Source organism: Eptesicus fuscus, chromosome 15 (genome assembly GCF_027574615.1).
Source record: "Eptesicus fuscus isolate TK198812 chromosome 15, DD_ASM_mEF_20220401, whole genome shotgun sequence".
Lineage (NCBI taxonomy): Eukaryota > Metazoa > Chordata > Mammalia > Chiroptera > Vespertilionidae > Eptesicus > Eptesicus fuscus.
This window is the reverse complement of record NC_072487.1, coordinates 12625639-12913996: the sequence shown is the minus strand read 5'-3', so window position 1 is coordinate 12913996 and position 288358 is coordinate 12625639. Positions and strand designations below refer to the sequence as shown.

General features: G+C 39.4%; 4 protein-coding genes, 2 non-coding genes and 2 pseudogenes across 11 annotated transcripts; 3 read left to right on the top strand and 5 right to left on the bottom strand.

Moving 5' to 3' along the window:
* Positions 1 to 58883: 58883 nt before the first annotated feature.
* On the top strand, positions 58884 to 58987 carry LOC114227273 (U6 spliceosomal RNA). The gene has a single exon (XR_003613324.2). It is a non-coding gene; the product is annotated as a U6 spliceosomal RNA (small nuclear RNA).
* Positions 58988 to 75535: 16548 nt separating this feature from the next.
* Positions 75536 to 105686, bottom strand: CAAP1 (caspase activity and apoptosis inhibitor 1). Of its 2 annotated transcripts, none has more exons than XM_054727409.1 (6): positions 105358 to 105686; positions 100289 to 100489; positions 99195 to 99279; positions 98616 to 98691; positions 87273 to 87346; positions 75536 to 76757 (listed from the first exon to the last, which is right to left on the bottom strand). In XM_054727409.1, the coding sequence occupies exons 1-6, from the start codon at positions 105604 to 105606 to the stop codon at positions 76411 to 76413; spliced, it is 1032 nt and encodes a 343-aa protein (XP_054583384.1). In that variant the 5' UTR covers positions 105607 to 105686; the 3' UTR covers positions 75536 to 76410. The 2 variants fall into 2 exon arrangements, with proteins under 2 accessions (XP_054583384.1, XP_054583385.1); XM_054727410.1 differs by lacking the exon at positions 105358 to 105686 and adding an exon at positions 105181 to 105304.
* A 4796-nt stretch (positions 105687 to 110482) lies between these two features.
* PLAA (phospholipase A2 activating protein) lies at positions 110483 to 143608 on the bottom strand. 5 transcript variants are annotated; one of them, XM_054727031.1, is made up of 14 exons: positions 143287 to 143608; positions 133944 to 134137; positions 130922 to 131022; positions 130714 to 130834; positions 129339 to 129506; positions 128776 to 128911; positions 126170 to 126339; positions 122924 to 123081; positions 122014 to 122233; positions 120193 to 120264; positions 116663 to 116731; positions 114153 to 114254; positions 112451 to 112615; positions 110483 to 111217 (listed from the first exon to the last, which is right to left on the bottom strand). In XM_054727031.1, exons 1-14 carry the CDS (start codon positions 143433 to 143435, stop codon positions 110652 to 110654), a joined length of 2391 nt encoding a protein of 796 aa, XP_054583006.1. In that variant the 5' UTR covers positions 143436 to 143608; the 3' UTR covers positions 110483 to 110651. The 5 variants fall into 5 exon arrangements, with proteins under 5 accessions (XP_054583006.1, XP_054583007.1, XP_054583009.1 ...); XM_054727032.1 differs by having other exon boundaries at positions 143416 to 143607; XM_054727034.1 differs by lacking the exon at positions 133944 to 134137 and adding an exon at positions 131134 to 131255 and having other exon boundaries at positions 143287 to 143302.
* A 4260-nt stretch (positions 143609 to 147868) lies between these two features.
* IFT74 (intraflagellar transport 74) lies at positions 147869 to 258700 on the top strand. Its single transcript, XM_054727514.1, has 20 exons — positions 147869 to 147984; positions 153327 to 153468; positions 160256 to 160391; positions 162624 to 162672; positions 165613 to 165711; positions 165859 to 165919; positions 166691 to 166750; positions 168034 to 168095; positions 182415 to 182553; positions 184567 to 184629; positions 194908 to 195051; positions 199882 to 199922; positions 204667 to 204746; positions 218182 to 218235; positions 221256 to 221353; positions 222456 to 222582; positions 249759 to 249922; positions 250663 to 250788; positions 255715 to 255775; positions 258211 to 258700. The coding sequence occupies exons 2-20, from the start codon at positions 153346 to 153348 to the stop codon at positions 258327 to 258329; spliced, it is 1806 nt and encodes a 601-aa protein (XP_054583489.1). The 5' UTR covers positions 147869 to 147984; positions 153327 to 153345; the 3' UTR covers positions 258330 to 258700.
* LOC129151792 (small nucleolar RNA SNORA7) lies at positions 164024 to 164163 on the bottom strand. The gene has a single exon (XR_008558427.1). It is a non-coding gene; the product is annotated as a small nucleolar RNA SNORA7 (small nucleolar RNA).
* LRRC19 (leucine rich repeat containing 19) lies at positions 172215 to 175210 on the bottom strand. The gene is made up of 4 exons (XM_054727515.1): positions 175130 to 175210; positions 174075 to 174588; positions 173288 to 173476; positions 172215 to 172543 (listed from the first exon to the last, which is right to left on the bottom strand). The coding sequence occupies exons 1-4, from the start codon at positions 175208 to 175210 to the stop codon at positions 172215 to 172217; spliced, it is 1113 nt and encodes a 370-aa protein (XP_054583490.1).
* Positions 236184 to 236840, bottom strand: LOC129151693 (phosphatidylinositol-glycan biosynthesis class F protein-like; annotated as a pseudogene).
* Positions 258701 to 258709: 9 nt separating the features above from the next.
* LOC114227269 (ubiquitin-conjugating enzyme E2 variant 1-like) lies at positions 258710 to 259455 on the top strand (annotated as a pseudogene).
* The last annotated feature ends 28903 nt before the right edge of the window (positions 259456 to 288358 follow it).

The following is a 288358-nucleotide window of genomic DNA, read 5'->3' as shown; positions in this document are numbered from 1 at the left end:
TCTGGTCATCTGTCTCAATTACGTTCTCCATGTCTTACAGTTAACCAGGAATTGTCATCCCCATGGGCGTGGGGGGATGTTTTCTCTCTCCTCGTTCCTGTTCAGCATCGCTTTTTCCCCACAAGGGCGGTTCTTGTGGAAAGAGGTTGGTTTGTTTTCCTCTCTTTTGGAAAAGAGGAGCGTTGGGGAGGAAAAGTGCTGGAGCGATGCTGTTAAAGCTAATTGTCCTTCTGTCCCAGGAACGGAGACTCTTCAGTAGCTAAACAAATCATTGTCTTTTCTTACCTCACTGCACAGGGAAATTAATATACTTTTTTTATTTGTTTAAGGCCTACTTAAAACAGTGCTGTATATACTTGAAAATTCTAAAGCTATTTTTCCTCCCTAAGTACTCTGTAGCTTAGATTTTACATTAATTTGCAGAAATTAGTGCAATGTGGCTGTTCATGCCCCTTTCAACAAAACCTACATTAAAACGGGTCATAAATTCTTCAGAACTGGTGCTGGGTGGGGGGAGAATATGGAAGCTGCGTTTCTGAGCTTCTCTTCTTTGTTGCAATCATCAACTGCATCCTGCTTCAGACCCACACTGTGCTCTGTGAGCCTGGGGCTGGAACTCTGAACCACCTTTCGCCTCTGCCAGCTGCTGTGAGACTCCACCAGCAGGGGGCACTAAAGACAACTGGAGCCCTGGCCCGTGGGCTCAGTGGTTAGAGCGTTGGTCCATGCACTGAAGGGTTACAGGTTCGATTCCCAGTCAAGGGCACGTACCTCGGTTGCTGGTTCCATCCCCAGCACATGAAAAAGGCAACCAGTCGATGTGTCTTTCTCACATCCATGTTCCTCTCTCTCTCTCTCTCTCTCTCTCTCTCTCTCTCTCTCTCTCTCTCTCTCTCTCCTTCCCCCTCCATCCCTCCTTTCTACTCTCTAAAAAAGTAATGGGGCTCGGCTATCGTGGCTCAGTGGTTGAGCATCCACCTATGAACCAGGAGGTCATGGTCAGGGCACATGCCCAAGTTGCAGGCTGGATCCCCAGCAGGGGGCGTGCAGGAGGCAGATGATCAATGATTCTCATCATTGATGTTTCTCTCTCCCTTCCTCTCCATTCTTCTCTGAAATCAATAAAAATATTAAATCAATCAATCAATAATAATAAAGCCATGGGAAAAACATCCTCAGGTGAGGATTAGAAACAACAACTGGCAGTCAGGGGGAGGAAGAAGGGCCTGGCCCCTCCTGTCAGGGCCCCCTGTGCCCGCCCCGCATGCTCCCTCACCCAGTAGTTGATCCCAGTTTGCAGCGCTTCCCACCCTGGCAGAGATGGCCTCCTCTCACTCGGAGACCCCAGTGCAGCCAGCTGCTCACCTCCCCCAAAGACCAGGGTTCCAGCCCCAGGGGCCTTCCTCTGAGCCTCTAGGTTTGCTAATCCACCCTCTTCCCTTTGTTCCCCCAACCAAAGGCGGTCGCTGCTTCCTGCAGTCGCTCCCTCTGTACCCACACCTTCCTGTTCACGTTGTGCATTTTCCATTCTCTAATACCATGGATACCGTTTTTCGTATTGAATTCTGCAAATTAATTGGCGTCGTGTTAGCCTCCGGGGTGGACCCTGACCGCAACACCTTGTTTGTCTTCAAATCAGACAGACCTGGCTGGAAATCCCAGCCCTACTCCTCGCCAGCCGTGCGTGACCTTGGCGGATTTCTTAACATTTCTCAGCTTTCCTTTGTCTTTATATAAAATGAGTATAACAGCCTACCGTTGGCAGGATTAATGAGATAATCTATGTCGAGTGACTGATACATACATTGGCTCAAAAAGCTGATTCCTGTCCCCTTCACCTTCTGTAGGCTTGAGGACTCTCATTTATAGTAGATAGGAGTTTTATGCTCTTTCCTCACTGAGAATAAATTCATTCTTTATCCTTCTTGACAACCTATATTATGCCAATTGTAGTTCTAAAATCACTGCCGTTAGCACCTCCACGATGCCTTAATTCCAGGTGCAATCCTCACATCACTCCTTCCTCCTGCCAATACGCTTTTTTGTTAACTGTATTCTCTCCCCTTGCTTTCCGGCAGCCTATCTTATCTCCCAGTTATTTTGCCAGCGCTCGTGACATTTTTCTTTAAGACGTTCCCGCATATTTTATTCTCTCTCCATGTGGTTTCTGCCCTCTCTCCCCCCATCTCACCCTCCCACACAGGCTCACCTTCACCCCTCACACCCCTCACATTCTTTCCCTTGCTCCTTAGAAACCTCACATCCTGGTAAAATAATTGCACATCCAAATTGGTAGTTACAAAATAGTCATGGGGGTGTAAAATACAGTGTAGGGAACATAGTAAAACATATTGTAATAACTATGTATGGTGTCAGGTGTGTAGTGGAAATATTGGGGGAGCCCTTTTTGAAGTGTATGATTATTGTCTGAGCACTGTGCTGTACGCCTGGACGTAAGACAACATAATCGTGAATGTAAACTGTAACTGAAAAGAACTACAATGGTTAAAATCTTAAAAAATAATTGCACCTCAGATCCTACTTGTCTTTATAAACATCACATTCCCCTCTGCCCCTTCACTTCTCCTTTGTGAAGCTTCGAGAGTATGGTTTAGAAGGGGCCCCTGGTAAATAGCACGGAGTGAAAGCGGTGATGAAATCCCCATTTATCCCAATCATCAAGCTTTTATGTTCCATCCCTCCCAAATGCCTTGGCTTTTTACTTTTGGAAAGCTGCTATTTCCTCACTCCACACAAGGAAGAATAAACTGGGGTCATATTCCTCTCTCTGTTCTACTCTCTCCATTAGTATTAAAATACAAAACAAAACTTCAAAGACACAAAGAGATACAAGGTATTCAAAGATCTAAGGCAGTGTGCTTAGGTCTAATCCTCTTTCACTCAAAAAACACTACTTGCAATGTGTTTGCCTCATCTATTGTTTGATAAGACTCACGCACAGCGTCTGCACGGACGAGCATGTTAGGTGTTGCTCTCCAGGTATAGCTTCTGTAGCTGTGCGCGTGAGTGTGTGCACACAAAATATTAGGTGAGTTGCACTCACTCTGTAAAAAATCCATTTATTTATATCTAATTTATTACCCCCAGTTGTAAGGCAGGCAGACACTGCTACAACAGGACACTCTTTCCATATGGATGTTTTTGTCATGGCTCTGTGTGACTCATCTCTTCTCCTCTGGTTAGGTCACACAGTTTCACAGTTTAATATTTTCATATCAATATTCCTATGAAAATGTGACCACATCTTTGGGTCTTCAGTCTTTCTTCTTAACATAGAATCCCCATGTCATGGATTTCTCTTTGATTTTTTCCCACAGAACTCTGGCAATGAACTCCCCACACACTCGAAGAATTAGGTGTTGACCTTAATTGTTGCAAGACTTGAGTGAGGCCGTGGAAGTCATTGGTGTGATGCCCTTCCTTCCCAGCATTTCACAGAAATGGAGTCAAGGCCCAAAGAGCGGGCACAGGTCGGCCAGTTTTCAAAGTGGGGAGGGCGGACCTGGGAGGGAGTTCAGATTCCCGGAATCTCAAGTCAGTGCCTTTCTCGTCGCTTTTATCACATGACTTCTTTGGAAAGCCCCGGGGCTTCTTTCTAATCCTGAATATTGGGAGGGAACTATTTTATTACTTTTAATCTCTTTTCATTGCACTTTTTTTTTAAATATATTTTTTATTGATTTTTTTACAGAGAGGAAGGGAGAGGGATAGAGAGTCAGAAACACCGATGAGAGAGAAATATCGATCAGCTGCCTCCTGCACACCTCCCACTGGGGATGTGCCCGCAACCAAGGTACATGCCCTTGACCGGAATCGAACCTGGGACTCTTGAGTCCGCAGGCCGACGCTCTATCCACTGAGCCAAACCGGGTAGGGCTCATTGCACTTTGATGTATAATTTTTCTGTCTTTCCACCTCACGATGCATACAAAAACCTTGACTATACACATGACTCCTCAGCAGCACACTGCCCGCCCCTGCTCCTATGCACAGCCTTCGGGACTGAGGGGCAGCTCAAGGGAAGGGGAGAAAACTAAGATATGACCAACAGTTGCAAGCATGGGACTTTCCGTTTCAAGATGGTGGAGAGAACACATTTCCCTTTATGAATCAAAATAACGAACGCTTTTAAAATAAACACAGTATGGGTATATAAAGGATGCCTGAAAACAAGAAACGAAGCTTACAACAGACCATGAGAAATGTAGGGAATCCTTGAAATATAAGGCATCTGGGGAGCTCCAGAGAAATTCTGTATTCCCATCACAATACTTCATTAATTACCTCATGACTAAGCCAGAGCACTCCTTTTTTTTGTAATTGATTTTTAGAAAGAGAGGAAGGGGTGGGGGGAGAGAGTGTAGGGGAAAGGAGAGAGAGAGAGGGAGAGAGAGAGAGAGAGAGAGAGAGAGAGAGAGACAGACAGACATTGATAGGTTGCCTCCTGCATGTCCTCTACCAGGGATTGAGCCCACAACCTGGGCAAGGGCCCTGACTGGGAATCAAACCAGCAACCTTACTGAGCCACTCCAGCCAGGGCCACACTCCTTCTTTATATTATTTGACCTTAAGCTTGGAGCTAAAAGGAATAAGAAAGAACATAATATTTTATATTATTTTTTAATCCTCAAAATAACTATACATTTGGCATTATTATCCAAATAATAATAACGAAAAGGTGAAGTCCAGGGAAGTTAAGTGAACTGCCTAAAGTCTCATGGCCACTAAGTGACTGAACGGGGATGGGAACATGGGCGTTTCTGGCTCTGAAGCCTTTGCAGTCTGCAGGGCACCCACGCAGAGGAAGGACACGCACTGACCACGCATTGCCCTACGACAGGCGTGGGACCAGATCCAAGGTTACTAAGGACCCCGCATCATGCAGGTAGTTTGATTTGCTGAAGGATTTTCAAGGCAGAATTTGAGTAAGACGAAGAAAGCTAACTGTAAGAATGCAAAGAACACATTGGTGGCTGAGGTGTAGGTGTTTCTCTCTTTCCGCATCCAGCACGGAAAGAGAGCGGGTCCAGTTCCTGAGTAGAGGAGCTGGGGATTGAGAAATAAAAGAGAGAGAGAGACAAGACACAAAATGGAAGGGGAAAAAAAGCTGGGACCGGGTGGGATCACCATCCTCTCTGATGGAGGGACAGGGACCCAGAGCCGATTCAGCAAGTTTATTTTATACCCCCCAATACCAGGAAGTTTCACCAAAAGTTAGGATCAAAGGAGATCATTTGCATTCTTGAGTAAGCCTGAGCATTCCTGGTGCTTGACTGGATTTACATATTAAAGTCCCACTACTGGACACCTGGGCAAAGGTAAGAGTCAGTGCTGATAACACATCTGCCTTTTTGGTAAATGTGTATCCAAGACTCAGCTCTGCCTGTCGCCTTGGACTCAGCTGACAATAATTTAAAGAATGCCCATATGCCTTCCCAGGGGGCCCTCTACACTGAGGGTCACAGTTTTAAACGTATTCAGACATACGGAACCTCCCTTCAAGAATGGAAGTCGTCTCATCACCAGGTAATGGTCACCATCCCCAGTTTCTCTTCTAGTCCCCACTGGGACGCAGAGTGCACCTATGTGAGATGACCAGCCAGACATTAGGATGGCAGGCCCTGGCTCTGGGACGGGAACACGAGCAAATCCATGGTCTTGTTCTCATTAGCACATGTCCTAACACTCTGGGCGGTCTCAGACGTGAGCTCCGTTTTATTTCCTTGAACGCTGAAAGTCATCACTGAGGGAACTATGACAAGTCCCCAGGGAAAAGCAAACCACGAGGTGCACATGCCGTTATCCTCCTCCCCATCGGACGTCTTCGCAATCTCCACAGAGGCTTGGAGCTCAGTGACCTCTCAGATGGGTCTTCAAGAGCTGGGAGATTTCCATCAGTGTGCGATCCCTCCTGTGGTTCATCCCATGAGCAGCAGATTCTTACTTTAAGGTATTCTCCTCAGAGAAAGAGCTCAGCAGCATGGAAGAAGAAGGAAGAAATGAAATGACAGTGTCTACCATGTACTGGACCCATTGTGAAGTGCTTTAACTATGTTATCTCACTTGATTTGCACAAAAACTCTACACGGTAAAGTGAGTGTCTCATTTTGACAGGTGTTAAAACTGAAGACGTGTGAGGTTAAGAAACCTGCTCAAGTTCATGCAGTTAGTAAGGTTATACGGACCCAGAGTCAAACATGGGTCTGTTTGACAATATAACCCATGCTCTTTTCATCGTTATCTTCTATAAAATAGAAACACTGAAAGTGTTCTATGCAACGGCCCATCCTATACATCTATGGGCGTGTATGTGAAAGAAAATACTATCCTTATTCTTATGCTAACGTATGCTTGGAAATAATTTTACATAAAACATTTGCCTTTTGGGGGAGGGGGGGGGGGGGAGAGTGAGGGAAGTCTGTCTAAATACAGAAAAGATTGTTACCATTACCTAGTAAATAGTTTTTTATATACCACACTCTGTCATCAGCAAATACTGTCAGGGCCTGATGTTTGAGTCATTATGCTTATGGGATTTAATTTTTAATGATGCAAAAATTATGCACAATGTACCATCATTTCTCTCCCAACCCCAGAGTCTGATAGGTAATAATTGCTCCTTACTTAGTTTGCTAACGCTCTGTGATATTAATTAGAATGCAACTGAAATCAGAAAAGTGACTCTCTGAAAATGGCCTTACGGATTCTGTGCTCATTTTCTTCCAATAACTTCAAGGTTAGAGATATTGGGTATACGCATCAACAGTTTTTCTCCTGACAGACTCTTCTATAAATACGATAGAAATTCTGGAAAAGCTAGTTGGTGGTCTTTCCACTTCACACAAGTGCAAGGAACTCTGTAATTGTATTGGTCAGAGGAATAAGGTATTTTAATAGTAAAGAATATTTCTCCCGTAACACATTACAACTCCCATCTCCCACTTGCAGGCCCCTCTCTTCCATCTACTTTGGACAATGGTGCTACTCTCGGACCCAGTAAGAGGGGCCTGCCCTGGGTCCCAGGCTTACAAGGCACCACGCCAGAAGCCTTCTCCAGCCACACTTCCTCCCACGGTGTGAGAAGTGTGTATGGTCAAAAAGACCTGCCCGCCCAAAAACCAAACCTCCCCTTTTCTAGACTACCTCTGGGCTCCAGAGTCCCTTAGATCCCCTGCCTAAATTCCCCCCAAACTGCTTCTAGGACCATATGGTTTTCTTCCCAGGTCTGTCCTCCAGCCTACAGCCTTTCCTGCCAGGATGCACAGCCCCAGGCCTGAGGGGTGCATAGAGAGAGGGTAACTATTTGTGGAGCTTGTGTTAGAGCCTGGACAGTTAGCCTGGCATCTATTCAATGTATTCATAGGGGCTCCTGTGGCCTCTTACAATGCAGGGACATGCAGGCTGGGAAGAGAAGGGGGTGGGCTGCCATCCAGGAGCCGGACCTGCTCTTGCTGCGCTCAGACCTTGTCTGTAGTGCAACTCCATGGGGTCCAAGAAGTCTAAACACGAGCCTGGTCTTCCACGTCATTACAAAGGCATCTTTATACAATAGGGTGATAGGATATATCTAATAGTTTGCTAGCTTGATTTACAGTTTTAAAATATTTAGACATATGGAATCTAGGCCTCTATTTGTCCTTGTGTCCTGAGCCTCGTAAATATTTGGGAAAGCCTGCCAGCCCAGAGAGAGGGACAAGAATAAAGGGGAAATTTATTCTCTCCTAGCTCATTGTCACTCCTTCTGGTCCTAAATCATCAAAGAAATAACTCCCATTCCTCAAATGTGTCCATCCAATGAATGATGTCTGAAAGGGGGAAATCATTTCATTTGGTGACTACATTTCAATATCTGCTGATTCAATAGACATCTGTAGTGTAGTGCTTTCAACAATACAAATGAATTTAAAAATAAATAAATAGAATACTCAGCTATGTGGAAAGAAAAGGTAAAATGAAGGAAAAAGAAAAAAAATATTAACATTAAATTAGCCACCGCACATCTACCCCACAGAGTCTGGTGAGAGCGCTGGCGACACACACCTAAGAGCCTCCTGGGTTCCGTGGCGTCTGCCCCAGGACCCCGGTGCACTGTTCTGGGCGGCACAGCTTCTGTGGTAACCAGCTGTGCTAGCCACCTTGCCCCTGAGTCACTGAAGTCCAAGTGAAGGAGGCAGTTTCCAAAGTTCATTTCTAAGGCTGCATTTTCGAGTAATTCTGAGAGGCAGCTTGGCGATGGCAACGGCTATGAATTTACAAATCAGATAGATTTAGAGTTGACGTTTACCTCTGAGTCATAGGAACCTTACCTTTCTGAACCCCGATTCCTCACCTGTAATATAACACAACCTAGTTCACCAGGCCATCCTGTAGGTCAAGTGAGAACATGGGTAACACACCTACTGGCAGCTCTGGGACACAGCAAGTGCACAACAAATGTTGGTTCTCGCTTTTTCCTTGTTTCCTCTTCTGAGGCTGAGTCTTTGATTCTTACTGGGATTCTCTACCTTTGGCAACCAGATCGACTCTAACTCTTCAATCTGCAACTGAGAGCTGCTTCCTGAATATTTCCGTCCTCTCGCCTCTTTTGGATGTAATCACTTTTCCTGATTCCCTCTCTGTGGGAGTTTCATGCTCACTCTCCCATAGAGAGTCAGCAAAGCAAGGGAGGATGAATAGGGAACGGAGGCAGGATCACTCATCCTTCATCAATGCCATGTCAAATTGCCATCAGGAGTTCTTAATGACCCTTCAGATAAACAATTGTTCACCCGCTCCAAATTTAGTACACGCTTCAAATCCACATATGCTAGGAGCTCTGCAAATTTTATCCTTCCTCTATCAAGGTAATTTGCATAACAATTACAGCTACCAGGAGACATTGGACTCTGCAACATGCACCATTTGCAAATCTCTGCAATGGAGAATCACTTTTGCAGTGGATGGAAAGGAGAAAGTGGGGGAGTTGGTCATTTACCATAATGGCTTTTTCATGATAAGCAGCGAGCATCTGTGATTATTTCCAAAGGCAGTGAATAGGTTCAAAGTCTTACATTATTGGACTTTAATTAGGAGTCTAGTTTGCATACATTTTAAATGTTAATCACTGTTCAGTGAGCTGGTGAACTCAGGTAGGTCACCCACAATCTATTCTCTCCCCAGAAAGAACATGTCATCTTTTCCTTTTTGTTGAGTTGTGAAGTACCATGGGACAGTGGGACAAGACCCTGCTTCTCAAAAGAAAATGGCAAAGGACAGGCAGAGTTCAGAATGATGACTCGGAATCTTGGGATTTGCAAATCTCACTATCCTTAGCTACATGCTTTTTAAAATATATATATATATATATATTTATATATAAATATATATATATACATATATATTATATATATAAATAAATAAATCTTATTTATTTTTTTACAGAGAGGAAGGGAAAAGGATAGAGAGTTAGAAACATCGATGAGAGAGAAACATCAATCATCTGCCTCCTGCACACTCCCTACTGGGGATGTGCATGTAACCAAGGTACATGCCCTTGACCAGAATCGAACCTGGGACCCTTCAGTCCGCAGGCCGACACTCTATCCACTGAGCCAAACCGGTTAGAGTGTTAGGTACATTCTTATAACACTCCTCCCTACTCCCCAAAATGTGGAATCATATATATTGCCTACCAATGTCACTGATTTTTACGCCTGTTTGGGAACTTCTGAACATAATCTGAGGCACAGCGGCAAATACAGAAGCAGAGTCAAAAATTTTTGGCTTGAAATTAGTCTGAACTGGATTTGAGCAGGTTATGTGAACAACAAGCTCTCAACCTGGTCCGTCACCCAATTTCACCTTCTGGCAAAGTGAGAAAACTAAAGACTAATGCAACAACTGTATTTTCTTGAATAAAACTGTCCATTGTTATAAAATTATGTCCTTTCTGTTTTTTAGGAATTGAAATATCCTTTCTTTTATAAAATTGGTTCTTAGTAGGCGGTAGTCATGTGTTGCTTGTTTTATAATAAGTTCTTGCTTAGTAATATTTAAAAGTTGGTGGGTCTCCTGGATGTAGGAACAAAACAAATCCCTGGTATGGGGGTGAAATGTCCCCACCCACCCCCCACCCGCCAGGGAATGCTGAGTTAGAGCACCTCTAGCCTGGTATTCTTCGGGCACTAAGTATGCTGCACAGGTCCGCTAAAGACCAGCTCTGACTCCAGTGTCTTGTGATCTTTCTTTTCCGTCCACGACAATACTTAAAAGTCAATATTTCTCCATTTCCTGCCTCTTCTTTTAATGAGAAAGGACAAACACTTGAAAACAAAAATGTACACAAGGTGCTTAAAGACAGAAATTATTTCCTCAAAATGCTCTAATCATGCTGTTGAAAACCACTTCCTCCTGTGGCCTAATCACGTAAATCACAGTAAAAGGTTAAAAACAAAGTTCAATTGTACTAAATTGCCTGTAATGTTTTCTCAGAAATGGATTTCTTTCTGTTAAAAGGTGAAGTCATTCTGGCTTCCCATTGTTTTGCTCAGTGGGTCTCTGGATGGTAATTTCACATCTCCTATCCAGATTGTGGGCACGGTTGTTTGCTGTGGAGGACTTGTTGAAGTTGCTCTCAACATTTGACTCAAACATTGGGCAGAACTTTCATGAGATGTAATTACATTTCACCAGCACCAGGGGGCAGCAGCCACGTTTTGTAAGAGGACAAAGATGGTAATATGATTTCGTTTCATTACTTTTGCCTTCATGCACTCTTAAAATACCATCGAAAACAGTTTTATTTCTTTATTGTTCAGGGTACCAAGAGACTAAGCATTGTGAGTAGCAAAGTTCCTCAGAAATGTGATTTAATTATTGAATAAATATGATAAGTTGATTACAGAATGTTATTAGCCCCACCCCATCCAGGCTCCTTTAGATGACACCACTCTAATCTTCCCCAAACAAAATACACTCCAGTTGCTTTGGGTAAACATAATTATTCTTTCCCCCAAAGAACATCTACAAATTCTGTGAGTTAAATCGTTGTCTTTTTCTGGTGCTCATGTATCTTTATGCTCCACATTGGCGAATTGATAGGTTTCCCCTGTCACTGGCAGTACAGTCTGCCTCTCGCTCCTTACTATTATAAGAGGAAAATTAACTAGCACTTAATAAGCGCCAATTAAGTGGGATATGCTTCCCAAATATTTTCTCTTATCCTAACAACAACCGACTGCCCCATTTTACAGGCAAGAATATAGTCTCAGAGATGTTAAATAAGTGGCCCAAGACCACACAGCTATGCTCTCTCGCCCTTCCCTGGACTAGCTGTCTTTCCCACTGAGCCCTGGAGCACGTGACAATGCTTTTTGAGCAAGCATGTTAGCTTCCACATCTTTTCCTTCTATGCAAGGATCACTCCGTTCAGGGAAAGAAAATGTAAATTAGATTTACACAATATTCAAATCAAAACTGTTTGGATTTGACAAGAAAGCTCATGTTTTAAAAGGAAAAAAAGGTCAGTGTTTCCTCGCTCTGTCCCTTAGATTGTCTGTGATCAGGAAGACTGACTGCCAAGGCAGCTGCAATTCTGTGAACAGCAAAACTATCAAAATATGTTTTCAAAATCTTATTTAATTCGAATTGAAAAATGCGAAGTGTGCTTACAAACACTTTCAGCTCATGACTGATGCGTCACACTTGTGTGATTTTAAACAATGATTTCTTTCATCCTTTGTGGCTTTGAGCAATGAGCCTTTTCACCTATGTTGCATTTCAAATAGAATACAAAATTTCAGCTAATTAATACATTTTTATTACAATTAAGGGCATGGAGTTAAACTATATATAAATCAATCCATCTATTTGTCTTACAGTCATTGTACAAATTCAATTCTGAATATGTTTCATATAACTTAGTTTCACACCTGACCCTGGGGGCAGAGTTATCTATTTTGTACCTTTCTTCCTTATGTATGCCACCGTCTCCTCTGTGACCAAGGTTTCACCAATTCACCAGGCTCTGAATACCCTTTCCATTCAGAATCTTTTTGGAAAGTTCATTAAGCAGAGTTTAACTTTATTTTCTTGAATAAAACTGCCCATTGTTATAAAATCATGTCCTTTCTATTTTTCAGGAATTGAAATATCCTTTCTTTTATAAAATTGGTTCTTAGTAGGCGGTAGTCATGTGTTGCTTGTTTTATAATAAGTTCTTGCTTAGTAATATTTAAAAGTTGGTGGGTCTCCTGGATGTAGGAACAAAACAAATCCCTGGTACCAGGGTGAAATTCTCCCCTCCCCCTCCCTCCCCGGGAATGCTGAGTTAGTGCACCTCTAGCCTGGTATAATTCAGGCACTAAGTATGCTGCACAGGTCCGCTAAAGACCAGCTCTGACTCCAGTGTCTTGTGATCTTTCTTTTCCGTCCACGACAATGCTTAAAAGTCAATATTTCTCCATTTCCTGCCTCTTCTTTTAATGAGAAAGGACAAACACTTGAAAACAAATGAAGGCAAAAGTAATGAAACGAAATCATATTAACATAAGCAGTTTCTTTAATTTCCTCCAAGATCTCTCACTCAATGGGCAATTAATATTCATACCGTATGATTTAACAGTCCTACTTCTGGGTATATATCCAAAGGAAATGAAAACAGGATAGCAAAAGGATAGCTACACTCCTATGTTCATTGCAGCACGATAGGCAAAATATGGAAACAACCTACGTGTCCATCAACAGATGGATGAATAATGATGTGCTGTATACATACAATGGGATACTATTCAGCCACGAAAAAGGAGGAAGTCCAGCCATTGGCGACTACACAGATAGATCGTGAGGGCACTATGCTAAGTGAGATAAGTCAGACAAAGACAAATTCCACATGGTATAACTTACATGCGAAATCTAAATAAAAAGTCAAACTCAGAAATGGAGTAGGAAAGTGGTTGCCAGGGGTTGGAGGGTGAGGAACGAGGAATAGTTGGTAAGATTTGAGGATGTAATGGATAACCTGATGACTATAGTTAGTAACATTATGTGGTATAATTAAAGTTTACTAAGAGACTAGAACTTAAATGTTCTCACACACAAATAAAAAAGATAAATATGTGAGGTGATGGATGAGTTAATTAGTTAAATGAATCATTTTACCACACACACACACACACCCACACACACACACACACACACACCAAATCATCACGATGCGCATTTCAAATATCTTACAGTTTTGTCAATTATACCTCAATAAAGCCGAAAATATACCTACTATGTGTGAACCACCACTTTAGGAATTATATGTGATATTAAAGAGTAACAGGGACAACTTTGTAAAGTGCATGATTGTATAAGCACTATGAAACTACACCTGAAACTAACACAAAATAATATTGAATGTGAGCTGTAACTGAAAAATACAATGTACAAACAAATGTAACAGAGATAGAACATTGTTCTCCAGGGGGCTAGACTCTACCAGCCAATGCAACCAGACCAGCTGACCTCTAGCTGACCTTTAATTCTCCTACAAAGAGAGGAAATTAACCACATTATTCTAAAAAAGAGATTCTTTAGTTTACAAAAAGATTCACTGTGCATTTCCTAAGTGTACAATAGAATATGTGAAATACAAGTTGATGTACACAGTTTTTAGGAGAACATATTGTACTTTCACAATATTGGAGAGAATTTGGTAGGTTTTTTTTCTGTTTGCCAACAGTAGGAATTAATAAAATTAATTTTTATTACATAACCTCTTGAATGTTATTTATTTTTAGGTAAAAACTGACCTTGGGAACAAGCAATTTGCCTATTTTGAACTTTTGTTAAATGGAATCAAGAATAATAAACATTTTTTATTTTCCTATAGCCTCTCTCTTTTTAATATGCTTTTAAAATATGTTAACATGTTCATTTGTTTTATAGACTATCAACTTAATGTGACCATTTCCATTTAAGCTGTAAAAACTACAAAACTATTATCACAATCAATAGGATTTCAAGAAACAAAAATGAGATCTAATTATACTTTACTGTAGTCATATATTGCCTGAATAACAATCATAAGTTACCAGTAATATAATTAAATGCTGGAGGTGTTATCAAAGATGCATTTTAAGGTCTAATTAACTGATAATAATTATGGCTCAATGCTCAGGCTACATGATAATTAGTGAGACATTAACAGAGAAAGGCTGCTAATCTGAAAATTACGAAGCTCTTTCTCACCTGTTGCAGCATGGGTGAAGTTCAGCCTCCAGAGAAATGGCCTCAGTTTCATAGGTTGGACCAAGAAAGAAAAGATGTGGTTTTATGTGCACCTGGAATAAAATAATAATTATTGCTCCTGTACTCATTTTAAAAAAATTTTAATTGTGGTAAAATACATATAACATAGGCCCTGGCCAGGTAGTTCAGTTGGTTAGAGCGTCATCCGGATATGATGGACACGTAGGCTGTTTCCATATTTTGGCTATCGTGCTGCAATGAACATAGGAGTGTAGCTATCCCTTTGCTACCCTGTTTTCATTTCCTTTGGATATATACCCAGAAGTAGGACTATTATACCAAGGTTGTGGGTTCGATTCCCAGTCAGGGCACATACAAGAATCAAACAATGCATAAGTGGAACAAGTCGATGTTTCTCTCCCTCTTTCTCCCTCTCTCCCTCTCTCCCTCTCTCTCCCTCTCTCTCTAAAAATCAATCAATAAAAAATATATGACATAAAATTTACCATTCTGACCATTGTTAAGTGTGATAATTCAGTAATGTGATGTGTATTCACATTGTTGTGCAACTAATCTCCTGAATTTTTCCATCTTGCAAAACTGAAACTCTATACTCATCAAACAATATCTTTTCACTCCCCCTGCCCCAGATTCTGGCAAACCATTCTACTTACTGTTTCTATGAATTTGACTTCTCGAGGTACATCATATAAGTGGGACCCTACAATATTTATCTTTTGTGACTGGCTTATTCCACTTAGCATAATATCTTCAAGGTTCGTCCAGGTTGTAGCTTATGTCAGAATTTCTTTCCTTTCTAAGGCTGAGTCATATTCCATTGTGTGTGTGCACCACTTGGCTTATCCACTCATCTGCGGAGGGACACCGGAGTTGTTCCGCCTTTTGCCTATGGTGGGCAATGCTGGTATGAACATGGCTGTATAACCGGACCCTTCTATGGATTTCATACAAACAGAGACATTTTCTGGGCCAAAAGCTTGACCTCTAGTTGCCCAGTTGCATCGGTGATGCACCCTGGCAGCTGGTGAAGCAGCCTTCACCTTGAGATCAGTGTGCTTCTTCCCAGGAGGGGGTTGGAGGTTAGGCCCTGAGAACGGTTCTTTCACTTTCTATTTCTGATAATCCTTTGAAGCAGAGGTTAGTCTCTCCATTGTAGAGATGAGGACGCTGAGGCCGAGAATTTAATCATTTGTGCAAGATCTCAAAAATAGTGTCAGGGAGAAATAATATTTCCTCTATTCTCTTAGGCAAAACAACTTAAACGAAAGCTAGGTTAACAGGAAAAAAAGCACACAATTTTTATTAATAGGCATGCACAGTAATTCACAGAAAAGATATAAAACTCAAAGAAGAGGTTAGACTCCGGGGCCTTAAAATCTATCAATCAATCAATCAATCAATCAACATATATATGACATAAAATTTATATGACATAAAATTCCCTCTCTCTTCCATTTTCACAAAGGAAATGGGATTTGGGGCTTCAAGAGACCATAAATTATGGGGAAGTGATTAGGAAATATATGGGAGCCCTAGCCCATTTGGCTCAGCAGATAGAGCGTCAGCCTTCGGACCAAAAAGTCCTGGGTTCAATTCCAGTCAAGGGCACATACCTTGGTTGCAGGTTTCTCCTCCTGGTCGGGGCGAATGCAGGAGGCAACCAATCGATGTGTTTCTCTCACATCGATGTTTCTCTCTGTCTTTCCCTCTCTCTTCCACTCTCCCTAAAAATCAATGGAAAATATCCTAGGGTGAGGATTAACAAACAACAAACAAACAAACAAAAAAGGAAATACATGGGAGAACTAATGAAAGAAAAGGGTTATTCAGCAAGGTCTGTTTCTGTGAACTTGTCTCAGTGTGGACTGGACTCTCCATCTCTGGTAATGAGGGCTTCCCTCTTCTGTTTCAGGGGTACTTTTACGAAGGGAAATCTGTTCCCTGCTTTTAAGCAGTTAGTCAGAATCTTCCTGCACCTGTCAACTCTCAGTTGTCTTCAACTCAAAATAATTCTTATTCCAAAGTGGTATGGTGGTGAATTCTGATCCCCTAAACAGTAAATGGGATTAAAACCCAAGTCTTTGGGGCTCTAAATCCTATATATCTTTCCCATTACGTAGATAACTAATAAGAACAACTCTTTTTTAAAAAAAATATATATTTTTATTGACTTCACAGAGGAAGGGAGAAGAAGAGAGAGAAACATCAATGGTGAGAGAGAATCATTGATCAGCTGCCTCTTGCAGGCCCCCTCCTGGGGATCAAGCCTACAGCCCAGGCATGTGCCCTGACTGGGAATCAACCCTGACCTCCTGGTTCATAGATTGATGCTCAACCACTGAGCCATGCTGGCCGGGCAAGAACAACTCTTCATAAATAAAAATTATGCTGTTTAAGGAAAGTCATCCTGCATGTCCTATGTTTCTCTCATCTGTACAACCCTCCCATTCACTCAGTCACCCTCTATTATGTGCCTAGCCCCATCCTAGGCGCGATGGGATGCTGCGGTGTAGATGAGGTTGTATCTGTAAGAAATGCACAGCCTATCTGGGAGGAAATGTGAAAGACACAGTAGAGGGCGAGTCAGGCACATGAATTCTGACCCGAGTGCTGCCCACCATCAGTCCTCTGCTGGACACTTCACCTGCCACTCTCCGCATGGACCTGGAAAAGGGGAGGGAGCATTGGATTGGATTCCCGTTAGAAGTAAATGTCTATGTCACACAAATAGGCAAACAGAGGTGCATATCACCATGTGACTTCAGGTAAGTGCTTAAGGCCTTGATGCCTGAGTGTTTTCATTTGTGAAATGGAAGGTGATCTTGCCTTGCAAGATGTAGGGGAAATTAAATGCAATGCTTCCAAAACAGTGCCAAGAATACTCTTTGCTGCAAAAATGGTGGCTAGTGTTGCCATAAATCTGCACGGTATAAATCAACAGCAAAGTTGCAGGGTGAAGACAGTGATATGGCAAAGTGCTTAAGGGGTAGTTGTAGGATTTTGTTTCCCCTCATGGAGAAAAATAACCCACTAGTAGGTACAATTTGGTTTGCTATTCTGACTCCTTTTGTGATAATTAGACAGTGAGCCACTCTTCAAATTCTACCTTGCAACTGCAAAGAAAATATCCAAGGATTTCACAGGCTCCGCCCGGGTAGGTGGGGTAACAGTTATTTATCCAATTTTAGAGGGGAAAGAGACCCGGAAAATTGTGGAGTTCTGTGATCCCCAAACCTAGCTGATCATCAGAAATACCTGGAGGTTTTATAAAAAATACAGATTCCTAGCCCAGTTCCCAGGGAGAGGCTGATGCCAAGGGTCTGGCTCTGCTCCTCCTCCCCTCCCCTGACATGGAGGCTCCTCCACTCCAGCTTCTGCATCTCCTTCTGCCTCCAGGTGCTTTGTCTTGCATCCTGAAGTCTCAACCTGAACCTCACCAGCACCCGTAGATTGGCATTTTACAGAGGGCTTACACCTTCTTCCTCGGCCACAGGCTGGGTCTTTCAGGAAAGTCTTTTCTTATACCCGACATTCTGCAGCTATTCTTGTTGTGCTTTGCTTTTTTGTTATCATCCACATACCTATTGTAGGAAATGTGAATGTGGACAATAAAAAAGAAATGAAAATTTAAAATCAACTATAGTCCCACCACCTACCTCCAGAAATATTGACATGTGCACCCATGCACGCAAGCACGCACTGACACACTTTTTACATGAAAGGGGTAACACTACACATTATCACTTTGTAACCTGCTCTTTCTACTTTACTCTGTTTTATCGTGGGTGATGACTGCTCTGGGGAGAGCACTGAAAGCAGGTTCCATTCATTGTCCCCCATGCAGACAAGCAATCCTCATGCCCAGGTTTTCTGAAGGGCTTGACCTCTAGAGGATCAAGATGGATTCTGAAAGTGCAGAGTCCGCTGACATAAGGGCCCAGGAGGCTGGGACGGGACAATGCATGAAAGAGTAGCTTCCTGCAGCTCTTCTCTTCCCACCCCTCTCGGCCATCTCTCCAAACCCAGCGCACTGAAACCCCAGCCCTGTGGAGCAAGTGGGCCCTGCCAGGAACCAGGCACAGGGCCATCCCAGCAGATGGGCCGGAGAATAGGTAGTCAATGTTGATTTCCACGGACAAATAGGAGGATCAAGTGTGGGTGTTGAAAACGACTCCTAGGTAAGAATTTACCCTTCAACACTCCAATCAAGACAGACACCATCAGAATTCTAGCTGAGGGACCAATTCGCTCTGACCCAAGAGGACCAGCTGCCAAGTTTGGGGGGAAATGCTTCCGTGGAGAGGGGACGGGGGCAGCTAGGCCAACAGCTCTCTGGTGGGTTCCCCTCGCATTCTGCAGAATTCCTCTTCAAGCCAAAGCAAACTGGCTGGCCCAGCCGGGGCCTGGTTAAGCAGCCATTAGAATGCAGAGCGGCTCTCCAGATCCACAGAGTCCATCACATTTGGGCTGCGGCCCCGACGCATTATTTGCTATGAAAGTTTATGCAGCCACAAAATTAAACGAGGAAAGCGCATTAGGAAGGTTTGAAGCCTATGTAACTCCAGCCCGACGACTGTGAAAGACCACAATGTAGCTGCCAGCATGGGTGTTCTTCCCAGTCTAAGTCACGCTAGTCTTTCTGGGAAAGTTCCATCTAACCGGAGGCGGGAGGCACTCACACCCCTGAGGGCTTGGCCCCTGTGGCCTGAGAAGGGGGTAGGATGAGCCCCTTGAAGATACGCCACTTTGACATGTTGTTTTGAGCTGAAGGCAAGCAACACCCAGTTGAGCCAGGAAAAACTTTTACCTCTCTCCTAACTACCTAAAAGGATTGAGATAGGGAACCTGTACCAGAAAAATAATTATTACCAGAGATAAGTTTTTATCTCAAAGACCTACCTGTAAGGCAGGGCAAACTTCTAATTACCAACCATCTGCTCTTTTTATCATCCTGTGAATCACCCTGCTCCCCTTTGGAGCCCCAGGCCCCTGCCCCGTTCCCTAGCTCAGGATGGTCTATAAGCCTCAATTAACCCACTTGCCCTCCAGTCTCCTATCTTTGGGCCTCCTGTACATACAAAATTAAATTTCTTTTTTCTCCTGTTAACTTGTTTTGTGTCAATTTAACATCAGACCTACCGAAGAACCTAGAAGGGAAGAAGGAGAAATGTTTCCACCCTCACACCCGGGATCCCCCGGCAGGTAAGCTGGCCAGGCCTGCAGCTGCACTCTCGCCTCTCGCCGGGACGCTGCTAGCTAGCACCCCTCTTCCAGCTGCCACTTTGCCAAAGTCATCGGCTGATCGCTACAGGTTTCAATGGGTAATTTCAGAAGCGTCTGAAAATCCTCATTCAGCCACAGAGTAGGTCTTCCAACAAGATCTTTTCAGGAACTCATGGGTCAACAAACTATGGCCCCAAGACCAAGCCAGACCCCACCAGATTTTTAAATAAAGTTTTTTTTTTTTTTAATACAGCCATGCTCTTATTTACATATTGTCTCTGGCTACTTTCACCCTCCCAGGCAGAGTTGAAAAGTTGCAGCAGTCTATATGGCCTCAGAAATGGAAAATATTCACTCATCTGGCCTTTTACAGAAGTCTGCCAACTCCTCTACTAAACCATTATAGTATAAATTTTTATTCGTTACTGTTATATGAGAATTATCTGTATCACATAGAAAAGACATGAAAGCAGTGGTTACTTGGGGCTGAAAAGATTATGGATAATTTTGTTTTCTTCTTTTTATATATGTGTATGTTCTACTAATGTTATGAATTTCTTCGTAATTTGGGGAAATAGTTTTTTTAAGAAAAAGGTGAATGAATGCTCTTACTATGTAAAAAAAAAAATCTGCAGGACGGGTTGTAAACGCACAGATGATGCTAAAACCAGACCAATTACTGCATTTTCTTCCATAGATAAAGGTGAATTTCTTAGGATACCAAATATAGGTTGTATATTAGTTCAGGTCACCCAAGAGGCAGTAGCTAAGCCATGGAAGAACTTTATTAGGGAAAATGCCTGTGAGAGAAAATGGGAAGGAGCTGGGTACGCGTCAGATCGTGGTGCAGGTCTGACCCCAAGAGAAAGAGAAGGGAAGGACGGAAGATTGGCTGGAAGCACCTGAAAACGCAGTGCAGGTCTAAGAAAAGCCCAGCAAGGCCGACGAGGAGATCTTGAGTCTCCAGGTGATGGGCCTGCTTCACCTCCTTGCCTCTCTCGGTGGCTGATGGCAGCAGCCTGTGGGAAGAGTGGCCTCGTGAAAATGCAGGGACGGATTTGGGAGGCCAGCAGCTTGAACAATTCCCCCACATGCAGGCAGAGATCCTCACTTAAAGAAAGCCATGCAGAACCATACGAAGTGTGTGGTTCTATGAGATAAGTCATTTTAAATCCCAGATTCAGCATATCAATAAGGTTCCAAAGAGACACCAAATATTTGGAAGGGGAATGAATAGACCGTAGCGTTCCTTAATTCATCCTCCTTATTTTATAGATAAGAAGGTGTTTCAGATGGCCCACCCTGTAGAAGATGGCCCACTGTCGTCTTTCTCAGCAGAGTATATTTTATATTCTGAGCATCATTGATTTGACCTTGGCTAAATCTATGGAGAGGAAAGAGTTTCCGGGTGAAATGAGCTTCAAATGTTGGGATCATTCCTTAGACTTGGGCCCAGATTCCTCAGTGATCAGATTTTCAGGCAGAAGTCAAATGCAAACCCCATCCTCTGTTTCTTAGGGGCATATAAAATGTCAGCCTGAGGCTGGATTTTAGAGGTATCTTGTCTGAACCTTTCAATTCACCATATAAAGTCACGGAAGCTGAGGGAGACCGAAATAGCATCACTGAGCAGCTACACTGTGAAGTCCACCTGTGTTTGAAAAAGTTAGTTCTAGCAGCAAAACAAAGGCTGGGTTGCACCAGAGATCAATTAAGCGCTTCCTATCATGGTCCAGGCAATATAGCAGGAAAGGGAATGAGGAGGACCCATGTCCCCTGGTTAAAAAAGAAAGCGCAGAACCTACACATTAAAGACCCTCATGGAGGAAGACAAACATGTTTCCAGACTGAAGGACTTTGTGGAAGGTGAGGCCTCTAAGGACAGAGGACAGAGCATGTGAATAGAAGATGAAGAGCAGAAGGTCATGAGCAAAACTGGACTTGGTCAACTTGAGAGCTGCTGAAGCATTCCTGTGGAGCCATCTGGTGAGTGGTGGGGGGTGAGGGGGGATAGAGATACAGGCTCAGGAGTTACCAGTAAAGATCTGATCATGGAAGCTGGACACAGAAGGCCTGGGGAATGACCATGCTTCAGGGGTGGGTGGAGGGACAGGAGCAAGCTGAGCACCACGGGAAAAGGGTAAGGGAGACGCAGGGAAACAGGAGCTGGAGAAGCCAAGAGAAGAACCTCCAGACACCATGACCAACACCAGTGCTGATGTTACTACAGAGAGAGCAAGTCTGACAATCGATTTGGAGAGATCCCGGAGGCGCCCGGAAACCAGGCCAGCAGAGCAAGAGTCAGACTGCAGAGCTGGAAGGGAGTGGATTGTGAGAGAGAGGAACCTAGGGGTGAGGGAAGGAACGGGAAAGAGTGGAACATCCATTCCAGAGATGAGGGCTAGCATTGGCCAACCCAGAGCTTTCCTCGATCATGCTGCCATCGGGTGCTCAGATGCTTGGGTCTCATTCACTCTCATTTCTGACACTTAAATGTGCCGGATCTGGGGTCCAGATAACTGCACCCCACAGAATGCAATGCATTAAGGATTCAGTAGGATTTCGTGAGCCCTAGCACAGTAATGTGCAATAACTTGCTACAAAGGAAGCTAAACTCTTCAGGATGTGATCTGTCTATGCCTCTCTTCACAAAGGCTCGATTTATGTTTCTTCAGAGCCCATCCCTCAGAGGAGGAAAGGGATTTGCAGTTAAAAGGCCTGTATATGAGGGAAAAAAGTATTTGAAAAAATTTTTGTAGATTAACCTACAAGCATATTCATAACTTCGATCTCTCTGTCTCTCTCTTACACACACACACACACACACACACACACACACACACACACACAGAGTAGATATTATATATAGGAAGTTATTTGAGTTTTTCTGCCTGTGGGATCACCATTACAAGCAGTAATAATAATGGTTTTCAAAATATTTTTTGTGTTGGCTCTGTAGCAAATCTTAACCATAAAGATGTTAAGCAGTAAACATTCTATTACAAATAAAACTTACACCTGTCTCTGTCTAAAATGCTGCAGTTTATTATTATTGTTGTTGTTATAAGAAAAGGAAAAAACAACCCTGTAGGTATAACCCTTCACAGAAGAAAAATATGATGCCGGCAACTCATTATTCCCGGTTGTTACTATGTTAGAAGATAGCTTCTAGGTGTAGGCACATACCTATAATGATCACATTAAGGCAGAACCTCATTAATAATAGATGAGATCTGATTATATCTATTCCTGATGTTAGTTTAATAACCTGTGGCATTTTTCAACAAAAAAATAATAATTTGAATCCTTTTGCTTTAAAAAAAATCATTCTCGGCACATCTTACTACCAACCTGGAGCAAGCAGGCTGCTTTTGAACCAAGGAGTAGTCCCGGCATGGGTCTCTCTGGTGCCTTTTAACAGCGAGAACTGACATTTCAAAGAAATAATAATAACAAAAATTTTAGGTTGAATTTCTGGCCTTTTAGAGATTTGGGGAAGAGGAAGTTGATAGTTTTCATCGTTGTGTGTTGTGATTCTGTTTTTTTTTTTTTTCTTTTCTTTAATAAAATACATCAGCTTCTACACTCACACCAGACCCAAATGCCTTGTATTTCCTGCCACGGCGCTTGGTCCAGTGCAGTGACAGTCTGTGAGAATTTAACAGCTGCTCTGTATAAAGTACTTGGTTTGTTATTTCACACTAGAGGCCCGGTGCATGAAATTCGTGCACGGAGGGGGGTTGTCACTCAGTCCAGCCTGTACCCTCTCCAATATGGGACCCCTTGAGGGATGTCCGACTGCCCATTTAGGCCCGATCCCGGTCATCCCTCTCACAATCCAGGACTGCTGGCTCCCAACTGCTTGCCTGCCTGCCTTCCTGATTGCCCCTAACCGCTTCTGCCTGCCAGCCTGATCACCCCCTAACCACTCTGCTGCCAGCCTGTTTGCCCCCAACTTCCCTCCTCTGCCGGCCTGGTCACCCCTAACTGCCCTCTCCTGCAGGGTTGATCACCTCCAACTGCCCTCCCTTGCAGGCAGGGTGCCTCCCAACTGCCCTCCCTTGCAGGCCGGGTGCCTCCCAACTACCCTCTCCTGCTGGCCATCTTGTGGTGGCCATCTTGTGTCCACATGGGGGCAGGATCTTTGACCACATGGGGGCAGCTATATTGTGTGTTGCAATGATGATCAATCTGCATATTACTCTTTTATTAGATAGGATAGAGGCCTGGTACAGGGGTGGGGGCCAGCTGGTTTGCCCTGAAGGGCGTCCCTGATCAGGGTGGGGGTTCCCTTGGGGTGTGGGGTGGCCTGAGCGAGGGGCCTGTGGTGGTTTTCAGGCCGGCCACGCCCCCTGGCAACCCAAGGGGAGGCCCTGGTATCTGGAATTTATTTTCCTTCTACAATTGAAACTTTGTACCCTGGAGCAGAGCCAAGCCTGGGGCTCCCTCCGAGGCTGGCAGCCATTTCTGTTGGGGTTATAATTGAAACTTTGTTGCCTTAAGCGGGTGGGCCCGGCCAGGGTGTTTGGAAAGCTTTGCTTCCCCTGTTGCCGGGAGCAACCCTGGCCTGCTCTCTCAAGCTCCATTCTGCCGCCATTTCTGTTTGAATTTGTTTACCTTCTATAATTGAAACTTTGTAGCTTGAGTGGAGGCTTAGGCCTGGCAAGGGCAGGTGGAAAGCTTGGCTTCCTCTGTTGCCTAGGAAACCTTGCTCTCTGTGGCTGTAGCCATCTTGGTTTGGGTTAATTTGCATACTCGCTGTGATTGGATGGTGGGCGTGGCTAGTGGGCATGGCTTATGGGTGTGTTGGAGGTATGGTCAATTTGTATATTTGTCTATTATTAGATAGGACTAGAGGCCCGGTGCACGAAATTCATGCACTGGGGAGGGTGTCCCTCAGCCCAGCTTGCACCCTCTCTAATATGGGACCCCTCGGGGGATGTCCAACTGCAGGTTTAGGCCCGATCCCTGGAATCGGGCCTAAACCTGCAGTTGGACATCACTCTCACAATCCGGGACTTCTGGCTCCCAACTGCTCACCTACCTGCCTGATTGCCCCCTAACTGCTGCCTTGCTGGCCTGATTGCCCCCTAACTGCTTCTCTGCGGGCCTGATTGCCCCCAAGTACCCTCCCCTGCTGGCCTGATCACCCCCAAGGCTTTTATTAGTATAGATATGACCCTGCACAGAAAATTTTACTAACCCTGCTTTACAATAAGGGCTTGACGATTGAATCATTAGGACCAGACACCAAGATTTCCTTTCTTTGAATAGTGGAGGGAATACTTATCTTGTCTTTAAGTTGCCCAGAAATTAAAATGAGATAATGACTTAGAAAAGTATAAAAGCACCATATAAAGACAACTGTCTTTTTAATGAAGTGGCAAAATGAAAAACACTTTTTATTCTCCCCTTCCTTCCTTTACAGCTTTTATTTAAACTTTGAAATTTATAAAAATTTTACTCCAATTTTCATTTCTTTACATCAACATTATTTTGTATTGGTTTCAGGTTTTATATTGGTTACAGAATAGTGGTTAGACAATCATATACTTTACAAAGTGTTCCCTGATATTTCTAGTACCCACCTGGCATCATACCATCATTACAACACTACTGACTATATTCCCTATTTAAGTGACAATGGGTTTACAGGTTTCTTTCAGTCTTTCTTTTGTGTTGCTTGTCCTTCCTTTTCTTTCTCACTTCTTCCCTCATTTTCTTTATATAGTATCTCAATTGGCCATCAAAGCTCAGTGAAGGCACTGGGACACGCTTCATCCATTTTACAGACCAGGAAACTGAGGCCAATTCCAGTTGGCTGTGGAACTTGACTCAGCACACAGGAAGCCCTCAGAGCCATGCTCTTTGCGCTTCCTAAGGGGCAGCGGCCCAGCAAACAGAACAAACCTTCCAGTCAGGCTTCCCAGCCTCTTTCTCAAGCACCTCTTCATTGCGGATGCTCCACATTCTTTCCTCTCCCCCCATTCTTTACTGCCCCCCCTTCTCCGAAGCAGGTGGAAGGCTTCCCACTCACTGCCTAGGCATGCTCTGCTATGGGGCAGGGTGTTGTGAGCTTGCTTTTGGGTCAAGGCAGGAGCAGGAGTCACTGCCTCTGAAGTGTGAAGGCCGCCTGAGCGAGGCCGATTAGCACTGGGAGCTTCTCTGAATCATGTCAGTCAGTCCAGTACCCTGCAGTGCAGCACCCCTCCACTGAGGTGGCACCACCCCTCAATCCCCGCCTCAGGGGTGAGGGTCCTTGCCCCTCTGCCAGGAGTCCTTCCATACCCCTTGATCCCTGGCTGGGCCCACCCACATCTTGGGGGCACTGCAGAACCTCTGTCTCTCTGCAGATGAGGCAGAACCCTGCCCTAGGTCTCCGCAAAGCTATGAATCTGTGGCCAGAGGCCTGGTCTGGGTCTCAGCAACCACATGCCTGCAATGTTCCCAAGGACCCCGGGAGCGGCTGGATGGGCCCGACCACACACCCCCAGGTTGGCGATCTCCCCAGGGACCCCTGGGAGAGGCTGGATGGGCCCGGCCATGGCCCCCCCCCCCAGGTTGCCGATCTCCCCAGGGACCCCCTGGAGAGGCTGGATGGGCCCGGCCACGCCCCCCCTGGTTGCCGATCTCCCCAGGGACCCTCTGGAGCATCTGGGCAGCCAGGTCTCACCTCCCCGGGGCAGCGATCTCCCCAGGGACCCCCGGAACTAAGAGGACTGGGCGCCGCCATCTTGATCTTCTCAATGGCCGGATAGGCCACCCGGAGTCCCGCCCCCCAGCCTCCCGCCGGCCCAATCGTGGGCGTAGCAGAGGTGCAGTCAATTTGCATGTTTCTCTATTATAAGGTAGGATTATCAGAAACTGTGTTGCTGTTTTCCCTTATCCAGTTTTTATTGAACCCTTCACCTCTTGCATAAGCCCCATGTGTTAGACTGAGCGATGTACCCCCACCCCCATAACACCCGCACCCCCCACTAAAGGATGTGCATCTGTTATCATGTATGGCAAAAAGGCCTTTGCAGCTGTGGATAAGGATCTGCGATGGGGAGACTGGGCTGGAGTATCGGGTATGCCTGATGTGATTATGAGGGTCCTGACCGGGGAGGAGGAGATGTGAGGACAGGAGCAGAGATGGAGTGACATGCTTTGAAGAAGGAGGAAGATGGGCAAGTCAAGGAATCCCGGCAGCCACTAGAAGCCGAAAGAGACCAAGAAGTGGATTCTCCCTTCACTTTCTCCAAGAGAGCCAGCCCTGCCCGCACCTTGATCTCAGCCCTGTGAGACTCAGTTCAGACTTCTGAGTTCCAGGCCCAGAGGAGAATAACTTTGTGTTATTTTAAGCCACTACGTTTGTGGAGTAATTTGTTACAGAAGCAATTGGGAAACTAATATATCCCATATATGCTCTCCTTTCAAAAGAGGAAGAGAGAAGGGTAGGTTGTATGGGGCAGAGGAAAAGGAATTTCATAGGGATTATAATCTACGTGAGCTCCAACGACAAAAGATGTGTTCTTATAAATCGTAATTTTCCTATGGAAAGAGAATGCTTACCTGTATAGAAAGCTGAAATGTTCAGGAAAAGGAATAAACAAACAGCTACTGTTGACATTCTATTGTCTTTCCTTCCAGCCTCTTTTCTATGCATATTTTTACCTAGTTGAGCTTCTACTGTCAGAGTGTGGCAAGTAACCATGAAGACACACAGCTGTGGCCTGTTTTGTAGATAAGGAAATTGAGGATCAGAGGAATTAAAGTCCTTTTGCCCACAGAGCTCATGAAGGACAGATCCTGGATCCCTACCTAGATCGCTTAACAAAGAACCTCTTTAACCACTGCGCACCTGAAGCTAGGAGGCCAGAGTAAAACTATGGGGGAAATTGTGTCCATCAACTTCCATGAAGGCTGTGAGATTCCATGCTGCTGCAGGTAAACCTCAAGGTTCCTGGAATGCGGTGCTGACGAGCCTCCCAGCAGCACCACCTTCCTTTTCCCCAAGCCCAGGCCCCCTCTAACAGGCCGTGGAGCTGGGAAGACCTAGCGGCAAGGAAGTTGATAGAGAGGAGATGCATAAATGAAAGCCCCTTTCTTACCAGCAGGCAAACTGCTCCATCCATAAAGCTGAAGGGAAATAGGCTTTAAAAACATTTTTGCACCTTGGCATCCTCCAGAGATTCCAAGGTCACCAATGCTACCCTACTCTCTTTTGTTCCAATTAAATGCCCTCGCTCGGTCTTTTCAAAGAAAAGTTAGAAAGGGAGGGAGGGGAGCAGGGAGGGAGGGGAAGAGTTTGCGGAGCTCTCTGCATTGAGAAAAGTTGATTAACACGCTCTCTCACAATTTTGCATATCGGTGTCATCCACAGGCTCCTTTTTTATTATTATTCATTAAACATTTCTATTTGTGTCGAGCAACTGGGAAATGCTTGCCTGTAACAGTTGAATGCCTTGTATGGTCGGTGATGTGGAGAAGCTAATGTAAATGAAAATAAATTGGGTATTATGCCCTGTAGGAAAGTCCCCCGGCCTGGATCCCTCAGCTAATTCCCTCCCTAAGCCAGGGTGCAGAACTTCCGGTGCAGTGCGATTTCCCCTCCTAAGGTGCAAGATACAGCCTCCACGCGTGGGCAGTTTGAAGGATGTTTCATAAATGGGGAGAGAATCGGCATCTCGTGAGGCACTTGTAAACTGCTGTCCTCTATATGAGTTCCAGCGGGAACATCCATACTGGAGAGGAGAGAGAGAGAGAGAGAGAGAGAGAGAGAAGAGAGAAGAGAGAGAGAAGAAGAAGAAGAAGAAGAAGAAGAAGAAGGAGAAGAAGGAGGAGGAGGAGGAGCAGGAGGAGGAGGGGGAGGAGGAGGAGGAGGAGGAGGAGGAGGAGGAGGAGGAGGAGGAGGAGGAGGAGGAGGGAGGGAAAGAGAGAGGGGGAGGCACTGAGAGAATATAGGCAATAAAGCTAAATCACTCAGGAGACCTCAGAGGGCTCCTCCATGCCTGGGTGGAGCTGGGCTGCAGCCAAGGCTGTTCTATCCACTCCAAGTGCAGTTCTCCCTCCAGCAAGGTCATTCTCCCCAGGGAAGCAGGGGCAGGGAAGTGGGGTTGGAGCTGAGATGAGATCCCGGACCCTTTTTACACAGAACGTCTATTGCCACTGTGCTGCTCAGGTGTCTCTTCATGCCATGTTCCTGTTTCTCACAGTCCCAGAGGCTGGCTGTTCATGGGCAATTGGACCACGTGGTTGCAGTTTCCTCTGTGCTTATGTTGAGACCTGTACTCAGCGAGGCGATGATAATGCTGAGGACTATGACAGAAGCCAGCCTTGACTGAACACTGACCGCACACCCAGCACTATTTTATTATTTTTTAAATATATTTTTATTGATTTCAGAGAGAAAGGAAGCGGGAGAAAGAGATAGAAACACCCATGATGAGAGAGAATCATGGGTCGGCTGCCTCCTGCAAGTCCTCCACTGGGGATCGAGCCCACAACCCGGGCATGTGCCCTTGACCGGAATCGAACCTGGGACCTTTCAGTTCGCAGGCTGACGCTCTATTCACTGAGTCAAACAGGCTAGGGCCCAAGCACTATTTTAAAAGACATATGTTTTTTGCTTTCTCATTTAATTCTCAAATCAACCCATTGAGGTAGGCACTCTTACTATCCCCATTTCCTACGTGAGGAAACGGAGGCACAGAAAGAATAAGTAACTTTCCTGAGATAGAAGCAGCTCTTAAGTGGAGGAGGTAGGATTTGAACCCTGGCTGCCTGCCTCCAGTCTTCAGCCACTACCTCTTCTGCCTCATACATTAATTTTAGCTAATTCTCACAGCAACTCCTAGGATAGATAACATTATATTTTATAGATGAGAAAACTTGGCCTTGCCCAAGCTCCCTCAGCCTCTCACATTTATTTATAATTCCACAGGGCAGTGGTTTTGCAAACATTTTTCTTCTGCTGAAGCCTTCCTAGAAGTGAAAATGTATTGGGACCTTGAGGCCAAAGAAAACTTTTCAGATTAGAGTGAGAAGCCACTCTTCACATCTCCGTTTGCAGCAGGGGGGCCAGCACCCCTCTTTGCCTGTTCCTTAGCACTTACCACAATTTCCGATTATTTTATGTCATTGTTTGGTACTCACTCATGGTCTGTCTGCACAGCTAGCCTGGATGATATAGGAGAACAGGAACTGAGTCCATCTTCGTCCCCATTAAAGTGCCAGGCACATAGTAAGCATTCAATCAATATTTACTGAAATGTACGAGTGAAGTAATAATAGTCTCCCCTCAATCCCATGATGGGGCAAATCAAGACAAAACAGAACTTCCCAAAATGGGAGAAGAGAGGAAAATGCTAAATGAGGTTTCCCATTGGTTGAGGTTTTATTCCACTTCTGCTGCTGGGAATCACTGTGCCTAAACTGTTGTTGCTGCTGCCACTGTGGGGAGAGGGTGGGACTTGAGGCCATGGGCCCAGGCTCCAGTCACTCAGCCCTGTGGTGCCACTGGGGATAGGAGGGCAGAGGAGCCCAAAGAGCCTCTTTCAGGAAGGTCACAGACTTCATTATGCCTAAGGAATTGTTTTCTTTTCATTTGAAAAGTCTACCAGACCACGCCCGGTGAACTCACTACAGAAATTAAAGCAGAATTTACTGAAGCATTTCAGTGTTTCAACAGTTCCTATCAGGGAATTCTGCTTAAAAAAATCAAAGAACCACTAAAAAAAATGTCAACAAATTTGGCTTCATCAATTAAATTCAGAAAGTATTCACTAATAAAGTTAGAAAAAATAGAAAAATATCTTTGACAATGATGACAGACAATATTCACAGATCAGGCAAATTAACGAGAAAAACTCTCAGACTCAGTAGACAATTCTGCAGTGGGGTAAAAAGATAGTTCTCCAAAGAAGGACTATGAATGGCTAATGAATATAATGCTGTTCAATGTCACTGGAAAGGAAAGAACTGTGACTTAAAACCACAAGGCACTGGCCGAAACCAGTTTGGCTCAGTGGATAGAGCGTCGGCCTGCGGACTCAAGGGTCCCAGGTTCGATTCCGGTCAAGGGCATGTACCTTGGTTGTGGGCACATCCCCAGTAGGAGGTGTGCAAGAGGCAGCTGATCGATGTTTCTCTCTCATCGATGTTTCGAGCTCTCTATCCCTCTCCCTTCCTCTCTGTAAAAAATCAATAAAAAATATATATTTAAAAAAACAAAAACAAACAAACACAAGGCCCTGCTTAAAAAGTCAGGTTAATTGAAGTACAAATTATATCAGTGTTTTCAGGTGTATAGTAAAAAGTCAGGTTTATTGAAGTATATTTTATGTACAGTAAAATTCACTGTTTTCAAGTACATAGTTCGATGAGGTCTGACAAATATATACAGTCATGAAAGCACCATCAAAGTCAAGATATAGCACATTTCCATCACCCCCCAAAGTTCCCTCAGATCCCTTTCCTGTCAATCCCTTCCTCATGCCAAGACCCTGATTCAGCTTTTTTCCCATAGTTTTTCCTTTTTCAGAATGTCATTTATATAGAATTGTACATTAAATAGTCTTCTTCATTTGGCTTAATGTCTCTTTCAGTCTACCAAATTAGTAAAAGTTAATAATAATGTCAGTGAGAGTGCTCAGACACAGCTAATGTGTGTTTAAACTACTATGAACTCTCTTGGGTGCAAACTGGCAATATGTATCAGGACCCTAAAAATATTGGGACATTTTGACCACTGATTTCATTTCTAGAAAGCCCTATACCAACAGTATTTATCAAAGCAGTTCACAGACTTATATAAGCACAAAGATGTTTGTTATAGTGTTACTAGAGGCCTGGTGCACAAATTAATGCACCACTGGGGTCTTTCGGCCTGGCCTGCTGGATTGGGCAGAAACCAGCTCTTCGACATCCCCCAAGGGGTCCCAGATTGTAAGAGGGTGCAGGCCAGGCTAAGGGACCCCACCAGTGCACGATCGGGGCTGGGGAGGGATGTGAGATGTTAGCCAGCCAGGGAGGGACCACGGGTGGGCTCCAGGGCATGTCTGGCCCATCTTGCTCAATCCCGATCAGCCAGACCCCAGCAGCAAGCTAACCTACAAGTTGAAACGTCTGCCCTCTGGTGGTCAGTGCTCATCATAGTGACTGGTCTACCAGTCAACTGTCCGCCCCGTCGTGGTCAGTGCACATCATAGCAAGCGGTAGAGCAGCCTTAGCATGTCATTAGAATATTACACTTTGATTGGTTGAACAGCCAACTGAACGACCGGACACTTAGCATATTAGGCTTTTATTATATAGGATTTATCATTGTGAAAAATTACAAACATCCTAAATATTAGGCATAAAGAGAATGTATAAGTAAGTTTATATAACAAACACATTTATCTATATGCCAATTAGAAATGAATTTTACTAAAAGTTTTTGATGGCATGGAAAAATATTTATGGAATTGGAATAGCACAAAAGCAACCTACAAAGCTATGTATACAGTATGAGATCAGAGTAAAATGCAGAGAGATAAGACTAGAAGAAAAATTACTGTCTCTGGGTGATTGATGGCAGTGAAAAGTAAATATTCTTTATTGTCCTAATTTTCTACAGTGAATGTATATTATGTTTTTAATTAGAAAAAAATACCTTATAAAAGATATAAAGCTCTGCTTTCTAACATAAATCACTTTTGCTCTACTCTAAACTTAAAGAAGATTTAGATCCACTGGTCATTCACTCACACCTTTAACTAAGATTTATTAAACATCTACTAGATCCCAAAGACTCTGCTCTAATCTCAGAGACATTAGGCCAATATTTAAACACATAATATTAATTACTTCTAATAATTTATCTTGCATTTTACTCTATTCTAGATACTAACCATTTTTCATACACTATCTCATTTCCTCATCAGAAAAATGAAGATACTACTAGGGAGATTATGAAGAGTCACCGTGAAAGCACTTGGCCAGTTCCTGATATAAGTCAACAGCCATTTGTTCTACTCTAAAAAGTGTTACAACAGAGGCAAGAACTAAATAAACTAAAACTTAAATATACTACGGGAACAAAGGAAGGACAATTGTACAGAACAAAGAGAGGTAGAGACCCTTGCACTTTGCTTGACAGGTGTTCAGGATTTTGCAAGTGGCCAAGTGAGGGAAAGGTATTCCAGGCAGAGAGGCCAGTCTCATCTTTTTGAAGAAGACTTTTATAGCTACTTCCACAAGGAAACAGTTCCCTGTGTGATCTATTCATAGGAGTCCCTTTAAAGCAGTGCTGCATACTTGCATGAAACTGCTTCCAGTGTGAAGACACCTCTGACAATGCCCAGATTCACTCTATAACTTGGTTCTAGAGGAAAGAGAGACAATTCCTTCCCATGCACCGAAACTTGCTCTTTTGTTGGCCTTTACTTCACAAAGAGTAGGACCTTCAGAGAAACTCATCAGAACACAGGCTTTTAGGTAAATGGAAACAGGTATACAAACCTTAAGAGGCAGCAAAACATCAATACTATTTTTGCCAACAAAAAGGGGGTTTGCTTGTTATATTTTTTTCTTTACTCTTTTCTTGTCCTTCAGATTGTCTACTGGGAGCTCTTCTAGTGCACAAGCACCATGGACATTCTGGACATCTTAGCGAAGTTCTGGAAAAGGAAAACAAGGAAAGAAATTATATTTTTAGATAAAGTTGTCCTTGTTTTGCTTAAGAAACATCAGTCACTGACTGAACAGTGTGACTGGTTGTATCACTGGCTTGAGCAGCAGAAACTGAACACATGAATTCAATGAAGACAGAGAGGAAACATCCATGCTATTGTGAACCATCCCAAAGGGAAGGAGAGGCACAATGCACACCATCATCATCTCGGTGAGGAATTAGGTCCAGGTAAACGCTTTCGGCAGCAGATGGAACAGTTCTTTCCCTTTCAATACACATATTCAATATACATAACCTGCAGGGGTTCTGAACTTTCCTGCAAAAATTCCAGTTATTTCAGCAATAATTCCCAAACACCACTGCTTCTGCTAACACTTGGCCCTGATTTAAGGAACCACTGCTCTTTCATTTAGAACCTAACCCCCACTCCTCTTCCCATTTTTCTCATGAGCACAGCTCACAAGGGGCTCATTTATAAAGGAGTAAGAGAGTTACAATGGACTGACAAAACAACGATATCCCTAGAAGTGGCCAAGTTCAGCAGAAGCTCTGACATTTCCTCTACAGTCTCTGCCTCCTCATAATACAAGCAGAGGAGCTGGAAAATGTAGTAATACCTGCTGGGGACACTAGTCACGAGAGAGAGTGTGAAATACCTTGTATTAGAGATACTAAGCATATAAATGAGGCCCATCCAATCCATCTTGAATTGCTTTGATGCTTTGCTCACTGCTATAATTTTGCAGAAGGTAAATTGGGTTACTATGAAGTTTTCCCAAGTAACCAATTAGACAATGTGTCACTTTATTGTGATGTGATGGAATTATTCAATCCTAGAGACAATTGTCCATGTGGAGTAGGAAGCCTATAAGGTGAAAAAAAAGAAAGAAAGAAAGGAAGGAAGGAAGGAAGGAAGGAAGGAAGGAAGGAAGGAAGGAAGGAAGGAAGGAAGGAAAGAAAGAAGGAAAGAAAGAAAGAAGAAAGAAAGAAAGAAAGAAAGAAAGAAAGAAAGAAAGAAAGAAAGAAAGAAAGAAAGAAAGAAAGGGAGAGAGAAAGAAAAGCTTCCACTCACAAATCTCCTTTCTCTAATACCTAGGAACCACTGGACCTTCTGGATAAATATGTCCTGTTTCATTTCAACTCAGCCAACCTACCATGGCTCTGAGCAAAACCCATAAATCCCCCTATAATTTATTAGAGATCTTCATAGCACTCCATTCAACCAGTTCACACAGCATGCTCTGTTAAAAAATGATCCCATCACTGGAAATGAGAAAATATAAGACAGGGCCGCAATAGGTTTAGAGTGACTGCATTTAAATGTTTATAGACAGGAATTGCAAGTACATCTTGTCTTGCTACTGACAGGGCAAACAGCTCTGCACGTAGCCACAAGTGATGGAATATGTGTCTATGGACACTTCCCAAAGGATGGCTGGACATAACATCATCCACAACTTTCCCTGCATTCTAAGGTAAAATAAACAAGAAATGCTCACCTTTTCCATGTAATTCTAATCTTTTGTTAGCATCTTCTTTTTGCATTTTTGAGTCCCTTGAGAAAGACATGCTTTAGACATTGAAAACCTATTTGAAAAAAATAATGATGGAAAACTTCCCTAATTTGGTGAAGAAAATAGACATACACGTCTAGGAAGTGCAGAGAGTCCTAAACAAGATGGACCCAAAGAGGCCCATACCAAGGCACATCATAATTAGAATGCAAAAGGTTAAAGGCAAAGACAGACTCTTAAGAGCAGCAAGAAAAAAGCAGTTAGTCACCTACAAGGGACCGGAAACTTTGCAGGCCACAAGGGATTGATGAGAAATATTCAAAGTGATGCAAATCAAGGATCTAGATTACTCTTTCCAGCAAAGCTGTCATTTAGAATCAAAGAATAAAGACCTTCCCAGACAAGAAAAAGCCAAAGGAGTTTATCACCACCACAACAGTACTATATGAAATGTTAAAGAGGCTTTTTTAAGAAGAGAAGAAAAAAAAGATAAAAAATATGAACAATAAAATACACATCTATCAATAATTGATTCTAAAAAACAAAATAAACAAACAAGCAGAACAGAAATAGACTCATAGATACAGAGAACATTTTGATGGTTGCCAGATGAGAAGATGGGGATTTGGGTTGATGGGTGAAAAAGTAAACGGATTTAAAAGTACAAATTGGTTGTTATAGAATAGTCAAGGTAATGTAAAGTATAGCATAGGGAATATAGTCAATAATATCCTAATAATTATGTATGGTGTCAGATGGGTATGAGATTTATTGGGATGATCACTGAATAAGTTATAGAATGTCTAATCACTGGGGTGCACACCTGAAACTAATATAATATTGTATGTCAACTGTAATTGAAAAATAAAAATGATTTGGAAAAAAGAAAAGAAAAAAATGCTTCATGAGCACACCATGTAGAAAGAACCCTACTGTTAATGTGTTGTTTCTATTCTGTGTGTAATATATTTTTATCCAGGGCCAGCAGAAAACGGAAAAAAGAACCATAGATTTTTTTTTAAGGAGAGTAGGAAGGGTTTCCCCCTTTCTGAGAACACACAATTATGCCACAAGAAAGTTCCAGGGCATCTGGATAAGTAGGAAAAGTTGCTAAAAAGACCAGGAGAAGTTTGAGCCTTCATGAACTTTGTAACTTCCAACTTTCTCAGAGCTGCAAGTGATCGACTAGCGGGGCCCCTCAGATTCAGTCAACGCCCTATGTACTAGGCAGTGTGCTAGATCATATCACTTCCATGATGGCCACATGAAAAGCCTTTAGAAATCATAGGAAGACTTGGTTGCCTTCTGCTAGCCAGGAATGCCATAGAACCTAAGTAGGAGGCTCCTAAGATTGAGGCCAAGTGTCAGAGACAAGGTAGCTCACAGTGTGACTAGTGCCAGTTGCTATTTTAGAACGATCACTGATGTTCAAAAGAACTTCCAGTGGCTACAGAAATTCAAAGGGACGAAACAAGCTCAAGTTCAAGGAGAGTCTTCAAGGCAAACCATGTATAATCACCAAGGTATCCTAAGATGCCTCCACTTTCACTACCTACGATGGTCCCCAGGAAGACAAAGTCAGAAACAAAATTTTGTCAGGATCCTGAGAATGAATGCACATCTCACATTAAGCAAGCTAAATAAACTAATGTGTAAAACCAGAATACCAAAATTCCTTTTTCACAATGAGAAATTAGTATCAGAGGGAACATAAAGTTCATGTAAACATTGTATTCTGGCTCTGAACCCAGGTCTTTATGGAGAGTCTATTGGAATGCACTCAAAACAAGTAATAGAAAATCCAGCTCATATTTGGTTCAACAATAAAGAGAATTTACTGACTCACATAATTCAAAAGGTTTGTGGTAGGAAGTACTGCAGGCAAGGCTAAATTCAGTAGTTTAAGGCAATCAAGGATTAAGTTTCTTTCAAAATATTGGCTCTCTTTTCCATCATATTGACACCCTCCTAGCACCTTCTTTTTATGGCTACAAAATGGTTGTCAGGAACAGTGAGACAATATACATTTTTTAAATTCAACTACAATAACCGAAGGAAGGGTTCTTTCTACCCAATCATCAAATAAAGATCTACATTTCACTCTGATTGAACTAAATTAGATAACTACCTGTCCATGAACTAATGACAGTAGCCAGGAAATTGGTTCAGGCTTAGGTCAGTATCCATCCCTGAATCAATCACTGTGATAAAGAGAATGGGTTTGTGAAAATTGGTTTAACGCCAATCTCTGGAGGTAAGGGATGGTAGTACTATCCAAACTGCAGTACAATGCTATGTAAACAAACAGGATGGGATGGATGCTTGGGAGGCAACTAATGGTATCAGTTTTACAAAGCCAAACCATAATCAGAGGGTTCCCCTGTGAACATGGAATCAGAAGAAATCCAGATGTACAAATGTTTAATGGCATCAAGATGAACAGCAGGATTCACCCCACTCTCTATAGGAGTTTCCTCACCAAGGGTTCTAGAAAGTGATTTACTTCTGATTCTATCAATGCACGTTAAGAATGAATAGGACAAAAAAGACAAATGCTGTCTAATTCCACTTATATGAGGTTCCTAGGATAATCAAATTATAGAGACAGAAGGTAAAGTGGTGGTTGCCAGGGGGTGTGTAGAGTGAGAATTGGGGAGTTATTATTTAAGGGGTACAGAATTTCAGTTTGCAATATGAAAAGAATTCTGAAAATAGATGGTGGTGATGGTTGCACAACAATATGAATGTACCTAACACCACAGAATGTACACTTAAAATGGCAAAAAATGGTGACTATTGTGTGTTGTTTACCACAATTTTTGAAAGAAGAATGAATGGATCAATCAGATGAGGTAAGGGCATATCTTGCAGGCCTTGGAGCTGACTTTCGGTATCTCAGTCTACCTGGTAAAGTGCTATGTGCTTGTCTTTTAGTCAAATTGTGATTGAACAGGTCTTCCTTTTATGTTGCAGAAGAGACAGCGTCACACACCACAATGACACACAATGAATAGTCAACATTTGGACGCAAGAAGCAGGATATAGGCAGTGCCCTAGTCTCTCACCACCCCGTGGCTTAGGCTATGTCCTGCTTAAACTGGCACAGCTGGAGGCAATTTAAGTTGTGCTCCAGGAGAGAGACCCTCTAGTGCCCTGCCACTCATATATTTGTAGCTGGGAGGCGACAGCCATCACCTGACTCGGTTGCTATAAAAGGAGGCACAGCCTTGCCTGTGTGAAGAAACGTTCCATTCTCGGGGCCCTTCTCCTGGGAAGTTTGCTTATCAACATCGGTGCCAACCAGTAGAACATGTGGCTCTCTCTGCAGGGCCAGCTCGTGATTGCGAGGAAATTGCTGGAGGCATCCCACAGAGAAACTGACTTGTCTCTCCTCATCATCTTACACCCTCGTGTTTCCAGGAAGCTTCGCCTTGGGCCCTAAGTACTGATTGAAAACACTGATTGTGTTTCAGGAAAAACCAATAGGACAGAGGAAAATGCGTCATTGGTAGTGACAGTCGCACTTCCAGGGGCCCGGGGAAAGAGCTGGTGGAGTTAGAGCCGGTAAAGGATGCAGGGGGTGTCCCGGGTGTGGGTGCCTGATAAGGATTATAAGCCACACAAAACTGCGGCTGGGCTTTAGTCATCTTAGCGTGAGTAACGGTGCTCCGTAGAGCTCTTCATTATAGTTGCTTTGATTTCTCTGTGCCATGCAGATCTGATAACGGAACTCTAAAACTCCACGCGCATACTCAGCTGATATGGCCCAACAGCGACCATAGATATGCCTTCCAAAGAATATGTCTAATGTTTACAGCTAAAGGATAAATAGTTCACTGACTTCTTAATAATTCTCATAGGCTTAAATGCCCCATCGTCGGTCGGCAAATTAGCATTTCCTCAGTGAAGGAGCAAGTACCCAGAGGGATGCAAACATTAGCTAGTAATGATTTAGTATTTTATTTAGGCTTTGTAGTGAGAGAGAAACTTAACGCACTAATCTTATTAAGATTATATATTATTGTTTTTGACTTGGTAACAGTGTTTGAGAATGTATTAAGTATAGGAAATTGGAGTAAATACTCCACATACATCAGTCCTTCTAACCCTTTAAACACTGTAAGTTCAGAACCATTCCCACATAATAGATGAAGAAATCAAAGCTCAAAGTGGTTAGTAACTTGTCCAGGATCACACAGTTAAGAAGTAGTAGATCTGCCTGGCCGGTGTGGCTCAATTCTTGGGCAGGGTATATGCCCGGGTTGCAGGCTCAATTCCTGGTGTGGGGCATACAGGAGGCAGCTATTGGAATGCACTCAAAACAAGTAATAGAAAATATGATTCTCTCTCGTCATTGATGTTTCTCTCTCTCTCTCTCTCTCTCTCTCTCTCTCTCCTTCTCCCTTTCTCTCAGAAACCAATAAAAATATTTAAAAAAAGAAATAGTAGAGCCCAGCCAGCATGGCTCAGTGGTTGAGCATCAACCTATGAACCAGGAGGTCATGGTTTGATTCCGTCAGGGCATATGCCCTAAACGTGGGCTTGATCCCCAGTGTGGGGCATGCAGGAGGCAGCCAATCAATAATTCTCGCTCATCATTGATGTCTCTATCTCTCTCTCCCTCTCCCTTTCTCTCTGAAATAAATAAAACTATATATTTTTTAAAAAGACAGAAATAGTAGATCTGTGATTCAAACTCAGATCTGTCTGAGCCAAGAAACCCCTATTCTTAATCATCATGGTTAAGTAGGCCTAGCTCTCTGCTGGACCAATGCAGCTTTGGTGGGCGTTCTGCACTTTGAGTACTCTGCTCAGGAGACATCGAAACAAAGCTTCATGTTGAAAAGACATAAATTTTATCCTTTAGGCAAAATAAGTGCCAAAACTTGACGTTCCATAATATATACTGTGACTGGTATAGGCTGTCCAATCTGAAGAGGGAATGGGAAAAAAAAAATGAAGAGGGAATGGAAACTGAGTAATAAGTGAATTCCCTTGTTTCCAACTTTGCTTTTGAAGCTTCCTTTAAAGAACTGTTGCTTGAATAGCAAGAGGTTAAAGCAGGGATTAGCACCCAGATTCAAATTCAAATTCTACCTCTTAATAACTGGTTACTATTTCCCTAAGCCCCATTTTTCTCATCAGTAAAATGGGCATCATAATAATGTAAGATTATTAGCTCCTTTTTAATATTAGCCATTCGAATAAGCATGTCATTGTGGTTTTAGTTTTCATTTCTCTAATGACTGTGTCTTCTTTGGCAAATTATCTGTTGAGATCCTTTACCCATTTTTTAAAATGGGGTCATTAGTCTTCTCAGTATTAAGTTTTGAGAGTTTTTAAAAAATAACTTCTGGGTACATACCAAGTGTAGGTGAGGGTGCAGAACAAGTGGCAGTCTGCAACTTTGCTGGTGATTGTGTAAAATGGTACAACCACTTTGGAAAACTGCTTGGCAGTTTCTGAAACAGTTAAATATACACCTACAATATGGCCCAGCCATTCTGTTCCTAAGTAAACAAATGAAATAAAAACATATTTTCATAAGACAAAGACTTGTGCGTGAATTTTCATAGCAGCTTTGTGGGTAATAGCCCCAAACTAGAACCAACCTCAATGTTCATGAACAAGTAAATGGATAAACACACTGTGGTATATCCACACAATGAAATATCATTCATCTGTAAAAATGAATGAAGTACTGATACATGCTGTAACATGGATGAATCTCAAAATAATTATGCTAAGTGAAAGAAGTCAGACAAGAAAGAGTACATATTGTATGATCCATTTATAGACAATTCTACAAAGTGCAAAGTAATCTATCGTGACAGAAGCAAATCAGTGATTACCTAGGGACAAGGACAGGGGCATGGGGGTTGGGGGCCAGGGGAATACAAAGGGCACATGGAAACCTTCATTGTTTTCCTCATGGTGATAGTTTCTTGGAGAGAGATAGAGATCGACATAGAGACTGTTTCTCTGTCTCATTATTGATGTTTCTATCTCTCTATCCTTCTCCCTTTCTTTGTAAAATCTAAATATGTGTAGATTGTTAGCTCCCGGCATTCTCCTTGACCTGGGAATTGCCCCTGATACACAGAAGGGGCTCCAGCAGTCAGGCCTGTACCATGTGATCCTGCCTTCCTGGCCAGAGCTGGTCCATCTGAGGGCAGGTCACTAAAGATCAGAAATGCAAATGAATGCCAGTGCTCTAGAGAAAAGCTCCCTATTTTTCTGCTTCTGAGGTCCTGAAGTTGCCCGGCTCCCAGCCTGTCCGAAGATAGTTGTTTTTAATTTTCAGAGACTTTAGTGTCCTAACAATAAATTCCTTTTATGTTAGCTGGTTGGAGTTGGCTTATGTCCTCTGCTAACCTGAGGAAGAAACGAAGTTGACATTTAACTCATTGCACTGATATCCCTTATGCTTTCTATTATCGGTGGCCACACCATTATTTTAAAAAATAGGTGTTCAACTTGCTCCGTGGGTCATTCATCCATCCTTTCATTTAATAAATTTCATCTGATGGCACAATATGTGTCAAGCACTGTACCTGACATTGCCACATCTTGTTCAAATTATACAACAGCATGTATAAAATTCTCATGTTCACAGTTGAGACACCTCCGAGAGGGGGTTCAGTTATTTGTTTAAAAGTCGGAGTTCCATTGGATCCTGCCTCTCGAACACCAGAGGTCACACGTTTCCCATTACCCAGGCTCTGTTCCCCGGTGGCAGGAAGCCCCAGCATCAGCAGGGAGCTCTCGGTGCCAGTGCTTTGGCCTGAAGCTTGGGGAGCCAGCAGTCAAGACGTTCCCTGGCCACTCTCACGGCCAACAACATCGGCAGCTCAGGGGCTTGTCCCTGCAGGACTTAGTGTCCTGGGAGCAGGTGAATTAACTGTTCTAGGAGGAGAGACAATCAGCGGATCCTTTTCCCTGGTGTTGATGTCTGCTGCCTAGTAATGAAATGGACTCCTCAGTGACAAATGAGCAGCAAAATCCTGAAAGTAAGAACGGTCAACTGGTCAACCACAACCACAGCAAATGCTCAAGCAAAGCCAGCCGTGGCCACAAATCAGAAGACAATGGGGCTGGAATGTTCTTCCTGAGGATCTGGAGCACCTATAGCTCAGGGACGAGGCTGCATTTTTACATGGTTGCTGGTGACTTCAGTCGTCTGGCTCAGGTTAAAGCCAGAGACCTCCCCCTGCTTTCTCTTCCCCGGGAACGAAGTCTACCAGAGCAGGAGGAGATTTTCATCTTCAGTTGCCCAGAATTCAGTCTAGTTGAAATGTGTTACTCTTGAACTAGAAATGATAATAAAAGGGGGAAATCCCTAGATTGTCACATTATATATTCTTCCTTGTGATCCGCCTGCAGAAATATGAAAACTGCCCAGGGCTCCTGTGCACTCACACTCATCACTGTGCTGTTTGTGAGAACAATGGGAACCAGCATTCAGTAACCTGGCCGTGTTGGCTTAAACCAGTGGTCAGCAAACTGTGGCTGGCGAGCCACATGCGGCTCTTTGGCCCCTTGAGTGTGGCTCTTCCACAAAATACCACGGCCTGGGCAAGTCTATTTTGAAGAAGTGGCATTAGAAGAAGTTTAAGTTTTAAAAATTTGGCTCTCAAAAGAAATTTCAATCATTGTACTATTGATATTTGGCTCTGTTGACTAATGAGTTTGCCGACCACTGGCTTAAACTATATCCATGTGATAAAACCTATGTACACATTAAACATTTCCAAACACTAATTCATAGAAAGGGGTAATGTTTATGATTTGTTAAATGCTAAAAAGAGAGTACAAAAAGAGGTCTGAAATCTGAACCTAAAATGTGTGTGGTGTGTGTTTATTTGTGTGTGTTAGGGAGAGAATATACCAAAATAGTAACAACTGTGATCTGAGTATGAGGAAAGAAATGCTTTCCCTCTGACTTTTATGTCTCATCCATTATTAGAATACTTGTAGCCTAAATGTAATGTGGTATTTCAGGCTGGATCCTGGAACAGAAAAAGAATATTTATGGAAAAACCTGGGAAATCTGAATAAAGTCTACAGCTTGGTTAATGATAATGTACCGATGGTCTTATCTTAGTCTGATCATTGCACCACGGTAATGTAACTTGTTAATATTAAGGGAAGCTGAGAGTTTATTATGGAAACTCTCTGTACTAACACTGTAACTCTTCTAGAAATATAAAATTATTTTTCAAGATAAAATGTTTTACAAAATACATATATGGCAAGCCACACTAGGAACCATAATGGCAGCAAGCCCCTGTGCTTTGTTTGTTAGGCTGCATCATTTAGCATGTTTCGGCACTTAGAGGATACCTTGCTTGTTATCTTAAATAGATAAATCAAATCAAAATTTTCTTAATAAAATATGAGAAATGTCATTAGACCTCTGATTTATTTAAAGATGTCTAACATTCCTGGTCTCCATTTATTTCAAGTTTTTAGGAAGAAAAATGGTTAGCTGGAGCACCCTGCTCTTATTTTTATTCCTTCATTTAGGAGATTACATCGCAGCCTCAAACCATTTTTAATAAATAGATATGCAATTTTTAACTGTTGATGTTTTTAAAAGAATAAACATGATCAAGATTAATTCTTGCAGTCCCAGATATTCTCAAATAATTGATTAGTCTGCAAAGCACACTTGATTCATGTCTGATAGTCAAGCCTTTTTTTTTTAGCTTCATCCATATATACAGACATTTACTCCTTTGTTTGCTTAGAAGCCAGAACTGCATATGCAATAGAGGAAATGAATATGGACGGAACACTACGAGGTGGCACATACCAATTACCAAGCTTACAAGTTGTATATATTCAAAGGGAATGAAAGGAATATAGCAAATTAACATGGTAAAACAAAGAGAAAATGGTGTCCACAGATTACAAAGATTCTTTTCAAAAACAGAATGCCAACAGATCAAGAATGAAATAAATGAAAAATAAGTAAAGAGGGCAAGAGGAAACTTTTGGAGGTGATGAATAGGTCTAAGGCATAGACTGTAGTTGCTGGCTTCACTAGTGTATATGTACTCAAACCCATCAAGTTGTATACATTACATAAAAACATGCTGTATGCCAATCATACTTCAATATTAAGTAGCTTTTTAATATAAAAAAACACAGTTACATAAATGGGAAACACTGAAAGACAAAACCAAAGTCCAGATCAGCACTCAGAAGAGGAATGGAATTGTGTCCATCAGGTCTCAAGTTAGAAACTGGTTCTCTGTTTCAGGCGCCTCCTTACTTATATTTTCCATCTGAGAGTCTGAGGGGCAGAAGGTTTGTTGCTGACCTTGGAAATGATCACCAACTTTCTTCAGTTATTACTTGAATGACTTTTGTCCTTTTATTGGTGAACATATGGAATGTAGATGCTGATGAAAACTCATAAAACAACATAATGGAGCTAGTCACTGTTTTTACAATTTCGGAATGGTCAGCAAAAGAATTCGTAGCCTGACATCATTTTGGAGGAACTTAACATGTTGATATTTTTAGTATTTGCCAAATAATAGTATTTAGCAATGTTGAACATCAAAGTAACATTTGTGGGTTTTTTAAAATATACTTTTATTAGTTTCAGAGAGGAAGGGAGAGGGAGAGAGAGATAGAAACATCCAATGATGAGAGAGAACCATCAATTGGTTCCCTCCTGCATGACACCCCCTACTGGGGCTTGAGCCTACAACTCTGGCATGTGCCCTGACCGGGAACCAAACTGTGACCTCCTGGTTCGTAGGTCTATGCTCAACTACAGAGCCACATCAGCTGGGCCAAAGTAACAATTATTGTGAAATGAGAAATAATCCATGATGGAAAGGTTAAAACACAAAAGAAAAGTAGTAATTCCTAAGGTCATTCCTACTCAGTATTGACTAAACATAACAAAGCATAAAATTGGGGTGGAGGACTTAACTAAGCTCAGCAACTAAGTAGCTCAGCAACTAAGGACTTAACTAGGCTCAGCAACTAAGTGATCTAGAAAAACTCAGGAGCTTCAGTGTCATCAGGTACAAGGTAAGAGTAGGAGACAGTGTGATTCCATAGGTCCTCATTTCGCCATGGAGTTCTGTGCTTGACTCTCAGAGCCATGATACTGCTGCCCTCCATGGAGTATACACTGAGTGGCCACATTATTATGATCTTTGAACGCATAATAATCTGGCCACTCAGTGTGTGTGTGTATGTGTGTGTGTGTGTGTGTGTGTGTGTGTGTGTGTGTGTGTATTAGAGGTCTGGTGCGTGAATTCGTGCATGGGTGGGGTCTGGCCAGCCTGGCCAGGGAGGAGGGGACATGGGCGGTTGGCCGGCCTGCCTGCTGGTCGAAATCCTGGTGGAGGGGACAATTTGCATATTAGCCTTTTATAATATAGGATATACACTGAGTGGCCAGATTATTATGGGTTCAGAGATCATAATAATCTGGCCACTCAGTGTAGATTCTTTTTTTTTAAAATTTCTTTATTGATTAAGGTGTCACAAATTTGTCCTCATCCTCCCATTCCCATCCCCCACCCCTCCCCACAGATGCCCCCACCCCCCTGTTGTCCTTAACCATTGGTTAAGCTTGTATGCATGCACACAAGTCCTTTGGTTGATCTCTCCCCCCTACCCCCACCCTCCCCCACCCTCCCTCTGAGGCCCGACAGTCTGATCGATGCCTCCTTGTTTCTGGGTCTGTTCTTGTCTATCAGTCTATGTTGTTCATCATTTCCCCTAGATGAGTGAGATCATGTGTTACTAGAAATATACTTATAAGAACCGAATGTGAGACGAGCAATAATAGTTATGCTGACAGGCAAATGAATCAGTCTGTAGTGAGTTTCTTTCTGGACCAACAGTTCTTTTGAGACGCAATTTCAATGTCCACCAGTTACTTATGTGTATATGTCGGCACTGACTTTTCAGCTCTGGATGGTGGACAAATGGTGGTAATGCAGGTCTGACTCCCTCTGGTTTGGTCTCGCCCAGACGCAGGGGCGTGGCTTCACCCGGACTCAGGGGTGTGCGGCCTCACCCGGACCTGGGACCCAGCATCACCCAGGCCCCAGGGCACGTGGCCTCACCTGGACCCAGGGGCGCACGGTCTCACCCGGATCCGGGATCCAGCTTCACCCGGACCCAGGACCCAGCCTTACCCGGATCCAGGGGTGCACAGCCTCACCCGGACCTGGGATCCAGCTACACCCGGACCCAGGGGCGCGTGGCCTCTCCCGGACCCAGGGGTGCATGGCCTCACCTGGACCCAGGATCCAGCTTTACCCAGACCCAGGGGTGCGCGGCCTTACCCGGACTCGGAGGCGCGTGGCCTCACCCGTACCCGGGACCCGGCCTCACCCGGATCCAGGGGCGCACGGCCTCACCCGGACCCAGGATCCAGCTACACCTCAGTGTAGATTCTTATACATTAGTTTCCAACTTTTAAGTATGCTTAACTGACAAACTACTGGCTGTCTAATAAAACACTCCATTTCCTAGCCTAGGTCTTGCTACCCTTGAGAAATACTGAGCAATAACAGTAAAAGGGATTTTAAAATTATTTGTATAAACTCAAGCCTGAAGCAACATCCTCCTTTCAATTTCACTTCTACTCCTTACATGACTTCTTCCAAACCAGAAGTCGTAGGATGCTGTTCTCTCCTCTCATTTACGGTAGTTTAATACTATATTGGACACACACTACTCATTGTACCCACACTACTCCTTGCACACGCATTACCTCTACTCTCTGTGCACACATTAAAGAACTATCAAGAGTAATAAGGATCATACGGCCAAAGAACAAATGGTGCAAACAGTGCCGTTTACCAGTGTCAACCTAAAAGCCTCTAAATATTTCAAAGGTTAAATAAGAAAGAATTGCTTTCTAGTCCCAAAGAGGCATACCTGTGGACAATTAGGAAAAAGAGTAACAGAATCCTCAGTCATACCCAACACACGGCAAAGCCACTTCTTAGGAAAAATAAAGAAGAAAAATGGTTACCACTTAAGCTTCAACTGGGCAAAGATCAAGTTGCCCAAACTAATTTTAAACAGGGACTTATAGGACTAGACAGCCTAATGCTCAGTCTCTTTCCCCCCATTTTCAGATTTGCCATTTCCGTGGCTGACCCTCCAGGAAGGTTGCCTATACCCTACAATGGTAATGAATAAAACGAATGAGCAACCAGAGGCTAAAAGAATGAGGGAAGTCTCCGTATTCCTGCAGCTCAAGGTCAAAATTCGAAGTCGCTATTCCATAGCCTATCCAATAAGATAACAGAGAAAAATCCAGAGACTTGAATTCAGTCCCCAGAGACCAGTCACCCCATTCCATAAAGGACTTCACAGCCCTCCTCCGCAGCTATTGTCAGCAGCCCTTTCCACCCATGTCCCCATTAACACAGTAGCATCACACGCTCTGGCATACACTGGAGTAATGGAACAGCAGTTCCAGTGCAGGGGTGGCGGAGAAGGTTGTGGTGGGACCCTGTGCCTCCTTGTCCAGCAATGTTAGAGGGTTCCCTACAAAGCTGCGGTGGGTTGTGGAGACAGAGTGGGTTGAAATAGGCCAGCCAGGAGGTGGAAGGTCTGTCTCTACCCAATGATCTGAAGGGAAAGCCAAGTGTGCCTTGCAATTTCCTGGGCCCAGGGAGAAAGGAGAATTGCTCTGCCTCTCCCAATTCCTGGACAATTCCAGGAATCTCACATCCTGAACATCCCTTTGCTCTGTCTGGTGGGTCCTGAGCAGAAGCCTCAAACACCACATCTAAACTGCAAGGAGGAGTGTGTTATAGGGAGATAGGAACGTGCCCCACACCCCGGCTCTGGCCACGGCCCCTTCACCGTACCTGGAGATTCAGTTCATAAAACAAGACTCATTAGAAATTACTGCTTTCTGATGGTCTTCATGCTAAGCCTGGAACGAAGTGAAATCTCACTTAAACTACCCTATTCTCGGAGAGTACTGAGGCCGAAAAATGGATACGCGTCTCAGCCCGTTGTCCAATGGTCATGCCTGATCTGCTTTAACTTAACCTGTGAACATGACACTCCCTGTCTAAGGCTGAGACATCCTTCCTCAATTCTCAATGATTCCTCTCAAATCCAGGTTTTCTCCAACAGCATTCAAAGTATTTTGAGCAATTCCTAGTTTTCTACCGAGGTTGAAGGGGCTAGAAGGCAACTGGTTCATGTTAACACAGGCCCCACACCCAGGGCTGGGATCAGCGGGGGCTTTTATTCTAACAAACGGCCTGTGCAAGAGGCTTTCCAGCAGAACAAGAAAGATGAGAAGCTGATGGCCCGGCCAAATGCTCTGAGAACTGTGCTGAGTTTGAACTCAAATTGAAAAGGACCCTATTACAAAATATTCTTCTTAAAAATTGAGCCGCCATCTTATTAAGTTCTCAACATCTAGCTTGTTAAAACAGATACAATCGATAGAGAAACAAGTTAAATAAACCTTGAGGAAACATCAACCTCAGAATGTGGGACATTCTACAGGACTCCTGACACAGTGTCTCCAACAAGTGAGGCATTAAGAAGTGTGTGTGTGTGTGTGTGTGTGTGTGTGTGTGTGTGTGTGTAATGATGTAACAGCCAATTCCAATGTGCGCACCATATCTGGATCCTAATTTGCACAAACCAAATATGAAAAGTCTCTCGTGATAATCAGGAAAATGAAAACATAGACTGAGTATTAATAGACATTAGCGAAAAGTTCTTAGCAGTTACAAGTCTATCCTGATACTTGAAATTTTCTTTCAGATTCTCAAGAAAAAGTAGGGGAATAGATAAAACAAAATGGGCAAAATGCTGATTATTGCTGAAGCTGAGTGATAGCGAGATGCAGGTGCCTTCTTGTCTCTTGTGAATATTTCAAAATTTCTATAATAATAAAGGTTTTAAAAGCCAATGTACCATTGATCTAAAAAAGTACATAAATATCATTACTACAGCATAATTTAATGTAGCACAGAATGGAAATAATCTAATTGTCCTGCAGTAGAAATTTAAAAAAAACCATTATGCAGCTATTAAAATGACAATATGGAAGAAAGCAACAAAGAAAATGCTTATGGAGTTATTATTTTTAAAATAAGGACTACTAGTACATCCACATTCTGATCATACCTCTTTAAAATCTGTGTTAATGTCTGGCCTGCGTAGCTCAGTGGTTAAGCATTGACCTATGAACCTGGAGGTCACGGTTCAATTCCCAGTCAGGGCACATGCCCAGGTTGTAGGCTCCAGCCCTAGTATAGGGCATGCAGGAGGCAGCCGATCGATAATACTCTCTCATCAATGATGTTTCTCTCTCTCGCTTCCTCTCCCTGCCTCTCTGAAATCAATAAAAATATATTTTCAAAAAATAAAGTCTGTGTTAGTAAAAACAAAGGGTAAAATAACAAGAAAACATAAAATATCATAAAGTATGGTGAAATATATTTTTTCTTTTTTATCTACTACTGATTTTGAGACAAATACTACTGATTTTGAGACAAATCTACTACTGATTTTGAGACAAATACAAAGCTGATGTGGCCTGGCTGGCATGGCTCCGTGGTTGAGCATCGACCTATGAACCAGGAAGTCATGGTTCGATTCCCGGTCAGGACACATGCCTGGGTTGCAGGCTCGATCCCCAGTGTGGGGCATGCAGGAGGCAGCCGATCAGTGATTCTCTCTCATTATCAATGTTTCCATCTCTTTCTCCCTCTCCCTTCCTCTTTGAAATCAATAAAAAAAATTTTTTTAAAAACCTAACCTGAACAAAATAGCAACAAATTGTTATGAACCTCGTATGCTGAAATGTAGCATATTGCAGTAGAAATAACACTGTCTTTGGAGATAGAATGTGTGGGCAAGTTATTTAAACAATCAGAGAATCAGTTTCCTCATCTACCCTTCAGGGAAGCTGCAGGATGAGAGGTGTAAGTGCCTGTCACAACACCTGGCATGCAGTGAACGTTCCGTAAACAGTACTTATCACTATTGTCATATTGAAGATTGAAGAGTTCTGAAAAATAGAAAAAAAAGGGAAGTGAGCTGGTGGTGAAGTGGACACAGACTTTAATGGTAATATGTGTTTTGCACACACACACAAAAAAAAAAAAAATGAAGGAAAGGCAAAATGCACTGAGGCTTTAAAATCTTATCTGGGCCAGTTTGAGGTAAAGGCTAGTTGGAGGGGCTAAAGATTGTATGAGGGGCTGGTGAATGAGGCAAAGGTGCACAGCGTACAGGTGAGTAAGCTTCCCCTGCAGAAAGAATGGGAGAGCCATATAACCCCTCAGTATATGCAAACTATCCTGCAGCTTCAAGACAAAGCCTATAGTTCTAGAGAAAGGGGGAGATGAGCATGAAAGGAGGAGACTAAGGAAAAGAACCTAGAAGACCCCAAATCTGAATGGCACAAGATATGTTCAAGTGCCTTTATGTGGGGCAGGAGAGGTGGGGCAGAGACAGGCAATCCCTAACTGAGGCTGATAGGACAGGTGACAGAGGTTCAGAGTTGATGACAAGGAATTCATGTGAGATGATCTCATTCTGTCCATCCTAGAAGAGGAGAAAATCAGGTCCAGAAAGGGGAAGGTTCCAGGTACTATGGCAAGATTCTAGGGCAAAGCTATGCCTGGAACTCTGGCTAATCGGCCCTGAAACCAGTGCCCTTGTCATAGGTCAGTATGCCATCCTCCAAGATGGTGCGTCCCATGACCATCACCAAGTCAATCCGTTTTACCCATATTTATTAAATATCTGTACCTTTCAATGTCTTACAGCAAATGATAAAATGTGAACACGTATTCTTTTCACTGACATCTCACATCAAAAGCTCCTACTGACTTCAAATTAGAGAATGTAAAAAATGTTGAAAAAATGTTCCATCAGCACATACTATATGCCAGGCATATAAAAATGGCATAGGGAAACAAAAAGAAAAGCATAAACAAATGGGACTACATCAAACTACAAAGTTTTTGCACAGCAAAGGAAACCATCAACAATATGAAAAGACAACCTACCGAATGGGAGAACAGTGTCACCAAAGATACATCTGATAAGGTTGCATTTGGAGATGATTAGAACAAGGAGACTGCCCGTGCTAGGGCCAGAGAAAACCTGTTTCTTCAGACTCCCAGATATATATTCTTTGTAAGGGTTCCACAATTTTTCAGATGACGGAGCATTTAAAGATATATACTGACATGAATACCTTAACATTTTTCTTAGAATACATTGTGGGCATAAAGAATGCTAAATACTCTGAGAGCTTTGCCTTGTCCAAGCACATCCACCCTTCTGTTCAAAATCGGTCCATTTCCTGCAGCGGGTGCTGCCAGGAGGACGCCCCCAGGAGAAGGGATGAAGCTTTAGGACGACTCGGCCTCCCCCCTGGCACACTCTCTCAAGATGTCCGGCAACCTGACCTCTGACTTCCATCCTTCTCCGCCGCATGCTTGCTGCACCTAAAATATTAATAGGGTCTTGGTATCTGTCATTCTTAATTTCAGAGAGTAATAAGGACATGCTGAGCCATCGCTGATTGATTTGTAGAGTATGTTCATCGTAGCTCTCATTACTCAGCTAAGTTACTGGTTTTTTTCAGGTGCTTTTTCTCCACTAATCATTTCTGATATTTCACAATTTGTCACCTGCAACTCTGCACACTTGTTGCTTAGAGGTCTACTTATTATGTATTTCAGAATGTCTTTATCGCAACAATTTATTAAGTAATTATTGTGCCCCATCACATAATGACAAAATCTTGACAAACATCTGGAGAACTTTGCTAAGATATGAGTAGATTATTAAACCTGGCATAAGAATGATATGTTCTTATTTTGAAATGAGAAAGCTGAAGCAAAAAGTTAAATAACTTCCTAAGAACCACGAAAATCTAATATTACCTAATTCTAGAAGCTTGAAATGTACTAAGTTTAGATTTGAAACATGCATTTAACAAAAGCAAACAGGTATTTCTCTTGGTTACAGTATATAATTCAAATAATTGAAAAGGTAACTAATAAGTATTTTTTTATTGTTAACTAAAATGCAAATTCTCTCTTAAGGTAATGATTCTTACCCTTCTTTTTTTTTTCCTTATCCTTCTTAATAGGTGAATGACATCATCCCACGTTTCCCCCGTCTTTTTACACTCCTTAATCTAGTCCCACTATTATTTCTAAGAGATCAATATTTTATCTTCCCAAAATGGGATGGTGCTAGGGCACAATGTGGTATAAGCCACAGCGCTAAAGTTAAAAGGCCTATGCTTCATATCCAATTACATATAGCACAGTCTACCTCTAAACACGCAGGATGATCAATGCTCATACTATACTGCAGGTGATCGTGTTACTGCTTACTTACTGTAGCAGCCTGGCCCACCAGGAACAGGGCTCTGATGAGTGGATAAAAAAGCTGTGGGGCATCTACACAATGGAATACTATGCAGCTGCAAAAAGGGGATCTGTTACTCTTTGGGACAGCATGGATGGACCTGGAAAATATTATGCTAAGTGAAATAAGCCAATCTGAGAAAGAAAAATGTCACAGGATCTCACTTATTTGTGGATTCTAATGAACAAAATGAATTGACCAACAAAATAAGACCCGAAGCATGGAGGCATGAAACAGACTGACATACCTCAATGTGGGTTTGGGGGGATGAGAAGAGATAACCCAAAGAACTTATATGCATAGCCCTTGGACACGGGCAGTAGGGTAGTGAGGACCTGGGAGTGCAGGGGGTGAGAGGCTGGAAGGAGAAGGGGAGGGGTGAAAATGGGAGATATCTGTAATACTATCAACAATTTTTTAAAAAGGGTGAGGAATGCACATGGAACCAGAAAAGAATTTGGTTGCACTATCCCCATCACTGTTTTCGAAACATCTCTTACTGTGGCCTCAATTGTGCTTTACCTAAGGCTGTCTCTATCACAAATCAGGTAGTGACACATCTCTTTTTTAAATGTGGCCTAGACTCACAAAATGACAAGTGAAAATATCAACTGGCCGCTTAGTTTCTTCCTCCTGGGTCACAACTGAAATGCAAAACAACCCAACCAATCAACTAAATAAAAAACTGTTGGGGGAGGTGTTTTCAATGTTCAATATGGTGCAGTTCAAGTTTAAATGGATAATCCAGTTCTCTTCTCCTGGCCTTGAAGAAGCTCACAGTTTTTCAATCGTAAAATGTAAATCTCAGACCGCCTCCCCAAAGCATTCAATGACTCATTCAATGAACGAAAACATTACATAGGACAGGATGCTCGGGAAACAGTGTTGTAATTAACCCAGGATTCTCCACAAACTCCTTCTTACTTTCCACTCCTGCCACTAGAAATCTTCTGAATATTAGTTCTTGTTCCATCCTTGGTATTCAGAATATAAATAAAAACTTCTTGGGTGAATAAAGCTCCCTCAGGGGGTTTAGTTAATTCATCATTCTGTTCAGTGATCAGTCCATGTTACTGCAAGGGCAGACAGTATAATAGAAAGTACAAGAGAATGTTGACATCGTAAACATCTTGAGAGTTACTCCATTTTCCATTGAATTCCTGACACAAACACTTTCTCTTGGGATCTCTTTTTTGAAAAGCCTAAAGTGGGTGTGGCGGAGGGGTGAGTGCAGGTGTGGGAGTGTGTGAGAAGGGATGAAGACTATGGCTCTGGAGGTTCCAGTTGATTGTTGTTTGCTCCATCATGGACTGAACTGCTACATAATCTTTTGTATTTTTAAAATATAGTCTGCATGTCAACCATTTTGGCCAGAGAGCCGTTTTCTTTGTCTCAGCCACAATGATACAATTACTTGCTAACGTTGCCACAATAACACCATTGGGTAACGCTGTGGGCTGCATTGTGTCTTCCCCAATTCATATGATGAAGCCGTAACCCCCAATGCATGGTGTTTGGAGATGGGGCTTCGGGCAGTGAACAGGTTTAGGTGAAGTCATGCTGGTGGGGCCTCATGGGATTCGTTTAATTCTAAGAAGAGACACCCGAGAGTTTCTCTTTCTCTGTCTCCAAGAGGTCACGTGATCACTCGTTGAAGTGGCCACTGTCTGGACGCCAGGAAGACAGTCCTCCCCAGAACCCTGCCATGCTACACCCAGATCTCACACTTTCAGCCTCCAGAATGATGAGAAATAACGCCTGCTGCCTAAGCCAGCCAGACTCTGGTATTTTGTTACCACAGGCTGAGCTCACTAAACCCGGTGGAGAGACAGAGACCTTGGGGAAGAGTCATTTCCATAAACACAGAGTTGTTGTGAGTGCAATGGACAGTTACTCCATTTGCTTCATACTCACAGTGATGAAAGTTCCATTGAAGAAGACACCCTTGGCCAGTGTCCAGGGCTGCCACTAGTCCAAGGGTGAAGCTCTGAGGAACAAGGGTGAACGCAGGCCTTCTTGGAAGATGGAGCCGTGAATTCCATTTTCTACCTGACGTCCTACTCCAAAGGCGGCGGACAGGAGTCCAGGCTCTTCCTGGTCCCTGCGTGGAGGGGCCGGGGCCCTGTCACTGGGGAGGCCAGTGCGGGGGGCAGACCGTGGGCTGGGCAGGCCTGAGCCTGCACCTTACTCCCCAGGTCTCCACCCAGCAAGCTGGAGTTAACTGGGGCGGTCACTGGCCTCCAACACAGAGGAACTGCAAAGGGAAAGAAGACTGCTAAATTCCACTGTACACACCAGGTTGGTTCAGTTCTGACTTTTGCAAACCTGCAGCTTTCTACGGGACTCCAGATGGTTCTGCTACATTAGGGCTCAGGCAAGGCCAACATAGACAGCGAGGGTTGAGAGACAAATCAGTTTCTAATAAACTGTTTTCTCCTGCTTAAAAAAAAAAGAATAAAATGTCAACACCATGCAGGTAAGTACAGAGATGAAAATGAAAGCTCTGCCCATCACTGCAAGCTTTCTTTTGTTAAATAAAATTGATTTGGATCCATCTGAGGTAACTGCTGGGCGATGCAAGGTTTTACTTTCAGATGCGTCATTTCTGTTTGTTCCCGAGATCTGGGCTCAGCAGGGACACTGCCAGTGTTTTTCCAGTGGCACAACGCAGCTCAACAAGAGTTAACGTAAGAAACCCTACCTGTTTAATCTGCCAGGAAACGCGAGAGGAGCAATCAGCTCTGGGAAGAGGCGCTCTGAATGAGGCACGCCTGGCTGCTTTAGGCCATGCTGTTTGTCAGTCTTTCAAAATTCAAGTCATTACCAGATGCTGATCTACTATAATATTGTGATATTTTATCTGATTACACTTACCTGATTGTGCCTTATCTGCTATTCGCCTTCCCATTCTTCCATGTATATTAAATGCAGGTGCTTTTATTATTCTGAGAGCTAGAAAGTGTTGACTGCTCTGAATATAAATGGGGATATTATATCATTAACTTGCTCGGAAAGCAGGGCCATTCACTGTGTAAATCACATGGAAGGTACCTGCTGGAGACACAATAAACCATAATGTCTTGAGAAAGAAAGCAATGAGGAACGGGTAAGGAGATAAACATTTAAGGCATTGTTAAAGAAGGGTAATCTTCAAAATCCTATTTGGTTCTTTCAAACTAGCATTTGTTGATAATATAACCTTTATATTAGAAACTTTTTTAAGTTCATAAAAAAAAATAACTTTGGGGGGGGAGGCATCATAACATGGAATGTTATCACCAATAGAATTGCACAGAAACATGACCACTAATATCCGATGGCTTGTCTAAGTTAGAAAAACGTTTTGAAAGTACAGGCCTAATCTCTTAGAGCAGTACGCTTTGCTTTGGCAAATATATTCTTACCCTGTTTGGGTTGTACGGCTTAAACAAAATGAACAAATGGCCAACTGCTTTAAGCATTTCCAGACGTTATAAGGTGAATAGTTTAGAAAAGTGAATAGTTTGGTTGCAAATTACAAAGGAAGTAACATGCAGTGAATGAAGGCAGAACCCGTGACAATGCACGGCTGCCCAACAGTCCGGGTTATACATTCTGCTTAGTTTCCACTATGCTGGCCCCACTAAAAGTTAATCCACAGTTATTTAAGTGGAAACCTTCAGAAAACCCATTTTCAGAGCAAATGTTATGTGAGAGTTTAAGTGAGCCACTGCCCAGTGTTGGCTAGACCAGTGATGGGCAACCTTTTGAGCTTGGTGTGTCAAACTTCGCCAAAAAACTGAGCATAACTCGGGTAGTGTGTCACTTTGAGGAAAAAACATTATTTTCGCAAATGTTTCATCCTCAGGAGCAGCAAATGTTCCATCCTTGGCATGTGGCCGCCTCAGCGGCCGCGTGTCATCAGAAATGGCTACGCGTGTCAGTGCTGACACGCGTGTCATAGGTTCGCCATCACTGGGCTAGACTATCAGGTGGCCTGTTCATTAATCTGTGTGCCGATGCCTCTGCCAGGAAGCGCCGGGAGCCAGGCCGTGCAAAGGAACACAAGCTACACTCTCTCCCCGAAGCCGTGTGGCCAGCCCCCTCTGACTACCGTATCTGAATGTGTGAGACAGAAGAGAACAAGTGTAAGTGTGGCAGGCAGTTAGACAGACATGAGCAGAGCAAGGACAATGGGCCAGGGCCAGAAGGTCACCAGGGCAGAAAGCCCTGGGTGCTCAGCAGCTAGCAAAACTGGGAACACCAAGTCCTTGCCCCCAGGGTAACCTTCCCTCCACTAGCATATCACTGGTCAGGGGGTTCGGACCCTCCCCTGGCCTTTCCTCTCCTGGCATGTCACAGGTCCTGCAGTGAACCCCCTTGGAGGAGGGACAAGGAGCCAAAGAATGGCCTCAAGTGACTCCCCTGGGGGCCCTTTCAGGCCCACTCCCTTGAGCATTAACCCCTAAGGATAACATCTAGGCCTCAGGAGTGTTTCAGTTCCAGGCCCAGTAAAGTAGCAAAACCAGACAAGCAATGTGCTGGCTGACCTCAGGACCAGCTGCAATGAAGCCCTGCCCAGGCACCCACCATTCAGCAGAGACCAAAACCCTGAAAGAACACACCTGGAGAGCTGATGAATATTCTATTGAGATCCTTCCCTGGGACCTCCCCTAAAATCCCTGCCCAAATAAGCCCTAAGGAGGGAGGACTCGGTGTGCTCTACCTCTTGGGAGCACACCCACACCTTACCTTTACCTCTCGCTCTCTTCAGCTCCAAGGGCCCCTTCTTTTGTCTCTGTAACTTGTTTCCTGAGCACATTTCTTCTATGGCTCATGTCTTTCACCTCTGTGACTTTCTAAATAAACTCTTGCTTATAGTTTGAGTCTTGACTCTGAATTCTTTCTTAGCCAAAACTCAAGTACCGAGATTTGAACCAAGGTCTGGTTGGATTCCAGTGATCCAACACCTGGCGCCATTTTCACCGCCACCAATATAAGGACACCTTGGGGACATGAGAAGTGAAGTTCTTCCTCCTGAGTAATCAAGGAGCATGTGGTTTCTATCCTCACTTTCCTCTCAAATTCCATGTGCGGGCACCCTGAAGCTGGAGGTCTGGGTGCTACTCCTCTCTCCCTGCTGTTCACCGTTACATACAAATGCATAGAAAGGTCAATTTCCCTTAAACTGAACAATGCATGTTTCAACCACCTCTAAAAATCATGGTTGCTCTTGAACCAATGAGTCCTTTATTAGTCTTATAAACCATATGCTAGAACACAAAACATGAGCATGGAAGAGGGTTTGGTCTTTCAGTAATTCTGTATTTGCGCACACTTTCTCAGGAAAGATCTAATAGGTTTCTCTCAACCTGATTAATTTCACGTATTTGTTCATATATAAAAATATACTTTAACTGGGCATTTTACATTGCTTAGAAGGTCTATTCTTGAAAAATGGTTAAAATCAGTGAAAAGACAAAATAAATATCGCAAATATAAAAGGTGAAACTACAAGGCTTTCATAAGAGCGTACAGGAGAATATGTTCATGACTTACAGGTAGCCAAGATGTGTTAGGTCAAAGAAAGCAATAACCATAAAGGAAGATAATTAGGTTTCATCAAAATTAAAAACGTTTACTCATCAAAAGAGACCATTAAAAAAAATGGATAGCCTCCATAGACCTGGAGGAAACATTGGCAAAATATGTATCTGATAGAGGACTGCTACCCAGGATATACAAAGAACTATGACCATTCAACAACAGAAAGCCAAACAACCCAATTTAAGATGGGCAAAAGATGTGAAGAGTACGTATATTTACACAAATGGCCAATAAGCACATGAAAACGTGCTCAATGTCATGGTCATCGGGAAATGCAAATTTAAATCACAAGGGGACACCACTGCACACTAACCAAAACGTCCACAATTAAAGAGACTGACACCAACCAGAGGATGAGGTGGAGCAGCCTGGTTCCCGGCAGGATGAAATGGCACAACCACGCCGGGAAAGGTCAGGAGTTTCTTTTAAAATGAAAGATACACCTACCCCAGTGGTCGGCAAACGGCGGCTCACGAGCCACATGCGGCTCTTTGGCCCCTTGAGTGTGGCTCTTCCACAAAATACCACGGCCTAGGCGAGCCTATTTTAAATAAGTGGCGTTAGAAGAAGTTTAAGTTTAAAACATTTGGCTCTCAAAAGAAATTTCAATCGTTCTGCTGATATTTGGCTCTGTTGACTAATGAGTTTGCCGACCACTGACCTACCCTATGACCAGCAGCTCCACACATGGGAATTATACCAATAAAAGTGAAAATGCGTCCACAAAAAGAGACCTGTGATATTCCTAGCTACTTTATTCATACAGCCCAAAACAAGAGAGTCCCAGAGACCATCCAGGGAACAGGTCAATAAATGGTGGTAAGCAGTGCGACTAGTAATACCAAAGAACAAATTGCTGATACATGAGAGAACGTAGATAAATCTCCCAAATATTACTCAGAGTAAAGGAAGTCTTACACGAAAGAGTGTATATTGTATGACTTTATTTACATGATGTTAGAATATGCAAAGTTAATCTACAGTTGAAAAATTCAGAACAGGGGTTGCCTCTGGGGTCTGGGGGAGGGATTCACTGGGAAGGGAAATGAGAGAACTTTCTGTATTCCATATCTTGATAGGTTACACGTGTCTATGTGTTTGTCGAAACTCAGTCAATGCATTCTTAACAAAAATTCTTTAAAAAAATATCTGCTTGTCCAAATGTTAAAGGCTGTAAGAAGTGCAATGAGGCACACAACTGTACAAAGATTATTAAAAATGTGACTTTAGTGCTTGCTTTGGCAGCACATATACTAATATTGGAACGATACAGAGATTAGCATGGCCCCTGCGCAAGGATGACACGCAAATTCGTGAAGCATTCCATATTTTAAAAAAAATAAAAATGTGACTTTTAGTCACAGGCTTTTTCTTTCTTTTTTTTTTTTAAAGACTTTTTATTGATTTTAGAGAGGGAGGAGGAGTGAGCAAGAGAGAGAAACATTGATATGAGAGCAAAACATTGATTGGCTGCCTCCTGCAGGCTCCTGACCAACCTGCATTCCAGGCATGTGCCCTAACAGGGAATCCAACTGGCGGCCTTTTAGTGCACAGATGATGCCCAACCAACTGAGCCATACCGGCCAGGACATGACATAATTTTTTATACTCTGTTTTTAAACATCTAACCATCCTGGCCACTCTATACCTGCCAAAAACCTGCGATGATAGCTGATGGCACCTCAGAGACCATTTCCAGGCATCTCCTGCCACCTCATTCCTCATCTCGGAGATGGACTGAGGATTGCTTGGGTTCATATTCACTTGCCTTTAGATCATCTTATTCATGTACAGAGTTAGGGAATGATGGCCGATTTCAAATAGGGAGACGGGTTATTAGGCAACATACCTATCAATCAGCTGCAAGTTTACAGTCCCGTGGTAGATGCCAGAGAAACATGGCAAGGGCTGGAAATGTCTGTGGCTACCAAGGTTATGCTTTCAGACAAGTTCAATGTGTGAAATCAATAAATAAACAGATATTTATATATACATGTATTTATATGTATATAAATATAAATATCAAAAGCACTGCATAATCCAGCCTCATAAATCTGTCAAAAATAGAACTAGGCCACCCCAACATATTATTGGCAGGTTTTCCCACATCACTGATGAAATCCATGCTTTCTCATCCCACGACATCAGGGTCAAATTCAACTCAAGAGATAGCCAAGGCACATCTCCATGAGAACAAGCTGAAGAGTAGAGTTTGCAGAAGCGCGAGAGGAGTGTCTCCACTGACATTAATATGTACCTGCACACACCAGTCCTCCGTTGCTCTCACCGGTTCGTCTGCAGACATTTCTTGATCTCGAGGGCCTCACTGAAATCCAGGGGTCTGGATAAGCAAACACATAGAGCATTTTTAAAAGTCAAAAGAGGTTGAGTAGCTATTTGCTTATAGACTAACTCATCCATCTAGAGATTGATCTCTGTCAAATTTCCCGCGATTCTGTTACTCTATTATTTATGAGGACTGTGGCATCATGTTTCAGAGATTCCCAACCAGTCAGCACTGATGGGTAGGCATTTTTCTTGTTCACTCAGTGGCAAGACACATATGTAATAAATTCTTAGGAACTTTATCTCCTTCAGTTAGACTCAACATAACTGCTGACTCAATGATTTGCCACAAAATCTGTCCCTGGATAAAAGGGAGGACCACACTCCACAGAAAAGAACTTTCTCATTAGTTCAGCATTTCCAAGAACAGAGCAAAATAAGGAACTATGTTCCATGGCTGAGAAATTGTGTCTAAATATTATTATACCATTTTCCATCGGTTCCAAATGGAAAAATAGCAACAGATTAATTGCCCACATAACCATTGGATAAAAAAAATTTTTAAACAAACTTTTTTACTTTCATAGCTGTAGATAGGAGTTATTAACCACCTGCCTTTGTAGTAAACATTATATAAATAAAAATTACGTTACAACCAGAAAATAGTTATTCATAGAATTGAACATTTATTCCCTAATAATTCTTCTTTGCCACTTAAATAAAGCTTGAAGTTAACATGATTTCAACTTTTTTTAAAATCCATTACCTCTAATACTAAGAAAAGTAGATGACAACACAGTATTTCATTGTAAATGAAGAAGGCCTTAAAGAGATTTTTTAAAATATACCAGCAGCATCCATTATCTCCTTATGAGGAAATAGTTAAGAGGGGAAAAAATGACAACCGAAATTGGAACTCAGGCTGTTAAAGGAAATGAAGGGACACAAACAACTATCAGCTGACAGTCCTGCTAGCTGATGCTCTTATGAGAGCAAGCTACCCTGCATGACAGACCATGGAGAGACGAATTAACATTTTACTTCTCTACCTCTTCAAACCACAGAAATGAGTGTGTCTCCAGAATCAGACAGTAATCAGACAAGGCTTAAGATCTCCCGAAGGGAGTATGTTTTGACCCAAATTTATCACGATTAGAAAAACACCCTAAAGAACAGAAGTGAGGCCCTGGCTAGTTTGGCTAAGTGGGTAGAGCATTGGCCTGCTGACTGAAGGATCCAGGGTTCGATTCCGGTCAAGGGCACATGCCTGGGTTGTGGGCTCGACCCCCAGTAGGGGGCGTGCAGGAGGCAGCCTATCCATGATTCTCATCATTGATGTTTCTATCTCTCTCTCCCTCTTCCTTCCTCTCTGAAATCAATAAAAATATGTGTATTTTTTTAAAAAAAAAAAAAGAACAGAAGTCAGCATAAACCAGCCAAAGAAAGATCTTCACTGAAGACAAACTGTGAGGTGCACTGTACACCCAAGACAAGTGAGACCTCTGGAGCAAGGCAGAGGCCCCACCGGTGGGGGCTGAGTACTGAGCAGGGCATGCACGTGAGGAAGCTGCCAAGGTCAGGACAGAACCACCACCAGGGCAGGAGGTACTAATGCCCAGCACCCACACAAGGCTAGGAGGGCCTGCTCCAACCGCCACGGACAGCCTCAGGATTCACAGGGCAAGGAGTGCATACAGGGTGTCCCATCAGTGGTGGGAACTAATGTGCCCTAGAATGAGCATGTTCCAGTCGGACCTAACAATTCTTAAAGGCGAGAATGGGAAGGATCCAATTATTTATAAATAACTCAGCTGTGTCTCAGTAAAAAGACTCAAGACTATTTAGATGAATACAAATACCCCGCACCCAACACAGTGAAAGTCAGAATGTCTGCCATGCCATCAAAACTGGCCTATAAAAACACTGCAAAATATGACCCATCATTTGGCCGTAAAAAAGATTGAAGTACTGACATGTGCTACAACATGGGTGAACCTTAAAAACAAAAAGCCAGATGCAAACAGCATGTCTTGTATGATTCCATTTATATGAAATGTCCAGAGAAGGCAAATTCATAGACTGGAAGTATATCAGTGGTTACCAGAGGAAGGTGGGCCTGGGGAGTCACTGCTAATGGGTATGAAGTTTCTTCCGGGGGTGATGAAGACGTTCTGGAGTCAGATAGTGTTGGTGGATGTACAACTCTATAAAAACCTCTGAACTGTATACTTTAAAAGGGTGAACTTTAAGGTATGTAAATTACATATCACAAAGCTGTCAAAATAAATGATAGAAATACATTGTGAAACGTCTATAAAAGGTGAGAGACAGTGTTACAAATGCTATGCTACATACAAATACACTGTAAAGAAAATTTAACAAATAAATAGAAGGTCAAGATTGTAAAACTGAATAGAAAAGGAAGACCTGACCATCTTCTGCCTACAAGAAACATAATTTAAATCTAAAGACACAAATAGATTAAAAGATTGGAAAAGATATACCATATTAACACTAATCAAAAGATTTTTTTCAACATATTTTTTTTTTATTTTCAAGAAAAAGGATTTTAAATATAATAATGTTACATGCAATAAACTTTAATATTTCAAGCAGAAGTGGCTCGGTTGGTTAGGGCATCATCCTTTGCACTGAGGGCTCAATTCCTGTCAGGCCACAGATCCAGGTTTCATGTTCCATCCCCAGTCAGAGTGCATATGGGAGGCAACTGATCGATGTTTCTCTCTCTCTCCCTCTCCCTTCCTTTCTCTCTCTAGAATCAATGAAAAACAGATCCTCGGGTGAGGATCAAAAGTAAGAAGACAATCAGAAAGCAGACGTTGTTATATTACAAACAGGAAAAAGAAAGACTTCAAAGCAAAAAGCATTACTAGGGAAAATAATGTTATTTCATTATGATAAAGAGATCAATTTTTAAAGAAGATGTTACAATCCTAGACATCTATGCACCTAGTAACAAGTTTCAAAATACTTGAAGCAAAAATGACAGCATTACAAGGAGAAATAAAAAAAGTTTACAAATTATTGTTGGAGATTTTAATACTCCTGTGTGGTTGCCAGAATTTTAAGAGCACCCCCAAAATTCTCAACCTTGCTATCCATGCCCTGTCTAATTCCTAGAAAAGACTTGAATATATGATATTTCATTCCTGTGATTACATTATGTTATATGGCAAAAGTGAAGGATTTTGCACCGATGGGATAACTTGTCAGTTGACTTTGAGTTAATTAAGAGAACTATCCTGAGCGGGTCTGACCTAATCAGGTGGGCCCTTTAACGTAGGATCTGGAGATTAAAGATGGAAGAAGTCAGAGACTCTCTGTCCTATTGGCTTTGAACAAAACAGGCTGCCATGGGTTCTACAGCTGCATGGAAGTGAATTTTGTCAACAACCACCTGGACTTGGAAAGCTGCCAAGCCTCGGAGGAGCCCACAGCCCCAGCTGACACCTTGATTGCATTCTTCTGAGACCCTGAGCAAAGGACCAGCTACATCTTCCCCAGGTTCCTGACTCATGGAAACTGTGAGATAATAAATGTGTGCTGTCTTAAGCCCAGTTTTTGGTAATTTATTATGCTGCAAAAACTATATACCCTCTCTCAGTAAGTAAAGAATATAGACAGAAAATCAGTCAGAATATAGAAGATTTGAACAACACTATTGAGCAACCTGGCCTGATTGACATTTATGTAGCACCAGACAACAGCAGAGAATGCATTCTATATAAGTGTTCAAGAACTGTTTACCAAGATGGAAAAATTAGGGGGAGTGATTTTACCAGAATATTGCAAAACACCACAAAGACAGAGCAATTAGATTTTCACAAAGTTTTAGGTAAATGAACAACCAAATGAGACTTAATTATTGTATTTAAATATTTTAAAATGCAGCTACTATAGAAGATAATGAGCTTCTATTGCGGGAATAGAAACAGGAGTGTTTTACTATCAAATTTTCCCTATAAGCTGACAAAAAGAAGCTGTCTCCTAGCCTGATGGCAATGAAAGACAGAAGATGAATCATTGCTTGTGGAAAGCAATTTATTTAGTCACTTCGGACTGCTGTTATTTATTACTTGTCAGCACATGCTGTTTGTTCGATTAAACATAAAAATCTGAAGTTCTCTTTTCTTTCCTACCCCCATCTTAAGTTAAAAAAAAAAAGATACAGATTTAAAACATTAAAAGAACATCTTAAGCTTCTTGTGTTTCTTTCTATGATGTCACTTTGGTGCTGTTTATTAAACATTCTGCCACAAATGAAAGATTACTCATTGCTTTGATAAGTCAAATTGAAATGCTTACAGAGACTAGATATGGAAATATAATTTGGGAGCTCTCCTTTCAGGATCATACAAACACAAAAATTTAAAACAAGGCATTCAGAAAAGTGTTCATTGCAACACTGCACTGAATTGTGAGGAAGCCAGAGGCAGCAAACTCATGGCGAACAAAAAGGTCCATTTCTTGAACTATTTCAGATAAGTTATAATACTCATATTTGTCACATACAGAGTATATATTTTGCTGTGACCATACCACAAGATTCTCACCATTTAACTGCAATCAACCTTGAAAAAACAATGACAACAAAACCTGTTCATATAAAAGTATTGCCATGAAAAATAAAAAAGATATTTGGAGAATCTGCCGAGAGTAATATACTAGTAAGCAATGTACATCAAGTAAACGCGCCACCAGCCCTGCCAAGCAGAAGGGCCTGCTATCCTTAATTACATTTCTCACTGAGTTTATACCTTTAAAATGTCAAACACAGCCCACGAGTTCAGGGCTAATTTCAGCTTTCAGTGATAAACATATCGTATGCTTCAAATAACATTAAGTGGCCATCCATCTACCACAGAGTACACAGGTCCATATCCTTTATTCTATTGCTTCAGTGAACAGAAACGACACGTTTTCCAGCAAACAAAGAGTTTGACTGCAATTAGGACTCAAATAAAATGTAAGTGCACATAACAGACATGTTCAAATGTCTGAAGACGGTGCCTCATTTATTCAGTAACTCAAGAAAAGAAGCCACCTACCCTCCTCACACCAACACAACTTCTTTTTACACATTTTACAATAAAACTTCTTTGCACACAATTGCACGTGTTCCTTGCAGGCTGGTTCATCATTAGACACATCAATTATCACACTGAAGTGTCATACTTCGCGCAAACAAAACTCCTGATGTGATGCTATTTGCCTCTGCACTGAACAGTCTCCAAGGACCACGTAACCATGACGTCTCTCACGCGAGCTGTCATTTCTCCCTATTGGTGGTGCTTCCTCTGCACATCTCCCAGCACTCCCCACCGCTCCAACATCTTCTGAGCTTCAATAATCAGCAACCACAGTTCATGCACAATTCTAAGATACTGACACTTTATAACTTCTTGATTATACGCACTAGATCGTGACATCATAAATATATCAACCAATGGCTTTTAATTTGTGCAAATGCTTTTCCTCCAGAGGGTTTGCTTTTTACCTTTCTCCTCTTTACACTCTTGCCAACACCGAGTATCTCGTGTGTGTGTGTGTGTGTGTGTGTGTGTGTGTGTGTGTGTGTGTGTACATGCGCCCGGGTGCATACGCATGTGTGTACTCCTAATTTGTCAACAGATAATAAGTATTGAAAGTTAGAGGTTACATCGAGATGGTGGAATTCTTCTCTACACCTCCTCTCCTGTCCAAGTTATCTGCAATAAACTTACAATGCTACATGTGAGAAAGAAAAATAATTAGGAATTAGGAAACAAAGCTTTTTTTAAAAAAAGCCTCTGAACTCCAAATCATCTAGAGGAAGAGAATTCATATTTGAATGGCATGTGCAATTATTATGGGGAATGATGAAAGGAGGTGGCATAATGTAAAACTTTAATCTTTTCTTGTAATGAAAAGACACTAATTTAAAAATAATTTTTTTGCAGTCATATGCAATAAACACTCAACATGTTGGCATTTTGAAGTAGACCTTTAATAGCCCCTCCAATCAGAAATTCTGCTTCTCTGGTTCACTATTATAAATTTTTCAATTATCTACACTAAAAATGAAAAACAGATTTTTAAACAAAGTTCTTTTGACATTTAAAAAAATTTAAAGTGTACAGGTTGAGAATACAACAAAGAATAAAAAACTTTATCTCAAATAATGATCAGTTAAGGAAGAAAGTGCAGGACAGGAAAATGGCAGAAGAGCAAAGGAAAGAGTTAATAGTGAGGTGGAAGAAAAAAGGGGAAAAAAGACCAAAAAGATTTACTAAAAAAGTTGGTCAGGCCCAGCCAGTGTGGCTCAGTGGTTGAGCATCGACCTAGGAACCAGGAGTTCAAGGTTCGATTCCCAGTCAGTGCACAAGCCGGGTTGCGGGCTCAATCCCCAGTGTGTGACGTGCAGGAGGCAGTCAACCTATGATTCTCTCTCATCATTGATGTTTCTATCTCTCTCTCCCTCTCTGAAATCAATAAGAATATATTTAGAAGGAAAAAAAAGTTGGTCAGGTAGGGCTGGTTTAAAGTAGACACATCAACCAAGCTAATGTGGGGAGCCTCACCCCTGTTTCCTATCCATTTGGTAGTTCCATAATTTCTAAATATAAACCTCGTTTTCCTACCATTTAAACCTCTATTTTCTGATAATATTCAGCTAATAAAGGCAAACAATTTAAAACTAATTTATAATATGTGCTTATAATTGATAGCTCACTGAATTTCTATATACTAACAATGAAATATTAGAAAAGAAAAGAACAATCCTATTTACAATTGCAAAAAGGACAAAATACCTAGGAATATACTTAACAAATAAAGTGAAGAATCTGTACACTGAAACTATAAGACATTGTTGAAAGAAATTGAAGACACAAATAAATGGAAAGATAGTATATGTTCATGGATTGGGAGAATCAACATTGCTAAAATGGCTATATTACCTAAAGCAATATACATATTTCATGCAAGCTCCATCAAAATCCCAATGGCATTTTTCAAAGAAATAGAACAAAAATTTCTCAAATTTGTATGGAACCATAAAAGACCCTGTATAGTCAAAGCAATGCTGAGGAGGGTGGGGGAGGAAGGCCAGAAGCATCACAATCCCTGACTTAAACTATACTACAAAGCTACAATAATCAAAACAGTATGGTATTGGCAGAAAAAACAGACACACACACCAATGAAACTGAATTGAGAGCCCAGAAATAAATTCACACATATACGATTGGATAAAGATGTGGTACACACACACAATGGAACACTACTCGGCCATAAAAATTGATGAAATACTGCCATTTGGGACAACATGGATGGATTGTTACAGTATCAGACTAAAAAAAGAGAAATAAGTCAGACAGAAAAGAACAAGAACCAAATGATTTCACTCATATGTGGGATATAAAACAAAAAGCAACAAATGAACAAACAAAAACTCATAGACAGAGAGCAGAATAGTGGTTGCCAGAGTGGAAGAGGGAGCGGGAAGAGGATGAAAAGGATAAAGGGGATCAAATATATGGTGACAGAAAAATATATAGACTACAGGTGGCGAGCACACAATAGAGTATACAGCTGTTGGATAACCAAGTTGTACACCTGAAATTTATTAATGTAACTAACCAATGTTACCTCAAGAATTTCATGTTATAAACAGACTGACCACTCACAACATTTAAGCACGTGAGGAAGAACCATAGTTTAAAGGTTCCTGAATTCCCAATCAATGCACCTAATACAGATTCATTTTAGGGTCCAAAAGCTATTAGCAAAGTGCCCGTCCTTCACTTAAGGCTAGCAAGCTCTTTAACAACATCAATTAACACTAATACACAGATGGAAATATGAAAACCGAGTTCTTACAGTTGTCATCTGTTGACATAACCATGTTCTATACCAGGATGGAATGATTCATTCACTCAACATGGAAAAGAGTAAGTTATGTAAGACTGATTTTTTTTTTTTTTTTTTTTGCCATAGGTTAAAATTCACATGAACTTCTGACAAAGGATCTACAGATTTGGTGAGGAAAGATGGCATCTTAAGATACCTTTGAAACAGAATAGCCAATTGTATGAATCCGTATTTAAAAAACAAGCAGGGATGATTACGTGTCCTCCACAGTTTCCTCTCCCTGCTGTCTTTGAAGTAATTGTCTTTGGATCTTTCTCCTGTGACTACAGCAGCAGTATGACTAACCTAGTGTGCAGCTAAAACCTTTTTGCAGGCTTCGGAATGTATAAGTATTCCATTTACATTTTTAATGTGAATGACAAGAACTATAAAACATGAAACTTGTCCCAACAAATGCAATATTTTATTATTTAAATCTGGCTGTAAATAAGATAAACATAATAAACACTTTTTTCATATTAGATTTGTCATATAAATAAACATGAAGGTTTATATATCCATGAATAGGCCAAAGGACTTCATAATCAGATTTTAATTTGGTATCTTAGTGTTTTTGATATTATATTCTCTTCTGCCATGTTTACTAATAGAAAAATCCCACAGATAAGCTATTACACAGGTGTTTAATACCCAAAAGGTTGTTTTATAACTATCAGCTACATCAAAGGACAGGGAGGAAAACTTTAGGTGGTAGTATATACTGAAATGTTCTGAATCTCATCTCAGGCAGGTTTTTCATTTGTGTCTTTCTTTGTTTATTTTGTGAGCATGTTATAATAGACTAATAAATGTGATAGGAAATAATACCAAATTTCTATTAAGGTGGTGATTTTAATTACACTAAAGATAGAATTAAAAATATATATTTTATCCTCACCCTATGACATATCTACTGATTTTTAGAGAGAGGAAGGGGGAGAGGGATAAAGGAAGAAAAATATTGATATGAGAAACATCGATAGGTTGCCTCCTACCATGCCCCAAGCCAGGATTGAACCCGCAACCTAGGCATGTGCCCTGACCGGGAATCAAAACCACAACCTTTTTGGTGTACGGGATGACACTCCAACCAAGCCAACTGGCATGGCTAAAGATAGAATCTTATTAAAAATCCTACATCAGCCCTCTCCAGTTTGGCTCAGAGGATAGAGTGTCGGCCCTCAGACTGAAGGGTCCCAGGCTCTATTCCGATCAAGGGCACATGGCTGGATCCCCAGCCCGGGTTGGGGCATGTTCAAGAGGCAACCAATCACTGTATTTCTCTCACATAAATGTTTCTCTCTATATATCTCTCCCTTTCCCTTCCACTCTCTCTAAAATTCAATGGAAAAATATCCTCAGGTGAGGATTAACCAAAAAGAAAATCCTACCTCAAATGTATTTTGAGGGGAAAATCAGTTACCTACCAAAACATGTAGTCGGTTCTCTTGGACTTTGAGAAAATAGGTTCCAGACTGAGAAGATATACTAAAACAGAAGGGTGATAAACAAGTATAAGTTGTTCAAAGAAAAAAACACACAAAATCTTTTAAAACTTCTAAAGAATTTTAAAATAATGTTAAAATACTGGTCCTTTGAATCTATAATACCATACGTTTTTTATATAAATGAGTTTTAGTCTCAATAGATTTTAAAAAAATCCTTAAACTGACATTAACTATTATACCTAATGATGCTACATTCCTTTGCTAATAAGGAGCAGAATTAACTTATTTTGCCTTCAGGCTAACAACTGCTCCTACCAAGTAGAAAAAAACAGCCTTTGGTTTTAAAATAAAATAAAAATAACTTAAAAAACTTAATAAAGTCTTGTCATAATTAACCAAGTAACTTAAAGAATACCCTGTTGCTGAGGAGCTGATGCAGCTGAGCAATTTTATAGCCTGCAGCGGTGCCCTAAGTGGGGCAAGACAGTCTCAGATCTCAAAGACACCAGAGGCAGATGGGAAAACTGCCTCAAGATATCCTCTGCAAGACAGCGAGTCCCTCTCCAGAAAAAAAGGCAGATGAGAAAATGTTGTGACGGGTCCTTACCAGGCTGCCTCTCTGGCCGTGTTCCTGGGAGGACCTTAGGGTGCTGCTCCAAGACTAAGGTTGGTCAGAGGTCAAGCTCTGCCTGCATGGCCCAGGCCTCACAGGGCATGTGCAAGATCCCCAGGACACAGGACGGAGCCATTGCCCGACAGCCCCAGAGCATGATGCTATTTTTAAAAGGAAATATTCAGAGATTAAAATACAAAAAGGCCTTTTGGATATTAAAAATAAGATTGGAAAAAATGTTAAAAAATAAAAATATGATAGGAAAAAATTTTTTAAATCATTTTTTTAAAATCATCAAAAAAATTTAAAATTTTTTTGAAAATCAAAAACTGGAAGAGAATATTGAGAATATATATAAGTAGAAGAAAAAGGTGGAAAGTAGAAACAATAAGAAACAGAAAGAATTTGAGATCTTGCTTTCTGGAAATTGTCATCAATTTGGCTCAAACAAACTCATAAAAATTCAAAAAGAAAAAAGAAATTGAAAAATCAGGCCTAGATATCAATATCTTAATAAAAGGAGTTCCAGAAATAGAGATCAGAATAAAAGTAGAGGGAACTTATCCAAGAAGCAATACTTTAAAACTTCCCAGAACGGAATGACATAAAAATTGGCCGCTGAAAGAGTCCACCTTCAATGAAGGAAAAAAGATCCATCCAACAGTTTCTGATTTGAGGACTAGGATGGAGCCTGGAGAAAAGGTAAATCTGATCATTTCCAGTGTAGGCTCCCCTGCTCTTACCTGGCAGGGTTTTCACATGGCCAGGGTATGAGGCAGAAAAAAGGGGACCAGGAGTAGTATCTTTAAAAAAAAAAAAAAAAAAATCCATCCTCTGACACATCATCAATAAATTTCAGAATACCGGGAATAATGATAAGCTCCAAACAGCTTCCAGAGAAACAAACAGGACACATATAAGTAAACTGGAGGCCCAGTGCATGAAAATTCATGCACTGGAGCCGGGGGGGGGGGGTGTCCCTCAGCCCAGCCTGCCCCCTCTCACAGTCCGGGAGCCCTCAGGGGCGGGAGGCAACCCAGTGATCAAGAGAAGGCGATGCCCCCATCACACCTCTGCTGCTGCTACTGCCGGCAGTGCAAGCCTCGGCCGAACCTGGTTACCTGAGCCTCGGGCGGCCCTGGGCGGCTGGGCAGCCTCCATCAGCGGCTTGCCTGCGCCTCAGGCGTCGGCTGGACAGCCTCTGTCCGAGGCTTGCCTGCGCCTCGGGCCGGCCCTGAGCAGCTAGGCAGCTGCCACCAGAGGCTTGCCTGCACCTCGGGCCAGCCCTGGGCAGCTGGGGGGCTGAGGGGACTGGGGGACTCTGGAGGCAGGCGCACAGAGTGGCCGGACCCATCTGGGAGCGGGCCCGGCTGTGCTGCGTGCCTGCCACCCTGGCAAGGCTGAGGGGACTGAGCGCCGCCATCTTGTGGCTGTGGGCGCTGCTATCTTTGAGGGCATGACAGTCGATTAGCATATTCCCTCCTTATTGGCTGTGGGCACTGCCATCTTTGTGAGGGCATGTCGGTCAATTAGCATATTCCCTCTTTATTAGATAGGATAGAATGAAAATAACAAATGACTTCTCAACACATTTGGTGAAAGCTGGAAGGCAACAGTGCAATGCTGAAAAATTCAGGACAATGGCGTCCAGCTGAAACATTCACAGTGTTTCAATTAAGTGTATGGATAGAGCAGAGCCATGCAAGTCACACCAACCAGTCAAGACAATTCACAGTTCATGCATTGTTTCACAGGAGGCTGTTGCAAGAGGTCTGCCATCACAATGAGGGAATAAACTAAAGGAAGACAGAAGATTCAGGAAATGGGATATTCAACGTAAGAGGTGAAGAGCAACCCATCCAGATTAGCAAAGAAGTGAGAGCTCCAGTGGGAATGTCTTGGCAGAAAAAATAAAAAAGATTATATGGCCTGCTGAGAATTTACACTTCTGAAAGGTGTTATAAATTGATGTCTACTACAAAGAACACTGAGCAAATAAAATAATGTTACTTATATAATTCCAAAAAATTGAAAACAATAATTGGACCAAAGAAGGAATTATAGATACCATACATACCCAATTACGAATAGCATTTACATAGTCAAAACAGTATAAATATTAAAGGCTAACTTAACCAAAAAGTGCACTGCAACGGCACTTATATTGGAAGGATGAGGGAGGGAGGTATGTGTTTAGGGGGAAGGTAGAACAGAGTTTAACCTTCATATTCCAAATAGATCAATAGATACAAACTAAACCTAAAATATCACAAAATAGATAATAATCATGTTACTTAAAAACAGATATAATGGAAAAAATGGCTAAAAGATTTGAAAGTGTTTACCTTCAATAGCAAAAGCTGATGTAAAAAGAATAGGAAAAGGGAGTACTATTTTTCATTATAAGCCTTGGAAAAAAACTCTTTTTGACTTAACATTATTATATATTATCTTGAAATAAATAAAATACAAAATTAAAGATAACCTAAGTTTATAGGCCAAAGTAATTGTAGACAGTATACTTACCAAGTTATCCTGACAATAGACCGTAATAGGTAAAAATAAAACAACACCACACTGGATTATTGTTCATATCCAGCAACTCTATGGGACAGAGAGAGATTAACTGGATTGCTTAATTTTCAATGGGAAGAAGGAAAGAGGTAAGTACCTGAATTTAAAAATTTCCCAAATTTTTACGGTATTCTGTACTAGAATGACAAAATATTATAGCAGAAAGAAATCATATATTGGTTAACAATTTATTTCCCTCACTTTATTTTTTAAAATATATTTTTATTGATTTCAGAGAGGAAGGGAGAGGGAGATAGAAACATCAATGATGAGAATCATTGATTCTCTACACAACCCGGGCATGGGCCCTGACCAGGAATCTAAGCACAACCTCCTGGTTCATAGGTAGACATTCAACCACCAAGCTACACCGACTGGGCATATTTCCATCCAAGGTAACACAGCTGGTTTAGACAGAATCAGAACCTTCTGCTCTTAACTCTCAGTCTTTTCATTTAACTCCACTCTTTTTATTGTATCACAATGCTTTTTTTTTAAATTTAATTTTTATTGATTTTAGAGAGGGAGAGAAGGAGAAACATCCATTGATGGCATGCACTCTGACCAGCGATCAAACCCCCAACCTTTATGTGTACAGGAGGGTGCTCCAGCTAACTGAGTCAGGGGCCAGAGCTGCATCACAATGCTTTTTAAAATGATTAAATATCCAGGAAATGTACTTGAGTTCCTACTAATATATTCATTAGCATTTTTTGTTTTAAAAAGGGAGTGTACTTGAAGATAAAATCTAGTAGTTTTAAGTTAAAGCATATTGGTCTTTTACTTTTTAAGAACTAAACAGGTACAATAAAGGAAATCTATAACTGAACTCTCTTCTACTTTTTATGATGAACAGAACTATGAAATTTTAAAACTTTTAGGCTGCCAGCTATATTTGGCCCAAATTATGGGTTCACCCCCGTTTTATCTACCTTGAAAACAATATTAAAAAATACATAGTGTGGAGCAAAAGTAGGTTTACAGTTGTGAGTATGCAAAAGTTTATTCTTGTATTATTTTTGTATTTTCCATACAATTAACTGTGAACCTACTTTTGCCCCACCCCATATTTTATCACAAATTGTATTACCGTTCAAATGACTCTGAACACCTCTACTCAGATAGCTAATCATGCCCTGGGATCTAACAAATTTATTGAAAGTAGGTTTTGGTAACAAGATATATTTTAAAAGGATATATTGTCTGGTAGTTTTAAGGAATTGATGGTGCTCAACAAAAGGATTTGAGGAGTTTAGGTGATTTTCCATAATTAGTATGTTACACAGGTAACATGATAATAGGTTTTTAGGATATATGTTAGTATGTAAATTAGTAGGAGCATCAAAAACTGGGCCACGGTCTAATCAGTTGCCACCTATCATTCAAGATTTCAGCCAAGTTCCTAGTCAAATGGGCTGCTTTAAATGGAAAATTAGGCTGCCAAATTTTTTCTCTTTTAATTAATTGAACATTGTCTAGAAATTTTCCTTACCTTGGCAAAAGAAGGAGGAATGAGATATAAAAGGAAGTAGCACCCATATCTTTTTTAGTCAGTCTATTCTACACTTAAATCTATACTGTAACATCCTTGAGTTTAAGATTCTGAAGAAGACGAAACACCTCAAAGGTAATCAATAAATACCTGTGAGCAGATGATTTAAATAACAGCATCAGATCAATACATATTATTTTCTCATTACTTAGGCATGTCTAGAGCAAACTTATCCCTGTTCTCTAAAGTCATTCATTTTCAAAAAGCTCTCCTGTCTTTCAATATTAAAAAAGAGTAAGAGAAAAGTTGCTTTTCTAAGTAGGACTCTAAGTAGCTTATAATTTGCTCAGCTCATTCCACCTCACACATACCAACTCTACTCAAATGTCCTCTAACCCGCCTGCACGCTGAATAGAGCACACATAATGCTGAAGGTGGTGACTTTAATCAGCTACACAGCACTCAGACCTTTTCCTACTCCCGTATGTTTAATCACACACATCATCAACTGCATTTTATAATTAGTAGCAGCATTATTACAGTTTATTCTGCAGTATTTTATCATTTTAACTTTAAGTTGACAGAAAATGTTACTATAATCAATGCTTTTTTTATCTTGAAGCAGTTAACTACAAGAAACCGTATTTAAACCATATTCACATTCACCAGCCTAAGAGAAGCTTTTCAAATGATGCAGGCCTCCGCTTCATCAGAAAAATTCAGGGAGGAAAAAAACATGACAAAGTTATTTGTTGTTCAGGAACAACAAAAAATTCATAACTGCAACTCCAGTGTTCCATAAATACTCCCTATTTCTATAAGTAACCTTCTAAAATCCTGTATAATAAAAGCCTAATATGTAAATTGTCCCCTCAGGTGGTCCTTCGACCAGGAGTTCGACTGCTTGCTATGATGTGCGCTGACCACCAGGGAGCAGCATGGAACATGGTGGGCGTTGGTGATGAGGTGCTGGCAGCGGGCTGCAGTGGAGGTGCTTCTGGCCCTGACAAGAGCGGGACCGAGGCAGGATGGTGGAGCAGGTGAGTAGGCGGCGCCAGGCCAAGGCAGGTGCGAGCGGGGGCCCAGGTGCTGCCCAGGGGCCAGAGGTCAGCTGGGACCTGCCCTTCCATGTCAGACACTTGTGCTTCAATCACCGGCCAGGCCTAGGGACCTCACTGTGCAAAATTTCGTGCACCAGGCCTCTAGTGTATATATAATTAAACCAGTTATAAAACAATCCCTGAAAGTTTAGTGTCTGAGGAAAATCCTCATAGAATATTTGGAAAGCATGGCTTATACATAAAATACCCTGTGAGCAACTATAAAAACAACAGTTCGAGATTTATATTTTAGGAAAAAAACAACAACAATTTATTTTAAGTTAAGAGTCTCTACCTAAATGTAGTTTGGTATCAAACAACTACAATTAGTGATGGGGCAAAATGCATCCATAACTGTTATTTACAAAAACTACAAAATTAGATTAATTATAACATCGACTTATCAAAGCTTCCTGAAATTAATTTTGTTTTTGGAAAAGTATCAAAAGTCTTCAAATCCAGAATGACAGTCTTTATTATTTTTAATTCATTGAATTATAGCACATCAGATCTTCAAGCAAAAACAACAGATGAAAATCTATATGATAAAATATTCTCCTCTTCCGGATAGCTTGGAATGAAAATGAAAATGTGTTCCCTTTTTAGTGAAGAAAAACACTTCAACAAAGTGTCCAATAAAAATCAAATACCTGTCAGAATGGCTTGTCTATTGGAACTAAAATTGGGCAACTACTCTACATTATTAAAAACTGACTTACATTAAGTCCTTTTTTTCTTTATTAAGTTTTCCTCAGACATTTCAGATCTCTAAGCCTTACAGTAAAAAATGTTACTCGGTTTTTATTTACTAGTAAATCCACAACCATAGAAGGTATATATCTTCAAGATAATACATATTTTCAAGGTGCATATAAGCATAACTAAAATTCTTAAATTGTTAACAAATCTAGGAGCACTAATTTAATATTTCATTGCAAAATATAGGGGGTCTTAAGAGCAACATGCTTAGTCAATTTTTCTTAAGCTTTTAGGTTTGGTACCAAAATATTTAAAAATAAAGAAAAAAATTACCATGACTCTTTGCTAATGGCTTTTCAGATATTAATCTGAAGACAAGCTAAAATACTTATCTAACGAAGTATCCAATTACCTAACAATATTTGCCATAAACTCATAAAACAATAACAACACATATATAATATAAAAGTAACATCAACAAAAATAGCCATAGGTATTTTAGGTCTAAATTGAGTTTATCTAATAAGGGTTACATGAGAAATATCATGTAAGACCCAAAATAAATGTCAGATACAAAGTCATATCATGTGGCTTTGTTCAAACACACCTAAAATTCAGGTTCAAATTAAATAACTAGGCTTGCTTTTTTATATCACCAGCTTTCATCAGGGCTTTAATGGCTCTTGCCCTCATCTCAAGTTCTAGCAGCTCCAGCTGCTGTGCAGAAGGCTGGACATCTTCTGGTGGAGGAACAGTCAGGGTAGCTGCTTTGGGCTCCTTCGGGCTAGACTCTGCCAGTCCCAGAATCTCATTCACACTTTTCTCAATGTCTTTCTCCAGGTCATCTATCTGACCAGCTTCACTCTGGACTGTATTTTCTGGGACCTCAGGAGCAGCTGTCTCTTCATTGCATGGGCCTTCTATGTCGCTGTCATAAGCATCTGCATTTATACTGAGTACATCACTATCTTCCCCTTTGCCTGTAACAAACAAAAAAAGTGGGAAAGAACCATGTAATCTAATTGCCTTAGTCAAAATTTCCTTTCTATTTATGCTTCACAGGCTTCTTTGACCCACACCTCCCACCATGGAGTCCCAAACATATTCTATAATCCCCATCCCACTAACTCCTCCACTTTGAAAACAGATATAATTTAATGTAAATTTTAATGTATTTTTCATTCCAATTTAAAACATGTAAGCATTGGGAAATGTATACCATCATATGGAGTTCTGTGATCTTTTTTCCTAAATAAAATGTCATAACACTTTACACCACAGTGAAACTTCTACATTACAAATTGAAAACTGACATTGGAAACCCTTTGGGGATAGGGTACTGCTTATTATTGAAGCAAAATTCCATTCTAGGAGGAAGAGTTTAAAATACGTTGCTTTATAAACTACAAAAAAGGAAAAAAATCATTAGTAAGCTGGACACCATGTACATTGCAATTATCCCAAATCTTTTCATATGCTTTTTCAAACACTTTGTTCTAAACCAATAAATTAAAGGAGAATGCCTAAGGCCATTTTCTAAGATAAAATACATTTTCATCAAGAGGATTTTAATTAATAAAGTTAGTACACCATAATTTTTTAAAATGCATTTGTTATAAAACTTCTATAACTGATGACAAATGAATATAAATGCAGATTATAGCTCTCAGCCACTTGGGCCTTGAACATCACTCAAATCCAGGTGTCATTTACAACTCTGAGTGCTCATTTATACCTTCAATTTATTTATCTTTTAAATTCTAATATATTTTAAAAGTTATGATCCCCAAAATGTTAACTTTCTTAACTTCCTTATGGTAAGGAAAACTTATTTACAAAACAGGTTGATCGATGAAGAAATTCTGATAATAGAAGGGATCAGCTTCAAAAGTCAAAGAGATATCATTCAGAAGCGGTATTAAGTTCATTTTCCATAATCCAAAGGACACAAAAGGACCAATAAGTAAAAGTTACATAAATGCAGACTATAATTCAATAAAGAAACAATTTTACCAATTAGATATCCAGGATGATATGGAGGGGATGAAGCAGAAAGCGTTAATGACAACAATAATGATGGTAGAAATAATTACAAGAGCTAACATTTATTGAGCACTTACTATTACTAAGCACTTATCTATAACTCTTTTATGCCAACATAATAATAGACACTCATAATTATTATCTCCATTTCATAAATGAGGAAACTGAGGGACAGAGAGTTTAAGTAACTTGCCTTTGTTCACATAATTAAAATGGCAGAACCAAAGTCAAACCTGAGTATATTTTGAAAATCTATGCACTTCAACATTCTATTCTGCCTCCCAGATCTTAACAGAATCAGAAAGACCACAAGCTTCACAGATTGGAATGGTGGTTCAGGCTGAGTATATCTTCTCATGGGTCTCTTAAAGCCACCTGAATAAATCCAATATGTAAGATACATAGACCTACAAAGTATGTGTAAATATGAATAAATAGTAAGAGAATGAAAAGACAAGCCACAGACTGAGAGAAAATATTTGCAAAACACATCTGATAAAGGAATGAAATCCAAACTATAGAAGAACTCCTGAAACTCAACAATTAGAAAACAAACAACCCAATTTAAAAATGGGGAAAAGATCTGAAGAGACAAGTCACCAAATAAGATATATGGATGGCAAAGCATATGAAAAGAAAATCAACATCATATGCCATTAGGGTGTTACAAAATAAAACTAGATACCATTACACACCTATAACAATGACCAAAATACAAAACAATGAGAGCACCAAATGCTAGCAAGAATTTGGAACAGGAATACATTCATTGTTGGCGGGAATGTAAAATGGTGTAGCACTCTGAAAGACAGTCTGACAGTTTCTTACAAAACTAAACTTAGTATTTACCCAGAGTTAAAATTATGTCCACACAAAAACCTGCCTACAAATGACTGTAGCAGCTTTTATTCATGACTTGGAAGCAAACAAGATGTCCTTCAATAGGTCAGTGGATAAACAAACTGCAGCACATCCAGACAATGGAAAATTATTCAGCAACAAAAGAAATGAACTATCAAATCACAAAAAGACATGGAAGAACCTCAAATGCACATTGACAAGTGAAAGAAACCAATGTAAAAAGACTACATACTCTGTGATTCTAGCTGTATGATATCCAGAAAAGACAAAACTAGACAGTAAAAGATGGGTGGTTGCCAGGAGTCTGGGGGAAGGATGAACAGGTGAAACTATATTCTAATGGTACTGTAATGGTGGATACATGTTATACAGTTATCAAAAGCCATCTATATTTATAAAAGCCTAAATGACCATCGCAACTGAATGGACAACCGAACAGGCTGCGTGGGGCGACTAGGCCGGCAGGGGGGTTAGTGAGGGGCAACCAAATGACTGAGCAGCAGGCTGCGTGGGGCAACCAGGCCGGCGGGGGGGGGAGTAGTGAGGGGCAACCAAATGACTGACCAGCAGGCTGCGTGGGGCAACCAGGCCGGCAGGGGGGTTAGTGAGGGACAACCAAATGACTGACCAGCAGGCTGCGTGGGGCAACCAGGCCAGCAGGGGGTTAGTGAGGGGCGACCAAATGACCAAACAACAGGCTGTGTGGGGCAACCAGGCCCGCAAAGGAGGGCAGTTGGGGGCGACCAGGCCAGCAGGGGGGCAGTAAGGGACGACCAGGCTGGCGGGGAGGGGGGTGCAGTTGGGGGCCAGTTGGGGGTGACCAGGCCAGCAGGGGGCACAGTTAGGGGCGATCAGGCAGGTGAGTAGTTAGGAGCCAGTCCTGGATTGTGAAAGAGAGCAGGCTGGGTTGGGGGGGGACCCCCCATGCACGAAATTTCATGCACCGAGCCTCTAGTAGAATATAAAACACTAGGAATGACCCCTAATGTAAACAATGGACTTTAGTTAATAACAATGTATTAATACTGAATCATCAATTATAATAAATTTTCCACACTAATGTAAGATATTAATAATGGAAACTGGGAGAAGAGGTGGTGAGTGAGTATATAGAAACTCTAAAGCTGTTTCAAAAATCTAAGAAATATTAATTTAAAAAAAATTAAAGTCTGCTATCTGTAAGCTCAACATAAATCAATTATATGATGTGGCAACCAAAACTGCTAATTAAATCATAGACTAATGGTGGGGGATGTGAAAAAGGGTCAGGAAATGATAACAAAATCTGGATGACTGCAAGCCTAATGTTTACTATCTTTCCTTTGGTAGGAGCACTTTTACATAAGAAGGTACTTTTCCCAATGAACGAGATCAAAGCACAGAGGATTCAGAGGGGATCCAAACATCTGATGAAGGTTTGGAGTTTGTAACCGCCAAAGCAGCTGCCCTAAGAGTATGTCTAGAAGCCTATGAAATACACCAAAAGACAGAATGCTTAAAATGGGTATAATTTAAAAAACACATGAAAATTAACATTTCTCTCAAAATACTGAATCAAATTATTTGTAATTTCATTCTTGATAAAACACGTAAAGCATTATGCATCTAAAAGCCTTGCCAGTTTAGTTTATTATTTTTTAAATCTAGAAAAGTATCATATTTAATTGCAACAGAGGGGCCTTCAAAAGGTACAAAAACAGTGTGGGCTAATCAGCCATAGAAAATGTAATTTTCACCCTTTCATTTAACTACTACTCACAGAAAGAGACAAATTAAAAAGCAGAAAGTTGGAAAAAATTAAATTAAATTTAAAAACACAGGGAGACCCTGGTCAGTGTGGTTCAGTTGGTTGGGTGTCGCCCTATGCACCTAAAGGTTGCCAGTTCAATTCTGGGTCAGGGCACATGCCCAGGTTGCGGACTCGATCCCAGGTAGGTGGTTCAGGAGACAGGATTTATGTCTCACTCTCACTTTGATGTTTCTGTCTCCCTTACTCTCTCTCTAAAAATCAATTAAAAATCTTTAAAAAAAATAAAATAAAAGCAGGGAGGATCACATTTGGTGTCATTGTTGGTAATAACTTGTGAAAAGCTCAAAGGAATGAGATAAGAAATATAAATTCTTAAGTTACACTATGGTTACACCACTTTTTGCTTTACCAATTGCTGAACTGGACAGCATTTCCCCAGAACAGTGTTTGAAATCCTTTAAAGAAGTTAACTCATTTTGAGAAGCTGCATTCTGTGAATACAGCTGGTCAAGAAGGCGCAACTAGGGTTAGGAAGAAAGGAATTAGACTCAAACTTTATCAGTGGTACATATGCTTATCTGCTTCCAACACCAGACAGCCCTGTAACACTTTCTTCCCACTCTCCTTCAGCTTTCTAGCGCTAATATCTGCAAGCCTATCTAATAAAAGGTTAATATGCAAATTAACCGTCACTCCATCACAAAGATGGCAGCGCCCAGTCCTCTCAGCCCCGCCAGAGTCCCCCAGTCCCGGGGGGTGGGGAGACAGCCACTGAGAGCAGGCAGTGTGAGCGGCCTGGCGGAATGCTTGCTTTGTTGCCCCGGCAACGAGGCAAGCGTTCTGCGCCTGGCCACGGATGGGCCTCTGGGACGCGGAGAGCCTCTGGGCAGTGGGCACGGAGCGGCCAGGCCCTGCAGAGAGCTACTGGCGCATGGATTCGTGCACAGGGCTACTAGTTTAGATATACAAAGGAAGAGGCAAAACAAAACATCTGCCAATCCAGAGAGTTATTTAGCAATACGTACATGGTAGGCATGGAAAACTCTTGGCCTACAAATGCTGATTAACTGATAATCTTTATTCTCTTCTTTTACAAAGCAACAAAAGTCTCTCTGATGACATTTTTCTCAACTTTTAAATTTTTATAAATGTATTTATTCTTTGAGCTATTGGCTGTGAAGTTCTTTTCAGCAAAATTCAACATTAAAACTGCAAATTCATTTCTTTTTATTTAGTCCCTCTACTTACTCAGCTTTGCCTCCCCTAGTCAGTACTACCTTAGAACAACAATAACAGCACCAACAAGAACAAAAATTAATTGGGTTTTTCCATTTATCCCTCATCTTAAGGATTCAAATGGTCTCATATAGTTTTATATTTAATACCTTTACCAAACAATGGCAAAATCTCTTATATCACATTTAATTTTTTAGAATTAATAGATGAATAAGCTATGGCCATTATCAATTCTTTATGACAGTCTAAGAGAGTGGTGTAACTATCAGTGCAACTTCACTATCTAAATAAAAATATCCGTGAAAACATTTTTTTGTAAGTACCTGCCACACTATACTTTTTATTTACTTATAAATTAATATGTACCATCCCAATCATATGCATAATCTGAAATTTTAACAGGGAAATAGTTAAATATATAAGTATATACACGTTTATTTACTATATAAGTTCTGGTGCTTTCTTTCTTTATTCTCTGAGAGTGTACATAATCACACTTTGGTGACCAGTGCTCAGAAAGGCTGAAAGAAGCCCAAAGAAAATATCTATTCTAAACTTTCATCACATAGCTTAGCCATTGAAAACATTTTACCCCCTTTTTTAAAAAATATAATTTTTAATTGAGAGATGAAGGAAGAGGGATAGAAACATCGATTAGAGAGGCATATTTATCAGCTGCCTCCTGCAAGTGCCCCTCACTGGGGATCAAGCCCGCAATCCAGGCATGTACCCTGACCAGGAACTGAACCATGACCTCCTGATTCGTGGGATGATGCTCAACCACCGAACCGCACCCAGTAGGTGCATTTTTTCCCTATTAAAAGTCTAATTTTCAATTTCTTAAAGCTTTTAAGATAGTTCTCAAAGATAATTTACTAACTTGTGAAATAGAAGGCCAAAATATAATTGCATGAGGCAACTACATTTTTTAAAAAACCAAGATGTCAAATTATAATGCTGTATATTTGAAACTTACAAAATGTTATAAAACAGAGATTTTCAATCAGTGTGCTGCAAGAATTTTTAAAACATGCAATAACTGACTATTTAGTCAGGGGCACTGACCTCTTTTCCCTTAGCTTGTCAAATAAAAAAATGACAACAGCCAACACAACAATAGCTGTCCAATGTGAATGAATGAAAATTATACTTTTTTTTCTGTGAGAACGGGAAAAAATATAATCTTTTTGATGTGCCACAGAATTTTAGTAATTAATTTATGTGTGCCATGAGATGAAAAAGGTTGAAAATTGCTGTTAAAAACCAATGTTATCTGAATAAAAAAAGAAAAAGATCTGAGCCTAAGCACAACAAAACTTTGCATGATAAAACTAATGTAAAAGATTCGAGTAAGATGTAGTACACGCCTTATTGATTTCGATAATTTTATATGCCATATGGTTGCATATTTATTTTTATGATTATACTCATATGTATGCATCCCAAGGAATCATCATATAATTTAAAGACATTTTAAATCAAGTATCTTTTCCTCTAATAGAATTTTAAAAATATAGAGTTAGAAAGAAATTGTATATTTCATTCTGCTTCCATTAAACAATCTAAGAAACCAGTTATTACACACTCTTCCCAAGTGAAGACACTGCACTAGGCACTGGCATTTACAAAATCTGACAGCTAGAAAAGAACTTCAAGATCAAGGCCAAACAGCCAAACATTTACTCGAATGAGCTCTACAACAGTGTCACCAAGTGGCCGTTTATTATAATCTGTTTTCAAACACCTTCAGCAACAGGAAAGTATTTCAGAAGGCAGCCCACTGCATTTTCTGTTACTTGTGATTATTTGAAATAGTCAAATGATAACTTTATCTGCTAGCCCTATTTTTATTCTCCAAAGCAATACAGATCAAGCTTAATCACTCTTCCATTTGGCAGACCTTCAAATATTTTCAAGTGATTTCAACTTGTTATCTTCAATCTCAATACCCACATTTAACTTAGGTATTTCTCATGTAAAGTAAAAAAACAAAATGTATCCTGCTCTGGCCGACGTGGTTCAGCGATTATAGTGTTAGCCCACATACCAAAGGGTCTCCGATTTGATTCCCAAACAAGGGCACACACCTGGGTTGCAAGCTGGATACCATGCTCCGGTCCTGGTGCATGCAGGAGGCAACCAATCAATGTAGCTCTCTCACAATTATGTTGTGTGTGTGTGTGTGTGTGTGTGTGTGTGTTCTTTCTCTCTCTCTACACCCTCACTCCCACTCTTCCACTCTCTTTTTTTTTTTTATATATTTTATTGATTTTCTACAGAGTGGAAAGGAGAGGGACAGAGAGCTAGAAACATCGATGAGAGAGAAACATCGACCAGCTGCCTCTTGCATACCCAACCAATGTACATGCCCTTGACCGGAATCGAACCTGGGACCTTTCAGTCCACAGACCGACGCTCTACCCACTGAGCCAAACCGGTTTCGGCTCTTCCACTCTCTTTAAAAAAAAAAAAAAAAAAAAAAAAATCAATGGGAAAGTATCCTCGGGTCAAGATTTAAAAAAAAAAAAAAAAGTTTACCCTAACAACTTCTAAGGACAAGAGCTTAATTCTTAAAGTTATAAAGGAGAATAATTTTCAAAATTACCCATATTCCCCAATTGTAAACTTTATAGCAACAATTTCAATATAGACCATTATTTTAATATTACTGAATGTCTTAATCAAATTTATTTAGATAAATAGAAAAACTCATTAGTATTAGCAGAGATTTGATATTTTAAAAATATTCTCCACCTTTAACAAATAGCAGTTTTCATTTTATTAATGACAACACAAATAACTAATTTAGAAAATTTATATAAAGCGTTATTATTTTAAAAACTGAGCAAAATCTTTTCAATAATACAAGGCTTGAAATCCTTCAGAAATTAACGTAAGATCTCAGGCTTGCATATGTAGATAGATGTGCATACAAACACAGCTATAATAAAGATAAAAAGCAAAACTATACCTGGTGTTTCTTCTACAACTGCCCTCTTGCTAAAAATGAATGACTCAGGAAAATAACCTCAACAGAATTTCTATTTTACTACAATACCAATCAATCCCCAGTAGATTATAGTTATATTTCAATAATGTTTGCACATGGGAGGTGAATCTTCAGATATTAATCCTTTATTAAAGTGTGATCGAAGTCAGTGTATAATCTATACTCATCTTTAGCAAAACCAGTTTTATAACTGTTATTTCCTATCAACAAGATCAATGAAACCAATACTAAACAAAGAAATGCCAATTTTAATTTAAGTAACTCATAGTTAATACTTGTCAATATTTGAATACTTTAGAAGCTGAAAAAAATGAAAATGTAATTTAAATAACCTGTCAGCATCATACACCATTAATAGGTCATACAGTAAGATTTATTTTCTTCTGAAAGAGCAAAGGGAAAAATCAACGCTGCTTTACATTTGGGTCTATTGAACAAAGGGTTACTTTAGTAAGCAAGCTTCAGTGAAATTTCTTAAAACAGCCAAACCATTAAATAAAATGACAATGCATTCACAAGGAGCATTATATTGTTTTTATTGAGCTCACTGTGAACAAGAATAGCTAGCTGTGCAAAAAAAGTTAGAGAAAATACTAAATCAATTTTGAAAGTTTTGCATATTAAAAATAGGCCACATTAATTCATTTAGAAAAAAGGCAATAATCTGTATTGAGCCTACCAGAATTTCTATTTCCAAGCAAGTTACTTATTAGCTGGTTCAGATTTCAGCTATACAAATATTTATCTGGGACAAGCTCTACATAATTGAATCGTCTAGGTAATTTATGTTTATCCCATTACGCAATAAAACATTTTATATTTTAATCATTTTTGTAGACATTTTTCTAGAAGACTTATTTCCCTGCTTCCTTTAAAAAAAGAGTTGAAATTCAGTTTAACCATTTCCTACAGATTTGGTCACAACACGAACTGTATTGCAAAATTGAACTAATGTGCTCTGATCTCATGTTTCTTTCATCACTGCTTACTGTCCCTTGCTGATGACCATGTGTTTTTGACAGTTCTGATGCCTCAGTGAGAACCAAAGTGGCCTATAGAACCTCCTATGCATAAAAGCTTTGTGGTATCTAGCTACTCTGAGTCCTTTTTCTCTCCCTCTTTGTCTCCATGGCTGGGTTTCAAATGACTGAAGTTATCCTAAGAAAATCAAAGCAAAACAGGCTGTAGACACTGGGAAGGGAGTTCTAAGGACTCTAGGTGCTTGAACATGGGAGCAGAAAAACATCTTCCCTAGAGGATGGCACTGGCTACTTTGTACAATGAGGTCTCCATTCTTTCTACCTTAGAATCAGCCTGACCATTCCAGTTTTTTTCTGTCCTTTATATGACATTCTTCTCTCCACAGATGTTCTAGTAGCATAACCTCCACAATGCCTGCTCATCTGATGCAGAGTAAAAACAAAGGCAGAAGCAACGGCTATGTTGTCCAATTACACAGATAAATGGTGCAAGAGCTATAAGACTATGACTACATTTTATGAAAGTGATATGTGCTTAGCATTATTTATATATGGCAAATAAATGTGAATTAAAACTGAGTTTATGTCTGTGGGGGGTGCTCAGAAGTAGTCAGAATACAAAGACATAATTTTGGCTGGCTATTTAAGGAGCTAACAAAACAGGACTTCTGAAAAGCAATGGAATTCTCAAGGTCATACAGAAATATTTATAAACTCAACAGTACATAATTTAGAACTACAGATGTCTAGGCTTTGTTCTCTCTATATATAAATTGAAAGAATCACAAAATTCATTATCCAACACCTTTTCATTTTGTTAATTAAGCATTAGTAACAGACCACAGTTCAAAAAAAAATCTGCCTAAATAGATAACCTGATTGTCTACATGAAATAAGTTCCTATAACTCAAGTTTTAAAAAAAAAAAAACTATTCTAAGTTATCAAAGATTAGTTGCTTACATCATAAATATCACAACCCTCTTGACTGCAAAAGGTTATCACTGCTCTGAAGTATTTTTAGCAGCAAAAGGAAAAATGTGATTTTCGAGTAGCTAATAAAAATTTATTTAACTTTTAATTTTCCCAATGAGGATTTTCCCAATATATATATATATAAAAGATTAGCCCTATTATCTACTTGGCTCAAATAAACCACAAATTGCCACTTTACTTCTGGTAAATGGTAATGTCAAAAAATGCTGATTTATAGAAAACAATAAATAAGGAAGAAAGTAAACAAGGACAAGATATCTCTGCAAAAAAAAAAAAAAAAAGTGAAACTTATCCCATAAGATTTCTTTTTTTCCGCATACAACCCAAAGCTACCAGTTAACATAACTCTGATATCTACAACTAAGGATATGTAATAGAGATCATCAAATTAAAACTATTTAAGACGACAACTTTCTGATGACATCTGTAACTACACATCACTAAGGCAGAACCACTCTGGGGGCCGGACTTATGAATTAAAGGATGTATTCTTTATTCTTCTGATCTTGAATCAAATAAACTTTTCTATCATCTATCTGTAAAATAAGGTAAGCTGAAAATTTATTATTATTGCTTATAATCTTCAGGTAAATGCTATATAACAAGGTACTTGATTCATACCTTGTTTTAATTCCAGACCTTCAGGTTGCTTGTTTTCTTTCAGGGATGAAGAAGAATCTATACAGATGTCTTGTCTGAGGAATAAAAAGAAATAAAAACAATTGTTAAAACTACAGTCAATCAAATAATATTTACAGCTCAATATCCAAGAATTAAGTTAGACACATGGAAAGGCACACCGAATTTTCTACACCCCCAGGGTACCACTTAGTGCAGCGGTAGCCAACTGGTGGTCCGTGAGGTCCAAAAGGTTGGCGACCGCTGATTTAGTGTCCTCTGGCAACTCAGAAACATGTATACAAGGGTCAGAAACAGCAGCTCTCAACTACCACCAATTTCAGCAGTATACTTCTCTATGAAATCAAGGGGCAAACCTGAAAGGAATGTGGAGATAATGTTTTCTCCCTTCTAATATCCTGCACAGTAGCTAATCTATACTAATAAAAGGGTAATAGCAAATTGGTTGGGACGCCCTCACAGTAACGACCAAACAGCAGGCTGCATGGGGCGACAAGGCCGGCAGGGGAGGTTAGTGAGGGACAACCAAACGACCGAAGAGCAGGTTGCATGGGATAAACAGGCCGGCCGGGGGGCAATGAGGAGCGACCAGGCCAGCAGAGGGGGGCAATGAGGGGTGACCAGGCCGGCAGCAGGGGCAGTGAGGAGCGACCAGGCCAACAGAGGACAGTGAGGGGCAACCAGGCCAGCAGGGGGGCAATTGGGGGTGACCAGGTCGGCGGGGGGGGGGTCCATGAGGGGCAACCAGGCCAGCAGGTGGGGGGTAGTTGGAGGCGATCAGGCCGGCAAACAGAGGCAGTTAGGGGCGATCAGGCAGGCAGGTAAACAGTTAGGAGCCAGCAGTCCCGGATTGTGAGAGGGATGTCCGACTGCCGGTTTAAGGATCGGGCCTAAACCACAGTCGGACATCCCCTGAGGGGTCCCAGATTGGAGAGGGTGCAGGCTGGGCTGAGGGACCCCCCCACCCTGTGCACAAATTTCATGTACCGGGTCTCTAATGGAGAAATAAGTCACAGATGAATCCAATAATTTATCAAGTTCAACTGCTAGTTTAATGGGCACTTTGGAATTCAAATTATTTTATATTCATCTAATTTTGTGTCCCAAATGCTTTGATGTCTACAGTACATGGGAAATACATATAGATTAAGTGTAAGATCATGCCCTAAAAAAGTTTTGATTCACCAGGTTCTGCAACAGAGCTGCAAACTAAACTAGTGTTCCTTCTTGATACTACAAATGGTTTTCAGCAAAAGTCAAATTAATGAATTTCATATATTCAAAATGGCTATTTTCTTTAAAATAAACATCTATTATCTTCTGAGAATTTTTATACATACACACCCTAAAACTAATACACTAAAAGTATTTAGGAAATTTTCCTACTCATAAAATTATTTCTATCTACTTAGTAACAACAAATTCCTTAAATATCCAAAAGATAAGACATAATAATTTCATTGAGAAGTTTATAATATGCTTTCCAATCAATATAACTGAAGTTACATGTTTCTTACATATTAAAACTCGACTAATACAAGCACAAACTCAAATAGGGACTGCAAAATAATTTGAATTTGGTATTAATTATATCTAAGAGATTTATAATTGTGACAACTCTGTTTTGTGTATTTCTTTCTGTCTAATGCCAGATTTTATTTTTTCACCAGAATGACTGGCAGATCCCAATGAGGATATCCTATGTAATAAAAGGGTAATATGCAAATTGACCCTAACGGCAGAACGACCAGAACGACTGCTGGACCAGTCAGTATGAGGCGCACTGACCACCTCTTGGTCCCTTTCCCCGGCCGGCGGTGGGGGTGGGGCCGGTGAGCTAGCGGGAACAGCTGACTTCTCAGTCCCTTCCCCAGGCCATCAGGCACTGATCACCCGATGGAGAACTGGGGTGGGTGGCAGCGGGGGGAAGGGCCAGCTGAGGGCAGCTGGGGAAGATGGCCCTGATCGCAGGCCAGGCCTAGGGACTGTACCTGCACACAAATTTCATGAGCTGGGCCTCTAGTCAATAATATTCCTTGGCAACCCAGGGCAGAGTGAATGCCAATATACTATACTAGAGGCCCAGTGCATGAATTTGTGCATGGGTGGGGGTCCCTTGGCCTGGCCAGCGATCAGGGCCAATTAGGGGCTGCAGGAGGATGGCCGGGGGCAAGGGGCTGTGGGAAGTTGACTGGTGGCGGGCGGAGGGGCCGCAGGAGGTTGGCTGTGGGAGCCACTGACCTCCAGGGGCAGCTCCTGAATTGAGCATCTGCCCCTGATGGTCAGTGCGTGTCACAGTGACTGGTCATTCAGTCACTTATATATATATATAGGCATATATATAGACTAGAGGCCCGGTGCACGAAATTCCTTCTGGTGGGGAGTGGGGCGTTCCTCAGCCCGGCCTGCACCCTCTCCAATCTGGGACCCCTTGGGGGATGTTGGACATCCCTCTTGCAATCTGGGACTGCTGGCTCCTAACCACTCACCTGCCTGCCTGCCTGATCACCCCTAACCCCTGTGGCTGCCTGATTGCCCCTAACTGCCCTCCCCTGCCGGCATGATTACTGCCCTCACTGCTGGCCTAATTGCCCCCTAACTGCCCTCCCCTGCCGGCCTGATCGCCCCTAACTGCTCACTCCTGCCGGCCTGATCACCCCTAACTGCCCTCCCCTGCTGGCCTGATCACCCCTAACTGCCCTCCCCTGTCGGCCTGATCACCCCTAACAGCCTCTGCTGGGCCCCTGCCACTGTGGCTTTGTCCGGAAGGAAGGCAGGATGACTGGAAGATGTCCAGTCGAACCCAGTCTAATTAGCATATTACCCTTTTATTAGTATACTAGAAGCCCAGTGCACGAAATTCGTGCATGGCGGGGGGTTGTCCCTCAGCCCAGCCTGTACCCTCTCCAATCTGGGACTCCTGGAGGGATGTCCGACTGCCCGTTTAGGCCCGATCCTGGTGGGATCGGGCCTAAACGGGCAGCCGGACATCACTCTCACAATCCAGGACTGCTGGCTCCCAACTGCTTGCCTGCCTGCCTTCCTGATTGCCCCTAACCGCTTCTGCCTGCCAGCCTGATCACCCCCTAACCACTCCACTGCCAGCCTGGTTGATGCTTAACTGCTCCCCTGCCAGCCTGTTTGCCCCCAACTTCCCTCCTCTGCCAGTCTGGTCACCCCTAACTGCCCTCTCCTGCAGGGTTGATCACCTCCAACTGCCCTCCCTTGCAAGCCTGGTCCCTCTCAACTGCCCTCCCTTGCAGGCCTGGTCCCTCACAACTGCCCTCCCTTGCAGGCCGGGTGCCTCCCAACTGCCCTCTCCTGCTGGCCACCTTGTGTCCACATGGGGGCAGCGATATTGTGTATTGCAGTGATGATCAATCTGCAGATTACTCTTTTATTAGATAGGATAGAGGCCTGGTACAGGGGTGGGGGCCAGCTGGTTTGCCCTGAAGGGTGTCCCGGATCAGGGTGGGGTTCCCTTGGGGTGTGGGGCGGCCTGAGCGAGGGGCCTGTGGTGGTTTGCAGGCCAGCCACGCCCCCTGGCAACCCAAGCAGAGGCCCTGGTATCTGGAATTTATTTTCCTTCTACAATTGAAACTTTGTAGCCTTAAGCGGGTGAGCCCGGATAGAGTGTGCGGAAAGCTTTGCTTCCCTTGTTGCCTGGCGGCAACCCTGGCCTGCTCTCTCAAGCTCCATTCTGCCGCCATTTGTTTGAATTTGTTTACCTTCTATAATTGAAACTTTGTAGCTTGAGTGGAGGCTTAGGCCTGCAACGGCTATGGAAAGCTTGGCTTGCTCTGTTACCTGGGAAACCTTGCTCTCTGTGGCTGTAGCCATCTTGGATGGGGTTAATTTGCATACTTGCCCTGATTGGCTGGTGGGCGTGGCTTGACTGGTGGGCATGGCTTATGTAGCGGAGTGATGGTTAATTTGCATATTACCATTTTATTAGAGAGGAAGATTAAGAACTTTCTAAAGAATAAAGTTAAAATGTACTACCTCAAACCTTATAGTCAAATTAGATTTTAACTACTAAAAGCATTCATCTACGTATCTTCCTTTAAGAGGAAATGTTTGCTCTTACACAGTCATGATGGACACTGAATTCTTCTAAACATATACAACTGAATTTACAAAAAATGATTTGAACAAAAATATTATGTAACATTACCATTAAAAAAAACCCATGAGCATATGAAATACACTAAGAAGGACACATCACCCATGCAATATTCTAGCTGAGAATGTATATCCCAAAATGAAAACACTGATTTAAAGATCAGTTATAAAAGACAAAGAGAGGCTGTGGAAACATCCCAGGATAAAGGAGGATAAAGAGTCATAAAAATTAATTGTTATATTTGACTTTAGACTACTGAACTAGAGGGGGAAAACATTGCAAAGGACATTTACTAAGTCAAATTACAAAGAGTATATGAATGTTTCTTGTAATAGCCTTATCCTCATGACATTTTAATGACTGAAATTATTTCCAAACAAAAAGTTTTAATAGTGCAGCAAAATGAATTATTTTATACATTATTTTATTTTCTCTGTGAAAGTCCCTTGGATTCCCTTCAAATAAAACTAAATCCCTCTATAAAAACTCTCTGCTTTCACAAATAATTTACTTTAGTGCCCAAAGTGAACTTTTATAATGTTCTGTTTTATCTTAAGACTGTTGAAGAAACTCATCAACAGGATTTCAGACAGTAAGTCCAGTGCACCACCTTGTGTCTGAAAAGTGAAACAGTAAATGATTTTATACCATTATTATCTAATGTTGAAAAAAATTTCAGAAAATAGTTTGGAATTTTAAAATCTAGTTAATTTTTCCAAGATGCAGACTTTGAAACTACAATTATCATATACAACATTCAGATTTCTCTAATAGAATTTAAAGACCTTCATCAAAAAGCGTTAAAGGCAGGATATATATACAAAAAAAGGAAATGTCTTAAAGTATAAGAAAGCTACATGTACACATGAAGTATTTTTTTGCTAGTTTCATGAAAAATTTTATAAAATTTACCCCCAGATGATAAGACAAACTAGGTGTCAGAGTTAGGAAAACTAAAAGAAATTTGTATTTAAATGGTATTTAAATATTTTAATTAAACAGTTTAAAACTACATAAGAATTTTATAACAACCTAAGAGAGAGAAGTGAGAAAGGGGGAAGAGAAGGAACACTGCTAATTGGGTTAAGAATCTATTTTGTATCTCTTTCCATTAAGAAAAAGAAAAAAAAAAAACACACCTGTTTTTATTTTTCTAATTCCCTTCTCCAATCAGCACTGCTCCTTCTTAAAGAAGCTTAATTTACAATCTTGGCCTTGAATTATAAGTGAGTCCTATACTCACCTCTGGAATTTAAGTGCTCAAACCAGTATCAGTCCAAATTTCTTTCTTTTACCTTATATATAGTTCCACTCTTGATCCTTTCTATGACTCAATGAATTTGTTTTTTAACTAAGAATAATACACTGAGGAGATCTGCAGAACTTAAGAACCACATGTGAATTACTACAGGCTTAAAAAATATTTCTAAACAGAAAAAGAAAGTCAATTTTTTGTTAATGATCAATACTGGGAGGATATCTAAATAGAAGGATAAAGAAACAGAACCAAACTATCCGATTCTTTCCATTTTAATTTTTTTAAAATTTTTTTATAATATATATATATATTTTTATTGATTGATTTCAGAGAGGAAGGAAGAGGGAGAGATAGAAACATCAATGACGAGAGAGAATCATTGATCGGCTGCCTCCTGCACGCCCCACACTGAGGATCAAGCCTGCAACCTGGGCAAGTGCCATGACCTGAAATCGAACTGTGACTTTCCGGTTCATAAGTGGGCACTCAACCACGAAGTCAAGCCGACTGGGCCACAGCCTTACTTTTAATATGAATCCATGGAAAAGAGCTCAGTCTCAACCTACTCACATTAGCTATTTCTAGTTTGGGCTTATTTAAATTGCAAAAAAATGAGTTCAAGAAAATAGCCCTTTGTATTTATACTATGTCCTCCCAAATTTTATTGTTGCTTATTCCACAGCTAAGTGACAACTTTTTAGAAACGCCTCTGAGTTTTTCCAAAGCATTCAACTTTCCTCTTGTCATATACTTCATCAGTCCATACATATAACTAAAATTATGCAACTAAGATAACTGAATTGGAAACAAACCTTAGTAACTGTTGGTAAGCAAACAATTCTGGAGGTTCGAGAAGTACACAGGAGGATTAGAGAATTAACAAGTTTAGTGCGCTGTGAACATTAGTTAATTTATTTTTCAAATGAAACTGAAAGGGCAATTACTACAATGAGTCAGGTGTTAAAAAAAACTTCATTTTAAAAAGTGATGATGGAAGAGCAGAAAAAAAAGGGAAAATGCCAGCTAATATCCAACCCAGTGCTTGAGCAGCAGGATGAAACAAGACGCTGACAGAAAAATGATGAGATACTTTCAAAATCAGGTTTCTGTAATATAAAACATACAAAGTTTGTGTGTGTGGTGGGGGGACAGGGGGCAGTTACAAAACAATGCTTCCCAAGTCCCTCAAAGTTCCCCCATGGGGAGCACGGCTGCAGCTCACATGAAGATCCCATCTAAAACCTGAGAAGCTCATTCCCTGCCATTCTAAGGGATGTCTAAGATTCTGAAGAGATTCCTATCTGCTTAACATTTAAACTAAGTAGGTCAAGATTTGCTTCAAAGTTATCAATTTGGCAGAAATTGGGAGGATAGAATATGAGAAGGGACATAGTGGGTGGGTGATAGATATGCAGGGGGGTTCATCATACATTGAAAATTTCCATAACAGCCCTAACCAGTTTGGCTCAGTGGATAGAGCACCGGCCTGTGGACTGAAAGGTCCCAGGTTTGATTCCGGTCAAGGGCATGTACGTTGGTTGCGGGCACATCCCCAGTGGGGGGTGTGCAGGAGGCAGCTGGACGATGTTTCTCTCTCATCGATGTTTCTAGCTCTCTATCCCTCTCCCTTCCTCTCTGTAAAAAAATCAATAAAAATATATATATTTTTAAAAAAGCATCTTTTCTAAAAAAAAAAAGAAAATTTCCATAACAGAGTTAAACGAACGAACAAACAAATAAGTAACTAGTACAAAACACCATAAATTCCAGAGTGGGTTAAGTGAGTTGGGTGAATCACAGAGTGAATTTCTGAAGTGTATCATTCCCAACAAGCCCAGGTTTTGGACCTACCTGAGGCCTATTTTTGTATCCATTGATAACAAATGCTTACTTAAATAAGTACTGTAGATTTATGCTATCCATTAATCCAATTTTCCAGAGCACAATAACTTCTATTCAAATATTTTATTCCATTGAAGTTTAATAATAGCAGTTTGTTCCAAAATTCAGTTTTATTGACAGTTACTGAGAGGTTAGCATTTGGCTGAATGCCATCGCCCCTTTGAAAGTTACTTATATTTAGACATTCAAGTAATATATGTTACTTGTTGTAACAAATCAAATTCTTAGTACTCTAAGGATAGCTGAGCTGAACCCCTTGGATAGCCCTAATTCATCAAAGAGAACATGAATGTTTTATCCTTATTAAAAACAAAAGGTGGCAAGCAGCTGTGTCATGATAGCTCAATAGGAAAACTAATGCAGCTGTTAATCACTGGCTTTAATAAACAAACAGCATCAGAGCTCTACCACATATTACTGCCAGGGTTCAGCAATAGAATAGTGGTCATAAACCCAAATTCTAGTTCTTGCTCTCAATCAGACAAATGATCAAGCCAGAGGAATAGCCCATTATTTTCAAGAATAAACATCTTAATAAAAGAAAGAACTATGCTGTTCTCTCATTTTAACATCTCTAAAGTGTCTAAACTGACTATAAACAGCAGTAAACAGGAAGCTACTCATTTTAAATGGTGGAATAACTTGTAGAACATTTAAAAAACATGACTATTAAAATCTAGTATATTGTAACTAACAACCAGCACATTGTAAGTAGTAACTTATTCTAAATTACATCAACTTGCTCTTTCAACCACTTATATTTTAAGAATACTCATGCATGCCATTTTAAACAAAAGTGCTGACATTTCAGATTTACAAAACGGATAATTAAATGGAGATTTAAAAATAACCCCTACCAAAAAATTTTTCACTTTACAAAACAATTCCCTGTGAATTTTATTTGCTATTTAGTCTAGTGAACATAAAATGGTTCAATTTATATGTGCTACTTAAATTTCTAAGATTTGTTCAGGAATATCTAATTTTTTAAAAAGTTAATCATCCAAAATTGGCACTGAATAAATATTTTAGAACATATCCATCCTCCAGCAGTGACTAGGAACAAGGGTTTCAGGACACTCCTGCTTTGCAGTGTACTTTATTTTGAGAACCCCGATTTTAAAACTTCTTTGTCTTCTAGAACTGTGACATTATCTCAACACTGCTTATTATATGTTGGGAAATACAGCTTTACTTCTACTGACATCTCCCTCAATATCACTTACTAAAAGCGTATTAATTTAAAATTCATAAAAAGTTATTAGAGCAATTCTAAAATATTGCTAAGATTTCCCTAAAGTGTTTGTATTTTTATTCTTTATACATAAAACTTCAATCCTGATTATTTTATTGCGCTATTCAAGACTTAAATTTCATTATAAACATATTCCTAAGAGCATAATCACCTCGCATTATAGACCAAGTTAATACCTGTTCGCATTTTTAGTGCTATTTTAGCTACAATAAAACTTCTTTTCCAGCAGCATATCTACAAATGGAGATAGCACCTAATCCCAGGCCAACATATTACTGAATTAACTTAAAATTGTTATTTTTGTTAAGCAACTGTCATAATCTGTAACATTTGCAAATCTTGTCACAATACCTAAAAATTTTAAAACACTACAAAATCACTGATGCTAAAGATTTTAGTATACCTATATATTTTTATAAACTTAGACATTTGCTGACTTAAGGTGAACTAGTTAGATTCACACTTCTCCTTCTTCCTTCCTGATCTCAATTAATTTGCTCTTCACTTATTTCTTTAACTCAGCAATTTTTAACCTTTTTACATCTCATGACACACATAAACTAATTACTAAAATTCTGACACAAATAGGTATAATTTTGATTCATTCACACTGGACTGTTGTGTTAGATGTTGTCATTGTTGTGGTAGCAATTTTATTTAACAATCTAAGGGAAAAGAGGTCTGTGCCCCTAAGTAGTCAGGTATCGCAGGTTTTAAAAATTCTTGTGGCACACTGGTTGAAAATTGCTGCCTTAACTAGATCCAAGAGGAGTTGATCTATGTTCTAGTTTTCACAAAGACCAAGTTAATGGATTTGTTCATCCTTTCCGTTTTCTATTTCTTCAGTCTTAATGTTTACCTTTGTGTTTCATTTCCCAATTTCCTTTTGGTTTGCTAATTTTCTAATTCCTTTAAGATGTATACTAAGTTCCTTGGACTAGCCACGAAGTGTATCTAAATCTTTCCTTTAAACTCAGCTTTGTGATATTAACAGTCAAATGGAACACATGAACTCTAAATGGATCCTGGACCAGAATCAACCACTTAATTAATTAAAATAAATAAATATACTATAAAATCTTTTTTTTTAGCAATTGGAGAAATTTTACATGGCAATATGTTTGATGACATTATTTGAATTACTGTTTATTTTCTTAATGAGTGATGATGATCTTGTGGGAGACTGTCCTTATTTTTAGGAAGTGTACACTGAGTTGTTTAGGCATGAAATTTTATGACGTCTACAACTTATTTTTAAATGGTTTATGGGCTGAACTGTGTTTCCCTCCACCTCAAAATTCCTATATTCAAGCTCTGACCTTTGTACCTCAGAAGGTGACTGTTTTGGAGACACACCATTTACAGTAATAATTAAACTAAAATAAGGCATTATGGTGGGCCCTAATCCAATCTGATTGGTGTCCTTATAAGAAATTGGGGCACAGGGAAAGATATCAGGCAGGGCCGCACACACACAGGACATCCTCGTGAAGAGGCAGAAAGAAGATGGCTATCTGCTAGCCAAGGAGTGAGGCCTCAGAAGAAAGGAACCTCAGGCCTCTAAAACTGTGAGAAAGTACATTTCTGTTGGTTAAGCCAGCCAGTCTGTGGAATTTGCTACCGAAGTCCTAGCAAACTAATAAAAATGGCTCTGAGGGGAAAAAGGAGAAATATACAAAGAGAAAGCAAAAATGGAAAATGTTACTGTTGCTGAATCTAGGTGGAGAGTATATGGATATTCATTATACCAATCTTTCAACTTTCATATAAGTTTAAAGTTTTTCCAAAATAAAAAGTTTGGGTAGGAAATTTCACCAGAAATGTGCATATGTGTAAAATTAGTTTGGTAGGGCTACCACCGGCTTAAACAACAGAAATTTATTTCTTACAGTTCTGGAGGCTAGAAGTTAAAACATGAAATGAAATTGTCCTTTTTTGGTGATACTCGCTCTAGATTTCAGGTTAACTATGTACTACCTATTTATGCTTCTGCCATTGATAATCTTATTTGTGCTACTTACTACCTTTGCAAAGAGAGATACAAGTCAGTCTTTGGCATTTACCAAAAAATAATTACTTCAGTCAAAAATCATCAACAGATGCTAAAATTAGTAGTGACAGAGCAGAATTATCTAGAAAAAAAATTAGCATGCTGTTTCTTGATTAGTCAGTGTCCCAAAACTTTAGGGATTTTATATAACTAGAGGCCCGAAGCACGAATTTTATGCAAGAGTAGGCCTTCCTTCCCCCAGCTGCCGGCACCGGCTTCCCTCGAAGGCCTGGCTTCGTCTGGAAGGTTGTCCAGTCTAATTAGCAGATTATGCATTTATTATTATAGATAATCAAATTATACATATCTATATAAAATAAACCACCTAATCATCGTATCTGTGAGATGAGGCTATTATCACCTAATATTAATAAGTATGAAGAAGAATTCAGTGAAATAATGTTCTAAGTTACTAACGTAATGACTGATAGAGTAAGTACTTAACAAATAATGGGTATCACTATTCAAATTCCAAATGAGAGATGTGATTCTGCTTCAAGTTGACATTGCTGTTGTCCTATATCTTGAGTAGTTATTTAAGAAAATCACCTTAATCCTGACAGCAATCAACTTCATCCTTATATATACCAAAAGAACTAATCATTACAAGTAAGTAAATCAATCTTTCTACACTGTTTAATTAACTAAATAATACACAGAAAAATAATCATTCTTCAGGTAACAACTCACCAAAGGAATAACAAAAACACTGTTAAAATGAAAAATTTTTAACTTACTGACTGACTAAATCAGATCCCTTCTTCGAGCCATCATCTGCCTCCTCTTCCATATCAGAGTCCATACCATTGTCACCTTATAAATGAAAGAAACTATTGAAAGCATGCTCATAAAATGTCACAATTTAATTTAATCATTACATAAAGTGTCATCTTTAAACATGAAGCAGATCAAAGAACTCTATAAAGTTTATGGGTACTACGAGCAATGAGATTATAAAGCAGAAAATAAAATATTTTAGGAGAAAACTTTGCTTTCTCAAAAATCAATTTTATAATATTTTGGTTAAACATTTTTTATTTCACTTTATTATTGTATACAAACTTATGCTCTTAGCTGTACTCTTGAGATGGAAAAACCATACATATATCAAAAAGTCTATTCTTGAAATGCTATTCTGATATGTAAACTATATTTCTCTGAACAAACAGAAGTGAAAATACTTTTCAATGATTACCCAATAATGAAATTAAAGTAATATTCAATTTACTTTAATTAAGGAAAAGAACACCTCAGGATTTATTCTGAATATACTATTAACTAAAAAGTTATCAGAATGGAGAAATATGTATTCTTACCCTCAAGAATCTTCAATATTTTTTTTTCAGATAGGAGTTCTAACTGTTCTTGGCATAATTTTTTAATTTCTTCTACTGAACAGTTCTAAAAATAATGACATTTTTAAAAATGCATTTATGTAATGTAATGGCAATGTAAACTAGAAAGCAGCAATCACAAAAAAGTACAATTAGCAAAATTTTATAATAAAACACATTAAAAGCCACATAAATCCTTTCATGGGATGAAATCTGAAAAACTGACAGTTAACATGTGAACATTATAACTTATAAAACTTGATGAGAATTTACAGTCATGCTTATCAGGAAAGAACAAACCAAAGAATAATCAGGAGCCCAAATATTATCAACAACATTCTAGTTATGTCAAGTAATTCCCCTAAAGGTTTAAATATTCAAATCCTGGCTCTATATCGTAGATATATGATTTTGAGCCTAACTTGTCCAAACCCTATTTCTACAACTCTAAAATTAGAATAGCATGTATTACTCTGAATAATTTTCAGAAACAAATACATGAAAACATTTGTAAATTTAATAAAATATAAGCCACTACCAAACATCATTGAGTATTGTTACACAGCAATATATTACCTTTCTTTTATTGTTTCAAGTATTACAAATAGTCTCTTTTTCCCCCATTGACCTCCCCCCGCACCTCCCCACCCCCTTCCAGCACATGCCCTCACCCTCCTAGTGTCTGTGTCCATTGGTTATGCTTATATGCATGAATACAAATCCTTTGGTTGATCTATTACCCCTCCCCCAACCCTCCTCGGCCTTCCCGTGGAAGCACCAGAAAGAATCATTATACCTCTAATTTATTTACTAACATTGCCTGCATTTAATAGAATTATTTCCAGAAGGTCAATAAATTCCTTACCTAGGCACAATAAATTCACCCATTTTTTTTTCTTGGCAAATTTTTACATATACAAAGCCATTTATATAAACTCCCTTTTCTATATTTTTAAAATAGCTTGTTTTATTTGAAAACATCCAATTATAATTTGTATTAAGTAAGCCGGCTGCTACAAAAAAAGTGTATATATTTCTTTATATGTGTATAGTCTGGTAACATACGTAATATGTACCTTTAACACGTCAGGCAGCATTTTCTGTAACTTCTTCTCTCCGACGATACAGAAGCACTGCTGAAGCATTTCTTTTTTGTCTGATATGTAGAAACTAACTGGTTTTAATGACACAGTCAGGTCCAGACCACCTTCTTCAAGGTCACTGTGCTCTGCCAAGAATAATTCTTTCTCCAAAGTTGGTAAAAGATATTTGGCTTCCTAAAATTAAAGGAAATTCAAGAACCATTAAGTAATACTCTTACAGTGTATGAAATATGTATATAAAGTCACACATATTCATTTAATAAATTCTCCATTAAATACTTCCAAATTCTTGGTTTATATAGATTTATCTAAAACCACAGGAAAGAATAATTATTTGCTCAGTATTCTCTGAACTTGCTCTCCATACCACAATTATCTCATTAAGTTTATATTAATTAAGTAGAGATAATATCTTAGAACACATAAATATACTTAATATTGAATGATTTCCTACAATTTTAGTCTTCTAAATAATTGGAATAATCCTTCAGTCGGCCATTCATCCAAAAGTTTTATGCATGTCTTGTCATTATTCTTAAATTGATATAGAAAATGGGATAGTAGCATAAATATTACAAATCACAAATATTATATAGTAATATATTACTGCTTACTGGGAGCTATTATCACTTTTAAAACTGTCATAAAATTTAATCACAGTCAAAATACCCAAGTAATTTAAGACATTTCTGTCAAATCTATCCAGTCTCTCCAAATCCATTGCCATAATCCTGGTCCAAGGTACCATTACCTTTTGCCCAGATTACTTCACTAGCCACTTAAGTGTATTTGCTGAATATAATCTGAGGTCTCTCCAGTCTGTTTTGTATAATGTTAGCAGAATGGATTTTATAAAATGTACATAATACTGATCTTTCCTCTTTATAACCTTTGAATGACTTCCTACTGCTTTTAGGGTAATATGGTCTAACTAGCCCTTCATGTTCATTCTTTGTGTTTCAAAAACACCAAACTTACTTGAATTATGCAAACATAACTTGTTCTCCCTTCACCTCATACAAGCAGGACTTCTGTACATACTGTTTTTCTGCCTAGAACAATCTCCCCTACCCCCATTTCCCACACCACACACACACTATCCTTCCAAGACTAACAAATGCAGATAGCAATTCAAAAGTCATTTTCCTTGGAAAATCCAAACTATGTAGCTCAGGTAAATTTCTTTTTTTTAATTTTCTAATGAAATTGTTTAAAAAGCAGTTTTTAGCCCTGGCCAGTATGCTAAGTGATTAAAGCATCAACATGCACACCAAAAAGTTGCGAGTTCGATTCCTGGTCAAGTGCATGTACCTGGGTTGCAGGAACAACCAAACAATGTGTCTCTCTCACACTGATCTTTGTCTCCATCCCTTCCATTCTCTCTAAAAATCAATGGAAAAATATTCTTGGGTAAGGATTAACAAAAAAATAAAAATTAAAAATGATAAGTGGTTTTTATAAAAAGCCAATTTAGAAGGATACTATAATTAGACTAAAGAGGTAAAGGAGATCAACTCTTGTTCTAATGGCTTACAAAGTTATTTCATATGTAGAGAATGTAGAGAAACTAGAACCCTCACACACAGCTGGTAGGAATACAAAATGGTGCAGACACTTTGGAAAACAGTTTGGCAATTCCTCAAGAAGTTACTGTGTGACCCAGCAATTCCATTCCTAGATATATATCCAAAATAAATGTAACCATGTCTGCACAAAAACTTGTACACAAATGTTCATAGAAGCATCATTTATAATAGCCAAAAGGTGGAAGCAATCCAAATGTCCATGAAGTGAAAAATGGAATAACCAAATGTGATATTATTCAGCCATAAAAAGGAAGTACTGATATGTGTATCAACATGTATGAACTGTGAAAAAACAAGCTAAGTGAAAGCAGCCAGTCACAAAAGACCACATACAATATGACTCTATTCATTATAAAATGTCCAGAACAGGGAAATCAATAAATCTATAGAGATAGAAAGTAGATAAGTAGTTGCCTAGGGAGGGAACAAGGTGAGGATGCATCTTTGAAACAGCTAAAAAGTACACATAGGGTGTTATTGTTTTTTTGGGGGGAGGATAAAGAAAATATTTTCACATTGAATGTAGTGATGACTGCACAACTCTGAATCTACTCAAAACAACTGAACTGCATAGTTGAAATGGGTAGATTGTACGGTATGTGAGTATTTCCATAAAGCTGTTACAAATAAATACATAAATAAATAGGAACTCAATATACAATAAATATAATGGCACTCTTGGAATTCTGAGATGTTATCTATATGATTAACATAATTTCTTTTTTCCCCTCACAAATACACTGACTTCTCATTAGAAATAGGGTTTAGTTCTGTATGCAAATGTTTACAACTTAGCATTATTGGTCTGAGCATCATAATACAGAGTACTAAAGATATGGAAACTATTTAAGATATCCACAATTGAATCTACAAGGTGTGGAAAAACTGAATACATCTGTAACTATCATAGAATTTGGAAAATAAGAGCTAAGAGAAAAAAAAAACCTACTAGACACAGACTGATGTAAGCTATATGGGTCAACAGTCAAGTTTGGACAAAAAGAGGAAAGGCTCTCAACTCAATCCATGAGGCAAAGCAGACTTTTGATACCAAAACCAGATAAGATAACTACAAAAATAAAACCCACAGGCTGTTTTAACTTAGGAACATAGACTGAATTAAAAGTAAAAATACTGAATTCCAGCCAAGTACAACCAAACCAACAAGCCAAATACTAGTAGGTATCTCAAGACTGCAAGGACAGTTCAATATTAGTTAATATATCAATAAAATTACATTATCTGATTACTGGAGGAAAACTATGTAATCATCTAAACAGAATGCCATAAAAGCATTGGATAAAACTCTACAATCCTCATGGAACTAGGAACTAAAATTTCCTTAACCTGATCATATTTATATTTCAAAACCTATGGCAAATATATTTATTAGAATATTACAAATGTTCCCACTAAAAAAACAACAACTCATTCACAAATGTTCATAGCAGCGTTATTCATAACTAGAGGCCTGGTGCACAAAGTCCAGGAGCCCTGGGGTGGGGGGAAGCGGGCCCAAGCCGTCAGTCAGACATCCTTAACGCTGCTGTGGAGGCGGGAGAGACTCCCCCTGTGGGAGTGCACTGACCACTAGGGGGCAGCTCTTGCATTGAGCATCCGCCCCCTGGTGGTCAGTGTGCATCATAGCAACCGGTTTTTCTGCTGTTAGGTCGATTTGCATATTAGCCTTTTATTATATAGGAGGATAGCCAAAAGGTGGAAGCAATCCAAATGTCCATAAAGTGACAAATGGAATAACCAAATGTGATATTATTCAGCTATAAAAAGTACTGATATGAGTATCAACATGTACGAACTTTGAAAAAACATGCTAAGTGAAAGAAGCCAGGCACAAAAGACCACATACAATATGATTCTATTCATTATAAAATATCCAGAAGAGGTACCCAGCAACTTCACTTCTGAGCCTCCAATCTGAAGTAAAAGTAATTCTTGCACATGCTATATGTACAAGGGTGTTCACTTTTGTATCATCTCTGCAATAGCAAGAAAACTGAACACCTAAATATTCATCAATAAAGATAAAATGAAATATCAGGCAGCCATTAAAAAATAAACTACCTATACTAATAAAAGGGTGATATGCTAATTACACCGGGTCGACCTGCCATCTTCCAGACATCCGACTTCCTTCCGGACAAAGCCATGGTGGAGGGGGCCGAGGCAGAGGCAGTTAGGGGCGAACAAGCTGCAAGGGAGGGGAGTTGGGGGCCAGATCAGGCCAGCAGGGGGTTAGGGGCAATCAGGCCGACAGGGGAGGGCAGTTGGGGGCGAGATCAGGCCAGCAGGGGTGGGCAGTTGGGGGTGACCAGGCCGGCAGGGGAGGGCAGTTAGGGGCAATCAGGCAGGCAGGCAGAGAGGTTAGGGGCGATCAGGCCAGCAGGGGGGCAAGATAGGGGCGATCAGGCCGGCAAGGCGGCAAGTTAGGAGCCATCAAGACAGCAGGGGGACAAGGTAGGGGCTATCGGGCTGGCATGGGGGCAAGGTAGGGGCGATCAGCCCAGCAGGCAGAGGGGCTAGGGGCAATCAGGCAGGCAGGTGAGTGGTTAGGAGCCAGTTGTCTCGGATTGCGAGAGGGATGTCGGACAGCCCGTTTAGGGCCGGACATCCCCCAAGGGGTCCCAGATTGGAGAGGGTGCAGGCCGGGCTGAGGGAACCCCCCCTCCGTGCATGAATTTTGTGCACCAGGCCTCTAGTTGCATATATAAAGGCGCCTCATCCCAACAATGCAGCCCCATTACCCAACTCAATATGGGCAGTATCACAATAAGGCTTTTATGTAGAAACCTAAGTACACACATCTTATAAGAATTAATGAAGAGACTAGGTATCAAACTATTAATGGGGAGAGAGGTTTAGAGAGTGCCTGCCACGCTTTCCCCTTTATTTCTGTGTTGTATAACTTTTAAGTATGTATTTGTGCACACTTTATAATATACTATAAGGAAACGTTTTCCTAAAAACACGGTATCTTGGCTGGTCGATGGAACATAAAGAACGTGTCCTTTACGTAGTCAGATTCTGGACACAATTCTAGACGTTGGTAACAAACTGACCGGGTAGACGTTCTTAACCTCTCTGACTCAGTTTCCTCACCTTGTAATGTGGAGTTAATCGTAACCTGTTAAAAGGTGAAGATGTAGAGAGAAGTAAAGCGAGGCTGGCAAGGGCGTTAAAGGCTCGCTCTCTACTCATACTTTTTAGGGAGAGAGGAGACCACAGGAGTGAAGGGAGCCAAAAGCAAAACGAGTTCGTTACCAGCAAATTCAGGAACCTGAAGTTTAAAACATGGGAGTGCGGGTGCACCGGGTTTAGGGACACGCCCCTCCGCACGGGTGGAATCTTGGTGGCCAGCGCTCACAAGAGCCCGGCGCGCTTCCCGACTGTCACCCGCATCCTCCCGAGAACGCAGCGGCGAGAAAGGCGAGCACGCACCTGCGGCACCGAACCCGACACGCCGGAGGACGAGTCCGTGCTCCTCCGCTTCCGGCGCTCGCCGCGCTCCAGGCCGCTGCCGGCGCCCGCGACGCTCCCAGTGAAGCCGGCGTTCCCGCCGCCGCCGGCGCCGTCACTGCCGCTGCCGGCCAGGGTGGCCACCAGGTCCGGCGTTGCGAGCGCCGCCGCCGACGCCTCCTGGCCGCTTCTCTTGCGCCGCTTCTCCCGGGAAGACTTCTTCCCCGTCATGATCCTTGAGCTGTAACCATCAGAAAGCCCGCCGTCTCTGAAGCGACCTAAACCTCACCCCGGCAGCCGGGGAGGGCGCTGGCGTCGCAATTTGGCGTCATTTCCGGCCTCGTCGCAGACGTGGTGATGCGCTTCCGGAGACGGTGCCGGAACTAACGCGCCGCCTCCACTAGTCGCGCAAGTGAGTTTGCCGCCTTGTTGAAGTTTGTTGTTTTTTCCTGTACAAAAGCTGTACGATGCTCCCTGCCTTATTGATACTAGTTTTTAACCCTTGTCAGTATGCAAATGCACTGGTAAAGCTGTAGTTTTTGATTCTCCAATGTCATTGCTCTTCAGTTTTTATTTATGGCACAAACAGCATTGTAACAAAGAGAATTTAGGGATCATTATCATCACCACCTGGACAGTTTTTAAAAAGGTTTCCTGGGGAATTATACTGGAATAGGATCTTGTGCTTCGCTGTCTTTCCCGATAACACTAATTCCTAGGTATGATTCCTTTTCACTTCTAAAGGCACTTGGCACTAGTATTTCATTGTATTTTCTCAATTTAATATTCAAATGCTGGCGTTTATTTTGTTGACATTTTGTCACGCTTCAGAATAATGAAGCTATAAGCAGCTAAAGAAAAAAGATTGCATTTCCCTATGGCATTTTGTACCCCCAAAAATAAATTGATCAAAGGATATCAGCATCTTTTTCTTGTTCTGCTTAATCCATTCCTTGGAATATGGGACCACACACTGAAACCTTTCTAAAAATTGGTGCTAATGTATGAAAATATTAATTTTTGACTTGCAATGTTGAATATTTTCCAACTCGTTGGAACACTATTTCCTCATCAAATCACCCGGTAATAAGTTTAACAATTTACTGTAACCAGTGTGTTGGTTATAAATGTACACTAATTATGTTGGTTAGATGGGAGAGGAGCAAGAGTAAAATATTGTTGGCAGATCACTGTTCCTATCTTTTTTACCTTTTGAATGTTCTTTGTACACAGCAGTCACTTTTATTAATGAAGATGGTAGCCTTGTGCTATTTCTAAAAGGAATGCTTGATAAGCACTTATGTGGCATACATTTTGCTAGGCTTTTATATAAGTATCTTATTTTGTTCTATATTTTGAAATTCCAGGATACATATAATTAAACGGGAGCTGAGGTTAAGCAACTTGCCTTAAATTAGTACGTGGTGGAAATGTCATTGAAATGTATGCCTTTAACTCGTAAGCGAATCCTCTTTCACTATATTACATTGCGCCTCTGGTTGTTCTTACTATTAAAAAAATTTAAATAATGTAGAAATAAACAAACATTTCTTCCTTTGAAGACACAAGAATGAAAAAATGTGGTTTGGAGGCTTGTTTCAAGCCACCTTCTAGTCTATATATCAAGCTTACATGCCTCTACCAGTACCATAGTTGAAATGGCTACAACAAAGTGTTGTTTTTCTCCATATTGATATCCAGTGTTAGCAACATCATTTATCACATATCATTCTCTTCTTCATTGTTTAATTACTGCTAACTTGGTATATATTTACCGGACCTATTTCAGTTTCTTCACTTGTAAAAGTAAGATTACTAACAGTGCTTATCGCATAGGGATGAAGATAAACTTAGAATTAGTATAAAGTAATTGCTTAATGTATGCAATTTAGTTCACTTAAATTGTCTGGTCTTTATAATGATACTTAACTGGTTTTCTTTAAATCCAGTTGCAAAATATTGTATAAACATTGCTATATCATGAGACTTGAAATTTGGATAAAAAATTATCATTGCCACGGGACATTTTACTTTTCTGATTTATTACAGTGAGTCCAGGATCCCCACGGTCGTTTTTGCCACAGGATCTCACCTTTGGCCTAGGACGGAAATCAGCCTACTTATTCTGTAGAAGGGTGTTAGCTTTCCTCTTTTTAAAGTTCTCATTGCTCACTGTATTCTGAAGACTATTTTCCTCCACAAGAGGCACCAAAGTGGTTTACTTGTTGCCCTCAAAGTCAAGATCCTGCCTTTCTTAGTACACCCAGAAAAAAAGCACCCTAATTTTAAACATTAAACAAAACCTGGAAAAAAATTGGAAGAAAACCAAGTCAATTAATAGGAAATGGGTATACCCATACATTTATTAAGGTGAAAGTAAGCATACTTTGTTTAAAAATCAGGTTATTTAACAATGTATATCATTCCTTTAAAAAAATAAAACATGTTTACATACCTATATTTATATGATATTAAGTATGGTTCTCTCTGGGTAATATGATTACAGGAAAATTTTATTTGTGTATGTGTCTCATTAAATGAGTATGTATTTTTATATTCAGAAAAAATACTGATGAAATCGTAAGAAAATGTTTAACTGAAAAATAAAAATATTTAAAATATTACTAAACAATCACTTAAACACTTATCTTTGAAGTGGGATTTTTTTCCTTTTGCTATATTGTATTTTATGACTTTTCAAAAGAACATGAAATACTGGTATAGCCTGGCAGGTGTGGCTCAGTGGTTGAGCATTGAGACCTATGAACCAGGAGCTCACAGGATTCCTGGTAAAGGCACATGCCCAGGTTACAGGCTCGATCCCCAGTAGGGAGCATAGAGGAGGCAGCTTATCAAAGACTCTCTCATCATTGTTATTTCTCTCTCCCTTTCCCTTCCTGTCTGAAATCAATAAAAAGATATTTTTAAAAAATACTGGTATAATAAAAAGTTGTTAAAAAAATTATACACTAATAGGAAGCAAAGTGTTTACAATGTGTCGCCCCTTACATGTTGAAAAGTAAACGTATATTCTTAACCAAGACTGTATGTCCAAAGTTACCTAGTATTTCAACATATTGTAGGTAAAGTGTTTGTAACATGCTAACAAGAAATCAGTGTAATGTAATGGAACCAGGCTGACCTTGGCTAGACCCCTTAACTCTGCAACTGAACTTTGATTTAAATCTCTGAATTTCAAATCAACAATAGTAAAGCACAGGTTCATAATGAAACCAGCAAGTAGAATCAAGTCTGGGTATACACCAGAAAGCTGCAACTTAATACCTGGCAAAATACATATCTACTCTATATTTACCCATTCATTTTTGACATTCCAAGTTTTCCCTTGGATTAATCTAGACCAGGGGTGGGGAACTCTTTTCTAGTCAAGGGCCACTTGGATATTTACATCATTTACTGGACATTCAAAATTATCAACTTATAAATTAGTCTGCTCTATTTGGTCAAACATTTAGTTAACTCAGCCCTAATGACCTTGGCAGGGCCAGACCAAACGATTTCATGGGCCTTACAGAGCCCACAGGCTGGACCTTCCCCACCCCTGATCTAGACAATCTGTTTTTCCCCTGTTGGGGAACTGATCTTCTTTGGCATTAAGCCAGGAAATTCATGGTTTTATAAAACATAAATATGGAGAATACAGTGCACTATTCTATGCAGTCCTCTTTATGAAAAGATCTTTCCTATTTTTTAAAATAGAAAGTTACACTTATCTTCATTGAAGTTTTCTTAGACACTGTGGGAACCCTGTCCAGAGTATGCCAGATGTTCAAGGCCACTCTGAGCGTGGGAATCCTAATCAGGGTGTTGAAGGCTAATTTGCTATATGCAGGTGCAAAAGCAAGGACGCAGACACTGCGCAGGTGTGCCCTTCTATAACCCAAAAGATTGATGCCACTATTTGGCTAGAAGCCTCTTTGTCTAAGGTGGTATCAAGTGTGTTACTGATCAGCCGGTATGAGGCTGCTTTTATGTAGGGCTGCAGTATGTATAGCGGCCGCTTAGTATGGCTCCTGTGTTTGCTACTGTATTAGCAAATACTGCTTGGTTGGACTGCTTTGTCTAATGGCTACTTTGTAGCAATGGCTACTTGGACTGCAATAAAGCCTCTCTTATGTAAAGATAATAGAATGAAGACTTGTCATGTCTTCTCTGTCTTCTAATGCCCAGCGTCCAAGGAGGTCCAGTCCCTGGCAGAGGGACTCAGACCCAACAGACATAATTGCATAATTAATAGGGCTCACTCTGTGTTAGTTGCTAGGATGTTCACAAATTTGGGACCCCCCCTCTAGGAAGTAGAGCATGGTATGCACTTTTCTTCTTTTCTCCTATCATGATTCATTCTATTGTCTTTACTTCTGAAAATAGAGATAACATCAGGATTCATTTAAGGGGTTTTAGGAATTAAACAAAGTGGTTAGCACAGCACCTGGACCATGTTGGGGGCACAAAAATACTAATTTCATAGGACAGACTCTGGACTTGCCAATAGCATCATTTGATGTATTCTTGCTTGTACAGTTGCCTAAAATTTAATGCATTCCAAATTCCCTTTGAAATAATGGAAATGACCAAAAACAATCAAATTTAAAAACTGGAATAATGAAATTACCTCAAATAGTGAAGGGCAAAAGAAACTACATCATAAACCTTGAGTTAACTTGAGTTAGCTTGGTAATTTGCTTTTACTTAATCTAAAAATGAGCCATCAAACAAATTCCCTTTCTATTTATAAATGGCTTAAATGAATAAATTATTTTACATATTTTCAATATATGGAATCATTGACAACAAACTTAAGTTTTTAAAATTTCTAGAGTCATTATCCTAAAACATGACCTTGTATCAGTGCTGTTGAAAGAACCCAGCAATGAAAATGAGCAGAGCAGAAACTCAATAAAAGACAACCATCAACAATTACCAACCAAGGATATATAAGTAATAAAAACAAATAAAAGCTCATCTTCTCATGTGTGGCTAAAATACACAAATTATGCCACTGTAGTTATTGATTATAGCTCATTCTTAATTTGTTTTTAAGCTCTTGAAAACCTATCCACATTATACAGGAAAATCTCACAGTTCATCAGTGCAAAAACTTTATTTCACCTTCATCCCCCCCTATCCCTTATTACAAGATCTAAAATTTTATTTAATCCACAGCATTTTTCAAATGATCTGTTATCAATCATGTAAAATGTGAGGGGAAAAAAAAAACACTAATCAATTTAAAATCTCAGTCCCCTTCCCCATTGTTACAGCAAATTTAGAATAAGTTTACAGCATTCACTTACTTTAGCTGGTTCTGATACTGAGGCATACTTTCTTATTTGAGAATCAACGCCTAAAGACTTGGCTAACTGTATAGCATTTGAATCATCACTGATCAGTGTCCCAAGAGCTACAAGAAGTCTAAAAATGGCTTCTAGGTCTTGTACAACTTCGAAGATTGTGCTAATTACTGACAAGCATTGAGCTTTTCCTTCAATGTTATGGTCTTTATGAAAACAAACAGAATAGTTCAGGGTCAAGGTAGCCAAAGCAATGTGAATGTTCTTATTGCTCCCTGATTTCAGTTCTACTGCATGGGATATCAGTGCTTCCCTCTGGGACATCATGAGCTTTTGTCCTGCCTGGCCAACAAAACAATTGCAAAAAGTCCTCAGAGCAAGCAGCTGGTTTGCTGGTTTTCCTTTAGGGTTCAGAAGACTGGTAAGATGACTGCTGAATTGAACCCCTTCCTTTTCACTACAGAAGTTCTCATTCACAATGGGATGTTTAACTGATAACCGAAGAATGTCAAGCGCAGGAAAGACGATATCTATTGAGAAGAAAAAAATAATGAATATTTATGAAAATCCAGAAAATTCCTGTGACTGTTACTCAACTTTTAAGGATTTTATTTCCTGTTACAAAATTAACACGTGCTCATTTCAGAAAATGTTAAAAATCATGTGCCTGCTTTAAAATGCATATATTTCTAAAACTATGTTATCTGATTTTTCATACTTGTAAAGACTGAACTTACGGCTACAAGATCATATATGCTTTAAAAAGAATGCAACTCTGTTGGGTTATCAAACAGTTGACACACAGTGAGTTTTCAAATCCTTGTGGAATGAATGGGATTGGGACCTTGCTTTTAAAAATCCCATAACAAGACCAGAATTGAAGAGAGAATGTTCTTTATAGAATTCTACTGGACAAATGCTAATATAGGGTACTTCTGGTTGGTGGAGAACTTCATATTCAAGGGACTGGGTAGGCACCATCTGAACAAATGGACTAAAAAATCTTAAGCATCACTAAACTTTAGGAAACTAGAAATTATGTGCCTTGTGATATAAAGGTAGTTTACATTATCATTTAGAAAGGGTATTCACCTTTAAAAAACCATTGAATCAGAATCTAATTATGTATATAGCAGGACTATAAAGATAGAGCAACTCATTAAGTGATCAGCCAAATCCACAATACAGGACATTTTGTAGGACAAAAGCTTTTTTCCCTCCAATAAATCAATAGCACACACACATATACACACAAAATAGTAGGGGAGAGGACATTTTTAGAATTAAAGGTTAAATGTCTGGTAACAAATAGAAACTAGACTTTTGGTGGTGAGCACTGAATAATGTATGCAGATATCAAATTGTAATGTTGTACACCTGAACCTTACATAGTGTTATAACAACCAATGCTACCTCAATAAAAATAAAATTTTAAAAATAAAAATTAAGTAAATTTACTCAAAAAGAAATAATCCTTATATCAAATGTTTGTAGCCTAGAGTTGACAGGTCATAAAGAGTTTCTTGCATGGCTTGCTGGGGATCCACAAATGCTCTGAAATGGAATACAAAATGGCACATGTTTGGGTCATTACATTACCTTAAGATCCTCATAGCACATGCAAGCAAAACAAGACAATGAATTGCAGTGGTGTAATGAATCCTTTTTGTGAAGTTTTTTATAATGAAACACCAAAAGTATTGATAGAAATGAATAGACATACTTCCTGCTTTCTAGTTACATTTTAAAGAGTGTTTCTGTACCTTCAGGCCAGTTAATAGCTTTCCACAAAATCTGAAGATGTTGGGCTGTGGGTTTTTCGAAAGAACTATTACATGTTATTGACAGTATCTTCTCAAGAAGTATCAGGTCATTCTCAGTTAACTTCTTCTCTTCTGGTGCAGTTCCGTTAAGTTCCTTCAGTTTACCTAAAACCCAAAACCAAACCTTCAAAATTCTCTAACTCTAACCAGCCATATAAAATACATAAATGCCAAGTTTTTCAATAAGTACATTACCATACACGATGGGGAAGTAAGACTTTTCATGGCAATTATCAAAGACCATAAAATAAGGATAAGGCTTGAGAGTCTTTTTTTAAGCTGAAAGGTTACTGTGATCTTTATTTTACCTATTATTTTCTAAGATCTTCTGCAGCTTTCTGCTTTCAATAAGTTTGAAAGTATTACATATTTGTAATCATTTTGAATGGATTTCAAAGCAGTATCATGTCATATATAGCCATTGACATATAAGTCAATCCTCTGTTTTCTCAATGAGAAAATTTACAACTTTTAGCCAACTTATATCATTTCTACTAGTCAATGAAATAATAAAAAACTTTAATGTCTATTTATAATAATTTGTTGACTAGTTCCATCTGCACCGTTGACATCGAATTATTTTAAACACAATTAATGGAAATAACTTTTCCCACCATATTCATTATTTCATGAAACAATTAGTTTTAAACTCTTTACATGTATCTTCAATACCATATCCTGTCATCACTAGTGCCACTTTGAGTCATTTAACACTGTTTCCTCAAAAAATCTTTATCTCAAAACATAAACAACCCTCAACTCCCATAACAAAAGTTTTAAGAATATAAATTGTCCAAATTTACAAATTTTTATCAATCAGAACTGGAAACTCTGACCTGTTTCACTATTTTTGGCACTGAAAAATTTAACACTATCATAATATAGAAAACAAAGTTTATTTAAGAAATGCAAAAAGAGATCTCTTGTATGTATTGTATATGAGTTGAAAAATGTCCAGTTTTCCATAGGTGTACATATACTCATTGTTCTAAATAAAGCAATTAAGAAAATACTTATGAATGATTTTTATAAAAGTATAATTTTATAAAGATAGGATCATTCTGACCAAAAAATAAAACCCGTCTTATATTCAAGTATGTATGTTACTTCAAATAATTCTCTATTAGTCTTTGGCAAATAGAACTGGTAGTATTCTAGGTTCACCCCCCATCACTGCCATCAAAAAAAACACATTATTCTGTTTTGAGAAAAACAAATTAGCAGAAAAAGCAATCAAAGTCAACTGAGAAGTTTCATTTTAAATTGTAAGTTTAAACAGCCTTATTTCGAAGGACTATTAATTTTTTTAAAGCCAAAATTTTTCTTTTTTAAGTTCTTGACTCATTCTTTTTTTTAACATTAAGAATTTAGGGGATAGGATTCACTCTTTTCCCCTTTAGTTTTCTTCTCATTAAAGTCATCATAAAACATTTACCTTATTTTTGCATAAGGCGTCTTACAAAATATTAAGGGTCCATGATCAGATTGTGCACTTGTAGTCCACAGTTGTGTAATACCACAACAGAAGTCTCTATCATGGAAGCACCAGTTCCCAGCTCACGTTAGGAGGAGAAATGGCGTTGAGAGCATGGAAAAGAGTCTGTGGATATATGAGAAAACTATTCAATTAAAATATACTTACCCAGTATTTGTGTAGGGTTTGCTTGGTCAAAAGTGACAGCCTCTTTTTTAGGGAAATAAATATTCACCGTTTTAGATGCAGCTGATTGGTAGGCACTACTCCCTATTACAGAACAGAAAATGTTGTAAATCATAAGGAGTGGTCAAAAATGACACTTTTGTAATTGTATGACTTTGTTATTACAATTTAGATATGTAACTACTCAGTGCATGTAGTAATAACCTCAGAAAAAAAGAAAAATCATTTCTAAGATTTTATATACTGTTTATACGTGATATAATACATTTTGGTTTTGGAATGGGAACTTAAAAATGTAAAACAAAGGTATTCTATTTCATATTTTCTAATCATTTTTTTTATAAATTTTTAAAATCAAAGAATACAAAATAACTATGAAATTCTCCATTCCCATCTACTCTAAGGTATACTGATCTCTTTCTTCTCATGTCTTTTATTGCTTATTCCAAATGATGTAGTAGGCACTGTCATTTTCTATATCATTTTAACGAATCATCCCAAGTTTTCAGTTCTTGAAAGTCAAAGGTTTTAGTCTTTTATGTGATTTTACTTCTTAAGTTTGTATGTATTATAGTAACTGATGGTAAACAACAAAAAAAATGACACGGTGAAAATTCATACACAGTGAATAAAATTACTTCAACTAAAGCATAATTTATTTCAAAGCCATCTTACTAACATTTCAAATCTTAATTTATACATTTTTGTTCCAATGTAAAATTAAGGTATTTTTAAAAAAGATGAATAAAACATTTTAATCTAAGTATGTTAGAAATACAAGGGGGAATGTAGATAGTGCAAATAATGAGAGTAAACATACAAAATTAATTGCTTATAAGGCATAAAATATTTATTGACATGCTCAAAGATGAGCAATACAGACTTTACCGGTACTCCTGGTTATTATTCTAGTTGTGGTAAGGAGAATTCAAACCAAATATTGCCCAAACAATTAAGTATGATACAAAGTTCTCTAAAGGAAAAGTATAGGTTGTAATAATAGACTAGGTGATCTATGTGACTGTCCAGAAAAGTTTCCCTGAATTCATTTAATAAATATTAAAATGCAAAATTAAATTTAAAAGAATAAGGAGAAAACAATAATCTGTGGTCTAAGAAACAAAGTTCCAGTATTCCAAAAGAAACAGAGTGAACAAAGCTCTTGAGGTAGAACACAGCATGGCATGCCTAAAGAACTGACGCAGGCCAAAATGGAAAAAGGCAGAGAGGAAGGGGACACACGGCTGAGGAAATACTCAATGGGAAGCCGTGAAAAGGTTTTAATGAAGGAAGGGGCATAAACAAGTTAGACTATAAAGAGATCATCAGCTGCAGTGTGAACCCTGGAGAGACCGCTTTGGAGGCCATTATTTCATTAGTGTAGCTGGGAGATGACAGTAGCATGGACCAAGGTAAATAAAGTTCCAGTATATACACCAAACTGTTAAAAAAGACTTCTGGAAATGGGACAAAGCACTGTTAACTTCAGACCCTTCTGTAAATACAAAAGGTACAGCTAACAATTACTAAGCACTTATTCTGTATGAAGTAATTTGCACATACTTTATAATTTTAAGCTCTTAACTGTAAGAGATAAGATTATCTCAAGTTTATAAATGAGAATGCAGAAACAGGATGACTTTCTAAATGTCAAACAGAATAAAAAGTAATGGAACTGAGATTTGAATCTCAACATTCCTCACTCCAGATTCCTTAATCTTAATTACTATGTTCAATACTGTCAGCCAAAGGTACTTTCACAATGAAAAATATAGCTTATAAAATCACACACCAAGTTAGTTCTTAAGTAGAGTTTATGGGTATTTATTTTATTATGCTCAGTAACATGTCTCACATATTCTCATAAAATAAAGTAGGAGAAAATATATGCCAAGATATGTTAAACTTGCAAGAGGTAAACCACAAACTTAGTTCTGCATTTTACTGACTAGATACTAATAATAATAAAAAAAAAGTTAGTTGTTTAGGAGAAGGTGGACTATTATATAATTCTAGGCCTAAATTATAAAAACAAATTATTTTCAGAGCCCCCTTATGAGAACAACGTGTAATGTAGTGAATAACATTTTTAACACATTAAGAATGAACAAAGGAGAGACCGGAATAAACTGGGATTTGGCAAGGGTACTGAGGAGAGCAACCGCAGTAGAACGGAAGTATATTAGAATCACATTGGAAGATTATGAAACTGCCCTTGCCAAGGACATACCCAGAGCATTATTAGACCAAGTGAGCATCTCTAGGGATGAGGTTGAAGTACTTTTTCTAAGGCTCCCAGGTGATTCTAATGTGCAGTAATGACAATTCTGAGACACTCTAAAAACCAAGCCAGGAACTTTGGTCTTGATTTACTATATAGAAAGTTCTCCAGCAAAAAAAAAAACAAAACAAAAAATGCCAATTTTCTTAATCTTTTATTAAGAGTTTCAATAAACTTAAAAAAAAAAAAAAAGGAAATGAAAAGTGTATACCTGTAAATGGATCAACTCCAGATATGGTAGCTCCCATACTTGCAGACCCTGGCACATAACGGCCTGCACCTAAAATGCAATAATACACCGAGTAAGCAAAAGTAACTGCAAATTATAAAGTTCAAACTGCCCCCCCTTATATATAATAACTTATTTTCACTTTTAGTCATACTTTGAAATGGTATGTTTACATATAATAAATGGGTTGTAAGTTTAATACAGAGAAATATTTAGAACAGTAACTGGCATGTAGTTAGTTAGTGATCAATAAATGTTAACCAGGAAAGTAATCCTCAAGTTATAAAAGAAACAGTAGAGGCCTTATAGATTACTAGAGGCCCAGTGCATGAATTCGTGCACCAGTGGGGTCCCTCAGCCTGGCCTGTGGGATCAGGCTGAAACCGGCTCTCTGACATCCCCCGAGGGGTCCAGGATTGTGAGAGGGTGCATGCCAGACAGAGGGACCCCACTGGTGCAGAGAGCCAGGGAGGGACGCAGGAGGTTGGCCAGCCAGGGAGGGACCGCAGGAGGGCTCCAGGGCGTGTCCAGCCCATCTCACTCCGTCTCGATTGCCTGACCCCAGCAGCAAGCTAACCTACCAGGCGGAGCGTCTGCCCCCTGGTGGTCAGTGCATGTCATAGTGACTGGTCGACCGGTTGACTGTCCCGTGGTGGTCAGTGCACGACATAGCAAGCGGTTGAGTGGTCTTAGCGTATCATTAGCACATTACCCTTTGGTTGGATGAACGACCGGTCGACTGGACACTTAGCATATTAGGCTTTTTTTTTTTCTAAATATATTTTATTGATTTTTTACAGAGAGGAAGAGAGAGGGATAGAGAGTTAGAAACATCGATTAGAGAGAAACATCGATCAGCTGCCTCTTGCACACCCCCTACTGGGGATGTGCCCGCAACCAAGGTACATGCCCTTGACCGGAATCGAACCTGGGACCCTTGAGTCTGCAGGCTGACGCTCTATCCACTGAGCCAAACCGGTTTCGGCTAGCATATTAGGCTTTTATTATATAGGATAATTACAGAAGTTAAATGAATTACAAAAGCATTAGTGAATTGAAGAAATTAAAAGGCTTCTATAATGAAATGTTAAAAACTATTCTAGTGGCACATACAACAAGCAGAAAAGAGACTAGGTAAGAGTTATGGATGCTATGACAATAGCCCAGTCTCATATTTTAGATTATACTTGTGGCTGTCTCTTTGAAAATGGAAAGAAAGAAATATGAAAAGCAAGTGTAGAGAGAATCAGCAGAAGTTGGAGAAGTTCGGAATCCTAGACCAGCCTTTATGGAGAGAAGAAAGATGAGTATCGTTTTAGCCTCTGTAATATCTAGGGTTGGTATAATCAGTGTAACAGATGCAGAAAAAGCAAGCAAAACTAAAATACAAAAAAATTTACAAAAATTTTATAGAATTAAAATAAAGAACACAAAATAACAGGAATTGAGGTTTTACTATATGCCAGCTAACATGTTAAGTATCTTATATACATATACTCATTTAAATATTAATTAGATACCACTACTACTTATAACACTTTGTTATAGGAAGGCTGAATAACTTGCCAAGGCATTCTGAGGCAGAGAGTAAGCACACACTTTCCTAAATATGGTTCTCTGACATTTAGAGATGGTCACCTGCTCAACGTGCAGATTCCCAGGGCTTCTCTTCAGAAACCTATAGTGAGCTTTCACAACAACCTAACAACAAACCACCCCCAAGACCATTTAATTTAATCAGAATCCATGGATGAGGGATCAGGCATGAGTATTTCTAACCTCCTCACTAATCTAGTGTGACAAAATCTATGGGTAAGACCTTGTCATAAGTAATTTAAACAAGCATCCCAGATGATTCTAATTAATATTAGAAGTTTGGCAACCACATAAATAAGGAAAAGAAAAAAGACTGGCGATGGACCTTAAGTTGTAAGCCAGATGGACAAGGCTTTTGGCCTCAGTGCTTTTGGTAAAATTGGGGGAACATCATCAACAATAATAGCTACAGATATTGAGGGCTTAAATATATTTTTCTATGTTTCCATCTAGAATACTTTACATATATTTTATTATATGATTTAATTTTCATAATCTCAATTTGGTGGGCGCTGTTATCTATTTTTTAATAGTTCAGTAATCCTAATAATTCCATAGCTCTCTTGGACATTTATTGAATATGCCATCTTGCATATCTCCATAACCACTGCATCTTCTGAGGTATTGACATGGTGCAACAGTGAGACATGCTCCAGTTATGATGGACTTCTCTTGATTTTGTTGGTATTGTTTGAAGCTTGTTATGTTCTTTCCGTTCCAAAAAACATCTGCCAATGAGATTTGGGAACTCTGCTCTAAGTTTCAGCGCATTACTAGGCCTGAATATGTCGACAGAGAAAGTCACCACCTTATCTACTCTTCAGATCCTTAGTACCTTTTCAAATTGCGTCATGTCATCAAAGACTTCCTTAACAGTCATTGCGCCATCACAACATTTAGCTTACAGTTGGTTATTGTAATATACTAGTTATCAATGCACAGGGTGCAGCTATTTGCATCTGGTTCACCAGTTCATTCACAGAAGAAAGATAGCTCACTGAGAGCAATTCACAACTTCATGACACTGAGCCAAGGTTGTGTGTTGATCCAATCTCTGATTTAGATGGGACTGTATGTTGGCAAGACCAACAGATAGCATAAACGCTACAAATCTCTTCCCAAACTTGATATATTGTCCAGGAACTCTGATGTAGATCCAACAACAGCATCATAAAACATATCAAAAACTATTCTGAAAACAGAGACTTCTTCAGCTGTCTTAAAGTCCAAGTCTGGCCATTTTTTCCACGAATGGTGATGCTGAGGCATGCATACCTTGGTCAATAGTCACTTTGAAGACACACACCAACACTTTTAGGGCTTCATGAGGCAATTAATAACTTAGGTTAGGAAGACTAATCCTGGGTAGCTGGTGAACTGTCTCCTTCCACACTAAGGCAAATATGCCTGGGCAGACTTCTTGACTGCATTGCTCCATCCAATTCAGGGACTCACATGGCTCCTTCTCTGCTCATGATCGGTAGCATCTTGCCAGTGATAGCACTTTTCCTGTGTCTTGGTTGGTGGGCTCCCCTATTATCTAATTTCACAGATAAAAAAAATAGGCTCAGACAAGGTAAGGAACTTGCCAATTCCTCATAGCAAGTAAGTGGTAGAGCCAAATTTTGAACCAAGGTCTGTCTGGCTCTAAAACCTATGCTCTTAATCACTCTCCTAGCAGGACGGATCACTGGAGAAAATGATGAGTTATAGTAATATGCTATTAAAAAGTCACGAGGAAAGTCACAAAAGTACTCCAGGAATGAGCAAAACTTAGAAGTTAAAGAAATGGAGAGCCATCAAAATTGGACATACAGATAATGAAGTGTCAGTTATTGAAAAATATCTCCAAAGTGTAAAGCGCTATCATATAAAATGCATTTAGTGGAGGTATATTAAGCAAAGCTGCATCTCACCTGTAAAAGGATCTGCTGCAGACAGTGTGTTAGAAGAGCCTGATGAAGAGCCTGGAACGTACCGACCACCACCTGTGTATACAAACAAAGAAAACATGAGAAGTCTTGAAGCTTGGAGGAAAACAGAAGAACAAGACTGTTACACGGGAGAATAACAAGTTATAGTCAGAAGTGTTACAGTTGAAAAGACTAGTAAGAAACTGAAATTTCAGTGATTCTCTGAGCTTTGTTTTCTTAACTTTAATACTTTATTATATCTTAGCCCTTACATTTAAATATTGAAATGACCAGGAATTCAAATAGAAAAAGAAAATTGCAGGTAGTCTCTGACCTAAGTAATATATACATATAATCAGTTCCTGTTCCTATACAAATTCACTAGAATTCCTGCTGTTGCTTTTGCTATCAGAACCACAGGCATCAAATGTTAATCTTTTAGAAAAGCCCTGGATTCATTAATTCATGTGTCAAACAGTGCATTCAGTGTAGGGATCCAGCAGAGAACATGATTGCTTATATCCTTTGAAGCTTACAGCCTACTGGAGAAGAGAATTACAAAGGGGATGAGTGCTAGAAAGAAAACAAGACTTCCATTTATACCTTTACAAATGCATGGTGTGTGTGCATATGTTTTAATAGAACCTCTAGGGAAATAATCAGAGGTGTCTACAAAAAGATATATGTAAAGATACTTATAAAGTTAAGCTTCAGAAGAGCAAAAAAGGCAAATAGTGTCAGATTTCCAGAAAGAAATATCTGTCCTCAATCCCACAAACAGCTTACACAATACTGCAATCATGTGTTCCCTCTTTTGCACTGTAGTCTGAAATTCCACCAACAGCAATGTCCAGGTAATACCTCCCACCGCTCTTTTGTACAGTGCAGCTTTTGGGAAGGCTGCGTCATTTATAGTTCAGTAGTGAGTCAGACTGATCATCCTGCTCAAGGCAACATGCAGATGAAATTAGCTTTATAATGTGAACTGATGTTGGAATTTTGAAAAAAGGAGAAAATTTGGGGACATGGAGTGTCTATCGGGGAAGAAGAAAAAAAGATAGACCTACATAAGGACTTGAGACAGGAAGAAGCCATGGGACCCTTCCTTATAAAACAAGAACAGTAGTAGCATATGAAAAATGGAGTCAAACGAACCACAGCAAAACATTAACAATTCAGTACCAATTTCAAAATTTTATTCAGAGCTTGCTCTATACCTAAGAAAAGAAGAAGCATTTTATTTCATCCTGTACCAGGGCTTTGGTTCCTGGGACCCAGAATTCAGGCTAATACTACTAGCATTATAATTTATGGACTGGCATGAGAAGCTAATCCCACTTGTAAAATTTTAGATACTATGCTATGTTACAAACAACTGACTTAAAATGAACATGTAGAATGTAAGTCACATATAAAATCTAAATACCCACAGTCCAGTCTTAGATGTGATGCATAACTAACCAATTTAGCTCATGTGAAAACTGGTAAATTTCATCACAAAAAAAATATATTTTTAAAAGTTAACTATATAAAGGAACATAGAAGTTTCTTCTTAAATGACTAAATTGAAGTTTCTTAAAATTATTTAGTTCACAGTGTGGCTATATTTTTGTAACAGGACAATTTATAATCATTTTTATAAGTACAGAATTACTATAAAATTTGAGGCTTGCAAATATGAATGTGAAGTAAAAACCTACTGCAGGATCTTGGTTTTTATTTAAACAGCTAATCATAATGGGCATTTAAACACATCAGAAAAAGAAAATTAAACAACACTGATGAAAAGAAGCACTTTAAGACTTAAGACAAACCCTAACTTACCTGTAAATGGATCTGACAAACTGGTATTCCCAAGTCCCAACGTTTGACCTTTTGTGTTATCAATAATAAATTTTGCCACTTGATCCAAAAACATGGGATTCAAATCATTCTTCTGCAAGAAGTTGTATGCAGTTAACCAGGGATCATCACTGATGTTATATGGCAATTTATAGGATGGTCCACCTTCATTGACATCAATTGAGAAAACATAATCAAATTCCTTTAATAGGAATATAAAAAGGAGATGATTACTAACTTGTATGTTCATACGTATTAATGACATATATAACACAGATTTTATGCGTTCTTTACTTTAATAATTATAGTACTTAAATTTTCTCCAAAGTGCATTGTTAAAATCTTCACTTGGGATATCATAACAGCAACTACTTGAGTGTGCTGCAACATTAGCATTTCACTGCGGATGGAGGAGGGGGAAAGATTATGACGACATGAATTCTGAGGCCAAAGGGGTTTCCAATGGGCTGATCTCAAGGCCAAAAGCATTAGCTGTTACCAGGCTCACCAAAACATTCTGGCATTGCAAGCACTCCCCTCAGGGTCCCTTCTGCCTTTACAAGTTAAATATAGGCATGCAGCATTACATTAGATGAAAGGTGGCACAGAAGCCCCTAATCCAAAATGGTTGGGGACAGCTTATATATGGTTACTACTAAAAGATAAATAATGCCGAATCTGTCTGTGAAATGCAGCCCGACCTACATGGAAAGAGATTCTTAAAAAAATCTAATTCAAGACAGGGAAAAGAGAATTTCCCCATAGAAATATATTTTTAAATGTTAATACATGTATTAACATTGTATTAGCATGGAGAAAGGGAAAAGAAAACCTTTAATAATTTGTTGAATACTTTAAGATAAAGATATTTAGAAAGTAGAAGTCAACATACTTTCCCTTCATATAAAACTTTTCCAGATGTTTGCTGATTAGCACCAGATGAGCCAACAACATCACCAATTTTTATCCACCTCCCTTCACTAACACTCCACTGATAGGCTTCGACTCTCTCCCCATCTCTGATTAGACGGGTCTGTCCTTCTCTAGAACCTTAAAATAAAAATTTTGAGAATCAAATATAGAATGGAAAAATAAAATTCAAAAACATTTAGATAGAAAATTGTTAACATTAAAGTTTATCCATAAAAGAGAATGTGTATTTTGGTTTAGTAGAAAATTTTATCAAACAAAAGATTATTTTAAATTGTACTGGAAAGTGGTTAAAGGAAACTATTAAATAAAGAAAGGTTAAAAAATTTGATTCTAGAAAACAGCTAGCCCATCAAAATTAGAACAAGTTTTAATACTATCTTCTGACAACACTTTCATTCCCCCAGGAGAGTCTCCATTCTTCTAGCTTTTCAGGCCCAAAAGTATCAAGTCTGATTCCTCATTCTTGCAGCCACATAACCAATCCTTTAGCAAATTCTATTAGCTGTCTTTAAATATATCTAGAAAACTATTTCTCCCCACTATCCCCAGTGATACCTGTGGTATAAGCCACCATCATTTCTCAGCTGGAATTATTCAACGGCCTCCTACTACTGCCCTGGGGTCCCCTGCAGTCTATATACAACCCAGCAACCACAGAAATTCTTGCAAAAGTTTAAGGAGCTCCTGACACATTTCAGCTGGAGACCCTTCAATGACTTCCCAACTCACCCCTGATAAAAGACTATGTCACTGGAGTGGTGTACAAGGCCAAACATAATCTGCCTCTCCCATCCTCTCTGACCTCACCTTCCACTCCTCCTTCCCTCATCCCACCATCCTACTTCAGCCATGGAGTCTTTGCACTAGCTATTATTCTGCCTCTGACATTCTTCACACAGGTGCAAGATTTGCTCCCTTGCCTCCTTAAAGACTTGACTGAATGTCAAGTTCTCAGCAAAGCCTGCAGTGGGAAAGACCCTGATGTGCTCCAGAGTCATGCTCCTATTCCATAGAGTAGAGCTGTCAGGTCAGAGACTACTCTATTCAGCCCTCTTGCCTCTTGCCTTCCCCCGGGGTTACACACTGAGTATACACTCTGTGGTATCTGGGTGGGTGTGATACAGGCCTATTCTAGGCCTTTTCCATCATTGTCTACCCTCTCTTTTACCGTTTGATGGATGACAGTCTATAAGCAAGGAACTTTTGACATCAAATGTTGAAGATGGTGCTTTCCATCAGCCTGGGTCCCCGTGACCCCGAAGAGCAAAATTATTCTACAAACATGCTCCCGCATACTCTGCCATTTCAAGGTTTATCTGTTACAGCAGCTAGTGCTATCCTATTACACATTTCCTGACCACTTTATTTAAAATAAAACAGCCACAACCCTGGCCTTATTTCTCCCATAGTACTTTACTTATTACCCGACATCTATATTTACTTTTTAATTATCTGTCTCCTCATGTAGAATATAAATTTGTGAGAACAGAGATTTTTGTATCTTTTGTTATATGTTGTATTCCCAGATCTTAGAAAAATGCCTGGCACACATTAGGCACTTCGTAAATATTTCTTGTATGTATATACATAATGACAAAAAGACTACATTTTGTAAAGAATTGTAAAAATATCAAGACATGGTATTAATGAAGCAGTTCTCAAAGTTTTAGTTTCAAATCTCTTTATAGTCATAAAAGTTATTCAGAAGCCCAAAGATTGTCTTTTAATATGGGTTGTATCAACTAATTTATTGGATTTGAAATGAAAAATGAGAATATATTTACTTCCTGGAAAACAATAATAGATCCACTACATACTGAATAAACATTTTAATAAAAAATAAGTTTCTTTTTAGAAATTCAGTGAAAAGTCTGGCATTGTTTTCCATTTTTGTAAATCTCTTTACTGTCCCTCCTAATAGAAGACGTCTGGATTTACCATACCTGCCTGTGCATTCAATCTGTTGTTCTGGTTGAAGTATATAAAGAAAAAAAAAAAGTTAAAAAAGGGAAGACTAGCTTAACAGCCTTTTCAGAAAAAATATGGATATTGTGCAAGCAGTAGGTCCTTAAAGGGTACAATTTAGAATCTGAAACCATACCAATGACTTTGTCATGCTCTATTAAACTAAAATCCATTGGTCTCTCTTACACTTTGAACAGGTCTTTTACCCATTCACGATTTTATAACACCATGAACTGACATTTGGAAAATATTGAGAAAATGAGTTATGCAGATCGTCCCCATGTTTACACATTTTATTATTTAATATAAAAAAATCACACTGTTGCTCTGGCCAGTTTGACTCAGTGGTTAGAGTGTCAGCCTGCAGACCTAAGGGTCGTGGGTTCCGTTCCCGATCAGGAGCATGTACCTCAGTTGCAGGTTCCCAGCCCTGGCAGGAGTGTGTGTGTGGGAGGCAGCCAGTCAATGTGTCTGTGTCTCTCATCTCCCCTTCCTCCCACACTTCCACTCTCCAGAAATCAATGGAATGCCCTTGGGTGAGATTTAAAAAAAAAAAAAAAGATCACACTGTTAATAGCACAACTGATATCATTAAAACAGTCTTGTAAGCATTAGAAAACTATAAAATTCCTGGTGTGGAGTTACAAATTTTCTAAAATTTCAATTCACACTAGAAAGTATGAATTTTATTTTTGGCAACAACTATCATCAGTTGTTTCCCTTAAAGTGACAAGCTCAGTTTGTTCATTTTTTAAAAATGCCTGCCAAATACCCAAGCCTGAATAACTAGTCGATTTGTGAAATAAAAATGGCATTCCATGAGAAAAGCAAATAGTTCAGCCTGCAACGTGAATGACTGCACAAATACTGATCTCCCAGATCACGGAGACTTTGGTGCACTACATGTGTAATTTACATTCTGTCACCGAGAATATTTTTTTAAATTTACTAAAGGGGTGAAGATGTAATAAAATGTTTAATGCTTCATTAAAGGACATTTGAAGGCAGATGGCTTTTTTTTTTTTTAAACTACAACAGTATGTTGGTGAAGAACACGACTACCAGGCAGTCTGATGCAACTGCCTGGATTTGTGTACTAGGGAGCCAGCAGTTTTACCCACCATTGACGTCTACACTAAATGACTAGCAAAACAACCCTTTTCCCTATCACCTTAATCACTCCAAAGTTTTGGAATAACTGCTAACAGTTTTTACTACTAGATAACACGGACATATTTACCAGGTTCATGCAGATGTTCCCTCCCAGGAAGCTGCTCCGCATTAATGTTCCCTAAATCACCAGTTTTGGGATCAATGGTTGCCTGAGAGAGTTCCTTTTCAAAAGCCTTGATTTCTTCAGCACTCGCTGTCCGATCCGCTGATTCTGTAAACACTCTAATGATACCATCACTATAAAGAAAAACTGATTTTAAGTCATTGCCATAGTGTATCAACATTATCACACCTGAATGATCTGAAGCAAAAATAATCCTTGTGAACATGAGAAATGTTACTATGTATTTATTGCTGAGTATTGCACTATGCTGACTTGAGCACACACTGCCCTCTAGTAAAGCAATGTATAGGGTGAAAAAAGACGGGAAGCCCTGGCTGGGTAGCTCAGTTGATTTGAGCATCATCCCAATACTTGAAGGTTGTGGATTTGATCCCCTGCCAGGGCACATGCAAGAATCAACCAATGAATGCATAAATAAGAGGAACAACAAATCAATGTTTCTCTCTCTTTCTCTTCCTCTCTCTTTAAAAATCAATCAATGAGAAAAAGTACTATATTAAAAAAAAAAAAAGACTAGGGAAAAGTTATTGGCAAAGGTCAGAGAAATATGTATTTAACATAAATTTTAATTCCAAGTTATATATTTACCATCATAAAAATTTGGAGATAAAGTGTATGCTTTAAAAGTCAATATTACTTAGGTATTACGATATACAAAGGGTAGTGGGTGGGTTTACTTTATTCTAGGTAGGAATACCCAACATAGGACTTAGCAGGTAGCAGATGCTCAATATCTGTTCCTCAGGGAAACACGGAGTCAGCCTTTCACATGCCATTAACCAGCAGTATAACCCCAAATCAAAGGGGTTGGTCTAGAAGGCACCTTTGGTCCTAACCTCTAATCTCAGAAAAATGACTTCATTTCCATGATTTCTCAATTCTAAATTTTGGGGTGGGGAGGCAAGTTAGCCACTTTCAAATGTACTAATCCTACCTAATTCTACAGAAAATTTTGTTTCTTGCATAACCTTCCACGAACAGCAATTTCAGCCTTTCAATTCGTTTATTTTTCTTCAACTGTTATGCCAACTACTTTTGTTCAGTACCAGAATCGTGCATGCGGTCTTTCCAATTCACCCGAAATTCCTTGTGGCTTATCTCTGTGCTCTCTAATGCCCACCACAGTCCCAGACACATATTATTTATTGATTGACTAGAAAATAAATACCTCGCACCAACCACACTGTCACCACTGTCCAGCACACAGCAGCACCATAAAGACTGATTTTCCCAGACTTTCCAGATAACTTTAAATACACTAAGGAGTGGGAAAACTAAGCCAACAAATCAACTGCTGGCACAGAGAGAAAGAAAAACACTTCCACTTTAAAGGCCCTCTCTCCCTTACTGCTTTTTCTTCTTGCTTTCAATGTCAGAGTGGTCTATAATCCTTCATCCATTGTTACCTCTTATTTCTCTTCTATCGTTTTCTACCAAAATCTGATGGTAAAGTTACTAAGAACATCTTTTAAACCAAATCCAAAAGCTTTTCCAACTTTCCATCCTTAATCCCTCATGTACTACTGACACTGATCACTCTCTCCCTCCAAAATCTCTCCTTTACCATCCCTGAATTTCAACATCTGGATTTCTTTTTCCATTTTACCTACAGGCTTATCTTTATCTACCCACAGTATATCACAAGATTCAGTCTTTAGTTTTTTGCTCCTCCCCTATTATGCTCCTCCCTCAGAGAAAGGTGGTCCATCACTTGACTTTTTTGTGCAAATCTTTATATTTTCAATGTCAGTTGTTAGGCTCCTGTCCAGCTGCCCATGATGCACTGGCATGAATGTGGCTGATCACCACTTGGGCCTCACAACCATCACCTTCTGCACCAATCCAGTTCTCCCTTGTCCCCATTGTTCTTAACGATACTTCCAATCACCAAAAGTTTGCCTCTCTTATCCAGTACCATGAAGGGGGCAATATTTCATAACTTCACACCTTTAATACTGCAACTGCTTTCTAATTGGCTTTCCTTCCCATTGTTAACACCAATTAAATAAAACATCCATATTTAAAAATTCACAAGTCCTGCTTTAATCATCTTTTTGTTCAAGAGCTATAACCCTTTAACCCCAAGCACTGAATCTCTAAGTAAGCCCCATCTTACTACCTATTATCCACTCTTCCCGAGCATTAGACCTCCACCATTTTCCTTTATCTCCTAAGACATCACTTTCATTCCCATGCTACATCTTTACTTACAGTTTCTTTTGGTAAAAATTCTCATTTCCCTTCTTATTATCTTTCAAAATCCCATCTACATTTCTTCTCCAGAAAGTTTTCCCAGACCAATCTCTACCTTTGTTGACTTCTTTTGCATTCAGAGTTTCAACTGAACAACTTATAGAACAATACTGACATCATAAATCCAGCATCATTAGTGTAAAAGCTGTTATGCCAACTACTTTTGTTCAGTACCAGAATCGTGCATGCGGTCTCTCCAATTCACCTGAAATTCCTTGTGGCTTATCTCTGTGCACTCTAATGCCCACCACAGTCCTAGACACATATTGTTTATTGACTGACTAGAAAATAAATACCTCGCACCAACCACAATGTCACCATTGTCTAGCACACAGCAGCACCATATAGACTGAGCTGGAAGTCGGATTGTTTGAGCACATTCTCCATTTTTCCAGACTCTCAGAGATCTGTCTTCTGCTGTTGTCACAAAATCTAAAATTGATAAATACAGAAAAAATTAGGTTGAATAAATACAATTAAGTACATGTATATATACCATCTTTCTAGACAGGTTTTTTTTTAACTCTAAAGTAAATAATATTTTTAGATTCTATGTATTTGTCACTTTTATACAACTAAAAAACAGGTTTTTATATATTTTTTATCTTACATACTAAACATCAATAAATTACGTAAAGCCTTTCCTCAGATACTTAAGAACTTTTCACAACCATCAAATGTAAAATAATATAAATATGATATCATTTTCTCCTTTAGGAAAAAATATGAAGTCACTAAATCACTCAAGTTACAGTTAGTAAATTGATTTAGGTCATCAGTTCTCCTTCCCTCACCTTAAGAATGTGACGGAACTAAGGTTAATACAAAATTTTAAATACATGATATAAAATAATCTTACCTTTACAATTTGGAAAGATAGATATACTATAAATATAATTTGTATGTCCAAAATAGACTTCGAGACACTCTCCAGTGATTTGCCACCTTCTAACACTGGCATCATTTGCACATGAAAGAAATTCTGTTTCACTCAAAATTGCCAAACCTCTTACACAGTCTTCATGCCCTGTATTAAAAAAATTATGTCAATCAATAAAATAGATTTGGGTGATGGCTCTATGTATTTCATAAACAATGCAAAACACATCAGTGAATAGTAAAGCGTGATTTCAAATTTGAAAAATTCAATTTTCAGTAGAAAAGTCTGGTAACCAAAATTTATATTTCAGATTTGGCCATATCTTTTTTCTTACCAGTCTTGGGAAGTTATTTTATATTCATCACACCTTCTCCAAATTCTTTCTTCAAACCTTCCAGAAACAGAATTTTGATCTCCACAACTCTCCTTTTTTACCTGACAGTTCAACTTTTCTTCCCCAGTAACAAGATTAATTCATAACATACACAATATTCAAATATAACAGAAAACATAACAATGAATAAATATCCCTTAAGTTTCTTACCATACAATACTGAAATATTTATAAAACACCAGAGAAAATTTAAAACTAAGATTACAAAAGACTGTAATTATTTAAAGTTTGAAATATTAAATCCATCAAAGAAAAGTAAACTTTATAAAAATATGCAAAAATAGATTGAGAGAGATTACTTTCTCCAAAACAAGATTAGTGGCAAAGCTAAAACAGGAATTCAAGTTTCCTGATTTATTATCCTACCTCTTTAAAAAAAAAAAAATTATATTTTAATCCTCACCCGAGGACACACTTAGAGAAAAGGAAGGGAGAGCTAAAAACATTGATCAGCTGCCTTCCATACATACCTCAACCAGGGATTGAGCCTGCAACCCAGGTATATGCTCTGACTGGGAACTGAAGCGGCCGCCCAGTCCAAAGAGTCACTGGAGACTTTGGTTAAATTAAATAGTTAAAATCACTATGCTCTCTAAAAAAAATCAGTAATACATATCCTTGGGTGAGGATTAAAAAAAAAAAAAAAAAGATGTGGGTGGTGTTTTTCAACTACCACTTTCAAGGTTCTAAACCAGGGGTCCTCAAACTTTTTAAACAGGGGGCCAGTTCACTGTCCCTCAGACTGTTGGAGGGCCGGACTACAGTTTAAAAAAAACTATAAACAAATTCCTATGCACACTGCACATATCTTATTTTGAAGTAAAAAAACAAAACGGCAAAAACACCCGCATGTGGCCCACGGGCTGTAGTTTGAGGACGCCTGTTCTAAACCTTTGAGAAAGAGACCATCTGAGTAAATATGAAGCAATGAGATTATAAAAGTTGTCTACTCTGTATTACCTGAAAAAGTCCTCTCACATCTTCCAGCTTTCCACAGTTTAATAGTCTTGTCTGCTGATCCAGTTAACATTAAGCCCTGTTCAGGTAGGATCTTTACAGCCCAGACTGCAGCTGTATGACCCTGAAAGAAAAATGGATATTAATTTAAGTTGCTACTGAGTCACCGTACTTAATTATTATCTAGCACATTCACACAGAACTACTGTACCTGTAAGGTCATCATGCATTTGTCATTCAGCCAGACTTTAGCAGTGGTGTCCCATGAGCCACTAAGTAATGTCCCAAATTTTCCAGATGAAAGACTACAAACTAAAGGAAAAAAAAAAGGCATTCACATAGAAAAAGTTCAATCTTGTTAGTTATTAAAGCATTGCAATTTAAAAAACACAGGGATAGTATATTAGCCAAATAAGGCTTAACTCAATGGAGATGCAGAAGTGTGCACTGATCAAGACTGTTGTCAGACTGCCTGATGCAAGTACTAGAGATGACACTTCTGAGCTGTCTGATCACAGGGATATACTCAACCTCAGGTTCCTCGTCTGTAAATGAGGGAAGAGGATTAAGTGGGTTGCACAATCTAAGAAACCACATAAGGCAATGATTTTGAAATGCTGTTTATATAGATATTTAGGGTCACTCTATGACAAAAAAACTGGAACTAAGTGTTCAATAGTAATGTAATGGTTAATTAAATGTTTTATTGATGTAAAATTATACAGGCTAAAAATTATAAATGAAGAGTCATCTAAAAACATGGAAACAAAGAAAGACAGAATTGTGATTAAAAATGGCAGATTGTCTGCAGTAATGCTATAAATGGTATTAATCTACAAGGCCAAAGAAGATTGAAACTAGTATAACTGCCTTAGCCAAATGGAGGAAGGTTATAATTTAAACACCCACAAGAGGAACTCAGGAGCAGAGTGACAGGGTACTACAACTATGAGGCTCAGTATGCAGCCACTGTTGGTTCCATGAAGGATGGGGCTAAGCAAAGGACTTGAAAAATGAGAAGAGTGATTCACAGTCTGCACACAACACAGTGAAGCACTAGATCTCTCCTCTCAGCCTGCAGTGTCAGGACAGTGCACCCTCACTCACTGCAGGAGATGGAGATTTATTCTCTGGTCACAGGAGCCAATTTAAAGTGTTCCAATGGCCAAATGTGGGACAATTTGAGGGGAAAAAGATTTTAGGGAGCCAAGTTATTTTGAAACCCAGTAAAAGAAGTGGGAGATGGGACAAGAAAAGCATTTAACCTGGCTTCTCTGCATAAAATTCTCACATGGTAACCAAAGAGTTGATGTGGAAAAGTTCTATATAGAAAAATGCTAGTTATTAAATGCAGAAATAATGACAGAATTAGAGTACAGTCATCTTGAAAATATTAATGAAATACTGGATCTATACAATGATCATCAATAGGTGCTAAAAAGCTGATGGAAATTTTATAATGAATGGATGTACAACACAAGAACCTACTGATCAATCTCAACATCACAAAAAAAGATATTATGTTCCTCTTGATGGATGTGTTAAATACTCAATACTTCTTATAAAGTGTTCTTGCCAAAAACTTGAATATGCATCTGTTCAAGCTTCTAGATTTAAATAATAGCTTACAAGTCATATAGAAGATTGAGGAACATGTTAAAGGGAACAAAAAGGCTCTAATCAGCAAAATTCAGATTGTTGGACATTCTACAGGTAAAATAAGCTGGTTTCCAATGGAGAGGGAAAAAGGAAACAAATTGACAGACTGAAAGACATGTGAACCTTGTTTGGGTCACAAGTTAAACTGTAAAAAAACATTTATGAGACAACTGGGAAATGTAAGCATTCACTGGATATTTGATAAGAAATGAGATTTTGCCTGGCCACTCTACTTTTGTATATAATGAAGATTTCTATAAGAAAGTAAAAAAAAAATCTGTATCACTCTGTATTGAAGATTTCACATACATACACACAAAAACATTTTATAAACTCAATGAAATTAAGTTTAAAGTACTTATGGGCCAAACTATTTGCTTACAGATGTTCCAAACTATTCTAGATACATTAAAAAATAAGTACACATACTTAATTGCTTAAGCATATCATTTTACTACAAAGAGCTGCTAAGCCATACACAAATTCAGGAATTTCAGAATCAGAAATAGTATACACAAATCACAGAAAATGATATTCAAAAGTATTTCTCTTCAATGATACCAGAGCTATAAACACATCCGTTTTTGCTGTATAAATAGACATAATAGTCAGAAGATTAAAAAATACTGTTTTCTTCAGTAAATTCCTTGCACAAAATAGCCGAAAATCCAAAATCACAAGTGTATCAAAATTATACAGCCTCTTCCTTTTATAACTGAAAATTTTAGTCTTTTTAAAAAATATTTTTTGATTGATTTCAGAGAAAGGGAGATATAAAATGATGAGAATCATCCATCAGCTGCCTCCTGCACACCCCCTACTGGGGATCGAGCCAGCAAGCTGGGCACATGCCCTGACCAGAAATCAAACCATGACCTCCTAGTTCATAGGTCTGCACTCAACCATTGAGCCACATTGGTTGGGCTGAACACTTTACTTTTTATTTATTTATTTTTTATTTATTTATTTATTTATTTATATTTTTTATTTAATTGATTTTTTACAGAGAGGAAGGGAGAGGGATAGAAAGTTAGAAACATCAATGAGAGAGAAACATCGATCAGCTGCCTCCTGCACACCCCCCACTGGGAATGTGCCCGCAACCAAGGCACGTGCCCTTGACCAGAATCGAACCTGGGACCCTTCAGTCCGCAGGCCGACACTCTATCCACCGAGCCAAACCGGTTTCGGCAACACTTTACTTTTTAAATCCACATACACAGGGGTGGACAAAAAGTAGGTTTACAGTTGTGAGTATGGGAAACAGTTTAATCATGTATTATTATTTATTAATTACTGTATTATTTGTATTACCACTGTAAACCTACTTTTGTCCACCCCTGTGTAAGCACAATAAACTTTACTAATAATAACAGTAAATCTGTGACAAAAGTTGTAAAACAAAATTCTGATCCAAAAAAGGTTTTTACTACCAAGCCTATTAGCAATAGGTTAACAAACATAAGAAAAAAAAAATAAAAGAAAAAACAGGAAAAAAATTATCTGTAAATTTTACTTTCAAAAGAATATATATATTTTTTCCGAATAGAAACACACCAAAGCACTATACTCACCAGCATTTTTGTGACCTTTTAGAATGTAAAGTGGTGCTGGGCTCTCCAGTGAAAAAATGCAAATATTATGGTCATTTCCTCCAGTGGCGATTAGTCCATGAGGATATGCGTCACTTGAAGGTATGATGCACACGCAAGATACAAAATTGGAGTGGCCACTCATACAGTGCATTTCTGTGAAGCCCCTGTTAGGACTAGAAAGACATGATAATAAATAAGACATACATTTGTTCTCTAGCATAGCCTAGAACACAGTTGTCAAAGTACTCACTTTCATTTAGTGTCTAGGTTGAACTTTACAGAGTGCACACTATTTCAAGTATCTATTGTTTTAAATTAAATATTAAATAGCTAATATATATCAGCTACTACAAAGATTTATATCACCTTTGGAAAAGTTTAATTAGGTTTTCATTAATAACAGTATGTTTTTTTTTGTTTTTTTTTTAAATTTCTTTATTGATTAAGGTATCACATATTTGTCCTCGTCCCCCCATTTCCATCCCACCCAATAACAGTATGTTAACTAACAGGAAGAACAAGGAAGGAAAGAGAGGGTAACAAATATATTAAGTTGCTTTCCTCATCCTCCGTTTTCATTTCTACTTATCAGTAATTGTTACCGTGAGAAATCCGTGGTGAAGTGAAACATTCATGCAATTAGGATAATGGAACCCACTATCAATAAGCCTTAAACACTGAGGACATTTTCATACTATGAAACATAACATATGTATCTAAATAGAATATCAATCATTCTCAATATGCAAACTATAGGAACTAATACAGCTATGTATAAATGACTGCTCTAGGGACACAGCACATCAACTCGCTGGGGATTAGAAAGATTACCAATTTGTTCCACACTTAGTCACTTAGCATCACTGCCTTGCATAACAAGTCTAACAACAGATTATGATATACTACATGGAAGGTGGTTAGTTACTGAGAGGGATATAAAGAGTTATATATCTGACTCAAGCTAAATCAAGGAGTTTGCAGTCTAGTTGAAAGAGATGAGATACACATAAAGAGATTAAGACTCCTGAGTAAAGACTGAACACCCTCATCCATTTTCACTCCCTTCCCAAACACCACTAAAACAGTGTGTGTGTGTAGGCAAATAATGCTGCTAGTTTTTGAGCCTTTTGGGCATTCATGGGTAAATTGGTTCTCTCCTTTCCCTGCCGCCTGCCTAGAACTCATTTTTCTCCTGTCTCCCAAGACTCTTACTACTTTTCTGTCAGCTTCACTACTGGAAGTTATAGTCCTGTTCTTTTTTTCTCATTCTTCCTAGCCTTGTGGGTTTATGCCTTTCTTAAAATATATATGTGTGTATATATATATATATATATATATATATATATATATACACACACACACACACACACACACACATACATATAGATATATATATGCAGGTATGTATGTATCTATGTATGTAGGCAGCAGGGAACCAATCTACCAATAAATCCCCAAAAGGCTAAAGAATCAACAGCATTATGTATGTACCACTAAAAATGGGGACAAGAAAAGGTAGGAACTAAAATAAGGAAGACTAGTTGAAAATCTTCAGAATCAGAAGTTGAATCATGGAAAAAAAAATCTTCAAAGGAAGGTATTTGGTAGTAGCCATTTTTAAACCTGTCCACTTTATTTTAATGGGTTTTTTAAAAATGTGTTTTTAGAAACCATTTTATCAATAAGCCCAAAGAAATTTAAAAGATAGGATATGATAAAAAATCTGTATTATGTAAACCACTAAATTGACCTGTGTGTGTCCCTGAGAATCCCAGTACAGATGTTTGCATGCATCTTTCGTATTGATCTGAGAAGTTCTTAATGGCAGAATCCAGACCTGGTTCTTTTTATCTTCTCAAGTTCCCAGCACAATATTCTACATGGTAAGAATTAAGTACTTCTTGAACCAATAAGAGTACTTAAGTATTTATTAAGTACTCAAGTATTAAGAAGAAAGAAAAAAACAGCTAGACACCTCGGCCAGGTGACTGCCCTCTTGCACGCCAGCAAGTCTGGAGTTTTTTCTTCAGAAAAGGTGAAAGTCTTGGGGGACACAAATCATAGTTGAGCCCTTGGGTATGAGGAACAGGTACATTCATAACGGAGGCCAAGACCACCAGAGACAAAATCCTGGAGACCAAGCAGTCATCCTCTAGGCCAGTGATGGGCAACCTTTTGAGCTTGGTGTGTCAAACTTCGCCAAAAAACTGAGCATAACTCGGGTAGTGTGTCACTTTGAGGAAAAAACATTATTTCGCAAATGTTTCATCCTCAGGAGCAGCAAATGTTTCATCCTCGGCATGCGGCCGCCTCAGCGGCCGCGTGACATCAGAAATGGCTACGCGTGTCAGTGCTGACACGCATGTCATAGGTTCGCCATCACTGCTCTAGGCAGACAAGCCCAATAAAATGGTCCAGCCAGGTAACCCTACCTGAAGCTCACAGCCAGCCAGCCAGCCCCACCCATGAGGAGTGAGTGCTATTCAGAAACTTTTTAGTTCTCCACCCTTACACAGCACAGAATAAGGATTATCAGACATCTGGGGAAAGGCTTCTCCAGGAGATATATAATGACCAAAACAAACAGGGAGGGGGAAAAAAACACTTTGGGGGAAACAGACCACTAAGGATAAAATAACTTTAAAAAATCAGCCCTGGCAGAGTGGCTCAGTCGCTTGGAGTGTAGTCCTGTGCACCAAAGGGTCTCAGGTTCAATTCCCAGTCAGGGAACATTTCCAGGTTGCAGGTTCAATTCCCAGTTGGGGTGTATACAGGAGGCAACTGACTGATGTTTCCCTCTCTCTCTCCCCCTTCGTCTCTTGATAAAAAATCAATAAAAACATATCCTTTGTAAAGGAGTAACAAAAATAAAACAAAAAAACATCACTACCATATTCAGAGATACAAGATATTGCAGACATGAAACAACATAATTTCATAAGAAGTCAAGGCAATTTTGAGAAAGTATAGCAAAAAGAAAGAACAAGAGAATTAAAAAAGAAATTTAGAAACAAGTTCAATATCTGGATAAAAAGTTCCAGAAAAGAGCACAGAGAAAATGAAGAAGACGAAACCAAAGAATGAATTTAAGAAAATGTCCCAGAACTTATGAGTTTTCATATTAAAAGGGTCCACTAATGACCCTGAACAATGGATGAATACTTGACTGCCTTTTAGACAGAACAAAATAATAGGTCAAGAATCAGAATGGCTCCAGTCTTCTCAACTGTAACACTAAAGGCTAGCATACAATGGGACAAAGGCATAAAAATACTGGAGGAATATTATTTGAAAATTAGAATGATGCAAATATTTTAATTATTATTCAAGTAGCAAGGAAGAGTAAAATCCTTTTTGGACTTGCACTGCTTTCAGGAAGCTCCTGGAAGATGTGCTCCAATAAGACATCAAGGGAGAAAACCAAGAAAGAGAAAGTAAAAGGATATTGAGCCCTAGCTGGTTTGGCTCAGTGGATCAAACCTTGGCCTGCAGACTGAAGGGTCCCAGGTTCGATCCCAGTCAAAGGCACATGCACAGGTTGCAGGCTCAATCCCCCGTAGGAGGCAGCCAATCAATGATTCTCTCTCATCATTGATGTTTCTATCACTCTCTCTCTCTCTCTCTCCTCTCCTCTCTGAAATCAATAAATACATATTTTTTAAAACTCTATAATAAAGAGCCAGGGTGTAATGAGGGATCACGACCAAAGGCCGACCATCTGGAAGTCAGCACTGGGTTGCCATGGCCACCCAGCGCTGACTACTGCAGCTGCAGGCATGGTGACCCAGCAGTAACTGCTGAGGGGGCTTTGAATCAGGCCCAGAAAGAAACCTGAAGAGAGAAGCAGGGGCTGATCTGTAGCATCTGAGGCAGCTTTTGACCAGCACTTGCCTCTCTCTTTCCCTTCAAGCCTGGCCAGCAGCCCTGCCTCCATCGGCAGCCCTGCCTTTCTGATCAGGCCCTGTTGATAGGCCCAGAGATGATGACTGGCATAGAAACTGACCAATTAGAACCAAATCTGGGTGAATGTAAGGAGCCAATGGCTGCCTCGGAGGAGGAGCTTTTGATGCTCACTGGCATAGAAACTGACCAATTAGAACCAAATCTGGGTGACTGTAAGGAGCCAATGGTTGCCTAGAAGGTGGAGCTTTTGACAATGACGGGCATAGAAACTGACCAATTAGAACCAAATTGGCCAGCAGAGGAGGGCAGTTGAGGGCGAGATCAGACAGGCAGAGGCAGTTAGGGGTGATCAGGCAGGCAGGCGAGCGATTAGGAGCCAGCGGTCCCAGATTGTGAGAGGGATGTCCAACTGCCAGTTTAGGCTCAATCCAGATCAGGCCTAAACCAGCAGTTGGACATCCCCCAAGGGGTCCTGATTGGAGAGGGTGCAGGCTGGGCTGAGGGAACCGCCCCCCCTCTGTGCATGAATTTCATGCACCGGGCCACTATTAAATAAATAAAACACAAGAGGTCCAAAAGGGGAGAGAGGAGATGACAATAAAGGGAGGTCCTAGGATTAGTTCTGTACCAGGGGGAGATAGAGCGGGTCAGAAAGTTTCCACCAAAAGAAAGATGAAACTGTAAAATATCCAACATGTCTACCGTATTTTCCGGCGTATAAGACGACAGGGCGTATAAGATTTTCCTGGGTTAAAAAGTTGTCTTATACACCGGAAAATACGGTAGTCCAATATATCTAATCCATTATATCTAATCCCATCAATATAGTCCAATATACCGTATTTTCTGGCATATAAGACGACTTTTTAACCCAGGAAAATCTTATACGCCTAGTCGTCTTATACGCCGGAAAATATGGTAAGTCTTGAAAGGAGAGAGATAAACAACTAGCATTCAAAGCTGAACTAATGATACATAGAAAATTAAGCAAATGAAAACCCAAAATAAGGCAATTAGTAGCTATAGGGAGATCATAAAATTGTTGAAGTTATTATTGTTTACTCCATAGCTTAGGTGCACACAGACTCTGTACAGTCACAATACTGATTCAGCTTAAATAAAGTCAATTTAAGGGCATATGTGATAGGCATTGGCAGAAGGTGAAAAGAGAGCTAAATTCTCATATTCCACAAGAAGATCTATAGAAAATACCTGAAATACACTATTTTAAAAATAAAAAGAAATAGCAATATAGTCATGCACTGCATAGGATGGTAATCCCTTAAGATTACAATGTAGTAATGCTGGTGTAAACAAACCTACTGGACTACCATTCATATAAAAGTATAGCACATACTATTATGTACTCGATAATGATAATAAAAGGCCACATAACTGGTTTTATCTATTTACTGTACTATGCTTTTTATGGTTATTTTAGAGTATACTCATAAAAATAAGTTGGCTGTAAAACAGTAAGCTGTGTTACACTGCAGGAGCCTTATACATCTGTTTACGGGGTCTCTGAAGTTGTATCATTGTCTCTTGTGCATGATTTAATCTGGTGTTGTTTTGTACAGTAACGTGCTGTACAGGGCTGTATCTTAAGAGCATATAGCAGTGATGGGCAACCTTTTGAGCTTGGTGTGTAAAACTTCGCCAAAAAACTGAGCATAACTCAGGTAGTGTGTCACTTTGAGGAAAAAACATTACTTCGCAAATGTTTCATCCTCGGCATGCGGCCGCCTCATCGGCCGCGTGTCATCAGAAATGGCTACACGTGTCAGTGCTGACACACGTGTCATAGGTTCGCCATCACTGGCATATAGTCTAGGTGTGTAGTCAGGCTCTATCATTTAGATTAGTGTATGTGAACTCTGAGGTTCGCACAGTGAGATCACCTATTGACACTTTTCTCAGAATGTATTCCCCTAGTTAGGCAGCACATGACTGTACAGCATTTTATATACAGATAAGAAAGTAAAATAAAAAATAAGCAGTTAGGAGATGAAAATTTTGCCTTCAAGAAAGGGAAATGGGGCCCTAACCAGTTTGGCTCAGTGGATAGAGCATCGGCCTGTGGACTGAAGGGTCCCAGGTTTGATTCTGGTCAAGGGCATGTAACTTGGTTGTAGGCACATCCCCAGTAGGGGGTGTGCAGGAGGCAGCTGATCGATGTTTCTCTCTCATTAATGTTTCTAACTCTCTATCCCTCTCCCTTCCTCTCTGCAAAAAATCAATAAAATATATACAAGCACAACCAATGGACACAAGACACTGGGGGTGGGGGTGGGTGGGATGAGGACATGTGACAGGGGCTAGGGGAGGCTGGGGGAAGGTCAATGGGGAAAAAAAAGGAGATATATGTACTACTATATGTAATACTCTAAACAATAAAATAAATTTAAAGAAAGAAAGAAATGGGGAGTGGGAAGGGACTTGCTCTGATTTATTAACAAACCCCATAGAAGTATTTGTCTAAGGTCCCAAAGTGATGAGTGTTTATGAGACCACGGCATAGTCAGGAGAGATTTAATGCAGGATGTAAAATCTGTGGTTGTGTCTTCCAATATATGGATAGTTTTCAAAAGGCAAAGCATAGCTGTGATAGACTTGAGAAATCCAGTTTAATCTGAAGTGGGCTTATAGCGTCCTGAAGCAATCTCAAAGAATGGTATGCTGACTGGTTCAGTTTAATGTACAACAACAACAAAAAAAAAACCCAGAAAGAAAGAAAAATATGTCTCCTTTCTGAGGGAATGTCAGAAGGCCCAGGTATTTTGGGGGTTCCCAATGGGCTTTTGGGAAAGATGAAGTATCTAGTCCACCCTTGAACTATTCTGCATCCCTGAAACTAAATTCCCCCATCATTTCCAGTCCATCCCTATACCACCTGATCCAGAAACCTAAGGAAAACAACCTTCATTAACTACTTGGCTGCAAACATTTTACAGCACTTCATTACTGTATTAATATGCAATGAAATAAAAAATTGTCAGTATATCAGCATGAGGACATTTTTATAACACTAAAAGTATGGTTGAGACACTCTAGTTTGGGGTACATAAGAAGTTCATCGCCCAGTGACTATGAGATGCTCTACCCTAAGCAACTGGAAATGAGAAGTAAAACTATCTTCTCTCTCTAATCACCTACCATCTAGCCCTGTGCCTGGCACAATGCAGGCTCTCAGTCAGCGTTAGGTGAAAAAATACATAAATACATTTTGAAAAACAAAACAAAAAAACAACACGAGTTAAACTAAAGAACAAGTTTTCAGATAGAGGATCATTTCAGCACAAAGTTCCTCAAGTTCCTGGTAAACACAATCACTCCAGTGATTTAAGTTCTTGTCAACCTAGCTAGCTCACTCATACACAACATGCACAGACGGAGCCATGACAACTGGCATCCCCTTTAGATACTCCTCACTTCAATGTTTATATCCTAGTGGGCATGTGCTTCTACTGACCTCAATTTTAAATGTACACATTAACAGTAATTGTATTCAAATACACACTACTATTACGAGGTGGTTTGGAACATCACAAAACCTTAGAAGAGACCTTTAGAAGCCATCTCCAATTCAATACAGGAGTCTGCTCTACAATATCCCTAGTCTAGTCTATCATGTCTTGGCTACACTACTGCAAAAGCCTCCAAGATGATCCACTTCCACATTTCCCCTTTGCAATCTGTCCTCCACCAGCAGCTAGCAGGAATTTCTCAACAGGTAAATCCAATCATGCTGCTCCTTGCTTGAAACCCTTTAAGGGCTTAGAACTACTACAGCCCTTCCCCAGCCCTCAAAGACTTGCCCCACCTGACAGCTCATTCCCTCCTGCACAAAGGGGCTTTCTTCTTTCTCAGTCCAGGGCCTCTGTGTCCCTCCTACCACCTACAGTCCTCTTCCAATTCAACCTTCCTTATTCCTGGCTCCCATCTGCGTCAGATTAAAAAATGAAAACACTTGCTCAGAGAGGCTTCCTTCTTTAACATCTCTCTCCACTCAACTCTATATGGATACTTGTTTTCCTCATGCCAAATATGTAATTCTTTTTTACTGGTGGCCCGGTGCACGAAATTCATGCATGGGGGTCGGGTGGGGGAATGTCCCTCAAGCTTGGCCTGCACCCCTCTCTAATCTGGGACCCCTCGGGGGATGTCCAACTGTCGATCCCACAGGGATAGGGCATAAACCAGCAGTCGGACATCCCTCTCGCAATCTGGGACCAATGGCTCCTAACCGCTCACCTGCCTGCCTGCCTGCCTGCCTGCTTGTCCCTAACCACTCTGCATGCTGGCCTGCTGGCCCCAAACTGCACCCCCCTCCCTCCCCCGCCCTGCTGGCCTGATCACCCCCAACTGCCCTCCCCTCCTGGCCTGATCTGCCTTGGTCCTGCCACCATGGCTTTGTCCAGAAGGTCTCCCGGTCTAGTTAGCATATTAACCTTTTATTAGTGTAGAAGATTGTTTTTTGATCCATCTTTCTTTCCACATTATAAGCAAGTTCTATGAAACACAGAACTTGTCTGTCCTCTTCTTCAGGAAATCAAACAAATTAGAGTGCACTCAATCCATAGTTATCATCTGAATTTACGGATAACCCAAACTCTGTGTGAAACCTCTACTAATGGGAAGCTAACAAAGTAACTCCCCTCAATTTTTCTTCCTGAACTGAAATCTGTTTTCCAGGTCCTAAATTTCTGGTTACAATCAGCCAAATCAAGGCTGAACTCTTGAACTTGATTTGAACTGGAGCTTAACCTTTTGTGCCTTTATTTGTGAGTTAGGAGGCAATGGACTTTCTCTCCTCAAAAAGCAACACGTCCATAAAACATCTGAGAGATTTCATCCCCTCCATCTAAGCCCATCACAGACCCCAGACTAAGAAACTCTGACTTGGACAACTTTCTGCAATGCAATTTTTGAGAACTAAGGTTCTCAAACGGGAAGGAAGACTACAGAGCAAATTCTAGAGCAGATGCTTTCACGTTGCCTCATTTAGGAGGGTGCACGGGGCGTCCATCAATTTTCAAATCTCAAAGCAACAAGGGACATCATCGTCCAAAAACTGAAGCCCCAAGAGGAAAGAAAGAAGTTCGTCCAAGGTCACCCACTCGCCAGTGGTCAAGTCGGGACACGAAAGCAGGTCTCGGTGCCCCCAATCCGCTGCTCCTTCCACCAAAGCGCCCCGGAATCCGCCGGTCCTTCCACCAAAGCGCACCGGTAGCTTCCACCGCGCGCCCCGAGCGCCCGTGCTCTCGGAACCGGGAGGGAACGCAGCCCCAAGCGCAGGCCGGGAAGGAAGGGAGCGGGCAGGACGCAGCAGGGAAGGAAGGTTCGCCCTCTTCCCACTCGCGGCAGGAAGCCTGCAACACAGTCAGGGGCGAGGGGGTGCCGAGCTCGCAGCGCTCACCTGTCCGGGACCCAGAGGCGGGTGGTGCGGTCCCGGGACACGGACACAAAGGCCCCCGGCGGATAGAGGCAGCACACCAGGCCCCGCACGTCCAGCTCGTGGCCCTGGAGCGAGCAGCTCAGTCGATACCTGGCGGCGACGCTCTCCATGGCCCCGGTCGGTCGGGCGCCCGGGCCCGGACGCGAGCAAGATCAGTCGGCAGGGGCGGTGGGGTGTGCGAAGGGCCGCGGCGGGAGAGGGACTTGCAGGGGAGAGGCGCTCTGTGACCGGAAGAGCCCGAGCGCCAGTGCGGAAGGGCGGCCGGGAAGGGGCGCGCCGGGCGGGCCGAGTGACACAGCAACCCTGACAAGCACGCCGGAATTTATCATCAGCCCCGGCCCGCGTGACGCAGAGCGTGCGCGCCCGCCCGTCGGCCGAAGGGGAGCGGGGCTGCTGCCCACCTGCGCTCGGGACCGGGGGACCTGGGGTCCGGGAAAAGCCACAAAGCTCGCCCGTGGTGCGCAGGCGCCCCAAACCCGGCCCTGGCCAAGACCGCGTTTTTTTCTGAGCCCGGGCTGAACTGTACATTACAATCCGGGAGGCAGGCGGGGACTACAAATCCCACAATGCCGCGCGACAGTGCGGCGTGTGCCGCAGATGCGCGAAATCCTGATATTTTAAATCTTGGTCTGCAGAGTTAAGGTTTATTGAGGGTACTTAGAGTGATCTGTTAGGGCAGCTTTCTGTGGCGTTCCCCAAACCTTTGCATAGTCTCCTGATACCTTAACAGGTTAAACGTGTGTTTTTTTGTTTGTTTTTTTTTTTTTAATACGAGAGAATTTGGGGCCAAATTGGAAACAATCGCTTGCCTTAAATTCTGTGAACACCAAACTGGGGTCTTGGTAGTTAAAACATTATATCTTGTGTTAAGCATTTTAAAGATTTCAAATAGTTTCAACTCTCATGTTGATAGGGGGACTTATAATCTGATAGAGCACCTAAATTAATTTGAAAAAATAATCATTTAAAATCCTAGAACACATACTTATGTGAATAGGGGGTTAAGTTTATTATATGTGAGTAGGGGGTTAAATTTTTCTTAAGTTTCCTTTTTATTAAGGCTTGTGCAAAGCGATTAAGGAAGTGACTCGGCTGTGAATCCAGCAAGCAGAACCTATACACATGGTCAGACCAACCCACCAGGAGTCAAAACATCATCTCATCACCTGATGATTAAGGACAATAGCTGACTTCTTCGGACCTCCAGGACTACATGAAGATGAATTCCATTCACCCTAGCCCCTTCCCTTTATAATCCTGTCCCTTGCACCTTGCTGTAAGACAGGATTTGAGTGCTTATAAGCTCCCTATCTTCTTGATTGGCTAGCCTTCTCAATAAATGCCTTATATGATTCAACCCTGCCTTCCTTATTGGACACAGCGACAGGCAGCCAGAGCCCAACCGGGGGTTTCCCAGTAACAACATCTGTAAACAAATGAGAAATGCTGGATCCCCCTTCCATATGTTTAGAAGCACTGAGGGAGAGCCCTGGCTGGATTGTCTTCCCATGCATCAAAAGGTCACAGGTTTATTCCTGGTCAGGGCCCATACCCCTTTGCGGGCTTCATACCCAGTAGGGTGTATCCAGGGGACAACAATTGATGTTTCTCTCTCCCTCCCTAAAATCAATAAAAACATTTAAAAATATGAAAAAAAAAAATAATAAAAGCACCAAAGAGGAGTCCGTGGCTGGGTAACTCAGTTGCTTAGAACGTCCTCCAGATAGCCAAGGTTGTGGGTTGGATCCCCGTCGGGACACATACAAGAATCAATGAATGCATAAAAAAGTGGAACAACAAATCATGTCTCTCTCTTTCTCTCTCTCTCTCAAAAATCAATTTAAAAAGTTTAAAACAATAAAATCGCTAAGGGGGGAAATATGCATAACATCAATAACCTCTCTCACAATATATGGAGTGGTTGGACAGTTAAAAGTTTGTAGGGGAAGAATCTTTTCTTTCTACCCTTTAGGTTTTCTGCTGGGGCTCTGTAACAAAAGATTAGAGGAGAAAAACTAAAAAGTTTGTTAATATGTCATATATTCAAGAGAAAAACTCAGGGATGAGTAACTCACAAAGGTGGCTAGAGCATCTTAACAAAGGAACAATAAATTTTTTTATGTAAGCAACAAAAAGAAAAGGACCTTAAATATTTACAGGCATCAAATTACGGAAAGGCAAATATATGAGAAACATATGGTAGGTAAAGATGAATTAGTAAAGTTGGTTGTGTAGGTTCCTCATGTGCAAGAAGGGAAATCTTTGAAAATGTATGTCCTCTTTTGAGGAAATAGAGGAATTTTAAAGAGCTTTTCTTGTATCTGCTTTTCAATTGCCTTCAGCTGAAAATAATCCTTATACCAAAGTGACATATTCTGAGGTGGCAAATTCGACTACCCTTCACTACAATGACCAAAAGGAAAAAAGGACCACTACAAATATGTTGGGATCAAATTGCACAGTTTAATGAAAATATTTTACAAACTTTAAGTGAGAACTCAGCCCCGTAACATTATTTTGTTACAGGATTCCAGGGCAGGAGAAATAGGGAAACTAAGACAGGAAAGTTAAAACAAGGCCAAACAGCATGGGCAGTTTGCAGCCAGCTTGTAACTAACAAGCCATTATCTTCCCCAGCCAAGCACATGAGAGCAAGTGGTCAACAAAACCTCCCTAATGAGAGAATAAGGAAAGGGAGGAGGAAAGGGGAAAGGAACAAAGGGCAGTTTTACTCCCTAAGCAGAGAAGCCAGCAGTCTCCAGACCTGGCAAGATAAAGTTGCCAGGTGTTTCTCATAATTTCTGGGAAGATCACAACAAATAATAATAAATAAATAAAAAAGGCAGGGGGTGGGGCTGTACCAAAATATTCAGCAGAGGAATTTTGAGACCTATAGACAGGAGGGTATTTAATTGCCTCAGAGTCCCATCCAACCTGCTCTTCAGATTAGCTAAGATGTGTTTCATAAGCCAGATGTATAGGTTTGCTTGCTTTGCGTTTGCTTTTTTCAATAAAGATGCATGCTTTAGCCCTAACTGGTTTGGCTCAGTGGATAGGGCATCAGTCTGCGGACTGAAGGGTCCCAGGTTTGATTCCGGTAAAGGGCATGTACCTTGGTTGCAGGCACATCCCCAGTAGGAGGTGTGCAGGAGGCAGCTGGTTGATGTTTCTAGCTCTCTATCCCTCTCCTTTCCTCCCTGTAAAAATCAATAAAATATATTTTAAAAAAAAGATGCATGCTTTAAATGCTTTAATAAATTGGCTTTTCACAACACAGTCAAGGTCTCTCGTGTAAATTTATTTCTATGAGAAGACAAGGATTGAGGTTGGGGACAGCCCTCTCCCACGGGCTCAGGGGGCTGTTTTGTCTGGTAACACGTCTCTGGTATTGGTGAGAGGTGTCTATAAAAACTTTGTATGGCGTTGATTTTAAACTACTTTCACGCAGGCACATAATAAATTTGGAGGTAAATAATGTATGTGAGTGGGAAATAATGTGAAAAGTGCTCCAAGTCCGATGTATACACATGTTATGATGGTAGCTGTGTAGCCGAACCCCTATCACCTGCAATAACATTTAAGGTCCGTCTATATGTAGGAAGACTGAAGAAAATAAACTGCAAGTTATTTTATTAGAGAGGTGCAGTATTTCTTACATTGGTTTTCTTTAAAAAAAAAAACACACACTGATTTTAAAATAACTTTTAAAAAACGACTTGCAATTTTTTTTCAGCCATTCTCACAAACGTGAGTCAAAAGAACTCTGAAAGGAAGCTTAAAGATTTGAAGCTTCCAGTAAGATGAGGAGGAACAGAAGGCACCAGAATTGCACCCATACTTAACGCTGTACTGTGTACGCTGTGCAGTCCCAACAGGAAGGAAAACGACCTCTAACTGGATGCAAAAAGTCTGTGCAATGCTGCCTCCCACAGAATAACATCAAACAACTTTTATTAAAAACTCAACGTACTGCCCGGCTGGTGTGGCTCCGTGGTTCAGTTTCCTGACCCATGAACCAAGAGGTCACTGGTTGGATTCCCAGGCAGGGCACCTGCCCGGGTCGCAGGCTGGATCCCCAGCAAGAGGGGGGTGGGGGTGCAAAAGATAGCGAGTCAATGTTTCTCCATCAGGGGTGTTTCCATCTCTCCCTCTCCCTTCCTCTCTAAAAAATCAAAACATTGTATTGATCATTATAATAATTACTGTATTACAAGGTAACAGACGGGAGAGTACATAGGAATGTAATAAAACTTGTGAGTACAGGTCGGGCACACAATCGGAGGGGTTGTTCTGATCATTTTAAACAAAACCCACAATGTTTTCAAATAAAATATTCTTTCCCAGTCAGCTGGCTGTCTTCCCTTCTTTCCAGAAAAACCTGGAGTGACTCAAATCTCGCGAGAACTTTGTACTCTCGCTTGGCCAGTAGGTACTAGGAGTCGAGGCCAGGGATTGGCCAATCAGGAGGCGGGGCCTCTTCCGCCCCGCCCCCGTTGCCGGGATACGCGGAGGCGCGGAGCCTCCAGTGGTTTCAGCCCTGAGGGCCCAGGAAAGCTGCGCCGGGGTGGGCGAGTGGGCGCGTTCGTGGGGCGGACTGGTGCTCCCGGTGGTGGCTTAGCCGAGCCTGCCGACGACCTCCCTCCTGCCGCGCCGGCACAGGTGAGAAACCCCGAGTCCCCTGTCTCCCTCCATCCCTCCGGACCTAGTATCTCACCTTGGAGATGCTGATGCGCTCAAACAAAACAAGTCCGATCTCTCCGTTTTTTAGTGATTCTCGGGCCGGTCGCCAGGCCAAAGCGTGCAGTGCACGGAGACCTCTCGCTGTCCCCTGAGCAGACCTGCCAAGGCGAGACCAATGGGAAGGATTCAAGAGCCGCAAAGAAAAAATTCTTAGGGTTCAGAGATTTTACTCAAAATAATAGATGTCTGTCTGTCCTTTATAGCAGAAGGGGCTTAGCAACTTCACACTTCTTGATATGTGTTAAAATGGCTGGTTTAGGGAAGATAGCGATAGTAATCACAGTTAGGAGCCAGGTGTTTTATGTATGCTATCTGTAATTTTAACAGCTCTGCAATAGAGGCTGTGGCCCCCTTCTGTTTTACAGCTGAGGATACACCCCCAGAGGTGGTAACTGTCAGAGCTGAAGTTTGTATCCTTTATCTTTCTGGAGCCAAAGGCCAGGCTTCTCTGAGTATGTATGAATAACCCCAAATTAGTGGCTTTTTTGTTACTAGACCCCTCCCTTTTATATTGCCACCTAGGACTGATCTCATACTGTGCTTTTATCATGATAGAAAGCAGTGGCAAAGAAAATGAGGTAGAAATCTGATATACTGTAAATTTTATTTTTTCAATATTTTTTTTATTGATTTCAGAGGGAAAGAATCATTGATAGGCTGCCTCCTGCACGCCCTCTACTGGGGCTCCAGCGGCAACTCTGGCATGTGCCCTGACCAGGAATCCAACCGTGACCTCCTATATCCACGCTCAACCACCGAGCCACACTTCAGCTATTGTACACTTTTAAGTTATCAGGAAAGCTAGAGTAAGGTTGAGTAATTCTGCTGGAAACAAAGGTTTACTGTGTTAGCTTTCTTTGGGAGAAATCATTTTGACCATAGACCTTGTCTGCCTTTAAAAATGTTATTTCATAAAATTCTCTTTTCCATTTGAAATAATAATAACTCTCCTACTTTGTCCACCTAGTTCAAAATGGCAAGGAAATAGAACCATAGAGCTATTTGGAATGGGAAGATTTTCAGTTTGGTGTGAACATGCTAATAGGAAGTGATAATGGGATATCTGAGTAGAAATTTCCAATAAACAGTTGAGAATTTAGAATTGGTGCCCAGGTTAAAGGACACACCTAGAGACATTGATTTATGATCATCAACATAGTTAGAGTTACAAGAAAAAGGATGAAAGATTATAGAATAAAAGCAATCCAATAAGTGGGCATGGGGTGTAGAAACAGAAATCATTTTAGTTCAAGAAATGATTTGTTTCTTTTTTAAAAAAAATTGATTTCAGAGAGGAAGGGAGAGGGAGAGAGAGATAGAAACATCAATGATGGGAGAGAATCACTGATCGGCTGCCTACTGCATGCCCCCCACGGGGGATTGAGCCTGCAACCCAGGCATGTGCCCTTGACTGGAATCGAACCTGGGACCCTTAAGTCTGCAGGCCAATGCTCTATCCACTGAGCCAAACCAGCTAGGGCAATTGGTTTCTTTTTTTAATAATATAGTAAAGTTTTGTAATTTATAATGCTTTAATGTGGGAGGAAATTCAGAAAATACAAAGGAGAACAGAGCCCTACTAGGCAACCAATTGATGTGTTTCTCTCACATCGATGTTTCTCTCTCTTTCCCCTCTCTCTTCCACTCTCCCTAAAAATCAATGGAAAAAATATCCTCAGGTGAGGACTAAAAAAAACAAAGGAGAACAGTTTTTGCCTGGCGCTGATATACTAGTAGATACTGGGGATACAGATGAATGAGATCCAGGGCTTGTCCTCAAGGGAGAGGAATATTTAAGCAGATAATTTCAATTGGAGTGACATATACTGGGATAGAGATATGCCCAGGGTGCATAGTAACATATAGGACAAGCCTATAACTTAAATTTAAGAAGGGGTGGTTATGGACTAGATGTGGAAATATTTCTAGGAAAGATAACAGGCAAGATGTGTGTTAGACAAGCAGACCAGTAAGGAGGCTAGTATAATAGTCCACTTGAGTCCATCAGGCCCTGAACAGTGCTATAGGAATAGAGAAAAAGGTACATGTTAAACATTTATGAATAAAATCAGTAGGGCTGTGTGATTAGCTGTGGGAAATAAGGGAGAGGAAGAAATCAAGACTGAGTTTCTGACTTGTGTGACTAGAAGTGTTACCAAGAGGAAGATCTGAAAAAGAAAAGGACTGAAAAAGGAACCACAAGAGGGGAGTGTCATGGAAATGGTTTCATGTAGGAGTGGTCACCAGTAACATGCCATTTACATCTCTAGCTGCATTGGCAGGGGCCATTTGAATGGAATAGTAGTAATTGAGGAGATAGTGGAAATTAAAAAGGTAGAGAATAGTGGGTATAAGCTATTCTTGAGAGTTTGGCTACATAGGAATAGGATATATGGGACAGAGTTAAAAGTGGTTTCAGGATCAATAAATTAATTTTTAAGGTTAAGAAATATTGAACATAACAGACCGAAAGAATGAAGAAAGTTTAAAGGTATAGGATGGAGTGGAATAATTCCAAAGGAGATTGGGGTGGGAGGAGAGGGGACAAGGAAAGGGAGTCTAATGTCCCAAAGAAGGTGGAATCAAGAGGGTAAGTCAGAATAGAGATTAATCTTAAACAAGGGCGTGTACTCCAAACATGGTGGATTTCAAGTCCGAATTTTGTCAAATTATTGGAAATTGAGTCATCTGCTGAGAGTGGCAGGAACAGAGTGTAGATAGGAAAATGGCTAAGGGTTGGAATCATTTAGGAGAAAAGTTGCTTGTCAAGGATCAATGAAATTTTCCGCGATGAGGGTACAGCTAAGTTTTGGTGACTGTTACTTTGCAGTATTCCAGTCTGTATAGTTATGATTTCTACCAGCCATGTTCAGTAGTCTAGGTTGGATGTAGAGGAGAATTTCTGATTTTGCCAGATTAGTTGAGGAAAGTTCAAGGATATGAAATAATTGATGGTGCTTATGAGACAGTAGTTTAGTGTAGAGAAGTGAAGGTCATTAATGGCTCTTTCGATGGGGAATTCAATGGACATTTCCGTGTTCATCTTATTTGAATTCCAACAGTAATGGCCTGGCTGACCATTCCTGCTTTCTCTTGGGATCCATGACACATACTCCTAGTTTTTCTGTTTGCTTTCTTGGCCTTCATTTTTAGTCTCTTATACCATCTCTTCAGGTAGAGTCTTGAGCACTCTTTTTCTCCATTTTCTCTCTCTAGATCAATTTCTTTAAGACTTCTGAACATGACCTATAACAGGACATACATTTTACGTCATTACAGACCAGTACAAATATATGTGTAAATTTATATAAATATAACTGAAACAAAAATTTAATGAAACAATACCCTTCCTATATGTCCAGTGAACTCTTACATTTTCTATTTTATTTCATGTTTAAAACATAATCTGCCTAATTGTTCTTACAACCCTACTAATAGGTCATGATTCATAATCTGAAAAGTGTTAAAGTATCAGCCAAAACTTTAAATGATATTCTGATGAGTAAAGGAAGGGGTTGATAAACTGGGAGAGAATGAGTGAATTAAATGGTTTAAAGAGAGGCGTAGTGAGAATAAAGATGAGAAAGGGGTAGAAGAAGAGATGAAAGTCAGAGAATGAAGTATTTCACTTAAATATTTGAGATTAAGTAATTCCAGATGGTGACAAGCTCTTGGTCTGGCCATGGTATCTGAAATGAAGTTGAGATGATTGCCAAATTTAGGTGAGGAAACTGTGAAACTAGAATTTAGATATTGAATCCAGTATCCAAATGAAAGTCAACCAGGATGTTAGTGGGACTGGAATAGACTAAACTAGGTATAAAGACCTTACTGAAGTTGGGGGAGAGAGTAGGAGGTACCTAGATAAAAACAACCAGGAAAGATCCAAGGCAATATGGTTGTATTCCCTGGTCCTCAAAGGAAGAGAATTCTGTTTATTTTTAAAATACTTGGAAAAATAATGTTTTTTGTTGTTATTAATCCTCAACCAAGGGCATTTTTTCCATTGATTTTTAGAGAGAGTGGAAAGGGGAGAGAGAAAGAGAGATAGAAACAAACATTGATGTGAGAGGACACATTGATTGCTTGCCTCCCACACACATCCTGACTGGAGCCAGGGATCAAACCAGCAACCCAGTTGTATGGGTCCTTCATCAGGAACCCAAGCCAGGACCCTTCAGTGCTCAGGCCAACGCTCTAACCACTGAGAAACACAGGCCAGGGAGGAAGAATAATGTTTTGAAAGTGACATTGGCCGAAACTGGTTTGGCTCGGTGGATAGAGCGTCGGTCTGCGGACTGAAAGGTCCCAGGTTCGATTCCGGTCAAGGGCATGTACCTTGGTTGTGGGCACATCCCCTGGTAGGGGGTGTGCAGGAGGCAGCTGGTCGATGTTTCTCTCTCATCGATGTTTCTAGCTTTCTATCCCTCTCCTTTCCTCTCTGTAAAAAATCAATAAAATATATATTAAAAAAAAGAAAAGAAAAGAAAAAAAAGAAAGTGATATTGGAAAGCAAGGAGAATGCCACATACTTTTCCTTAACTTTGGAATTGTAGCACTGGAAGCTAAAACAGCCTTCATTACCAAAAGTGCTTTCGGGAAAGCCAATATTTTGTTAAAGGGAACAGTAAATGGAAGTACTTCATAACAGGGCTCAGAATATAAGGGAGTCAATCATGCATCAGAAAGCACAGAGAAAAGATTAGGAGATCAGAAAGAAGCTGGATATGTCAGGGGAGGGAAAGCTTACTGGCCTATGGGATAAGAGCATGGGAGAGATAATTAGAGGGGTTTGTATTTTGAGAAGATAACTAGAGGCCCGGTGCACAAAATTCATGCGCAGGTAGGGTCCCTAGGCCTGGCTGGTGATCAGGACTGATCGGGGCCTTCTGGCTGTGGGACAGGGCCTTCCTTCATTCTGTGCCACCCCCTAGTGGTCAGCACACATCATAGCGAGTGATCAAACTCCCAGTCTCCGGTCAAACTCCCGAGGGGTCACTTTGCATATTAGCCTTATATATATATATATATGGAAATGGGGAAGTCATGTTGTAGTAAATGATTTCATGGTTCTAAATGGGACATTAATGTCAAATTTGAACAAAATTAAATCAGGCTCAGCCTTGTAGTAATACCTGGAATGGCAATTTACAAGAAAAATCATTGTGGATTAAATGTTTGAAGGAAGGGTATGTGGGTCACTAGTGTCTAGCTATAGAAGATATCAAAGGAGAATTGAACTATTCCTTGTGTCTCAACAGTGGTTAAAGTGAACAAACAATGGCCAGTAATCACAAACCTTCAGCAGCAGCTCGCCCTGTTTCACGAGGTGGAATTGGGTTGACAGGAAGGCCTCCTTCTGGAATCCGACCCCCATCAGGAAATATTCGAGTGGCAACTGGAGTAAGTTTAAAATAAATCTATTGAATTCTTGTGCATATATCTTAGTAAAGTTGGAAAGCCTGTCTATAATAATAAATTCTTCTTTGTTCTTTCTTTACTTTATGAACAGGCTACATGTTTGTTTTTTGAAAATGTTGAGAAGTATAAATGTGGGACAATGTCTGGAAGACACTGTAGAGAGAAGAGGCATGCTCATGCTGATATGCAAATGTATTTTAAAACTACAAGTATTCAAGTGGTATAGTTAATTGGTGTCAAAATCAAATGAAATGGATAGACCAGAAACAGAATCAAGACATGTAAGAATTTAATTAATGACTAAGGTGGCATTTCAAATTAGTTGAAAAAGCATGGAGTATTCAGTAGTGCATTCAAATGACAAAACCATTTGTTTTTAAAAAATTGATCTCTTCCTCAAAATTTTAGATATGTTAGAAACATATAAAAATATAAAAATAGGGAAATCTTAAATGTACAAGAAGAAAACATAGGCAAGTATTTCATATAAACTTAGTATGGGCTAGGACTTTGTAAAATGACACAAATAATGAAAAAGAGGATATTTTTATATTTTAATTTATCATATTGAAAACACTATTGAACAGCTAAAAGAAAAATGACAAACTGGTAAAGGAATATTTGTAATATATATGTCATACATAGAGTTCAGAATATTTAAGAGTTCTTTCTGTATTAAAGTTATAAACCAATCTAAATGCAATGAGATTTCTTCTGGTGGTAGTGTGTGTGGGTGTGTGTGCGCGTGCACGCACACGCATGGGGGGATATCATCATAAAACTAAAATTTATCTAAAACAATAAAAAAATAAGAAAGTACGATAGTTTAATATAAAAATATGTTATAAATAATAAGTAAAACAATGTTCTGGTTGCCACAGTAGTCTAGAAACAAACTAAGAAATATTAAGAGCTTATACGTAAGGCTAGAGGCCCGGTGCACGAAATTCATGCACTTGCGGGGGGAAGGTCCCTCAGCCTGGCCTGCTCCCTCTCACAGTCTGGGAGCCCTGGGGGGGATGTCCAACTGACTGCTTAGTGGGCCTAAGGAGAGGCTCCCACCACTGCCGCTGCGCTCGCCAGCCATGAGCCCAGCTTCTGGCTGAGTGACGCTCCCCCTGTGGGAGCACACTGACTACCAGGGGACAGCTCCTGCGTTGAGTATCTGCCCCCTGGTGGTCAGCGCGCATCATAGTGACCGCTCATTCCACCATTCGGTCATTTGCATATTAGCCTTTTATTATGTAGGATACGCTGTAGATGAGGGCCCCTAGAACCATAAGAAATCCAACAAATTCACTGTTAACTCATTCTCGAATTGCCCCCACTTAAAATCAAATCACCCCCACCCCCCCGTGGGGCGTGTGCTGCACCTTGGGAACCACTGGGCTTGACACTTGTCCTCTCTGAGCTTCATTTCTGAATACATACGCATATACCATGGGAATTGTAATCTCTTCTCCGCCTACCTCACTGGGTTGTCATGAGGAGGTTCTGAGCTAATAAACCTAGAAATGTTTCATCAAGTAAGTGATGTCTAAACGGGAAGGGATTGTTATTTTTAAGCTCACGGGTACCCTCGCAGGTAGCAGGTGCTGATTAGGGGAGGAGGGCATTATTGTTTCCTGGGACTGTAGCTATGGAAGGTTTGCAGAGGGTTCTGCAGGCCTTGGAGGGGCAGGCTCTGGCCAGCAGCCCTGTAGCAGTGGTCGTCCCTGGAGGCACTGGCGGGGGGCAGGGCATTAGGGGGGCGGCGAGGCCGAAGGGGGAGTAACTGTCAAACCTTCCTGCTTGGCGCCATTTTTTCAATTGTATGTGGCTGTTTCACAGCTGTACCTGCTCACAGTGGGGCTCCAATCTCCTGGAGCGGGATCGGGGCTGGGCCAAGGCGGAGCCAGGTGGGCTAGGAGGACGGGTTTAGCCGCCCCCCCAGTGAGGTGTGTCACGCTTCCCCTGTGGAGATGGCACTGCTGCTGTTGGGGGGCGGGGAAGGGTCTGACTCTGGGGGGCCTCTCAGGCCTGCCTCCACCCGGGTGTGGAGTTGTAGGGATGAGAGGCGTGCCTGGCCCTAGCGGAGGGGGCCTGGCAGCGGTGGACTGCGGGCCCCAGGTGCCTCAGTGCTGATGGGTGGTCGCCGGCGTGCTATTGTTGTGGGCGCCCCTGGCGGGGTTTGGTGGGGGAAGAGATCGGGAGTCGGAGGTGCGGGCTGCAGCTACCCCCAAGGCTGGGTCTTCTTCCCGTCCGGTCTGCCTCCCCATCCCCCCAGGGATGTGGGGGCTGGGGTAGGATGTCCGTCTGCCCCTCTGGGGGTGCGAGGGCTGAGGTAGGGTGTCTGTGCAGGGGGATTGGAAGAGCTCCCAGTGGCTGCTTCTTCTTCCTTCTTTGCAGTCCGTCTCCTGTCAGGCACTCTCCTCAGATCCCCAGGAACTTGGCTCTGGCCACCCATCCCCGCTGCGCGCGCAGCCTCCTGCTGGTCTGTCAATATGCAAATTGGTCATTACTGGGACACCGTAATAGACAATTAGCAAAGATTACCTCTTTATATGTATAGATAGTGTCATAAATAAGTGAATCAGAGAAAAATACATTAGAACAAAATGCATTAACTTTATAAACTGACTAGAGGCCCAGTGCATGATTGAATCATGCACGTGTAGGGTCCCCTACATGCTTTTGCTTTTCGCAGTGGAGCTGGGTGCCTGTCCGCTGGTACACCAGGCCTTTCAGAAGCCTCCAGCTCAGCGGAGGCTTCTGAAAGGCCTGGTGCCGGAGCAGACAGGCACCCAGCTCCCCCACTTTTGATGGTCCGCAGCTGCTGAGGGGGGCTACCCTGCTGTTGAGTCCTGCCCCCTGCGCCTCTCAACGGCCGCTGAGGGGGGCTGCCGCGGACTACCTGGCTACCCTGCCAGTTGAGAGGCGCAGCTGGGTGTCTGCGGCAGGCCCCCTCAGCGGCCGCGGATCTGGCCGTTGAGAGGCGCAGGGGGCGGGACTCCCCCCCTGCGCCTCTCAACAGCAGGGTAGCCCCCCTCAGTGGCAGCGGATCTGTACCTCTCAATGGCCAGATAGGCCACCCCGAGTCCTGCCCCCCAGCCTCCCGCCGCCCAATCGTGGGCGTAGCGGAGTGATGGTAATTTACATGTTACTCTATTATTAGATAGGATAATTCTAAGCAGAATAATATCCTATAAAGATAATTATTACATTTTCTTTTTAAAAAATATATTTTATTGATTTTTTACAGAGAGGAAGGGAGAGGGATAGAGAGTTAGAAACATCGATGAGAGAGAAACATTGATCAGCTGCCTCCTGCACACCTCCCACTGGGGATGTGCCCACAACCAAGGTACATGCCCTTGACCAGAATCGAACCTGGGACCTTCCAGTCTGCAGGCTGATGCTCTATCCACTGAGCCAAACCGGTTAGGGCTACATTTTCATTATAACTATAATAGTGAAATTTGAATATAACCTAAATGGGTTTGCAACAGATAAATCATAAAAACGTTATATATCTATCCCTATCATAGACTATTAGGTACCTATTAAAAATTTTTTAAAGCACATTTTAGAAAATAATATATATAATATAGTATTAAATTGAAAAAAAAAACAACACAGGTGTGATGTAATTTAATATAAGATTATATGCACACAGAAAGAAGTGAATACACCAAAATATTCATGATAATTTCTCTGATGTTTACAACAAATGGCTTTACTACCTCATAAGGTACATATATAGCTTGGACTATAAGATAATGTTGGGTCCTATGCTTAATTCACAAGAGCAGTATTTTGGGGAGGGAATAATTTTGTTGAAATCAGTTTTTTTACATTTTTGAGATTTTTCTAGAGTTTCAGGTAATATCATCATCAATTATACTGAAATGATTTTTCTAACGTCATATGTAGTACTGAGTTAGGATATCTTTTTTATTCTAGTAAGAATTTATGCTTGTTAATTAAATATTATTAAAAGGAATGTGACATTTATTGGCCACCTAATATTTGCCAGGTGCTTTACCTATTTAATGTTTGCAGTTTTTATTTATTTATTTATTTATTTATTTTTAAATTTCTTTATTGATTAAGGTGTCACATATTTGTCCTCATGCCCCCATTCCCATCCCACACCCCTCCCACACATGCCCCCACCCCCCTGTTGTCCCCAGCCGCTGGTTAGGCTCATATGCTTGCACACAAGTCCTTTGGTTGATCTCTCCCCTTTACCCCCATCCTCTCCTACCCTCCCTCTGAGGCCCGACAGTCTGATCCGTGCCTCCTTGTTTCTGGGTCTGTTCTTGTTCATCAGTCTATGTTGTTCATTATTTCCACTAGATGAGTGAGATCATGTGCTATTAGAAATACACTTATAAGAACCGAAAATGAGACAAGCAATAATGGTTATGGTGACAGGAAATGAATCAGTCTGTAGTGAGTTTCATTCTGGGCCAACAGTTCTTTTGTGTTTGCAGTTTTTAAAACAGTAATGCTCATTGTAAAATATAGAAACAAATAAGTGTCAGCGTTTCCTCCTACCCCAGGCATGATCATTGTCAACAGTGACGTGTATCCTTCCAGACTTTTTCTATCTATTTGCAAACACTGACACATATTCTATCTAATAAAAGAGTAATATGCAAATTGACCTTCACTCTAACACACAAGATGGCTGCCCCCATGTGGTCAAAAATGGCTGCCCCCATGTGGACACATGATGGCTGCCACAAGATGGCCTGCAGGGGAGGGTAGTTGGGGGGGACTAGGCCAGCAGGGGAGGGCAGTTAGGGGTGACCAGGCCAGCAGGGGAGGGCAGTTGGTGCGAACCAGGCCAGCAGGGGAGGGCAGTTGCGGGGGACCAGGTCTGCATGGGAGAGTAGTTAGGGGCAACCAGGCCTGTAGGGGAGGATAGTTAGGGGCAATTGGGCCAGCAGGGAAGCAGTTAGGTATTGATCAGGCTGGCAGGCAGAAGCGGTTAGGGACAATCAGGCAGGCAGGCAGGTGATCAGTTGGAAGCCAGCAGTCCTGAATTGTGAGAGGGATCCCAGATTGGAGAGGGTGCAGGCTGGGCTGAGGGACACACACCCTGCCACCCCCCCTCCTTCCTCCCCCTCCTTCCCCCCCTCCCTGTGCATGAATTTTGTGCACCGGGCCTCTAGTGTGTATATAATGATGGTTTCAGCATTTTTCAAAATGAAGATGATAATATATACATTCTTGTCCTTTACTTTCAGTAATATATAATAAATATATCAGTAGCATACCATAAATATATTTCCATGTGAATACATGTATATCTATTTCATTTTTTAAATTTTTTAATTATTATTTTTTAAATCCTCACCTGAGGATAGTTTTTCCATTGATTTCTAGAGAGGGCAAGGGAGGAAGGAGGAGGAGAGAGAGAGATACATTGCTGTGAGAATGACACATAGATTGGTTGGCTCCTGAACAGGGCCCTATCATTGTCAACAGTGACGAAAGGGAACCTGCAGCCAAGGTACATGTGCTTGACCAGGAATCAAACCCATGACCCGTGGGTGCCTGGGCCAATGCTCTAACCACTGAGAAAAACCAGTCAGGGCTCTTTCCTTTTTTAAATGTGTGCAGTTTTAATTTATACTTTCTTTATACTTTCATCTGGATAATTTTTAAAAAGTTGCATAGTTATTTGAGTAGCTGTCACGATTATGCTCACATAGAGCTGAAGAGGAAATTATTTAGAAGAATTACCCAGGGAGAGATTTAGCATTCTCTCACAAGGATCATTCACAATAAGCCTGAATTAATTTCATTTGAATTTGTTGACAGTGTTCTTGTGTCCAACCAATTTCTTCTGGAATGTGTCACTGTTGCTGGCCTCCTGTACTCAAAATAATTACCAAGTAATCCTCAGAATCACTTAAGAACTATGTTAGCTGATAGGATTAGAGGCTACCAGCTAACAATTAAAAACAATCAAAATGAATGACAGTGGTTGTATTCAACCTCAGTATAAAATTTCTACTACATATTTAATTTATTATTTTACTGTTTGGAAATATGGCAGGAAAAAGAAAAGTGGCAAAGGAAGATAAAAGGATAACTTGGAGCAGTTTCAGGTTATCTTTTATACCTTCCTATGCCCGTGCTCACTATATGCACTGACAAGAATGGAGTCTTACTCTTTCCTCAGGGTGTGTAGTGTTATATTGGATTTTGTAGACCTGAAGTAATAATGTGAATGCTTGCTGAATGAATTAAGCCCTTTCATACGGGGCTATCTTGTGATGGAATTATATATAATGTTTTTTAAAGTGACAATTTTTTTCTGATTTTAAAGGTAATATTTACTTTCTGTATCAATGCTGAAAACAGCAGATGACAAAATAAAAATGAACTATAACATCATTATATAGAGATAACCATTGTTACTATTTTTTGTATAATCCTCCAGACTTTTTGTTTTACAAAATGAAATTATAAAATACTTTTTTGTAAACTGTTTTGTTATATACTACAACTTATTTAGCTATTAGTCTATGGTTATATGAGAAAAAATATCTGGACACTTAACTCCTTTCCCGTTTTGAAGTATTATGAAGTCTACACATAGAAATTTAAAATTTAAAGAATTTTGCTTAACATTATTTTATATTTCAAACAAAAAATATGGGGCTATTTTACAAATTATGTCAAACTAAAATTTAATATTCTCTTTTCGGTTTTAATAGTAAGAGTTACAGTGGTTTTCTAGCTTATTAAAAGTGAAATCTTGTTTGTTATTTAGATATCACCTGGAACTGCAAGACCAGGCTCCCGTGGTGGCCTCATAGGAACAGGAGGAGTTCTGTCTTCTCAGATTAAAGTTGCAGATCGTCCAGTAACACAACAAGGTTTAAGTGGAATGAAAACTGGGATTAAAGGTATCTATTTTAAGAAGATGAGTACATTTTGTATAAGAAATATTGTAGTACCATATTACTAAATCAGAATTACAGAGTGAAAGAGGCAGTTCTACTCAGTTCTTATTCTGCGATTCACAAAATAAGAGAATAACATTATGAGCTGGAGAGTTATCCTATATAATAAAAGGCTATTATGCAAATCCACAGTGGGAGCACTGCTCAGCCAGAAGCCGGGCTCACAGCTGGCGAGCCCAGCGGCAGTGGCAGGAGCCTCTCCCACCTCCGCAGCAGTGTTCAGGATGTCCCACTGACAGCTTAGGCCCGCCCTGAGTGGGCCTAAGCCGTCAGTCAGACATACCCTGAGGGCTCCTGGTCTGCAAGAGGACACAGGCCAGGCTGAGGGATTCCCCCCTCCAGTGCACGAATTTTGTGCACCGGGCCTCTAGTTTACATACGTGAGGTATTTTGATCTTTATTTCTAAACATGGAGGTTTGCTACAAATTCAAGAAATTTGAAATAAATTGAAGAAAAGCTTAAGAATGAAAATTAGATTTCTAGTACTCTATGAAAATATTCTGAAATACTTTTTTATTGTTTCTATATAAAAATTACATTATTAAGATATTTGTGTATGAGGAGTCAAGAAATGTTACTTTTCTAATAATTAATACTGCATTACAATACGTAAGAAATGAGGCTACCATAGATTTATAGCACATCTCTCATTATGCTTCTCTGTATGAGTGCAGAAAGCCATAACCAAAAAAAGCAAAAAAAAAAAAAAAAGAGGCATAACAATACACTGTATGTTATGATTCAAATAATTGGTCTGTACATATATATATATGTGTATATATATGTATATAAAAGCATGGTGAACTGTTTTATTTTCTATATTTGTGGCAAAGGACTTATCAGGAATGAAGATATTTTACTGGTACAAAATTAACTATAAGATATCATAAATACACTTTATAATATAGTATGTCATACCTTTCAGGAGACTTCACTTTCTTACTTGTATTATAACAAACTTAGCTCACGAAATATTAAAAACCAATAGATTATTTAGAAATGCTTGGTTAATCAATACTGTGAATAAAATGAGTCAAAATTATGTAGTTGTTTAGTCTTTAAAACCCTATTCATGGAAATGTTTGGGTGTTTAATATTACTTATTAAACATTAAAGGTAGAAACATATGAAATTCTATAAATAATTCAGTAAAGAAAGGTAGGGGAGGGTGGGTGGATGGGAAGAGATCAACCAAAGAACTTGTATACATGTATACATAACCCCTGGACACTAACAACAGTATGGTGAAGGCCTGGGAAAGGGGGGAGGGGGGAAAAAAAGGGGACATATGTTATACTTTCAACAATAAAGATTAAAAAATAATTCAGTATTTATACTTTATTAATTTCTCCTTCAAAACAGGACCAAATATCATTTAGTCAGTTTCTACCAATATATTGCAAAGCCTTGCGTAAACATTTTTATTGTTACCGCTATCTGTTGTGATTTTGTCCTGACCTATTCTAGTGCCCCATTTCCCATTCTAATAAGACATTCTCTCCCTCTCCTCCGCTAAGACCTCCCTAGCTTTACACCTCACACCTTGCTGGGCACTTCATTTGTCTCAAGATTTGGGACATTTAACCTAGGAGTACTTTCCTAGTCTTTCTGAAATATAAGATCATGTGTATAAAAAAGTCTCTGAGACAAATTATGAAAAATCATCTCTTACTTGCATTGAGAAATTCAGTCTAAATCTGCACTGTCCATTATGCTAGCCAATAACTACATGTAGCTATTTAAATGTAAATTAATTAAAATTAAGTAAAATAAAACTTGAGTTTCCCAATAGCTCCAGCCACATTTCAAGTGCTGGTAACCCCATGTAATTCATTTATTGGGCAGTACTGATATAGAATATTTTCATTATTGCAGAAAGTTCTCTTTGAGAGCCCTTTTCTAGACTCTCTTTGACCCAGTTCCCATTCAGTCAACCTGTGTCTTGAGCCCATTTTTGTGGGCTTAACTCAAGCTTCTATTATATTATAATGGTAAGATATTAGTTCTTGTTTCCATTTCAGTGATTCTTCTTGATTATCTGATTTATTGGCACATTTCATGAGGACTGTCAGAGAATTGTGTAGTATAATTCTGTTTGTGCTTTTGATTTGCTGTTTTGGTGGCATTTCCAAACTGAATACTAATGCTTAAAAACATTTTTTTTTTTTTTTTAGGTCCCCAGAGGCAAATTTTAGACAAATCTTACTATCTTGGACTTCTTCGGTATGTTAAATAAATGTGTTTTTTTCTATGCATTACATGAAGTTTTAACTGTTGTACTTATTAAGATAATTAGGTATATGTTGATTTATAAGAATTATTTTGTGTTCTAATGTAATTTTTGGATAATTTGGCTGTATTACAAAATACATGTATAATGCAATTAGTCTGAGATTTTAAATTTTATATATTTGCATGTAAGCTATATATTTCAAGTTCACTTTTTAAAATCTCTAATGATAAAAATAATACTTTATGCTTCTTTCACTACTTGTTCTGAAATACTATTGAAATGTCACCAGTTACATCTAACAAGAAAATGAATATATATATATGTATATATATATATTTATTTGTAAACATTACTTAATACAAAGTTTTACCTAAATATATAGGGTGTCCCAAAAAATGTATATGCACTTTGAATGATTATAAAGTCAGTGTTTATTAATATATAGTTCATTTTCAAAATTTAAAAAAATCTACAGAAATAAATAATTTTTTTGTGTTAATGCCTGTTTTCAAACTGATGACCGTTCTGGTCCAGGCCCTGCTGATTATGTAAAGCAATGGAATTGCAAATATCCTGAATCATTTTGGCCCGGCTTGTGTGGCTCAGTGGTTGAGTGTTGACCCATGCACAAAGAGGTCTGGTTCTATTCCCAGCCTGGGCACATGCCCAGGTTGTGAGCTCAATCCCTGGTGGCGGGGTGGGGGCAGGTATGCAGAAGGCAGCTGATCTATGTTTCTCTCACATTGATGTTTTTCTCTCTCTCTCCTCTCTCTAAAAAAATCCATAAAAACAATAAATCCATAAAAACAGTATGGCTCGATGGTTGGAGGGTTGAGGGCTCAATTCCCGGTCAAGGGCACTTGCCTGGATTGTACGTTTGCTCTCTGTCCCCTGGTTGGGGTGTGTTCAGGAGGCAGCCAGTCAACGTGTCTCTCTCATATCAATGTTTCTCTCTCTCTTTCTCTCTCTCTCTCTCTCTCTCTCTCTCTCTCTCTCTCTCTCTCTCTCTCTCCCCCCTCTCCCTCTCTCCCTCTCTCCCTCCCTCTCTCTCTCCTCTCCCTCCCTCCCTCTCTCCCTCCCTTCCACTCTCTCTGAAAAGCAATGGGAAAAATGTCCTCTGTTGAGGATTAACAAAACAAAAAATTCAATAAAAACATATATTTTAAAAAAAGAATCATTTCATTGGGTAATTGTGCACCCTCCATTTGTCAACTGTTGCCGGTTTTGTACCATCAACTTTATCTTTTTTTTTTTTTATTTTTTTATTATTTTTTTAAAGAGACAGGTACCTTGAAACAAAGAACAGCCCTGAAAAGAGGCTTTCCTTGCCCAGGGCTTCAGCACTGTTGCAGAGTGCCTTCCAATCACCAGCTACCGAGCAAGCAGGGAATGGAATGGGTATCTCTGCCAGGCCTGTTTTCCCTCCCATCTCCGAAGCTGGCAGAATATTAGCCACTCGCCAGACGCGGTCCTGGGAGGTTAACTTTATCTTTTATGTAACCTCATAAAAAAGTCTAATGGATAAACCTTTGTTTGAAGCTTATTCTGGCTTCACCCTTTTTTTTTTAAATCAGTCAAACCTGAAAACGAGTGAAAAGTAAGTGAGTTATCAGCTGTTAAAGTGTGTATACATTTTTTTTGACGGGGGGACCTGTGTCCCAAAAAAATGTATACACATTTTGAATAATTATGAAGGCAGTGCTTGTACTTCAATTGCATTTTCAAACTTCCAGTAGCATTTTAGGATGAATTTTCTTTGTTCAAAGCTTACTGGTAGTCTGGCTGAAAAGAAAGAAACATCAATTGAACTGTCAGCGGTTAAAGTGTGTATACATGTTTTTGGGACACCCTGTAGATTTGGTGAGTTGTTACAAATGTGGCCTAATTTTAATTAATTCCTAAGCTTTGTTATATATCTCTATGCAGCTCTAACTCAAGAACATATGTCTTATTTTCTACCTCCCTTTTTCCTCTGCTCAGATGTCCTACTATCTTATTTCCATTTTCCCATTTTACTTTATTTTCTTCTTTGCTCCTCATCTGTACCTTCTTTCTCTCTTATTTCCACTTCACCTCATCCTTCTATTGTGTCCTAAAAGTTCATTTTCCTCTTAGTCCTTCTTGATTGTTTTCTCAATTACGTGAGGCTTTTTGATTCTCCAACTTCTAGAATAAAGAGAAGTGTGTTTTCCCCATCTACCCTTGAAGCTAACATCAATGAGAAAATGAGGCCATCATTGTATAGCATCTCTTGATACTCAGCCATTTTTTTATTCAAAAGAAGGAAACAAAATAAAGCCATTTATCATCATTGCATAGCCTCTCTTCTCCAAGATTTGTGATTCTGCATCAAAGAAGAGTAGTTCTAGCTACTTGTGTAATTGTTTGATTACTAGAGCAGTGTTCAACTGGTGGTGATTTTGCTCCTCAGGGAACATTTGCCAATTTTTAGACCCATTTTTGGTTGTGAAAAGTAAGTGAGTTATCAGCTGTTAATTGAGGTTCGGAGGATATGCTACTGGCATCCAAACTAGGGATGCTGTTAAACATCCTACAGTGCAGAGGATAGTCCCCCCCACCCCATGCCAAGGTATTACTTAGTCAGTCATCTCACTCTTGAGACACTCTGTCCTAGAGGGAAGCAGGAGCTGTGAGAGTGACACTTAGGCATCTACTTCTGTCTCTAGATTGTACCAGTTTGACCAGGTTTCCATTCTGGTCCTATGTCATCTTTCTTATTGAGTAGAGAATCTATGTTAGCTTTTTATCCGTTGGGATATACCTCATTCTTAAATAAGCCACTTAAATTATTTTTAAGTGAAATTTCAAAAAACCATTTATATTATTACACATTTATGAAAAGTTTTTTTGTTTGATTAGAACGTCTTTTCTTGACTAGAAGTATTGCTGACTTATTTCTTTTCATTTAGAAGTAAAATAAATGAACTTACAACAGAAATTAATAAACTTCAGAAAGAAATAGAAATGTACAATCAAGAGAATTCAGTTTATTTGTCATATGAAAAGAGGTGAGTAATTTTGCAGCTAAAATATGCAAGATCTTTTTTATCAGTAGCATTTAATGTGATATATTTCAGGAGTTTTATACTGAATTTGTTCGTAATATTCATTTGTTTATTTATGTATTTATGAGTGTATTTATTTTATGCTTGCAGAGCTGAGACTTTAGCTGTTGAAATCAAAGAGTTTCAAGGACAACTAGCAGACTACAACATGGTATTTGCTTTTTCATAGAGATTTTCTTTGAATATTTTCATTTCTTTTTACCACTTAAAAATGTGTTATTTTAAATACCAAATAATACGTGAATACATACATATTGTAAAAGATTAAAACTATAGAAAGTGTAGAGATGAAAGTGTTGTGGCCTTGGCCTGGTAGCTCATCTGGTTAGAGCGTTGTCCTGATTCGCCAAGGTTGCAGGTTTGATCTCTGCTTAGAGCACATACAAGAAGCAACAAAATGACGTCTCTCTCTTCTCTTTCTTTTTTCCTCTCTCCCTTCTCTCTCTCTCTAAAAGTCAATCAATAAAAAAATTAATAAATTATTTACATTTTTACTGGTGTAATTTATAATCAGTTAACATCCATCTCCCCTGGGGAAGAGGGGAGGGAGGGAGGGAAGGGTCCGGGGAGTAGTTAGAGAAAGAGAGATCTTCTCCAAACTTTTGTCTTCTCTGGACCTTTCTTTATAAGCTCAGACATCTCAGAGCAGGCAAAACTCTTCAAGGTACAATCTGCAGGAACAGTAGTAGTTCATTATTGCTCACTTTTTTACATTCCTAAAAATGTAGTTTATTGATTGGCCAAAAGCACAGTGTATGCTTACTTAGGTAGCTTACTATTTGTTTTTATCTTAGAAGATAAAATACTTGTAAGTATTCATACTTAGATGAGTATTATTTGTAAGATTGAATACCTATATGATGAATTAAGAGAAAATTTATACACTAATAGAATGTATTTTTTTGTGTATTTTTATTTTTAGTTGGTAGATAAACTTAATACCAATACTGAAATGGAAGAAGTAATGAATGATTACAACATGGTAAGAAAATTTATGAGCTATAGATCAATTTAGATCATAACATCCAAAACAAAGCATTTATAGCTAGAAATAGTTTGATGAAACCTTATGGACCTTAGAGATAGGTATTACTCTGATCCCAAATACCACTATTGAGTTCCTTAGTTGTGCTTTTAAAATTATTTTCCTGTTCACTGGCTCTCCCAAGTGGATGATACCATAGTGTCTTTCAAAAGGCTATGTTTTAACAGGTCCTGCATTTAGCATTAATTAGGGAGTCCCATCCACATTTTCTTATATATAAATTGTTTGCATATAAATTAATTTGATTTAATATTTGCATAAATGGAGCTGAGTACTCAATGGACATATTATGGTACCTGTATAGAGTTTTATAAGAAAGCGGGAAAAACAAATAGTTATATGATATCAGACATGAATACTACTTTTGATTGGTAAATGAGATGTTAGCAGCTAGTTTATTTTAATTATAAACACTTGGATGAAAATAACATGCAACTTATAACTTACATAGCTTATCATTTATTTACACATTCAAAGTTCTATGAAACCATCTATAATAATAAAAGCATAATATGCTAATTAGACCGGACAGCTGGGCAACCTTCTGGACAAAGCTTGGGCTGTGAGGGTCGAGGCAAGCCGTGGCGGCTGCAAAAGCTGAGCCCCTTGCACAAATTTTGTGCATCGGGCCTCTAGTAGAATTTATAAAATAACTTTTTTCTAAATTGGGTTCTAAAAGCATGATAATTTAGTGAAATTATTCTTGGCTTTTAGAACACAGAAGTCCCAATTGGAAAACTATTTTTAATGCCAAATGTAAAAAGTAAAAACTTCTTTATGTGTTTTGTCAGTTATTTGGGATAGATCCATATTCTAGACTGAATATGTACAGGTGGAGTCAATTAGGAGTGCTCAGGTAAAATGCTGAATTATTTAAGAATAAAATTTGTGTTGGGTCTAAATTTAACATATTATTAACTAACTGTGGAACACCCAATAAATACTTGAGATTTTCATTTCATAAATTAAGTTTACATTGGAATATTTGACAAAATGAATACTTTTGATGTGAGATTACCATGCCTGTGAAAAAGACTAAAAAAATCTGGTATGGTGATTTGTTAATTGAAACAAATACTATATATTTTTTAAAATTTTTCATGTGGCATTAGAATTATTATAATAATCTCTCAATTAGTTCACAATCTGAATAACCTTTAAATAGTTTGATTTAAATGGCAATTTCTTATCCCTCACTTTTTTGTTAACTCTTTATTTAGCTTAAAGCTCAAAATGATCGAGAAACACAAAGTATGGATATCATATTTACAGAAAGACAAGCGTAAGTACAATCAATATAGAAATAAAACATTTATAAGTGAGTTGTATTAGGTAGTTTAACTTCTGAGTCATGTACTTCCTTACAGATTTTCTTGTTTTTCCCTGTTGCATTTTTTAATTTAAAAAAGTTGAATATTTGCAATGCAAATTATTATTTACACAGCTATTATCTTTATTTACTATTAAGTACTGAAATTCAAATAAAAGCACTATATAGATTAGATAGCTATAATTTCTACTTCTAGGAGTTTAAAAAGTCTTAAGATGGATCAAAACATCCTTATCTCTATGGTTTATAATTTTAACCTGGGCTTTTTAACTAATTTGAATTATGAGATTTAAACCCCAGTCTAATGAAAGGCACATTACTTGTAGTATTTCATCATCTCATATATTATCCAATTATTAATTGATAATAACTAAACTAAATCCATGTCATAGATTTAGATTATATGTGCATCTTTATATATAACTGGTTAAAGATTAAATACCAAGGGAATTATGGCAGTGACACTAATGCCTACAAAATAGTAAGTGGATGTCCATTTGGGCTGCTATAATACTGGGTATCCTATAAACATCAGGAGTTTATTCTTCACAGTTTTGGAGGTTGGGAAGTTCAAGTTCAAGGTACCATATGGTCCCTTTCCTGTGAAGGCCCTCTTCCTGGTTCATGCTGGAGCCTTCTGGCTGCGTCCTCTCCCCTGGTGGAAAGGTCTGGGGAGCTCTGGATCTCTTTATAAGGGCACTAATCTCATTCACGAGGGCTCTATCCTCATGACCTACTCACCTCCCAAAGTCCCCACCTACTGATATCTTACCTTTGGGGGTTAGGATTTGTACACGAACTTTACAGGGATGCAAATATTCAGACAACAGCAATGGTTAACATAATTTTCTTCATCTGCATTTTGACCTTAAATATTGTCTAAGGCAATGCAAACATAGATGAACTATTTTGTACATACATTTACTACCTACATTTTGTCCCAAAAATATATCAATAATAATCTCTTTGAGAGCAAGGATAATAATTTACCAAAATTCTGTAACACCAAATATACTGTCATGTTACCTCTGCATGTACAGTAAATATTTAATGAAAACTAGGATGTTAAAATATAATAATAAAACTTTTGAAAGATAAATATAATTATTGTGTTGATCAAAAACAAAGAAACCTCCCCCCCTCCATTATTTGATGCTCCTGTAAAATGCTATCTTAACAACTACATATGCTGGAAGTGTCTTCCCTTGTACAAAGAAAATTCCGTATTCCTGGTGACCCAGCTCTTACATGAAAACTTTCCTTTTTGTTATTGTTGTTCTGTTATTTAGTGCAAATAGTTATCATTTACTTTATATAAGATACTCTTCTAGGTACCTAAAGAATAAGAAATAATAAGCTATAGCCCATTGAAGACCTTATGATATTTATAATATTTATGTCCTCATTTATTTCATCATTTATCTACAAACTTACATAATACCTAGGTCAGATTTGTAAATATTATATGTACATGTTTCATAGATATTTCATCCTAAATGATAAATCACAGATTGTAAGTTTGAGAATGTTATAGATTTTTTATTTCTATTTGGTTCATTTGGTTGAAGAAATAGTTCTTAAAATATACAAGTTTGTTCTAAAAATGTCAGCAGTTTCAAAACTTCATATCTGTAGTTTGTAATTGAGGCTGAATGAAATAGGTTTTCCTGACCCTTTTAAGAAGAAATTTAAGTTATGAACAAAAGTTATTTTTATGAAGTTTACTTTTATATGCAGCAGGAAAATAGATTTATTTTATGTGTTAAGCAGATAACCAAAATCTCAATAACACAAAGATCTTCCTTGATATTCCTCATTCAAAGGGAGCAGGAAATGCCATAACTTTCGAAGGCAGGTGTAAAAAACTTCTGTTTTCACGCTCTTCTACCTTAATCTCACCATTTAGTAGGTATGACCATCTGGTTTATTACTGAACATCTATTCATAATAAGTTGGTTATAATATATAGCCTCGATATATTACTACAATTCTTACATACCTGACTTTAATTCAGTTACATACAGCTGCACGAGCTAACGATTCTTTTCACCTTCTGATGTAGATACTTTTCTAGTTTGGTATTAGTCAAAATCAGTTATCTTTTAAAAACATATGTAATTATAACTTTAAGCCCATTTATTTATTTTTGTTTAGTCAGATATTTATTGACTACCCAATATTCATTTATAAGAGGCTCTTGAATATAAGAGATTAATGTAGTCTTTACTGATTCATAATTAAATTTCATTTTACTCTGTTTCTCAAATATTAATATTTGCCTCTTAAATTATGACATATTTGGTAAAATGATAGATTATTTATAAAAAGATTCCTCATGTTTCTATTATCTCATTTATACTTGAGATTGAAAATAATGAAGTATAATTGATAACACCTATTAGAAAATAGTATGCGTAAAGCATTTATATTCTTTAATGAATATTGAAAACATTTTGATAAACACAAGCAAATATGCATGATAAATGAATTCATTTTCTATTTCACTGGGTATATCATCCTAAACATTTTTTCGTCATAGACATTTGAACTGAATTTATGTATTGTTACAACCTTTAAAATGACTGCAGAATGTAATGTACATCTACATTATTTGTAGTCTCTTTTTTTCTAAGTACTAAGTAAATACACATTTTTAAAACTGTATTATAGAGAAATTTGAACAAAAATAAAATAATGTACTATAGTCCTATGTACCCATGACCCAGCTCCATCTGTCCACAACTAACCCTGCTTCATCTACACCTTTAGCCATTGTTCCCTTTTCTATACTATGAAGAAAATCTAAAACATCATTTCACCCATGAATATATTTCAGTGTTTTAGAGATATTTCCTGTAAAAGATAGAGATAAATACATTTAACCTTCCCACATATGATAGATTTTGTTACAGTTTTTAATGCCACTGTTTCCATTAAATTAATAAAATTATGATTACAGCCAATTGATTATAAGGAGTTGACTTTTAGACTCTTCCTATAATAGTCTCAAGGCCAGTGTTTTTCAGACTATGTTCTTTGGACCCCTATTGTGCTATGAGCTCTTAGTAGGCATACCTGAAAGAAAGGTTGGAAAATTCTTGACAATTTGCCTTTAGCTTAGTAAAGTTTCGGATGAGTCCTATATAGTAAAGAATCTTGTTTCACTTTGTTTAAACCTAGTATTTTCTCTAGTAATTCTTTAGTAATTTGGCCATGTACATATTTCCCCCCTGTTAATACTTCTGACTGTCTCTCTGGAAATTAACACTCTAGAAAATAGTTTGGGAAACATTGCTCCATGATCTGGTTCCCAAACAGTTGTTCATAGACCAACTGAAGATTTCTCAGCCCTAACACAACTTATTTGAATAGAAATCTCCCTAAGAGAGGCAGACATATGTATTTTTAAAAATAAGATTATTTATAGATAATTTTGATACCCTGCATTGTGGTGACAATCTTTCTTTATAACCCAGATCAGTAGTAATTTATTAGGGATTGTGCCTGGATATTGTGCTGTGCTCTAAATTGCTACTAAGTTTTCAGGGAATTATTGTGCTAATTCAGGAAGCATTAAGAAAATGTTTTCCAATTCTATGAATTCATTCTGTGAGCATATCCAAGTGCATTGTCAGTTTAAGCTATCTCTGTTCCTTACTCTGACTCATGATATAAATCCAAAATCTTTATTTCTCTACTGATTCCAATAGTAAAACTTGAATATAACTTATCTGTATTATATCCAATATCTGAACTAATATGAGAATCAGTTTATTTTAATTAACTAATAATTTACTTTAGGCTTTTTTTTTTTTTTACTAATATGTATAGCCTTCTGAATACTGCTGAGAATAGTATTATAACTGTTAGCTACCAAGGAGTGTCAGTTACTGTATTTGGACTAACTTTTTCAATACCAATGAGAAAAACATCATTTTATAATATTAATATGTGTTGCAATTAATATGAAGGTCTACTAGCTATAGTTAGGTATGTCACACATAAAAATCTCCATGTCTAAACAGTCAGTGAACTGGTAACATTTTTAAAATAATAAAAAATTGAAAGAAATTAATTTTCTTTACATAATTCATGAGTATCTATGTATTTGTCTTCAATAAACCCATCATCATCCACTACAAATGAATGTAGTTGTTCAAATATTACTGTAGTATCTTCAGAGTTTGTATCTGGTATCTGTGAAAGGGAACTTGGGTTTTGGGTAAAACCATCTTCATAGATTTCTACTTCATGTTCTTCCAGGTGATGATGTTTATAACTAAGCAGAAAATTATACCATATTGGCAATTTGATAGCAATAAAAATGAGGAGAGAAGTCATCAGTACAGTCATTACAACACCAACAAGAAAAGCCCAGCTTTTTCCAAGATGTCCATGTTCTTAAATAGGATACAGAGACAGAGAGAGAATGAGAGAGGGAGAGAGGGAAGATATTTTGTTAAATTGACAACAAAAGTTACATATCTTAATAACTCCCCAATATTGGTATTAGAAATGAATGTACTTTATAATTTTCTTTAAGCAAAAGTTAATAAAACTACAACATAAAGATATAAAGATATTTCCTAGAGTGGTAAAAGAATAACTCCTGTCTTTACAGGGATTGTTTATCCATTCACCTAGGAACATTATAAGAATTGTGACTTGCCCTGGCGATTTGGCCCAGTGGTTAGAGTTGGCCTGCAGACTGAAGGCTCGGGTTCGATTCAGATCAAGGGCTCAGACCTTAGTTACAAGCTACATCCCCAGGCCTCCATCCCCTGGACAGGACACGTGTGGGAGGCAACTAGTCAATGTGTCTCTCTCACATTGATGTTTCTCTCTCTGTCTCTTCCCCCTTCCTTCTACTTTCTCTAAAACTCAGTGGAGAAATATCCTCAGGTGAGGATTAACAAAACAAAAGAAGAATTGTGACTTTACTAGTTAAAATTAAGCCTATGAGTAGTTAAATAATATGCCTAGTGGCATTTGCCTGGTATAATTAGCAGAGCCTGTTTTGGAAACCCAGTATTTTGTAAATCTTTTGTTGACATGAGGAATTTTACATTGTTTCTAGTAACTTAAAATTTAATTTTTTAGTATACTATCTTCAGCAATGTTAATATTCAATACCAGTACATTACCTGAATTTCTTGTTAAGTTGTTCAAAGAGCTATTAAATGTTGAATTGCTAATTGACTGAAAATTAATCTGAAGGTCTTCAGTTATAGGTGAAGGAAGTTTTGAGTAGCATTCAGCCTTATAAGGTACTGTTTTGATGCTGTAGCATTTCAGTATATCTGGGTAGCTGCACATGGTGATGTTCTCATTTTCTAGTAAATCAAAGAATAAATTATGATTTATTATGGAAAATAAAATATTATGGTTAATAACTTTTTATAGTTATTTAAATTAGAATTTTTTGACATGTCATTATTGGTACTATAAGAAACTGTTATATTACCTAGCAACACAAGGGAAAGATGCACATTCCTGTTTATTAAGTTTTTTTTTTTTTTTTTTTTTTTTTTTTTTAAATATATTTTATTGATTTTTTACAGAGAGGAAGAGAGAGGGATAGAGAGTTAGAAACATCGATGAGAGAGAAACATCGATCAGCTGCCTCTTGCACACCCCCCACTGGGGATGTGCCCGCAACCAACGTACATGCCCTTGACCGGAATCGAACCTGGGACCCTTGAGTCCGCAGGCCGACGCTCTATCCACTGAGCCAAACCGGTTTCGGCTTTATTAAGTTATTTTATAAATGTATTTTAAGTACAGTATCTATATGTTGTTTAGTTTGTAATAGTAAAGATGTTACAATTAAGATTGTAATGAAAATCTGGGGAAAATGGGAGACTTTTCTGGGGTGAAACAACCAAAAATCAATCACATTTGGTTTTGATTAATTTAATAATGATAGCTTACCTAACGTTACATTGGATGTGTTTAGCCAATTCTGCAAATTCAGTAAACTACAGGAGCAGTTCCATGGATTTCCATGTAAAATGATTAATTCCAGACGAAACAGTTGTGGTACATCAAAATAGCTTATCAAATTGCCTTGCAGATTCAGAAGTTTCAGGTTTTTAAGAGGCACAAATATATCAGGATTCAGTTGTAATATTTTGTTCTGGCATAGATATAACTGTTTTAGTTTAGTTAAGCCTGTAAATGCACCCTGTTGAATTGTGTGGATGGAGTTTCTACAGATATTTAAAATTCGTAGATTGGAGAGGTTACCAAAACTATTATTACATAAGATGATGACACTGTTTTCAATCAAGTAGAGCTCAGTGAGTAAATAATACATCTGTAGAATACTTGTGTCTGTAATATTCAGAGTAATTTGGTTATAACTGAGATCAAGTATAGTAACCTCTTTATTGATATCCGCTGGAATCAAATAATAATTCTGTTTAGTGAAGTTGCATTTGACTTCCTAAAAAATAAAAAAAATGTATTAATCAGAAAAATATTAACAGAATTTTCTAAATTTCATATCCTAGCAATTAAACATTGGAAGGAAATAGTTTAGAAAAGTATCTACTGTCTAATCTTTCAATATTATAGTTTGAAAAAGGAAAAGCAGATGCTTTTATTTCTTTATTGGGATGAAATATTGAAGAGTAAGGAAATTCTGATATATATAATTTATTGAGCAAGGAGATTCTAGTTTGTCATACAGGTATCTTCTAACTGTTATTGTGTAATCATTACAGAAAGAAAGACTTTTGGTATATTCCCATTTGTATATGTGGAAATACATGATGAATAATAATTCTGTTAAAAAATGAAGTCTGCTTTTGTCAAATTAGAAACTGGCTCAGAGATCACAGATTTTGAATATATCCAGCTAACTAAAGAGTTAGTTTTAATGGCTTGGTTTGGATTTTTTGTTTTTTTTGCTTTCTTTTATTACTTTGGGACATTCAAAGTGTACCTTTGAAAATATTTCCACTGTCTTAATTGTAAAAACTTACTGTTTTAAAAGTCTGGCTTTCATCTGATAGTATTATCATGAAGAGGGGCCAAAACAAGATCGATATGCATGAGGCTTTCATACTGCAGGCCTGATGGAAAAGAGAGTCGTGTCAGTAGGTGACTAGCACTTCAGAGATTATTGAAGACATTTTGCTTTCCTTTTTTCTCTTTTTAAATCTATTTTTTCTTAAAATATATAAAATGTGAAACAATTACACGTTCCTTCACCATCCCTGTACTCTAATCTTAATAAATTAGAAAGCTCCTGTGGAGAATGGAAGTAGATCTATTGAAAATAAGGTCCAGAAGAATATGTATTTATGTATATGTGTTTAAGTATACTCTTTTTTCCTTTATATTTTTTATCACCATTTATCTCCCCTATACCCTCTTTCACTTCCACCCCCACTTGCCATAATCACTACACTGTTGTCCATGTCAATGAGTAGTATATTCTTATATTGCTATTTCTTGTTGTTTTTTTTTTAATTTTAGGTGTTCTTTATTGGTATTATCCATTTAGATACAAGTGTAGGAGATAAGAGTCTTTGGTTCTCTTTCAAACACTCCCTACTTTCATCTCTAACACAACAAATATATATACGTCCTGTCTCCTTAGTCTTCATACATAGTTACTTATAATTTGGGTTAGATGAGTATTCCGTGTGTCACAAATGTGTAAATGCTATCAGTGTCTGAGCCATATAACAGGATTACTTTTCTATTCCTGCTCACAATTTTTCGATAAATATACTGTGTTTTTTTTTATATGCTTAGTTTTCTTCTTTTTTTTAATGCATTTATACCCAAACCCTTCTTTAACAAATCACCCAATGTTGTATGCATTTCTGATATTTAATCTGCTTAAAGAAGTCTCTCCCAGAGCCTGTTGCCATGCTGTAACCTAGAGGATCTGATGACTGTACCCTCTACACAGCTGCTGACTTCTACTTTCCTCCCACCCTTATGGAAGACATTCCCTTTTGTCTTTATGGCTGGATGCCTGTGTTCTAGAATGCCTGTCTTGGATTACTGCTTTTTTTTTTTTTTTTTTTTGGTTAATGAAGTTTCCTGCAATAGCTTCCTAAGAAGGTCTATAGGCGGGAAATTTTTTTAGACCTTGAAAGATAATTTGGTTAGAAGTAAAGTTATAAATAGGAAATAGTTTTCTCTGAAACTGTTGGTGGCATTGCCCCATTGTCGCAGGGTTTGTAGTATTATTGTGAAGGACTATGATGCTATGCCATTCTAGTTCTTTATCCTTTTATATAACTTGCCTCTTCTTAAGCTTTTAAAATTAATATTCTGAAGTGTCATGGATCTTCCTGAGAGTCTGTTTTCATTCATGAAACTGGGTACTTACTTGGTGGGTGCTTTCAATCTGGAAACTATCCTTCAGTTCTGAAGTTTTCTGAATTATTTCATTGATAATTTTCTTCCCCATTTTCTTTTTTAAGTCTCACTACTCTTTAGAACTGCTTTAATTGGGTGTTTAGGTGTTGGATCTCCTAGAATGATTTTCTAATTTTTTATCTTGACTTGCCTATATTTCATTTTATTCTGCTTTCAAGGATATATCCTCAATTTTGTTGTTAAACTCTTAAAGTTTTCCTTTTCTACTCATTTTAATTCTAAGAGCTCTTTTTGTTTCCTGAAAATTTTCTTTAATAGTATCCTATAGCATAAGTTATTGTGTCTTGTATCTTTTATTTTCCTTTTTCTTTAATAGTCTCTATGCCTTCTTGTTATGCTTTTCCATTTTGTAATGGTCAGTATCCTTTATATTAGAGACATTCTGTCTTCATATATCTGTTAATATTTGCTTTGGAACTTACAGATAAGACTGGGCAACAAAAAAGCTATTTGGATACAACATTTATATAGGTCTTATTTCTGTAGAGTAAAAAACTTCCTGGACTGTTTCTTTGGGGAATCCCTAAATGTCATTATCTTGAGATCTTTTCCTTGGGCTAGTTGGATTCCCAAAATGACTTTTCTTTTTTTGTTAATCCTCACTGGTGATATATTTTTCCATTGATTTTTAGAGAAAGTGGAAGGGAGGCGGGGGGTAGACACACACACACACACACACACACACACACACACACACACACACACATCGATTGGTTGCCTCCTGCACGCATCACACACACACACACACACACACACACACACACACACACACCGATTGGTTGCCTCCTGCACGCACACACACACACACACACACACACACACACACACACACACACACACACATCGATTGGTTGCCTCCTGCACGCACCTCAACCAGATCCCCAGGCCCGGGAATGGAGCCTGGAACCGAGGTACATGCCCTTGACTGGAATTGAACTCAGGCCCCCTCAGTCTGAGGGCTGATGTTCTAACCACTAAGCAAATGGACTAGGGCCAAAAATGACTTCTCTAATTTGCCTGAACAGATAAAGCCAAATGACTAGCATTTTGAGAGCTGAATGGTGGAAAAGGTGGGTTTATCTCAATAATTAGTATGTAAACCTTAACTTACTTTCTCTTTTTTTCTGGCATAATAATCTTGCACTCATTTGTGCTTATTGCCAGATTCCCTTTTTATTCTCCCCAGAGGGGAAAAAAAAGCCTTAATCTTCTGTTTATGTGGGCGAGGAGCTTTACCTGACTGGGCAGGGACAGGTAGGAAAACTTTAAACTTTGTTCTAGCCCCTCCTCTATTTCCAGAACACCTGGTGCTGCCAATTTTTGGCCAGTTTGGCATTTTGCAGTGTAAATCCTCTGGCTCCTCAGCTTTCCACTCCGCTAGTTGGGGAAAATTTTGCTCTCCCAGTCAGTTTCCACTTAACTATTAACTGTCTAGTTTCTAGGTTTTATTGCTGTTGCGTCCTTTTTCATTCTCTTTGTTCTTATGAGTTTATATTCCTTCCTGCCTTTTATTTACATTTCAGTCAGGTTTGGGGCGGAAGTCAAAGTTAATGGGTACATTCATTATACCATCTTTAACTAGAAGTTGCCATTTATTGGAGTAATTTCTTCTTGCTTAATAGTTACTTTCCATTTAGTGATTTTACTCATGATATTCATGCTTCTTGTTTTTATATGTGCATTTTTTTAAGTCAACACTAAAACTGCTGCAAACAAATGATGTTTGAAAGGTATGAATATATCATGCTAGTACCACCCTTAGTGATTTTCTATAATTTGAGTCTTATTTTTCTTTTGAGCCTTTTAATTTATAGCATATGTTGCTTAATAATTTTTAAGGAAAAGTTTGTTCTACTAGAGCAGGAAGTAGAAAACTACTCAGAATGAGCAAGACTCATTTCACGTTACTAAAGTCTTGTTACCTCGTTAGCAAAGAGGTATTTATTGTTATTTTGATACTACCCTATTCTAGTTTATCTACTCTTTGCCTTCAATTTGTTTATGTGTTTATACTTATTTCCCTTCTTTCTCCCTTTCTGTAGCTAAATCAAATTTGTTAGAAAAAGCCACTATTCCTCCTAGATATTACAACTTGGATATAGATCATAATAGAATCCCTTTTAGAGTCAGAAATGAGTTCAAGTTATCACTTATTCCAGACCACTGCCCACAAAAGAGTATCCCCAAATCGTATATAAAAGGTATTTTGCCCATGTTTAGTGGTCTCTAGGAGTGTGCAGCCTCTTCATTCTCTCGTTTCAGTATTTCTCAGTGGTGTTGTTCTTACTGTAGTCTCTGGCAGGGTCCAGATGTGGGTAAGGGAGAAGTGCTATTTTTTTCTGGAATAAAAAGGATAGGGATCATTAAAGGAAGCAATTAGACTACAAAGAAAATTACGTGAACTTAAGTAAAAAGTTGATATGGAGTGAAGTAGCTGAAGAAGGTAATGGGGGTCAGGCAGGACCGTGAGCCTATATGGAAATAGAGATAGGGTCATCTTGTGTTTATTATCTTTATCATCTATTTAATACTAATAATTATTTTCTCCAGTGTGCTAAAGGAAATAAAATTATAAGAATTAGAAAAGAAGTATTTCTTTCTCTTTGATACATTTTTAAGTTAGAAGCAGTATATACTCAGAGCTTAAAATAGATTCTATATAAGAAAGCATTCAACAATCTAAAACATTAGGTCTAAAGTCACAAAATGCATTGATTGAGCTCCATGATCAATGGGGCTTTCTGTATATTTGTATATCTTTTGAAAGGGGAAAAATTGAGAAAGGGGGTAGATGTTGACCATTCAGACACTGAATGGATAAATCCCTAGACAGAGGAAACATTTGCTAGCATTATTGGCTATCTTGAAGAAATCAGATTGTCAGAATAGCTAGCCAGTAGATTATGAAGAAAATGTTCTTGAGTCAATTTACCCCATTTAAAAAGTTGGATTTTTTTTTCTCAATTTGAAATTTATTTTGAAATTTGGGTTTAAATGTAGTAATTAAAAAATAGAGAACAAATATATCAGTTTATTTTAATTATTTCACAAACTAAGTGCCCTTTTATATAGCCTACAGTCTACAGAGAGAGAGAGAGAGAGAGAGAGAGAGAGAAGCTTTATACAAGAGGAAATGATAGATATTGAAAAAGAAACAGTGTTGTTCTTATGCAGTTTTTAAGTACAAGTTTCTTACGAGGTTTTGATTATTTGCTATATATGACTGTTATATACTATGAAGTAAAAATATGCTGCAATTATTTTGGTTTTGTTAAAGGTGTTTATAGTTTGCCATTAAATATTTTAGATATGCCAAAAATCTGTGTATTTTGAAGTAAGGTGTTAATAATTCACAATTAATTTCACTCTTATAATTAACCATTTTATAGATTTTTTTTCCCCTCCAGTTTAAAAACTTGTAATGGAAAACTTCAAGAAAAACCTCTAAATAAGGAGAATAGTCATCACCCAATTTCAACAATTATCTACGGGTAGCCAGTAATTTTTTGTTTTACAAATTTATTTTTAAGTTAATGTCACCTCAAAATGTTGTGTGATTAACATATTTCAAAATAAAAAGATCAGATAAATCTGAATAAATGAAACCTTTTTTGAAAAAGAAAAATAATTTTTATTATATTATAACTTTATTTGGGAAATATTTTTTGGCTAGTCTAAGGTTAATATCTATAGAGTGTGTGAAAATATAATCATATTATCTGCTCTTTCATCATTTAGTAAAGGCATAATTTTTTGTACAGATTTAACAAACAAATATGACTTTAAAAAAAAATTCAGCAACAACCACCAAACCTGTAAATATATAAGATCTTACCTTTACTTTTTTTTTTGTCTCTGAGACTGGTGTGCTAAGGAATCTATTCTGTTTCTTCACCATTAAAAAGAAAGCTATGTCATATGATTTCATTTCACTTTGTTTTAACCTTTGTACCCAGTGAGCAGGTGATTTTAAAAAAACCACCAACACTGGACTTCCTTAGCAAAAGATTGACTAGAAGAATAATTTCTTAAAGTCATCTTTGACTTCTTTAGTATACCAAGTAAGGTCGTTTCCATAATCTTTATGTTTAATTACCCTTAATAAAGTTAAATATTAACAAATTTACTTTATGAGTTCAAGTATGTAAATTTGAGAATTCTAAAGTGATTTAGGTGTTATTCCTGAAGGTATTTTATGTTTAGAAAGATACAAGTTGAAAAAATACCAAGTTTAGTACTCCACTGAGTTTTTTATGACACCATCATTGGTGATTTACTGCCAGGTTATAACCGGAGCCAAGTGCTAATATCAAAACATTTGACATTTGACCATTATGTGGCCTTGAGAAAATCAGTTACCTGCCTTTTGCTGTTAACTTCTCTGTAAAATGGAATACTGTACAACATTAGTTCCCATCTAACTACATTGAGACATGTCAGAAAGAAACATGGTTAAGAGGCAAGTAATCATGGAGTTCAGAATGAGTTTGTTTCAGATGATTAACTCCTCTAGGCCTCAATATCTCCTTAATCTATGAAACAAAAAGACTGAAATAGATGATCTTTTCTGCTTGAAAGTTCTATGAGCCCATATACCCATATAAATTGTAGCAACAGTAAACACACTTGTAACATCAAGCACTGTAGTAATTGAGGTTCAAAGTAAAGAAAGACACTAGAGTGAGACAAAAACAAATAAAAATTCCAGGTAGTCTGTTTCATTATGTTCGTCATTTATTTGATTATTATGATGTCTTTACAGAAAAATTTCTTAGTTTAGATTATCTTATGCTAATGGAGTATGAGTGTGTAAAGAGTGTGAAGGTCACCGATATGTGGATATAGAGGACTTAGCTAGTGATTGTGAAAACTGTAGAAGTTGGTTATCTACTTGTGAAAGAGATTAAATAGTAGAATAATCATTTTGAAACTTAAAATATAAATTTATGGCATTGGAATTAAAATTTACTTTAAGAAAGATTTTTATATGTAAATCTTGAAATATTTACATGATAACTAGCATCTTACCTTTTTATTTTTTTCAAAATGTTTCTCTGTCCTAATGATAATTGACCTTGCATAGGGTAATAAGTAGCACATCACTGGTATTTCTTGTGGTTATATGATAAATATTTGTAATTAATTTTACTACTACTACTTATAGATGGTTGTACTTGCAATGTTTCTGTTTTGTTTTTTGGGAAATTATTACTTTGCAGTGCTATAATATTGTAGTGCTAGAAATTATTACTTTGCAGTGCTATAATATTGATAATCTGTGGAATACCAATTTTAGTTAAAGCAGTGGATAAAAGGGAGTTTAAGCAAAACATATTAATCTAAAGCTATGATTTTTAAAAATCAAGTTGCACTATAGGTCTCTCTACTCCCAGTTCAGTCAGAGCTGTGTTACTTTATATGATTTACATGTTAAACTTCCATACTGTATTTCATTTGTTCAAAGAATTCTGTAGCTATGAGATGTTTGAAAACAACTCTTCTAAAATGCAACTATCTTATTTGTCTTAAAGGTATGATAGCAAAAATTATAAATACATCCTCATGTTGAAGGCTTTAATGATTTTCTGTGATGATTTTTGTGTTATCTTATAAGAATGTAAGTAGAATGGAGAGTAAGAAAATAGAAGCATTTGGGGGTTGAGAAGAAAAAGACAAAGTAAGTCTGTGCTGATGGGGGCCAAGTTTTGTACAGGTCAAATAGAATTATTTTGTACGTTTGTAAGAACTTTTAGATCATAAACTATGATTGAATAAATTTAAGTACCCTATTTAAATGAGACCAGGACCTGAGTAAAAGTAATGTTTTTTCCCCTCAGTATAGTAAGGAATATTGCATACTTTTGGTTTCAGGAAGGAGAAACAAATTAGAAGTGTAGAAGAAGAAATTGAACAGGAAAAACAAGCAGCAGATGGCATTATAAAAAATATGTCTCCTGAAAAACAAGTCAAGTACATAGACATGAAAACCACAAATGAGAAATTATTACAGGTAATACTAATTACTCCTTTGGGACAGGCATATAGCAATCTTGCCACGATGGGCAGCATTGGCATCCCCTGAGAGCTTGACTAGACTTACTGCTCAGTCTTTAACAAGGTCCCGGATGATTCATAGGATATTTAAATTTGAGAAGCACTGCTTTAGAAAAATTTATTTTCTTATGCTACATGATGACCCAGCTTTTACTATATTATTTGTTCAGTCTATGCATCATTCATTTTTGAATGTCATAAAGACATATGAAAACACTTATTTTAATCAACTTTTAATAGCAACATTAAAAGGCCTAATATACCTGAGCCATATGAAATGAATATTTACATTCTTTCCTTCCTGCCTAATAAACCTCAAATATTTTTTTATTAAAAATATTTAATGTTGACACTATTGCAGATGTCCCCCATATCTCCCCTTTAACCTACCTCTACCCACTCCACCTCCCCTTCCCTTGGCCTTCACCATACTATTTGTGTCCATGGGTTATGCATATGTGTTCTTGAGCTAAACCCTTTACCTTCTTTTTTTTTTTTTTTGTAATATATTTTTATTGAATTCATAGAGGAAGGGAGGAGTGAGAAATAGAAACATCAATGATGAGAGAGAATCATTGATCGGCTGCCTCCTTGCATGGGACTGAGCTCGCAACCCAGCATATGCCACAACCAGGAATCGAACCATGACCTCCTAGTTCATAGGTTGATGCTCAACCACTGAACCACACCGGCCGGGCTCCCTTTTCCTTCTTTATCCGGTCACCTCTGCTCTCTCCCTTCTGGCACCCTCCAGTCTATTCCTTGTACCCATAATTCTGGTTCCATTTTGTTCTTCATTTTATTTTGTTCATTAGATTCCTTCATTGACAGTTCAATGTAACTTTTATTTTAGACAGGATTTATAAGATACAATGAAACATTGAAAAAAAGGTATTACAGAAATGTCAAAATATAGTTAATCCTGCATAGGGGTTCTCAAATGAGTAATAATCACTTTAAGAGTTTTATCCCTTAAAGGTGTTGAGTTATGTAAATTGCTATAGATCTGGGTCCTAAGAGAAATTAGGGACATGGTAAGTCTTCTTACTACAATAAAATAAAATTTTAAAAAATAAATCAATTAAATTTAAAAAGGAATTAGGCAAAAAAAATATGAAAACAGTTTAAAAATCAAAATTAAAAATCATAACTTTAAACAATGACATAATGAGTTTGAAGGCTTCTGAAACTTATTGGATGATTACAGTGATGTGATTTGTGTGAAAAGGACAGGCTGCCTCCATCAAGCTTATAGAGGGTATGTTATTTTTTTTATCTTCACCCGAGGATATGTTTCCATTGATTTTTTTAGAGAGAGAGAGAGAGAAACATAGATGTGAGAGAGAAACATCAATTGGTTGCTTCCCATATGCCTGGATTAGGGATCGAACCCACAACCTAGATGTGCACCCTGCAACCGGAATCAAACCTGCAACCTTTTGGTGTATGGGATGATGCTCCAACCAACTGAGCCACTCAGACAGGGCATAACGTATTTTTAAAGGTGGATCATGGTAAAGTTTTTAGAAATAATGGAAAAATTGGAAAAAATAGCAGTGAATACTAGTAAATTCTAGTCAAATCACCAGATAAGTTTTGAAGATGTTTACAAAATTTACTTTGTCACATATATATTTGAAATGTTGAGAAACAAAAATTTTTTCTGGCGTGTTATTTTTTTTCTTTTTATTTTATTGATTTTTAGAGAGAGAAAGGGGGAGGGAGAGAGAGAGAGATAGATAGACAGACAGACAGACACACATTGATGTGAGAGAAATATCGATGGTTGTCTCCTGCACTCATTCTGACTAGGGATGGAGCTGCAACCTGGATATGTGCTCTGACCTGTAATCGAACCTGTGACCTGGTGTATAGGATGACACTCCAACCAACTGAGCCACACCAGCAAGGGCCAAGTTTATTCTTAATGTAACTGACATATGTATTTGTTTTTTTTCCTTCTATTTAGGAATTAGATACACTTCAGCAGCAACTAGATTCACTGAACATGAAAAAAGACAGTCTGGAAGCTGTAAGTATAAAATTAAATAAAATTTCTTATATTACTCATCTACAAAAGATAAATATATCCTAATATATAAAAACCCAGAGTCTGTAACAACCAACCGAAGGCTCGACCAAACACTGGAAGTCAGTTCTGTAGTCAGTGCTGGGTTGCCGAGGCGACCCAGCACTGACTGCCGCTGGTGTGGGCGTGGAGACCCAGCATTGACTGCCAAGGGGGCTGCGGATCAGGCCTGGAGAGAGGCCTGAAGAGAGAGGCAGGGTCTAATCCGTAGCCTCCGTGGCAGCTGTTGATCAGCCGTTGTCTCTCTCTTTCTCTCCTGGCTTTGCCAGCAGCTGCACCTCTGTTTCTCTCTGGAGATAGGCCCGGAGACGCTGACTGGCATAGAAACCGACCAATCAGAACCAAATCTGGGTGAACTGTGAGGAGCCAATGGCTGCCTAGGAGGTGGAGCTTTTGATGCTAACTGGCATAGAAACTGACCAATCAGAACCAAATTGGCCAGCAAGGGGGAGAAGTTGGGGATAAGATCAGGCCTGCAGGGGAGGGCAGTTGGGGGCGAGATCAGGCCTGCAGGGGAGGGTACTTAGGGGTGATCAAGCAGGCAGAGGCAGTTAGGGACGATCAGGCCAGCAGGGGAGATTAGTTGGGGGCTAGATCAGGCCAGCAGGGGAGGGCAATTGGGGACAAAATCAGGCCGGCAGGGTAGGGCCGTTGGGGTCGAGATCGGGCTTGCAGGGGAGGGCAGTTGGGGGCAACCAGGCTGGCAGGGGAGGGCCGTTGAGGCGAGATCAGGCCAGCAGGGGAGGGCAGTTGGGGACAACCAGGCTGGCAGGAGAGGGTATTTGGGGGTGAGATCAGGCCAGCAGGGGAGGGCTGTTGGGGGCGAGATCAGGTGGGCAGGGGAGGGCACTTGGGGGCAAGATCAGGCCATCAGGGGAGGGCACTTGGGGGCAAGATCAGGTCGGCAGGGGAGGGCAGTTAGGGGCGATCAGACAGGCAGGCAGGCAGAGAGGTTAGGGGTGATCAGGCAGACAGGCAGAGGGTTTAGGGGTGATCAGGCAGATAGGCAGAGGGTTTAGGGGCAATCAGGCAGGCAGGCAGAGGCAGTTAGGGGCGATCAGACAGGCAGGCAGGTGAGCGGTTAGGAGCCAGTGGTCCCAGATTGCGAAGGGGATGCCCAGCTGGGCTGAGGGACACCCCCCACACACACACCCCGTGCGTGAATTTTGTGCACTGGGCCACTAGTATATCTATAATTCAGCTAGATATATTAATGAACTCATCCAAGTACATATTTATTTAGCAGTTTACTTACAAGAGAATAGTAATTTCTTCCCCACTTAGGGCCATAAATATCCTAATTTGGTAAGAAATTTTATTCAATTAAGTATCTACTGTGTACAAAACAAGTCACTTGGTCTAATGGGGCACATAATCTAGTGGTAATTTAAAGACATATGAACAAGGAGACATATGTCATACTTTAAACAATAAAAAAACAAACAAAGACATGTGAATAAGAGATAAAGTAAGTGAAGAGGAGGAGAGATCACTTTATCATTAAAGATGTAAAAGTTTGCATTCATTTTCTTATTGGTTTATTTAAATAACTAGAGGCCCAGTTTTCATTTTCTTATTGGTTTATTTAAATAACTAGAGGCCCAGGGTCCCTCAGCCTGGCCTGCCCCCCTCACAGTCTGGGAGCCCTCAGTGGTGGGAGGCGACCCAGTGATCAGGGGAAGGCAATGCCCCCATCACACCTCTGCTGCTGCCACTGCCAGCAGCGCAAGCCTCAGCCAGCCCTGGTTACCTGAGCCTTGGGTGGCCCTGGGCGGCTGGGCAGCCTCCATCAGAGGCTTGCCTGTGCCTTGGGCCGGCCCTGGGCGGCTGGGCAGCTGCCATCTAAGGCTTGCCTGCACCTCGTGCTGACCCTGGGCAGCTGGGCAGCCGACATCCAAAGCTTGCCTGTGCCTAGGGCCGGCCCTGGGCAGCTGGGGGGCTTAGGGGCCTGGGGGACTCTGGAGGCACGCGTATGGAGTGGCTGGACCTGCTTGGGGGCGGGCCTGGCTGTACCGTGCGCCTGCTGCCCCGGCGGGGCTGAGGTGACTGGGCACTGCCATTTTGTGGCTGTGGGCGCTGCCATCTTTGAGGGCATATCAGTCAATTAGCATATTCCCTCCTTATTGGCTATGGGTGCCACCATCTTTGTGAGGGCGTGATGGTCAATTAGCATATTGCCTCCTTATTAGATAAGATTTTAATTCACAAAACAAATCATGCTTATGGTAAAAAATAAAAAAGAATAAAATGGAAGTAAAAATGCCTGATTTTTTTGTCCTCTTTCCAGACAGAGCTACTCTTACATTTATTGAGTGCTTACTATGTACTTCTTTGAATTCTTCACAGATATCACCAGCATTGTCACTGAATTTTCACAATAATCCTGTAATCCTAATTTGGTTTTACTGTTGTGGAAAACCTTAAGTGGGATTCACATTAGTATGCTGTCCACAGCTTTTTTGTTTTTCACCTAACGTTTGCCTTTGAATGTTTGTTCACATCAACTCTTATAATGCTCCCTCATTTTATATCACTACTTTGTATTACATTGTATGGCTGTAGTACAGCCTTGTAATGAATAGACTGGAGGAGTTATAAATAATGCTGGCGTGAAAACATTTGCATATATTTTATGCAAACTTATATGAGTGTATCTTAAGATAGATTTTTTTCAATGGGTCATAAATTACACACTTGAAATCTGAGATTACCAAATTGCCTTCTAGAAAGGTTGTTGCATTTTTACTCCTAGACCCAATATATGGGAGTTTTTTCATTTCATTCACTGACAGCAGGCATTAACCATCTTTTCCATATTTGCTAGTGTAATTGGTAAAAATTACTATTTTGATTCAATTTTCATTTATTTATACATGAAATTGACTTCTCTTTATATATTTGTTTGTCAGTGTATTTCTTTTTCCTGTGAACTATCTTTTCATGTCCTTTGCACTTCAGTATACTGCCTGTACCTCAAACTTGGCCTTCCTTTCCTACTTTCCTATGGAGTCAGGTAGATACAATGATGATAAAATTAGTAACAATTGAACATTGCCATGATTGTTGGCATCTAGCTTGCAAAAGAAATAATTATGAATGTTTTGTAATCATTCTTTTGGAAATTTTCTATTAAAAAGTTTGCTTAAAAATATTAAGATTAAAAAAATTAAGATTTTATTTTGTATCAGGTTACCCATATGTAGGTACACATAAGGACAACATTTAGTATTAACACAGCCAGCTTGCAAAATTTCTTACCTTTTTTTTTTTTTAGGGCATGTGGGAGAGATGAAAAGATGTAATATATAACCTTAGATTTTCTGTTTGTATTGATGCCACCCTTTTTTGGCATCAGTACATGTATGCCTAAAATAATATGAATTTTAAAAAACTTATAGTATTCTCAAATCAAGAAAATGTTAAGTCACTAATTCTATTGGCAGATTTCTTGTAATTTTTAACTTGTTCTTCAAGAAAACATTATGTCATATATTAATTAGAATTGAAAAATCTACTGTGTGCTCACTACTTTGCTAAGTATTACTAATTCAGTTCACAGGGGTCTGAAAAAAAAGGATCAACATGAGCTTGATCATGTTTTGCTAAGTATTACTAATTCAGTTCACAGGGGTCTGAAAAAAAAGGATCAACATGAGCTTAGGAACAGTTTTATCAAGACACAATTTGAAGAAATCTGTAAGATGTTTAAATAAAGGAAGGGGAAGATATGAAAAGGGATACCTCAAAATACATGCATTTATACTATCTGTATTATTATTTAAAAAAAAAACCACATTTTTATTGATTTCTGAGAGGAAGGGAAAAGAAGAGAGAGAGAAACATCAGTGATAAAAGAGAATCATTGATCGGCTGCCTCCTGCACACCCCACAATGGGGATCAAGCCTGCAACCTGGGCATGTGCCCTGACCGGGAATCAAACCATGACCTCCCAGGTTATAGTCAACGCTCAACCGCTGAGCCACACCGGCCAGGCTGTATTATTTTTTATTGTTACTCCTCACCCGAGGATATTTTTTCCATTGATTTTTGGAGAGAATGGAAACGGGGGAGAGGAACATCCATGTGAGAGGTACACATCAATCAGTTGCCTCTTGCACACGCCCCGAAATGGGATGGAGGATCGAACCTGCAACCCATGTACGTGTCCTTGACTGGGAATTGAACCAGCAACCCTTGAGTGCGCAGAGCAATGCTCTAACCACTTACCAACCCCAGCCAGAGCTTATCTGTATTTTTTGGTCATGCCTTTTCACCTGAAGCTAATCCATTACTGATCTTTGCATATAACCCTTTGCCTATGAACTTTTAAACACTCACTTTTCTTTTCTTTCTTTATTGATTAAGGTATTACATATGTGTCCTTATCCCCACATTGTTTCCTCTCCCCTCTTCTCCCACTCATGTCCTTACACGTCTGGTGTCTCTGTCTATTGGTTATGCTTATATGCATGCATACAAGTCCTTTGGTTGATCTCTCCCCCTTACTCCCACCCTCCTCTACCTTCCCTCTGAGGTTTGACCATCTAATCAATGCTTCTCTGTCTCTGGATCTGTTTTCGTTCATCAGTTTATGTTGTTCATTATATTCCACAAATGAGTGAGATCATGTGATATTTATCTTTCTCTGACTGGCTTATTTCACTTAGCATAATGCTCTCCAGTTCCATCCATGCTGTTGCAAATGGTAAGAATTCCTTCTTTTTTACTGCAGTGTAGTATTCCATTGTGTAGATGTACCACAGTTTTTTAATCCACTCATCTGCTGATGGGCACTTAGGCTGGTTCCAAATATTAGCTATTGTAAATTGTGCTGCTATGAACATAGGGGTGCATATATCCTTTCTGATTGGTGTTTCTAGTTTCTTAGGATATACTAGTATTCCTAGAAGTGGGATCATTGGGTCAAATGGGAGTTCCATTTTTAGTTTTTTGAGGAAACTCCATACTTTTCTGCACAGTGGCTGGACCAGTCTGCATTACCACCAGCACTTGTCGTTTGTTGCTTTGTTGATGATAGCCATTCTGACAGGTGTGAGATGGTACCTCATTGTCGTTTTGATTTGCATCTCTCGGATGTTTAGTGACTTTGAGCATGTTTTCATATGTCTCTTTACCTTCCTTATGTACTTTTACGAAAGTATCTATTTAGGTCAGTTGCCCATTTTTTGATTGGGTTGTTTATCTTCCTTTTGTTAAGTTGTATGAGTTCCCTGTAAATGTTGGAGATTAAACCCTTATCAGAAATAACATTGGCAAATCTGTTCTCCCATGAAGTGGGCTTTCTTGTTGTTTTGTTGATGGTTTCTTTTGCTGTGCAGAAGCTTTTTATTTTGATGTAGTCCCATTTGTTTATTTTCCATTGTCCTAGGAGCTGTATCGATGAAGAGATTGCTTCGGCATATGTCTGAGATTTTGCTGCCTATGGATTCCTCTAATATTTTTATGGTTTCCCATCTTACATTTAAGTCCTTTATCCATTTTGAGTTTATTTTTGTGTATGCTGTAAGTTGGTGGTCTAGTTTCATTTTTTTGCATGTATCTGTCCAATTTTCCCAACACCATTTATTGAAGAGACTGTCTTGACTCCATTGTATGCTCTTTCCTCCTTTGTCAAATATTAATTGAGCATAGTGGTTTGGGTCGATTTCTGGGTTTTGTATTCTATTCCATTGATCTACATGTATGTTCTTGTGCCAGTAACAGGCAGTTTTAAGAACAGTGGCTTTTGTAATACAGCTTGATATCTAGTATTGAGATCCCTCCTACTTTGTTCTTCTTTCTCAGGATTGCTGCAGCTATTCGGGGTCTTTTTTAAATATATTTTTAAAATAAATCTTTATTGTTCAGATTATTACAGTTGTTCTCTTTTTTCCCCCCATAGCTCCCCTCTACCTGGTTCCCACCCCACCCTCTGCCCTTACCCCCCCCCCACTGTCCTCATCCATAGGTGTACGATTTTTGTCAGTCTCTTCCCGCACCCCCCACACCCCTTTCCCCCGAGAATTGTCAGTCCACTCCCTTTCTATGCCCCTGATTCTATTATATTCACCAGTTTATTCTGTTCATCAGATTTTTTATTCACTTGATTTTTAGATTCACTTGTTGATAGACATGTATTTGTTGTTCATAATTTTTATCTTTACCTTTTTCTCCTTCTTCCTCTTCTTAAAGAATACTTTACAGCATTTCATATAATACTGGTTTGGTGGTGATGAACTCCTTTAGCTTTTTCTTATCTGTGAAGCTCTTTATCTGACCTTCAATTCTGAATGATAGCTTTGCTAGGTAAAGTAATCTTGGTTGTAGGTTCTTGCTGTTCATCACTTTGAATATTTCTTGCCACTCCCATCTGGCCTGCATAGTTTCTGTTGAGAAATCAGCTGACTGTCGTATGGGTACTCCCTTGTAGGTAAACTGTTTTTCTCTTGCTGCTTTTAATATTCTTTCTTTGTCTTTTGCTCTTGGCATTTTAATTATGATGTGTCTTGGTGTGGTCCTCTTTGGATTTCTTTTGTTTGGGGTTCTCTGCGCTTCCTGGACTTGTAAGTCTATTTCTTTCCCCAGGTAGGGGAAGTTTTCTGTTATTATTTCTTCAAATAGGTTTTCAATATCTTTCTCTCTCTCTTCTTTTGGCACCCCCATAATTTGGATGTTTGTAAGCTTGAAGTTGTCCCAGAGGCTCCTTACACTATCTTCATATTTTTGGATTCTTTTTCTTTTTTCTTTTCCGGTTGGTTGTTTTTTGCTTCTTCATATTTCAAATCTTTGACTTGATTCTTGTGATGTTCTAGTCTGCTGTTGAATCTCTGTATATTATTCTTTATTTCATTCAGTGTATGCTTAATTTCTAGTTGGTCCTTTTTCATATCCTCGAGGGTCTCACTAAATTTCTTGGCAGTTTCTAGAAAATTCTTGAAAAACCTTATAACCGTGGTTTTGAACTCTATATCCAGTAGTTTGCTTTCCTTTATTTCTGTCATTTGTTACCTGTTTCTTTGTCTCCACATTTTGGCTGCTTCCATGAGTTGATAGAGTGGCTTTTTGTGCTAGGTGTCCTATAGGGCTCAGTAGTTCAGCCTCCCCAGTTACCTGAGGTGGACACTCTTGGTGCACCCCTTTGTGGGCTGTGTGCACAGTCTTGTTGTAGTTAAGCTTTGATTGTTGTTGGTATCACTGTGAGAATCAGCTGTGTCTATAATGGGAGAACTTCTGTGCTGGAGACACCCTTATGGGGCAAGACTTGCTTCAGTGAGGCTTTGGTGCTCACTGAGTCTGCCCCCTGAGTGTGTCCCTTATGGATCTGAGGAGTTGTAATCTGGATGGTCCCACTCTGACCCCTGGGTACACTGGCTCTTGGATCTCCAAGGAGGTGCTAATTTAGCCTCTGCCTGAGGCCACCCAGCAGGAGCTACCTAACGATCTGCAGATTCCTCTTCTTTGTTTGGGTTTTGGAGGTGCCCCGATGAGGCCCAGCTGTGAAACAATGCAAGCTTCTGTGGGGCCTTGGGCCTTCTTTTGGATGTTCTGGTCTCTCTGATCTAGCTGTAGTTTGTTAGGTAATTTAAATTGCAAAGGACCAGGCCACTCATATGCAAAGGCCTCTGCACACAACTTGGGTGGGGCTGGGTCTCAGGATATCACAGGGAGGAGCAAACAGCAATGGCTTCCCATCAGCCCTGCCCTAAGAGGCCCGGGTCTCAGTGTCCCGCGGTAATTGCTGCAAGCACCTCTGAGAGAAAGCCACCCTCGAGTTCTGCCCGATGCCAGACATTCCAGTTTCTCCCCGTATGAGTCTGGGTCCCCAGAGTCTTGCCTGGAACTGGAGCTCAGAGCAGGTTTTCTTGAAAAAGACAACCGCGTGCTCAGTTGCTAGCCCTTTCTGTATCTCTATACTTTACTTCCGCAGCTCCTGTGAGTCTCAGTGTGCTTTTCTCTTTCCTTCTAGTTGTAGAATTTCCACTCAGCCAGCCTTCCTGTGGTTCTGGATGATGTCCGTTTTGTCTTTTAGTTGTAGTTTTGAAGTGGCTGTGCGAGGCAACAATTTCAGGTGTTTACCTATGCCGCCATCTTGGTTTCTCCGCGGGGTCTTTTTTTATTCCAGATGAATTTTTGGAGAGTTTGTTCTAGGTCTGTGAAATATGCTGTTAGTATTTTAATGGGGAGTGCATTGAATCTATAGATTGCTTTGGGTAGTATGGACATTTTAATGATTTTGACTCTATCAATCCATGAACACAGTATGTTCTTCCATTTGTTTATGGAAGATGGTATGTCTTCCTCTATCTCTATTTTCAGTGTCCTGTAGTTTTCTGAGTACAGGTCTTTTACCTCCATAGTTAAGTTTATTCCTAGGTATCTTAATTTTTTTGGTGCAGCAGAAAATGGGATTTTTTTTAAAAAAAAATCTCTCTTTCTGTAAGTTCACTATTGGTGTATAAAAATTTCATAGATTTCTTGGCGTTAATTTTGTATCCTCCTACATTGTGAATTCATTTATTAAGTCTGGTAATTTTTTTATGGAGTCTCTAGGGTTTTCTACATACAATATTATGTCATCTGCAAATAATGACAGTTTTACTTCTTTTCTAATTTAGATGCTTTTTATTTCTTCTTCATGTCTGATTGCTATAGCTAGCACTTTCACTACTATGTCGAACAGGAGTGGTGAGAGTCGACATCCCTGTCTTGTTCCTGCTCTTAGGGGAAATGGTTTTAGCATACAATGGAGTCAAGACAGTTTATTCAATAAATGGTGTTGGGAAAATTGGGCAGATATATACCAAAAAAATGAAACTAGACCACCAACTTACACCATACACAAAAATAAACTGAAAATGCATGAAGGACTTAAACTTAAGATGGGAAACCATAAAAATCTTAGAAGAATCAATGGGCAGCAAAATATCAGACATATGTCGTAGCAATATATTTACTGATACAGCTCCTAGGACACTGGAAACTAAGGAAAAAATAAATAAATGGGACTACATCGAAATAAAAAGCTTCTGCACAGCAAAAGAAACCATCAACAAAACAACAAGAAAGCCCACTGCATGGGAGAACATATTTACCAATGTTATCTCTGATAGGATTTAATCTCCAACATTTACAGGGAACTCAAAAAATGGGCAAAGGACCTAAATAGACACTTTTCTAAAGAAGACCTACAGAAGGCCAAGAGACATATGAAAACATGCTCAAAGTCACCAGTCATCTGAGAGATGCAAATCAAACGACAAATGAGGTAACTCACACCTGTCACAATAGCTATCATCAATAAATCAACAAACGACAAGTGCTGGCGAGGATGTAGAGAAAAAGGAACCCTCGTGCACTGCTGGTGGGAATGCAGACTGGTGTAGCTACTATGGTAAACAGTATGGAGTTTCCTCAAAAAATTAAAAATGGAACTGCTATTTCACCCAGTAATCCCACTTCTAGGAATATATCCCAAGAATCAGAAACACCAGTCAGAAAGGATATATGCACCCCTATGTTCATAGCAGCACAATAACTAAGATTTGGAAACAGCCTAAGTACCAATCAGCAGATGAGTAGATTAAAAAACTGTAGTACATCTATACAATGGAATACTACGTTGCTGTAAAAAAAGAAGGAACTCTTACTATTTGCAACAGCATGGATGAACCCAGAGAGCATTATGCTAAGTGAAATAAGCCAGTCAGAGAAAGATAAATATCACATGATCTCACTCACTTATGGAATATAATGAACAACATAAATTGATGAACAAAAATAGAGCCAGAATCATAGAAGCATCAAACAGACCGTCCAACCTAAGAGGGAAGGCAGGGGAGGGAGGGGGGTAAAAGATCAACCAAAGGACTTGTATGCATGCATATAAGCATAACCAATGGACATGGCCAGTAGGGGATGAGGGCATGTGCTGGGGGGTGTGATCTGCTGGGGAGAGGTCAATGGGGGGAAAAGGAGACGTATGTAATACTTTAAACAAATTTAAATTTAAAAAAGTAAAAAAAGTTAGAAAATATGCAGGGATCTATTTTTATTCTTCCAGTATAGAAATGTGTTTCGTAGCATTATTGATTAATCTAGATACTTTATATATCTATTTAAAGATGCTGGTGGTTTAAATGTGCCCTTATTCTTATAAACTGAAACATATTTGAAATATTTTGGATGAATTAATACATTTTTCCTTTTTTTACTCCCTTCAGGAAATAGCACACTCCCAGGTAAAACAGGAGGCTGTATTGCTGCATGAAAAACTTTATGAGTTAGAGTCCCATCGAGATCAAATGGTTGCTGAAGACAAAAGCATGGGATCCCCAATGGAAGAGAGAGAGAGATTACTTAAGCAGGTAGGAAAAACAAACATACTTATTTTAATATGTCAGGATTTGTGAATGTGTTTATTTTATTTAAGCCATATGAATTGACCAGAAAGCCAATAAGTTTATTGTGTCTTTAAAAAACAGTGAAAAGTGAACTTCACCTAAATCAGTATGAACTACTTGACCATTAAAATCTAGTAAAAATCATCTCTGACATAAACAGGTTTTTTACATAAACCTTAATTTTATGTGGTGGTCATGCATATTATGGCCATTTTTTTCTTCATGTTTTGGATTCTGTGAGGAAAACTTAAAACTTTTCTTTGTTAGTTAATAAATAATTAGATAACCTTATTGAAGATCTCTTCCATTATTTATTTTGGACTTCATATTTAGCAATGAAGTGTCCCACAGCTAATGACTTTTATTAATGAAACTAGAGGCCCGGTGCGCGAAATTCGTGCACTGGGGGAGGGTGTCCCTCAGCCCAACCTGCACAGTCTCCAATCTGGGACCCCTCGGGGGATGTCTGACTGCCTCTTTAGGCCCAACAGGGATCGGGCCTAAAGAGGCAGTCAGACATCCCTTTCACAATCCAGGACTGCTGGCTCCCAACTGCTCGCCTGCCTGCCTGATTGCCCCTAACCACTTCTGCCTGCCAGCCTGATCACCCCCTAACCCAGTGATGGGCAACCTTTAGAGCTTAGTGTGTCAAACTTCGCCAAAAAACTGAGCATAACTCGGGTAGTGTGTCACTTTGAGGAAAAAACTAACTCCAAGACTCTAGTTGCAAATGTTTCATCCTCGGCATGCTGCCGCATGTCATCAGAAATGGCTACGTGTGTCAGTGCTGACACGCGTGTCATAGGTTCGCCATCACTGCCCTAACCACTCCCCTGCCAGCCTGATCGACGCCTAACTGCTCCCCTGCCAGCCAGATCATCTCCAACTGTTCTCCCCTGACAGCCCGGTCACTCGCAAATGCCCTCCCCTGCATATTCTCTCTTTATTAGATAGGGTTTTTTCTTTAACATATTGGACAGCTCTAACTGGTTTGGCTCAGTGGATGGAGTGTCAGCCTGCAGACTCAGGGTCCCGGGTTCGATTCTGGTCAAGGGCATGTACCTTGGTTGGGGGCACATACTGCAGGAGGCAGCTGATCAATGTTTCTCTCTCATAGATGTTTCTAGCCTCTATCCTTTTCCCTTCCTCTCTGTAAAAAATCAATAAAATTTATTTAAAAAAAACATATTGGACAGTGTACCTGCTGTGGTCTTGACAAAACAGTATAAAAATGTAAACCCAAACTAAAAGAGTCATAAAATAAACTCCTTAAACAGGAATTTCATGAGACTTGGAAAGGTGATATCCTGTGGTTGTTTCTTCCTTGTTTTCTTCTCTTTCTTTTTCTTGATGTTTCATCTTTTGTCCTTTCTTACTTTTCTCCTTCTATTCCTTTTCTATCCTCTCTTTCTCTAAACTTTTCCTTTGGTAGAATCATCAGTACTTGACTCGCTCCCTGGGGGGCGCAGGTGCCTCCCAGCCAGACACCTAGGGCTGCCTCTGGGAGGGGTTGGCGGCTTGGGGTTGAGGGCGCCTCCCATGCAGACACCCCGGGCTGCCTCTGGGAGGGGTTGGCGGTGTGGGGTTGAGGGCGCCTCCTATCCAGACACCCCGTGCTGCCTCTGGGAGGGGATGGCAGTGTGGGGTCGTGGGCGCCTCCCATCCAGACACCCCGGGTTGCCTCCAGGAGGGGATGGCAGTGTGGGGTCCTGGGCGCCTCCTATCCAGACACCCCGGGCTGCCTCTGGGAGGCGTTGGTGGTGTGGGGTCGCGGACGCATCCCAGCCAGACACCCCGGGCTGCCTCCGGGAGGGGATGGCGGCGTGGGGTCGTGGGCGCCTCCTATCCGGACACCCCGTGCTGCCTCCGGGAGGCGATGGCGGCGTGGGGTCGTGGGCGCCTCCATCCGGACACCCCGTGCTGCCTCCGGGAGGCGATGGTGGCGTGGGGTCGTGGGCGCCTCCTATCCGGACACCCTGGGTGGCCTCCGGGAGGCGATGGCGGCGTGGGGTCAGGGCGCCTCCCAGCCGACACCCTGGGTGGCCTCCCGGAGGGGTTGGCAGCGTGGGGTCACGGGCGCCTCCCAGCCCGACACCCCGGGCGGCCTCCCGGAGGGGATGGCGGCGTGGGGGCACGGGCGCCTCCCAGCCAGACACCCCGGGTGGCCTCCCGGAGGGGATGGCGGCGTGGGGGCGCGGGCACCTCCCAGCCAGACACCCCGGGCGGCCTCCGGGAGGCGATGGCGGCGTGGGGGCGCGGGCGCCTCCCAGCCGGACACCCCGGGCGGCCTCTGGGAGGCGATGGTAGCATGGGGTCCCCGGCACCTCCCAGCTGGACACCCGGGCTGCCCGGCTCTCAGCGGCAGCCCTCCCTGGGACTGGGGAACTCCGGAGGGGCTGAGCGTACTGATCGCCGCCATCTTGTGGCTATGGGGGCCGCCATTTTGTCGCGGAGGTATGGTTAATTTGCATACTACTCTATTATTAGATAGGATTAAAATATTCTCTGAAATCTGCCTGGTCAGAGTGACTCAGTTGGTTGAGGGCTGTACTGTGCACCAAAAGGTTGTGGGTTTGATCCCCAAGTAGGGCACATACAAAAGGCAATCAATCCATGTTTTTCACATCGATGTGTCTCTCTTTGTCTGTCTGTCTCACTCACCCTCCTCCCCTCCTCCCCTGCCTCATGTCCTCAGGTGAGGATTAAAAAATAAATAAAAAGAGCCAGGCTGCTGTGGCTCAGTGGTTGAACATGGACCTATGAACCAGGCTCGATCCCCAGTAGGGGGCATGCAGAAGGCAGGCAATTGATGATTCTTATCATTGATATTTCTATCTCTCCCTCTTTGAAATCAATAAAAATATATTGATATTATTATTAAAAATAAATAAAATCTATGAAGTCACAGTATGTCATATGGTCATGTCACACATATTCACTAGCTTTCTTACTACCCCAAGGCTGGCTATAATTTAATACTGAGTTATAATTAACCTGTTATTTATCGTGAGATACCCTAACTGTAGGGCCCTTAGGAGAACTGCATATGTATTTGAAAACAGCTAGTCAGGAATTTGTAGTCTTAGATTGAACCCAATAGGTTTGGATGAACCTTAGGGATCAACTCAGGAGCTATTTAAGTATTAGGATCATTCTAGAAAAGTATTAAAATCTAGATTCTCTGAAGGTCCTTGGAAAGAGATCATTGGAATCAAGGGAAGAGTGGTCTTGGTTGGGACAGGTTACCAGATAAAATATAATAAACTTGTATTTCAGATAAGCAAAGAATAATATTTTAGTATATATATATATATATATATACACACACACACACACACACATACACACACACACACATATATATATGATGAGTACATTTCATATTGCATGATGTATATGTACCATAAAATTTATTTATCTGAAATTCAAATGCAGTGGGATTGCTAAATCTGTCAACCCCACCTTATATATTGGGGGTTTATATCTTAGACTAGTGGCCCGGTGCACAAAATTCGTGCACATTAAATGGTGATTAATTAGAGGAAATAATTTAATATTGCTGTTTGCCCTTTCTCTATAATAGAAGTGTCAGAGATGAAAGAAAATTAGTAAAATATTTATGAAAAACTTCCTCCTGTCAGAGTCTGGGGCGCACCACGGGACCCAGAGTCAAGTCCCCACCTACCCACGTGCTCCTCAAAATTGCGTGAGACCCAGACCTGGCCACCTCCCCCCTTATTGGGCTAGATCCAGACCTGTCCAGTCCCACCGTTGTCAAGCCCCACCAGACAAGGGGTGCAGCCTCAGGTTCCCTGGCCCGGCGCCAGGGTGGGGGGCGTGCTTTGAGGTCCCCTGTCAAGCCTCGCTGGGTGGGGGGCATGGCCTGAGGTCCCCTATCAAGTGCTGCCAGGAGGGGAGGGGCGCAGCCTCATGTCCCCCATCAAGCCCCACTGGCAGGGGGGCGCAGCCTCAGGCCCCCCATCAAGCCCCGCTGGGTGGGGGGGTGCGGCCTGAGTTCCCCTGACCCAGCACTGGGGATGTACCTTGAGGTCCCCTGTCAAGCCCCGCTGGGTGGGGGGCACGGCCTGAGGTCCCCTGTCAAGCCCAGCCAGGCAGGGGGACACAGCCTCAGGTCCCCTGGCCCAGTGCTGGGTTGGGGGGCACGGCCTGAAGTCCCCTGTCAAGCCCCACCTGGTGGGGAGCGTGGCCTGAGTTCCCCCGAACCAGCACTGGGGGTGCACCTTGAGGCCCCCTGTCAAGCCCAGCCAGGCAGGGGGCATAGCCTCAGGTCCCCTGGCCCGGTGCTGGGGTGGGGGAAACAGACTGAGGTACCCTAGCCCAACACCAGGACGAGAAACGCACCTTGAGGTCCCCTGTCAAGCCCCACAGGGATGGGGGAGGGCATAGCCTCAGGTCCCTGCTGATTGCTCGTTAAGGCTCCTCATGGGAACTTGGCCTCAGCTGTGGGTGCAGCCATCTTTGTGACAGAGTGATGGTCAATTAGCATATTCCCTCTTTATTAGATGGGATATTTATGTAAACTGATCCAGTTAACCTCATGGTACCATGTGGATTAGTATGAAAGTATGTCACCACCCTTCCTTTCAGGAAGAAATAAAAGTTTGTGAATAGTTACTTATTGATGTTCCTTTTAACGTCAAAGATTGAATTTTAAGTAAGTTTCAAGAGACAAGATTGACATTTTAGTGCAACATACCTTAGAAGGAAATTATTTTTAAGATAGCCTAACAATGAATAATTCTTTAAACACTATTTCTTTTTATGCCTTTATAGGTTAAAGAAGATAACCAGGAAATAGCGAGTATGGAGCGACAGTAAGTACATTTGTACTAGGACATTTTGCATCCCTTTCTCATTTTTTAAATTATATTGTAAATGTACAAGAGGTGCATATTATCATAGTAATTTTGGTGTGGTTCACACTGATAATATTGACATAACTTTCAATCTTACTTTCAGTGTTAACTACATTTCATACAATTCACATATTTAAAGCATACAGTTCAGAGTTTTATAGTATATTCACAGAGTTATGCAAGCATCACTTCAATCAATTTTAGATCTCTTTAGTAACCTTAATTATACCCTTCCTGTTATCCCCACCCAATCATCCCCTCATCCTAGCCCTAGAGGACCACTTTTATTTTATGTATGTAGAGTGGCCTATTCTGGACATTTTATATAATAAATGGAATCATATAAAATGTGGTCCAATGTGGCTGCATTCTTTCACTTAGCATAATGTTTTCAAGGTTCATCTGTGTTGTAGCATGTATCGATATTTCTTTTTATTGCCAAATATTCCTTATGTGGATATACCATATTTATTTTCTGTTCATTCATTGATGGATGTTTAAATTGTTTTCATTTTTTGGCTGTGATCATGCTGGTATGAAATTCATGTACAACTTTTTGCATGGACATGTTTTCACTTCTCTTGGGTATACACCTAGGAGTGGGATTGATGGCTCATATAGTAACTCTATATTTAATTTTTTAGGAGTCCATTTTACACTTCTACCAGCAGTGCATGAGGGTTCCAATTTCTCCATGTCTTTACACTTGTTGTTATCTCTTTTTTTATTATAGTCATCCTAGTGGGATCTTATTATGGTTTTAACTTGCATTTCCCTAATGATTAATGATGATGAGCTTCTTTTCTTTCATTTATTGGCCTTATGTATATCTTCTTTGGAGAAATCTATGTTCAGATCCTTTGCCCATTTTTAAATTGGTCTATTTATCTTTATTTAATTGTAATGGCTTCACTTATTGTAGATACAAATTTCTTAATAGATAAATGATTTGCAAAATGTTTGTCCCAATCTGTGAAGGATCTTTTCACTTTCTTTTTTTTTTATTTTATTTTTAATCCTCACCTGAGGACATACAAAGACATACAAAGAGAGAGGAAGGGAGAGAGAGAGAGGAAGGAAAAGCCAGAGAAAGTACAATGTGAGAGAGAAACATTGATCGATTGCCTTCTCTACATACCCCAACTAGGGATTGAACCCACAACCCTTCAATGCACAGGACGACACTCAACCAACTGAACCACTCTGGCTAGATGTCTTTTCTAGAGAGGAAGGAAGAGAGATGGAAACATCAGTGAGAGAGAAACATCATGCCTGTTACTAGGGATTGAACCTGAAACCTGGGCATGTGCCCTGAATTGAAATTGAACTGGTGACTTCTTGGTTCCTGGGTCAAAGCTCAACCACTGAGCCATACCAGTTGGGCACCTTTTCACTTTTTTTTATTAAATTAATAAATCTTTATTGTTCAGATTATTACAATTGTTCCTCTTTTTTCCCTCCATAGTTCCCCTCCACCAGGTTCCTACCCCACCCTCTGCCCTTCCCCCCTCTCCCCCCGCTGTCCTCCTCCATAGGTGTACACTTTTTGTCCAGTCTCTTCTTGCACCCCCGACTCCCCTTTTCCCCCAAGAGTTGTCAGTCCACTCCCTTTCTATGCCCCTGATTCTATTATATTCACCAGTTAATACTGTTCATCAGATTTTTTATTCCCTTGGTTTTTAGATTCATTTGTTGATAGTTATGTATTAGTTGTTCATAATTTTTATCTTTACCTTTTTCTCCTTCTTCCTCTTCTTAAAGAATACCTTTCAACATTTCATATAATTCTGGTTTGGCAGTGATGAACTCCTTTAGCTTTTTCTTATCTGTGAAGCTCTTTATCTGACCTTCAATTCTGAATGATAGCTTTGCTGGGTAGATTAATCTTGGTTGTAGGTTCTTGCTATTCATCACTTTGAATATTTCTTGCTACTCTCATCTGGCCTGCATAGTTTCTATTGAGAAATCAGCTGACAATTGTATGGGTTCTCCCTTGTAGGTAACTAACTGTTTTTCACTTGCTGCTTTTAATATTCTCTCTTTGTCTTTGCTCTTGGAATTTTTATTATGATGTGTCTTGGTGTGGTCCTTTTTGGGTTCCTTTTGTTTGGGGTTCTGTGTGCTTCCTGGACTTGTAGGTCTATTTCTTTCACCAGGTGGGGGAAGTTTTCTGTCACTATTCCTTCAAATAGGTTTTCAGTATCTTGCTCTCTCTCTCTTCTTCTGGCACCCCCATAATTCTGATGTTGGTACGCTCAAGTTGTCCCAGAGGCTTCTTACACTATCTTCAACTTTTTGGATTCTTTTTGCTTTTTGCTTTTCCAGAGGAGTGATTTTTGCTTCTTGGTATTCCAAATCTTTGACTTGTTTCTTGCGATCCTCTAGTCTGCTTTTAGGTCTCTGTATAATATTTTTTATTTCAGTCAGTGTATGCTTAATTTCTAGTTGATCCCTTTTCATATCCTCGAGGTTCTCGTTTAATTTATCGGCCTTTTCTAGGAAATTCTTGAAAAACCTTATAACCGTGGTTTTAAACTCTATATCCAGTCTTTTGGTTTCCTCCATTTCTTTCAATTGTGGCCTGCCTCTTTGTCTCCGCATTTTAGATGCTTCCCTGAGTTGATGGAGTTGCTTTGTGTGTTAGGTGTCCTAGCAGGGCCCAGTAGCTCAGCCTCCCCAGTTCTCTGTGGTGGATCCTCTTGTTGCACCCCTTTGTGGGTTGTGTATGCAGTCTTGTTGTAGTTAAGCCATGCTTGTTGTTGGTATCACTGGAGGGAGTTGATCTCCAAGCCAGTTGGCTGTGAGGATCAGCAGTGTCTCCACTGGGAGAGCTTCTGTGCTCAGCTTGGATGGGGTGGAGTCTCAGGGTGGCGCAGACAAACTTTGGTTTCCCGTCCGCGCCGCCCTAAGAGGGCCGGTTTCTCCGTGCCCGAAACAATGGCTGCGCGCCTCTGAGAGAAGGCTGCTCTCGAGCCTCGCCCGCTGCCAAACAGACCAGTTTCTCCCCGACTGGAGCTGGATTTCAGTGCAGACCGGAGGTTTTGTTTTTCTTCCAAACGAGAAAGCTAGCCACGCGTCTGCTGCCCTCCCTCTCCACGCACTGCCAGCAAGCCAGCCGTGTATTCAGCTGACCGCCCTTTCCATGCTCACGGATCTCCGCACCTCCACAGCTCCTGAGGCTCAGCGTCCCCCTCTCTTTTTTTCTCTGCGTCCCCCGCCCTTTCCATGCTCACGGATCTCCGCACCTCCACAGCTCCTGAGGCTCGGCGTCCCCCTCTCTTTTTTTCCCTAGTTGTAGGTTTTCCATTGTGCCAGCTTTCTGGTGGTTCTGGACGGTGTGCACTCTGTTTTCCAGTTGTAGTTTTAAAATTGTTGTGGTAGGCAACAATTAGGTGTTTACCTTATGCCGCCATCTTGGTTTCCTTTTCACTTTCTTGAAGGTATCCTTTGAAGGACAAAAGTTTTAAATTTTGATGTCAAAAGTTTTAAATTTATTTTTTCTTTTGTTGCTTGTGTTTTGGTGTCATATATAAGAAATCAGTTTCTAATCCAAAGTCACAGAGATGTATGCTTATGTTTTATTCTAAGATTTTTATAATTTTTGTATATGGTTGTAAGGTAGAAGTCCAATTTTATTCTTTGATTGTACATATCCAATTGTACATATCCAGTTGTCCCAGCATCAGTTATTGAAATATTCTTTTTTTGACAAATATTTATATATATAAAAGCCTAAGTGTTTGGCCGACCGGTAGTTATGATGCACACTGACCACCAGGGGACAGACGCTCAACGCAGGAGCTGCTGAGCTGTGGTGACTTGGCAGCTGCTGTTCTTGGGTGATGCACCGGGAACCAGAGAGGAGGAAGCCAGATTCTGGGGTGCGCCACCCAAGAACTGCCCCCGGGACCCCTCAGGAGATGTCAGAGAGCCAGTTTTGGCCCAATACCCACAGGCCAGGCTGAGGGACTCCACCAGTGCACAAATCCGTGCACTGGGCCTCTAGATATTTAACCTTTTGCACTCGGATATCGAGTGTGACTCGACATGGTTAGCATTAGAATAAAGGAATCGAGAAAAAAGCAAGCGAGTGCAAAGGGTTAATATTCTTTTCCCATTTAATTGTCTTGCACCTTTGTCAAAAATCAATTATATGTAGATGCAAGATCTGGACTCACAGTTCCATCCCACTGATAGACTTAGGGGGAGTGAAGATCAAGTCACAAATATTCCAGAACCACAGTTATGATTACTGTATACGAAGTACTAGTACAACTGCTTTTGCTAGAATTTTAACCCATATAATCTTCTATCAATGCAAATTTTTTCTTATTTTTTAATGTTTGAGATTAATTTGCCAATTAGTTCAGTTTATACAAACTTACCAAAAAAAAGTTAATAAAGATTTTTCACTTCCTTAATGTTTTAAGTCACGCTCATAAAAATGTGGGCAAGCATCAGCTTTTGGAGTCAGGCAACCTAACATCTGTAGAATATACTTTCAGTTCAAATGTAAATCATGAAAAAAGATCTAGAAAAAACATTTCTCTCTAAATTTGTAGTATTATCCTGAGAATAGGGCACATATTTCTAGATATTGTTTATGCAGCTTAGAAAAGACATGATTTTCTAACATCATCATTAAATGTTTTCACTGAATGCCTATACTATGTCATAAATTCATTAAATAATATTTTAATAGGTTAACAGATATAAAAGAAAAAATCAATCAATTTCATGAAGAAATTAGACAACTTGACATGGATTTAGAAGAACACCAAGGTACTTTTTCTGGCATTTTTATAATGTATATTAACAGCTATATAGCAGTATTGATACAGTGTTAATTTGGGCCTTGGGGACTGTTTATACGGGATTTATTATTTAATTATGACATCAGTAACTTTACTAAAATACTGAAGTATAATACTAAATATTATAATTAATATTAAATTATTTAAGCCAATTCAAAACTTGAAATAACTTAAAATGATTATAGAATGATAAGAATTTATTTTCCTTGGCAAAGCAATTAAAAAAATGAAGTAAAATGGTTTCAAGTTGTTACAGATTTTAAAGTTATACTTTCTCAATATAGTCCATTATTAATTATTAACTAACTGGGTTAACTGATAGAGTTGGGAGGAGTGAAGATCAAGTCACAAATACTCCAGAAAGAAAGACTTGTTTAGGGGATGTAGCAAGTACTGAAATTTTTTCTCCTCTTCCAACTTTTTCTAGTAGTGGGATTTGAAGAGCCAAGACAGGAACCAGAACACTTGGGGAAGCCTGGGGTCTGAACAAGTAGAAATGCTGTGGTGGGGATTTGGGAGCTGCAGTGAAGTCAGGGGAAGAGGATGGGCACTATAGTTTCTTAACCAGCTTCTCTGTAGTAAGGGAGAGTAAGGTGGGTTTCTCATGGCACTTCAATCATAGATTAATTGCAAACCAGTTAGTATGCTCTTGGATTATCAAGAATTGACTATATTTTTATGAGTTAGGTATTATAAACTGTGCATATATATGTATACCTATTATGGCTGAAGAAACATTACTAGCAAGGAAAAAGGGTATTCTGTCCCTAAAGTTTTTTACTTCAATTTTAAATTCAGTGTACTCAGTATTTATACTTTTTTTGATTTATGACTAATAGAACTAGCTACTATTGATTGATTACTTGCCTGATCTTTGCAAGAACCCTTTGAAGTCTTATAACCCCTTTTATACTTGCTGAAGCTCAGAGAAGTTACTCAAATTCCCACAGGTAGTAAGGGATAAAGTCTATATTTTAATCAAGTTCTCTTTGACCCGAAAGATTTCATTGTATTGCCCAAACAAAATTCTGGATTTCTGATACGAAGTTCTGCATTTGTGAAACAAAAATATTCTTATGAAATATTTACATAGTTATATTTACTTATGGCTACTAATGCCTTTATATAAGGTATCTCTAAAGGCAGACAAACTTTAAAGACCAGTTATTAGGTAAGTAAACTCACTGGGATTTTATTTTCTCATCTGCAAAATGAATATAATGGTCCTACCTAACTAAGGTTTATAAATATTAAATGGTATACATGGCAGGGTGGGCTCACAATAAGTTGTTAAGACTATGATCATGTTATGTAAGTTAGTTTATTGCTTTTAACTTATATAGATTTAGTATTCTTAATTTTCTTTATTAATACCTTATTCTGGGAAATGTGATAATGTTCTTGATTTTAGATATTTTATAGGATACATTTTAAGTAATCTTCCTTTTTATAAATTGTAATTTCTACAACATTTATTTTTTAGTAAAATAGCTCAGTTTGGAGATAATAATTATTAATTGCTAGTTCTAAGATAAGTAGAATGCTTTGAATTTTAGCTTCCATTTTCCTTTTTGTTTTGTAACCTTCTTTGTCCTTTTTTATTAATGTAGAAAAAGATAATCTGTAATGTAATAGCAGAAATCACTTATATATAAGAATATATAAAATATAGGAGATATGTAAATATTATGCTTATATGTACATATATGAACATCCTAAAATATTGGCACAACATCAAAGGGGATTTGTTAAAAGGTCGCTTATTATTTCTTGCCTGCAGTAGCCTCCTAACTTGTCTCCCTACCTCCAATCTTGCCCCTCATAGATTCATCCACCACAGTATTGGCAGAGTGATTAATGTAAAATGAGATTGTGTCATTCTCCTGCTTGACCGTGGATCCCCATGACCTTCAAGATAAAGTTTAAGAATTTTTGAGTAGCATTCTAGTTTCTTTGTAATCTGGTGTTTATGTCGTCAGCCTCCTCTCCCACCCCTCATCATCTCTATTCTTACATTTTGGTAGAATCTACTTGTAGTATCCCACACCTCACCCCTTTACCATTCGTTGAACTGTTTCCTGCTCAGTCCATTGCTCCTACTATTTGTTCCCTTGTCTTGAATGTCCTTTCCCTGCCATTTACCTTACTATTTTCTGATCTTCTAAGATCTAGCTTGGGTATCCTTTCATTCAGCATAATATCCCTAACTTCTCTCCCTAACCTCTTTCTGGGCTGGGCTAAGTGAGTGGCCCCCGATATCAGAGCGCATTGTGCATAAGTATCTACACTGACTACGTATGTTAGCACTGTCTTCCTAGGTGCTTGACTTTCCCTTTAGGCTATAAGTTCTCAAGGACAAGGACTATGTCTTATTCACGTTGGTAACCTCTTTCATCACAATGTCTGGGAAAATAAACAATTAATGTTTGTAGAATGAACTAAAGTAAAAGTTGGGCTCTAGTCACTTTTTTGGGCCCTCTAGTTCTTCAGATGTACCTATACACTCTTATCCAGAGAGTTTGATTAATTAGGAGAGGTTTTATCACTTTCTAGAGAATTCTTACCTTGGATTTTCTTATTGACATCTGTTTTCTCAGTAATCCTGAGTCAAAATTCTGGGCAATCTACTTCTTAAGATGTAGAGGATAATCAAATTATTTTGACTTTCTGGTCCATATTTAGCTCTGCTTCTGGCTTTATTCTCTCTGGTCCTCTTTATTAATTTCTTAGATGCCACCTGGCTGCTTCCATTTATAATCCTGTGTGTAATCCAACTGGGTCTCCTTTTGCCTTGTAGTAGGGGTTCTGATTAATATAGCATGAAACCATAAATGATGTAAATACACATCTGACTTTGTTAGTAGTTGCTTTTAGTTTTCAAATAAACTTTAAAAAGGTTTGCATTGCCCCGGCCAGTGTTCTCAGTGGTTAGAGTGTCGGCCCAAACACCAACGGGTCATGGGTTCGATTCCCAGTCAAGGGCGTGTACCTGGTTTGCTGGTTTGATCCCCAGCCCCGGTAGAGAAGTTTGTGAGAGGCAATCAATTGATGTGTTTCTTTCACACATCTCTCTCTCTCTCTCTCTCTCTCTCTCTCTCTCTCTCTCTCCCTTTCCCTCTTCCTCCCTCCCACTCTCTCTAAAAATCAATGAAAAAAATATCCTTGGGTGAGGATTAAAAAAAAAAGGTTTGAATAATTCATTCTAAATTCAAAGGCAGCCTTCGATACTGGGTAAGGTGCAGTTATGTTCTGACTAGATAGTAATGGTGGGCTTGTAATTCAACAACTTCCTCGAGGGCATTATATTTATTCATTTTAGTAAGTTTTTAAGGCTATGATTTACAAAAGTTACATTGAATAATTATGTCTCCAAGTTAACTAAATAAAATCAGTTAACAGTTATTTGACTTCTCTCTGAAAATCTTCATTGTTTCATGATGCTGAGTTATCAGTTTCTGTGAAAATCTGAAATAAAGTGGAAAAAAATCCTCACAATACACTTAGACTTTTGACCAATTCTAGATGGATTTCTTTGCTCTCAAATCTTTACTTAGTCTTTGTAAGTGATATAAAAAAATAATATAATCTCATAACAGAAAATATTTGCTAGAAGAAAGTATCATTACTTTTTTTAATTGCTGGGGGATGTCATTTTATCATGTTATGTATTTGCTAGACTTCACCCATATATTAGTTTTATTTTATTGATGGATCAGGTAATTTTGTTATATGGGTTCTAAATATATTGAGGTTTAAATGTATATACTGTCTTATATTAATTGGGGAAGGAATTGTTACTGTTTTTGCCAACTAGAAGCAATGAGAAAACACTCTGTTGAAAATTGTTACATGTTCATTTTGACTACAAACGGCATGATTTTTAAAGCACAGCATTATGGGCAAGTGCCACGCTACTTTTTAGAAGAGCCCAAACCCATCCTGATTTCTCCTTTCTCAGAGGAAGTGCCAGCCATTGAATATTTACTTAATTGTTGGTTTTTTAAATGTCGCATCTGTATGAGAAAGGTACAGTAGCGGAAAAAGCATTGTTGCTCTGGGTAAAGAAGAAAACAAATAGATAATAAGTAGCCTATATTCTCAACACATGCTATCATTTTAAATAAAAATCCTTTTACCACAAGGTTTACTTATAACATATAGCTGAGTAATTTGTTTTTAATAAGGTAATTGTTGACTAAGAAAGTTTTTATTCTCACCACAAATTAATACTTGAGTGTTTATATAGCTCATATGGAAGGTCCCTCAAAGTAAATGGTTCTTGGTCCACTGAAATCAGGCCCTTACTTACTCTTCACTATTTTACATTAAATTCTATATAGAACGGTGTTATTACTTTATGACATGACAAAATCTTTTATGGAATAGGAGCACAAAATAAGGGATCAGGCTTCTATGCAGAATTCCTGAGCCTTTTGAAATTGAGTTGGTTCTCAGCTTTACCCAACACTGACTTGTGTTTAGGCTTCCTACCATTTGTCCACCTGCTTCCAATGTCCAAAAATTTATTGTTTCCTTTTCTATTTTCCTCATTGCTGGAGTTTTACCTTTAAAAATTCTTTATTCTATAGTTTTAGCGACATTTAACAGAAGGGAGAGAGTGGGATGGAAATTAAATGTGCATGTTCAATTTACCATCTTTATCAGAAAATTATTGGTTATAACTTCATTTACCCAGAATTTCTTAGAGTTTTAATCACTTTGGATGTACTTCATTTTGTATGTGTCTGTGTTTATGTGTGTATGTTTTGCCTAAAATGAATTATTTCCTTGTGCTTTCATTAACTGTGCAATTAGCTTCAGCATGCAGGAGTTACCCATTTCTGCTTTTTAAAAACTTTTCTTTAATTAATTGTTAAAGATTCCAGTTAATTTTCTTTTTAAAATTTTGTGTTCTTTATATGTGAATCTGGTATGTGCTTAATGTGAAAAAATGTAAGCAGTACAAAAAGTATATAAAGTTAAAAGTTATCTCCTTTCTCCTCAAACTCGTTCCGGTCATCAGAGGTAATCATTTTTTATAGTTTGATGGTTAGCTTTTTAGGCTTTTTCTATAAATCTGCAAGCATATATTTAAAAAATATATGTAATACTATATAGTTCTTCTAAGCTTGAGTTTTTTCATTTAATTATATGTAATGTACATTCTTCCATATGGGGGTGAATATACTTCCTTCTAAAAAGTATATGCCCTAACCTAACCAGTTTGGCTCAGTGGAGAGAGCGTCGGCCTGCGGACTCAAGGGTCCCAGGTTCGATTCCAGGTCAAGGGCATGTACCTTGGTTGCAGGCACATCCCCAGTTGATTGATGTTTCTCTTTCATCGATGTTTCTAACTCTCTCTCCCTCTCCCTTCTTCTCTGTAAAAAATCAATAAAATATATATATTTTAAAAAGTATAGCATAGTGGCTTTAAAGCCAGATGAAAAATGGTGCCTAGCACATAGCAAGCACTTGCAACAACTATTAGCTGTTGTCATTGTTGTTAAGTAGTATTTGCTATATCCATATTTATATTTAGGTTGTTTCTCATTTTTCACTACTAAGTGCAATGCTGTAGTAAATAGCCTTGCTACATACATGTTTGTTACCTTGTCTATTTCTAATGAATAAATAAGATCTACAAATTGCCAGCTTAAAAATAGTCACAGGAATATCAAGTACAGCATCAGGAAAATAGTCAATATTACTGTAATAACTGTGTATGTCTTATCAGAATGTTTACTTCTTAATTATATAAATATCTAATCACTGGGTTGTATATCTGAAACTAATATTATATTGTATGTGAACTAAGTGAAATTTTTAATAGAATGTTACTTATGTTCACAATTTTTATTGCTTTTGCAAATTTATTTCCGAAAAAGTTGTACCATTTTATACAGTCAATAGCAGTATGTGAAAGTGCTTCCTTACCAATGCTAGCTGTTATAAATTTCTTACTTTTTGTCAGTCAAGATAATATACACTTTTCTGACAATTCCCTGTTCTCAAAGACCTGAATCTGTGGTACTTCCATTATCCACAAGGTGGGGCTAATTTTCTGAATATCTACATACACAGGCAAGGTTTGATGAATAGTTAATACAATATAGTCACATACATTCCCAAGAAGGATTTTTGGGAGTTATTACTTACTACAAATTATTCCTTCATTTTTAAAGTACAGTATCTTCCCAAAGATTGATTAAATTGTAAAATTTACTACCATATGATTCTTAATACAACATATCACAAATATCTAAATATATAACTGCTACAATGTGATAAATATGTATCATAATAGGAGTATACATGAAATGCTATAGGATCACTCAGTTACTACCCTAAACTCTGAATGAACTCATTGCAGTTTATTCCATAACTTATATGTTTCTTCCAAGAGTTGTAAAAATATAAAACATAACACTTAGGATATTTCTTTATGCTCAGAGTTTCAAGACCCAGGTTAGAAGCTTTGGTTCTTTGGTTATTTTAGGTAAAAGGGAATTTATAGAAACAGAATAACTTCATTTTAGAGCACAGGTTCTGCAAGCAGAATGCCAAATCTGGACTGTGCTACTTTACTGGCTGATTTTGGAATTGCTACTTGACCTTCATGTATCTTAGTTTCCTCATCTTTACAAGTGAGATAATAACAGTAGCTAAATCACTCTTAGGGTTGCTGTGAGAATTAGATGAATGGTGTGTGTGTGTGTGTGTGTGTGTGTGTGTGTGTGTGTGTGTGTGTGTATGTGACTCAGAATAACTTTCCTGGTGATTTTCCCAAAACATGTTTTGGAAAGTATTTTCCCATTAGCATTTTCCCCAGGATGTACAAAATGATCTAATTTCAGAGTGGTTTATCTTCTGGTATCTGAGATTTCAAATGGCATATATTCATTGCTATTCTAGTTTCTAAATATACATTTAATGAAGAAAAATGGATCATTGCTTAATGTCTAAGTTGGAGATTAAACTACACTTTATGTCTTTCATTAGAATGGTGGTATTATCTCCAGTCCAAGTGTATCAGCACCATCTGAAACTTATTAGAAATAAAAACTATTGATCTCCACCCCAGGCCTACTAAATGTGAAACCCTAGAGATAGGGCATAGCAATTTGCGTTTCAACAAACCCTCCTGATGGTTCTAATGCAGATTGAAGTTTGATAATCACTGCTTTAGGCAGTAACTAAAACGTTATGCCGTGTTTAGTATATGCCAAGGACTCCTCATTATGCTACCAGATATTATTGACATTACTCTGTTGGAACAGCTTCTACATAGTCCTTCTTTTTTCTTTAAAATTTTGAGAGTTTTAGCAGTCATTTAACTTTTACATATTTAGATAATTATTACATATTTTAAAAGTGGTTCCAGTGTGTAGAAATAGAATTATCAGATCTTGTTTAAAGAAAATTTCCTGATTAAATTTAAAACTTTTGTAGAGAATGTATAACTGGTAAGTTGGGTTAAACCTAAAGGCAAAAGTTACTTTAAAACAATAAATTTATATGTACTCATTTTAACATACCAGTTTAATAGTAGTTGATAAGCTAGTTTATTATATACTGCTATAATGATGTATGAAAAGTTGGTGGGAGAGAGAGAGACCAGGTAAAAGGGTGGAATTTCATAGGACCTCAAAACCAGTTAAAATTGCCCTAACCGGTTTGGCTCAGTGGATAGAGTGTCGGCCTGTGGACAGAAGGATCCCAGGTTCAATTCCGGTCAAAGGCATGTACCTTGGTTGCAGACACATCCCCAGTAGGGGGTGTGCAGGAGGCAGCTGATTGATGTTTCTCTCTCATCGATGTTTCTAACTCTCTGTCCCTCTTCCTTCCTCTCTAAAAAAATCAATAAAATATATTTAAAAAAAACTAAATAAAATTGAAGTAGGAGTGGAGGAGGAGGAAGTGTCCTGGCTTGCTAAAATATTGAAAATTTTAGAGGGGGTTCAGGTAACAGCTCAGTATGAATTAATGTGATTTAGCCTCCAAAAGAGCTGAAATCCTAGACTGCATTAACAAAAAGATGAATATGTAGACTATAGGAAGTGATAGTCTTCTTAGAATCCTGTTTCTTAGCATCGTATTTAAAAGCAATAAAGAAGAACTGGAACTCACTGAGTAGAATGATAAAGAGAATGAAACCATGCTACATAGGAACATTCAAAGGTACTGGGAGACTTAGCTTGCCTCAGAAGGACCCCAAGTGCTGGAAAGGAAAGAACCTGGGTGTATAAAAGTCTTTTAGAGCTTATTCTTTATTTAAAAAAATATATGTTTTGCCGAAACCGGTTTGGCTCAGTGGATAGAGCGTCGGTCTGCGGACTGAAAGGTCCCAGGTTCGATTCCGGTCAAGGGCATGTACATTGGTTGCGGGCACATCCCCGGTAGGGGGTGTGCCAGAGGCATCTGGTCGATGTTTCTCTCTCATCGATGTTTCTAGCTCTCTGTCCCTCTCCTTTCCTCTCTGTAGAAAATCAATAAAATATATTAAAAAAATATATATATGTTTTTATTGATTTCAGAGAGGAAGGGAGAGAGCTAGAAACATCAATGATTAGAGAGAATCATCTATAGGCTGCCTTCTGCACACCCTCTCCTGGGGATCAACTGGGGCATGTGCCCTGACTGGGAATTGAACCTTGACCTCCTGGTTCTTGGATCGATGCTCAACTACTGAGCCATACCAGCCTGGCGGGGGTTTATTCTTGCCCCCCCTCTCTAATTTTATTTGCTTTCTGCTACCCTTTCACCTCCAAGATCAGTAGGCCTGCCTGCCAAGTTGGGGATTTTGAGGCCAGGGGAATCACTAGCATGTCCCTTGTTGGATATTGGTCAGGAGAGAAGTTTGGGGTAGCTACCTGTTCCAGAAAATGGCAATCAGACCTTCTATAAGGTCAGAACTACTTCTTAGAACAGCAGTCGCCAACCTTTCGGACCTCATAGACCACAGTGGTCCGCGGACCACCAGTTGGGGACCACTATTAGAGTATAACAGTAAAGGTAGCACTCTAAGCCCTGAGTTAAGAGAACATCATTTGATGGAAGAAAAGTAAAGGCTCAGATGAGCGTACTGACAGTGAAGACAAAGGTGGTTGTGGTTGTATTCAGCCCTTTGGCAAGAGGATTACTAGTATTATCTCCCTTACTCCACTGGCTGGCTAGCAGAGAGTATCAAAGAACAATAGTGTCTTTTCTGCAATATCCCAACTCTTTTATAATACTCCATTCTCATTTTTTTCTTTCCTCCCTCAAAGCGGGGAAAAAGTCTGTATTTTAGAGTAAATTTTGAGTTATTTGTCTTAGTAGTGTATACATTTCTTTTTAAAGAATTTTTATTGATTTCCCAGAGGAAGGGAAATGGGGAGAGAGAGAAGGAAACATTAATGATGAGAGAGAATCATTGATCGGCTGCCTCCTGCATGGCAACCCTCCCTGGGGATTGAGCCCACAACCTGGGCATGTGCCCGACTGAGAATCAAACCATGACCTCCTGGTCCATATGTTGACGCTCAGCCACTGAGCCACACTGGCTATGCAGTATATACATTTCTTGAAGGAATATATATTACGCATCTCTGTAATTTCTACATTACCTGTTAAAGTGCCTTGCTGAAATGATTCTTTATAAAAACAACAACCCTGAACTCTTTTTACCCATCTAGTTGCCATATTATTTTATACATAATTTATATTGTATTTTAACTTTTTACTTTTGAATTGTACACCCTTCTAGCGTATACTGGTAGCTATCTTGTTTATTTTGACATCAGTAGCGCCTGTTACAGTGTCTGGCACTAGTAGGTACTCAGTAAGTTTGAAATATATTATGTGCGACCATGATCACATCAAGTGCTTAGAACTTGAGGATAGCTCTGAAATTCCCTGGGTCCTTTTCCTCTCGTTTGGTCTCCTTGTTCCTGATTTTACTACATTAGACCCTTTGCTTGCCAGCTTTGCACCTCCAGTAGGATATACTGATCAGCTTCCCGTATCTATGTCTTGTCCTCTCCTGTGATTGCAAATCTAAGGACAGATTTGGTAACTCCCCTACCTTAGGACTGCCCACATGAGCCTCAACATTAATCCTCCAACTGAGAAATCATAAAATAGTGAAGTTCACTAGTGCCCTGAACTCTTTTCCTAACAACAGCGATATGGAAGGAGGTTTTATGAAGCTTGGGAATGTGCTAAGATGTACGGGAGCTCTGTCCTATCTAATCCAGCTGGCAGCTGTATAGCTGGAGACACTGAGCAGATATGTCTTTCAGCTCAATTTGATGGTGACTAGGAGCATGGATTTGAGGGGAGCAGAAGGGAGGAATTCCCTTGACTTGGATGATAAGTGTATGGTGAAGGACTTACAAACGTATTAGGGAATACAGAGGGGGGCAGACTGTGAGTTTAATTATGGCTATACTAGTATTGGGATGTCCTGAAAGGTAGCCAGATGAGTATATCTAAAAACAATTGGATAAAACAATGTGAAAATTAGGAAAAAGTCACAGTTGAGAGTTCTTAAACTACAAGAATCGGTGGGATATCCTTGGGTGTAATGTAGCATTAGAAGTCAGTTAATAGCAGAACTCAAAATTTAAATGAAGAAAAAAGAACACCATGAAAGGACGACAGAGAAGGAATTATCTAAGAGTAAGAAAACCCAGAAAAGCGGCCCCAACAAAAAACATAAGGGAAAAAATTGAAAGAAGAATGGATGGATCAATAGTGTCAAATATTGCAGAATAAGGTAAGAGTTGAAAACTGCCTCTTGGATTTGATAATTAAAGAATAATATAATGTTATTGAGAACAATTTCTTTGGAATGGCAGGAGGCGATGCCTCATTGTGATGTCTTGAGATCTTATAGCAAGATGAGAAACTGGAAACATGTAGGAGATTCTCTTAACTTTAGAAGAGGAAAGATATGATGAGTTAAATTCCTGTAAAGCCTAGGTTGCAGGCCTCCTCCTAATCCCTTAATGCCTGACTCATCTCTCAAGAGTGCAACTTCTCAGACAGCCACAGCAAGGAACCAGCACTCAGAAACCTAGGCCATGACAGGTTCAGCAGATACTAACTTTTCTGCTGCTTCTCAGCTGTTTTATAACATTTACTAGTACATGCACATCACCCTCCTATGAGGGTATTCCAGATCCTGTGTGCTACAAATGCCACTTCTTTCTCTGTTTCCCACTCAAAATACATTGCCGTAAGGTAAGGGACTGGTGACATTTTTATAGGTCTAATCTTAACCCATCTTTAAAAAACGTGATCATTTACAAAGTTTGTCATTGGTAACAAATGTTCTCTTTTCCTTCCCCTCACAACTAGTCATGCTCTGAGACCATTGCTGATCTTTTGAACTAAGTAGTTCAGTAAAGTCGTTAATGCATTATAAGCCTTAGCCTGAGTGAACCCAGTATTCCCTGCTGGTCCTGGTGTCCGCTAGCTGGGAATTCATGACCACTGGGTATGTATACAGTAGCTTTCCCGTTCAGTTTTTTTATTACCAGCACTGTTTGGAGGCCTTGACAAGATTTGCTGTGTATCAGAATGAGCCTGGGTAAAATATTTTCTGACCAGAAAGAAAAAAAAGCTGTTTGCTGACCCAGGTCTCTGACTGCCTTCAGCTTTGTGTACTCCTAACTCATTTCCTACCAAGCAAGTCTGTGTACAAGTGGAAATCCTGCCTCCATGTAATTAGCAGCTCTACCCGATTATGTTCCTCTGCTCCCTCACTTCATTGCTACTCTAGCCAGTACTGGGAAGAACTGTGTATGCTGTAGGAAGTTACATGGAGCACCGGCTAACCTTCTGGGTTTTAGTCTCTGAGTCTATCGGCTCCCCCATTTTCTTTGAACTCTTCTTCCTAAAGTCCTTCTAGATGCTGGCTTCTTATCAGGAACCCCCTCAGCTTTTTATCCCCTCCTTCTTTGCTTGGCATCATCCTAATAAGCTTCCTTAGTCTCTACAGAATGAAGCAAACACAAATTTATTCTGCTTACTCTCCCCGGGGCCCTGGGGAAACAGGGCTGCAGCTATCTCATTAGTCCAAGAAAATACCAAGTGCCTCCAACTCAGTTTTGGTTACACTGTAAATCCTGTTTGTATAAAGTAATTATAATCCATCTCTGCTAATGATCCTTTTATGTAGCCTGTGTCAGGTTTCATCCAGCTGTCTGGTCCTCAGATTTTTGCCCTTTTAAACATGTCTTTTACATATATTAAATGAAACATGTCCCAAACTGCTATAAGCAACTTCTTCGACTTGCTGCTTCTCTTTTTAATTAAAAATGCCAGCATGTCCTGTAGTTACTCAAGGAGAAACCTGGGAGTCATATTTGACTCCTCCCTGTTTAACCATCACCAGAATCCTTTGTCTGGCTCTTAAATGTCTCAAACAAATATTTACCACCTTACATCCTAATTTGCCACCACTCTACTCCAGGCAGGCTTCATCTGTCACCCACAATACTGTAACAAGCGCCTAACTAGTCTTATAACCTCCATCTCACTTCTCTTATATTCTCCAGATCAGAAATCTTTTTCAGAAATGCAAACAGATCATTCTATTCCCCTGCTTAAAATTCTTCAGTAATTTTACCATTGTCCTTAGAAGGAAGTCCAAACTTTTATAATATGTGTCTTACAAGATTTCTCATAACCGACCTCATGTTTGTGCCACTTTTTCATTTACCTTCTCTGCCTTAGCCATATTACTCTTTCAGTGTCATAGTCACCCTTACCTTCAAATTTCTGTACTTGTAATGCTTTGACTTTGAAATTAATCTTCTGTTTTTTGACCAGGTAACTCTTATTCATTTTTTCTTTATAATGCAGCCTAATTATTACTTCTTTAGAGAAAATTTCCCTGAGCTCCTCAACTTTTTTTAAATAATAAAGTATTTCTACAGATCTTCTAAAAATAAAAGTTTTGTCCTTGTTGTATGCTTCTATAATACCCTTTATTTTTCATACGATAGCACTTTGTACATTTTAATTTTAATTACTTGTTAAATACCTAGACTTTAAGCTCTGTCAGGGAGGTAACCTGCTATCTTGCTTGCCGCTGTGAGCTATTCAAAGGTGGAATGATCTTTCCTTGGCGCTTATGTTTCCATTACCAGGAGTGTTCCATGTGTATGCTGAATAGCTCAAAGTTGGGACTGATATAGAGAACCATTGGAAAGCCTTTAAGCCCTTTCCAAATAGTCAAACATACAAATACAGTGGTTTTAAAAGATTCTGTAAGTCAATGTATAAGAATTACACCTAATTGAAAGTACTGTATATTCAATGAATAATCACATATGGAGTACCTAAGAGATGTTTCTAACTTAGAATATTGTATCTGGAATTTGTGAAATTAATATTATATTTTGTATCTCTCATAGGTGAAATGAATCAGAAGTACAAGGAGCTAAAAAAAAGGGAGGAAACTATGGATGGTAAGTGGTAGTCTTATAGATATGAAAATATTATAATTTTAGGTAACTGTTCATTTTACCAAATCAGAGATCTGATTTGGGAAGAAATAATGGCTAATAAATGCAGAAGTGTGGTGGGCATTCAAAGTATTTGCCTTGAAGAATCATAGAAATATCTAGCTTAGTTAGAGGATAGGTAGAGAATTCTAAGAAGGTTTGTATGTGTGTAAGTGTATGTATTAGTGTATCTTAGGGACAGATTTTAAATCTAGTATTTATTTATAGTCTATACTAGGGGCCCAGTGCACCAATTCATGCACCTTGAGAGGAACTCTAGGCCACGAGGCTGCGGTGGGCATAGGGGCGGGTCTTGGCCCATCCTCTGTGCCCCCACCTGGCCCCTCCCACTGTGGCCCCCAGTCCCCTGCCTGCCGGCAGCCCCGCTTCCACCACCGCTGCTCCCACGCGCTGACAGTGCCAGCACCGCTCGTACCTGCTGATGGCGCGGAGTGATTGGGGCTGGCACCAGCAGTGGGTACGAGCAGGGCTGGCGCTGTCAGCAGGTGGGAGCGGTGGCTGCTGCCTCGATTGCCCCTCAGGAGCAGGGGGAAGTGGAGAAGACCTCAGGGGCGGTTGGTGCCGGCAGCGGATGCGAGCAGCAGCTCTGGCACTGGCTGCGGGTGCGAGTGGGACTGCACCGGCAGCGGGTGCAAGTGGGGCCAGCGCCAGCAGCAGGTGTGAGCGCCAGGTGGGACCACAGTGCATGGGAGCAAAGAACTTTCAGTAACAACCAGAGGCTCACCCTGATGACAGCAACCGGTGCCCCGCCTTGGTCTGGTGCCCCTGCTCACCTGCTCTACCATCCCGCCATGGCCAGCGCCAGCCATGTTCCACGTGCGCCCCTGGTGGTCAGCGCACATCATAGCGACCAGTTGTTCAGTTGTTCTGCTGTTTGGTCTATTTGCATATTAGGGTTTTATATATATAGATAGAGAGACTATAGGCCACTTACTGATTGACTATTGAATATTCTCTTCTATGCTTCACTATGTTCACCTTTAATATCTTTCACCTTTATTTTAGCTTTTATAATATTTATTTATTTATTGTTACTTAGTTCTATCACATTTAGTAGCCTTTAGTTGTAGCTTCTCTTCACTTAAAAAAATCTTAACTTTGTAGATTGATCTTTACTTAAACTTATATTGTACATTAAGAAAGTTTCAAAATTGATATAAATTACCTATTCCTGGTTTTCTTCTTAAAGTGTCATTTTGCTAGACCTATAAAATCCGAATTTTTATAGGCCTGATGTCAATAGTTACCTTTATAGAAGCATGCTATAAAGCAGTAATTGCCAACTCTGATTTAACAATATCCCAATATTTCTTTAAAATATTAGCAAGTATCAAAATTAATTCATTGTGTTTTTTTATTGTTTAAAGTATTACATGTGTCTCCTTTTTTCTCGATTGACCCCCCTTCCCCCGCCACTCCCACCCCCTCAGGACAAACCCCCACTGCCCCAGTGTCCATGTCCATTAGTTATGCTAATATGCTTGCATACAAGTTCTTTGGTTGATGTCTTACCCCCCACTGCCTTCTCTCCGAGGTTGGATGGTCTGTTCAGTATTTCTTTGTCTCTGGATCTATTTTTGTTCATCAGTATATGTTGTTCATTATATCCCACATATGAGCAAAATAATGTGATATTTATCTTTCTCCACCTGGCTCATTTCACTTAGCATAATGCTCTCCAGGTCCATCTGTGCTGTTGCAAATGGTAAAAGTTCCTTCTTTTTTATAGCAGCGTAGTAGCTTTCCATTGTGTAGATGTACCACAGTTTTTTAATCCACTCAACTGCTGATGGACACTTAGGCTGTTTCCAAATCTTAGCTATTGTAAATTGTGCTGCTATGAACATAGGGGTGCATATATCCTTTCTGATTGATGTTTCTGGTTTCTTGGGATATATTCCCAGAAGTGGGATTACTGGGTCAAATGGGAGTTCCATTTTTAGTTTTTTTAGGGAACTCCATACTGTTTTCCACAGTGGCTATACCAGTCTGCATTCCCACCAGCAGAGCACGAGGGTTCGTTTTCCTCTACATCCTCGCCAGCACTTGTCGTTTGTTGAATTGTTGATGATAGCCATTCCTACAGGTGTGAGATGGTACCTCATTGTCGTTTTGATTTGCATCTCTCAGAGGATTAGTGACTTTGAGCATGTCTTCATATGTCTCTCGCCTTTCTGTATGTCCTCTTTTGAAAAGTGTCTACTTAGGTCCTTTGCCCATTTTTTGATTGCATTGTTTACCTTCCTTTTGTTAAGTTGTATGAGTTTCCTGTAAATTTTGGAGATTAAACCCTTATCTGAGATAGCATTGGCAAATATATTCTCCCATGCATTGGGCTTTCTTGTTGTTTTGTTAATGGTTAATTTATTGTTTTATGTTAGCAGTAAAATTGTTTTTAACTGTAAGTTTTTATTTTTAGAAGATCTGTAGAAATACTTTAAGAAAGTAAATAAGAGCAAATTGTGTACTGGTTCTATATTAGACAAGAAGAAAGATGAGTTCTTAGAATATTTATAATCTGAACAAATTATTAAACTTATTTACTTGAGATTAATTCAGCATTATAAGTAATATAATATAATACTTATTTTCAGATAATATAGTAATCAGTAATATTTTCAGAAGTAAAGTTAGTGGCTAATTATAGATGTTAATAATTGTAGATGTATCAAGGAGATCCTATGTAAACACAGGTTTTTTTTCTGATTTTTTTAAATCAACTGTTACTTCTGGGCCTATATAAATTTTTAGTTTACTTGTATCTTATAAGTTTATAACAATTAAGCTTTAAAAGTTTGAATGTAGAGATGTTCTTATTGAGTAATTACCCTTGGGTTAATAAATATTAAACATAGATAGTTTAAAATTTGCTTTGAATTTCTACTCTTAAGACCCACAAATCAGAGTTTATATAGTGTGAACTATAGCAAGAGTAGCCTCTCATCATATTTCTCAATTGGCAGCTTTTATTGAGGCTTTTGAGGGAAATAAGAATCAGGAACTGGAACGGAAGGCACAGATAGAAGCCGACATTGTTGCACTTTTGGAGCACAGTAGTCGGGTAAGTACCATGTACCTGTCCTGATGTCCTCATTACTTTTACTGCGATTACCTCTTTCAATCCAACTCAAAAAATGCATGGTTCATTACTACATTTGTTCATTTAAACTGTTTCTTTAAAATTATCTTGCTTGTTATTTTATTTCCTTAAGCTATTAATTTTAGTCTTTCTAGCAAAATTCAGCTAATTAGTTGGATATGGGGAAAAGGATGACATGTATATCAAAATTATCTATCTATCTATCTATCTAATCTATCTATCTATCTATATATATGATGTCAATATTCAGCAGTAAGTGAGGGACTAATTCAGAGTAATTATTAAGATTTTCTTCTATGCCGAAACCGGTTTGGCTCAGTGGATAGAGCGTCGGCCTGCGGACTCAAGGGTCCCAGGTTCGATTCCGGTCAAGGGCATGTACCTTGGTTGCGGGCACATCCCCAGTAGGGGGTGTGCAAGAGGCAGCTGATCAATGTTTCTCTCTCATTGATGTTTCTAACTCTCTATCCCTCTCTCTTCCTCTCTGTAAAAAATCAATAAAATATATTTTAAAAAAAAGATTTTCTTCTATTGTTAATTTATCTGAACTCTTAGAAGTAGCATTTGCACAGATAAACTTCAAAATCCAGATATATGATATTGGAAAATGTTAATATATGTTTTTTAAATATATTTTTACCCTGCTATATATATTATAAACAGAAAGGTACGAGGTATCTAATGAGTATCTTGTTTTACTAAAACATGTTTATTAAGCAGCCACTGGTGTTTGGTACCAAGAGAGGAGAAATACGTGTTTCTTCTCAATATTCTTAGTGTTTTAAGACTCAAATCAGTTCCTAAAATAGTGTTGAGTTTTTTGTGCAATGAAATAAAGCAAATCTTTTTTAAAATTCTGAATTTTAATTTAGCCTGTCCTTATTGAGAAAACCTGATTTGCATCTCACTCTGTTCTTCTATGAAACATATGTAATAAATGATGTATTTCAAAAAAGAATACCCATTCAAAACATCCAATCCTTTAGCAGTGTTTTCTACGAGTTTTATTGAAGTGTTAAATGTGTGGATTTTTTTAATCATTTTTATTTCTCTTCAAATACAGAATATAAATCGTATGAAACAGATATCCTCTATCACCAATCAAGAGCTGAAGATAATGCAGGATGATCTCAATTTTAAATCTACTGAAATGCAGAAATCACAAAGTACAGCTAGGAATTTGACTTCAGGTAAGAAAACAACCTAGATTTTAAAAACCTTTTTTTTGGTAATAAATTACAAAAAATGTAATGTTATTCTCTCTGATTTTTTTTAAAAAACCGAGGACATAATTTATGAATGCTTATTGCTTCAAATCATTTATAGTCTCAGAATTTTGTGTGACTTTTCACAACAACTTAATAGTATTTCATTGAATAATCTCATTCATTTAACATTTATTAAAATCTCTATGTCTGTGTTATAACTTGGTTATTCCCAGATTTTTAAAAAAAATCCACTCTGTTTCCCCAAGGAACTTCCAACCTGGTGGAATTGAAAGTAAACAATCTATAATGATAAAAGTGTAATATGCTAATTAGACCAGATGTCCTTCCGGACTACCTTTCGAATGAAGCCGGGGCTGGGAGGAAGCCTGGATCCTAGGTGCCAGAGGGAAGCCAGTGCCGGCAACCAGGGGAAGGAAGGCCTACTCTTTTTTGTTTTTGTTTTTGTTTTTTACAGAGAGGAAGGGAAAGGGATAGAGAATTAGAATCATCATTGAGAGAGAAACATCGATCAGGTGCCTTCTGCACACCCTCCACTGGGGATGTGCGCACAACCAAGGTACATGCCCTTGACCAGAATCGAACCTGGGACTCTTCAGTACGCAGGCCGATGCTCTATCCACTGAGCCAAACCGGTTAGGGCAGGAAGGCCTACTCTTGCACAAATTTTGTGCATCGGACCTCTAGTCCTATATAATAAAAGCCTAATATGCAAATTGTCCCCTCAACCGGGAGTTCAACCAGGGGGTGGGGCCAGCAGCAGCAGGCGGCTGGGGAAGGGAGGTCCCCCCCGGCCGGCGGCGCCAGTGGCAGTGACAGCGGTGGCAGGTGGACAGGGGAAGGGAGGCGCCCCAGCCAGCAGCCAGCAGCCGCTAGGGACCCTACCTGTTTACGAATTCCGTGCACTGGGCCTCTAGTTAAAATATAATGAAATAGTGCTATAATAGAAGCATAGGAGCAATGGAAGTACATACATAGGACTCATGTTCACCCCAGTCTTGGGTAGTTAGGAGAAGTATCCTAGAGGAAGTAATGTTTAAATTATAATTAGTTTTAGCGATGATGATTAATCTGAGAATAGAACAGCACTGTCCAACAGAAATGTAATGCCAGCCACATATATAATTTTAAGTTTCCTAGAAGCCATGTTAAAAAAGTAAAAAGAGACAGATGAATTTGAATAATATATTTCATTTAACCCAGTGTGTCTAAAATAAGATCATTTTAACATGTAACCTATATATATACAGAGCCAGGGTCCGTAACATCCACAACTACCGAAGGCTCGACCTAGCGCCCAGGCTGCATGCGCAGCAGATTCTGGTGGGTGGGGACTTGTGGCAGCCGGGCCAGGGGAGGCGGGGCCAGCACTCGCACTCACTCACAGCCTCACACACGCACAGACACACACAGCACCCACCAGCTCACAGCCTTTTTGCCCTTTCTTTCCCTCCCTCCCAGCTCACTCTCGAGCCTCTCTCAGAATGAGGCCCCAAGGCAGGCAGAGGGTGGAGCTGCCCCCACTGGCCCCGCCCCCTCTGAGCTGGGAAAGAGGAAGAGGGAGAGAGGGAGGCAGGGAGGCCTGGAGGACTGCTGAGAAAAACAAAGAGACAGAGATTGGGAGAGACTGGATGGAGAGATGGAAACAATGCATGCCCTTAACAAAATTCAAGAGGTATTCATATTGCATGAAATGAAATCTTCACATTTCAAACTTCCAGACTATCCTTTATTAACTGATACAAATACATGTAATGAATCGTACGAGCGACAACAGGCAGAGGTTTTGATAAATTCTCTGAATGATGAACAGTTGGCAGCCTTTCATACTATAACGTCAGCCATCGAAGATCAAACTGTACACCCCAAATGCTTTTTCTTGGATGGTCCAGGTGGTAGTGGAAAACATATCTTTATAAAGTTTTAATACATTATATTAGAGGTCGTGGTGGTACTGTTTTACCCACAGTGTCTACAGGAAATGCCGAAAATTTACTTCTCGGTGGAAGAACCTTTCATTCCCAATATAAATTACCAATTTCATTAAATGAAACTTCAGTTTCTAGACTCAATATAAAGAGTGAAGTTGCGGAAAAAAGATGGCGACCGGCAGGAAGGTAGGGAGAGAGAGAGTGTGAGTGAGGAACCCATAGAGAAGAGTGTAGACGTGTGTGGTGTGTGTGTGTATAAGCTAGGGTCAGTTAGACTCTGCACGCCTTCCAAGGGGCTGCCTAACCGGGCAGTCCTAGACAGCGGAGCCCCGCGCACAAAGCGGACACATCTCCGCGCCTGGTGCGGACGCGGAGACCACGCCATCTTGAGAAACAGAGCTGCCTGAGACTCATATCCTGGCTTCTGACACAAACCAGGACCCTGCAGCCACTGGGGACAGAGAACTGCTATCACAGCTTCAGACCAACAAACAACAAGAATCCAGACGTCCCGGCAGAATTCCGTGAGTCAAAGAGCCTACCCCCTCCCCGCAGGCGCGCAGACAGCGCCATTTTAACTGATAGATCCGCCTCTCTCCCAAGCCTCAGAGCTTTGCGCAGGGACTCGCTCCCCCTCAGGGAATTTGGCGCGCGCGAGAGCGCACAGGAGAGAATCAGCTCCCTGTTGGGGAAATCTGTCAGTGCGCACAGAGGGCACCCCTTCGGAGAATTTGGGGGAATTTGGCTTGCGGGTCACAGCTCTCCCTTCAGGGAATCTTGCACAAGGGGCTTTCCCTTGGGGGAATTTGGCGCGCAGGACAGACTCCGCCCCCCTTCCGGGACTCCAGTAGAGTGCACTGAGCCAGCTCACCTTCAGGAAATCAAGAGTGTGCGCCCTAGCCGGTTTGGCTCAGTAGAGAGAGCACACACAGGTCGCAGCTCCACTTCAGGGAATTTGGCACGCCGGACACAGCTGCCTGGGATCCCTGACTCACAGCGCATTCACACTAAGAGCCAGCGACCCCAATTGTTGGTGCATGCACACATAGGGACCCTGAGTCTCAACGAGAAACCGCACAAGGCAACAGAGACTCTGACACTCTAGTCTTGGTGCAGACAAAGGGAAACTCTGACTCCTGGCACATGCTAAGGATCTCATTTTCGGCACATACCAACAGTGTGGTGCAGACAGGGCCCCTGAATCTAAGTGTGCACACGAGACCACACGGAACACTGGGGACACTGACCCTGGGCAAGTCTGGTTCCCACCAACCAAAGGCAGCCACACGTCCTAGTGTCAGAGCACTTCAGTGAAACTCGGGTGGAGTGAAGTCCCCACAGCACACGGCCCAGGTCCACGCAAACGGAAGCTTGAGCTTTCTGGTGATAGCCAGAATGGGGAAACGAAATAACTCACAGAGGAAAGAAAATGTGGAGTCGCCAAGAAAGGAAATCAGTGAAACTGAAGCTTGCAACATGACCGAAAAGGAGTTTAGAGTAATGGTCGTGGAATTTATACATCGGATGGATGAGAAAATCAACAACTTATGCAAGAATCAGGAAGAAATGAAAAGTGATATAGCTACAATCAAAAACACCATGGAAAGTTTCAACAGTAGACTACAAGAAGCAGAGGACCGAATTAGTGAGTTAGAAGATCAGGTACAGAAACAAGCTCAATCTCAACAGCAATTGGAGAAAAAAATTAAAAAGCAGGAGGAAAGCCTAAGGGAGCTTCGGGACAACATGAAACGAAGTAACATGCGTATAATAGGGCTGCCAGAAGGACAAGAAGAGCAGCAGGGATTAGAAAATCTATTTGAAGAAATAATGACAGAAAACTTCCCGGATATGGGAAAGATAAAAGTTACGCAAGTACAGAGAGTCCCAAGCAGGATCAACCCCAAAAGACACACACCAAGACATGTCATAATTTCAATGGCAAATATAAATGATAAAGAGAGAATCTTAAAGGCGGCAAGAGAGAGACAGAGAGTTACCTACAAAGGAACACCCATCAGATTGTCAAATGATTACTCAACAGAAACACAACAAGCTAGAAGTGAATGGACGGAGGTATACAAAGTGTTGCAAAGCAAAGGACTGAATCCAAGAATACTATATCCAGCAAGACTATCAATCAAAATTGAAGGGGAAATCAGGAGCTTTGCAGATAAAAAAAGGCTTAAGGAGTTTATTACCACCAAACCAGCAATGCAAGAATTGCTAAAGGGAATACTGTAAAAAGAAGAAATAAACAGGTAAGAAGGAATATAGACACAAAAATAGATATGACCACAAACAAATACCTTTCAGTAATATCTTTAAATGTAAATGGACTAAATGCTCCAATCAAAAGATATCGAGTAGCTGAATGGATTAAAAAACACGACCCATATATATGCTGTCTACAAGAGACCCACCTCAGAACAAGAGACTCACACAGATTGAAAGTGAAGGGATGGAAAAATATCTTTCAGGCAAATGGAAATGAAAAAAAAGCTGGGGTAGCAATACTTATATCTGACAAAATAGACCTCAAAGTAAATGCCATAACAAGAGATAAAGAAGGCCACTTCATAATACTAAAGGGAGAAATCCAACAAGAAGAAATAATTCTGGTAAACATATATGCTCCCAATATAGGAGCACCCAAATACATAAAAAAACTCCTGGAAGATTTCAAGGGAGAGATTAATAGCAATACAATCATAGTAGGAGACTTTAATACCCCACTATCACCACTGGACAAATCCTCTAAACAAAAAATCAGCAAAGAAACAGCAATCCTAAATGAATCACTAGACCAGATGGAATTAATTGACATCTTTAGAACATTTCACCCCAAAGCCACAGAATATACATTCTTCTCAAGTGCACATGGGTCATTTTCAAAGATAGACCATATGCTGGGTCACAGGCAAAGTCTCTTCAAATTCAAGAAGATAGAAATTATATCAAGCGTCTTCTCAGATCACAGTGGCATTAAACTGGAAATCAACTACAATAAATACAATCCAAAGAAATCAAACACTTGGAGACTAAACAGCATGCTATTAAACCATGACTGGGTCACCAGAGAGATCAAGGAAGAAATAAAAAACATCATGGCAACAAATGACAATGAAAACACAACAATCCAAAATCTTTGGGACACAGCGAAAGCAGTCTTGAGAGGGAAGTTCATAGCTCTACAAGCCTATTGCAAAAAACAAGAATCAATGGTAATAAATTACTTAACCCTACAACTCAAAGAGCTAGAAAAAGAGCAGCAAGAAAAGCCCACTGTAACCAGAAGGAAGGAAATAACAAAGATCAGAGCGGAGATAAATGACATAGAGACCAAAGAAACAATACGAAAGATCAACAAAACCAAGAGCTGGTTCTTTGAAAGGATAAACAAGATTGATGGACCTCTAGCCAGGCTCACCAAGAAGCAAAGAGAGAGGACCCAAATAAACAAAATCAGAAATGAAAGAGGTGAAATAACAACAGACCCCGCTGAGATACAAAGGATTGTTACAAAATACTACGAACAACTCTATTCCAACAAACTGGACAACCTGGAGGAAATGGACATATTCCTAGAAAAATATAACCTTCCTAAAATCAATCAAGAAGAATCTAAAGAGCTCAATAGGCCAATAACTATGGATGAAATTGAAGCAGTCATCAAGAAGCTTCCGGCAAACAAAAGCCCGGGGCCTGATGGCTTCACAGGAGAGTTTTACCAAACATTCAAGGAAGAACTAAAACCTATCCTCCTCAGACTATTTCAAAAAATTCAAGAGGAAGGAACACTTCCAAGCTCCTTCTATGAAGCCAGCATCACCCTAATACCAAAACCAGATAAAGACAACACAATGAAAGAGAATTACAGGCCAATATCCCTCATGAACATAGATGCCAAAATCCTCAACAAAATTCTAGCAAATCGGCTCCAGCAGTACATCAGAAAGATCATACACCATGACCAAGTAGGATTTATCCCAGGAATGCAAGGATGGTATAATATCCGCAAATCAATAAACGTGATACATCACATAAACAAATTGAGAGATAAAAATCACATAGTCATATCAATTGATGCAGAAAAAGCATTTGACAAAATCCAACACCCTTTCTTGATAAAAACTCTCAACAAGGTGGGAATAGAAGGCTCATACCTCAACATAATAAAAGCTATATATGATAAACCCACAGCAAACATCATACTCAATGGACAAAAACTAAAAACATTTCCCCTAAGAACAGGAACAAGACAGGGATGCCCACTCTCACCACTCCTGTTTGACATAGTACTGGAAGTATTAGCCATTGCAATTAGACAAGAAGAAGAAATAAAAGGCATCCAAATTGGAAAAGAACAAGTAAAACTGTCTTTATTTGCAGACGACATGATATTGTACATAAAAAATCCGAAAGACTCCGTCAAAAAACTAATAGACTTAATAAATGAATTTGGCAATGTAGCAGGATACAAAATTAACGCCAAGAAATCTATGGCCTTTCTATACACCAATAGTGAACTTACAGACAGAGAGACTAAAAAGGCAATTCCATTTACCATCGCACCAAAAAAATTAAGATACCTAGGAATAAACTTAACTAAGGAGGTAAAAGACCTATACATGGAAAACTACAGGACACTGAAAAAAGAGATAGAGGAAGACGTAAACAGATGGAAGAACATACCATGTTCATGGATTGGTAGAATCAACATCATTAAAATGTCCATACTACCCAAAGCAATCTATAGATTCAATGCACTCCCCATTAAAATACCAATGGCATATTTCACCGACCTTGAAAGAACTCTCCAAAAATTCATCTGGAATAAAAAAAGACCCCGAATAGCCACAGCAATCCTGCGAAAGAAGAATAAAGTAGGAGGGATCTCAATACCAGATTTCAAGCTGTATTACAAAGCCACTGTTCTCAAAACAGCCTGGTACTGGCACAAGAACAGACATATAGATCAGTGGAACAGAATAGAGAATCCAGATATTGACCCAAACCACTATGCTCAATTAATATTTGACAAAGGAGGCATGAACATACAATGGAGTCAAGACAGTCTCTTCAATAAATGGTGTTGGGAAAATTGGACAGATACATGCAAAAAAATGAAGCTTGATCACCAACTTACGCCATACACAAAAATAAACTCAAAATGGATACAGGACTTAAACATAAGACGGGAAACCATAAAAATACTAGAGGAATCCACAGGTAGCAAAATCTCAGACATATGCCAAAAGAAATTCTTCACTGACACTGCCCCTAGGGCAATGGAAGCTAAAGAGAAAATTAACAAATGGGACTACATCAAAATAAAAAGCTTTTTCACAGCAAAAGAAACCATTAACAAAACAACAAGAAGGCCTACTGCATGGGAGAACATATTTGCAAATGGCATCACTGATAAAGGTTTGATCTCCAACATCTACATGCAGCTTATACAACTTAATAAAAGGAAGATAAATGATCCAATAAAGAAATGGGCAACAGACCTAAATAGAAGCTTTTCAAAAGAAGACAGAAGGAAGGCCAAGAGACACATGAAAACATGCTCAACGTCACTAATTATCCGAGAGATGCAAATCAAAACAACAATGCGGTACCATCTCACACCTGTCAGAATGGCTATCATCAACAAATCAACAAACGACAAGTGTTGGCGAGGATGCGGAGAAAAAGGAACCCTCGTGCACTGCTGGTGGGAATGCAGACTGGTGCAGCCACTGTGGAGAACAGTATGGAGCTTCCTCAAAAAACTGAAAATGGAACTCCCATTTGACCCAGTAATCCCACTCCTGGGAATATATCCGAAGAAACTAGAAACACCAATCAGAAAGGATATATGCACCCCTATGTTCATAGCAGCACAATTCACCATAGCTAAGATTTGGAAACAGCCTAGGTGCCCGTCAGCAGATGACTGGATCAGAAAACTGTGGTACATCTACACAATGGAATACTATGCTGCCATAAAAAAGAAGGAATTCTCATCATTTGCAGCAACCTGGATGGAATTGGAGAACATTATGCTAAGTGAAATAAGCCAGTCAATGAAAGAAAAATACCACATGATCCCACTCATTTAGGGATAGTAAAGATCAGTATAAAGTGATGAACAAAAAGATAGATACAGAGACAGTAAAGCATCAAACAGACTTTCAAATTACAGGGGGAAAGTTAGGGAGAGGTGGGGGAGTTATGAAATCAAACGAAGGACTTGTATGCATGCATATAAGCATAAACAATGGATGCAAAACTCTGGGGGGGAGGGCATGTGTGGGTGTGGGGTGGGGGGGTAATGGTAAGATATGTACACATATAATACCTCAATAAAAAATATTAAAAAAAAAAAAAAAAAAAAAAAAAAAAAAAGTGAAGTTGCTAAAATCATTAAAAAGGCCCAACTTCTAATTATTGATGAATGCACCATGGCATCCAGTCATGCTATAAATGCCATAGTCAGATTACTAAGAGAAATTATGAATTTGAATGTTGCATTTGGTAGGAAAGTTCTCCTTCTTGGAGGGGATTTTCAACAATGACTCAGTATTGTGCCGCATGCTATGCGATTAGCCATAGTACAGACGAGTTTAAAGTACTGTAATGTTTGGGATGTTTCAGAAAGTTGTCTCTTAAAACAAATATGAGATCAGAGGATCTGCTTATAGTGAATGGTTAGTAAAATTTGGAGATGGCAAACTGGATAGCAGTTTTCATTTAGGAATGGATATTATTGAACTCCCCTGTGAAATGATTTGTAATGGACCTATTATTGAAGCTACCTTTGGAAATACTATATCTATAGATAATATTAAAAATATATCTAAAAGTGTGATTCTTTGTCCTAAAAATGAACATGTTCATAAATTAAATGAAGAAATTTTGGATATACTCGATGGAGATTTTCACACCTATTTGAGTGATGATTCCATTGATTCAACGCATGATGCTGAAAAGGAAAATTTCCGCATCAAATTTCTTAATAGTATTACTCCTTCGGGAATGTTGTGTCATAAATTAAAATTGAAAGTGGATGCAATCATCATGCTACTGAGAAATCTTAATAGTAAATGGGGTTTTTGTAATGGTACTAGATTTATTATCAAAAGATTGCGACCTAACATTATCGAAGCTGAAGTATTAACAGGATCTTCAGAAGGAGAGGTTGTTCTGATTCCAAAAATTGATTTGTCCCCATCTGACACTAGCCTCCATTTAAATTAATTCGAAGACAGTTTCCCGTAATGCCAGCATTTGTGATGACTATTAATAAATCACAAGGACAAACTCTAGACAGAATAGGAATATTCCTACCTGAACCCTTTTTCGGACATGGTCAGTTATATGTTGCTTTCTCTTGAGTTCGAAGAGCATGTGACGTTACAGTTAAAGTTGTAAATACTTCATCACAGGGGAAATTAGTCAAGCACTCTGAAAGTGTTTTCACTCTTAACGTGGTATACAGGGAGATAGTAGAATAAGTTTAATCAATTTATCAGTCATTGTTTTTATCAGGGTTGTTTTTACATCATGTTTTTGTTTTTATATCATGCTTTTATTGTTGTTATATCATGTTGTGATTATTTATTAATAAATTTATATATTATTATCATATACATTTTACTAATTTTCTTTCATTGCTGACACTTCTATTGTAGAGAAAAGGCAGATAGCAATATTAAAATATTTCCTGTAATTAATTCCCTTTTAATGTGCACCAATTTTGTGCACTGGGCCACTAGTCAGTATATAAAAGTGACCTATTAGATTTTATAGTCACAGCCCATCTAACTTTGTATTAGACACATTCAAATGCTCAAAAGCCATATATGGCTACTGGCTGTCGTTTGGATAGTGCAGGCAGAGGTTAGAAACAAATACGCAAAACTGAGCTTAAAGAGCCTAGGATAAAGTCATATAAAAATTTGCTTGAATCTTTGGGTTTTGAACGAGTAGATTCTAACTACGGGTGTTCTTTGTGCTAACGTGTGGTAACTTTGAATTAGCTATGTTTTCATCTACTTGGAATTCCTCTGTTAGTAAAATCATGGGGAATGAAACTTAATTAATACTTGCTAATTTTAAAAATGTTGAAAGATTCTTGAACTATAATAATGGATCCATAATATTCATTTATCTGAAACCCCAAAATCTAAAATGCTCTTGGCAGCAAAACCTAATCTGACCTGAACTAACATGAAGCCATTTATGGTCTTTAATTCTCCTACCTAGTGTGACTGTCCATACTTTTTGTTACAACAGTGTTCATGTACTTGGTGTCAAGTTGCTGTCTCAGACCTTGCTGTGGGAATTATATAAGAATCAGTGTATGTGCTATATTACTTTTCTAAAATCAGAAGGATTCTGCATTCTAAAACACAAACTCCCTAGGAGTTTTATTTCAGGAACTAGAGGCCCAGTGGGATTGGGCCTAAACGGGCAGTCGGACATCCCTCTCACAATCCAGGACTGCTGGCTCCCAACTGCTCGCCTGCCTGCCTGCCTGATTGCCCCTAACCGCTTCTGCCTGCCAGCCTGAATACTCCTAACCACTCCCCTGCCAGCCTGATCGACGCCTAACTGCTCTCCTGCCTGCCCGATTGCCCCTAACTGCCCTCCCCTGCTGGCCTGGTCACCCCTAACTGCCCTCCCTTGCCAGCCTGGTCCCTCCCAACTGCCCTCCCCTGCTGGCCTGATCACCCACAACTGCCCTCCCCTGCAAGCCTGGTCCCCCCGAACTGCCCTCCTCTGCTGGCCCGCTCACCCACAACTGCCCGCCCTTGCAGGCCTGGTCCCTCCCATCTGCCCTCCCCTGCTGGCCTGATCGCCCACAACTGCCCTCCCCTGCCATCTTTTGGCGACCATCTTGTGTCCACATGGCGGTGGCCATCTTGTGTGTTGGAGTGATGTTCAATTTGCATATCACCTCTTTATTATAAAGGATTATGCTCCTAAAAATACACATTGAATGCTATTAATATATAATTGAATTTAGATTGATGATATAAGAGGACAATTGTTATTCTACATATTTAAGTATTTTTTATCTGCCCAGATTTGTTTAGAGTTTTTCACAGTTTTATTTGTGTATTTGAATTGTACCCAAAACACTAGAGGAGGAAATTCTAACTTTGATTATTACCTACTATTGGTTTGATGACAAGTGTTTTATAATTGTGAGAAAAACACATAAAATTTACCATCTTAATCACTTTTAAGTGTACAGTATAGAAGTGTTAACTGTATGCACATTGTCTTTAGAACTTTTTCATCTTGCAAACCTGAAACTTACACCTCTTTACATTGGTTAATAAAATTATATAGATTTCAGGTATACAACTCTAGACGACATCACCTGTATATTGTATTGTGTGATTACCAATCTAAGTCAAATCTCCTATCACCATGTTCCCCCTTTAACCTCTTCTACCTTCCCCTACACCCCTTTCTCTTTGGAAAGCACCACACTGTTGTCTGTGTCCAGGAGTCTTTTTTTTTCTTTGCTTAATCCCTTTACCTTTCACACCCAGCCCCCAACTTCCTCCCCTCTGACAGCTGGCACCTGTTCTGTGTATCCATGATTCCGTCTCCACTTTGTTTGTTTATTTTGTTCATTAAATTCCACACATAAGCAAAATCTTAAGGTACTTGTCTTTCTCTGACTGGCTTATTTCACTTAGCCTAATCTTCAGGTCCATCCATGCTGTTCAAAAAGGTAAGATTTTCTTCTTTTTTACAGCTGAGTAGTATTCCATTGTGTAAATGTACCGCAGCTTTTTTTTTTTTTTTAATATATTTTATTGATCTTTTATAGAGAGGAAAGGGGAGGGATAGAGAGCTAGAAACATCAGATGAGAGAGAAACATCAAGCAGCTGCCTCCTGCACACCCACCACCGGGGATGTGACCACAACCAAGGTACATGCCATTGACTGGAATCGAACCTGGGACCCTTCAGTCCACAGGCCGATGCTCTATCCAGTGAGCCAAACCGGTCAGGGCTGTACCACAGCTTTTTTATCCACTCATCTATTGATGGGTACTTGGGCTGCTTCCAAATCTTGGGTATTTTAAATGGCACTGCAATGAACATAGGGGTGCATATATTCTTTCAAATTAGTATTTTGAGTTTCTTTGGATATATTCCCAGGAAGTAGAATTGCTGGGTCATGAGGCAGTTCCATTTTTAATTTTTTAAGTTAACTCCATACTGCTTTTCACAATGCCTACATCAGTCTTCATTCCTACCGACAGTGCACGAGGGGTCTCTTTTTTCCACATCCTTGCTAACACTGTTGTTTGTTGATTTATTGATGATAGCCATTCTGACAGGTGTGAGGTGATATCTCATTGTGGTTTTAATTTGTATTTCTCTGATGATTAGTAACGATGACCATCTTTCCTATGTCTATTGGCTATTTGTATGTTCTCTTTGGAGAACATTATTCAGATCCTTTGCTCATTTCTTAATTGGATTGTTTGTTTTGGTGTTGAGTTGTATAAGTACCTTATAAACTTTGGACATTAAGCCCTCATCAGGTGTATTGGTGAATATGTTCTCCCATTCAGTGGGTTGTCTTTTTATTTTGTTGCTGATTTCCTTTGCTGTGCAAAAACTTTTTAGTTTGATGAGATCTCATTTGTTTATTTTTTCTTTTGTTTTCATTGCCTGAGGAGATATATCAGAAAAAATACTGCTACAAGAAATGTCTGAGATTTTACTTCCTATGTTTTCTTCTAGGATTTTATGGTTTGGAATCTAATATTTAAGTCTTTAATCCATTTTGAGTTTATTCTTATGTATTGTGTAAGAAGGTGGTCTAGTTCCATTTCTCTTTGGCACATATCTGTCCAATTGTCCCAGCAGCATTTATTGAATGGACTATCTATAGCCTGTTGTAATTGACTGTAAAGATGTGTATTTATTTCTGGGCTCTCTATTCTGTTCCATTGACCTATATGACTATAATCCTTGCTGTTTGAATTACTGTGGCCTTGTAGTATAATTTGATATCACACAGTGCAATTCCTCCAACTTTGTTCTTCTTTCTCAAGAATGCTGCTGCTATGTGGTTCCATATAAATTTTTGGGATATTTTTCCTAGTTCTGTGAAATACACCATTTGTATTTTGATAGGAATTGTGTTGAATCTATAGATTGTTTAGGGTAGAGTGGACATTTTAATGATGTTAATTCTTTTTTTTCTTTTTATCTTTTTTTGTTTTTTGTGTTTTTTAATTTTTTTCCTTTATTTTTTTATTTTTTTATTTCTTTTTTTTTATTTTTGTTTTTTTCTGATGTTAATTCTTTCTATCCATGAACATGGTATTTGTTTTCACTTACTTGTATCTTCTTCAATTTCTTTCTTCAGTGTCTTATAATTTTCTGAATACAGGTCTTTTACATCCGTGGTTCAACTTATTCATAGATATTTTTATTATAAATACTTTATTTCAACTAGAAGCAGATTCATATTTTAAAAAACTACGATTACATCATGTAACTGCTTTAAAAAAACAGTGCTGTAAATCGAACTGTCTGGCTTAGACCATATACTAGTACATTTCTGCACTTTATGGAATCTGCACCCCAAAAAATCTTACTTTGTTCCAATTAACTGTTCTTATATGTAAGTTGCTTTCTATTCCAGTATATCTAAAGGGGTGAAATATCAAGGCCAGCCATGCAGCCAAAGGTCACTCCAAGCGTACAGGAGGTGGGCCATACCTGCCATGGTCTTTCCCGATCAAGTGGAATAGGAAAGGCTCCAAACCATGTTCCTAGAAAACTAGAAATTGTGATCTTGAGACTATTCTCCCAAACGGATATAACTCCATTTCTACGGAAAACGCTTAGCTATGCTTTGACATTTGGTCCTGACAAACACAAACAAGATACAATAGTAAAAGTAGACAAGATTACTACAAATAAAAATATTTTCAACACCAACTCTATTAATGATGCTCCACATAGAACAAAAATTACATGAAAAATGAAATAAGACCTAAGAAAGTAGATACAGCATTTCAAAAATATGGTTACCTTATATGATGATGAACTTCTTTTAGTGGATGCATTTGGTTTCACCATTAAATATAATGCTAGATTGATGGCAGTTACAAAAACAGGACAGATGCACAATCACATCAGGTATGTTTCCAATATTTAGAAGTTCTCCAAGAAGAATTATGGAATGAAAATGCTTAGGATAATTGAGAATATACATAAAAGATGGGTATACAGTAGTCTCTTGATACCAGTATTTTTCATGGTGTTTTCTTGAGTGGCTGTCTAACTTCCCTGCCTGCAGAAGGGAAGGGGACGCTACCACCTCCCACCATCAGGTGCGACTCTTCTCTAGGTGTGTTTGTTTGTTTGTTTGTTTGTTTTTGAAGCCATTGTAAATGGGATCGATTTTATTGGTGTATTAAAATGCAACTGATTTCTGGATATTTCTTTTGTATCCTGCTACTTTACTGAATTCATTTATCAGTTATATTTGTTTTTTTCTTTAGTGGCATCTTTATGGTTCTCTATATACAGTAACATGTCTTCTACAAATAATGACAGTTTGACTTCTTTCTTTCCAATTGAAATGTGGCTAGGACTTTCATTACTATGTTGAGTAAGTGGTGAAAGCAGACATCCCTGTCTCTTGTTTCCGATCTTAAGGGAAATGCTTTTAGTTTTTGTCCAATGAGTGTGATGTTGGCTGTGGGTTTGTCATATATTGCTTTTATTACATTGAGGTATGTTTCCTCTATTCCCACTCTGCTGGAAGTTTTTCTTATAAATGGGTGCCTAGTTTTATTAAATGCTTCTTCTGCATCTGTTGATATGATCATGTGGTTTTTATCCATTTTGTTTATGTGGTATATCAGTTTTATTCATTTGTGGATATTGTACAAACCTTGCATCCCTAGAATGAATCCCACTTGTTCGTGGTGTATAACCTTTTTAATGTATTGCTGAATCTGGTTTCTAATATTTTGTTAAGGATTTTAGCATCTGTGTTCATCAGAGATATTGGCCTGTAATTTTCTTTGCTTGTAGTATCCTTATGTAGTTTTGGAATTAGGATAATTCTGGCTTCTTAAGATGAGCTTGGGAATCTTCCCTCTTCTTAAATTTTTTTGGAATAGTTTGAGAAGCATAGGTGGTAGTGCTTCTTTGAATGTTTAGTAAAATTAACCTGTGAAGCCCATCTGGTCCAGGACTTCTGTTTATTGGGAGTTTTTTTTATTACTGCTTCAATTTCAGTAGTAGTAATATGTATTCATATTCTGTGATTCTTCTTGATTCAGTTTTGGAAGATAGTATGTTTCTAGGAATTTATCCATTTCTTCCAGATTGCCCAATTTGTTGGCATATAGTTGTTTATAATATTTTCTTACAATCCTTTGTATTTTTTGGTGTTAGTTCTCCTCTTTCATTTCTGATTTTATTTATTCAGGTCTTCTCTCTTTTTTTCTTTATGAGTCTGGTTAAAGGTTTGTCAATTGAGTTTATCTTTTCAAGGAACCAGCCCTTGGTATCATGGATCTTTGGGTTGTTTTTTAAGAATCTATTTCATTTATTTCTGCTGTGATCTTTATTATTTCCTTCCTCCTATTCACTTTGGGTTTTGTTTGTCTTTTTCCTGTTTCTCTAAGTGTAGAACTAGATTTTTTTATTTGAAATTTTTTCATGTTTCTTGAGGTAGGCCTGTAATGCAATGGATTTCCCACTTAGGATTCCTTTTGCTATATCCCATAGGTTTTGGGTTGTTATGTTCTCATTTTCATTTGTTTCAAGGTATCTTTTGATTTTGTCTTTGATCTTGTTGTTAACCCAGTCACTATTTGGTACCATGGTATTTAGCCTCCATGTCTTTGTATGTTTTTCTGTTTTTGTTTTTTTTCTTGTGATTGATTTCTAGTTTCATACCATTGTGATCAGCGAGGATGCTTGATATAATTTCAGTCTTTTTAAATTTATTGACATTTGTTTTATGTTCTAACATGTGGTCTGTCCTACAAAATGTTCCATATATACTTGAAAAAATGTATACTAGTATTTTGCTTTGAAATGCTCTGCTGCTCTGATTAAACTAACTGATCTAGTGCGTCATTTAATGCCATTGTTTCCTTATTGATTTTCTGTCTGGAGCATCTATCCATTGATGTCAGTGAGGTGTTAAAATTCCCTACTATGACTGTATTACTGTCAATCTCACCCTTTATGCCCATCAAGATTTTCTTTACACATTTAGGTCCTCCTATGCTGGGTGCCTAAATATTTACATGGGTTATATCCTTTTGTTGGATTGCTCCCTTTGTCATTTTTTAGTGTGCTTCTTTGTCTCTTACTACAGCCTTTGTTTTAAAGTTTATTTTGTCAGATATATGTATTTCTCCCCACCTTTTTTTTTTTTCATTTTCACTTGCATGAAATTTCTTTTCATCCCTTTACTTTTAGTCTGTGTGTATCTTTCATTCTGAGGTGGACTTCTTGTAGACAGCATATATATTGGTCTTCCTTTCTTATCCATTCAGCTATTCTATGTCCTTTGATTGGAACATCTAAGCCATTTACATATAAAGTAATTATCAATAGATACGTATTTATTACCATTTTATTCTTTTCACTATGTTTATCTTTTCTTTTTTTATTTCTTAAAGCAGTCCCTTTAACATTTCTTATAATACTGGTTTAGTGGTAACAAACTTCTTTAGCTTTTTCTTGCCTGGTAGGCTCTTTATTTCTCCTTCCATTTCAAAAGATACCCTTGCTGGGTAGATTAGTCTTGGTTGTAAGTCCTTGCTTTTCATCAGTTTGAAAAATGTGTTTTTAATCACTTTCTGGCCTAAAATGTTTCTGTTGAGAAATCAGCTGACAGTCTTATGGGAGCTCCCTTGTAGGTAACTAACTTTCTTTCTCTTGTAGATTTTAAGATTCTTTCTCTGTCTTTAAACTTTTCCATTTTAATTATGATGTGTTTTGGTTTGGGCCTCTTTGTATTCATCTTCTTTGGGATTCCCTGCACTTCCTAAGCTCGCATGTCTTTCTCCTTCACCCAGTTAGGGAAGTTCTCTTCAAATAAGTTCCCTGTCTCTTGCTCTCTCTCTTCTCCTTCTGGTACCCCTATGATGCAGATGTTGTTACACTTCATGTTGTTCCAAAGGTCCCTTAAACTACCCTCATTTTAATTTAATTTATTTTTTAATATATTTTATTGATTTTTTACAGAGAGGAAGGGAGAGAGATAGAGAGTTAGAAACATCGATGAGAGAGAAACATCGATCACCTGCCTCCTGCACACCCCCTACTGGGGATGTGCCCGCAACCAAGGTACATGCCCTTGACTGGAATCGAACCTGGGACCCCTCAGTCCGCAGGCTGACGCTCTATCCACTGAACCAAACCGGTTAGGGCTATTTTATTTTGTTGTTGTTGATAATCCTCACCCGAGGATATTTTTTCCATTGATTTTTACAGAGTGGAAGGGAGTGGGAGAGACAGAGAGAGAGAAATATTGATGTGAGGAGAGAACATTGATTGGTTGCCACCTGCATGTGCCCTGACCGCGGCCAGGGATTGAACCTACAATTGAGGTAGTGCCCTTGACAGGAATCAAACCAGAGACCCTGCTGTCCCCAGGACAAACTCTAACCACTGAGAAAAACAGGCCAGGGCTACCATTATTTAAAGAAGATGTTTTCTTTTTGCTGCTCTGATTGGATGTTTTCTGCTACATTGTCTTCTAAATCATTAATTTGATCCTCTGCTTCATCTAACCTACTGCTTACCTTTGCAACCCCCTGAGTCTTCCCGGATCTCCTTCAGAGCCTTCCAAGAAAGTCTGCACTGCGGGCCCAAGCTGGCCACAGCCAGCTGACTCCTCCATAGGGCACTAGTTTGGCAGGTCAAGGCCACAGGGAGCTGGGAAGGTGGGCCTAATGTGTTCCCTCAGGCTGATGCCATATGAAGGGGAGTGCTCGACTGTGAAAGATGTCATCTGTGGGAATTGTGGGACATGGACTCAGCACAGGGACCTTGGCAGCTGTCCTCCAGCCCTCTCTGTATGACTCTATTCTGCTCTGAGCCAACGACTCTCTGCCAGAAGTTGGGATGAGTGCCTGCAACTGAGATTTTGTGTGCTCACCCTTTGAGAGGGTACTTAGTTTTCTACCAGACCCCTGTCTCTTCCTGGCGGACAGAATTCCCACTGATTTTCACAGCCAGATGTAATGTGGGCACCTGTCCTCGGCTCTGGTACTCCAGGCTTGGGAGCCCAGCATGGGGTTGAGACCCCTCACTTCTCAAAAAGTACTTTTGCAGCTGAGAGGTCCCTGTGGATTCTCTGCTGCCACATGTGGGTGCAGGGCTAGCACCTTTTTGTGTCTCTACTCTTCCTTTTACTCTGGATGTGGCTTCTTCTGTAATCCTTGGTTTTAAGACTTCAGTTCAGCTAGTCTTCATTTGGTTATTCAGGTTGATTTTTTTTCTGTAGTTTAGTTGTCTCTTGCATTTGGTCCTGGGAGGAGGTGAGTGTACCTTTCCCCTACTCCACCGCTATCTTGTATCCCTACCATCTCCGTGTCTTCTGTGGGGAGGTACCTTATGCCCTTATGCCCATTTCATATTGTGTTGTTTGCTTTCTCATTGTTAAGGATTAAGAGTATATATGTGTGTGTGTGTGTGTGTGTGTGTGTGTGTGTGTGTGTGTGTGTGTGTTTGGATACCAGTAGAGGACCTATGTTCTCTGCTCACGGGTTCCCATTTCTGGACAGACAAGCAGTATGTTGCTGACTGTGGCCCCACATGGCAGCCTCAGACCAAGTGGACTCCACCTGACCTGATTTTGAATGAGATGACAACTCTCTCTCTCCTCCCCACAGAGCAGAGCCCCACTCTATTTAAATTTTTTTTTTAGATGTCTCCTCAAGAAGATAAGAGATTTGTAAGACCCACTGCACAGGTGACTATCATGAGTAGCTTAGTTGCTATCTCTCAGGCTCTGCCTCTCTAAGTTTGTCTCTCTCCGTCACACACAGACTCAATCTCACTTATGTATGCCTGCCTACTGAAATCATGTTTATGTGGTCTAACAACTCAGAGCCTGGACAGTTGGTCTATGTGTCTCATGTAAGAGGACCCATGAGGGAGCCCTTGTATATAGTTGGGAATACAGACTGGTGCAGCCACTGTAGAAACAGTGTGTAATTTCCTCAAAAAATTCAAATTGAAACTGCCTCATGACCCAGTGAGTCCGCTTCTTGGAATATATCCAAAGAAACCTGAAATATTAATTTGAAAGAATATATGCACTCCTATGTTCATTGTAGTGTTATTTACAGTGGCCAAGATTTGGACGCAGCCCAAGTGCATATCAGTAGATGAGTGGATAAAAAAGCTGTGGTACATTTACACAATGAAATACTACTGGGCTTTAAAAAAGAAGAAAATCTTATCTTTTGTAACAGTGTGATGGACCTGGAGAATATTATGCTAACTGAAATAAGCCAGTCTGAGAAAGACAAATACCATATGGTTTCACTCATATGTGGAATCTAATGAACAAAATAAACAAAATAGAAACCATAGTGATAGATACAGAGAACAGACAGCTGTCAGAGGGGTGGGTGGTTGGGTGCTGGATGTAAAAGGTGAAAGTATTATGTAAAAAACAACAACCCACCTCATAAACACAGCAGTGTGGTGATTACAGATTACCAGCGGGAAAGGGGTTGAGGGGATGTAGAAGAGACTAAAGGGGGATTATATGGTGATGGAAGGAGATTTAACTTTGGATGGTGAACACACAATACAATATATAGATGATGTTTTGTAGAATTGTACATTTGAAACATTAACCAATGTCACCGTAATAAATTCAATAAAAAATTTTTTAAAGTTTGAGAAACACTGGTGTATTGCATGAGTAAAGAGGCAAGGTATCTGTCAGCAATCATTTTTATTTATATTTTTGGAAAGGAAACACCAGGGAATAAACAAATGCACTGATGGCAGAATATTTGAGAAACATTTCCCCAGGTCAAAGTGGTTCCTTCTGAGATTTTGCCACTGTGTACACACTGCTTGGTAAACTTTGCAACTTCATAGCATATCAGAAGGAACTAGTCTGCATCCTCTTCCTGTCTCTTCCCTTGGAGAAGCCTTTAGCTTTTCATGGGGACTTGCTGTTACAGGAAGATAAACTTTACTCTATACCAACCACCATTTTCTCCCTTTTGCTAGGAAAAGCAGTTTGTGTACCTCCTAAATATTTCCTTAATATATCTTCAAATTAAACTTGTAGTTAGATTAACATAACTGTTTTCACCCAACAGTCAAAATATACAAGCTAAGTACATTTCCTATTCAGAGTATTGAAACCATAAGCCTAAGTGACTTTTTTAGCACTTTAATTCTCATCTGAACTCTTTTTGACCTTAGAGATAAACTAAACAAAACCCTGTCAACAACATTTAAATCCATATGCATATATATGTTTTTTAGTAACGTGCCAATATGGTTGAATCTTACTAGTAAGACTCTTAAAGCAACAAAAAATGTTTAAGCTTAGCTATACCAACTTAAAATAAATTTGGTTGCTAAGAGCTTTCTTTCTTAAATCAATGTCTTTTGAAGCATTTTTTTTTTACTATTTGATATTTTAAACTCTATGTGATAATTGTTATACTTGTGATTTCGAGTCACCCAATTTTTGAACCTGAGATTTGTATTATAATGTCACCTTCCTGGTATATTTTTAATCAAATAATCTTTTAGGTTTATTAGATAGAAGGGAAAGGTTTGCATTTGATTTTTTAGTTAGAGAATCTGTACAGATAATAAAACTAATTGCAAGTAAATTTTGGTAAATCTTATATGAAGAAACCGACTAACTTAATCATTGTGTGCCTACATATGAGGGAGACATAGAAGGAGACTGAGTACCAGGCATACCTTGCTTTATTGTGCTTTGTTTTACTGCACTTCACAGATACTGTTTTTTTTTTTTTTTTATCAACATCTAGGCAGGATCCTCAACCAACACAATGATTACGACTCACTGAAGACACAGATGATGGTTAGCTTTTTTTAGTAATAAAATATTTTTAGTTAAGGTATGAATATTGGTTTTGTTTTTAGATATAATGCTACTGCACACTTAATAGACTAAACATAACTTTTATATGTCCTGGGAAACCAAAAAAATTGTGTAACTCACTTTATTGGGATATTTGCTTTATTGCTGTGGTCTGGAACCAAACATGTAATATCTCCAAGGCATGCCTCTGTATAAACTCTACGCAGATTTTGATCTGACTGCTGAGCTGTGTGTGCATTGGGTAGACTTTAGGAGACTTAGGAAAAAGCAGCAGCTAGAAGTTGAAATACCTGATAGGGAGATTTCAGATGCTGCCCGTTCCAAAGGAGAAAAGTTTAGAGTTTTAGTTCAGTGAAGTTTATTGCTCATTTATGATACAAGTCATTCTTGAAAGGAGCAGTAGAGTTTCTACAACATGTCATTTAAAATGTCCATTATGTTATAAAAACTTACTAAACATGTGAAGAAATAGAAAAATGTGAGTTAAGGGAAAAGCAGTGTATACATTGAACCTGAGATAATCCAAATGTTGAAACAAAAAGGACTTTTTATAAATATATTTAAAGATTTAAAGGAAAATAAAATAATAATAAGTGAACAGATAGGGAATCCCACAGAGAAATGAAATTAGAAAAAAAGAACCAAGTGAAAATTCTAGAATTGAAAATTTAAGTAAGTGAATAAAAATCACTGATTGACCTTAATTGAAGACAGCAGAAAAAGAGTTGGTGAACTTGAAGATAAATCAATGGAAATTATCCAGTCTGAAGAAGAAATAAAAATGAATAGAGCCTAAATGATCTGTGGCACAATTTCAAACAATCTAACATAAATGTAATTGGTGTCCCAAACAGAAAGAGAGGAGAGACAGAGAATGGGAGAGAAAAGATAGTTGAAGAAATAGTGTCTAAAAATTTCCCAAATTTGATGAAAAATTTAATTTTATAGATCTAAGAAGCTATTGAATCTCAAACAGGATTAATATAAAAATCCTTCACCTAAGCACATCATAGTCAAACTGCTGAAATACAAAAACAAACAAACAAAAAAAAACAATGAAAGGAGCTAGAGTAATATATATGGGAACAATACATTTCATTACAAGATTAAACTTTATCATTAAATATTAATTTTGAATTTTACTCTAAAAATGTTATCCTATCTAATAATAGAGTAACAAGTAAATTACCATCACTCTGCTATGCCCACGATTGGGCAGCGGGAGGCTGGGGGGCGGGACTCGGAGTGGCCTATCCGGCCATTGAGAGGCACGGATCTGCTGCCACTGAGGGGGGCTACCCTGCTGTTGAGAAGTGCAGGGGGCGGAGTCCCGCCCCCTGCGCCTCTCAAAGGCCAGATCCCGCCCCCTGCGCCTCTCAAAGGCCAGATCCGTGGCCGCTGAGGGGGCCTGGCACGGACACCCAGCTGCGCCTCTCAACGGCAGGGTACCCAGGTGTCCGCGGCAGCCCCCCTCAGCGGCCGCGGACCATCAAAAGTGGGGGAGCTGGGTGCCTGTCCGCTGGTGCACCAGGCCTTTCAGAAGCCTCCGCCAAGCCTGCCTGTCCGCTGGTGCACCAGGCCTCGAGCCGGAGGCTTCTGAAAGGCCTGGTGCACCAGCGGACAGGCACCCAGCTCCACCGCGAAAAGCGAAAGCGTGTAGGGGACTCTACACGTGCATGATTCAATCATGCACTGGGCCTCTAGTTTTAATATAAAAATCTTTTATCCTGAAATCTATACATAATAAAAGGAAGATGTTTACATTTGACTTTGACACTGTAAAAATATCATCATTATTTTTCTGAGGGCACTTGTATTCCTACTTTAAAATAGAGGAAAAGTGAAGGCAAAATGTTCTAAGATGAAAATGTATTACTATTGTATACCTCTGTACAATAAGTAGCTATTGGATGTATAAGAAATTGGCAAGGCATGTTTGAATTCAGATTTCTTCATCCGAATATGCATGATAGGTATTTCATTTCCATATTAGTATCCATTTTTGAGTTAGCTCTAATCAGATTTTACTTTGATATAAGGAAAGCCAAACAAAGAATGATGCCTTGAGGAAAGAAGCATGAAGTAGCAAAATTGACCATGTGTTTGTTTTTCTCTTCCCATAGCTCAGTGTTGCTCATTAGAAGCATCTTTTTTTTTTTCTTGTTTTTTTTTTAATCATAAAGTAGTATTTGCTATCTTAAAAATGAACCTTTCCCCCTGGCTGGTATTGCTCAGTGATTAGAGTGTCGGCCCACGCACCGAAGTGTCACGGGTTTAATTCCCGGTCAAAGGCATGTACCTGGGTTGCAGGTTCAATCCCCAGCCCCGGTCAGGGTGCATGTGGGAGGCAATCAATTGATGTGTCTCTCTCACATCTATATTTCTTTCTCTCCTCCTCCCTGCCCCCTTCCACACTCTCTAGAAACCAATGGAATAAAATATCCTGAGGATTAACAAAACAAAAACAATGAACCTTTGATAAAGATGATAATAAAATTGAGCACCAAAGCCTTGACTGGTTGTGTGACCTTATGCAAACTACCTTTCTAAGCTTCAGTTTCCTCATACAACATTTACCTCCTAGGTCTATTATGAAAAGTAAATCAGATAGCAGGTAAAGCCAGGCACATTTTAGGGACTCTATAATACTGGTTCTCTCTTATACTTTTCTCTCCCTTTAAAAAGCGACTTTTAAAGTCAGAATCAAAAAGTTAAGTTTTTGAAATATAGAAGGTATGTATCATATAATTTTATTAGAATCGAATATATTTTTAAAATATTGTTTTCTGATTATAAATGTAGCTCATATTATAGAGGATTTGGGAGATACAGAAAAGCATAAATAAAATAAAAAATATTTCTAATCTCATTATAAAGAGTTTATTACTATTAGAAATTTGGTATTTATCTTTCCAGTCTTTTTTCTATGTTTTATCCCTCTTCAAAAACAGAAAAAGCCTTTCCCAAGTGTCCTCTGCCCAGCTGCCATCACTCCCTTTCACAGGTTTCTCAGCCAGAATTCGTAAAGCCTTCCTCTCACTCTTGGACCTGTTTCTTTCTAAGAAATTTATTCTCAACAGATACATCAAGGTCTTCCCAGTCAGTAAGTCCAGCACATACTTTGCAGCCTTTTCTTTTTTAAATCTCTAAGTAGTAGTATGTACTACAAACCACTTCTTTGTGAAATGTCTGTCTCCTAAAGCTTCTGATTTTCGTCGTCTTTGGTCATTTCTTATTCTTTTTTATAGGATTCTTCATATCAATTTATTTGTATAAGTTCGTCATGAATCCTTTTCTCTTAATGATTTCAACCATTTCCATCGCTTCAGTTATCTCTATGTTGATGATTTCAAAATCTGTGTCTTCAGACTTCAACAGGCCTATACATGGACATCTTATTTTTTGGATGTTTCTGAAGTATCCCAAATGCAATATATTTTAAATTGACTTCAACCCATCATTTCACTCCATCCCCCAAACAAAAGTTTGTGCCTCTCTCTGCCTACCCCACTATCCATTCATTTGCTCAAGTTGAATTGAATTCTGCATTGATTCCTTGCTCAACCACTGTTTCCAATTATTTCATTAATCCCAAATACCTAATATGTCTTGAGTCCCTTGAGATCTCTCCTGCATTATTTCCTCATTTATTTCCATTTGCTATAACTGTATATTTCAGATATGTAGTCCTATGCTTTGTTCATTGCTATATCCTCCAGGCCTAGAAGTTTGCCTGGCACATAGAAAGCATTTAATAAATATTGTTTAATAAAAAATTCCCAATCTTACACCAGTCTAAGATTTCTTGCCTAGATTGCTGGGCCAACACTTAACCAGTTCTATACATAGTTATGTTATTCTAATTAATTGCCCACTTTGCAAGCAGAGTTAACTTTCTAAAATTTAATTATGCCACACTCTGATTTAAAACTCATTGATGATTTGTCCTCCTAGCCATTAGAATAAAGTCCTAGTGCTCTATTTTAACTTAAAAACCCCTTCTGGAAATGAAATCCGTCTAATTTTTCAGTTTTATCTCCTACCATCACCCCCTTCAAACTCCGAGTTCTAGTTACATGGAACTTTATTATTTACTCGAAGATACCATGCTTTCTTACCTCTGGACATTGCACACTTGTCGATTGTTTTCTCTGGAACACTTTTACTTTCTCTTTTGTTTGGTTGATTCCCAATCCTTAAGGCCTCAGTTAAAAAGGATGGTTTTGGAGAATTCTTTATTACTACTTTTTTTTTTGTTAATCCTCACCCAAGGATATTTTTTCTTTTCTTTTTTTTTTTTAGAAAGAGTGAAAAGGTTGGGGGAGAAAGAGAGCGAAACATCTAGATGAGAGAGACACATTGATTGGTTGACTCCCACATGTGCCCCTGACTGGGCCAGGGGTTGGTTGAAACTGCAACCCGGGTACATGCCCTTGACCAGGAATCAAACCCGTGGACCTTCGATCGAGGGCTAGTGCTCTAACCACTGAGCAACCAGCCAGGGCTTGGAGAGCTCTTTTGACTATGCTCTTATGGTACCCTGTATTACTCTCTACAGAAGTCTCCCTTTATCTGTTATTTTGCCTTCCATGGTTCTGGTTACCTGGGGTAAACTGTGGTCCAATATATTAAATGCAAAATTCCAGAAATAAACAATTCTTATGTTTTAAATTTCAAACCCTTCTGAGTAGTGTGATGAAATCTTGCACTATCCTTCGTCCTGCCTAGGACATGAATCATCCCTTTGTCCAGCATATTCACCCTGTATTATCCTACCTGCTCGCTAGTCATTTATTAGCCATTTCATTATCAGATCAACTGTCTTGGTATGGCAATGCTCATGTTCAAATAAACCTTATTTTATTGTTATAAGCATTCTATTTTATTACTAGTTTTTGTTTATAACTTAAATTCTAAATTAATTTATAAATTAAACTTTATCATAGGTATGTATGTATGTGTGAGGAAAAAAACATAGTATATATAGGTTTCGGTATTATCCAAGGTTTCAGTATATACCCACAGGAAGTCTTGGAATATATTCCCCACGGATAAGAGAGGACTCCTGTAGTTATCCAGTTTAATGTACATGCTTATTTTATTGCCTGGTTTTACTTCTAGAATGTAGCTCCTTGAGCACAAGTAATGTCTCTATTTGATTTCCTCTATACCTCAGCAGCTGGTACATGATAGATGCTCAAGGCTTTTGAAACAAAGAATGAGACACACACACGAACATGTGTGCAGTCAATTTTTATTATTCATGGATTCTATATTTACAAATTTACCTACTCACTAAAATTAATTTGTAATCCCAAAATCAACACTTATAGCACTTTCATAGTCATTTGTGCACATGTGTAGACTGGTAAAAAATTTGAATTGCCTGACATGAGCCTTTTAAGTGGAGGCAAAATAAGGCAAGAACTTGATGTAGTTCTCATACTGTAAACCTATCCTTTTTGTGGTATACTTAGTGCCACTTTCCCCCACATTTTGTGCTTTTTGTGGTGATTTTGCTATTTAAAATGCCCCCCGCGCATAGTGTGTAAGTGTTGGCTAGTGTTCCTGAGCACAAGAAGGCTGTGATGTGATATGCTTTATGGAAATAAGCTTTTTTCAGACATAAGTTGGCCTGATCCCCGTGGGGTCTGTCGGCCTGGCCTGTGGGGTTCGGGCCGAAACTGGCTCTCTGACATCCCCTGAAGGGTCCCAGATTGCGAGAGGGCACAGGCCAGGCTGAGGGCCCCCACCGGTGCACGAATCTGTGCACCGGGCCTCCAGTTTAAAATAATGACTCTTTATCTCATCTGTTATATTAAAAAAAGAACTGTCTCTTTTTGTATGTTCATATGAACATGGAAACAGGTATAGCTAATACACATTTTATATCAGGTTACGTTGATTACCTGGGGGATGAGTATATTTTTTCTTAATTTATCTTTGTATTGTCTCACTGGTTGCAGTGAATATGTTTGTTTTTTTTGCCAATACTCTTATAAAACATGATTTTTAATGGTTGCATTGCATTTCCTTTTGTGAAAAGGATAAAGTTTTGACTAATTATGAACTTGAATTTTCCCATGTTTCAGACAGTCAACGTCTACAGTTGGATCTACAGAAAATGGAGCTTCTGGAAAGTAAGATGACTGAGGAGCAACATTCTCTAAAAAGCAAAATTAAACAAATGATGATTGATCTGGAGACATTTAATGATTTGCCAGCTTTAAAAGCATCAGGTGAAGAAAAGAAAAAGGTAAACAGAGTATTACAAAATTATTCAAGTTGTTTTTTCTTTATCAAACAATATATATTATCTTCAGTTGATTATTTGATGTGTATTAAGAAAAAATAAAGATGTTTACACATATAGTAGGAGATTAGAGGGATTTAAGTTTTTTATTTTTAAATATATATTCTTATTGATTTCAGAGAAGAAGGAGAGGGAGAGATAGAAACATCAGTAATGAGAGAATCATTGATCAGCTGTCTCCTGCACTCCCCCTACTGGGGATCAAGCCCGAAACCCGGGCATGTACCCTGACTGGGAATTGAACTGTGACCTCCTTGTTCATAGATCAACGTTCAGTCACTGAGCCACACCAGCCTGGCTGGTGTGATTTAAGTTTTAAACCAAAGGCACAAATTGAAAAACAAGGGATAGAGCATTTCAACAAATATGAACTTTGTTAAATGCAGATTTGATTATGATATTTCCCTGTTTAAGACTTGTCAGTGGCTTTTTATTGCATTTACATTAACGTAAATTTGGTGGGGCAGGAATAGATATGGAAGCCTTAAGAGAGTTATTAAAATAGTTAATATTAATTTAGCTTGTTATAGTTCAAAGGATGTTTTTATAAATAGTTTTAGAGTAATTACAGCCTTGGTAGAATTTTGTCAGAATATCATTGAAAATATTTGTCAAATTCAATTTATATTGACTTACTAGATATTGCTAAAGCCTGTTATTTACTTCTATTTGGATCTATCTAGAAATTACATCAGGAGAGAGCAGTATTATCAACCCGCAGAAATACCTTTAAGAAAATAACAGAGAAGCTAAACACAGAATATGAGACACTAAAAGCACACTTGCAAGAAAATGAGACACATTCTCAGGTAAAAAGAAAAAAACAAACTTTGCGATTAATTTTAATTGTAGACTAACTGTCCTGTTCTCTTAATATTCTCACCTCAAAATGATCCTTTCCTTTTTTCCCCATCTGTTTTATTTACCTTCCAAATTTTATGGCTTTGTAGATAGCCAGATAATCTCTACTCAGAGTGAATTTACTTCTGCTCTTCTGTCTTCTATAAAGCTATATTGAAGGCCTTCTTTATGCTAGGCACTGATCAGGGCACAGCCCTTAGGATAATAGTTTTATTTTTATTTTTTCTATTGATTTAAGAGAGGAAGGGAAAGGGAGAGAGAGATAGAAACATCAATGATGAGAGAGAATCATTGATCAGCTGCCTCCTGCACACCCCCTTACTGGAGATCAAGCCCACAACCCAGGCATGTGCCCTGACCGAGAATTAAACTTTGGCCTCCTGGTTCATAGGTCAACGCTCAACCACTCAGCCTCACCAGCCGTCAGGATAATAATTTAAAAATTTTTCAAAAGTAAAGCATTTTTAATGCAGAAACTTTGCTAACTCATAAAATCTATAAATAAAGAAAATAAAAGCTGATTACTAATATTCCACCATCCAGAAGAGGTAATTCTTGTCATTTTTGTGTGGGTCCTTCTAATCTATATGTATACTAGAGGCCCGGTGAATGAAATTCGTGCATGGGGCAGGGGTCCCTCAGCCCGGCCTGCACCCTCTCCAATCCGGGACCCCTCGGACATCCCTCTCATAATCCGGGACTGCTGGCTCCTAACCGCTTACCTGCCTGCCTGCCTGATTGCCCCTAACCACTCTGTCTGCCTGCCTGATCGCCCCTAACTTTATCTGTCTGCCTGCCTGATTGCACCTAACCCCTCTGCCTGCCAGCCTGATTGCCCCCTAAGCCCTTTGCCTGCTGGCCTGATCACTCCTAACCACCTTTCCCTGCCAGCCTGATCACCTCTAACTGCTCCCCTTCCAGCCTGATCACCCCTAACTGCCTCTGCCTCAGCCCCCGCCACCGTGGCTTTGTCTGGCAGGAGGACAGGACAACTGGAAGATGTCCAGTCGACCTGGTCTAATTAGCATATTACCCTTTTATTAGTATAGATGTGTACATACACTTTATACATACATATATATGTACACATTTATTTCTATATACTTATAGAAATGCTATCATTTTGTACATGTTATTTAGAAACATTTTATTTTTTAAATTAAATTTATTGGTGTGACATTGGTTAATAAAATTACATAGGTTTCAAGTATATAATTTTATGATATATCATCTGTATATTGTATTGTGTGCCCACCACCCAAAGTTATATCTTCTGTCACCATATATTTGACCTCCTTTACCCTTTATTACCCTCTACCCCTCTTCCCACTGGTAACCACCATGCTGTTGTCTGTGTTTGTGAGGTTTTGTTTGTTTGTCTTATTTGTTCACTTGTTGCTTTCAGTTCTTTATTCCACATATGAGTGAAATCATATGATTCTTGACTTTTTTCTCTCTGACTTATTTTGCTTAGCATGATATTGTCAAGATCCATCCATGGTTCTCACAAATGGCAGTATTTCATCTTTTCTTATGGCTGAGTAGTATTCCATTGTCTATATGTACCACATCTTCTTTATCCAGTTAACTATTGAAGGATGATTCTTTGGTTGTTTCCATGTCTTGGCCACCGTGAATAATGCTGCAGTGAACTTAGGGGTACATATATCTTTGCAAATAAATGTTTTCAAATTTTGGGGTTAGATACTCAGAAGAGGTGTTGCTAGGTCATATGGTAACTGTATTCTTAATTGTTTGAGGAACCTCCATACTGTTTTCCATAGTGGCTGTACCAGTGTGCAGTCCCATCAGCAGTGAATGAGGGTTCCTTTTTCTCCACAACCTCTCCAATACTTGTTATTACTTGTTTTGTCAATAATAGCCATTCTAAAAGGTGTAAGGTAGTATCTCAAACCAAAAAACTCCTGCACAGCAAAAGAAACCACCAACAAAACAAAAAGGGGACCAATCGAATGAGAGAAGATATTGGCAAACAATAGCTGTGACAGGGAGTTAATATTCAAAATATATAAAAAACTCATCACCAAAAAAATCAAACAATCTAATTAAAAAATGAGCAGAGGACCTGAACAGACACCTCTCCCAAAAAGACATACAAAAAGATGCTCAACATCAGTAACTTTTAGGGAAATGCAAATCAAAATTACAATGAGATGTTATTTCACTCCAGTTTTTCATTATTAACTACTAGAGGCCTGGTGCATGAAATTTGTGCATGGGGGAGAGGGGTGGTCCCTCAGCCCGGCCTGCACCCTCTCGCAATCTGGGACCGCTGGCTCCTAACTGCTTGCCTGCCTGCCTGATCGCCCCTAACCATTCACCTGCCTGCCTGATCACCCCTAACCACTCTGCCTGCCTGCCTGATTGCCCCTAACCATTCTGCTTGCCTGCCTGATCGCCCCTAACTGCTCGCCTGCCTGCCTGCCTGCCTGATCGCCCCGAACCACTCCCCTGCCTGCCTGATTGCCCGTAACTGCTCACCTGCCTGCCTGATTGCCCCTAACCTCCTCTGCCTTGGCCCCCTTCTCTGCAGCTTCGCCTGGAAGGACATCCGGAATGATGTCCAGAAGGTTGTTTGGCTGTCCAGTCTAATTAGCATATTATGCTTTTATTATTATAGATAAGCACTTATCTATAATAATATTTATATATAATAATAATATTTGACTACATGAATATAGCATAATTTATTAAACCAATTCTATATTATTGGACATTTAGGTTATTTCTAATTTTTATAACTACTCAAATAATGCTGAAAGAGCAGTCTTATCCTTGAACTTCTTGATTTACATCTATGTAACTCTTTGCAACTATGATTTATTAATGCTAAATGCATTAAAATTTTTCTTCCTTTATATAATAATGTGATCATGACAGATAATCATTAATATTTTGGTATAACATTTTACAGACTTTTTCCTTTGCAGTTATACACCCATATTATATTGTTTTTACCAAAAAATGAAATAATTTTATGCATACAGTCTTTAAGCATTTACTTTCTTTTTTTATAATTCTTTATTGTTGAAAGTATTACATATGTCCTCCTTTTCCCCATTGACCCCCTCCAGCCCGCCCCCCCCCCGCCCCCTCTGCCCAGGCCCTCACTGCCCCATTGTCTGTAAGACACACTGTACAGTATTGTTTTGTTGCCTTTTTTGAATCCCAAATAATCAAATCAAATCCTGATCTCCCTATCTATTACAATATTTCATGGAAAACTAGTTCTTGACATCTATAAATAATTTTACATCACAGACTATTTTTTTAATGAATTCCTAGTAGTTATTTGAAATCATTTAAACATATCAATATTGGAACAACTGTAAAACTCATAGAAGAAAGCATAGGTGACATTAGTCTTGACAAGGATTTTTTGACATGACACCAGAAGCACAAGCCACAAAGCAGAAATAAGTGACCTACATCAAACTAGAAAGCTTCTGTTCCTTTTGCAATCAACAAAATAAAAAAGCAACTTGTGGAGTGGGAGAAAATATTTGCAAGTCATATATCTGATAAGGGGTTAATATCTAGAATATATAAGGAACTTATACTAGTTGTTTTAAATAAGTTGTAGAAAAAAAACAGAATTGTGCTTCATGATAGACTTGGAGATTTAAAGGCAAATCTCAAATATAGATGTATAATATGGGAGGAATTTGACCATCTAGCACAGTGTTGCTTTATAGCATTATTCATGTAGCACTTAAGAGGTCTGCTGCTTTATAAGAAGGCCACTTCTTTGTGTAAAACAAAGAGGGAAAAGTTTGGTACTTGACTTTGCAAAAGGTTATTAGATTTATTGTCAGAAAGTGCTGACTGCTTCCTTAAGTCCACCTTCACTTCAAGGTCCTGTCTGAGGAGCTAGATCTGATTTAGTAGTGTTAACTCACAGCACATAAGGTTCACATAATTTATTAGTTATGATTCATCCTAATATCTAGATTTATCTCTTTGGAGGAAACAATAGGATGGATGCTACATTAAGTCTGAACTTATGCCCCGAAAATAAGTTTATCATGAGAGTATGAAGAAATGTTACTAAAGCTGCTTTAATTATCAGACTTTTAAAAATGATTATTACTTCTTGGAAATGTCTGGGCAGAATATTTTGTGTTTTATTTTTCAGAAGGCACTTTGCTTAGGAAAAAACACACACAAACTATGTGTATCTTAAAAAAGAAAGACCGTAACCCAGAGTTACAAGGTTAATTAAATCAGAAAAACAATTTAATTCTATAACAGTAAAATTGTCTTCTGAGGAAGCAACCATCAATATAATATCCACATTAGCTTCCTGTTGATGCAGAAATTATTGTAAGAGTGCCAGCATTTCACCAGCCCTCTTACAATCTTCACACTGCAGCTCTGCTCTTATCACAGCTCGTCGAACTGGACAGGAAGTGAGCCCTGGAAATAAGGAAGTCTTTCCTATAAGCTGAGCCTTAGACAGTGTTAGAATATACGTTACATTTATGGCATTAGACTTCCAGATTTTAAGGAGACATTCCCATCATGTCTCATTCTTTTTTAAGTTCTTTTAGGAAAGGTATAAATACTAAATTGTCTTTCGGTTGACATGTTCATTGGTATAATAAATATTTTAAATATATTCCTGCTAAAATAAACATAGACTAAACCTATTGTTGAAGGCAACATTGTATTTATTAATGTATTTACTATTATTTTATATTCCCTAAATTTCTTTTTTGTCTACCATAGCTTTATCTCATGCAAAGAGTTGATAAGACTTAAAGTTGTGTTGTTTTTTCTTGTCCTCTTAAAAGTGTGTATAATAATTTTTGTGAATAGGGACACTGGTTAACATTTTTCTTTTGTGTTTTTAGCTTACAAATTTGGAAAGGAAGTGGCAACACCATGAACAAAATAATTTTGTGATGAAAGAATGTATCCTTTAAAAAGCTGCAAATGAACTTGATCTAGTGATTTTTTTTCTAGGCATTTATTTACAGACTGAAATGTAATAATTCAACACACATTTTTTTCAGGTACCTAATATGTACAAAACACTGAGCTAAACTATGTGGGAATAGAGGAATAAAACTTAGTTTCCACTCTACAATAGTTAGTGTGTGTGTGTGTGTGTGTGTGTGTGTGTGTGTGTGTGTGTAGCAAAGTAACTTAAAGTCAGTGTGGCATAGTGACTAAGTGCACAGGATATTGAGTCAGTAGATCTAATTTTAAATGCTATGGACTTTGGACAATTTACTTAATTTATTTAACCCTCAATTTTATCATCTCAAATATAGTTAATAGTTCCTCTCATAGAGTTGTTGGGAGAATTATATATACCCATATGTGTATGTTGTGTGGGGTGTTTATCTTTGTTTATACTGCTGTACCTGTATATCTGTGCAGCAAAGGAGATAAACTAAGTAGTCGTATGAGAGTTTTGACCTTCAAGCTCATATGTTTCAGCCAATTCAACTTCATCTTATTTCTACCAAAATGGTACCTATGTCCCTGCTTCTTGCTTATCTTTTTGAATGCCTATAAGAGGAAGCAGCTGCTGAGGACATGCATTGTAGAGTTGTAAGAAACATTTCCCCAAAGTAGTTTTCTATTCCCTGTCCCCTTTCAAGGACATCTCTGCTTGGAGGAGTAGATCCTGACTCCATGCAGCATACGTTCTGCTATAGGACACTGCTCAGGGCAGCATGGACCACAGCGTACTTCCAGATGAGATGCATCAGGGGCTCTATTCCCAGTGGCCATGCAACTTAGTTTTAAAGCAAAAGACTCCCATTCACAATATGCTGATGTACAGCACTCTGGTTTTGTGCAGCATCAAGTGAAGTCTGGAGACTGGCCTGAAATTATTTGTGATACTCTAGAGATCATGGTTGTTTTGAACATTTGATTGTTCTAAGACCAGAATTTGATTGAGATGCATAACATTAACTATAAAAAAGCTTTCTATTTTAAGAGAACTTTTTTGAAACCAGTTCTGCTTGGCCTTTTAACCCTTTGCACTCACTTGCTTTTTTCTCGATTCCTGCTACCGATGGTAACCGTGTCAAGTCACACTCGACATCCGAGTGCAAAAGGTTAAGTTTCAATTGATGCTTAAGTTGTTTAAATAATATATGTTTTTTTAAAAATAGCTTAATTGTGCTTTTCCTGTCCCATCTTCATTTATCAATGAGGAAAATACTAGTATTATTTGGTCCCTTTCTGACCCACAATTATATTACTACTAGAGGCCCAGTGCATGAAAATTGTGCACTGGGGAGGAGGGTGTCCCTCAGCCCAGTCTGCACCCTTTCCAATCTGGGACCCCTCACAATCCGGGTCTGCTGGCTCCCAACTGCTCGCCTGCCTGCCTGCCTGATTGCCCCTAACTGCTCCTGCCTGCCAGCCTGATCACCCCCTAACCACTCCCCTGCCAGCCTGATGGACATCTAACTGCCCTCCCCTGCCAGCCCAATCGCCCCCAACTGCCCTCCCCTGCCAGCCCAATCGCCCCCAACTGTCCTCCCCTGCAGGTCTGGTTGCCCCCAACTGCCCTCCCCTGCCCAACTGGTCACCCCTAACTACCCTCCCAGCCGATCTGGTCACCCCCAACTGCCCTACCCTGCAGACCTGGTCCCCCACTAACTGCCCTCCCCTGCCATCCTGGTCATCCCCAACTGCCCTCCCCTACAGGCCTGATCACCCACAACTGCCCTCCCCTGCCGGCCATCTTGTAGCGGCCATCTTGTGATGACATGGCGGTGGCCATCTTGTGACCACATGGGGGTGGCCATCTTGTACAAGGGTGTGATGGTCAATTTGCATATTACCTCTTTATTATATAAGACTAAAGGCCCGGTACAAGACATTTGTGTACTGGGGGGAGGGGGATTTGTCCCTCAGCCCGGCCTGCGCCCTCTCGCAATCTGGGACCCCTTGGGAGATGTCTGACTGCGGTTTAGGCCCCCAAAGGGTCCCAGATTGCGAGAGGGATGTAGCAGTGCACCAAGTGGCAGGCGGCCAGGGAGGAGCAAGAACCAGGGCCAGGCATTGCGCCACTTGTGTTCATCCCGGCCCACTGCACCTGCTGCTGCCACTCAGTAGTGGTGCTGCGAAGTCGGGAGAGGCTCCTGCCACCGCAGCTGCACTTGCTAGCTGTGAGCCCGGCTTCTGGCTGAGCAGCGCTCCCCCTGTGGGAGTGCACTGACCACCAGGGGGCAGCTTCTGCATTGAGCATCTGCCCCCTCGTGGTCAGTGCACATCATAGTGACTGGTCAACCAGTTGTTCCAGTCATTCCGCCGTAACCGTCGCTTAGGCTCATATATATATATTTTTATTGATAGTGTTCCCCCTTAACTCATGTAATTAGTCATAGCAACCAAGAGTCAAGAGAGTGATTACCAGACAGTTATGAAGAATGTGAACAAACAGATTGCAGAGTACAATAAAACCATCATGGATGCTCTGCGTAGCATGAGCAGAAACTGAGTCTGAACCAACTGCACGTCTCTACAGAAGTATCCTGTTGCTATTAAACTTTAAACAAGCGGACTGAAAAATAAAAAAGCTTACCCTTGAAGAATCTTACCTAAGATGTTTGAATGCTATACTTTTTGTGGCCTCTTTGAAGAGTGATGTTTTAAATAGTATATTAGTTCAGTAAACAGTTTGCATTTAAATAGTATCATCTCTTCCCTGGCCAGTAGCTTGGTTAGAGCATCGTCCCCATACACCAAAGTTGTGGGTTCGATCTCCAGTCAGGGCACTTGCAAGAAGCAATATTGAATGCATGGATAAGAAAAAAATCGATGTCTCTTCTCCCCTCTCTCAAATCAATCAATAAAAAAATTTTAAAAGTATCTCCTTTTATGATATTTTTGTTTTGTGTGGGTGATGAGATAAACTAAAAGTGGTTATTGAGAGTTATTTAGATGGTATAATCCATCTATGGCAGCAATTTTCAACCATCTTTTTCATCTCATGGCACACAAACTAATTACTAAAGTTCTGTGGCACATGAAAAAAAACAAACCCAAAACATATTATTTTGCTGATCTGACAAAAAAATAGGTATAATTTGATTGAGTTACAGAAAAATAATAATGGTAATTACCTAACCTTTTTGCTCCAAATTGACTTTTTAAAAAATCAGATGCCTATACTTGTATATAAGGATTTCTTTTTTGTTGTTGTTAAGTTTGTTTGTTTGTTTATTTATTTATTTTATTGTTTAAAGTATTACAAATAGTAGTACATATGTCTCCTTTTTTTCCCCATTGACCTCCCTCTGGCCTCCTCTACGCCCCTTCCCACCCCACCCCCACCCTGGCACATGCTTCCAAGAACAATATGAAAACCAAACATAAAGCCTTAAAATACAGCATGGACCTAAACACCCAGAAGCATCCCCCCTCGTAAGATTTGTAACAAAAATTAATATGAATGGAGTTAATAGTTCCAGTGGAGTGGTGGACCAAGAGCCATATTAGTGCTAGCGAAATGGCAGAATTCACGTAGCATCGAAGTTGTCCTGCAGGGGCTTCGGTGCCTAATGATGTCTAAAGAAAATATGACACTCCCTCAGCCACCTGAAGGACAGTGTTACGGCAATTAACCAACCAGAAAACCACAGGCCCACTCTCCTCCATTGGATCTGAGCAGTCTTCATTTTCCACAGCAGTAAATGTTCTAGATACGTCTTGTAGACATCAACGTGTAGTGCCCATTCAAAGGCAGTTGATGTTAAGATACTGTAAATGATACTAATTTTTTTGTCCTTTTGAAATATATAAGTTGTGCTATAAGAAATCGTCCTGTCAAGTGTAACCACGGTCCACAGAGTTGAACTTCTGGGATCAAGTAAGTACTGTATATTTAAATCCATTCCCATCATAACAGGTGGGGCACTTCTAGCTCAACTGTGAAAAGACACACAATCACCTCGCTGCTGATTACATGGCCTGGGGCTCTGTCTTCTCCCTCCCCCCCCCTCCCCCACTTCCTCCCTGCAACAGCTTTCTAGTTTGGGGTGGCTTGTTAGAGTAGATGTGAAGGTTTCAGGTCACTGCCTGTGGGACTACTGCTGGGTGTGGGGGTGCTTCAGTTGTACCCCTGGTTTCTTAATTTTTAAGTCTTAAATTAGGCCCTCCCACTTCCAAGCCATCATCCTTTCCCCACTCTCTACTACCACCTTGGCCGAAGCATCGATTGTAACCCCCTCTGCTCCCCTTTGAAAATTCAGGGCTTTCCCGTGTCCTTCCCTCCCTCCCCCTTTATATCACAGGATGCTGCTTTCTCCTTCCCCCTCCTCAAGTCCCTTTCTTGCACATCACCACTCGACACTTTCTATGACACTCCCTTGCTTTGGCCAGAAGCCAGCAGGTAAGGTTGGAAAGAGTCTGACTTCTCTCATTTACTTTTGGAACCACATTCATTTACTCTCCACCAGCCCAGGAAATAAATGGGTCCACAGCCCTGCCACCCTCTGCTGTCATCATCAGCTGATATGTTGTTTTTTATTTTAGCTCAGGAAGGCCACAGAAGACACTTGTAAGCACACACGCTCCCTGTGAATGAATTGTTTTGTGTGTTCCTTTCACTGCTTTTGCTTTTACAAATTGAAGTTTGAAACAGGGCTCTCAGGTGGTCATCTTTGCAGTCCATTTGGGTCTACTTTGGAATCACACAGTGTGCACGGCAGAACCCTGAAATTGGTGGGCTTGACTTCCTGGCAAATTGCTGCACTTTTCCACTTTTCTGTTCAGGGCCACTAATTGCTGAGATGTGGATGTATACCGAAATAAAAGCGATTCATTGTGTTAAAAAAAATATAAAGGTAAATTGTTTTCTTCTTGGCTGCTCAGAGCCCTTAAAATGCAAATGTGCAATAAGTTAAAAAAAGAGTGCATATTAATACTAGACTATTAATAATAAAGATTTTTTCCTGAGTGGTAGAGTTGTGGGGTTTTAATTTTTCTTGGACTTTTTGGTACTTTCATAATTATCTATGATGTACATAATACTACTTAGAAATGCAATAAAATTTCAAATAAGTTATCACTTTAGCTGGTGGAAAGGAGATATGATAGACAACTGTGTAGTCATAGAACTAGAACTGAACCAATCTTCACCCAGAAAAAAACAACAGGAGAGAGATAGTCTATCCATTAAATATACAGTATGTGTTTCCATTTTAGCAATGGGAAGTTTGGCAGAGAAAAAAAATGAAAATTTATTGAAAAAAAAGCAAGGTTTCCAACTTCCGTTCTAAATTACTCATGTATGATATTTGGGGAACATAATTGAGCAGGATTTCTTTAAACTAAAACATGTGTTATCTGAGGGAAATTCTCACTAATGTCTCTTCCTTCCTCTCAGAGCTTTTCAACAAATCCAACAAGAATATTCTCTCTGCTAGGATAGAACTGGAGGCTACTATCTGCATGACCCGGCTCTTCCTCAGTCAGTCACATTGCTCAGTGAGTTCCACTCCTGTTAAAACAACACCTTGTAAGTCATGTAAAAAGAAGCTGCAGACTGAACAAACATGCTGAGTAGTTGTTGTTTTTTTAAAGATCAACAGGGGAAAGTTAGCAAGTCGTGTTTTTCCCATCCTTATCCTTTATCAATAAATAAACATGAGTTCTTGATACTTTTTCTCTAACCAGGGAGTCTCTTATTTGGATATTCTGGTTTCATGTTAAAGTGTAAATTTTACCATGGCCAGTGTTACTCGGTGGTTAGAGCATCAGCCCTTGCACTGAAGAGTCCTGGGTTCAATTCTCGGTCAAGGGCACCTATCTGGGTTGCAGGTTCCATCCCCAGCCCCAGTCAGGGCACATGTGCGAGGCAACCAATCCATGTGTCTCACATCAATGTTTCTCTCTCTCTTTCCCTCTCCCCACCTTCCACTCTCCCTTAAAATCAATGGAAAAAAATATCCTTTGTTGAGGATTAACAAACAAAAAATAAATACAGTATAAATTTCAGTTCAGGGTTACAGGATTAGAGAATGGAGTAATGCCATTCACACTAGAAGGGACACACCAGTTACTAGTGCTCCAGAGGTAGGTGCTGTCCCCTGTACAATTTCCCTGCAGCTCTTTCCTTTTGCTGCATGTGACCAACATAAACAACCTTTGCAGATAAGAACATTTAGACGAAATTAAGACGAAATCAAGATGGGCTTCGTACCAAAGTATTGTAGTAATCTATTTTATTTATTTTCAAATAAATTTTTATTTTTCAATTACAGTTGACATACAATATTAGTTTCAAGTGTACAATCCAGTGATTCGACATTTATGTAACTTATATAAATGATCACCTGATACATCTAGTACCCATCTGACAACATGCATGGTTATCACAATATTATTGACTATATTCCCTACACTGTACTTTACATCTTTATGACTATGCTGTAACTACCAATTTGTACTTCTTAATCCCTTCACCTTTTTCACCCCAGCCCTCAAACCCTCCTTCCATCTGGCAACCACCAAAATGTTCTCTGTATCTGTGAGTTTGTTTCTGTTCTGCTTGTTCATTTATTTTGTTTTTTAGATTCCACATGTTAGTAATATCTTCTGGCATTATTTGTTTGACTTATTTCACTGAGCACAATACCCTCTAGGTCCATCCATGTTGTTGCAGATGGCAAGATTTCACTATTTTTTTTTATGGCTAAGTCATATTCCATATATGTATCATTTGTTTATCCATTCATCTAGTGATGGACACTTAGGTTGCTTCCATATTTTGGCTATTGTAAGTAATGCTGCATTGAACATATGGATGAATAAGTCTTTTTTATTTAATGTTTTGGGTTTCTTCAGATAAATATCCAGAAGTGGAATTGTTCAGTCCTTCTTTGTCTTTTGCAGTATAGCTTTATTTTAAAGTCTATTTTATCTGGTATAAATATTGCTATCCCAGTTTGTTTTGCTTTTCATTTTCATAAAATATCTTTTCCATCCCTTTACTTTCAGTTTGTATGTATATTTCAACGAAGTGAGTCTCTTGTAGACAGCATATGTAAGGGTCTTGTTATCCATTCAGCCACCGTATGTCTTTTGATTGGAATCCATCTGCATTTATTTATATTGATTTTAAAGAGGGGAAGGGAAAGAGAGAAAGAGAAACATTGATGTGAGAGAAAAACATCAATCAGTTGCCTCCCGCACACACCCCAACTGGGGATCGAACCCACAACCTGGGTATGTGCCCTGACTGGGAATCAAACCCACCACCTTTTGGTGAATGGGATAATGCTCCAACCAACTGAGCCACACCAGCCAAGGATAATCCATTTCTATTTAAAGTAATTGTTGATAGGTGTGTATTTATTGCCATTTTATTTGTATTTTTTATCTTTTTTTCTTCTATTTCTTAAAGAAGACCATTTAACATTTCTTGTAATACTAGTTTGGTATTACTAGTTTGGTGGTGATGAACTTCCGCTTTTTCTTGTCTGGGAAGCTCTTTATCTGTCCTTGAATTCTAAATGAGAGCTTTTCTTATATAATAATCTTGGATATAGGTTCTTCCTTTTCATCACTTTGAATATTTTGTGCTGATCCCTTCTGGCTTGAAGTGTTTCTGTTGAGAAATCAGCTGACAGTCTTATGAGAGCTACCTTGTAGGTAACTGTTTTTTTCTTGGTTCCTTAAGATTTTTCTTTTTGTCTTTAATTTTTGGCATTTTAATTATGATGTGTCTTGATGTGAGCCTCTTTGGATTCATCTTCTTTTGGACTCTCTGTGCTTTCTGGACTTGTATGTGTATTTCTTTCATCAGGTTAGGGAAGTTTCCTGTCGTTATTTTTTCAAATAGATTTTCAATTCCTTGACTCTATCCAGTACTCCTATGATGTGAATGTTGGTATGCTTGAAGTTGTCCCAGAGGCTTCTTAAACTATCCTCATCTTTTAGATTCTTCTTTCTTTTTGCTGTACTGATTGGGTATTTTCTGCTTCCTTAGCTTCCAAATTGCTGATTTGATCCTCTGCTTCATCTACTCTATTGTTGATTTCCTGTAATGTAATCTTCATTTCTGACTGCTTCTTTTTTATGTTTTCTTTCTGCATTTTTTATGTTTTCCCTCCCTTTGTTGGAGTTCTACTAAGTTTATCTACTCTTTCCCTAAGTTTATTGAGCATTTTTGTAACCAATGTTTTGAACTCTGCATCTGGTAGATTGCTTACTAGTATTTAGTTCTTTTCTGGAGTTTTGTTCTGTTCTTTCATTTGGAACATGTTTTTTTGTCTCCTCATTTTAGCTGCCTCCCTGTGTTTGTTTCTATATATTAGGTAGCGTGTCTATGCCTCCCAGTCTTGGTAGAGTGGCCTTATATAGTAGGTGTCCTATTTGGCCCAGTGGTGCAGTCACCCAAGGTGCACCCACTCATGTGGCCTATTTGCATTCTCCTGTTGTACTTGAGCCTCGATTACTGTTGATACATCAATGGGAGGGATTTACCCCCAGACCAATCAGCTTCAAGGACTGGTCACACATGACCTCTGTGGAGCATCTGCAGTGCAGGGGCCAACTCCACAAAGCAGGGCTTGCTTCAGTAGGGTTCTGATGTCTGCTGAATCCATGTCTGAGTGTGTTGTTTATGGAGGTAATTGTGTGGTGCTTTAGCATGGTCTGAAGTTGTCCATTGGTGCGCTGGCTCTGGGGCCTCCTGGGAGATGCAGAACAAGGTCAGCCACTGCCTGTGTCCTGCCCAGGGTCACCTGGCATGAACTACAAAGTGAACATCAGATGCATGCTATGTGTGCTGGGCTTGAATGTGCCCAGGAGAGGCCAACCTGCACATCAAAGTCAGCTGCCACTAGTGCTAGGCTTGGGACCACTTTCCAAGAGGTACAGGCCATGCAAGACCAGATGCTGCCTGTTTAAGAGGTTTTAGGAAAGTCCACAGCGTGAGCCAAGACAGGCTGTTTGTGTGGGAAAGCCACTGAAAACGAACAGCTTGCCTGGGTCCAAAAGTTGGGTGGGATGGGGTCTCAGGGAATCAGCAGGGCAGGGTGAACAGTGTTAGCCAGGTTGATAGAGACTCAGACATGGTGCCCACATGCTGGCTCTGTGTGAGGAGGGCCTAGCAAAGGAACAATGGCCTCTGCCAGCACTTCTGTCTGGGAGAAAGCTGCCCCTCCAGACCTCGCCCTGATGCCAGACAATGCAGTTATTTCCTATACGTGCCTGGCATCTTTTGAGCTGCTGCCCCAGTGCTTGAATTCAATGGGAGTGAGTCCAAGTCCATGTGTGGACCCTTTAAGAGGAACATCTGGGACTGCAGAAGCCCTCCGTCTCACTCAACCACAATTCCTGCTGGTTTTCACAACCAGAAGTTATGTGGACTTCTCAGCACTGGAACCTTCCCAGTTTGGGGGGCCTGCTGTGGGGCTAGGATCCCTGGTTCCTCAGTGGGAACTTCTTCAAGCAAGATATCCCTCCTAATTTTTAACCACCTCATTCCGCATCTCCACCCCTCCTTCCAGTCTCATGTAGCCTCTTTATGTCCTTAGTTTTGGGACTTCTGTTCATTTAGATTTCAGGTGGTCTGAGTGATGGTTGTTCTGTAGTTTAGTTGTAATTTTTTAAAACACTCACCCAAGAATATTTTTTTATTGATTTTGGAGAGAGAGGAAGGGGGGTGGGGAGAGGGAGAAACATTGATGTGAGAGAGAAACCGAGTGGTTGCTTCCCGAACACATCCCGAGCTGGGTTCAAACCTGCAACCTAGGTATGTGCCCTGACTGGGAATAGAACCCACCACCGTTGGTGTATGGGATGATGCTCCAACCAACAGAGCCACCTGGCCAGGGCGGTTTAGTTGTAATTTTGATGTGCTGTGGGAGGATGTGAGTACCCCATTTACCTATCCTCCAACTTTACCAGAAGCCTGTGATAATCTATTTTAAAATTAATTTGCATCTTTCGTTTTTATGTTCCTTTTTTATATAAAAGTAGATTTTGTCTTTAAATTGCAGATTTTCACTACGAGATGTGAGATTGAACATTTTTAACAATTTTTAATACAAAAATAGGAAATATAGGAAAGACAGATAAATAGAAGGAAGGAAATAACTGACTTTTATTACTTTTTATTACTTTTATTACTTTTATTCAATAAAAAAATTATTAAAGTTGAAGTTTGTGTATATATATGTTGGGAAAAATAAGAAGTTTAAAAGAAATACTGCACTCACAGTGTGCAGTTTTGGAATATAGCTGTTGCTGTTCATTTCCACCCTGGTATTTGCAGTTACCCTTTAGTGCAGTAGGAGAACTGATCTCACCAGTCTTTTTAGATGTGCATCTATATATCTCACACATATCTATTTTATACATAGATGGATATGTATATATATGTTATATATATACTTATGTATATCATAAAATTAAGATCACATTCTTTTTTTTAAATTTTCAAAATATATATTTTTATTGATTCAGAGAGGAAGAAAGAGGGAGAGAGAGAGAGAAACATCAGTGATTAGAGAAAACCATTTATCGGTTGCCTCCTGCACGCCACACACTGGGGATAGAACCCACAGCCCAGGAATGTGCCCTGACCGTGAATTGAACCATGACCTCCTGGTTCATAGGTAGATGCTCAACCACTGAGTCACGCCCGCTGGGCTAGGATTACATTCTTTAACTTACTTTGGATATATGTAATTTTGCAAACATTTGTCCATGTCGTCACATATTCTTGTACAACATGTTAAATTGCTGCATGTTATTCTATTATATGAGTACTTTCTAAAAACAAACCCATATTATTAAATGAAGTTTATGGTATAGGGGTTAAGTGTAAGGTTTGGATAAAGTCACTGAATTTGAATTGCAGCTCCACTACTAACTTATTGCATGACCTTGCAAAGTTACTTATCTCTCTGAGTTTCAGTTTCTTTATCTGTAAAATGAAATAATAGTGCTTAACTCATAGAAACAGGTCAAAGAGTACACGGAACCCAAGGCTGTTGACACAAATGGCTCTCAGAAAGGTGCTTGACTGGCAGTGTGCAGAAGTGCTCACTTCCCTGCAGGCTTACCCCGTGGCAGTATCCAGGGTCACAATGCACAACCTCATTTGGTTTAGTTTCTTTAAATAAGGCACACTGCCTCCATTACTATACTTGGAAACATCATTGTGTTTTAATTAAGAATATGGAGAAGTGCCCCAGCCAGTTGGCTCAGTTTGTTGGAGCACTGTCCTATACACCAAAAAGGTTGAGGGTTCAATTCCCGGTTGAGGCACATGCCTGGGTTGTGGGTTTGGTCCCCATCAGGGCATGTACAGGAGTCAGCCAGTTACTGTTTCTCTCTCCTCTCTCTCTCTCTCTCTCTCTCTCTCTCTCTCTCTCTCTCTCTCTTTCTCTTTCTCTGAGGATTTAAAAAAATGGATAATGTGGAGAATGTGTTTTCATACTAAAAAGTGAAACAAAATCCAATTTTTAAAAATCCCATTTTTAAAATATTTATTCATTATAACTTTGAATGCTTACTGCTTAATTTTAGAAGATACTAGATTATACCTGGTGCCTCAGTGTCTTCTCTTGAAGTATCCTAATATTCTGTAATGAACTGCTGCTGTGCAAACCTGACTATAACCTGGAAGGGAATAGGACTAACCCATATAGAAATCACGTACTGGGTAAGCAAGGCTGTTCTGCAGTGGCATTGTCTCTATCCTCCCAGGAGACGGAATGATTACACGTAAGGAGAAGTTGTGTCATAGAAGGGAAAATAACACCCATTGGAAGTCCAGTACGCAGGAGAGTTGGAAGGAAGCATGAGTCAGAAGAATTCAAGAGGTCTACTGCCTAAAAAGAGGCTCGAAGTAGATAAGCCTTTCACAAGAGAAATACAAAAACTAAAATGACATTTGCAAAATTAACTTCTGTTTTATTGCAGAATCTTTATATAAAACATCATTCTTGCTATAATAACAACCTAGTAATACCATGAAATAAAGGCAGACTTCATTAGTTAAATAGGGTCAAGAAAGAACTACTCCTAACCAAACTGAAATATTATCTCATTTTCTGTGTTATCATTTTCAACAGATAAGCTCACACTATTAGAGGAAGTCCAGACTGACATGAAGGCAAGAGTATTTGATTCAGTCCATAAGCTCACCCTGAATTTTATCAAAGGAAACTCTAGTTCATGTGTAACTGCCTCTCTCAATCTTTAATTAGCTTCTTGTTAAAATGAACTTTCCCTTAGTTTACTGGAGTGGGGGAAGGTGGCCTTAGAGGTTGACCAGCGCCACCCCATCCCCCTGCCAAGGACAAAGCAGGGACCTTGTCTCAGGATTAGGGGAAATAGTTAAGAAGGAGAGGAAAAGAAAATTGCTTTTCCAGCTTCTCTAACTTCCCATGCAGCCTACGGAGAAAGGCGAGCATCCCTTGGGAGGAAATAACAAAAGTGCCAAACAGTAGATGGATGGATGAGGTCTGCATCCCTGCAGTGTACCGGGGCTCTTGCTGAACAATGTCACATACTCTTGTCCCTTGCTCATGGTGGTTATCAGAGGCCAAATGGACATTTATTACCAGTTGGCCCTGCCCTCCTCGGGACCTCTACCCTTGAAGCTCAGTTCCTTTTCCTGCCAGAAATACCCGGGTCAGAGACGGGGGTCTGGTGAAGCTGCAAGAGTTCAGTTGCCTTGTTTCCTTCCACAGCACATGAGGTGGCCAGTTAGATCATAAGACGCATCTATAAGAAACCTGAAGAGACAACTGCTTGAACAGGGTGTCAGGTAATAGGCAATAAACGAGCCCTTAGAAAATCACTCACTACTATGTTATCTCTAAGGTACTTCCAGCTCAGCTAATAATAATTATTATTATTATTTAACACCCCCCAATAAAATAAACATTCAGAGTTTCTGTGGCTAGTTATCTTTTCATCGAGGGTAGGTTGGATTTCTACCAGGTTTGCCTTACCACACACTGTTTTGTCAGACTTGATAGCTAACATACTTCATAACTCACTGTGCACTGCCATTCCCCTTCCTCAACAATAACCTCAACAAGTATGGCAAATATTGGCCATATCTCTTCACTATCTTCTCAGTAAGAATTAGGGTATAAACAGTTGAAAAGAATTTTTTAAAAGAGTATATCAGATTGGTTGTCTGAAATTCTATACTAAGCTAATGTTTTTACATTGTGTGGCCATGCCTCAGAAATTGTAACATAGACAAAAAGAGCATTTTCAAATGAAGACGGGAGAGGAAATTTAGCACTAACACAGTGCACCCCAGTAAGAAAAAACTGCTGGGCCCTAGCTGGTTTGGCTCAGTGGATAGAGCGTCGGCCTGCAGATCAAAGGGTCCCGGGTTTGATTCCGGGCAAGGGCATGTACCTTGGTTGCAGGCTCCTCCCCAGCCCAGGCCCTGGTCAGAGCTGTGCAAGAGGCAACCAATCAATGTGTTTCTCTCACATTGATGTTTCTCTTGTCTTTCCCTCTCTCTTCCACTCCCCCTAAAAATCAATGGAAAAATATCCTCGGGTGAGGATTAACAAAAAAGAACAACAATAAACTGCTGGGATTCTGATTACCACAAATGGTCAGACCCTTTGTCCTCTCTTCTAATAATCTGACTTTATACCAATTGCATCCATCATTATAAAAGCATCCACCACACAAATACGATTAGACATTTCTCTCTCTCTCTTTTTTAAATCCTCACCTGAGGATATTTTTCCATTGGCTTTTAAAGAGAGTGGAAGGAAGATAGATAGATAGATAGATAGATAGATAGATAGATAGATAGATGATAGAGAAACATAGATGTGACACATCCATTGGTTGCCTTGGTTGCCTTTGCACATCCCCCAACCAGGGCTGAGGATCAAGCCTGCAACCTAGGTATGTGCCCTTGACTGTAATTGAACATGGGACCCTTCAGCTGACGCTCTTTCTGCTGAGCCAAACCGGCTAGGGCGATTAGACATTTCTTCAACCTTTCTTCATTGAAGCAGCTTCATACGTTTAATCTCTGCAAAGATTTCCCTCATTTACTTCATATAACCCAGCTAGTCTCACACTTCCCATGGGTCTGTCTTCACCACCTTACTCTGCTTGTACATAATTATTGAGGAATGCCGCATCACTGAAAGAGCATGGGACTTTGAGTGTGAAGAAGCATCTATTCAAGTCATTAGCTGAAAGGTGTGAGCAACTCAATCTCCCTGAGCCTATTTCCATGGTTATTCTAAGACTCGGTGCATCTAATGTATGTGAAAGTGCTTTAAGTATAAAGTGCTATATAAAGTAGTCATTACTCTATGTCTTGAACGTGTTCCCATTATGACTACCTGCCCACAAAATTCTGCATCGCACCCACTCCCCCCTCTCAAAAGCCTAATTGTCCCTTCTCAGAAGTGTAGACCTTAGAAGCATATTTTTCTAGGTCCCCTAAAGGAAGGCCCCTCTCTGTCCAAGGCACATTCTTCCACTGTTGTTTCTCCATCCCTTCCAGATTCCTTACGAATCTTCCTCCATCCCGTCTTTCATCCCCTTTCTCCTGTGGCTTTAGCCTTTCCTCCATTGATTTTTGACCTCTCAATATGGAAACACACTATCTTCCTCTCACAACTTTAGCATTCAGTGTTCTTAAAAGACTAGTCTACTTCACACCCAGTCTTTTCCAAACACTGCTCCCTCTACTTCACCGAAATTGCTTTTGTTAATATTTCCAGTGACTCTTTGGTTTCATTCCAGTATAAGTCTTAGGTAAGGTTTAACAATAATAACCACTCCCTCCTTGAAACTTTTTCTTTCTTTGCATTTTATGACATCACTTTCACTTAATTTTTCTCCCTTTTTGTCCACTCTTCATTCTCCTCCCTGGGCATATCTTCTTTTCTGCTTCCACAAGAGGCTTGGGAAATTTTGGCTTGCCAAATTAAACAAGTCCTTTCCCATTGGCTATTGGAGTCATCTGAAAGATCTCTGTGTGCTAATTTCCTACAGTGATAGTGATTTTGTGGCTGGGATAACCACATATAATGAACATTAAAATCAAGACTACTTATCCCCTATAGGCTTCTAAAGTATCACTTGATGTAGATAATTTTCAGTAATTGCTAATAACATGAGTTTAGTACAAGCCTCATCTAAAGGTATAAGAAACTACAGTGGCAGCAATAAAAACAACAGAACCCCATTACTAAATGTGCCCTGAATGCTAGTTGTATAATTGTAAACTACCAGGGTCATTTAAGCATCTTCTCATCTGTTGGAGAGCACATGAGACTTTGTTGGAAAGTTTGTAAGGAGGACATTCCAAGGAAAGGGAAGTGTGCAGAAGGCCACCTGCCCTGATTATTGGAATTCTAACTTAGGGGATTGCCGAAGGCGGTGCCCCTAATTATTCCTTGACCTTTCCAAATAAGCTTGTACATGTGCAGACCCCTGGGTGTTTATTGGAATCCTTATACTTCATCTTTGGGTGTCCTTGCTTAAAGGACATTACAAACACATGTGTCCTCCCAATATTACTTACCCTGCTGATTGTATCTAAAAGATAAACTTTATCTCAAACTGCTACTACAATAAAAATCTAAAGGGGCAGGCGATTGAGGCTATTTGGTTCCTTTAGCCAGGCAGTCCCTTAGCCCTCTCTTTCATAGCAAATGTTGTGTCAGAGTAATCCATTCATCCATCATCACTCAGGGTGTGCTGGTCAGCCCCGCACTCATCCAGTACTATTTGGCCACAGTATTTTCTTTTTCCTCTTTAAAGCAGGTACCAGGTGGTGGGAAGAACTCATCACTCAATTCTTTTTACTACCCTGTGAGGTCTTTCTCCAGGCTGTGAGCTACTTGAAGAGAGGGATGATATTTGGTGCAAGGCAAGAAGAATGGTTTTAGACATTTCTGCTTCTCAGCAGAATCCAAGAGAGTGTTCAAAGGGCTCTTATCATTGAGCCACCCTGTTTTTTTATTGGAGCATTAAATTCATTTACATTTAAAATAATTATCAGTATGTATGTACTTTTGCCATTTTTTAAATCTCTTTTTCTTTTTCTTCCTTTAACATTCTTTGTAATACTGGTATTTCTTATAATACTAGATTTTTCTTGCCTGGGAAGGTCTTTATCTCTCCTTTGATATTAAATGAATTCCATCAGCTTTTTCTTGTCTTGGAAGATTTAGCACTGTCCTTTGATTCTAAATGATAGCCTTGCTGGGTAGAGTAATCTTGGTTGTAGGACCATGGTTTTCATCACTTTGACTATTTTGTGCCAATCCCTTCTGACCTGCAAAGTTTCTGTTGAGAAACAGTTGAGTCTTATGGAAGCTCCCTTGTAGGTAACTAACTGCTTTTCTCTTGCTGCTTTTAAGATTCTCTCTTTGTCTTTAACCTTTGGCATTTTAATTATGTGTCCTGGTGTGGGCCTCTGGGTTCATCATGTTAGGGCCTCTCTGCACTTCCTGGATTTGTATGTCTTATTTCCTTTGCCAGAATAGGGAAGTTTATTTCATTTTTATTTGTTATTAATTTTAGAGAGAGAGGAAGAGAGAGAGTGAGAGAGAGAGAGAGAGAGAGAGAGAGAGAGAGATCTATTTGCTATTGCACTTACTTATGAATTATTGGTTGATTCTTGTATATGCCCTGACTGAGGATTGAACCCACAACCTAGCCAGGGCCTCAGTCATTATTTCTTCAAATAGGTTTTCAATCCCTTGCTCTCTCTCTTTATTCTTCTGGTACCCCCATGATACAAATGTTGTTACACTTGATGTTGTCCCAGAGATCCCTTAAACTATAATATTTTTTAAATTCATTTTTTCTTTTTGCTGTTCCAAATGGATGTTTTCCACTATCCTGTCTTCCAAATTGCTGATTAGATTCTCTGCTTAATCTAATCTGCAGTCTATTCCTTCTAGCATAGTCTTTGTTTCAGATATTGTATTTTTCATTTCTGACTGGTTCTTTTTTATGATTTCTTTACTATCTCTTTGTTGAAGTTCTCATTAAATTCCTTGACTCTGCCCCTAAGTTCATTGAGCATCCTTATAACCAGTGTTTTGAAATCTGTATATGGCAGATTGCCGGCATCCACTTTATTTAGTTCTTTTTCTGGAGTTTTGTCCTATTCTTTCATTTGGAACATGTTTCTTTATAGCCTCATTTTGGCTTCCTCCCTGTTTTTGTTTTTATATACCACTAGTAGGTAAATTTGATACATCTCCCAGTCTTGGCAGAGTGGCCTTATGTAGTAGATACCCTATGGGGCCCAGAGGTGCAGATTCCCTGGTCACTTGAGCCAGGGGTGACCCTTGTGTGGGTTGTGTGTGTGTCCTCTTGTAGTTGAGCCTTGATTGCTGTTGGCATGTCAGTGGATGGGATTGATTCTCAGGCTGACTGGCTATGAGGACTGGCCCTGGCTGTAGTGGACAAGCTGTTGTGCAGGGGCTGACCTCAAGAAGCAAGATTCACTTTGGTGGGTTCTGGTGCCTGCTGACTCTGCTTTTTGAGTGTGTCATCTGTGGAGCTAATTGGGTGATACTCTGGCGTGGTCTGAAGCCAGTCACTGGCTGTATTGGTTTAGAGACCACCTGGTAGGAGCTACAAAGTGATCTGAAGATGGTTTTCACGTGTGCTATATACTTGGAGTCACGTAGGATAGGCTGTGCTATGAATCAAAGCCAACTGTCTCTAGTGCCAGGCTGGTGGCCACTGAGCCTAGAGGTACACTAAGGCCAGCCACTTCTTGTTTGGGGTTTGTGGACCTTCCAGAGATTTTAGGGCAATCTACAGCATGGGTGGAGGTCAGCCACTTGTGAGTAATAGCTGCTGAAAGAGGTTTGGGCCTCTGCATGTGCTGGGTGGGTTGATTTTGTAGGGAATCACTAGGGTGAGGTGAGTTTAATGGAGACTCAGATTTGGTACCCACCTGTGCCTGCCAGCTGGTTTGGGGGAGGGCTCAGCAAAGAAATAAAATGTCAGGGAGAGCTGTCCCTCCAGGCCTTACCCTGAAGTCAGACATGACTTCATATGTCCCTAGCGCTTTTTGAGCTGCTGCCCAGTCTGGCAGCGAGCAAGTCTGTGCAGGCCCTTTAAGAGGAACACCTGGGACTCCAGTAGTCCTCTGACTCACTCAGCCATAACCTCTGCAGGTTTTCACAGCCAGAAGTTATGGGGACTTCTCTCCCTACCACTAGAACTCTGAGATGGGGGCCTGGTATGGGACTGGGACTACTTGCTCCTCAGGGTGTGGGGAGAGGAGACCGCTGCAGCCAAGATATCCCTCCCGATTTTTACCACCACACATGGGTGTGGGACAAGCCCATTCTGCATCTTGGCACCTCCTACCAGTCTCCACGTGGCTTCTTTATATCCTTAGCTGTAGGAGTTCTGTTCAGCTGGTCTTCAGGTGGTTCTCAAGGGTGGTGGTTCTATAATTTAATTGTACTTTTGACTTGTCCATGTGAAATTAGTTTTAATACATTTTATTTAACTCAGTATATCCAAAATATTATTTCAACATGGAATTTACATAAAATTAGTGAGATATTTTATAATCCTTTTTTTTTCATTCTAACTTCTTGAAAACGATGCATATTTTACACTTACACTAGGTCTCAATTCAGACTAGCCACATTTCAAGTGCTCAATATCAACATGTGGATAGTAGCTAGAAACTGGACAGTGTAGATTTAGAATTTAAAATTTTTTATTCCAATTATAGCCACCAGAGGAAGCCGAATAAATGGCTGTCTTATTAAACAGAGGAAGACTGTTTTATCAGGAAAAAAAACCTTTCTTATGTGAGATGATGATCTAAAATTGGACTTACTGCATTTCCTTTGATTACTCTTAATTTACACACATAGTTCATTGAAGAGTAATCTTAATTGGGCTAATGAAGAAAAAATATATATGTAGTAGTTAGGAATATTTTAGATACTTTCTTCTGAATGGGACTTCTGAAAGAATATGGCCAGATGCTCTGTAACTTCAGTAGTTGAAAGTATCAGAGGGTTTGTAAACTGTGCTTGGACATTGAATAGCTCCACTATTCAAAAATATTTTGCAGCCTATATTATATGATATCTTATGCTAGCATTACAATATTTTCTTAATTTATCCATGCACCTAAATAGTAAACTTTAATTGTCAGAGATAAAAAAAAAATCTTTGAATTATGGAGCTATTCTAAGAAAATCTCTAAACTGAGACCTTCTTTGGAAAAAAATCTGTACAGGGGAGAGTTTTTTTCTAGCTACTTCCCCTGTCAATAAATAGTACATTGAAAAATCTATTTGACTAAGCTCACCTATTATTTAAAATATTTCCATTGGGAATGAATATAAGATCGTTGAAGTTCAGACACTTGTTAATAGGGACTGTTTTAACCATGCAATTTTTTGACCCAGCGAATTATCAAATATTATTTATCAGTTAACAGTTTTGCTATAAGTTGAATCAGATAGACTTACATGGCAGTCTGCTGCCCTTTGAGCTCTGCATGGAGCTCTCCCTGCCTCCTTCCAAGCCACTCTCTGGCTTCCCAGGCCTTCCTCTTAACCTCACAGATCTCTGGCACTAATATCAGCAGAGGAAGGAGTGGGGATGGAGGCAAGTGGATTAGAACAATGGGGAGGGGAAGAAGACAGAGAAGGCAGAGTACCTTGTGACCTTAAAATAACGAGCTGTGTTTTCCTGTGTGTCTGGTGAACTGTCTCCAAAGACAATTCCAAAAAAGAAGCTATAAAAATGTTTACAGTAAAGGCAACATCCTTGGGCCATCAGCCTGCCCTACCAGATTTGCTACTTTGAAGCTCCACACTCATTTGAATGTGACTGAAAAGTAGATTTCATTATATTTAAAAGGTAGAAATGGGGATGAGATGAGGATCAGTTTTACTACTTGAAAACATTGTTTATAACTCATTTTACAATATTTTGAAGTAATTGATAAGAGAGTAGTGTTTCTCCTGATCCCATTTATTACTAAAATTAATCAGGACTTCTCAGTTGAGATAGAAATAAATTTCCAGTTTTGTTGATTCACAGTGGAACTCTGCTGTGTAGATCTAAATTTTTCTCAGTTTTACACCGAAGTCACAACATAATGAATAACAAAGAGTTAAAACTTCAATGCAAGTAAGATTTTTAAATAGCCATAGTACACAGAGCAATACCCTCCAAAGATGTCCACATCTCAATCCCCAGAACCTGTGAATGTTCCTTACAGGCAAAAGAGACATTGCAAAGGTATTTAGGATCTTGAGATGGGAAGATTATTCCAGATCATCTGAGTTGGCCCAATGTAATCACCAACATTCCTTTAAAAGGAAGGCAAGAAAAAAAGTCAGATAAAATGTGCCAATTAGAAGCAAATGTTGGAATGATGCACTTTGAAGATGGAGGAAGGGGCGATGAGCCAAGAAATGCAGGTGGGTAGCCCCTGGACTCTGGGAGAGGAAAGGAAACAGAATCTCCCCTAGAACCTCCAGAGCCTAAGGCCTCTCAGAATTTTGACCTCCAGAACTATAAGATAATACATTTGTGTTGCTTTAATCCACTAAATTTGTGGTAACATTACAGTAATGATATATGCAACATATGCCACACCCCTCTGCAATTATATTTTCACCAATTATAGTTTTTACCTTCATACTTATTTATCATAATTTCATTGCCAATAACAGGAACTACTAATGGTGTGAAGGCCATGATATGGGGGAAGCAAAATCTATCTGTATATATAAAAGCAACCATACCAGCAAGTAAGGCTGTCTGTTTCCACTTATCAAATATATTCAACTAATACTTACTAAAATCAACACAATGCCTGCCCACATGCAGCTTACATTCTAATGGAGAAGACAGACAAACAAGCAGTACAAATTCATAGGATCATCACTCTTCTTTTTTTTTTTTTTTTTAAATGTTTTATTTTTTTTTACAGAGAGGAAGGGGGAGGGATAGAGAGTCAGAAACATCGATAAGAGAGAAACATCGATCAGCCGCCTCCTCCACACCTCCTACTGGGGATGTGCCCGAAACCAAGGTACATGCCCTTGACCAGAATCGAACCTGGGACGCTTGAGTCCGCAGGCCGACGCTCTATCCACTGAGCCAAACCGGTTAGGGCACTCTTCTTGGTAAATGCAAATACTGACTGATTCTAAAAATTAAACCAAGTGTCCCTTTGTAAGCTCAACTGTCAAGTTCATGAACCCTTTGCTACTAGATATGTTTTCCAGAGACATTCAAGTATAACCTCTAGGGGTTCCTCAAGACCTGACCTCTCATCTCTTTCATATCAACTTTCTCAAATTTTATTTCCAAAGAAGAAGGCAATGAATAGTATAGCCTCTGTTCCAATGATCCACCTCTGGCCTAATTCCATGTTCTGGCCTACATCCTGGAATAACCTAAGACTGCTGGGTCTTATGTTGGCTTCAGCATCTTTATATGAAAGGGTTTGAGGGAATGGTAATCTCACTGGAAATGTAGCTAGGAGACTTTATCTTAAAGCTCTATTTGAATAGCAAGCACACTGTTTATTTGTGGAATAGTGATGTAGATTAAGGGGTGGAATTAGAAAGCTGCCCTGGGACCACTCTTTGGTACTACCACTTCAAGACAGGTAACTAGAGAGTTGAAGATCTAGTCACTGTCAGGAGAAGCCTGGGAGAAAGTCTGATCCAAATGAAGAGGAAGGTTGAACTCAAGTGAATCAAAAAGCCTAGTTCACTAGGAATATGGAAGGTACCAAGCAAGCTCTATTAGTGAGCCTTTGCATGACTCGGAGAAGAGCACCTCCCAACAAGATTGCGGAAGTATAATCTATATGCCTGAAATGATTAACCAGTAATTTTCCCAGGAGACATTTAATGGAACTGTACAGGAAGTTTCCTACCATCCATGATCTGGCTGAACAAAATCAAACTCCAAGCAGGAAGTAAGCCTGCATGCAAAAAAGAGATTTAAAATGAAAAAACACCCTTTATTCCTTCCCTTCCCTTAACCCTTATATTCAGTTCAACAGCAACTTCTAAAACTTCACCTCCAAAATATCACCCGATTAGTCTTTTTTTTTTTTTTTTTTCCATTTCTATTATACAAGCCACCATTGTATTTTGCTTGGACCTTAACCCATCTCTTGCCTCTCTATAATTCATTCCTTAATACTTTTGATTTTATTGAAAAATATGAAAAGTTCAGTAAATTCAAAGAATTTTACAACACAAGTATACTTACCACCTGGAATTAGCAAGTTGTTAATGTTTTGTCATTACAGATATGAATGTCATTTCATATATGATATAAACAGATATTGCAAGTATGTGATATCTTTGTTCCTTTCCTCATTCCCATAGCACACACCTATACCTTAAATTGGTGTTTATCCTTTCAGGCTGTTTTTACACTTTTCCTCCATACATGTATTTATAAACAATATATGGGATTGTTTTGTGTCCTTTAAAATTTACATAGAAGGTATCATTCTGTACCCTTATTTCCCACTGAACATTACTTCGTTAAGTTACCCATGTTGATTCTTACAGATCTTTTTTATTCATTTTAATTGCTGCATGGTATTTCACTGGATGAGTAAACTACAAGTGACTTTTTGCAATTTTCCTACTGACTGACATTTAGGTTGCTTGCATTTTTCTCTATTAGGCTGCCCCAGTGAGCTTCCTGGCATGCTGCTCTTGGTGATCATGGGGACAACTGTCATTACCTGAATGTAGAATGGAGAATTGATAGGGCATAGGTATGCACATTTTCAATTAGTTCTTCCCAAAGTGGTTATGCTGAGTCACACTCCCACCAGTTGATTCCAGAATTTGGTGCTTTCAAACTTTAAAATTTTTTGAATTATTGTTTAAATGGGATTTCCATGATGACTAGTGAAGTCAAGTATCTTTTTATATGATTACTAGAGGCCCGGTGCATGAAATTCGTGCACAGGTGGGGTCCCTAGGGCTGGCCAGCAATCAGGGTCGATAGGGGCCAGGCTGATCAGGGCCAGGCAGAGAGGAAGCGACAGTCGACGGGCATGGAAGGAATGGACACCAGACGCTGATGCAGCCATCGTCGGCACCCCGCCACCACGTGGTTCCCGCCTCCACACGGTTCCCTGCCTCCCTCCCTCCTTCTCTTGCCACTGTGTCGCCACTGTGGCGGGTGGGAGGCAGGCCAATCAGGACTTGCCAGCCAGGGGGAGGGACAGGGCACAGGAGGTTAGCCTCTGGCTCAAGGAGGGAGCCAGCCCTTGACACCCCTGGAAAAGGGGCCATGTTTGCCACCACCCACCCCCGGTTTCCCATTCCAGCCCAGAGGCTAGCCCCAATCGGGTGATCAGGGCCTGCTGGCCAAGGGGGTGGGGGAGAGACCGTGGGAGGTTGGCCAGCCAAGGGAGGTTGGCTATGGCAGTGCACTGACCACTACGGGGCAGCTCCTGTGCATCATAGCAACCGGTCATTCTGGTCATTCCAATCGCTTAGACTTTTATATATATACTGGTAGCCCTGCACACGAATCCGAGCTCCAGTAGCTTGCCAGTAGCTCGCTGCCGCCCTCCTGTAGCTCTCTACCCACTGCCCCACCCTCCTATAGCTCCCTCTGTCCCCCCACCCCCCATAGCTTGCTGCCCTGCTCCCTTCTGTAGCTCTCTGCCACCCACTTGTAGCTCGCTGCCCCACCCTCCTGCTGATCCGTGATCCGGTCGTTATGTGTTTGGTCATTACACTTCACGGTGTAACGACCATTTGCATATTACATCTTTATTATATAGGCTATAGATTGGACATTAACTTTTCTGTGAATTACCCATTCATATATATTGCCTACTAGTTTTTAGGATCATAATCATATGTTTTATATATGTTTTTCTCAGTCTGCCTTATCTTTTTACTTTGTATATGGAGGATACATGCATTTAATAGATATTGATAAATATTTTCTTTTAAAAAAACATTTATTATACTAAAGGACAGATTTTATTTTTCATTTTCCCAAAACACTAAAATTACACATGGCATAGTAATTTATCACACAATATAAACTGATATATGCAATCCATAATCCCCAAAATGGTTGTTTTACTTTGGGACTCCTTAAAAACTTAAGCTCTTAAGTGACCTTTATCAACAAACAACCAAAAAGAAGTTATCTCAGAAAAACCTTGCCCTGGCCCCTGTCACTCAGTGGTTAGAGTGCCATCCCCTGCACCGAAGGTCATGGGTTCGATTCCTGATCAGGGCACATACCCAGGTTGCAGGTTCAATTCCTGGTTGAGGTGCATATGGGAAGTAACCAATTGTTGTTTCTCTCCCTCCCTCCCTGTCTCTCTAGAGTCAATGAAAAACAAAACAAAACATATCCTTTGGTGAGGATTAAAAAAAAGAGAGAGAAACCTTAGTGTAAGAGATACCTCAACTCCTAGAAACTGGTTTTCTATAGGGAAAATACTTGAGGTGCTTCTCTATGACTGAGTCTCATGCTCATGTCTGTTTCAGATAACACCGCTAGGATTCCCAGTTTGAGAAAGGTTTATTCTAAAGGTAAGTTTATTATTGCAACATTCACAAAAGGGCATCCATTAAAATTGCATTTCAAATGGAAGGAAAAGGAGTTTAAGAAAAGAAATCAAATTTTGCTGCAGACCAAAATGATCCTACAAAATGCAGATATGGTAATAGCTCACCATCAACTCAGCAAGGCTTAGAGCAAGTACAGAGCAACTGGTATTTACACATACCCACTTCCATGAGGTGATCAGACAACCTAGAGAGACAGCATCTGGGACAGGAGCCCTTCAGAATGGGTGAGGAAGGTTTATAAAGGACTTAATGTTCAGTCTTTATGATCGCATCTGATATCGACACAGGACATAGTCTTCTCCTGGAAATGGTCTTCAATCCTGAGTGTCTTTCAAGCACAATTTAAAACAAGCTAAACCATTTCTTTCCCTATCAACTGACTTTAAATGAATTTAAATTCCACTTGCTTGAAGTTTGTCTGAACATACAAACCAGAGCAGAAATTTCAGGGCTGCACTATTTGCATCAGACTTCGTGGAAAGAAACGATTCTAAGACAACTTGCAAAATTCATTTCACTATTTTGATTAGCTGGCTTGTACCTTAACTACAGCATAATGGTGTTGCCACTTCAAAAGCTTGCACAGACAGAAACCCCAGTGTGATCTGCAGATCATTTGAGGTACTTTTTACACTTGGGATCCCTTCCCTGTATTCTGCTGTTTGCTCTGAAAACATGGGCTCTGAATGGCCAGGGCGCACTGTCTCATCATTCGGGAATACCGCGGGATGTGGTGCAGTGCTGTGGACAGGACCAAACGCTGGAGAGACGGGTTCACTCAGCCTCTCCCCTCAAGAAGAGCATTTGGTTCATCCTCAGAAGTTCCCATTTCTGACCGCTTCCTCATCCCCAAGGCTCTCCTGTGCACCAGGTCTTCTGGGCCATGCTCCCAGCCAGTCCCTCCAAGAGTCTCTGGACACCACAGGATGCCCCAGCAAAACCCTCCTCTGCAGGAGCAAAGAACAGATGCACAGTCTTTCCCTGAGCCACTGTGGAAGCTGAATTTCTTCTACCTGATTTTTTCAAATATAGAATTACCCTGTTGCCATTGTGGAGCAAGAGTTTGGCCTCACTCAGATCACTTTTCTTTTCCAACTAAAACGTCTCATTTTGTGAATTGCCATGGACGTCCCCGCAGGCTAATTCCCCCAGGAAGGCGCACCTGCTGGGCACTGGGGGAGCGAGGGAGGCAGGCCGGCCGCCATAAATCTGCCTACTTACAGCAACAAAAGATGTAGCATTTTATGTCAGCTTTATAGACGATGACACTTGTACATCACAGTCATGTAGCAATGAAAGTGACATCTTAAAAAGAACAAAAAACTTCTGGGTAAGGGTTTCAAACAGACACATTCCATTGGGATATGTCCTCTTTTTCAACGATCCTAATTGGCAAGTGGGGTTGGGCAGGGGATGGGGCAGGGGGGCAGGAGACGGGGAGAAGAAAGACACCGAAATAGAAATCTGGATCCAAGTTTACGTTCATCAGTAGGCTACTTGGCCCTCCTGAGTGTGCTGTCCCCAAACAGGATGTCTGAGCATCCGGGCGGCACACAGACAGTGGCTGGCACACAGTTTCTTGCAGTTTCACTGGCTTCTTATTCTTTTGGCTGTTTTGGGGTGCAGCGTGCTGATGTATGCTAATTAAACGTTTCCCCCCGCTTCTCTGTGGCAAGGACTGGAGGGAAGGGGAGAATCCAGAGGAGAAAAGGGCTATAGTTGAAAGTGTAGATGATGCTAAGTCCTCCGGCAAGTCCAAGTGAAGTCTTAGAAGAATTAATTGCTCAATTCACCAAGTTTATAGTATGTCTTTATAGTGAGCAGAATAAAGCACCATAATTTACATATAGGCATAAAAAACGTCATAAAACAAATCTATCAGGCATTTATGTTAATAAGAAAACTAATAGAGGCTAGTTAACATTAAAAAAATTTCTCCATCAGTGATTTCCATAAGAAATAGGAGCTCTGTACATAGTAGATATATAGTAAGATTGACATACTTAAATCTGTACACACTTTAAAAATATGATGAAAGATAAAAGTTAGCTAAAGGAAACTTCAAAATGGTAAAAACCTAAACTATAATGCCTCTTTTCTACAGATCAACAGAAAGCGTCTGATTAATTCATGGCCAAATGAGCTCATTAAAAAGGACGCTCATTGGAGCATAATCTGTATACCAAAATGTGGTGTGTTTGAAATCACTTCAAGAATAAGTCAAACTCTCCTATAAATATGTTTAATTAAACATGAAAATATTTGTTAATATAAGTTTGTCTAGCTATTCTTATTAGCTTGCTTTCACAACACAGGGAGAAACAGAGATAATGAGAATAGTACCTTGATTTCTTATCAATTTTATTTTCTTCTTTCATCACAATTACTCTGCTCAAAATGAGAGCATTCTGGAAAAATTGATATATATTTTACTGAAAATTTTTTTATCTTTTTAAAGCACTAAATAGACTTAATTTTGTTGTTTTTAAAAAACGTAACAACTCAAATTAAGTGGGTAATGTGTTCATGGAAAGGGAGAGGGATTCTTCCTCAATTGCTGAGAGAAGTCAGGGGGAGAATATAATTTTTTTGCAGTAACATTGGGATTGTCTGTCTTCATGAGCTCTAAGTTTGTATAATCGCTAGGCCTGGTCTTTATCAGGTTTCCACTGAACTGAGAGACGGGGATGAAGGTACAGACCAGGCATATCTCCCAGCGTGGGAGTAACTAAGAAGTACCATATCTCTTCTTTTAAGTCTAAATCTTCAAAGGGGTAACGATTAGAGGTTAATTTAAACCATGGAGCCAAGAAAAACCACATACCTAATACCTGCCTGTCAAAGGGACGATTCAGAACTTGGGTGCATAATTGGGGGAGAAATAGAATCTTTGGTATCAGAATGAACAAACATCTATATACAAACAGTTATAAAAGAGCTGCCTAAACTCCAAATGGTTCTTCCCATCATATGGAGAGTTTTTGGAGAAGGGAACCCTGGAAACCCAAAGCTTATCCACCAGCCAAGGAAATTCAGCACACACCAGACAGTCATTCCCCTAACCTGTCCTCTGCTTTCGACTCTATGACGGAGCCTGTTAGTTGTGCACTGTCTATATTTTGTATTCTGTTATTCCTTCTGTATTTATGGAGAAAACAGAATAGGAATGCCCCGCTGAATTAACTGTTTGATAAATACTATGTAATGTAACCAACCCAGACTTTAGTTCCTCATTTGAGGAACCAAACCACGTAAATAGAAGAACTATAGAACTCAACAACTGGAGGCGCCTCTGTTCCTAACCCAGCTCTGCCGCTTACCATGTGTGTGTTGTCCTGGGAAAATGTAACAACTGATCTGCACCCAAATCTCCTTGTTTTTACATTCTTTAACTTAGTGATTTCTCGGATGGTCTTTCCATGTTTGTTATTTTATTGAAGATATTAGCTTTAAGAGAGCCATAAAATGTTTAGACATAGATGGCAGAACTTGAATATATGCGGTTTTAAAAAATTAGAGTCGACAGGCTCCTAGGAAAGTGCTTCGATCCACGTGACTACACAGCCAGGCTTCTGCCTGCCCCGAGTGACTGCCTCGAGCTGCCCCTCCTCCCCCGCAATGTCCTCCTGCCCCGTCCATTTACCATTTACCAATGTTCTATCCACACTTAAAAGCCCACTTACCTCTCATCCTCTCTCTGAAGCCTTTTCTGAAAATTTCAGTGATCATTGAACATTCCTAGTAAACAGGACTTAAATTCGCTCGGTATTGCCACCCTTAGCCATGTGCTGTATAATATACTGTTTGTTTTACATGCATGACTTATGCTTAAATTATTCATTCTTTTATTTAAGTCCTGTAAATATTCATTGACAATCTACCACACACTCTTTGATAGAGGACTTTACTTAAGGAATGTTTCTTTGTAAAATGTAAATTCCCCTTTCAAAGGTGTGGGAGATTGAGTAAGATAACATATGTAAGTGTCTGGCTAAGTCTTAACATAAATGTCTGTGTTTCTTTCTCTTTTGTAAAAAGGTTTTTTGTTTTTTTAATAAAGTAAGAAAAGGACTGCTTAACTTGTTCTCAAAAAAATTAAAGATATCCTGTGTCACAAGAATATAACAAACAAACAAACAAAAGAAACTATATTGTAACTAGCCCTGCCATCTTAGGGCCCTGCCATCTTTATTAGAGTATTGTGGGATCTACTGGGAAATGTCAGTTGAAAAAGTTTTCTAACTTTACAACATTAATATAATTTCATGATCAAATGCTTAGAATATTGGGATAAAAACAGTAAGTAGGCTCCTTAACGCCCCCCCCCCCCAATTAGTGAACTTGTTTCATACATTTGCTTGTTACATTCTGTATTACATCCTGAGATCACTGTGGCCTTCTAAATAATTTTTAAATATTTGCATGTATTAAGATTCACTCTTTGTGCTGTAAAGTTCTATGGGTTTGACAAATAAATGCCTAGTGTCATATATCTAACCGTTACCGTATCACACTGAATCGTCCCACTGCCCTGAAAATCCCCTGTGCTCCACCTCTCAACACGCCCTCCAAAACTCTGGACACCACTGATCTTTCCACAGTCTGTATTTTGTCTTTTCCAGAATGTCATATTATTGGAATCATACAGTATGTAGCCTTTTAAGACTGCCATTTTTCATTTATTTTTTAATTTTTTAAATTATTATTATATTTTTTGCAGAGAGGAAGTTTATTTCACTTTCCAAGAGAGGAAAGGGCCGGTGCATTGCTAATCAATACAGACAAGAAACTAAAAGGGGCTCTACTTTGTGTGTGTGTGTGTGTGTGTGCGCCACAGAATTTTATTATTTTTTTTTTAGTTTTATTTTTTCTTTATTGATTAAGGTATTTTACATGTGTCCTTATCCCCCCTTTGCCCCCCCAATCCCCCCACTCATGCCCTCACCCCCCTGCTGTCTGTGTCCATTGGTTAGGCTTATATGCATGCTTACAAGTCCTTTGGTTGATCTCTCCCCCTTACCCCCATAAATTTAAGATTCATCGGTATCTATGCGTAGCTTGATAGCTCATCCTCTTCATTACTGTTCCATTGTATGGGAGTATCTGAAATACTTTAAAAGTACCGCCCTGTTCTTGTTCCATGCTTGTAGTCTCTTCTCATGTATGTCTGATATTAGAATTAGTCCTTTTTATTTTGACATCTCCTTCTTCCTAGTAGTCTCAATTTTCTTTTTTTATGGCTCTTTTTGTAGACCTCTGCTTTTACATTAAAGGTCTCTCTCAAATATCTGTTTGTTTTGGCTGGCTGTGTAAGTGTGGGCCACAAAGAAGGAAAATCTACTCTACTCATACATGCAAAAACATGAATGTCTCAAGTGATTTATGCTAAATGAAAGAACCCAGATTCAAAATGCTATAGATTATATAATTATTTTATATGACATTTAAAAAAAGTCTAAACAGTAGGGATAGAGAAACATATCCGTGGTTGCCAGAGGCTGTTGGTTAAGGGAGGAGATTTACTGCAAAGGGGACTCCAGGGTGATACAAATTGTGGTGATTGGAGTGGTGTTTACACAAAGGTATGCATTTGTCAAAACTCATAGGACCTCCTTCACCGCCGAGGTCGGAGGAGGTAGACAGCCATCCCAATACATCAACAAGGCCTGTATGCTCACAAAAAATGCTACTCAAACCTTGTTCTTATATCACCTAATTGTCATTGATTGAATGAATATAAAATGATTTTTATATTGTTAAAAAAATAACTCATAGGACTGTACACTCAAAAGGGATGCATTTTTGCTTCACCCCCATAACCCCATAGGGTGGCCACTATTTTTTTTAAAAAAGGAAAATAAGTTTGGTGTGGATGTGGAGAAATGTAAACCCTTATACACTATTGGTAGGAATATAAAATAGTGCAGCTGATAAGTAAAACAGTATGGAGGTTCCTCAAAAAATTCAAAATAGAATTATCATCCAGCAACCTCACTTTTGAAAGCAGTATCTCAAAGAGCTATTTGCATACCCATGTTTGTTTACTGCAGCTTTATTTTAAAAAGCCAAGAGGTGGAAGCAACCCAAATGCCCATCAACTGATGAATGTACAAAGAAGTGGTATATGCACACAATGGAATATTACGTGGCCTTTAAAAGAATGACATGCTGTTACAGGCTACAACATGGATGAACCTTAGGGACATTATGCTATGTGAAATCAGCCAGTCACAAATAGACAAACACTGTATGCTATATGATTCCACTTATATGAGGTATGTAAAATAGTCAAATTCATAGAAAGATGAAGTAGAATTATGGTTGCCAGAACCTGAGAGGAAGGGTAAATGAGTTGTTCAATCAGTATAGAATTTCAGGTTTGCAAGATGAAAAAGTTCTGGAGATCTATTGCACAACAATGTGAATATATAGTGTGTGTCCCCAAAATGTATATGCACGCTTAGAATAATTATAAAGGCAGTGTTTATTAAAATATATTCCATTTTCAAAATTGGGTTACAGTGTGTATACATTTTTTGGGACAGCCTGTAGTTAATAATACTGAAACATACAATTAAAAATGGTTATGATGGTAAATTTTATGTTATGTGTTTTATATCATAATTTTTAAGGAAGTGGCAGGCTAATTTTACTGAATATAAATTATAGCTCAATAAATCTGACTTTTAACAAAAATGACCAAAACCTTTATTTTTTAAATTCTTGTTTTTTGCATTAGGACTTTGTAACTCTTTGTATTGAAAGCTGAAATCTAAAATTAAAAAGCTTTCACTGTCCACAGTGTTGTATCAGTTTACCTCAAATACCACAGAAACTAATTTAATTTTGTGCTGTTTCCTTCCTAAAGTTCTTTCACTCAGTAGGTTATTGCTGCTATAAAATTAACATTATTAATATCTTCTTCAATCAATTTAAAAAAATGGAGGCTTAAAGGGTATAGATTTCTTATTTTTGACTTAGTCTTTTCCAATCAAAACGACCTTAATTTTTATACTTTTCCTTCAACCAACATATATTTATTAAAATAAAAAAAAAGGTGAATTCTATATTTCTACCTTATGGATGTAGTCTTAGCCATGTGACTTAATTTGGTGACTGGAATGTGGAGAAGTAATGATATGCCAGGCTTAGGCCTTGTTAAAACTTAAAGTAAGACATTAAAAATGTTGAGTTTATTTGGGCAAAAATCAATTGGAATCAGTCAGCACCAAACAAAGTGATTCAGGATACTCCACCCACAGGAGCTGGGGAGAGTCCTTTATAGAGAAAAGGTGAAAGCAAAGTAAAGAAATTGATTGGCTATAGCTTTAAAGCCCACTTGGCTGTTTGTCGTTGGTTAATCTTAGTGTTTTGCTTTCCTAACCTTGAGGTATGCACAGGCTTAGATTTGGTTTGGCTTGTGGGCCGCCAGGGCATCAGAGCCACGTGAAGCTAGTGGCCTCCACGTTTAATTAATTTAACAGCCTCAAGAGAACGTGCTCTCGTGGATTTCTGAGCCTGCCACATTAACAAGCTAGGCTAGTTTGCCAAAGGATAAGAAATCTTCGGCTCCTTCAATCTTGTTGCCTCAGAGACAGCCAATTCCCGAGGCTGAACTCTAATGATTGACATGTGAGTGTGGACACATGAGGGAGGCCAAGTGATATCAGAACTGTCCAGGTGAGCCTGCGCTGCTGGCCTGCAGAATCCCGAGCTACCTACATGTTTGTTGTCTTAGCCGCTAATTTATGGGTTGGGTTGTTGGTCATGAAAGCTACCTATGGAGAAAAGTTTTCACAGGTAAGTGACATCTGAATTGTATTTTGAAGGATGAATAGGAGTTTATTTTTTTGCTATTTTTATCTCTTTTTTTGAAGGTTTCTTTAGGGGAATAGAATAGAAATATCCAGAGTCTATT

Bases quoted from the DNA above. Each gene is read 5' to 3' on its own strand.
- PLAA (XM_054727031.1), bottom strand. From the start codon at position 143,435: ATGGAGAGCGTCGCCGCCAGGTATCGACTGAGCTGCTCGCTCCAGGGC. The intron at 130,835-130,921 runs GTACAGTAGTTC...TTTTTCTTTCAG, and splicing joins AATGCATGATGACCTTACAG to GGTCATACAGCTGCAGTCTG. The intron at 112,616-114,152 runs GTAAGTATATTT...TTTGGGTTTTAG, and splicing joins AAACCCTACACAAATACTGG to GTAAACTGAAGGAACTTAAC.
- CAAP1 (XM_054727409.1), bottom strand. From the start codon at position 105,606: ATGACGGGGAAGAAGTCTTCCCGGGAGAAGCGGCGCAAGAGAAGCGGC. The intron at 99,280-100,288 runs GTACATATTACG...CATTATTTTTAG, and splicing joins TGCTGCCTGACGTGTTAAAG to AACTGTTCAGTAGAAGAAAT. The intron at 87,347-98,615 runs GTAAGTTAAAAA...TTTATTCCTCAG, and splicing joins GGATCTGATTTAGTCAGTCA to ACAAGACATCTGTATAGATT.
- IFT74 (XM_054727514.1), top strand. From the start codon at position 153,346: ATGGCCAGTAATCACAAACCTTCAGCAGCAGCTCGCCCTGTTTCACGA. The intron at 204,747-218,181 runs GTACTTTTTCTG...TATCTCTCATAG, and splicing joins GGATTTAGAAGAACACCAAG to GTGAAATGAATCAGAAGTAC. The intron at 255,776-258,210 runs GTATCCTTTAAA...TCATGTAATTAG, and splicing joins TAATTTTGTGATGAAAGAAT to TCATAGCAACCAAGAGTCAA.
- LRRC19 (XM_054727515.1), bottom strand. From the start codon at position 175,210: ATGAAAGCCTCATGCATATCGATCTTGTTTTGGCCCCTCTTCATGATA. The intron at 174,589-175,129 runs GTAAGTTTTTAC...TTTATTTTTTAG, and splicing joins AAAGCCAGACTTTTAAAACA to GAAGTCAAATGCAACTTCAC. The intron at 172,544-173,287 runs GTAATGTACTGG...ATCCTATTTAAG, and splicing joins CAACTTAACAAGAAATTCAG to AACATGGACATCTTGGAAAA.